General features: G+C 42.1%; 10 protein-coding genes and 1 long non-coding RNA gene across 13 annotated transcripts; 5 read left to right on the forward strand and 6 right to left on the reverse strand.

Moving 5' to 3' along the window:
- The first annotated feature begins 8014 nt into the window (after positions 1–8014).
- On the forward strand, positions 8015–18716 carry LOC117666824 (sulfotransferase 1C2-like). The gene is made up of 8 exons (XM_034419809.3): positions 8015–8097; positions 11691–11856; positions 12803–12928; positions 13116–13213; positions 13923–14049; positions 15760–15854; positions 16505–16685; positions 18418–18716. The coding sequence occupies exons 2-8, from the start codon at positions 11700–11702 to the stop codon at positions 18528–18530; spliced, it is 897 nt and encodes a 298-aa protein (XP_034275700.2). The 5' UTR covers positions 8015–8097; positions 11691–11699; the 3' UTR covers positions 18531–18716.
- Positions 18717–19500: 784 nt separating this feature from the next.
- On the reverse strand, positions 19501–24005 carry LOC148113927 (uncharacterized). The gene is made up of 2 exons (XR_015734187.1): positions 23919–24005; positions 19501–19924 (listed from the first exon to the last, which is right to left on the reverse strand). It is a non-coding gene; the product is annotated as an uncharacterized LOC148113927 (long non-coding RNA).
- Positions 24006–30214: 6209 nt separating this feature from the next.
- Positions 30215–44674, forward strand: FUS (FUS RNA binding protein). The gene is made up of 15 exons (XM_034419806.3): positions 30215–30555; positions 33660–33684; positions 34477–34631; positions 37659–37800; positions 37968–38158; positions 38354–38564; positions 40175–40212; positions 41643–41675; positions 42119–42228; positions 42749–42878; positions 43040–43150; positions 43453–43597; positions 43696–43784; positions 44023–44167; positions 44384–44674. The coding sequence occupies exons 1-15, from the start codon at positions 30543–30545 to the stop codon at positions 44421–44423; spliced, it is 1578 nt and encodes a 525-aa protein (XP_034275697.2). The 5' UTR covers positions 30215–30542; the 3' UTR covers positions 44424–44674.
- A 13640-nt stretch (positions 44675–58314) lies between these two features.
- Positions 58315–78762, forward strand: LOC117666822 (prostasin). Its single transcript, XM_034419805.3, has 6 exons — positions 58315–58479; positions 70020–70043; positions 70505–70667; positions 72981–73255; positions 76059–76225; positions 76709–78762. The coding sequence occupies exons 1-6, from the start codon at positions 58416–58418 to the stop codon at positions 77081–77083; spliced, it is 1068 nt and encodes a 355-aa protein (XP_034275696.2). The 5' UTR covers positions 58315–58415; the 3' UTR covers positions 77084–78762.
- Positions 78763–79457: 695 nt separating this feature from the next.
- On the reverse strand, positions 79458–99888 carry KAT8 (lysine acetyltransferase 8). The gene is made up of 11 exons (XM_034419804.3): positions 99472–99888; positions 96349–96423; positions 95245–95420; positions 94435–94488; positions 93387–93551; positions 92528–92617; positions 89489–89629; positions 87536–87629; positions 86515–86665; positions 84528–84682; positions 79458–81194 (listed from the first exon to the last, which is right to left on the reverse strand). The coding sequence occupies exons 1-11, from the start codon at positions 99731–99733 to the stop codon at positions 81130–81132; spliced, it is 1428 nt and encodes a 475-aa protein (XP_034275695.1). The 5' UTR covers positions 99734–99888; the 3' UTR covers positions 79458–81129.
- A 5150-nt stretch (positions 99889–105038) lies between these two features.
- Positions 105039–116593, reverse strand: LOC117666880 (uncharacterized). The gene is made up of 2 exons (XM_034419888.3): positions 116366–116593; positions 105039–110080 (listed from the first exon to the last, which is right to left on the reverse strand). The coding sequence occupies exons 1-2, from the start codon at positions 116418–116420 to the stop codon at positions 108891–108893; spliced, it is 1245 nt and encodes a 414-aa protein (XP_034275779.1). The 5' UTR covers positions 116421–116593; the 3' UTR covers positions 105039–108890.
- A 7704-nt stretch (positions 116594–124297) lies between these two features.
- Positions 124298–128897, reverse strand: LOC117666820 (apoptosis-associated speck-like protein containing a CARD). The gene is made up of 2 exons (XM_034419801.3): positions 128501–128897; positions 124298–126780 (listed from the first exon to the last, which is right to left on the reverse strand). The coding sequence occupies exons 1-2, from the start codon at positions 128772–128774 to the stop codon at positions 126485–126487; spliced, it is 570 nt and encodes a 189-aa protein (XP_034275692.2). The 5' UTR covers positions 128775–128897; the 3' UTR covers positions 124298–126484.
- Positions 128898–139603: 10706 nt separating this feature from the next.
- Positions 139604–144683, reverse strand: LOC117666879 (apoptosis-associated speck-like protein containing a CARD). The gene is made up of 3 exons (XM_034419887.3): positions 144211–144683; positions 141931–141990; positions 139604–140803 (listed from the first exon to the last, which is right to left on the reverse strand). Exons 1-3 carry the CDS (start codon positions 144500–144502, stop codon positions 140526–140528), a joined length of 630 nt encoding a protein of 209 aa, XP_034275778.2. The 5' UTR covers positions 144503–144683; the 3' UTR covers positions 139604–140525.
- A 5175-nt stretch (positions 144684–149858) lies between these two features.
- Positions 149859–163641, reverse strand: PYDC1 (pyrin domain containing 1). The gene is made up of 3 exons (XM_087893857.1): positions 163342–163641; positions 151893–152178; positions 149859–150020 (listed from the first exon to the last, which is right to left on the reverse strand). Exons 1-2 carry the CDS (start codon positions 163500–163502, stop codon positions 151899–151901), a joined length of 441 nt encoding a protein of 146 aa, XP_087749983.1. The 5' UTR covers positions 163503–163641; the 3' UTR covers positions 149859–150020; positions 151893–151898.
- On the forward strand, positions 163331–189155 carry TRIM72 (tripartite motif containing 72). 2 transcript variants are annotated; one of them, XM_034419800.3, is made up of 7 exons: positions 163331–163420; positions 177066–177493; positions 179338–179433; positions 180762–180992; positions 181794–181816; positions 186584–186702; positions 187766–189155. In XM_034419800.3, the coding sequence occupies exons 2-7, from the start codon at positions 177089–177091 to the stop codon at positions 188332–188334; spliced, it is 1443 nt and encodes a 480-aa protein (XP_034275691.2). In that variant the 5' UTR covers positions 163331–163420; positions 177066–177088; the 3' UTR covers positions 188335–189155. The 2 variants fall into 2 exon arrangements, with proteins under 2 accessions (XP_034275691.2, XP_087749982.1); XM_087893856.1 differs by lacking the exon at positions 163331–163420 and adding an exon at positions 163817–163878.
- Positions 189156–206807: 17652 nt separating this feature from the next.
- LOC117666817 (integrin alpha-X-like) lies at positions 206808–259690 on the forward strand. Of its 2 annotated transcripts, XM_034419798.3 has the most exons (30): positions 206808–207023; positions 216666–216780; positions 217820–217932; positions 219168–219232; positions 220913–221027; positions 222778–222908; positions 224848–224993; positions 226678–226831; positions 228061–228211; positions 229089–229174; positions 229885–230014; positions 231464–231606; positions 233525–233668; positions 235563–235769; positions 236067–236197; positions 238000–238157; positions 238619–238779; positions 238932–239063; positions 241763–241836; positions 243374–243515; positions 243630–243743; positions 244856–244935; positions 246813–246896; positions 247168–247246; positions 251273–251380; positions 253726–253809; positions 253974–254087; positions 255879–255971; positions 256126–256236; positions 259359–259690. In XM_034419798.3, exons 1-30 carry the CDS (start codon positions 206981–206983, stop codon positions 259464–259466), a joined length of 3516 nt encoding a protein of 1171 aa, XP_034275689.2. In that variant the 5' UTR covers positions 206808–206980; the 3' UTR covers positions 259467–259690. The 2 variants fall into 2 exon arrangements, with proteins under 2 accessions (XP_034275689.2, XP_087747913.1); XM_087891787.1 differs by lacking the exon at positions 206808–207023 and having other exon boundaries at positions 219168–219237.
- Positions 259691–261630: the final 1940 nt, after the last annotated feature.

Consider the following 261630-nt stretch of genomic DNA (forward strand, 5'->3'; position numbering starts at 1 on the left):
ATGAACAGCGGGTACGTGTGCCCGCTGCACACACTAGTGGGGATACATATGCACTCACCTGCTCCTTCTGCAGTCCGGTTCACAATGGCTCAATGTGCCATGGCTTGGGGGTTGGGTACCCCTGAAATAGAAGATAAAAGAGCCAAATTGGGTCTAGCAATTAAAGTCCCGCCTTAGTCATGAAAGATAGCTGGGTGGCTCTCTCTCAACCCAACCCAATCCAACCCATTGTTGGAAAAAATTTCCCTGGTTCATTTCCCAGCTGGGAAACAGTCAACAATGGTGAGAAGAAATAGACATGGAAGCCAGCTGACAGAAAAGGGATCCTTTAATTCAGGAACGCAAGGAAAGTTGTGACACAGCTTGAGCATTCCTGGCTTGCAAGCAGGATGAATCTGAGCCTTTTATGGTTAATTCCCCCTTGAAACTCCTGCAGCTCAATGGGTTTATTTATGTGCCTCTAATTAAAGTGACTTCTATTTATTTATTTTATTTTATTTATTTATTTATTTTGTTGAGTATGTATTAGATAATATATATAAGTATAAACATGAATTGAATTCATAAAATGAATACAATTAAAGGGAACATTAGGACAGGGACAGTAGGTATGCTGGTGCTGTTATGCATGCTCCTTAAAGACCTCTTAGGAATGGGGTGAGGTCAACAGTAGACAGTCTTAAGGTTAAAATGCTGGGGGTTTGGGGAAGAAACCACAGAGTCAGGTAGTGCATTCCAGGCATTGACCACTCTGTTACTGAAGTCATATTTTCTGCAAACGAGTTTGGAGCGGTTTACCTTGAGTTTGTAACTATTGTGTGCTCGTATGTTGTTGTGGTTGAAGCTGAAGTAGTCATTGACAGGTAGGACATTGTAACAAATTATTTTATGAGCTATGCTTAGGTTATACCGAAGGTGGCATAGTTCTAAATTTTCTAAATCCAAAATTTAAAGTCTGGTGACATAAGGTATTTTGTTGTGAGCAGAGGAGAGGAGGACTCCTCTTGTGAAATATTTCTGGACATTCAATTGTATTTTCATTTCATTTTTTCATTTTATTAAATTTGTATACCGCCCTACTCCCGAAGGACTCAGGGTGGTGAACAGGCACAAAATAAAACACATAAATACAAAAGTTAAAAAAACATAATTAAAACCAAATTAAATAATTTTGCCCGAGACAATTAAAATTCCCAATAATTTAAAACAAATTAAAATTTCAATTTAAAAATTTAAAAGAAGGGGAGAAAATTAGGCCAGGCCGGCCTTGCTGGAATAGGAGTGTCTTCAAAGCACGGCAGAAGGTGCGCAGATTCGGGATCCTCTGTATCTCCGGGGGAGCTTGTTCCAGATAGTAGGTGCCCCCACAGAGAAGGCCCTTCCCCTAGGGGCCGCCAGTCGACATTGTTTGGCTGACAGCACCTGGAGGAGCCCCTCTCTATGAGAGCGTACTGGCCGGTGGGAGGCTGTTTGTGGTAGTAGGCGTCCCGTAAGTAGCCGGTCCCGTAAGTAGCCGGTCCCGTAAGTACTAATGTCCAATATGCAGTGCGGGTTCCAGACAGATGAGCTGTATTCGAGAATTGGTCTAGCAAATTGCTCTGGTTAGTAGTGCAATATTACCAGAGAAGAAGCTACACAAGATTAGGTTTACAACCCTTAATGCCTTTTTGGCGTTGTAACAGTGGGCTTTGGCACTTAGATCATTTGATATGAGTACTCTAAGGTCCTTGACAGAGTGAGGGTCATCTACAAGGTCCTGTCCACTCAGCTTGTATTTTGTGTTCTGATTCTTCTTGCCAATGTGTAAGACAAAGCATTTGTTGGTTGAGATTTGGAGTTGCCAATGCCCTGAATTCTGTCTTCCTGCCTTAATGGGTTAATCCTGTTCCTGGGGCTTTTGTCTTTCCTATTCTGGAGGCTGATTCTGCCAGGAAAGAGGAAATGGGGAGTTCTGGGTGAGTTATTTTTAGCCTGATTCCCCTTATCTTAATGGCTCTACTTAAATGTTCCTTTCAGCTGGTGCTTTTGCCTGGGGTTTTCTTAAAGGGAAAGGGTCTCTTTGCACTGTTTTCTGAGGTTTCTGGTGCTATGAGAGTTCTGGCACTGTCCTTTTGGGGTATACCTCCCACAATATATCACGGGGTTGCTGTTGTGGGGAAAATAGGAGGAGGCAGGTGTTGAATATATTTGCCATCTTGAGTTATTTGTAAAAATAACAAAGGCAGGGTACAAATAAATTAAACAGGAGCAGGGCAATTCTGAGCAACTGGTTGCAAAATCTAGACAGAGAAGGTGAACTCTAATCAGATCCTAATCTAGAGCAAGAAACTAAATCTATAGTCATTAAGTGAACCTGTTGTCTGCAATGGGCAGTTTTTGCCTGAAACCAGAAATCACAAATCGCTGTCCTGTAACCGTGGAATGTTGCAAACAGTTATGAATGTAGGCCAGGTGCCAACCACCCAAAATACCACCACGTGACTGTGGGAGGTTGAGGTGGCAGCTACCAAAACTTCTAATCCAGTCGAAGTAAGTTTTTTGGGTCCATTGTAATTTTGGTTACTAAGCAACTGGACATAAGTCAAGGACTGCCTAATGTATACTGTTTAAAAAAAAAACCTCTATAAATTTGCTGAGGCAGGGTTTACCTTTCTAAGGTAAATATAGCCTGCAACTGAAACGAGAGGCTCCATTTCAGCTTGGCTCTTGCAGGTGTTCCCAGTCTTTGTCAACTCCCTTAATGCTTTCCAACCTCTTAGTAATATTTGTAAAACAAGATATTTTCCTTTCAGAGCAAGGATTTTGCCTTACAGACCTGTATGTTCATTCATGTCTATGATAAACTCTATCATGGCTGTTTCAGCTATCTCATTCAGCCATGCCCTGACTTACCAGAACTAAGACAAAGTTTCACATCCTACCAAAATTCCCTTTGTTTTACACATCAAATACTTTACAAGCTCAGATTAGGTTTGATGACACTGTAAATGTTTAATCAGTACTGTGGGTGGGAGGGGCAGATACGGTGGTAGCAGGGGGCCATATCATGTTCTGGGAGTGCGCACTCGCTGTCTTCGAGCAATTGCGCACTCCGGTCCCCAATGCTCTTCTCGTCCCCCGGGTTGCACAGATTCTCAGGGCCTGGGCCTCCGGCTGATGTTGTGCAATGCCAGGTCCGTGGTAAATAAAGCCCCCCTCATTTACGACCTTATCCAGGAGGGGGGAGTGGACCTGGTGGGTATTACGGAGACCTGGCTGGGTCCAGAGGAGGGGGTGCCCCTTGTTAAAATGTGCCCACCAGGTTTCTGTGCATTCCCTCAGCCGAGGGCCCAGGGTAGGGGCGGGGGGGGTGGCGGCTATTATTAAAGAAGGTCTTTGTCCGAGGGAGGCCACTGTACCTCAGATAGCCGGATGTGAGTCCCTCCCTGTGAAGTGGGGTCGTGGGGTGCAGATGGGCTTGCTGACTGCATACCTGGCTCCCTGCCACGTAGCGGCAGCCCTGCCCAAGCTGCTCAACGTAATAGCCGGGGTGGCGGTGGATACCCCCAGACTTATGGTCATGGGGGATTTCAACCTGCCATCCATCGGTGAAACGTCAGAGACAGCCCAGGAGTTCATGGCTTCCATGACAACCATGGACCTGACCCAGTTAGTTCAAGGCCCTACTCACACAGGGGGACACACTCTGGACCTGACTTTTGTCTCTGGTCAGTAGCTGAATGATCTAGAAACAGGGTGTATAGTCACTAAGCCCTTGTCATGGTCAGATCATTCACTCCTTCGACTAGACTTTCGAGCCGCTACCCTCCGCCGCAGGGAGACAGAACCGACCAGGTGGTTCCGTCCCAGGTGCCTGATGGATCCTGATAGGTTCCTGATGGAGCTTGGACTATTCCCTGAAGCTCTGGCTCATGACTTGACTGAAGAACTGGCAGCCGCCTGGGATAGGGCGGCCACTGGAGCTTTGGACCACGTCGTGCCTTTGCGGCCTCTGACCCGGTACCAATCTCAATTGGCTCCCTGGTTTTCCGAGGTGCTGAGGGAGATGAAGAGCCAGAAAAGATGCCTGGAGAGCAACTGGAGGGCCAGCCACTCCGAATCTGACCAAACACTGGTGAGGTCTTATATTAAGATCTACCTAGTGGCGATAAGGGCAGCAAAATCAAATTATTTTTCCGCTCTTATTGCGTCTGCAGAGAACTGCCCAGCAGCCCTGTTTAGGGTGACCTGCTCCCTTCTCCATTTCGGAGTGAGGGAAGACCCCTTGCAGGGTAGGGCTGAGGATTTTGTGCAATTCCTGCATGACAAAGTCACTCAGATTCAGGAAGGCCTGGACTCCGACTGGGTAGATTCAGATGGGGGGACGGAGGTGGGTCTTGAGAGTGTTATCTGGGAGGGGTTTGACCTTGTGACTCCTGAGGACGTGGACAGGATTCTGGGTAGACTTAGCGCTGCCATATGTTTATTGGAACCGTGTCCCTCCTGGTTGGTGCTGGCCTCCCGGGTGGTTACATGAGGCTGGCTTCAGGGGATTATTAATGCTTCTTTGAGTGAGGGTTTCTTCCATCCCTCCCTGAAAGAGGCGGTGGTGAGGCCCCTCCTCAGGAAGCCTTCCCTTGACCCGGCTGTATTAGCGAACTATCATCCAGTCTCCAGCCTTCGCTTTGTGGTGAAGGTTGTTGAGAGTGTGGTGGTGCGACAACTCCCCCAGTACCTGGATGAAGCTGTCTATCTAGATCCGTACCAGTCGGGCTTCAGGCCAGGGTACAGCATGGAAACGGCATGGGTCGCATTGGTTGATGATCTCTGGAGGGCTCGGGACAGAGGTTGTTCCTCTGTCCTGGTCCTATTAGATCCCTCAGCGGCTTTTGATACCATTAACCATGGTATCATGCTGCACCGATTGGAGGGGTTGGGAGTGGGGGGCACTGTGTTGCGGTGGTTCTCCTCCTTCCTCTCTGACTGTGCACAGTTTGTGTTGGCAGGGGACAGAGGTCGACCTCGAGGTGCCTTGTTTGTGGGATGCCGCAAGGGTCGGTCCTCTCGCCCCTTCTGTTCAACATTTATGTGAAGCCGCTGGCTGAGATCATCCGTGGTTTTGGAGTGAAGTTCCATCAGTATGCTGATGATACTCAGCTGTACATCTCCACCCTGGACCACCCCAATGATCCCCTTGACGTGATGCCCCAGTGCCTGGAGGCTGTGCGGATCTGGATGGGGAGAAACAAGCTCAGACTCAACCCTTCCAAGACTGAGTGACTGTGGTTTCTGGCATCCCGATATAGCCAGCTAGCTCCATCGCTGACAATTGGGGGCGAGATCTTGGCCCCCTCAGAGAGGGCTCGCAATTGGGTGTTCTGCTGGATGTCCGGTGTCTTTAGAAGACCATATGATGGCTGCAGCCAGGGGAGCTTTTTATCAGGTTCGCCTGATCCACCAATTGCATCCCTTTCTGGACCGGGATGCCTTTTGCATGGTCACTCACGCCCTCGTCACATCCCGTCTGGATAATGCTCTCTACATGGGGCTCTCCTTGAAGAGCACTCGGAGGCTCCAACTGGTCCAGAATGCGGCTGCGCGGGTGATTATGGGGGCGACACGGCGCACCCATTTAACACCTCTCCTGCGCGAGCTACACTGGCTCCCAGTGGTTTTCCGGGTGCAATTCAAGGTGTTGGTTACCACCTTTGAAGTGCTCCATGGCTTAGGACCTGGGTATGTACGAGATCGCCTTCTGCCACCGATAGCCTCCCACCGGCCAATACGCTCCCACAGAGAGGGACTCCTCAGGGTGCCATCAGCCAAACAATGTCGACTGGCGACACCCAGGGGGAGAGCCTTCTCTGTAGGGGCACCTGCCCTCTGGAACGAACTGCCCCCGGAGATTCGCAGGATCCCCGACCTACATACCTTTCGCCGTGCCCTTAAGACTCTTTTGTTTCAACAGGCCGGGGTGGCTTAGAAATTGAATTTTAATTGAGTGTTTGTAGTTTTTAACTGAAGGGCCAAATTTTATATATTTTAAATTGTTTTTAAATTTTATGGTAAATGTTTGTTTTAATGTGGCTGTACACCGCCCCGAGTCCTTTGGGAGAAGGGCGGTATAAAAATTTAATAAATAAATAAATAAATAAATAAATAAATAAATAAATAAATAAATGAATGAATGAATGAATGAATGAATGAATGAATGAATGAATGAATGAATGAATGAATGTTTAATGGTTTTCTTACAAGACTATTTTCCCACATGCTATCTTTTATATGGGAGTGGAAGTCATACCACAGAAACACAAGCCAGAACTCATTAGTAAAAAGGTGAATGTTCTCTCACAATGTACAGGTAGCCCTTGCCATACGACCGCAATGGAGACCAACATTTCTGTTGCTAAGTGAGACAATTGTTGAGTGAATTTTGCCCCATTTTACAACCTTTTGCAGGAGGTTAGCACCCACCCCTCTCCTAGAAGAATGTAATATTTTAGGAAATATTAAAAAGGCAGAATATATTTCCCTGGATGAGAAATGGAGAAACATGTTTTAAAGACAAAGCAGCTCCCACTTTCCTGCCTCCCTCCCCCCACCTTTGTCAATGGTCCAGAGGCAGAAACCCAATTCACCAACCCCTTTGTCAATGGACCATCATCTGCAATACAATAGGACCCATCTAGCACAGAGGTGGGTTCTAAATTTTTTTACTACCGGTTCTGTGGGTGTGGCTTATTTTGTGGGCGTGGCTTGATGGTCATGTGACAATTATTTAGGATTTAGCAGAGGTACTCTTCTACCAGGTTTTTAACTGCTTGCAGAGCTGTACCGATTTACCCATTTATTTTTGCAGGCACTGATCTACTCATGTATTTTTGCAGGCACTGATCTACTTATGTATTTTTGCAGGCACTGGTCTACTCATGTATTTTTGCAGGCACCCGCCTACTCATTTGTTTTCTTTTAACACTGATCAGCTGTAGGGCGGCCCTTTGAAGCCCCACGGGTGGGTGGGGGCAGAACTGGTTCGGTGATGTCATATTGTCACCACTACCGGGTCGGCAGAACCGGGTGGAACCCACCACTGATCTAGCAACAGAAACTCCCCACATGGCACCTGGGAAGATTATATCAGCCAGCAAGGCTAGCTAAGACCCCCCCACCCCCTGGGAATCTGACAACCAATCAGGATACTCTTCCTGTGCCCCAGGAAGTTCAAAGCTCAGAGAGGACATAAAACTAAGGCACGCTCAGCATCTCGACCCCTTTTCTGTTCAGGAACTCAAACCATGTGATCCTGTCCACCATTAAACCATCTTTCCAAGCAGTCTCCATGTTTCCAGTGTCTTTCTTCCCACTTGGAGCTGAACCCAGAAGGATATTTCTTCAAATACTTTCTTGCTATGTTTCTTTCACTTGTTAAGTGAATCACAGTTGTTAAATTAGTAATACGGTTGTTAAGTGAATCTGGCTTCCTCATTGACTTTGTTCGTCAGAAGATCATAAAAAATGATCATATGACCCCAGGACACTGCAACCGTCATAAATGTGAATCAGTTGCCAAGCATCCAAATCCATGGGGATGCAGCAATGGTCAAAAATGTGGCCATGCCACTTTTTTCAGCACCATTGTCAACTTCAAATGGTCACTAAATGAACTGTTGTAAGTCGAGCACTGCCTGTATTTCTCTCTCAGCCCAATCTCCCAGGGTTGTTGTTGTGGGGAAAATAGGAGGAAGAAGAAATATTAGTTATGTTCACTGCCTTGAGTTATTTAAGAAAATAATAAAAACAGGATTTAAAGAAATAAAATAAATCTCAGTCTGTCATAAAAACAGGTTATGTAGACTCCATAACCATGTAAACTTTTTCCAAAAGTTTATTGAGATAATCATTACCATTTCACTGAGTTAGTTAAAACAAATGGACTTTGGAACCAGATACCGGCTCCTTTAACAAGGTGCTTGGATGCTGAAAATATGATTGCCTTATGTGGACAACAGTCTAATTACTTACACCAAGTTGGGTGGCATTATTTTGCGGAAGCAGCACCTGAGCAGGTTCCCATTTCAAGTGATCCTGTCCTGTTTGATTGTCACAGAAGGCCAGGTAAGTCCATGTCCCCAGGCTTTATTTTAACTGAAGAGTTATGCTTTTTGCAAACTGAACCAACGAAGCTCCTTGGATGAGAAGCGAAAACATTTAAAAAAAAAAAGAATCAAGAAAGTTCAGTTGCCCTTTGGAAAAAAACACCTTTGGGACAACCATGAGCTGGATGATAAGAGAATTTCCATAGACGCTGAACTGCGTTGCAGAAAAGCTTGTACAGTTTTTCTCTGTTGCTTCATACTGTCTTGGGACAACAGTCAACCAAGGATGAAGTAGGTAACATACAATGAAATCTACGAGGGGTGGGTTCTACTTACCTTTACTACCGGTTCGCAACGGGACTGTGCACTTCCGCGCATGCGCAGATCACCCTGATAATGTTGTGGCAACTGGGCGGAGCCTCCTGCCGGTTTTACTACCAGTTCTATAGAACCGGTTACTACCAGTTCTATAGAACCGGACTGAACCGGGGGCAACCCACCACTGAAATCTACTGAGAGGAAGTTTCACAATACCATAAGAGACCTAAAGGACTAGGGGTGACATGATAGCAGTATTCCAGTATTTGAGGGACTGCCATAAAGATGAGGGGAGTCAACTTATTTTCCAAAGTACCTGTAGGCAGGACAAAAAACAATGGATGGAAACTAATCAAGGAGAGAAGCAACTTGGAATTAAGAAGGAACTTCCTAATAGTGAGGAGAATTAACCAGTGAAACAACTTGCCTTCAGAAGTTGTGGGTGCCCCATTGCTGGAGGTTTTTAAGAAGAGACTGGACAACTACCAATCTGAAATGGTATAGTCCATTTCAGGCCTATATGTGCAAGGGATTGGATTAGAAGACCTCCAAGGTCCCTTCCAGTTCTATTCTGATTGATATTCAACTATAATCTATAGCCACTGTGGCCAAAGGAATAAGAGGTTGATAAAAATTGGGTGTACATTAAGAAAACAAGTACAGTACTCGGTACTGGAATGGAAGGTCAACAGCAGCAGTATATATTTGTAAATATCTTTGTTGTTAGTTGCGAAGTCATGTCCGACCCATCGCATCCCCGTGGACAACATTCCTCCAGGCCCTCCTGTCCTCTACCATCCACTGGAGTCCATTTAAGCTCACGCCTATTGCTTCAGTGACTGTAAATATATCTTTATGTATGGACTGTAAAATAAATATCTTCATATAAGAGGAAATTCTCTGAGGCAGGGGTCGCTAACCTTGGCAGCTTTATGACTTGTGGACTTCAACTCCCAGAATTCCTCAGCCAGCGCATTCTGGGAGTTGAAGTCCACAAGTCGTAAAGTTGTCAAGCTTGGAGACCCCTGCTCTGAGGTGACTCCTGGTAATTTCACGGATTTTGCCAGATAGCTATGACCACATATCTATTGCTTCTACAGAGGTTGAAACTTTAGGAGAAATTATGGAAACACCAATTGTGGTGTTCCAACATTGGAGGTTTTTACGAAGAGATTGGATAACAATTTGTCTGAAATGATACGGGTCTCCTGCTTGAATAGACAGTTTGACCAGAAGACCTCCAAGATCCCTTCCAATTCTGTTACACTGCTCTATTGTTCTGTTCTAAAAGATGAGGGAGCTATGGAAATATTTTGAGCATAGAGAAAAGGTGCAAACTTTATGTGGAAATATATGTGGAAAAAATTTCCTGACAGTTAGAACAATTAATCAGTGGAACAATTTGCCTCCAGAAGTTATAAATGCTCCAACACTGGAAGTTTTAAAGAAGATATTAGATAACCATTTGTCTGAAGTGATGTAGGGTTTCCTGCTTAAGCAGGGGATTGGACTAGAAGACCTCTAAGGTCCCTTCCAACTCTGTTATTCTATTAGATAGATAGATAGATAGATAGATAGATAGATAGATAGATAGATAGATAGATAGATAGATATTAATTGATTTATATGCTGCCCTTCTCTGGAGACTCAGGGTGGCTTACAGTGCGTTAAGCAATAGTCTTCATACTTTTGTATATTTTATACAAAGTCAGCTTATTGCCCCCACAAAATGGGTCCTCAATTTACCTACCTTAGAAAGGATGGAAGGCTAGTCAACCTTGAGCCTGGTGAGATTCGAACTTACTTTAATTGCAGACAGCTGGTGTTAAATTACAGTGCCTTGTCTGCAGAGCTATCCAGGCTCTGTAGACAATTGATGGTTGATGGTTGGTTGAGGTTGGTTAGGCTTTTCATAAGTCAGTTGAGAGGAGCCCTCTGCTGGTTGAAGGGCACAGTGCCTTGGGCTGTAATCTTCCTTTTCTTCCATTTTTGAGGCAATAAGGTTTTTTCTCCTTATTGTTTTAAAAAAAATGCTAAACTAATTGAGCTTACATTACAATTTCCATAAACTTCCCAACTCTGAATGATGCAATAATTAATATGTTGGTTCAATAACATATAGCTGATTCTGGGGAATATGACAAGATTTGATCAAAGGGGAGTCAAGGTTAATCCTTGATCCAAAATTTACCCATTCTTGGTATAATCTCTGTTGAACGATATTTGAAAATTCCACTAGGATAAGGAACACATTCTGTTCATAGGAGTGCCTTTTAATAAAAAAATACATTAGCTGGAAAAGGTGCTACCAAGCTCTTTCTAAGTTTGATTGATTGATTTTGCAACACTAGTCTAACACAAATGTCCTAAAATGTGATGGGAAATCAGCCAACAGTTGTACTAAAACATACCCAACTAAACTGAAATTGCCAATAAATTAAATGTAAATGGGAGGGACTTTCTAGACATCTAAAGCAATAATTATTTATTCACAAGGGAGAGTCAATAAGAAGGTGTGCTTGAGATAAAACAGCAAAAGAAACAAAGGTAGAAATGTGCCTGTATGAGATTAAAAAGTACATGGATATCTTGAAAGTTATTGACTTTGGGAGACTGAACATTTCCCAGCAGGGTGGCGAAAGAATTTAGAATTAGAATTAGAATTATGTGCTTTTGAAGCTGTTTTTTAATCTCAACCAGGGACTGAAATTGGCCCGCATGTGCTCAGAACCAGCAAACTAATCTGGGCTGAATTGAATTTCGTGGACTTTGTCCACTAAATTGGGATGATTGCTAAATGCAAAGAAAGATTTTCCCCTTAGATCTGAAATTCATTTATTTTATTTTATTTTATTTTATTTTATTATTAAATTTCTATACCGCCCTTCTCCCTGAGGACTCAGGGCGGTGTACAGCCAGAATTAAAAAACATACATAACAAATATTAAAAAACAATTAAAAGATATATAAATTTGGCCCAATTAAAACTCACTACCAATTAAAACATTTAAAACATTTAAAAACATTTAAAAATTTCTTCTTAAGCCAGCCCGGCTTGCTTGAAAAAATGAAACTTCATTAAACTGAAGTCTGTTAAATCAAGATTTTTACTAGTAATGTAGTTTCACCAATAACACCGAATCATAGAGTTGGAAGGGATCTTGGAGATGATCTTCTGTGACATCCTGCTTATGAAGGATTGATTAGAGAATATTTGAATATCTCCAGGAATTTTTTGTTTTGTTTTGTTTTGTTTTCCCCATATTTTTTTCCTGTCTTGTCCATTTGTTATAGCTAACATCCATGGAGCAAGGAAAAGATCCCATGTCAGACACCCGGCCTGGATTAGGCGAGGCAGAAGGGATTCCCTTACCAAAAAGCACTTGTAATGAATGGGACCGGATCCAGTGCTTCCAAGCCAAATCAGATGACTTACTTCTCTGTACTTACCCCAAATCAGGTAAGAATCCAGGGGTGAAGTCATGTCCAGTTTGTGAGTATATACTGTTAGGACCAGTGGTGAAATCCAAATTTTTTTACTACTGGTTCTGTGGGTGTGGCTTGGTGGGCGTGGCAGGGGAAGGATACTGCAAAATCTTCATTCCCACCCTACTCCAGGGAAAGGATATTGCAAAATCTCCATTCCCACCCTACTCTGGGGCCAGGCAGAGATGGTATTTGCCAGTTTTCCGAACTACTCAAAATTTCCACTACTGGTTCTCCAGAACCTCTCAGAACCTGCTGGATTTCACTCCTGGGTAGGACCCTAAACAGTAATGGGTTGCCCCGGTTCGCACCGGTTCTATAGAATTGGTAATAAAACAGTGGGAGGCTCCGCCTACTGACCCCGACGTCACTAAAACGCTTCTGCGCATGTGCAGAAGAGCATATGCGCGGCCCCACTGCGAACCGGTAATAAAGGTAAGTAGAACCCACCCCTGACCCTAAGATACCTATAGAGGAAAGTAAACTCCTCATGACTTTGGATAAGTCCCATTATTGATCCAGTATAACTCTGCTCTCTTTTCCATGAGACTCTGTTCAGCTCTCTGGGGCAGTCATTAGATTGTGTAAGAATGATCTTGCATGGTCAGAAAGAATTTAATCCGGTTTGGTGATCCTTTGCAAAATCCAGTTCTCAACCTTTCCCAGCTACTGTACAAGCTGAAATTGTTCTTGTGGTGTTTTGCTAAATCTTTCTGAAGGTGATGAGAGAGAAGGTTTGTTGAGTTGCATAATTCCTTTCCCCCTTTGGGGACTGGCGGAAGTGAGAACAAACCTGCAAATTATGAAAAATTTTGTGACTGCAGAGTTCAGACTTGTTTTGAGGGCCTTCGGGCATAGTAGATCGCTTATACGTAGCACAGAAGAGATGGATGTTGATCTCTCTTTCTCTCTCTCCTTAGGTACCACTTGGATACAAGAGATAGTGGATATGATCCAACAAGAAGGCGACTTGGAGAAATGTCAGAGAGCCTCTGTGCATCATCGACACCCATTCATTGAATGGGCAAGGCCATTCCAGACCTTGGGTAGTCTGCCTTTTCTACACAAAAGTCAGGGAGCAATTGTTTAGCAGGGCAGGGGGAATAACTGAAGATGTCTAACCACAGATCCTCAGCGAAACTATATAAGTATAGTTTTCAGACATGTCCTGACCATCTATTCAGGTCCAGATATGGATTCTCACCCCTGTGGTCTTCTGTGTCCTTTAAGCAGGAGTGGACCAAGCTGACACGATGCCTTCCCCAAGGACTCTGAAGACTCACCTTCCTGTCCAGCTGCTCCCTAAGTCCTTCTGGACAGCGAACTGCAAGGTATTTCTTGTTGCGGCCAAGCCTTCTCCAGAAGATCTCAAGATCAAATTAAATATGAACAGCTTTGTACATATTGCCATTATTTGTTAGATTTACCTCCTACTTCAAGACAGCATATATCTTGGTTCCTCCTACCTTAGTCCCCCACCATAAAAATTAAATAAATAAATAAATTATATGAAGTAGGCCAGGCTCTAAGTGGAGCAATCCCTCCACATTCTGGTTTGTTTGTCTGAATGGAGTAAATTTTTTCTTACCTACGTGGCCAGTTGTATACCTTTGGGGAAGGGGAAAACATATCTCTTATCTGCTATCCCATGGAAATAGATTTCAGACTGGATTAAGGCCAAATGATGCCCTAAGTAGAGATCAACAATGAGTTCCTTGACCCTTCCATTGCTTAACTGACATTAAGACTCAATCCGTGTTGAAAACTAGAGTTGAGCATGGTAATGAAAGAGTTAAGGACATTATACAATAGGCAGGAAATCTCTGTGTGCCCTCCCCACCTTCCCTTGATGCTAGTGTTTCTCAACCTTGGCAACTTTAAGACAGGTGGACTTCAACTCCCAGAATTCCCCAGCCAGAATTCTGGGAGTTGAAGTCCACATGTCTCAAAGTTGCCAAGATTGAGACACATTGCAAGCACATGCTTCTTTTATTTATTGTTTCATCCGGGACTGTTTCTTCTGCTGCTTCTTCACCTCAGTTCATTTACATAGCAAGAAATCCCAAGGATTGCCTGGTGTCCTATTTCCACTTCCAAAGAATGAACAAAACGTTACCCCATCCTGGAACATGGGAGGAATATTTGGAGATTTTCATGGCAGGCAAAGGTAAGCCAAGCACCCTTTTCTAATTTTTGGAAAGGAACAGGTCATTGGGAGGTGGGGATTTTCAGTAAAGTGTAGGAAGAAAAATCCAGTTCAGTTCCAAGCAGAAGAAAGGCACTGGAAATAAAATGGAGGCTGACTGCAAGGAAAGGTTTATTTGGTTTCCAGAAACTTCAGTGACAGTAGCAATATTTCTGGGATGGCTGACAAAATGAGCAATGTTTCTAGGGGGCTGACAAAATGTCTGAGTGAGTGAATGGATCTTTATAGGATTCTGGGGTTTTGTGTTTGAGATGCTCCAGGGAGTTGTGCAATGTAGTGAGCCTTGTGTCTTTTGCTATTCTAATGGTGCTGGGTAAATTCTATTACATCCTAAAGATCCTGTCCTGTCTTTAGAATTTGGGTGGGTTATATAGATTTTAATCCCATCAGCTCCAGCCTTTTGTGTGTTTTGTTTATGAATAGATTGGCCCAGTCTTTCTTAATAGTTACAAAATATCCATCTCTAAAGATTTGATGCTTCTGCTTGAGATTATTAAGAAAGACTGGTTTTGCTTTCTGCCTTTAAGAATGTTTCTCCACTTCTCCTTTGGAGAAATATTCTATCCTGCCTCTCTTAATATCAAGAATAAAGAATATTTTAATCTGGGGAGAGGAGGAGCTTCCTACAATGGGAAAGAGCAGATTCCATGCGGGAAATGTTCATTAGGCATATTACTAGTAAGCCTTACAATACAAGAAAGTAAATTGCGCTTTGACGTAGAGGGAAAATCTGCATCTGCAGCGAAGGCAGGTTGATGATGGCAGAAGCAGTTGTGGGGTCCTTGTTGCTCTCTGAGCTTGGTTGTTTTCTTGGAGACATTTCATTACCCAACTAGGTAATCTCATCGGTGCTAGAAGGGGGTAGAGTTTGCAAATTCCTTTTTATCTAGTTGGCTAATGAAACATTTGTAAGAAAACAACCAAGCACAGAGAGCAATAAAGGATCAATTCAATCCTGAGCTACAAATATTCTCTTCTAGAAGCAGTTGCCTAGATGAGCTCAGCTCTGTTGGATCCATTCTAGTAGCAGTTAAATAGACATCTATCTGGGATGCTTTAATCTGGATTCTTGCAATTAGAAGTGAGTTGGACTTGTGTGTATGTATGTGTGTGTATGTGTGACTTTGAGTCATTTTTTCACCCTTGGAAACTGCCTACACAAGTCCCTCCAGATTTTTTGTCAAGTTTTTGGAAGAGATCTACCATTGCCTATTTCCCTGGGCTGAGAGAGAGAGGCTGGCGCAAGTTCACCCAGATGGCTTTATGTCTAAAGCAAGACTGGAATTTACAGTCTCCTGATAATTGATGCAAAGTCAGCCAGTTGACTTTCATGCCTAGGGCAGGATTAGAACTCACCGTCTCCCATTTTCTAGCTGCTGTCTTAAGCCCTACACCAAACTGTCTTTTAAATTGGACTTAAGGAGCCTAAATAGCTCCATCCAATTCTGAGCTGTGATGATGAGAAATGCAGTGGACCACAAGCATGCAATTTCCACCTTTCTTATGGTGGATGTCAACAGGATTGGGGGCCATTTTACAAAGTTTTCAGGATCTGAATGAAAAAGAGCAAGGGGCACCAAACATTTGAGAATAATATTGTTGTGTGTCTCACTAGGATCTTCACTCTCAACTTGATGGCTTCCTACCTTTCTCTGTTCTGTGTCTTTCCAGTGGCCTGGGGCTCTTGGTACAATCATGTAAAGGATTGGTGGAAAGCAAAAGATACATACCGTGTCCTGTATCTCTTTTATGAAGATATTAAAAAAGTGAGTTCTGGAAGGAAAGTCTGTGGGAAATGGGTCCAAATGGCTCTTTGAGTATTTAAGTTTGCAGACCCCTGTCCTACTGATTGGCCCAAGTTTACTCAGCAGACTTCCATGCCTAAGGCAGGAGTAGAACTTCTGTCTCCTGGTGATTGGCCCAAAGTCACCAAGCCAGCTTCCATGCCTAAGGCGGGACTAGAACTCACAATCTTCTGGTTTCTAGCTTGATGCTTAACCAATAGACCAAACTTTGCAATTTGTTTATTGTGACTGTTTTTTTTTATTAGCATGAGAATGAGTTGCTAGCGGGTTGCCAACAGGCGTGTTTCTCTTAGACAGCCAGGAGGCAGCACTATTGCAAAATGATGGTGGTAAGGTCCTCATGGCAGACCTTGAATCAGTTTGGGGGGGGGGGTTTGGTGGCTGGCACTTAGGTCACTCAATTTTCCAAGCAGACTATATGGTGCAATTATCTTACAGAGATGGTCGGTGACTGAAAGAATCACTTCGCAGTGGCTCAAAATGAGCGATTTGTTGAAGCCTACCGAAAGAAAAATGTTGGCTATTGACTTGACTTTCACTATGGAAGTCTTAAGAATCCGTTCTTTCCTGTTTTTCTTTTATCCATCTCTGCTATGCTCCATCTCACACAGGACCCCAAGCATGAAATCCAGAAGATAATGCAATTTATAGGGAAGCAATTAGACGTGGCAACTCTAGACAAGATTGTGCATCATACCTCCTTCGAAGTCATGAAGCAGAACCCCATGGTCAACCGAGCAAATGCACCCCTGTCTGTCATGGACCAGTCCATTTCTCCATTCATGCGAAAAGGTACCCTTTCTCCCCCTCCCTTTCAGGTCAGTAGAAGTTAACTGTCTTAAGGTATCCTACATTGCAAGAATTTTAGAGGAATCCTAGAGAAATACAGGTTTGTTTTGGAACATGTGTGCTGTGCAAGGAACTATAGTATCCCTCCATGATGATTTATTGGGACTCGACATTAGAGGTCATTAAACAGGCATTCAGGAAATCGAAAAATGAAATTATTAAGAGCCAATCAATAAAATGTACAGGTAGTTGTCGATATATGACCACAACGGAGACCAAAATTTCTGTTGTTAAGCAAGGCGGTTATTAAATGAGTCACACCCAATTTTATTTATTTATTTATTTATTTGTCAAACATGTACAAGATAACAAGTATAGGTATGAACATAAACATAAACAAAGGAAGTAAATACAAATAAATGGGGGCAGTAAGACAGGGACGGTGCGTTTTACAATTTTTTTTTTTTTTTGCCACACTTGTTAAGCGAATCATTGCAGTTAAGTGAATTGTGCAGTCTTTAAACGAATCTGGCTTTCTCTATTGATTTTGCTTGCCAGAAGCTAGTTGGGAAGGTGATAAATGGTGATTACATAATCCCAGGATGCTACAACCATTGTAAATATACATGCCGGATGCCAAGCGACTGAATTTTGATCACATGAATCTGGGGATGCTGGCTGCGTCGGTTGTAAGTGCAAGGATGCATTGTAAATCACATTTTGCAATGCTGTCTTAACTTTGAACAGTCACTAAGTGAATGGTTATATATCGAGGATTACCTGTAATGCTCTTCGAAAGGCTGAATTTGCAAAGGCTTCCCATTAGGATACAGGTAGCTCTTGACTTCCAACAGTTCACTGTTGACCATTCCAAGTTAAAACATCATTGAAAAATGTGACTTACGACCATTTTTCACAGTCATGATCTTTGCAGCATCCCCCATGGTCATGTGATCAAAATTAAGATGCTTGGCAACTGGTTCATACTTATGACGGTTGCTGTGTCCCAAGGTCATGTGATCCCCTTTTGCAACCTTCTGACAAGCAAAGTCAATGGGGAAGCCCGATTCACTTAACAACCAGGTGATTAACTTTATCAACTGCAGTGATTCCCTTAACAACTGTGGCAAGAAAGGTCATAAAATTGGACACCACAAATGTCTCACTTAACCACAGAAATTTTGGGTTCAATTGTGAGGAGAGGCAGAGCTGACGTCGTGGCAAAACGATGATTCTTCTATAGGGCTTTATGGAAGTTCACCAAATTCCCCTTGCCAGAGGGTCCCAAGGGACCTAAGCCATCTTGGAGGGGTGGTGAAGAAGAGAGAAGACCCCCGTCGCTCACAAGGAGATGGCTAACTCCTTGTTCGATCCAGGGGAAGCTCTCAATCTGGCAGGGAGGAAAAGATGGCCATCGCCTACCATTCAAGGCTGTGACAGCCTGAATGGAAAAGAATGAGGAAAGATAGAAAAACAATGTGGTGGCTGGGTGAGAACTTTTTAACTTCTGTCAAAATTGTCCCTTTTGAAAACCGATTGAGTGATAGTGAGGCTGAAAAAAAAGGGGGGGGGGTTGTCGATCGTCCACCCCCTGAAATAGCAGTTATCTCTTGTTGATAATTTCAGTTAAAAGGAAATTAATGTCCAGTGTTGCTTTTTTGACTACCTCTAAGAGTCTTGTTGAAAGCATCATTTAAAATTCCTAAGCAGACTATATGGTGTGATTGCCTTACAGGGATGGTCGGTGACTGGAAGAACCACTTCACAGTGGCTCAAAATGAGTGGTTTGATGAAGACTACCGAAAAAAAATGTTGGATACTGATTTGATGTTCACTCTGGAATTCTAAGGATCCTTCTGATTTTCATTTCACTTGTTTTCCTGCTATCACAACCTCACATGGTTCTCCTCCTCCAGTCTTCACAGTACTAGAAGTCTGGATGATTAATCTTAGGCCATGCTTTCTGGAGCTTCGCTTGTTCTAGTTCTGTAGATCCTATATTTTGTTAAATCGTTTAAAAAACAATGACCTTAAGTTGGAATTTCTGATCATTCTTTAAAAAATGCACTGACCTCTTCAGCAAATTTTGATTAATTTCATTCTAAATGAAGGGCAAACATACTATGGACCATATGCAGACCCCCAGTGCCATTGTGGCAAGTCTCTGAACCACCTCACATCCTGCTGGTAAAATCCGTCTGCGGTGATGTAAAGTTTCATATTGTATTTTAATGAGGCTAGAAATTTCAGAATCACTCATGGTGATTGCACACCTTAATTATCATGCTTCCTAGGACTCTTCATGGTTGAAAAATCTACAGAGTAGCGTTTAGGAGTTCCCATTCCTTTTCTAGATTATGAGACATCACTAGGACTGTTTTTATGTTTATTACAAAAACATAAAAACACATTTCCAAACAAAGCATCCCTGCCAGAGGTGATATTCAGCCGGTTCGGACCAGTTCGCCCAAACTGGTAGCAGAAATCGCGGGTGGGCCTACCCACCTGCCCCAGCTCTATGCCATCCTATTTAGGCACATTTTTGAGGCCGGGAGCATACGCGGAAGGCATGTGTGTGAGCAAAGCAAATGCGGGTAAGGCTGGGTGCATGTGTAGAAAGCAGGCGCACACGCGAACCAGGTGTGGGTATGCATGTAGTGAGCACACGCACGCGGGGCGAACCGGTAATAGCATAATCTGAAACCCACCGCTGATCCCTGCCCCACAAAAACCTTTCAAGGGGCATCAACTTTTATAAAAGGTGAACACAACCTGCACATAGGCCCAAGAACAATGAATCTGAAATGAATCAAGCCAATTCTGTAAAATCGGGACTTTATTCTTGTAACAAAAGCTAGTATAATTCCCTGTTCTTTAATCACCTGAGCATTGAGGTGGTGATTCCATTTCAGTGCTCTCCTGGTGGTCCCCGTTCTTAGCTTCTGGTTCTCTATTCCTAAAGGTTTGTCTTTGGTTGAAGATCTGGTTGAAGTTCTTCTCCCGGTTAGCTGCCTCGTTGGCCCATCTTTGCCTCACCGCTTGTGGCCAGTTGATTTGATGATTGCATTGTTCAACCTTGGGGGCGTACGGAGGGTCATTCTCCTTATGGACATTGGTAATTATCTGAGGTTGAAATATCAGAAGACCATGGTGATTATTCTTCACAGGCGGTACTTCTTGGTCATATTTCTCTGATTCTTTGCCTGAATCTTTTGCGGGAATTAGAGGCAGCTTTGGGGCATCTGTGGAGAGGTGAAAAGAGAACACAATAATGTCTTAAGACAAAAAGGAAGTTTTGGAAGAAATGTCCTTCTGGGTTCAGTTCCAAGTGGGGAGAAAGACACTGGAAACATGGTGGCTGCTTGGTTCTGATGGTTTTAATAGTGGACAGGATCACATGCCTTGAAGATCTTGGGTGAAGGGAAAAAAAGGGCAGAGATGCTGAGAGTGCCTGGGTTTTATGCCCTCTCTGGGCTTTTGAATTTGAGCTTGTATTCTGATTTGGTATCAGACCTCAATGGGGCCATGCAGGGGTAACTTTGTAGGTTGTGTTTTTGAGTCCCAAGTTTGGTTGACTCTTACTAGGTGATGATGTAATAAAATGGCTTTGGGATTCCTACTATGGCTCTGCCTGAAGGAGGTAGATCTTTGTTATGTAGAATAAACTGGCCGAAGGCCTTAATGGCTCATTGACAAAGGTTGGGGGGGGGGAACTGAGTTTCTGCCTTCCTTTTAGGGGAAATATTCTGCCCTTTTAATATTTCCTAAAATATCTCATTTTCTAGGAGAGGGGTGGGTGCTAACTTCCTACAGAAGAATCCTCCATATTACAATCCACAATGGAAGCACCTAATCAACCTTGGCTGATCTTGAAAAGCTAAGTAAAGATGAACCTGATTAGATTTTTGATGGGAAACAACCAGGAAATATTAGTTTGCAGATGAGGCTGGAAAGTTAAAAAAAAAATCTTGAGGGAGACAAAGGAATAGAGTTAGAGCTGAGTCAGCCTGGGTTGAGTTGCATTCAAATGGACAACCTTTTGTCTGGAATGGTATAGGCCTCAGCAGGGGGTTGGACTAGAAGACCTTCAAGGTCCCTTCCAATTCTGTTCTGTTCAAACCACACTTTAACCTTTTTAGTAGCAGGAGGTAATAGTCTTAGTAATGAAAGTGTGGTTTTCAGTGGTCTTTTGAATTTGATATTTATGGATATCAGAAAAATGTCCCTTTTTGATTTTCTTTTTAAAAAAATCAGCTGAGGGAAAGGGCTGGAATTAAATTTGGAAGAAAACAAAAATCCTTTTTGGAAACAAATAAGGAAAGATACAAGCCAACATTTACACTAAGATATTTACAGTTTTAAATACAAAGCAGAACAACATCCATGGAATAGAAGGACAGTCTTCCTTCTGTACAGGCCTTTGCCAGATTGTATTGTTTACCTCATGGGTTTTTTTATTTTGTTTTTGGTCAGGAAGGCAAAATTCTGTGACAACACAGGAGAAGAAAAGATCTGACCATTTGCCCAGAATGAAACTGAAGGCAATGGAAACCCTCGGGATTATTACACTGAGAACTATCTGGGGGTTTTTTTCCAGAAAAAAAAAAAGGCATTTGGCACAAGGTTTGGCTCAGAATCTGATAGGCATTTTTTTCCTGAAATGTTCTGACTACACAATTAGGAGGCTTGGATTAATTAATGACATCTGCATCCCACCACAAAGGTAAAATTATCCGTATTCTTATTGTAGGAAGTTAGCACCCACCCCTTTCCTGGAAGAGTGAAATATTTTAGGAAATATGAAAAAGGCAGAATATTATATTTCCCTGGGATAAGCATGTTTTGAAGCAGCTCCCATTTTCCTGCCCCCACCCTTTGTCAATGGGCCATTAAAGCCTGGGCCAGTCTTTTCTACATAACAAAGATCTACCTCCTTCAGGCAGAGCCATAGTAGGAATTGCCAAAGATCCAACAAAGATAGGATTAGCCCTCTACACAATAGCAGCAGAAACTCATCACATGTGACCTGGGAAACACATGTGACCATCAGACAGCAAGGCTAGCTAAGACCCCAACCCTTTGGGAGTCTGACAACCAATCAGGATACTCTTTTGGGGGCCCAAGAAATGCAGAGCCAGAGAGAGCATAAAAACCTGAGGATTTTCTGTATCTGCCCCTTTTCTGTTCAGGAACTCAAGCCATGTGATCCTGTCCACCATTAAACCATCTTTCCAAGCAGTCTCCATGTTTCCAGTGTCTGTTTCCCCACTTGGAGCAGAACCTAGAAGGATGTTTCTTCCAACATTGTAAAACAGGCAGGGAACAACACATCAGCTGTGATCTCTTATCAACTTCTTGATATCTATATAGCTCTGTCTAAATTCGAGAAGGCTTTTTTTTTTTTTTTAAATCTGATGATGGGCCAACTCCCTTCAATGGAAGTTGGTTCTAAGCTTCCATTACTCTTTCTGTGAAGTCACACTGTAGGAAGTTAGCACCCACCCCTCTCCTAGGAAAATGAGATATTTTAGGAACTATTAAAAGGGCAGAATATTTCCCCTAAAAGGGAGGAAGAAACTCAGCCCTCCCCCACCCTGCCCGACCTTTGTCAAAAGGCCATTAAGACCTGGGCCAGTCTATTCTACATAACAAAGATCTACCTCCTTCAGGCAGAGCCATAGTAGGAATTGCCCAAAGCCCTTTCATTACATCATCACCCAACAAGAGTCAACCAAGTCCTCGGACTCAAAAGACAACCTACAAAGTTATCTCTGCATGGCCCCATTGGAGTCTGACAACCAATCAGAACACAAGCTCAAATTCAAAGCCCAACAGAAGGCATAAAGCCCAGAGACTCTCAGCATCTCTGCCCTTTTTGCCCAGGATCTCAAGTCATGTGATCCGTTCATCAATAAACCTTCTTTCCAAGCAACTTCCATGAATCCAGGGTCTTTTTCCCCACTTGGAACTGAATCCAGAAGGATATTTCTTCCAACAATACTTTCCAAAGTGACTTTCCCTCCTGTCAGTTTGAGGTCATACCTCGGTATTCTTCATTTTTGCTTAATATTAAAAATACTGCTTTCTAGAACTTTTTTTATTTTTATTTATATGCCGCCCTTCTCCGGAGACTCAGGGCGGCTTACAATGCGTTAAGCAATAGCCTACATGCTTTTGTATATTTTTTTTACAAAGTCACCTTATTGCCCCCACAATCTGGGTCCTCTTTTTACCTACCTTAGAAAGGATGGAAGGCTGAGTCAACCTTGAACCTGGTGAGATTTGAACTTGCAGTAATTGCAGGCAGCTGATGTTAATAACAGTGCTTTAGTCTGCCACGCCACCAGGCTCTTATTCCCACCCTTAATATATTTAAAGGTTCAGTCATGTCCCCCCTTTCCCTTCTGTCTTCCAGGCTGTACATATTCAGTTCCTCCAGTCTCTCCTGATATCTATACAGGTAGTCCTCGATTTACGACAATTGAGCCCAATTTTTTTGCTACGAAGTGAAACATTTGTTTAGTGAGTTTTTCCCCATTTTACAACCTTTTGTGCCAGAGTTGTTAAGTGAATCACTGCAGTTGTTAAGTTAGTAACATGGTTGTTAAGTGAATTTGGCTTCCCCATTGACTTTGTCTGTCTCAAAAGGTCGCAGAAGGTGATGACGTGACCCTGGGACACTGCAAAGGTCATAAATATGAGTCAGTTGCCAAGCGTCCGAATTTTGATAACATGCAACATATGTGTGGAAAAAATGGCCATAAGTCCCTTTTTTAGCACCGTTGTAACTTTGAACGTTCACCAAATGAATTGTTGTTAATTCGAGGACTACTTATATACCCACACACACACAATCAAAGAAGTTATATATGATCACAGCTGATATATGTATATAATTTTTAAAAAAGCAATTTTATCAAAGCAACCAGATTTGCTCGTTCGGAATCGCAAAACTATTGTAGGCAGATTTGCAAATTACATGAAGAAACAAAACCAAAACATTCCCAGCACTTCAGTTTTTAAGACAGTGGCGTGAAGCCACTGTTTCATGGAAAGCAGCATAATTTATAGAGTAGCATGTCACTCATGTCAGATCTGCAGAACATACAAACAGTGGTTTACACTCCTCCTTTGTTATTTTCTCCCTTCCACAATAGGAGAACACCCAATAATTCTCCACTAATCTTTCGGTTCCCTGCTTTCATTCTAACTTGATTGCTAACTAAAGAGACATACCTACGTTAAATGATTTGCAAGAGCCATTCCTAGCACTCCCAAGGCTATCCATGTGCCTCCAGAAAACAGTTTTTTAAAAAAGCCGTGTGGGAAGGCGAGTCTAATAGGCAGCTCATACTTTGTTGCCAAGGCAACTGGAGGTCTTCCACCTGCTGCCTAGGCAACTAGAATTCACCTGAGGTTGAACGGTATTCAACCGTTTCAGATCTGTTCTGGCGAACCGGTAGCGGAAATTTTGAGTAGTTCGGAGAACCAGCAAATTGCACCACTGGGGGGAGGGGGCAGTGGGAGCGCAGGAGGGCCGAACCAGTTTGGGAATGGACCAGGTAGTTCTTCTTACCTGCAAGAAGTCCCATCTGGAAAGCGCTGCAACGGAGATCTTGCAGCCGCTTCTTTCGTCCCTTGCCGAGCCTTGGTTGCTCATGGAGACACTCCATGTGCTTCTCTCTGCTGCTAATGTCAGCTACTTGCATCAAATAGCCAACACATGTGAGTCTCTGCTTGCTGATCATGGCCTCAAGGCAGAGGTGAAATGCTACAAGTTCGACCGAACTGGTAGTTGCTGCAGCGCATGGTTCAGAGAACCGGTTGCGGTGGCAGCAGATGGTTTGGAGAAATGGTAGCGGTGGCAGCGCAAGGTTCCGCCCACCCACCCGGACCTCATTACTTCCTGGTTTTAACCAGGAAGCAAGCTGTTTTTGACCCTCTGCACATGTGCAGGAGGCTTTGTGCATGCACAGAGGGTCCAAGCATGCACATGATGCGCCTTCAGCGAGCAAGCGAAGTAAGCGCATGTGCGCGGAGCATACACTTCCGAACCAGTAGGAAAGGTAAGTAGATTTCTCCCCTGCTTCAAGGGAACAGCCCACTTTATTACATCCAGTGCTAATTGATTGAAGTTCATGAAACTCGGTTGATGATGTCCCATAGTGCCAGTATTCACTTAGTGACGTCTCCAAATCCATAATTTAAAATCCTACTTTTTTTCTCTGATAAGAAAAAAGCTGACAGAAATTTAAGCTGACAGGAATTTATTTATTAAGGAAATTCATATTGTGGGAAGCCTCCTCTCCAAGAATGAAGTATTTTGGGGAATATTAAAAGAAATGTTTTGCTAACTCTCCAAAGGCCAGTACCGTCCAAAGGCCAGTAATCCTCCAAAGGCCAGACGGTCTGTGCTTGGATCCTGGGTTGGGACATGTGCAAACAGGGAGGCATGCAGAGCACAAGTCAAGGGGACAGGCTTGGAAAAGTGATGGTGGAGCAGTAAATTCAGACACAGCTGTGTGCCTGTGCCTTCTTGTCTGCAGTGTTCTCCATACCTGGTGCACATGCCTGCCTTTTTATCTGAAGGTGGGCACAAGAGATCCACGCACACTGGAAGAAGAGGAAGGAGATCTCTCTCTCTCTCTCTCCCTCCCTCCCCTCTCCCCCTCCCTCCCTCAGCATCATAGGTATCAAGAGTTCAGGAGAGGCTGAAGAGTCTAAATATTAAGGGCAGGAGTGTGGGAGTGTTACAGTATTTAGTCACCGGGAGGCAAAATCACAAAACTGTTTCTCACTTATTTTGGCCATGTTGATGGTAAAAGGAAACCAGGCTGCCAAAGAACACAGTGGCTGGACAGCATCAAAACTGACACTTGCCAGAACATAGAAAAACTCAAAGAAGTAATGCAAGATCAGAAGATGTGGAGAGACCTGGCCCATACAATTGCCAAGAGTCAGAGACATCTGAATGGATAAGGCCATCAATATCATCATTTCGTTAGGGAAGGTACACGTAAAACCTAACCCCAAGGGATAATTTAGAACTACTTGCTCAGAATTATTTGTTAAAGCAGTGATTAAGCAATCTGAGAAAAATACAAAACCGAAAGGAAAAGATTTAAAGAGAGAAAAACAATAAATCTTTTAAAATACAGAAAATTGGACTCTTAAACAGGGAAGATATGATAATGGGAAGGCATTTTAAAATGCTGGAATTATTGCCTTAAAAAAATTATCCTGCTTCTAAAATTGAATTACAATTAAAATTACAATCAAAATAACTAAAATTAGACTAACTAGTGACTGAAATTTAAGTTGAGAGTGCCACCTGCTGACAAAAGGAAAATATCAAGTCTGGAAATACTTATATGAAGGATTGTGAAAATATTTACTGGGTTATATCTAACTACCCCACAACTACTGGACACTGAAATATGAGAACAAAGAAGTTATTTAATTAAAGTGACCCCTGAATGTTATGCTAGAAGATTGAACATGTAAAGGGGACATAAAGAAGCTTTTGATAACTTCTAGGACTATTTAAATGGAACTGATTGATTACCTATAGGATACAAAGAACTGTGATTAGTGTACTTCCTGAAGGGTAATTTTATGTCTGACTAAATGGTTCTTGGACTACTGGACAAAAGTGGGATTTTTAATGAACAAAATAAGATGCTTTATAAAGAAGAAATGAGTGGAACTTTGAAGGAGATGGCATTGATTTTCCAAAACACAAAGGACATCATGGAGAAAGGGTTTAAGGAGATTATGGAAAAAATGGAAAATACTATACAAGGGATGATGAGTAAAGATCTAGATGCTCGGAAAAGGGAGGAGCTAACAGAAGGAATAGAGGAAAAGACAGAACTGAAGAACCAACGAACAAAAGAAGAAGACAAGGAGGAGATAATAATAAAAATAACAGTGATTGATGAATTAAACCAGGGAGAAAATATTTTAAGAGAGTTGAAAAGAGAATTGGAGATACAGGAAGATACTTTTGAATGGTAGATAAGGGTTTGGGCAGATATCTTGGAAGCTAGGCAGTGGAAGAGGGTAGAGATGGGAGAAATACTTAGATTGAATAGCCAAGAAGTAGATGCAGACATAGATAAAGATTCAAGAGAGGAATATGGGAGGCAAGTCAAAAAAAAGCTTAGCAACTAAAGTACTGAAACGGGCAAGAGACAATGGATAGACAGGAAAGGGTGAGGGGTTTTTTTTATGTTTTGATTTCCTTTCTCTCTCTCTCTCTCTCTCTCTCTTCTTTTTTTTTTTGAATGGTGGCATGATTAGAAATTACGTAGAAATAAGAGAAGGGGGAAACATTTGTATATACATACCTTTATATAATAGAATAAAAGTAACAATAAAATGGGAAAACTAGAGATTGAATGATGGTATTATTAAGTACGTTTTAATAATATTGTGATTGGCATTGGAATAATATATTGAAACATTGAGCAATTAAAGAATGAAAAACAATACTTTAATATAAACATGTATTACTATCAGAATTATATAGATTTGATTATTGTAAAGAATATGATTAGGATAATTTTGCATGTCTAAATAATATTGGGATTGATATTAGAATTGTGTATTCAAACATTGAATAATGAAATAATGAATGATTGTATCTTAATACAAATAGATGTAAAGAGTGAAATATGGGAACTAAGTTAAAAATGAACAGGATTCAAAGCACCAAAATGGGCAAAAGATGTTGGATAGAAAGAAAATGTTTTTTAATAAAAGGGTGATATGATTAAAAGTTAGAATAGAGATAGAAATAAGAGAAAGGGGGAATATTAGTGTATACATTTTTACATAATAAAATAAAAGCAATAACAAGAGGGAAGCTTAGAAATTGAATAGCGGTATTATGTATGATCAAATAATACGGTGAATGGTATTTGAGCAATATACTAAAACATGGAAAAATTAAATAATGATAGAGTACAACTTAATATAAATGTGCATTATTATTAGAAATATATAAGTTGGTTGAATGTAATAACCATGATTATTTTTACTAATTCTATTTGTATTAGAATGTATGATACCCAGGTGCCACACTGTTCACACATTGATATGTATACGTAAAATAAAATAAAAAGCTTGGGAAAAAAAAGACTTGTTAAGGAATAAAAATATTTTAGCAAAAGGATGCAAGGCCCGAGGCCCCTTCTATTATTGCAAAAGTTTTCTTGGGAGAGGAAGTGGACCACGAGGGTGGTTTGAAGGGCGAGAGAAAAGAAGCTGGATTTGGGGAACGAGATGCTGATGGTGCAGTGAGAAAGGAGACTCTGCCTGCATCATGCGGGCGTCATCTTCTGCCCAGCAATGCATTTTGTAGTCATAAACTGTGCATGCCCTTAAAAGCAACCCAAAATATTGCAACCTGTGAACGCCCAAAAATTTCCTGGAACTGATCTCCCAAATTAGCCCAACTGGGTGAGAAAACCACCCAACATGGGCGTGTGTGATGACAGAGCTAGTGAGCAATCCTGTCCATGCTTTAAGCATTTCATTGAGAAGTCCCTTTTCCTGGCCTGTTGGCCTCATTTCCAGTGTTACCATGCCAACGCTCCAGGCCATTCATAAATTCTCAGGGCGCGGCTCAAAACTGGCTTGAGCTGGTTTTAGGGATAGAGACAGGGAAAGCCTTATTCCTGGGAGAAACCATTCCCGCGAAGCGGGGAAGGAAGCCTGCAAGTCCCTAATTCTGAAACTTTGGCAAACTAGAGATTTGGAAAATTGCGAGTGCCATAGAAAATTATATCTACTCATTTTTCCCAAGGAGGTTAATTGCAATACATTAGATTATTAAGCAGCCACACACTAACATTGATGCAATGAAAACAGGCAGGCTTTCTTTAGGAGGTTAAATCAATTCTTCAAGGTATCCAGGCAGACTAGCTGCCCAAAAGATGAAAAAGTTTCTTTAGCAGCGTTTCTCCTCTGCGTTCCTCCCTTTTTTCATCAAACGCTCAAGTTAGCATGCTTTAGTGATGTCGTGAAAGCTGCCAGTCAGTGGGAGAATTTGAACAAAAGGCCAGATACAGATGCAAAATCTATCAGATAAGAGCACTTTCTATTAGCTTATTTTACAGCAGCATTAACACTTGTGCAAGTGCATGCATTTCTGTTCACAGGTTCAAATGTGGGATCTAACCCAAAAAATATCAGAATCGGAATTGAGCTGGGACCTTGGAGGTCTTCTAGTCCAGCCCCCTGCTCAAACAGGAGATCCTATAGTATAGGGCCTATACCATTTCAGACAAATGGCTGTCCAGTCTCTTCTTAAGACTCCAGTGATGATACACCCACAACTTCTGAAGGCAAACTGTTTCACTGGTTAACTGTTTTGTTAGGAAGTTTCGTCTTAATTCCAGGTTGCTTCTCTCCTTGATTAGTCTCCATGCATTGTTTGTCTTGCCTTCTGGTGCTTTGGAAAATAAGTTGACCCCCTTTTCTTTGTGGCAGCTCCTCAAATATTGGAACACTACTGTTATGTCACTCTGGTCCTTCTTTTCTCTAGACTAGCCATACCCAATTCCTGCAATCATTCTTCCTATGTTTTAGTGTTGTATTTATTATATAATCATGTTTGCATGATTATGGATGCATCCATTTCTGAATCAGGCTTTCCATATAAACAGGCCACAGCGCTAATCAGCAACACAAATGCTGCTTAAGATTCCATGTCATCAATGAAATGAAATGCAATCAATTCTGAGGATTATAGTGGCAGGAGAGAAAGGATGGCAAGCGGAATAGTGCAAAATAGCATTTATTACACATGGGAAACACAGCAATGAGGCAGCCTATGTCATCATCCTTGAGGTGCTGCCCAACCAGGGGCCATCACCAAAAGGCCCTGCCTGCTCCAAGAACTTGCAACCCTCCAACGCTGATCCAACATTATGCATACGTTTACATGAGAGACAGGCTGATCTCAACCGGTTTCATAGCTTTCTGGGTCTGGCTACTTTCAAATTTCAACTGAGAAATCTGGAATTTGCATCCAGATTTCCCAGGGGTAGGCTTAGTAAACTCGGGAGTGGGGGCTGAGCTGCCAGTTTTTTGTTTTTTTTTGCCTCAGTTTCGAAACAGTTTTCATAAGAGGAGCGTGCAAAATTGCACCAAGGAAGAGGCGACAAAGGGTGGGCCGCTGGGCCAGATCTTTTTTCCCTCCTCCCCAAAAACGATGGGTCTGAAATGCAGCACTGCCTTTCATCGGTGCCTCTGTCCTCCTGGAAGCGATCGATGCGGATTTCCCAGAACAACTCACAACCAGATTTTAAGTGTGTTGCCTCCTGCAATCTACTAAACCCGTTTTAAAGTGACTCCAGATTCCTCTGACATTTAATCCATAGGATTTTTGCAAAAGAGACGCCATCCCACAACAGAGATCCAAAGGGAGAGCAGCTTCCCTTGATTTCTCAACACACACCCCTCCCTCAGTTCCTCCTTTGGTTGCGCCCAGGCTGCCGCCGTGATCTCATCCCACCCAGCATGTTGGACGGGCACCATTTCGATTGTGTGGGGGGGAAGCAGCTGGCTTTCTAAATCTCTCCACGTGGAGTGCGGCATAAAGGTTATTTCAAAATAAAGAAACTTCTGGTGGAGGCTTGCACACTCATCGGCGAGCAAGAGAATCTTTGTGGGGTTTTTTTTTAAAACGAAAAGCAATCGGCCTCATTCCAAACGACTCCCCCCGGCCACCCCTGTCATCTGAAATGGTGTAGCCCAAAGGAAGGGGGAGGGGTGGGTATATTTGCCGCGAAGGGAGCGGCCGTGACAAGGCGGAGAAGACGAAGCGAGGGAGTTTGCCGGGAAGGTGCAGCGATGGCATCCAACGGTGAGATGAGCAGGGGAGTCGCCGGGGAGACTCGGATCAGTTTTCCCGGAGAGACCGCGAAGGGGATGCCGGGCCCTCTACAAACCACTGCAAAAGGGGCCCAGGGGTTTTTAGTTCGATTTCAGCAGGATCAAGTCGCTAGTCCTCGTGGTCCCAGGGAACGTGCGATGGGGCATCGGGGCAAATTGGCTTCCTCAGGGGGTCAGATCGGGGAATCCATTGAGGGAGAGGGAGGAAGTGGGACGTGCCTCGAACAGAATCCGGAGTAAGAGGGGACGACTCGCCCTTTCATGCTTTGGGGGCGGTTGAAGGGAGCAAGAGAGAAGGGTACGGATGCTCCAACCGGGGGAGGGAGGTTGAACGAACGGCTGTTCTTTTCCCTTATCCGCGTAAAGGTTGGCGCATCGCCTCATCAGTCTCAACTGCGCCATTCGCTGCGGCCATTTTAGGAAAGCGTGAGACCCGGTAAGGGGGGGGCGAAGAGCGAGTGAGCGAGAGAAAACGGGGTTTCCGAGGAACTCTTGAGGGGACAGGGACAAGCACGCATGCGCGAGACGGAGCCGCTGAAGAAAAAAATCGGGGAGAAGCGGGCTTTCTGAACCGGGTGGTCTGAGTACGCATGCGCAGTCTCGTCGAGCCGGCTCAGGCCGCGTGCGCGTGGCGTCCGTTTTTTTTTTGTCGCAGTGCAACATCCGGGTTCTTCCTCTGCGGTTGCGCATAATTCCTCTTTTAGAATGGCCTCTCGCCCACGCGCTCCCAACGGCTGCTTAGTCGCTGAGGGAGCGCGCGCTCCTCCCCGCCCGTCTTCGCTAGCGGGCCGTAAAAGGAGCGGCTGGGCTTCGGTCCTAATACCACACGCTCCCTTTCTGGCAAACCTAAGTCTGCTTAAGCTCGTAACAGCCTTAACAGTTGTTCCGCTCCATGGGTAGGTGAATTATTCCTCGGACCCTGTTAAGGTATATCACTCATTTTGACTGCGCGGCATTTTTTTTCTCTCGCCGTTTTTATTGGCTTTTTTTTTTTTTTTTTTTTGGCAGTCTTTACGGGCTGTTGGATTTTTTTTTTTTTAAAAAAAAAAAGGCCTTTGGACGAGGAAAATTGGAGGGCTTCACAATTGCCTGCTGTCCCAAGCTAGAGCTGAAGAAGACATATTAACATATTCACTGAATTTGGAAAACACTTTTACATAATGCAAAGGTGGTCTTTTCACCTACCTGAAAATCCAAAACCCCGAGTGCAAGTAATTCAGGCAAAGCGAAAAAAAGAAAAGCATTTGCAGGTAGTCCTCTAGTTACAATCACAATTGAGCCCAAAATTTATGGCTAACTGAAACATTGGTGAAATGGGTTTGCCTCACTTTACCTATTTTCTTGTCACAATATTGTTAAGCAGAGCATTGTCTTAAGTTAGTAACACGGTTGTTAAGTGAATCTGCCTTCCCTGTTGACTTTGCTTGGCAGAAGGTCGCAAAAGAGAATCACGTGATCCTGGGATGCTGCAAGGATGACAGATATAAAGCAGTTGCCAAAGCACCTGAATTTTGATCATGTGACCATAGGGATGCTGCAATGGTCATAAAAGTCACTTTTTTCAGTGCTGTTGTAACTGAATGATCACTAAATGAACTGTTGTAAGTCTAGAACTACCTGTATTAAGGAGGATCAGGTATTTTTATAGGCTACAGAAACAAATGTTGCATACATTCATTCAGTACATGTGATACACCATAAGTAAGTGATCAAACAATAAAGACATTGATTATATGTGAAACTTGAACAATAGAAAACATTGATTCTCATATTCTACAAGTGACAGATTTAAGGATTACTTACTCCCTGTTCCAGTCAAGATTGGTATTTCTCTCAACACTTAAGTACGGTATATTCAAGGACTTCCAGAATACACTTATGTGTAGTTGCTGAAAAATCAAGTTCTTGGCATACTGAAAGAAATGGCCTTGGCTAGGAAGAGAAAAACGAAAAGTTACAAGAAGAGGGGTAGATTGCAATGGTTAAAAATGCTAATATTACCCTTTTAAAAGTTTAATAATGAAGTCTAACATTCCACATAACAGTTTGCTCCCTCAAACTCCTTAATTCCCAATACGTCCCCTTCTGGACTGAATGGATGCTTGAACTTTGCCAAAAAAAAGTTCTGTAAATCTGATTAAACAGCAGGAGAAGCATCCCCAGCTACTTGTCTAAAACTCAAGCATCCAGATTGGTGTAAAGATGAAAAGAATATGATCACTGAATTTGGGAAGAGACTACTTTGCAAAGTTGGCATTTTTACAATATGCACACCATCATGGATACTTCAGGCAAAGCAAAAGGTTTAAAGGTGGAATGTCAAGTTTTTTATAGGTTACTGAAATAATGCATTCAGTATATCTGATGCATTAGAAAGCAATAAATCAAACAATAGAAAACAATTAGACATGAGAAATAGTAGAAAAGCACTGGTTTTAGGTAACATTTCACTAGTGGCAAATTTCTGAGTTAAGTTCGTATGCTTTTTAATACTTGCAAATGTATCTAAGGACTTCCAGAATATGCTCTCCATTTAGTTGCTGAAATTTTTTTTTCACATTGAAAATATTGGTTTGGTTAAAAGAAAGTTTCTGGAAGACATGGATGTCATGTTTAAATGCTAATATCACCATTAAAAAACTAATGAAACCTGAAATTCCAGATAACACAGTTACAACAAAGTTAAATGTGATGTTACAGGGCAGGCTCTGCTTTTTCACATTTGTGTTGTGCATAAGGAGTAGTATTTGAAGTGTTAATATAATTGTCACATTCTGCAGATCTCATGCCAAGGTGGCATAGATATATTTTTACACATTTTAATGCAATACTGTGTACCAACACTAGGATACAGCTCTTTGGCTAATGTATCCATTCTGAGCGGCAGCCATGGCTGCAAAACATTTTCAGTTACAGACTTATGGCCGATGCTATAGAACTTGGGACATCTCAGTAATTGCAATAAAACTGGGCATCTATTGGCCCCGATTTTGGGGATGCTGGGAGCTGTAGCCTTTCACTGTGTTAGGTTCTCAAAAGTGGATCTGTTTTAATTTTTTCCCAATTCTTTTGCAGATTATAGCCAGTCAGCAACACAGAGGTAAATGACATTGGAATTAATTTTCTATGCATGAGTAACATGTTTATTTCATTTTGTTTACCAAATTTAGGTACTGCCCATCTCTCTCTCAGATGTTTTGATATGCTTTCAGTAGGCAATAATTTTTTTCTATAAGAAAGATGAAGATGATGTGGCACTGATTTGTTCAGAAATCTTGTGTCTTGATTTGCATTTAAACATACTAATAACCATAATTTCTTACAAGTAGTATGTCTAGACTGGTTGCCCTTAAGGGCTAAAATATAGAAAGTTGTTTAAATTAACAACAAATTAAATTAAAAGCAAAATAAATTTTTAAAAAAGCAACAATCTTAACTGTCAACTGCAATACAGTTCAGTGTGTATCAAATGCATTAAAGTAGTGTGTATCGACATAAAAACATTTATCCTTAAGGAATATTGTTTAAAATTCATTTATTTTAGATATTCATTAAATTTTCCAATGCAATTTGACAACAGAATGGCCCCATAATGCTCGAATTTTCAAGGGCTGTTGGAAAGTCATTAAATTGTCCAACCATAAAGAATATTAAAGCTGTTTTTAAAATAGGTTTAATATATTGCTATATTGCTTGAGTATTTCCTGTAAGTTTTCAGAATTACACAGCACAGTTTCCAATTTTGTGAAGTTATCGGCCATCTTGGAAAAAACATCTGCAACTTCTGTAATTTAAATGGAGCACACTAGACATACAGTAAAAAGCAAAAATCTGAAAGTTCATTACAGAAATAAGTTCCTTGGCTGATTTTTATCTCCTTCTTTTCCATTAGTTATGGGGCCTACCCAACTCCACCCACACAAAGTTATTCTCAACAAACTAGCCAGCCATATGGACAGCAGAGTTATGGTGGCTATGGGCAATCAGCAGATACTTCTGGATATAGCCAAAGTAGTTACAGCTCATCTTATGGCCAGACACAGGGCTGTGAGTACACTAATCTTGTTTTTGAACTTCATAACTACGTAGGAAAACATGAGAGATCAGCTGACCTGGAGAAGATGAGTTATTCTGGCTTGTCAGTTCTGTGACACACCAACATACAGGCTTGGTTTATAGAAGCAAACATATAAAAATGACGCTATTGCATCCCAACCCATGATCGAGTTTGGTAATAAATAATCGCATTTCTTTGCTTATTAGCTAAAGTTACAGAACTTGATTTGGGATTAGGAAAACAATTTAGGAAACTGTTTCCTCGAAACTAAGACATCTCCGGATAATAAGCCCAATCAGGCTTTTGAGCACATGTGCTAAAATAAGACCTAGAGGGCGTGGCCAGCACAGGAGGCAGTCCTTCCCTTCCCTGGTCACTTCATGGCCACTCACTCCCTTAATTGCAGCCTGCTGAGCCAGCGAGGGCCGGGAGCTGCCTCATTTTGTGTGTCTGGGTGCCTGGAGATGTTTTCTGCAAACACCTCAAGGCACCGCTATTAAGGGGCTACTTGGCCCCTTAATCACAGCCCGTGAGGGCTGGGAGCTCCAGCCCCAGCCCTGCCGGCAGTGTGTTGGGATTGCCTGCTCCTTTCTGCACCTACTGCAGATCTTGATCGGATCGCTGCCTTTGCCTGCTGCTGGTGCAGTCCCGGCATGTTGCTGTTGTCCATGCTGGGGTTTGCATGGCGGCAGCGAGAGACTGCAGGATTTTTTTTTTATTTTCCTTCCAAAATATGCCGCAACGGTGCTCTTTGGGCCTTGGCCCTGGTGGATGCTAGCTCTTGTGCTGGCTGTGCACTTATGCAGGCTGCTGCTACAAGGCAGAAAGCCATGTGGCACATTGGGATTGCCTGCTCGCTCCCCTGCTTTTGCCCGGCTGCACCTGCTGCTGTTGGTCTTGGAAGGGCTCTTTGCCTCCTGGCCATGCTGCTCTTGGCCATCCTGCAGCTTTGGCAGGCAGGAGCTCCGTGGTAGCCCTGCAGCGGGATGAAGGAGGGAGGGGGAGATCACCCCTTCCTCCATCCATCTGCTCCTGCCTGGTGCGGGGCAATTTTTGGAGCGCAAAAGAAAGAAGGGATGATCTCCCCATCCTCCTCTTTCTGTCCCACTGCAGGATTGCCATGGAGGTATTGCCTGCCGAAACGGTAGTTCACCCAACCCAATTCTGCCTCCCTGCCCTATCCTACTAATCTAAACCAGATTTTCTTTCTTCCCCCCCGAGTGCACATCAGCCCTGCCAGCCCTGTACACAAGCACATCCATGGTTTTGGTATAAATCATCCCAAAAGAAAGAACGTTCAGCGGGAAAAAGGAGGGGAAATTTGCCTCTTACCCTATTCTCAGTCTGTGCTGAGCTTCAGAACGGTGAGAGACAGGAAAATCCCCCTCCCCATTTTCAAGCCATTTGCAAAAACGCCCCATTCTGAGCCTTCAATGTTGCAATCCTGAAATATACTGAAATATATTGCAAACGGCTTGAAAATGGGGAGGGAGGATTTTGCTTCTTATCCTGAAACTCAGCACAGACTGAGAATAGGATAAGGAGCAAAATTCCCCCCCACACCTTTTTTTCCCCTGGCAATTGTTCTTGGGATCGCAGCATAGACACAAATCCCCAAAATGTTGTATCCGAAGTCTTCAGCTTTGCAATCCTGGGATGTACGTCTGTGCAGAGCTTCCAAGGAAAGGACAGTGTATATGTGTGTGAGAGAGAGAAAGGGAAATCCTTAATCCCCCACTCTCCCAAGGCAGCCACATTTCTCCAACCTGCTTTCCAGCTCCATTCTTCACTGCCACATGCAGGGGAAGAAAAGTAATCTGGGACTACAGTAAAAAAATCTTACAACTTCGCGAGATCTTTTTTTTTTTTTTTTTGCAAGAAGTTGGAAGGTCTGAATTTCTGGTATTTTTTTTACCATAGTCACACAGACTACTTTTCTTGTCCTGCACGTGCAGTGGAGAACGGAGCTGGAAAGCAGATAAGTGGAGGGATGTGGTTGCCTTGGGTGGGTGGGGGTTAGGGATCTGTCAGAGAGAGAGCCGCCAGCCATGGATAACGCCGACGTTGGATCAGCTCTCTCTCTTTACCACTCTCGCACACACAGGTTTCCCCCCCCCCCCCCAAGGCAGCCACAACAAAAGGTGTTTGGGGTTGGGGAGAAGGTGGGCAAGGTTTGGCAAAGACCAAGAGAGGAGCGATTACCAGCTTCCAATTTAGTGCTCACACAGCACATCTTCCCCTGCCCACAGCTGTGTTGGGTTACAATAGATGAAGGGCAGGATCCAAGGGAAGGAGGGCACCTGGAGATTGAAGCTGCAAAAGGGCCATGCTTCTTGGAGCTGGCTACAGGAGCACACAGTAAATCAGCCTTTTTGCGGAGGCATGTGGAGGCTCCTGCTGCTTTTGCAGCCATAATCCCTGCGCTTCTTGGAGACGGCAGCAGGAATGCACCCGCAGATCAGCTGTTTCACAAACCAAGCTGCTGGTAACACTGTTAGGCAAGAAGCTGCGAGGCGCCGATTGCCCTGCCCCCCTGCGTCCTACCAGTACATGGGGGGGGGAGTAAGACACCCCCCGAAAATAAAGCCAGGTGCTTATTTCAGGGGTCAAAAGAATATAAGATCCTGTCTTATTTTTGGGGAAACACATATCTAAGGTTATGAGACCTTTTGTATTTCCTGACTTGACAATTGTCTGTTCATTAAAGCATCAGTGTGGAATACTTCAGAAGCTTTTGAGTTACTAAAGCAACTGTCATTTTGCAAGATGATAAAGCTCTTGTTGGGATGCTGATGCAGCTATGTGATCTTGGCAACAAATATACCTTTAATGGATTGTAGGCAGGTGTTGGGTTACATGCTCCTGCATATTCCAACATAACTTCTGCACCGAAAGCAAACTTTCATTTAATTTAAAGCTTTATGTAATGGTGGGAAATCCTGCAGGCATTGATATGATACCAGATTTGATGCTGATTTATTGCTAACCCTTACCCCCTTTTTTAAAAAAAACAACAGCTGGATATGGCACTCAGTCCACACCACAAACTTACGGCACATCCACGGCATATGGCACTAATCAGACTTCACAGTCATCCTATGGACAGCAGTCATCTTATCCCAGCTATTCTCAGCAGCCAACCAGCTCCAGCACTGGAAGGTAAATGCTGGAGGGTGGGGCCTCCTGGTTTTTTTTTTCAAAGTAGTGGGATGGGCTTGGAGAGGGGAACCCGAAGAATCCTAATAGGATAAAGCCAGTTTAATGGACGTACTTTGCATGAGACTAGAGTAGTAGTATTTACGTTTGTTCTTTTGTGAAATCTGCAGTTATGGCACCAGTTCCCAAACCTCCAGTTACGGGCAACCCCAAAGTGGGGCTTATGGCCAGCAGTCAAGCTATGCCAGCCAGCAGCAAAGCTCCTATGGGCAGCAACCTTCCTACAATCCACCTCAGAGCTACGGCCAACAGAGTCAATATGGCAGCAGCAGCAGCAGTGGAGGAGGAGGTGGCGGCGGTTGTAAGTAGAACTTCTTTTCAGCTCATCTTGATTTAAATTTTGGCAAAGAGGGAAGTCTACGGAATACAATGTCTGATTCTGGTGGAACGTTGCAAGAGTTTTACCCTTCCTACTCATGCTTTCTTATTGTTGGAAGTCAAGGATCATGTTTTATAATCTAAGATTGTTTTTTTTTTCTTCTACTTTTTTCTCCAGCTGGTGGCTATGGCCAGGATCAATCCTCCATGAGTGGAAGTGGTAGTGGAGGAGGCTATGGCAGCCAGGATCAAGGTGGATACGGGGGTCAACAGGACCGCAACCGTGGCAGAGGCAGCGGAGGAGGAGGTGGCGGCGGATATGGTAGAGGTGGCTTTGATCGGAGTGGTGGTAGAGGTGGCAACAGAGGTGGCCGTGGAGGTGGCATGGGGTAGGTGTCTAATAGGTTGTTGTGGTAGAGGGAGTGGGTTTTTTAAAAAATGTCTTAGTGCTTGAAAAAAGTAATCTTTCTGGGAGGGCACAAAATTTTAAAAATGAAAACGGAAGTTTTGGTGAATAAGGTTGGGGAAACCACCTTGTACACAATTGGTGTGCTTTTTTTTTTTGTATGGGGTGAATTCTTAATGGCTGTCAAAAGGTATTCTGTTACCTGCATGTGAAGGAGTTAAAATTACTTTCTTGACAAATCAGTCATTGCAGTAACAAGTTGGTGCATGGGGTGAAATATGGCATTTTCATCTTGTAATCCTACTTGGATTTGTTGACAACCTCAAAGGTACACTTGATATGAACATCAGTACTGTTCCTCGAAGGTGAATTATATTTCTCTGTGACCCATGTTACAGTCGTGTACAAGTACGTAGAGGATTCTCATACTACAAAGTACCATACTACAATTTTTGCAGAAAGGAGATTGATAATAGGATTATCCTTCAATTCCACCCCAGTGTAAACCTAATGAGGGACATGGAAGGGGCATGGTTTATATGCTGATAGCAACTTGAGGCTTTTATGATTGTTTCAGCAACATGCTTCTGGGCAAATTGTAAGCCAGCTTTTTCTTGGGGTTAATGTTATGGTTTAGCCATGTAATGGCTGTCAAATTGGGTTTAAACGGATGTGTTCATGTTTACTCATTTCTTGTACTTGTGGTTTACAAGCGACCATGTAGGATCCTCAAACTGTTCTTGGGTTACTTGTACTGCCTCCTTTTTTATTTTTTTTTATTGAGGGGTGACTAAAGTTGGTATTTGAAAAACAATGATTGCTAAGCAACATTGACCATGTGGGTTTCTGATTGGGGGAGACAAGATAGTAGAGAGGTGAGTATAGACATGGGTAGTTGAAGGGTTGTTTGCTTATGAAAAGTTGTTGCTCTGTTAACAATACCTGTTCTGTTAACAAATTCTGCATTTTGTGTGCCACAGGTGTGAAAGTCAATGAACTTTAATCAAATCTCCACCTTCCACATGTTAGTTAAGGGTCTGAGGAAGGGAGAGAGATCTTTAATGGCAGGCAGATAATGCAGTTTTTAGAGCTGAGTGATTTAATATTCTGAGTATTCTGATGAGAGAATGGGTTTTTATACATGCTTTCAAAGCAGATATCTGCATGTAGGATTGTATGCAACAAAAGCTTTGCAAAAACAATAATTTGAGAAAAGTGACCTAGAAATACAGTGTGCACGGTATGCAATATTTTAAAAACAAGCTTGGTTCACCAGTCCATGCCAAGAATAGAACACCTACAAGGAAAACAACTTTGTCCCAAAAGCTGCATCAGGACGCCACATGTAACGGTTCAAGATCGGAAGCAAGATTGACTAAACATTAGCAATTGCAAACCTTCTCAAAAGGGTATCATGCTTTATTTTTAAAAAAATGCTGAGGGCAAGAAAAAGGTGGAGAGGTTGTCTTTAGATCTTCAGGAAGAATCAAACATAAGTGTTGGCCAGCATCTTAATGGATATGGTGTAGTTTCTAGCAACAAACCTTTTTAGCCATGGAAAAAGCATCATTATCTTCTAACTTATCTCCTCAGCGGTGGTGAGCGAGGTGGTGGCTTCAATAAATTTGGTGGTAAGTCCAAAGAGTTCAAAAACTTGAACCACAAAAGTGTATTTCTATTATATTATTTTTCGGAGACACTGTTTGTATGCCAAAGAAATGAAAAGCCACCGTTTATCAGATAAAAACCTATGGGAGCACTCCCTGTTTCTGGCACATATGCCAAAATGGTTGGTTGTATCTGTGGTGCTGATTTCCACGTTCTGGGTTTTCTACTCGGCCAAGTTCTTTGGGCCAATTTTGGTTGTATGTTATGCAACAAGACTGGGGAAAAAATGAAACCTAGACTTGTGTTTTGTGGGAGAACACGTGGAAAATTCACTTCATAAATGTTGGGCTTGTGTGTTGTCCCTTGTTAAAAACACACATGCAAATGTTGGCTTAAAAGTATTAATGGAAGTGCATGCAGTCCTGAAGAAACATGGTAAAATGAAGGTTTATGTTACCTGGTTTAAAAAACTACTGGTACAGGAAAGAAATGCAAGGGTCCACTCCCTTGAAACCGGAATGTGTAATTTTGTCTGTATGAAACTCTTAAGAGCTCTTTGACAAATAAATGTTTTCATGGGCTTTTATTTTAAAGAAAGTTTGATTTTAATATGAAGTTTCATAAAACATGGTCTTTTTTTTTTTTTTTTAACGTGAATGTACCAAACTTAAACTAATTGGTTTTAAGGAACGTTCCCATAGGGTTTGCTGAAAAAGGCTTGGCACAAAAATTTTAAAATGGTCTACCTAGGATTGTTAATGCATTTGAGACCAGTGTTGGGCATACGCTTTCAAAAGTAATTAAGATTGGATGTGCTGAAAGGTGTCAAAATGTTTTTTTAAAAGAAATATCTGTGTATAATATGTTAATAGAACGGTTGATGCAAGTAAAGAACCTGATGGTTTCTCAAAACTAAAGATCTAATATTGTAAAAGGACTTACTCAAAATGTGTTCTGTGGTGTAAGGTGGTGTCTACTTAACACATAGCTCTTGTGTTCAAGAAAACAAAAATGGAATAAGTTGCAGAATTCTGCCTCAGGCCTCATGTGCTGGAGATTTTTTAAAAAAAAAAACCTGATCAAGGGTCAATACGAGACTGGGTAGCAGTGACTAATGTATGCTATGAAAGTGGAAAAATAGATTTCTCTGGGTGGTTGTCCCATGCTGTTCTGAGTGTGTATCTGGAGGCCATGCTCCTCCCTCCAAAGCTGAAAAAATTAGGGTTCAATATGACCTGGCGGAAAGAATGTTTAAACTGGTTATGTAATAAATCTCATCATTAAGACATGGTGCTTCTCATTGGGCGGGTATGTTTTTTTACATTCTAATCGTGAGGCTGCATATGTTCAACACTGGCCTGTTTCTAATGTGATCGTGATGGTGATGTGAAAAAAAGGGGGAGCCCACTCTGTCTAACGGAATCTTTCCTTCCTTGTTTTCATGTGACAAAAGGACCACGGGACCAAGGCTCACGTCATGATTCTGGTAAGTGATTGTTTGACTGGCTTGATACTCATTCCACTTAATAATCAAAACAAAGCTTTGATTATTTATCACAAGTGTTCTGTCTTAAGGACTGCTATTCCTGAAAACCAGTGAAGCAATCAATGCTCAGGAATAACTTGAGACTTTGATGGGCATCTTCGGATCTGCCTTTTGACCTCTCTTGGGATTCTTGTGAAGACAAAACAACTATTAAACTAGCTGATTTCAGTTGTGTTAAAAACACAAACTGAATTGTAGGAGAAATGAACTTCAACATCATAATGCAGGATTGAAGATTTGTTGTATTTAACCAAAGAAAAAATGTCTGTTCACTTTGATAAAATAGAATACAGAATTGAAAATTTGTATAGCCCAGAATTGCTCAATACTAAAGTGTTGTTTGGGATTTATTTTGTTTAAAAGTCTTAATTCTTCTCTTGCAGCTAGTGAGCAGGATAATTCTGACAATAACACCATCTTTGTCCAAGGACTTGGTGAAAATGTAACCATTGAGTCGGTTTCAGAATACTTTAAGCAGATCGGCCTCATCAAGGTAAACAAATTCTTGGCACTGTCGTGGGTCCATTTAGCAATATGCTAGTGAGAACCCTAGAGGATCATCACATAAAAAGACAAAAATTGCCTTGAATTTTTGAATTGAAGCAAGAAAATAGTAGACTCCAAGATTATTTCAGATGGTTTTATTTGTAATGTATCTCACCTAAAGGCTAGTTAACATTTTTATACTTCAGAGGTAAAAATTACATAAAGAGAAAAAAGGCCCTAAAGATTTGGTTCTGTGATAAAGCCTGGGACCCCAAAGCATGATGGGAGCCCTCCTGTTTGTTTGCTTGTTTAAATGACTGCTGTTTGTTGTTAATATAGTGTCAGCAGTTACGTGTTTTATGTTTTTATTATTTTAATGTAAGCTGTCCAGAATCATACATTTGAGATGGGCGGCAGTCTCCAGAAATGAACAGCAAACAAATATCATCACTAAATACTTGTATGAGCAGCTACAATAACATGAAAACTTTATTTGATCAGAATGTCATCTCGTGTGTCTTTTTTAGATGAATAAGAAAACGGGGCAGCCTATGATTAACCTGTATACAGACCGTGAGACAGGAAAACTGAAAGGAGAAGCCACAGTTTCATTTGATGATCCCCCATCTGCAAAAGCTGCCATTGATTGGTTTGATGGTAGGTCGCTGATTTGGAACAGTGTTTTTATTGCTGGGAATTTCTATGGCTGTGTTCAGAGTTTTAGAATAGGGATTGTTTCTGTGCCATTGGAATTTAAGTGATATAAAAAAAGTAACGAACACAGTAATGGACAAAAGTGTTTCCCCCCAATTCTATAGGGAAAGAGTTCTCTGGCAATCCAATTAAAGTTTCATTTGCCACCCGGAGAGCAGACTTCACCCGAGGAGGGGGGAATGGCCGTGGCGGAAGAGGCCGTGGTGGTAGAGGAGGTGAGTAAAGAGTTATCTTTGGAATTGAAAAGTAATGGAGGATCTGCTTATCCATTTTCCTGTCATGTTATTTTAGGAGAAGAGTAAAAACTGGTCTTTCAGCAAAGCAGTGAAGGTGAAAGAAGGGCCAAGCGGAGAATGTGGAGATGAAATGGATAGAAATGTCTTATGCAATATTTCTTGACCTCAGCAATTTAAAGATATGTAAAATTGCTGAGATTTGAGAAACAGCTGTTATAGTGGATGAAACATTAAATACTGCCAAGAAAACGTTCTTAGTTGCTGCCTTGAATTTTCTTCAGGACCAATGGGCCGTGGTGGATTTGGTGGTGGTGGTGGCGGCGGTGGTGGTGGCAGCAACAGCGGCTCCAGTGGAGGCAACCGGGGTGGTTTCCCTAGTGGCGGAGGCGGCCAGCAGCGTGCTGGAGACTGGAAGTGTCCCAATCCGTAAGTAAAATCTGTAGCAATTCGTGTGGCAGGGAAGATGGTAGGTGAATTTATTTGATTTGTAATCGCTTGCTTTCTTCCCATGGTGTCTGTTGTAGGACATGTGAGAACATGAATTTTTCATGGCGCAATGAATGCAATCAGTGCAAAGCACCCAAACCAGATGGGCCTGGGGGACCACATATGGGTGAGTATTAGAGAGTTCATCAACTGCACTTAACTGCAGTTCTTATCACAAGAGAAGAATCATTTACAGGAGTGAGATTTCTTTTGTGCTTTGGATGGGGGAAGGACACAAATGTACAATGGTCTTATGCCAAGATTATTTTGTGAAACATAGCTTGCCTTTTCATGTAAGGGTCTGAATGTAAGAAGAGAAAATCATAGTTGTGCTTTGAGATGAATAATCTGTTCCGTTTTCCTAGGAGGCGGATTTGGTGAAGAACGACGGGGACGGGGAGGCTTTGACAGAGGTGGTTTCCGTGGAGGTCGAGGGGGGGACCGAGGTGGATTCCGCGGTGGAAGAGGTGGGGACAGAGGCAACTTTGGACCAGGAAAGATGGACTCCAGGTAAAATTTATTTCTAGGAGTGGGATGAGTAGATGATACCATATTTCTGCACCTGAATAAAGTTTCCCAGGGGCTATTAGGACGTGTATCGTGCTTTTCACTCCTAAATTCCTATCAGTTTCACCCATAATAGCTTATCTCTGGAGTACTGTTAACTATAGCTAGTAGTCACAATTTGTAATTTTAAATTTAATTCTTTTTCTTCTCATTCTTTAGAGGGGACCACAGACAAGACCGCCGTGAGAGACCTTATTGAGCCAATATAAGATCCCAGACCATGTGAATTTATAAACACTTTTTTATTTTGTATGATGTCTAACTTCATTGCAAATTGTGTACCCCATGTTGAGTTTGTGTACAGACTTTGTATGCCTGTCTTATTTTTTTTTGACTGTCCTTGGAGTAATCCCAGATTACAAAAATATATTTTAGTTGTGTGCTTGTAATTGCAAAGTGGGGGCGGACATAGAGCTGAATAATAAAGATGTTTTCAGTCAATTCTCAAAATAATTGTATTGGTTTTATGTCATACAGGAAATACTATGCTGATGAGATTGTTTTAAATTCAATTTATCATGCAGATCTGAGCTAAGAGACTCCCAGGCCTAATTTTGTTAATTTCAGTACATTTTTCCCTTAAAAATGTTCTGAGTAAAAACCATTGTAGAAATGTTGGCGGTTATTAGTGAGGCTCGTTTATTTTCAAAATCTGATACGTAAGAATACAAGGAACAGCCTTTAATTTTTAAGAGTCTGATGTTGCTGTTCTACTTACATTATTGAAATTCCCATGAAGTATAGATAGCCCGTGTTTAGCAGCTACAATTGGGACAATCAAGCTTGGTCGTTAAGCAAAGCAGTCACTAAATGAAACTTCAATTGCTTAAGATGTTACTTCAACTGTTCTTTGCTTTACAGACTTGCAAAAGATGTGTGAGAACTGGTTACAAAGTTATCTTTTTCATCACTGTTGGAACTACACACGGTTGCTAAAAGGACTCTTTTGCCTTCGTTGAATGCAAAAACTGGCCCTTCACTGGCCTTTACAGTCTGGAAGCAAAAGATGATAGCAGAATCTAAAAAGGAAGAGACAAAAAGAATCCAGACACAAGTTATCAGAGAGAAAACAGGATAAAAGCATTATTGACAGTTTCTCTGTTAAGCACCTGGGAAATCAGGAGATCCATGTAGTTCAAATGGGTATTAAAGGTTTATTGTAAATTTAAACTCTTTACAAGAATCTGAACTATGGATCAATGGCAATTGATGGGAGTTAATAGAAAGGAATTCAAGATGGGGTGGACTTAGATCTCTTGTGAGTGTGAAGGGACTCATGACTGATGACACCTTTGACTCCTCCCTCAGACAGCCTGGACAGCTACACTCCCAACATTCAGATGAATCAATTTCAATTCCCAGAATTCTCAGCAACGATCAAGCTGGCTGGGATATTAACCTCAACACGATTACAGTACAACATAAATCAGTGGTGTCCATGGTCCAACTGTTCTTACTGAAGAAAGATTATGGCTTACAGTTGCTTGTATAATTATAGGTGTTGCAATTGAACATTCTAGACCTTACCAGTTCTTGCCCTTGTGTGTGTTTTTCATTACCTACATCCATCCATCCGTTTATTACATTTATATGCTGCCCATGTCTAGAGGTGTTTAGGCAGCTAACAAATATTAAAATGATTAATGATGAGCTATGCACTATTCGGTATGTAAGACGTTGGTTTAACAAAATAGTTACTTGTAATCATCTGAGAATTTGGTTTCATCCAGATTCTGGCTACTTTCAGTAATCCTTTTCAGTCTTGCATCACTGCTAATCAACCCAATATTTAAAATCCTTCTAAATGATCCTTTTTAATCATTCTTGTACAAGATCAGGAGCCAACGTCTATCCTATTGGTCCACATCAGTGTTCCATTTCTCTTATTTAAGAAAAGAATAGCAGAAAAAGTAAAGCTAAAACATCCTTGATTCCAGGTATTTGGACATGGATCAGATGAACAGTGGAGCTCTTTCAGGCATATTTTAATACATGGTACTAACGGCTTTAGCCTGTAGTTTATTTACAAATTATCCAACATTTCTTCCATACCTTCCATACTGCATAAATTTGATATGCAATAATACAGCTCAGAAGTAGGGGATCAAATGGCCATACAAATGGGATAGGAAAAACAAAAAAAATGACAAAATTTGGTTTGTGGATGGCACAGAATTTTTGCCTGAGGCAACATCCTATTCTTGGGTGCGCACGCACACATGCGCACTTGTAAGTCAGCCTGATCTCACCCTGGAGATAACTGCATTTCAATGTTGAGAACAGATCCTTTTGTAAGTACTGGTTTCCGTCCTTCAGGCTTAATAAGATACCATATAATTGTCAATTATTCAATTACTGGAGGCCACAATGTTCTGTAATGGTGGATTTCCGGCTGTCGGAGAACTCGAGACAAGTTAGGATTATGTAACAACACTGAGGATGTCATCGTATTAACCCTGTGCATTCCATCAATTCCCTTTGTGACTAACAGCTGAGTAAGGGGGATCGTGGCAAAGCAGGTGCTGCTTTGGGTACACAAGGATGAGGTGGAAGATGAAAGGGCAGTGACAAGCAGAAGTGTTGACAGCAGAAGAAAATCAATTAAACCCAGTAATCCAGATTCATATTCTTCAGCACAATCACATTAAACCAGCTTGGAGTAGTCCTTTATCTCTGCTTCAAATGCTCCTTGCTATAGAGAAAAGCCACATTTGCCCTGAGCAACTTGAAGGAAATCCAGGCTATCAATATATAATAACCCAGATCTCTGAAATTTTTATTTATCCATCTTTTATAAGGAGGTTTTCTGAATATTAAGAATTAATCTTGGGAGAGCCAAGTTTGATCTTTCAGCCTTAACCTACCTAGGAAAATTAGATTGCTTGGAAGAGGCTGACAGACTGATTACAAGACAGCCAAAGAATTGGGTGGGTGGGGAAATAAAAATTGGGTGAGGGACGAAACCATGCACATACGTTAAAATTGAATTCCTTAATCGATACACATCAGCTCTCTGCAAATTCCTTTTTTTTTTTTTTTTTTGGCAAGCCACCGAAATAGAAATTCCATTCTTTTCTATTTTGTGCTTGATCTTTCAAGTCCCTTAAGGCTAAGAGAAACTACCAGCTGTAGTCATTACTGTGCTACCCCAGATTATTTTTCCCCCAAAGGGATATTCCTTGGGCATAAAGCTCCAATCTCCTTCTAGTCTTGTAAAACCAGTTTTTGGTGACCATTCCCTCTTAGGGGGAAAAATGCTATTCTAGATCAAGATCAAGATCTGAGATAAATCCATTGATTTCAAGTCAAAGGTTTCTTTGCATGAGAAAACTGGATTGGCTACTTGCCCTTTGCATATAATCTGCAAAAGGTTATAAGTCACTGACCCCTTTATGTCAAGAAGTTGAAAGCGGAGAAACAGACAGATATAATACTAGAGTCCCCAAGAAGCAGGAGATAAATTCATTCACACCTGTTCATTTAAAACAAAAGACTCTTTGAAACTTCAGTTTGTCCTATGGTTCAATCAAATCGTATTGTCCAGCTAAGAAGATAAAGTTATCTTGGCAATAGAAGTTTATGGCTTTTTTGTCCCAGATACGCAAGTCTGAAATGTCAGCCTCAACCGAGAAAATTTAGGCAGTCCTTACATAATTGTAATTTTTATTTTATTTTATTTGTCACTCAGACAAAATGTCTACCCAAGCCAGCTCTGGGTCAAAGGAGGCCTGGGAACTTCAGAGAATGCTCCAGCTTGGTTTTGCAGTCTCCAAAAAGAGTAGTAAAACACACCCCGTTCTCCTATGCTTTTTGGAGTAGCCAGAAGCCATTTGGGAGGAGGGCTTTCACGTGCAACTTCCAGAGGCCACAAGAAAGCACACTACCACCTTCTTCTTCTTCTTCTTCTTCTTCTTCTTCTTCTTCTTCTTCTTCTTCTTCTTCTTCTTCTTCTTCTTCTTCTTCTTCTTCTTCTTCTTCTTCTTCTTCTTCTTCTTCTTCTTCTTCTTTTTAATTTGATTTATATGTCGTCCTTCTCCGGAGACTCAGGGCGGCTTACAATGTGCTCAGCAATAGCCTTCATCCTTTTGTATATTTATACAAAGTCAGCTTATTGCCCCCACAACTGGGTCCTCAATTTACCTACCTTAGAAAGGATGGAAGGCTGAGTCAACCTTGAGCCTTGGCGAGATTCGAACCTGCAGTAATTGCAGGCAGCTGGTCTTAATAACCAGCTTAATAACAGGGTGCCTTAGACCACTGTACTACCAAGGCTCTTCTTCTTCTTCTTCTTCTTCTTATTATTATTATTATTATTCTTCTTATTATTATTATTATTATTATTATTATTTTACTTTATTCATTAAAACATGAAACTCATCAACTGAACATTCAAAAATGCATCACAAATACCATTGACTGGTGCTAATGGTTGATACAGGTTGCTGCCAGCATCCTAGGTATTATTATTATTATTATTATTATTATTATTATTATTATTATATAATATAAAATAACAAATAGTAGGAAAAATAGGGGAGGGGAAGGGAAGAGTGCAGAAAAGAAGGGACAAAGAAAAAAAGAAGGCATTGACTTCCGACTCCCTTCGGTGCAATAAAATAAGATAGTAACATCAAATCTCAACTTTTTATTTTTACATAGTAGCATAAACTAGCCATTTCTATATCAACAAATCTATCTAATTGGTAAAACCCAAAATCAAAGTTTCATTTTTTTCCCACCTCAAGCACAAAGTCCAGAAGTGGTTTCCAAGTAGAAACAAAAGTACTTTTTTTTAAATCAAAGCAGTCAATTTAGCCATCTCTGCTAACTCCCATCAACTTTTGGGGGCATTCCTCCATTGTGGGGATCGAAGTCTCCTTCCATTTTTGTGCATAAAGTAATTTTGCTGCCATCAGCATATATAACATCAAAGTTTCAATTTTCCCTCCAAGTCTTTTTCCATTAAACCCAAAAGAGAGAAAGCATGCTACATACACAAGTGGCCTCTGGAGTGTCTAAAAATTGTGCAAAAACTACTTGTGCTTTTAGGAGGCTGCAGGGGTTACACAAGAATGTGGTGTGCTCTTGTGCACACTCCAGATTCTCTGTTACCGAATGGGACAACTTGCTACAGCCAACTTACTATAGCCAACTCGCTGTGGGACAACTCATCGCAGGACAATTACACAACAAATACAAAAGTTAATTTCAACGGAATGGTGGCCAATAATAATAAAATAAAGTCAATCCAGAAATACAACAGTTACAATAATTTTGATGAAAGCATGGGCACCAATAATAAAAATAATTGAATGAAATGTCTATGGAGATTCTCAGTCACCCAGGTCTTGGTTGTCCCAGAAGTGTTTTTCCAAGAGGCAACTGGACTTTCTGGTTTTGCTTTGAAGACATTTTGGTTCTCATCCAAGAAAGTCCAGTTGCCTCTTGAAAAACACCTTTGGTACAATTGAATGAAATGATTAATACCGTTGAATTTTGGAGAGTTGCCCCGTGGAGAGTGGGTCTTGGCGAGTTATCCTAGATCCCTCTTCATGATCACAAAAGAGCGCCCTTTTCTTGTGTGGCCTCTGTGACCTCCAAAAATAAATTGACAAGTGCCAAAAAATTGTATGTTGGATTCATGCGAAAACTAGGAAGGGATTGGCTGGCTGGTTGATTTTAGTTTGCTGTGATTTGTGAGCTCAGCTGTTATGGTCTGTAAACTGCAGTTTGTAGCTTAATGCAATATGTGGGCCTATCCAATTGTAGATTGTCCAATAAGCCATGATTTAATATAGCTTAACTGATCACAGACAGGTTTCTGACCTCTGCTTAAATGCCTCCAGCAAGCAAGGGAAATCTACTATAATGTGGAACAACTCTTAAGTAGTAAGATCAGTGGTGGGATTCAGCCAGTTCGCACCACTTCGGGAGAACTGGTTGTTAACTTTCTGAGCAGTTTGGTGAACTGGTAGTGGAAGAAATTATTAGGACAGAGAACCGGTTGTTAAATTACTTGAATCTCACCACTGAGTAAGATGTTTGTCTATCCAAAAATGAGTAACCTCAAACATCTACTTTTTAAAAGATAAATATTTGCCAATAAGATGGCAACTAAATTAGTGGTTCTCAATCAGGCTCAATCAATCATGTATGGTCCTCCAGAGGCTACAGGTGAAAAACACGTAATAGGGGGAGACATAAGAGCAAAGTATATTATATTGCAAATGCTGTTTCATTGACACCAAAACTGCATTAGCTATTGATTCATGTCCATATTTAGTAATAGGCCTGTTAGAAGGGGGACGGAGGGGAAAAAGTTGAGAAACATTTATCTACGTTTCCCCAATTTTATTATTTTTCTATCTCTCTCTTCTTAGCAAAAGCTTGAAGTGATATACAAATAATTTCCCCTGCCTACTTTTATTTCCCCCCAAATCCTATGAGTTTGATTTGGTGCAGCGGATGGGCAGTCAAAGATCACCTTTTCACAGTGAAGCAGGGAACTGAACCCTTGCTGTTGCAAATTAAAATATTCAGAAAACATGATGAATCTGCAAACTTTCCATTATGGCTTCTCTGTTATTCCAAAAGACAGAACCGACACACTCCATCCATCCACATGGAGAATGAATTTTAAAATAATTGGGGGCAAACCCTCTTACTTTTTCCCCTTCAGAGCAACAGATGTTCAAGGAGTAAGGTATCCTCCAAATAACTGTTGTGGCCCGCCAGCGGCCTGCGTGGATAGTGGCTGATCCCAACGACGAGGAGGCTGGTGTGGTGTCGCACCAGCAGCCGGCGCAACCGGCGCTCGCATCGGACAGCGAGGAGGCTGAAGAGGATGTGGTGCCAGAGCCTTCAGAACCTCCAGAGGCTCCTTCAAGTGGAGAGAGCAAAGTGGAGGAGCCTCTTCTCAATGCCTGAGCACGCAGGGCTGCCAAAAGGCAGGAGTGACTACTCAGGAGGAGGAGGTCTCCTCGAGAGTAAGACTTGAGGATAATTGGCCACTCCCTTAGCCTATTTACGTCACACGCCATTAGTAAGTCTCTTGCTGGAAACAACTTGTAATTATAATCAGAGCATTTTTGGAAAAGTTATCATAACTTGGTTTCTGGGCTGGTTGCCAACCTTTGCCGGACTTTGGTTTATTCTTGCTACTTAATAAATTTATAAGGACCATTGGTGTGTGTCAATATTCTCGGGAATCCGGAGGGGCAGAACAATAACAGGATAAAGAGTTGGAAGAGATCTTCCAATGCAACCTTCTGCTTAAGCAGGAGACCCTACACCATTTCAGACAAATGGCTGTCCAATCTCTTCTTAAAAATCTCCAGCAATGGATCACCCACAACTTCTGAAGGCAAGCCATTCCATTGATAGTAGATAGTACCTAACAATAGGATAGTAGATGTTGAGAAATGGCATCAGAAACAGAGAAGGGAACTCATCACCATGGACATGCTTATCACAACAACCTTCTATGCAGTGGTGGAATGTAAAATTTGTTACTACCGGGTGGTGATGGGTAATATGACTGAGTGGGCGTGGCCAACTTTTTTTTTTTACTTTTAAAACCATTTTTTCTACAACCTCTTCAGCTGAAGAGGTTGTTTAAAAAATGCTTTTAAAGCTTCTGACGATCCCAGCTGACTTGCCTGATTGGTAGAGGCTTTCTTTTAAAAAAAAAACAAAAAAAAACCTCTGACGATCCCAGCTGACTTGCCTGATCGGCAGAGGCTTTCTTTTTTTAAAAAAAAAACCTCTGACGATCCCAGATAACTTGCCTGATCAGCAGAGGCTTTTTTTCCCTTTAAAAACATTTTTTCTATAACCTCTTCGGCCAAAGAGGTTGTAGAAAAAATGCTTTTAAAAGCCTCTGATGATCCCAGCTGAGCCACGCGATCATCAGAGGCTTTTTTTTTTTTTACTTTTAAAAGCATTTTTTTGGCCAAAGAGGTTGTAGAAAAAATACTTTTAAAAATAAAAAAAAAGCCTCTGAAGATTGCGTGGTTCAGCTGGGCAAGCAGGGGGCAGGGATTTTTGCTACCGGTTCTCCGAACCACCCGCCTCCATCGCTACCGGATTGGGCGATCCGGTCGGAACCGGGAGCATTTCACCTCTGCTTCTATGCAAGTTTAGGTCGACAATGAATTGCCCAAGAGCTGTGTTCCAAATTGATTATGGACTTTCTCCACAAGGCAACACCTGAGCCACCCACATCACCCAGCTCTTAAACTCAAATCTCCTCCAAACCAGTGGTGAAATGTAAAATTTGTTACTACCGGTTCTGTGGGCGTGGCTTGGTGGGGGTGGGGTAATGTGACTGGGTGGGCGTGGCCAACTTTTTTTTTTTTTTAAACTTTTCAAAGCATTTTTTCTAATGCTTTGAAAAGTCTCTGCCAATCAGGCAACTCAGCTGGGATCATCAGAGAGGCATTTTAAAAAATACCTCTCTGCCTATCAGGCAACTCAGCTGGGATCGTCAAAGACTTTTCAGAGCATTTTTTTTAATCACCTCTTCGGCCAAGAGATTGCAGAAAACAATGCTTTGAAAAGCCTTTGACTATCCCAGCTGAGCTGCGCGATCATCAGAGGCTTTTTTTTTTTTTACTTTTAAAAGCATTTTTTCGTCAGAAGAGATTGTAGAAAAAATGCTTTTAAAAGTAAAAAAAAAAAGCCTCTGATGATCCTGCGGTTCAGCTGGGCATGGGGGAGGGGCAGGGATTTTTGCTACCAGTTCTCCGAACCACCCGCTGCCATCGCTACCGGATCGGGCAATCCAATCTGAACCGGGAGCATTTCACCCCTGCTCCGAACCCAGCTAGCAAAACATAGCAGACACTTTCTGAGGGCTACAGCCTCATCTAGATGTGCTGGTAAGCTTGCCTGGGAATGTTAGTAGCTAGGAATGTTTCTTGTCCCCTGAGGCTTACCTGCTGTGGCCGCCAACAAACCTCACTCACATGTCACGGGACAGGAAAACTTTAATTTTCCTCTTGCTTCCTGACAGACTTTGAGTCACTCCTTCGTGAGTATCATCTGACGGGCAACACAAAAGTTGGGAACTCCTGGAATGTTCAAGGATTGAAACAGCCTCTCTGAGATTGGAACAGGTGAGAACAGCAGCTCTGTGGGCCAAGATACAGAAGAGGAGAGAGGGCTAAAGTAAGGGAAATGGGATCTGAAGTCCAAAAATATCTACTTCCTTTAATTCTGTCTGTGTCTCAGTCTTCCTTCTTGTTTGCCTCACGGTTCAGTTGCCATCATCAATAAAAGTATTGTTTCCTTCCTTTATTTTTGTACTGTCAATTACAATTTGCAGGATTCTCCCAAGGCAGGGGTGAGTAACTATGGCCCCTTTACAATTTGTGGACTTCAACTCCCAGAATTCCTGAGCCAGCCATGTTGGGAGTTGAAGCCCACAGGTCGTAATTGCCCAGTCCTGTCCCAAGAGTAAATTTACCATGATTCATTCAGTTTTCTCCGTTTTGGAGATTGGAATGAAAAAACAGATCCATAAACTAACCACAAAGGGTGGATTGGCCCATCAAATTGCCGAAACACCAACCAAAGGTTAAAGCAACCCGTACTTAGTAATTTTGTGCAAACACAGCTTTTGTGTTTCCCTCTCCTATCAAAACACACTATTTGTTCTCTGGATCTTATATAGAATATTTATTTCAGCTGGGTTTCCGCTTCCTGCTCGGGAACTCCCCATTTTGTGAACATTTATACTATGGACTCTTTGGTTTTTATAAATCAGATTTACAAACATTCTTCTGCATCAGAACAAGAGTCATTGATAAGCCATAAATATTCAAGATAATTGCCCTGTTGGACCAGACCCAAAGATTACCTCTTCTAGTTTCTTCGTTCTCACAGTAGACAACCAGGAACTCTTTAAAACCAAAATAAAGGATTCATAAGGACAGGGGGTCTCCAGCCTTGACAACTTTATGACTTGCAGACTTCAACTCCCAGAATTCCTCAGCCAAATCGTAAAGTTACCAAGCTTGAAGACCCCTACCTAAGGACAATCATGTCCCTATCTCTTGTTTTTAAAGGACTGGTATTCAATGGCTGATATTCTTTTGTGGCAGTTGTATAAACCATCACGACTCTTAGTCATTTATTTAGCTGCCAGAGGTAATAATTCCTTTAGATGGCATAATTAATCCTCAATGTTTATCTTATTTACATGGATGTGATGCAGGCCTTAAAACACATGGATGATGTAATAACAAAATCTTAAAGAGTTGTAACTGGGGAATCAAAGACCATTAAAACCAGTAAGGATTCACAGATTTGAGTTCATCTATCATGCAAAATCCACATGTAATTGTTTGACATTGGGTGAAGCCAGCACTGTGATTTATAAAGCACCATTTAGGGCTTAGCATGTTTGAAGCCAGATCTAGTGGCTTTAATTAAACCTTGGTTAGAAGTTAATCATGACAATGTACATATGAACTTGGACAATGTAATGGAATGGAGGGAGATGGATGAAGGTAAGCATTGGACGGATATATAAAATAAAATAATGGGAGCTACATACAATCATTTGAAGTTACAATGTCACTGAAAAAAGTGACTTATAACTGTGTTCACACATCCTAGTGTCGCAGCATCCCCACGGTCACATGATCAAAATTAAGATGCTTGGCAACTGGCATGTATTTATGACGGTTGCAGGGTCCCAGGGTCATACAATCACCTTTTGCGACTTTCTGACAAGCAAAGTCAATGGAGAAGTCAGATTCACTTAATAACCGTCTTACTAACTTAACAATTACAGTGATTCATTTAGCAACTGTGGCAAGAAAGGTCATAAAATGGGGCAAAAATCACTTAGTTTAGAAGCAGAAATTTTGGACTCAAGTGTGGTTGTAAATTAAGGACTACATGTAATGTAATAAAAGGAACACAAAATAATACTGCATATGGTAGCTCTCCCTCCCAAAATATCATCTCTCTTGTCAAACATGATATGTACTTATCATCCATGGTGATAAATGTTTATATTTTCCAGAGTTTTCCTGCTCTTTAAAAGAACATCATATCAAAAATACCTTCTGATAATCAGGCTGATGCAACAATGGAGCCCAATCGTTTTGAATTCAGCTCTATTCTTGAATGGAGCTATGGAACTTTAGTATATTTTTGCTTCAGTTTCAATTTGTAAGCCTGGGTCTAAAATTGATCTCAGAGGACTATTGTGTCAATTAAATTAATACTGATTATCATAATGCAACTTTGAGGATTAAGGTAGGAAACTTGAGAGTCTGCAATACGTGGCTTTTTGCCAGCAAGAACAGTTTACAATTCCCATTGTCTCCAATCTGTTTGGGGATTATTATCCATAATTTTTAATTAAAGACATTTTTAAGGAAATAAAAGCCATAAGAGAAAATACAGTTAATAAAGAATAAATCATAGCAAAGAAAATAAAAAAGAAACAAAAGGAAAAGAAAAAAAAGATTATAAAAAAGATACAGTACTTCGGATCTTCTTGATAGTGGTTATAGACAAAGTTTTTACTTTATCCCCTTTCTCAGATTACATTATCACTTCCCTCTTTCCATAAACTCCCCTTTCTAATCTTAAATCCCAGGGTGAAATTCAGCAGGTTCTGACAGGTTCTGCAGAACCGGTAGCGGAAATTTTGAGCAGTTCAGAGAACCGGCAGCGGAAATTTTGAGTAGTCATGAGAGCTGGCAAATACCACCTCTGTCTGGCCCCAGAGCAGGCTGGGAATGGAGATTTTGCAGTATCCTTCCCCTGGAGTGGGGTGGGAATGGAGATTTTGCAGTATCCTTCTCCTGCCATGCCCACCAAGCCACACCATGCCCACCAAGCCACGCCCATAGAACAAGTAGTAAAAAAAAATGGATTTCACCACTGCTGAAAACCCATAAATCACAAGTTAATTCCTCTCTCTTTTTTTCTAGCAAAAAGTTCCAGATGTGTTGAACAATTTATGAACACAAAACAGCATGGTTGAAGCAAGTGATTATGGGAGCTATAATCCCAGCCTACTCAAGGATTTCCTGCCTGAGCAAGGGATTGTATTAGAAGACCTCCAAAGTCCTGTCCAAATCTCTCATTCTGTTATTCTGTAAGGGGTCCAATATGGGAAGATATTGTAAGATGAGAAGTGTGGTAGTCTACAGTGACAAAAATGTCTGTCTATCACCTACCAGTATGTATCTATCTATCTATCTATCTATCTATCTATCTATCTATCTATCTATCATCTATCTATCTATCATCTATCTCCATCCATCCATCTAGCTATCTAGCTGTCATCTATCTCAGAAATCTGGTAGCATTTTTAAAGTAACAAATATTATTAGAAGGCAGCTCATGAAAACTTATACCTTTAAGTTTTAAGTTTCTGTCATCTACACCTCTATAACTGTCTGGTTTGGTTCTGCAACCCAACAAGACAGACACAGACTTCAGAGGATAATTAGAACTGTAGAAAAAATAATTGCTACCAACCTGCCTTCCATTGAGGACCTGTATACTGCACAAGTCAAAAAGAGGGCTGTGAAAATATCTACAGACCCCTCGCATCCTGGACATAAATTGTTTAAACTTCTACCCTCAAAATGATGCTATAGGGCTCTGCACACCAGAACAACAAGACACAAGAACAGTTTTTTCCTGAATGCCATCACTCTGCTAAACAAATAATTCCCACAACACTGTCAAACTATTTACTAAGTCTGTATTACTATTACTATTAATCTTCTCATCGTTCCCACTACCCATCTCCTTCCACTTATGACTATATGACTGTAACTTTGTTGCTTGTATCCTTACGATTTGTACCCTATGACTACCATTAAGTGTTGTACCTAATGATTCTTGATAAATGTATCTTTTCTTTTATGTACACTGAAAACGTATGCACCAAGATAAATTCCTTGTGTGTCCAATCACACTTGGCCAATAAAATATTCTATTCTATTCTATTAAAACAAAGTTGCTAGTCAGAAAAAGTGCTGCCAGATTCCAGTTTGTGGAAGGTTATCCTTAGATAAATAGGAGGTTGTAATTATCTGGTTACTTTTCTCACAAGCCTGCTATGGCAAAGAAAATTAGGGGACAACAAATACTGTGCATCTGTTCACTTAATTCCTTGTGACAAATCATTTAAGGAAAATACAATTAGGACTTAATTTAAAAACCTTCACTTTGGTGCCCTTCAAATTAAATCGATAAAAATCTGATGGATCTGAGTTTTCTATAAATTTCAGGCAAGAATGGAATTCACATCAAACAGCAGGCAAAGCTGCTTGAAGCAGTTTCCCCTTAAAGTGGATATTTACCATTATCGGAAAAGTAGCTTTTTCTTATTCAACAGTTTGAATATGTTTGCTATTTGGCTCTATTCTCTTTGTCGCTAAGCCGAAAAGAAAGTATAAGCAACATCCTTATATACAGCATGACTCTAAGGCTGGCCTCGTTTCTTGGCTTTGCACCTGAATGATGAAATATCAGAGATTCCATATCTGAATTATATAACAAAACCTGAAAGCTTGCCCTGCCCTCCTTGAAAGCGTTCGTTTCTTTAATAGTGTAACCTTCGAAAACTGAGTTTCTCAATCTTGGCCACTTTTAAGATGAGTGGACTTCAACTCCCAGAATTCCCCTGGCAGCCCATGCTGTGGCTGGGGAATCCTGGGAGTTGAAGTCCACCCACCTTAAAGAAGCCAAGATTGAGAAACACAGTTTTAAAACCTGATTGCTTTTTGACAAACTATTACCATTTCCACAAACCTTACAGAAGACTCAAAGGGCAGCTCTTCAGAGTGGTCCTCAGACCCTTCACAAGCCTCGTTCCAATAACCCCGGCCTGGAAAACTCAACTTGGGGGTGCTGTGTGTTGAAACCCCCCCCCCCCACTTTGACTGAAAAAGTCAGGGTTGGCGGGCTCTGCTTTGACTCCCAAAGCCAACAGGTGAGCGAGACCGCCCTATGCAAATGAGAGCGTTGTCTGTAGCCTCTGACTGGCTCTGGTCCGACGCCCAGCCCTCTCCCGACAGGTTAGAGCCGCCAACGCCGCCTCCCGCTTCAGTGCACCTGCCTGCCAGGCTCCTCGAAGGAACTTCCACCTGAGCTCCCTTCGCTGCTTCTCTTCAGCGGGCCAGCGTCTTTGCCGTCGATCCACCTGGGTCCCGCCATGGAGGGGTTGCGGGGTGGCCTGAGCCTCGCCGGGCTCCTGTCTTTGCTGCTCGTCGCCGGCGGTAAGTAGAGGAAGAGGACATGTGATAGCCGTCCGGGGCGCCTGGAAGGCAGCGGGCAGCTCCTCTCCTGGTTGCGTCCTGCGCACCTTGCAGTTTGGCCGCGGGGTACTTCTCGCGATCCCGCCCCGGTTTGGAGCCGAGACTGCTTTGGCAGCAGCCGAGGCTTCGGGCTGTGTGGTAATAATAACGCCCCGCTGGTTTCCTTGGGGGTGTGTGGATGTTTCAAGTTTCTAGTCCTCAAGGCTTTAGGAGCCAAGTTGGTTTTGCGGGTGGGGGGGGGATCCAAGTGGAGCTCCATGCTTGGGGCAGTGAAGAATTTGGATGGGAGGGAAGGGAGGTGGGTTGTGGTGGGGACATCAGCAGCCCTGCAGAATAACTGTGTTATCCAGAAATATATGCTTAAAATGCAGAGATCGTAGTTTACCTGTTTTTTTTTTTTAAAGCTTTAAAGCTTGATCCTTTTTGTGCCTGAGGCTGGGGGCGGTTACTCCTGCCCAAGGAGATGCTTCCTGCTCTAAGGAATCCTTTCCTTAATTCTGTTTCTCACCGTTCCAGGCTTAATCTGGATCTTTCTTTTGAAAGGTCTTCTCAAGGTGGCACGATCAGGATAGAATACAGAATAACAAGAGCTGGAAGGGACCTTGGGAGGTCTTCTAGTCCAACCCCCGGCTCAGGCAGGAAGTCCCATACCATTTCAGACAAACAGTTGTCCAATCTCTTAAAATCTTTCAATGATGGAGCATTCACAACTTCTGGAGGCGAGACCTCAAATTGAAGTCTTAATGATGATTGTAATGATTAAAGGAGCCCCCCCACACACACATACACCACTGTGTTTTCTTTTCCTGTTTTGAGTCTTATGGAATTGTGCTTTTAATGCACTCTTCTGCTAGAGGGGTGAGACGACCACTCTTCTTGCTGAATGCTTGGTTGGAGAGCCCTATCCTCATTCCAGTTTTATCTTCGATTTAAGACTTCTTGGTTTCCCACCCTTCTTCCTGAAACCAGCTTTTAAGAGCATGACTAGCAAAAGATGCCTGGCCTTGTTAGCTTACAAGAGGGCAAAGGTCTGTGCATTGGGAAAACACAGACAGAAAGACAGAAAGGGCTGGAAATGTTCCTTGGAATGTCTTGAGGAAGAAGACTTGCCATCTTATTTTCTCTAACCCCCTCCCCCCCCACACACACACATTGGAGTTTTTATGCTCTTTTAGGAAGATATTTCCCAAGGAAAGTTGGTTAGCTGTGGTTATATCTCTAGGCCTGGAAAAGCCATGCTGACTGCATTTTTTGCCTGCCGGAATTTTAGAAGGAAAGCTGCAACACTAGAATGCGCTAAAAGGAAGGGCTTGTCAAAATAGGAACTTCTGGTCCAATGTGTTAAGATCCTTTTTAGTTACTCTTTGAAAAAGGTTTAACCATTTATGGCAACCTTCAGGCCTGCAACGTCCTTTCTGACAGATGTAGAAATATAATAGGAGGTGAGAAGTGAGATTTTTCCCCCCCTTCTTTTCTGGAAGTAAATGTGTTCTTGGAGCCAAAAAGAAAGAAGAAAAAAAGCATTATCTCCTTTTTGGTAGTTACACCCAGTCTTTGAGCTGCTTCTGAAACTTCCATTATCTTCTTCCATGAAAGCTGAAACCTTAAATACACTTCATAGAAGAGGCATTGAAATCCAAGCACTTGGGAATAGCGGTTCCTGGAATGTTTTGCACGTGTGTTTACATTTGTTTATCCTTTCAAGCCTGCACTTGGGCAGGATGTCTGTAATCAAACAAAATAAGAAGATATAAAATGCTTTGCCCTCAGGGCTCATACAGTCAGCAGTAGCAGCACTCAGTCCTGGAACATAAGAATAAAGTACAGGTAGTCCTTGACTTAAAACACTTCATTTAGGGATTGTTCCAAGTTACAATGGCACTGAAAAAAGTGCCTTACGTCCATTTTTCACATTTACAACCGTTGTCACATCCCTGAAGTCATGTGATCAAAATTCAGATGCTTGGCAACTGGCTCATATTTATGACGGGTTGCAGTTTCCTGGAGTTGTGTGATTCCCTTTTGTGACCTTCTTACAAGCAAAGTCAGATTCACTTAACAACCATGGTACTAACTTGACAACTGCAGGGATTCACTTAACAACTGTGGCAAGAAAGGTGGTAAAATGGGGCAAAACTCAAATTTACAACTGTTTCGCTTAGCAACAGAAATTTTGGTCTCGATTGTGGCTGTAACTTGAGGACCACCCGTAAACAGGATCCTTTTCTTCGCCTTGACCCACAATCTCCAAACTCTGCATTCACAAATAATGGGTTATTATTTTCTGGGATTTGCTGCTTCCTCGTATTTTAGGTTTTGCAAAGGGGAAAAAAACAATTTTACAAAGCATAAAACGCAAATTTAAATTACTTCCAGCAACTGAGATCTGTAAAAAAATTATTAGTCAATAAGAAGTCAGGTTGGGTAATGCATTGTATTGAAACATGATGTGACTTGCTTAGTTTCAGCCTTGTGAGATCCATGAACCCAGCCATCGTGGCATGTAAATCAATAGTCATAGTTTATTGTTAAAGTTGAAACAAGGATTTAATGGGTTGGTCAAACCATGGTTAAAACTATGGTAATAGCGATTTAGCACCATGTTGAAGCTAGTACCTAATTGAAAGGGGTTTTCCTGGATTCTTATCTAATTTGGAGATGCCAAGGATTGAATTTAAGTCATTCTGCATGTATTGTTGATTTTTAATTTTCCCCTGTTACTTTTTGGTGGATTGTGATGTCCGGCACTTAGTAAATGTGGTCTTATTCAGATTATTTTCTTCCAAGATTACATCCATAACAGATGCATTTAATGCAGTTAATTTTACAAATTTAAAGTCTGAAAAAAGCCATCTTAGATATGGATGCCACTATTCTGAATATGCTCAGAGAATTTTCCCAGCATTCAGAAAATTCAGTTTTTTCTTGTGTTTTTGTTCCCAACAGAGATGCAAAACTATAGGACAATTGTACCTGTTCTTGCTGAGAAAAAGAGCATTCGTTGAAATTCTGCCTCTCAGGTTTACAATGAGGCAGAAAACAGTGGATGTTTCTTGGCCTTTTTATTTCTTGAGTTTAAAAAAATGGTTTGCAGGCAGTCCTCGACTTACAATAGTTCATTTAGTGACTATTCAACATTACCACAGCACTCAAAAAAGTGACATAGAACCGTTTTTTCCCAGCTATGACCTTTGCAGCGTCCGCAGGATCATGTGATCAAAATTTGGATGCTTGGCAACTGGTTCATATTTATGACCGTCACTATTTCCTGGGACAATGTGATCCCGGGAGCCGCCCTGAGTCTTCGGAGAGGGGCGGCATATAAATTGAATTAATTAAATTAAATTATATTAAATCCCCTTTTATGACTTTCTGACAAGCAAAGTCGATGGGGAAGCCAGATTTCATTAACAGCTGGGTTACTAATTTATTGACTGCAGTGATTCACTTAAGAACGGAGGCAAGAAAGGTCGTAAAATGGGACAAAACTCACTTAACAAATGTCTCACTTCACAACAAAAACGTTGGGCTCACTTCAGTGGTGGGTTCCTCCTGGTTCAGTCCGGTTCGGTGGATATGATGTCACCGAACCGGTTCTCCTCCCGTCCTCCCATCCCCCCCTCACCCACGTTATTCTTACCTTTTATTTGGTCCCACCCCCAATCTATTGCTGCCTCCTGAGTCCCAACTGATGACTAGAGGGAAAAAAACTGTTTAAACTCTTACCGCGGGGCTTCAAAGGCCATCCTACAGCTGATCAGTGTTAAAAGCAAACAAATGAGTTGGATCATAAGTGTGAGGACTGGTCGTAAGTGTGAGGACCTTCCAGAAATGACTCTGACCAGCTAGCCATGCCCACCTAGACACATGACCTCCAAGCCACACCCACAAAATAAGCCACACCCACAGAACCGGTAGTAAAAAAATTTAGAACCCACCCCTGGCTCACTTGTGACTGCAAGTCGAGGATTACCTGTATTTGAAACCAGCAATGATGTCAGCATTTTAACACCTCTGAGGAGTAAAGTTGGGTGTCATTTGCTCACAACTAAAGTTGATGGCTCTTAGAAGAATAATAATAATAAAAAAAAGTCTTGTAATGCGAATGTGTCCCTCAGGTGTTCAGTTTGTGCTAGGTTGAGCCCTGGGAGATGGGTTGGTGTGTAAGAGGGCAGGGATAGGTCAGGCTAGTTTCTTTCAATGACTTTTTCTCCTTCAGGGTGTGGCAAGCTTGAACGTCATGAACAGGTAACCTAACAAGTCAGCCTGGATCTGTTTTTAGACATCCTTATTGCTCACCCAACCACAGTTTTGTCATGAAAGATCAGATAGCAGGAAGAGCCCTAGAAGTAGCTGCTGGATGTCAGCTGTGACATCTTGAAGGGGCTTTTCAGGGGTGGTACTTGTGCTGAGGACTCTGTTCTAGGTGGGAGCAGATTTGTGTGACAACAAACTTGAGTCCATGCTTACAGTAGTGGCCAAAATTGTGGAAACCTTTTGGGAAAAGTGTATTTTTGAGGTTTGATGGCTAATAACACCGTTTTTTTTCGGAGTTTCAAGATTATTCAAGTTTCAAGGAGCCTGGATAGCTCTGCAGACTAAGCACTGTAATTTAACACCAGCTGTCTGCAATTACTGTAAGTTCGAATCTCACCAGGCTCAAGGTTGACTCAGCCTTTCATCATTTCTAAGATAGGTAAATTGAGAACCCAGTTTGTGGGGGCCATAAACTGACTTTGTATAAAAAATATACAAAAGTATGAAGGCTATTGCTTAACGCACTGTAAGACGCCCTGAGTCTCTGGAGAAGGGCGGCATATAAATCAAATTTAAAAAAAAAATTATCGTATTCCACTGCTGGAATGGCCCAGACCTTAACCCAATTTAAAATCTATGGAGCCGACTAAAGAAACTTGTTAGTCGGAAGAAACCCAGCAATAAAACCCAGTTAATAGAAACAATCATTCAATCAAGAGTTTCACATTATAACAACTGCAGAACTCAAAGACTTGGTTCACTCCATGGAAAAACATTGTAAGGCCGTAATTCATGCTAAAGGTTACCCAACTAAGTATTCACTGACATGATAATTTTTGTATATCTCATTTTTTTCTACATGTTTCACTTTTCTTCTTTATATTGTAATTCTAATAGCAAATCCTTCATACAAGTTATTGCATTACATTCTTGATTAAATTATCTTTCCATTGATAGATAATTTTATGGTACTACTCCCCCAAAAAAGTGGTGTTATTAGCTAGTTTTAGAAAATACACTTTTCCCAAAATTTTCCACAATTTTGGCCACTACTGTAGGTTGTGCTGCAGATATACCAGTAAATGCGGTATCCCTACAAGGATGTTGTGAGTCCTTGTTTCACAATCTGATCGTAGGAAATCAGATTGATTGGGCCAAATATGTTTTTAAGTTGCAGTAAAGCAGGGATCCCCAAATGCCAAGTGGCATTGATGGATGGACATTGACATCACATCGACCATACAGAGATCCTGCTGGATGGAAAAGGATGAACAATAGCTGGTCAGAAAGGTTAATTTGACCCAGGCTTCAATGGAAGGACTTATTCCCAAAATCCCACCAAGAGAACACAATCAGGGATAGTGGGAAAGGGATTTCCAGCATGGATGCCATGACTCAAACTTTGATAATCTGGAAAATGCAAGATGAGAAGGTTTATTTAAACCCATTTTGATTGTCTAGTTCGGCTTCGTTTAGTGGCCTCCAGATGTGTTGGTCTCTGTTTTCCATTATCCCCAGCCAGCATTTGATTAAGAAAAGTTAATTTACCTGTCTCAGGTTACTCAGGTCTCAATTTTTTCAACAGAGCTACTGAGATTATGGAACAATTTAGCCTCATCATCTGCTCTAAGTTGTTCACCTCTTGTTTATTGAACTTATACAAATCTGCGCAAGGATTCTCGCCCCGTTCAAAAACAGCTCCAGACGTCTGTAGTCCTACAATATTAGCAGTGTTCAAGGACCGAGCAGGCATATTTGTACCAATGGAAGAGAATATTTGTGGCTCAGGGTTGAACTGTGGGATCCCTGGTGCTCTTGAACTTGGTGGTTTTCTTGCAGATGTTTCCATAACCCAACCTAAGTGGTGCTAGGTTTGATGATATTCAGTGCTAGCACTGATGAAGTTACCTAGTTCGGTAATGAAATATCTTCAAGAAAAAGAAAAACCAAGCTCAGAGTGTCTGTGGAGTTTCTCAGTCATCCAGGTCATGGTTGTCCCAAAGGTGCTTCTTCAAGAGGCAACTGGCCGTTATGTTTTTTCTTTGAAGATGTTTTGGATGAGAAGCAAAACATCTTCAAAGAAAAATCAGAAAGTCCAGTTGCCTCTTGAGAAAGTACCTTTGGGACAACCAAGCTCAGGGAGCAACAAGGAATCCCCTCAGACTTATTTATGGTTCAGCAATGGAATAGTTGAAACGACAGAAAAAAAATAATGTTTTTTTTCTTTGAAACATCATGACTCTATGAAGCGTGGGGATTCATTCCCCATTTGGAAGAATTTTGCCTCACTTCACCTCCCATGTTCTGAGTTCAGCCAATTTTGCAGGACTTGCAGAGGATAAGGTGGCTTGATGACTTTGCAGCTCCCCTTCATAAGAATTGCTTCCAAATGTTTGTTTATTTATTCAATTTGTTTGCCACCCATTTTGCTGTGAGGTGTGTATTGCACATAGCTGGTTGGGTTAAAGCTGGTTAATGTAAAACCTATTCCCTATCCCAGTCACCACAAACCATTTCTAGGTAGAGAACATAATTTTTGGAAAAGGACCGAACCACCCTTAGAGTAATTGGGAAGATCCCCTCTGAGGAGGAACAGATGTTCTGGAATTCTCTGGAATGTTCTATTGCACATGCACAAACCAATCAGACACACGTGATATGAAATAAGGACATGGATGGGTGCAGTTGATTTAGTTATCAGAGATCCCCTCATCTGGAATAGTTGTTTATCTAATATTTTTATTAAATAAGAATGGGAAAGCTTATGTAAGGGGGAGAGAATCTTATCTTTTTTTTTTGTTATTATTTTATTTTCAGCATCCAGCTGGGGTGGATCCTTTATGTTTGATGTTAGATTTATTTGATATTTGGGTCACTTTTTCCCCTTTTTGTCCATGATTTCCCCCCTTTTTTTCTTATTAGTGTTGGATGTTTGTTTTTTTGTTTTGCATTTTATTCTTGTTGATAAACAAAATATATATAACAAAAAGAGGAAGTGGATGGGTGTGTGTGTGTAAGAAATATATTTTCACTTTTGCGTGGAGCAGAACTGGGAATATTTTGACATTGCAGGATTGGGACAGGACAGTGATTCAATGATCATGTGAAGAGTTAATAGCAATAATTTATAATGTCTTGGTAAAACTACACTTTGAATACTGCAAACCACTTTGATCACCATGATGTAAAAAAGATGTGGAGACTCTAGAAAGAGTGCAGAGAAGAGCAACAAAGATGATTAGGGGACTGGAGGCTAAAATATATGAAGAACTGTTGCAGGAACTGGGTTATGTCTAGTTTAATGAAAAGAAGGACTAGGGGAGACATGATAGCAGTGTTCCAATATCTCAGGAGCTGCCACAAAGAAGAGGGAGCCAAGCTATTCTCCAAAGCACCTGAGGGTAGAACAAGAAGCAATGGATGGAAACTAATCAAGGAGAGAAGCAACCTAGAACTAAGGAGAAATTTCCTGACAGTCAGAACAATGAATCAGTGGAATGACTTACTTCCAGAAGTCGTGGATGCTCCAATACTGGAAATTTTTAAGAAGAGATTGGGCAACCATTTGTCTGAAATGGTATAGGATTTCCCGTCTGAGCAAGGGGTTGGACTAGAACACCTCCAAGGTCCCTTCCAACTCTGCTATTTTGTTAAACTGCTTTTGAAGGATTGAATATTGAAAAGGTTTCAGAACTGCCCTTGTTCTTTGCTGATGAATCTTCTTTCTTGGGTCTTTAATCTGTTTGTTTGGTTTTAATTTTGCTAATCACAGTGCAGCCTTCAGCCAGTGGGGCATCAGAGGGTTAGTGATGAAGTGAACAATGAAGAAGATTTGGTCATGTTTCCTTTTTTTTTAAAAAAATAATTTTTTTATTAATTTTTCCAAGTTTAAAATCAACATAAGACAAAAACATTGATTATACATAAAAACAAAAACCATACATTCCCCTCCCTTCCTCCCCCATTCATAACACTAAACATACAAACACATCTATCCCGGCAGATAATGTTCCTGCCCTCGTTAATAAATAATTATGCCCACAACACAGAATAAAGTAAATAATCTCTAAATATGGTTGTCATACAATTATCGTTTAATCTAGATAAATATATTTCTCCTCATATTGACTTAGGCCTTCACTTCATCTCAATCCTTTTATTCAACCACCGATACCAACTGTCCCAACTTTGAAAAAATTCAGAATCCTCCTTTTCTTTCAACATATACGTCATTCTATCCGCCTCAGCGCACTCTAATACTTTATTTATAATTTGGGCACTAGCCGGTATCTCTTTTTCTTTCCACTGTTGGGCGAATGCTATTCTAGCTGTGACTAAAATATGTAGAGTGAGATACCATTTTTTCTTACTCAGCCCCTCTGATTTGGTCATGTTTCCTGATGCCTTTGCAGTTGGAATGGACTTCAGAGGAGTTTGGTGTGGGTCTAGAACATGGGTGTCAAACTTGATTGAGGGCCACATCAGGGTTGTGTTTGATCTCGGGGGGGGGCAGGGTGGGGGAGGCCACGGTGGGCATGGTCAGTTCGACATCACTCCTGTCAGGGGTGCATGTGGTGACCTGAGCGCTCTGCCAAAGAAAACAGACTCCCGAACTCTGTTTTCATTGGCAGGGGGTTGCAGGAGGCCGTGGCAGCCAAAAACGGAACTCGGGAGCCTCTTTTCGCTGGCAGAAGCACTGCAGGCCGGTCCTTTGCTGTTTCCAGGGTGGCCCTGTGGGCCGGATTTAAATACTATGGGGCCAGAGTTTGGCACCCCTGGTCTAGGACAACTCGTCGTGGCTAACTTACCACAGGACAAGAGTTAAACTATTACTTAAGAAATGGTGGAATAGAATTGTTAAAGAAAGGAGGAACAAAATGAAATACGAATCACAAAAATTAAAATAAATGTTTAATTATTTGAAATAATTAAATTGAATTATTGAATTGTCCCATGGCGAGTGGCCGTGGTGAATTAGTCGTGGCAGGTTGTTGCATTCCGGGCTTGGTGTAGTCTCGCAAGGGAGGAAATAAATACTTGGGAAGCAAAGTTGCCCCAAGAAAAATCTGGGCAGGAGCAGAGAGGAAGGGAGAGAGAGAGAGAGAGAGAGAGAGAGAGAGAGAGAGAGAGAGAGAGAGACTGACTGACTCAGATTCCTTAGCGCAACCTCAGGAGGAAACCTTGGAAAAGCCCACGAGAAATCACCTTTCTCTTTCCGTCAGGATGATGATATCCCTCTGGGTTATTTCTAAAATGAAAAGTACACGGGCTTTGGTATAGTTTGGTTCGGGACTTTTGCTCTAGAAAGAAAGGGCTGTGGCTTTATTGTGGCTTTATAGTTTATGATCTATTTCCTGCATCTTTCACAAGAGACGCAATGCATTGGATCAGGCCAGCTTCCTTCAAGAATGCTTCTGCTGGATTGCCACCTGTTGCCCTGCTGTTCGAGGCAAAGGAGTTTGGGAAGATAACGTGAGCGAGTTCTTAGGTGCAGCATGATCGATAACACTTCTTCCAAAATGCTCTTAAATAAAAATAAGGCCTGGAGACTAAAACATATGAGGAATGGCTGCAAGATTTGGGTTTGGCTAGTCTAAAGAAAAGAAGGACTAGGGGTGACATGATAGCAGTATTCCAATATTTGAGGGGCTGCCACAAAGAGGAGGGGGTCAAATTATTCTCCAAAGCACCAGATAGCAAGACAAGAAACAATGGTTGGAAACCAGGGGTGGGTTCTACTTACCTTTACTTCGCATCGCACCCGCACATATGCAGATCGCTTATGGTGACGTCCGGGTCAGTGGGCGGAGCATCCCGCCAGTTTTACTACCGGTTCTTGCGAACCGGTCCGAACCGGGGGCAACCCACCACTGTTGGAAACTAATCAAAGAGAGAAGCAACCTGGAATTAAGAAGAAACTTCATAACAGTGAGGACAATTAACCAGTGGAACAGCTTGCCTCCAGAAATCATGGGCACTCCATCACTGGAAGTTTTTAAGAAGAGTCTAGAGTTCAGACTGTCACTTATCTGAAATATTATAGGTTCTCCTGCTTGAGCAGGAAGCTGGACTAGAAGACCTCCAAGGTCCCTTCCATTCTATTGTCCTTAAAGTTGTGTGGCTCAGCATGGGGCCCAAATTCAGGCCAGTTTTAGATCAAAGAGTTAAGGCCATATGGTCAGCAGAATCAAGGGGAAATTGGCTTCCTGTGGATATTAGGTGTAGACAGTCCTCAATATTCAGCTCTTTGTTTAATGATTTGTTTGTTTAGTGCTGTTGTAACCACTCAAGGACCATTTTTCACACTTATGACGATTGCGGCATCCCTATGGTCATGTGATCAAATTTTAGCCGCTTGGCAACTGGTTCAAATTTATGACGGTTGCTGTATCCCAGAGATATTCTGACGAGCAAATTCAATGGGGAAAGCTGGATTCACTTACACCATGTTACTAATTTAATAATTGCAGTGATTCACTTAACAACTCTGGCAAGAAAGGTCGTAAAGAGGGGCAAAACTCACCTAGGAACTCTTGCTTAGCAGCAGAAATTTTGGGCTCAGTTATGGCCATAGATTATGAGTTATGACCATAATGCAGCCTGCCCATCAGTTATATCGTGTGATGGTAGTCCATTAGGTTACCCACATGACAAATGCAATTTTATGACTTTTTGTGATGGTCATTAAGTGCAGGCTATGGTTGTTAAATGAAGTGGTGGTTTGCTATGGGCCTAGCTTCGCTGAAAACCAGAAGTAAATGCCGCTTTTCCGCAAAGCGGTCATAAAACACAGGTGACTGTGGGATCCTAACCCATATGAAGTAACCATGGAATGGGAGGGGGGCTGGAACGCTGCATCTAGATTGTAAATACCCTTAGATAGTTCCGCCATAACTCTGAACGGTTGCTAAATGACTGTAAGCTGAAGACTACCTCTATATCAGTGGTTGGTTGCCGCCGCTTCGGACCGGTTCGCAAGAATCGGTAGTAAAACCAGCGGGAGGCTCTGCCCACTGATCCGGATGTCATCATAGGTGATCTCCGCATGCGCGCGGGCGCGATGCGAATCGGTAGTAAAGGTAAGTAGAACCCACCCCTGCTATATACTAATAGGAAAAGGAGTGTCCTAGAAACCACTTTTCATAAGCAAGAGGTGTAATTAATAAATGACCAGGTATCTTTATGTCCTTCTAATATTGTTTTTTTCTTCTTTTTCATGTTTTTCCCCTGTTCCTATTCTGCAGTCACGAAAGAGGCCAGCGCAGAAAGTAAGAGATTCACCGAATGTTGCACATTCTGCCTATCTTCTTACCTTTCCTGTTTTTCCGCTGGCTAATTGAACTCTGCCCTCCCCTCTTCAAATCCCGATTTGCTTCCGTTTCTAACAGTCGTGGTTTAATGATCATAACGTCTTTCTATGGAAATCCTTGATTCTGTGACCTTTTTCAAAATGGGGTTATCTGTTCTTGGCCTTCCAGATTGAAGTGGCAAGTTGCATGGGCTTCCACGTGTTACCTTTTCAGCCATAGAAACCGGAAGGCACTGTTAAAAATAAAGATCAGAGATTTCCTAAATGATCTTTCTTACTAACTTCCCCTGGAACAGAAGCGTGCTCCTAATTTATCCCATGGCTGTACTTGGCAGCCAGCAATGAACGAAACAATACCATGAATTCTAGAACGAGATTTCCCCCCTTCTCCCCACTCATGAAAATGTCATCTGTCTGCAGTGTTGTGTGGGGTGCCTGCCCTGGGACGGATCGTGGGCGGTTCTAATGCTCAAAATGGACAGTGGCCATGGCAGGCCAACCTGAACTTCAATGGTCATCATGCCTGTGGGGCAACCCTCATTGCCCCCCAGTGGTTGGTTTCAGCTGCACATTGCTTCCCAAAGTAAGTCAATTATCCTTCAAAGTTTGGTCTAGTGGTGAAGGAACCAGGCTAGAAACCAGGAGACTGTGAGTTCTAGTCCTGCCTTAGGCATGAAAGCTGGCTGGGTGACTTTGGGTGGATCGCTAGGAGACTGTGAGTTCTAGTCCTGCCTTAGGCATGAAAGCTGACTGGGTGACTTTGGGTGGATCGCTAGGAGACTGTGAGTTCTAGTCCTGCCTTAGGCATGAAAGCTGACTGGGTGACTTTGGGTGAATCTCTAGGAGACTGAGTTCTAGTCCTGCTTTAGGCATGAAAGCTGGCTGGGTGACTTTGGGTGAATCTCTAGGAGACTGTGAGTTCTAGTCCTGCCTTAGGCATGAAAGCTGACTGGGTGACTTTGGGTGGATCGCTAGGAGACTGTGAGTTCTAGTCCTGCCTTAGGCATGAAAGGTACCCTGGCTGGGTGACTTTGGGTGAATCTCTAGGAGACTGAGTTCTAGTCCTGCTTTAGGCATGAAAGCTGGCTGGGTGACTTTGGGTGAATCTTTAGGAGACTGTGAGTTCTAGTCCTGCCTTAGGCATGAAAGCTGACTGGGTGACTTTGGGTGGATCGCTAGGAGACTGTGAGTTCTAGTCCTGCCTTAGGCATGAAAGCTGACTGGGTGACTTTGGATGGATCGCTAGGAGACTGTGAGTTCTAGTCCTGCCTTAGGCATGAAAGGCACCTGGCTGGGTGACTTTGGGTGAATCTCTAGGAGACTGTGAGTTCTAGTCCTGCCTTAGGCATGAAAGGCACCTGGCTGGGTGACTTTGGGTGAATCTCTAGGAGACTGTGAGTTCTAGTCCTGCCTTAGGCATATAAGCTGGCTGGGTGACTTTGAACCAATCTTTAGGTGTGTGAGTTCTAGTTCCACCTTAGTTTTGAAGCTGACTGGGTGACTTTGGGCCAATCATTCTCTCTCAGCCTAACCCACCTCAAAGCATAGTTGTGAGCAAAGTAGTACAATAGTAGGAAAGCACAGGTAGTCCTCCACTTACAACAGTTCGTTTAGTGATCATTCAAAATTTACAACAGCACTGTAAGGAGTGACTTGTGACCATTTTTCACATTTATGACTGTTGCAGCATCCCCACGGTCACATGATTAAAACTCAGATGCTTGGAAATTGGTTCATATTTATGACTGCTTCTGGGTCCCACGGTCATGTGGTCGCTTTTTGCATCCTTTCTGACAAGCAAAGTCAAGGGGGGAAAGCCAGATTCACTTAACAACTGGGTTACTAAGTCAACAACTGCAGGGATTTCACGTAACAAGAAAAGTCGTAGCATGGGGCAAAACTCACTCAACCTACATCTCACTTAGCAACATGAATCTGGGTCTCAGTTGTGGTCGTAAGTGGAGGACTACCTGTATGTTCACCATCTTGAGCTATTTGTAAAAATAATAAAGCTGGGATTAAAAAAAAATCTAAAAAAAGATGTGGGTATTAAGAAACAGACCCTCATGCTGTTAGCTTCCTTATAGAGAAAGTTTCAAGGCTGCTGGATTCGGTATTCCAAACCTTGATAATAAATGGATGTGGCATTGTGGAGTTTGTAGAATGCAATCAGTAGGAGAGTTCAACTCTCTCATTACAGTGTGTGACAGCTTGGTCATCACCACTGCTGCTGTTAACCATTGAGAGTTTCCAAACTCTTTGGATGTACAGATTAATCCTTGAATTATGACCGCAGCGGAGCCATAAAATTTCTATTACTAAGTGAGACATTTCTTAAATGATTTTTGACCCCTTTTATGATCTTTCTTGCCAGAACTCTTAAGGGAATCACTGCCATTGTTAAGTTAGCTCATAAGGTTATTAAGTGAATCTGGCTTGCTTGGCAGAAGGTCGCAAAACGGGATCACATGACACTGCAACCGTCATAAATATGAACCAGTTGCCAAGCATCTGAATTCTGATCATGCGACGAATGGGGATGCTGCAGTGGTCGTTAAGGGCGAAAAACGGTCACAAGTCGCTTTTTTCAGTGTCGTCGTAACTTTAAACGGTCACTTAATAAACAGTTGTAAGTCAAGGACAACCTGTACAGTTCGGTGTATGGCTGTGTGTTATACTAGCTTAATGCTGGCTGACGGTTAAGAAGTAGGATATATTTAAGCATTGTAGGTGGGGGGAAAAACTCAGGTGGATTATTATTGTCTTCTTGCCATGCTTGGGTACTTGGGAATCTGTTTGGTCCTCACTGGGAAGAGAAGAGTGGGTCTGGATGCGTTTGGGATGATCTTACAAACTTAGAATCTCAGAAATGACGTAACCACCTTCCTCTCTACAGGGTGAATGACATCTCGTTGTATGAAGTGACCCTGGGGTCCTACCAGCTGAAAAACCCCTCGCCAGACATCCAAGTGACGCAAATAGACCAAGTGATTAAGCATCCTGATTTCAATGAAGACGAAGGCTCTCAAGGAGACATTGCCCTGGTGAAACTCAAAGTCTCAGTTCCGTATTCTCGGACCGTACGGCCAATCTGCCTGCCTGCCTCTTCGGTCAACTTCCCGCAAGGCATGACGTGCACCGTCACAGGCTGGGGGAATGTCCATGAATCTAGTAAGGACAAAAGATTTTCATCTGGAGATTTCATCTGGGGCTGTCATCCCTATTCTTAGCGGCCTCGGATGGTGGTGGTATTATAAATCCCAGAATTTCTCATCAGCTGGCTGGATAAATGTGGCACTTATGGCTTCAGTTGTACCCGAAGGATGGCATGCTTTTTTTATTATTATTATTTTCTGATTTAAAGTATGCAAGGATGCTGATATACCTGAAATGGTGAACCATTTCTGTACAGGTAGTCCACAACAGCTCATTCAGTGACTGTTCAAAGTTAACAACGGCATTCAAAAAAAAGTGACTTATGACCTTTTTCACATTTATGACCTTTGCAGGAGCCCCCCCATGATCATGTGATCAAAATTCAGATGCTTGGCAGCTGGTCCATGCTTATGAGCGTTGCTGTGTACCAAGATCATGTGATCACCTTTTGATGAGCAAAATTAATGGGGAAGCCAGGTTGATTTAACAACTGTGGTACTAACTTACCAACTGCAATTATTCACTTAACAAGTGTGCAGTGATGAAATCCTCCGTGGGTTGCCACCGGTTCGCTGCCCGGCCATATGCGGTGCACGGCAAACGCATGCTGCGTGCACGCATGCACAGTGCGCGCCAAACATACTGCACGTACATGCGCAGTACATGCCAAACTCACGCTTCATGCGGAAAAAGGAGCCTTTTGAAGGTAAGTAGAACAGCGAGGGGGGGAACAGCTTTGCCGCACGATTTAGATTTAGCAAATATAAATCATGCAGCACAGCTGATCATCGGAAATACTGGTTCACACGAACCGGTAGGGTTTTATTTACTACCGGTTCGCCCGAACCGGTGCGAACCGGTAGCTTTTCACCCCTGCAACTGTGACAAGAAAGGTCATAAAAGAGGGCAAAACTCATTTAACAAATTGCTCACTTAGCAATAGAAAGTTTGGGGCTCCATTGTGGTCATAGGTCAAGAACTATCTATATTTCTAAGGCATCAATTTTTTAAAAATCAAAAACGAGCTTGCAAGGGTATAAATATCTAAACGAAAACAAAGAGAAAACATTCCATAGTAATAATAACCATTGACAATCCATGAACTTTTTGGGTTATTGTTTGAGAGATGTTAATTGAGAAACAGAAGGACCATAGAAAGGCAGAAAAAAAGTGGGAACAAAGTCTGACTTCCTGCTGGCTTCCCCATTGATTTGTGGGAAGCCAGCAGGAAGCATTGGAAATGGCAATCATGTGACCATGTCTGATGGTGGCGGCACTGAAGCAGCCACAACTTTGTCAAATCTCAATCCCATAGGAATAATAGGTCCTGGATTTGGACGCATTCTTTAAATTAGCTCATTTGAGGTAGGTTGATTCAAAAATTGTTGCCCTATGATGCACTGCTTTGTCCAATTAAAGGTTACAAACAGACGAACAGGAGAGTTTTAATAACAACAGAGTAGCAGTTGGAAAACCTCTAGGGAAGTCAAGGTTTTGAGGAACTGTAAACGGCCCTGGTTGCCAGAAATTATAGTGCCATCTCCTAGACCAGGGGTCCTCAAAGTACGGCCCAAGGGCCGAATATGGCCCGTTGAAGCCATTAACCGGCCCACGAGGCTGTCCTACCCACATTGCCCCGCCTAATCGCTGGCCCCCACCTGCCTTCTGGAGGCCCCAGGAGGCCAAAAACAGACCCGTTTTTGGCCTCCCAGCTTCCAGAGAGGGAGGGAGGGAGGGACACACACACACACACACACACACACACACACACACACACACACACACACAGAAGTCCCCCACCCTCCTACCCCAAGGCAGCCACATCCCTTCCCTAACCTGTTTTCTACCCCCAGGAGCATAACAAATTAAAATTTAATTTGTGTGTATTGTTTAATGGACTGCTAAATTGGCCACAGCCACCCAATCACATGACCACCTAGCCACACCCATCCAGCAAATCCACCCTCCAACAGTCTGAGGGACCATGAATTGGCCCCCTATTTAAAAAGTTGTCCTAGACAATAGTTTGAAACCATTAATGGGAAAATGCAGAAGAATGTAAGCTGACATTCAGAATGGTTGAATGCTTCCTTTACAAGAAAAAAACCGGTTTGGGATGGTTTAGCTTGGAAAAACATTGATTGATCAATGTTGGCACTATAATTTCTGGTAACCAGGGCTGATCAAAGTATATAAAGCCATGCACGGACGGTATGGAGCATGTGACCAGAGATTATGGAGATTTTCTCCTCCTTCTTCTCTGAAAAGAGTTTGGATCAGGGAGAACCTAATGAAGCTGTGAAGAGATCTAGAATAGACAAAAGGAAGCATTTACAACTGCACATAATTGATCTGTGGAGTTCATTACCACAAAAATGGGGATGGCTACTGACTTTATGGGCACTGGACACATTCATGAAGAATTGCTCCATCCAGAACTAGTGGTCTTGAAGACTTAATGTTATTTCTGGGTTGGGGACAGGGGGTCTACAAAGGGTAGCTGTGACGTAATGACAGTAGGAGTAGAGTATGGCTCTGTGAGCATTCATTCCAGAGACATCTGGTTGGGGGAGAGAAAGTGCTGGGTGAAGAAACATGTTGGACTGATCCAGGAGGAGAACCTATTTTGGTTACCTGAGGTTGGTCAACAGTTGTAGAGGAGACCGCTTGGCTTCCAGGAAGTTCTGAAGAATCTAGCATTTCTTAGTTTGGGTTCCACATCCAAAGAAAGACTATCCCCCCTACTTAACACTTAAAAATAAGATCCTTCAGGATGTCTTGCCTCCACACTGACTCTGTACCATCTCCTTCCCTGTAGCGAGCCTCCCTTCGCCCATGACGCTACAACAACTTGAAGTGCCCATCATTGGCCTGGACACCTGCAGGTGCCTGTACCGAAGGAACCCAGATCCCGAGGAGTCCCACATCCTCCACCGTGACATGATGTGTGCTGGCTTTGTAGAAGGCAAGAAGGATGCCTGTCAGGTGAGGCCACCGGGAGGAGGTTAGAGGTGCCATTAATTGGCCAAGTGCAGTGGTAGTGATGGTGGTAGGACACAAGGCCCTAAAAACCATCCTCTGAAGGAGTTCTCAGGCATTTTATGAGGATTGCACAAGAAAGCATCCCTTTATTAGAGGAGGCTAATAAACAGTTGGGTGCTTGTGCTCTAAAGCAGTGTTTCTTAACTTTAACAACTTTAAGATGGGTGTACTTCAACTCCCAGAATTCCCCAGCTAGCCAGACTGGCTGGGGAATTCTGGGAGTTGAAGTCCACCCATCTTAAAGTTACCAGATTTGAAAATCACTGTTATAACCTCTCTCCAATTCTGACTCCTCTTCATATTATCTGAATCAGTATGCTAACGGATTCTCAACTTCTTTTCCTTTGCAACCCCCCCCTCCCACCTCAAAAAAAATTTAAAAAATGACCCCGTTAAATGTCTTTAATTCCTTTTGTTGTTTTTTAGGGTGATTCCGGAGGCCCCCTTTCCTGTCTCGTGGATGGCGCCTGGTTGCTGGCTGGCGTCGTGAGCTGGGGATCCAGCTGTGGGGCTGCCAACAGACCTGGTGTTTACATCCGCCTTCCTTTCTATGCCGACTGGATTAAGGAAAAAGTTCCAGAAGTACAGCTTCAGCAAGTGACAGTCCCTACAAATACGGCCCCGGAAGAGGTCTTGTGTTCCAATTCTACAGGAGGGGGAGGCCCCTATGATGACATTCAACCCTCACCAGGCTGGAACAGGCCCCTCAGCCCAGGCAAGAACCAACCCAACAGTTCTGTTTCCCTAGCCTGCTGGGTTGGTCTACCACTTCTTCTCCTCCTCCTCCAGACCTGCTTGTAGTAACTTTCCACTCCCATCCCAAGTTGTGCAGGGAAAACATGGTTGTCTTCCTGTTTTTATCCTACTGGCGATGCTCTCCCTACTTCATAGCCTGCTGTGCTTCAAGCTTTCTCTTTGCATGCTGGGTGCAGAAAAGGCAGTGTGATTTGATTGGGACGTGGTACTGTACCTCCGAAGCCCAAACTGCCTCTCAGGTGGTCATCGAATGTATATTTTGTAAATCCACCTGCGGTCTTGGCCTAGCATACGGCTTTTTTAAAAGTTCACTACTTCTCTCCTATTCCTGGCTTTTACTCAGAGGATCTAATTCATAATTTTCCAAGTGTGTTTATTTTTTGCCCCTTTCCCATTTCCCTACAACTTGCTTAGCCTTTTTTAAAAAATCATAGTCGGATACAAATCTGTAATAAACCTGTTTTTGGGGGGTTTTTTTTTGCTGTGGACATAATTTCATAAATCAGTGGGCGCCTAGTCTCCTTTTTTAGGCAAATTCCTGAACTGCCTTTGGATATGACTAATCTGTTGAGTAGTTGGCACCCTTCTCCGATTGCATTCCTCACATACGTTTTGAAACGTGATCAGTTTCAAGACAGCTTCCTCTCTGTCCATGTCTTCCTTTCCTGCTCATAATGTGAATTCTCTTGTAGCCTTCCTAGCAGCTGCTGCGAAGACACGGTCCTCCACAATAGTTGGACGTTATTCAAGGACCAAAATTGAGCCCTTTGAAGAGAATCGGTCAGCTGAATCCTTTTCTTCCTTAGGATTTAATTGAGATCGCCGTCTGATGTCTTGCCCAAGTGAGAGCAGCATAATGTACCCTAACGTAATTTCTCCCTCTTAAAGATCATTGCCTTGTCAAGTAGACAATGCCATTAGTTAACTTGGATGATGGGAGGATTTTTACAGGGTTAGCAGTTCTACTGTCTTACGTTATCATGGTTTCTGCTTATGTGAAACAGGTCAAGAATGTTGTTAGTAAGTACAATGCAACCACCGAGTGAAAAAGGGATATATTCTATAGGACCACTTCCACCCATGTTTGATTTACTTGACCCTCTTCTGGGCTCCCTATGTGACTTGGTATTTACCCACCCCTCCTCCTGGTTCATAGACTGAATAACAGGAGGCTTGGCAGACGTGCTGGGACTTTTGAAACCAACTTGTTGCCTTTTGATCGTTGGCTGGGGTGGGGGGGATTAGGCCCACTTCTCTGTGCCGCAAGCCTTGCAGTTTTGCCTGATTTAAACCAGAATTGTGCAGGGGTGGAAATGCAGCCTCTGGATGTTTATGAATCTAAGGTGGGATGAGGGCAGAGATTGTGGGATGTTCTTATGTGTGTGGATATCTCAGGTCAGAGATACTATCAGTCTGACAGGTTTATGGAGCAGCACGGACCCTGATGTCAAGGCGATGAAGGGGACCACTTGTTTCCAAGTACGCTTGGACAGAAATAACTGCCAGCACGGATGCAGAATTAAAAGGAGCAGGACTGCTGATCGAAATTCAGTGATCGAAATTGCCCTCTTTGGGGGGAAAAGAGGATTGCGACTTTAGATAATTTATGTTTGCACACACTGAAAAAAAAAAGACTAATGTACGGATCATCTTTTAAGGAAGGATTGAAATCAGTTGCTGTTTTTGAAATGAAGGGTTTTAAATAAACAGTAATTCTACACTAATATGGCTTTTATTTATTACCAAAGGGAAGCTTTGTGGACTTTAATCTCCCAAGAAACATTAAGGTGGAAACTAGGGAAACTTTTAACAGACTGCGAAGCAGTTGCTTATGAGCATTAACATCTACAGGTAGAGTTCTCCAAAAGGCATGCAGGAAGTAGATGCCAAACTACCAGGATCTGCATTGCCTGCAGCCGAGCATAATGACTCATGCAATTGATCTTGTCACATGAGCTGTGGCATGAATACTTGGCATGAGTTGGTCAAGAGTCTGGGATTAGGATAGGTGTGCAATTCTTAATACCAAACTGTCACCAGACCCAAGTGGATCAAGAAAAACAACTCAGTCATATTTGGCAAGTGAGGTTCACCGAGGTTGAGTGTTAAAACAACATCTTGGCGTGCTGTTGTTAGTCAAACCTTGTGAAAATGAGGAAGAGGTGCATTAGTAAACCCCTTCACAAGAAGGGTTACAAGTGTGAACTACCTGTTATGAAAAGGACATGGTTTCTGTGACTAAGCATATTGGTACAAATTGGTCTTCATTTCCTGCTATAAGTTTGTTCCTCCTCAGAAGGATCTTTTCTCTAGTTTTCCTTTCCCAGGGCTGTTCCTTGTCGTTGGCAGTTTTTTCACTGTGCCACCATTAAGGATCAGTTGTAATTCTTGTAAATGAGTCATAAAAATGGCACAGCGCTTGTGTTATTTTTTTTTATTAAAATATTTCTTAAGCAGAACACACTATATATATGGTATACACAATAACTACAGCAACTATGGTGAATAGATGTTTCTACCCAAGACATCCACAAGCTTCAGGGTCCTCCCAAAATCACGGTCCCCAGGACTGAAGGTATAATAGGACCTCAGCGGAAACCGGTGTTATAAAGAGCGGCAAGTTTTTCTTCTTCTGTTCACTTGATCGCTTCAAGAGACTTTTGATCTTTTGGAAAAGTCCCTTCTCATTTGATCACCAATAAACATGGTTCATAAGATAAGATAGAAGGGAGGAATGTAGAGCAATCCTACAATATCCTTCTAGACAGTTTTCTCCAACCCAGAGTTCATCCATTCATCTGGGTAAAGGCTGCCGTTTAGAAGGGCATCTAACTTAAAAGTACACTTTTCCCCACTCTCGTTCAGCTTTTTGTTCCTAGAGAGAACTATTTCCTTTGAAGATCTGCAAAAGGAATTGGTTAATTCCTTTTAGCTACATCATAGAAGCCACACTGCACTACGGAACAGCCTTTTTATATGTGCCTAATTCCACTTTTCCTTTCCCCCCGGGTCTTAACACCCAAATCAGTGGTGGGATTCAACCAGTTGCCACCACTTCGGGAGAACCGATTATTAACTTTCTGAGCAGTTTGGAAAAGTGGTTGTTGGAAGAAATCATTAGGGCAGAGAACCAGTTGTTAAATTACCTGAATCCCACCACTGACCCAAATCCTGACTCTCATGCTACTGGCTAACTTATTTTTTTGGCAGCACTGATCTTAAAAATTGATTGTGGAGCCAGTGATACTGTTTCAAAACATTCTCTCTCTCTTGTCCCACATTGCTAATAGCTATGTGACAGTGGAAGAAGGATTCAAGCTATTTATCTAGTATACCTAAAAACATGTGAGCTTTGATAGACTTGCCTCCTTTTGAAGATACTGAGAGTGACAACAGATCTACCAAGAGAGACTTAGAGAATTACAGAAGACACATTTTTTCCCCAAAATTTTGAACAAGGCTGATTGTTCAACGTTTCAATAAGTTGGAGATCTCCAGCTTCTCTTTTGGAGAAGTCAATCCTCCTTCCTAGGATAGTCAATAATCTAGTTTTCACTATTACTGATAGTAAATGTTGCCTCCAACTTTCGTTGACCATACGCTGCTCAAATATCCAATCCCTGTGTTTATTTACTGCTCATATCCTGTTCTATCACAATTCTGCCAATACTTAATCACCTGTTTGATTCCAGGACTAGTAATATCCCAAAGTCAGTTAGAATGGTCAATAAGAAATAACAGAATGATTTATCTGCTCCTTTTATGATAAGAATGAGGATACCAGTTCTATTTTAGAGAAGACATCAGGTTTGGCAAGAAAGAAAGAAAAACAGTTCTATATTGAGCAACATAGGGAAAAAAAAGAGGATAAATAAGTAGCTCTTCATTCAAATGAACTAACCTGGGCAGAATTGCTGCAAACTCAAAAAATCACCTGTTTTCAGGTATTTCTCATAACCCCAAACCAACTGTTCCATGTATGTACCTTTTCTGTTCAAGACTGGCAGCAATGCTAAATTACTGGACATCTTCTAAAATAAAAAAGCAGATGTGGAGCCAAACCCTTTCAGTTTTTCAAGTCAGTTTTTCCTTCACTTCTTGGAAATCTTGGCTTGCTTGTGTTTAGGAGGTGCCCATCTCAGGCAGAGAGAATCCACTGGAGAAAGGGGAAAAAAAAAAAGAAGTAAGAAAATTTAGGTCTGAACGTGTAAGTGGAAAAGGGCAGAGCAGTCACACAAAGTCTATCACTATCTCAAATATAATGGGGGCATGGATGTCCGTGCCTCAACTGAGAATGCTGATGAGAATTCAACAGGTTAGCCAAACTGAGTACTAGAGAAAGTGCAACAGATACCAACCACCCTGAATAAAATTATGCCTTGGGCTGATAACGGCAAACACAAATGCAGGCTTCACTTAACAACCATTCAGTGACTGTCTGAAGTTACAGCAGCATTAAAAAAAATTGACCTATGACCGTTTTTCACACTTACGACTGTTGCAGCATCCCTATGGTCGTATGAACAAAATTTGGATGCTTGGCAGCTGGCTCATATTTATGACGGTTGCAATGTCCTGGGGATAGGGGATCCCCTTTTGCAACTTTCTGACAAGCCAAGTCAACGGGGAAGACAGATTCACTTAACAACCGCTTTACTAACTTAACAACTGCAGTGATTCATTTAACAGCTGTGGCAAGAAAGGCTGTAAAATGAAGCTGAAGTCACTTAACTGTCTTGCTTAGCAGTAGAAATTTTGGGCTCAACTGTGGTCATAACTTGAGGACTATTTGCAAGTGCCATGGCAGATTCATTTTAGATTTAAGAAGCCCTGGTGGTCATTCAGGCCACAATGCAAGCGTTTATGCCTTGTTTGTACCAGCTTCAAAGACCTTCTACCCCGCCCAGCAGGCAGCTCCTGACCCAGCCCTCTTTTGAAAAGGGAAGAGATCTGGGAGAGGGTCCAAATAATCTCCCCGAAGCTCCTGTTACATAAATGACATATTTACGTAACAGGAGCAACGTCATTCGCTCCCTGGGGGGAAAATAACAATGCCTCTTTCAAAAATCTGCAACATCTAATTTCTTTCAGATGACTCTTAATAGATACCAGGCACGGTTGCCAATAAATTCAAAGCAAGTTGCCTGGCTCAATTAAGGAAACGGCTTTATAGTGCAGTGAGGAGTCATTTAAATGTTTATACTCATAATATACAAATATTTCAGTTTCTTTGCATTTTATGTTCTACCGCTGCGTGTGATGAAAAACAGGAAAGATCCGGTGTGCACAAACTGAAATGGTATAAAGTGAGCCAAGGTTAGATAAACATCCAGCTATGACTGGAAACTCAAACAAGAAACTGCATACATTGAGTACACATCATGTGCTGAATGATTTATGTCCCACCAAATAATCAAAAAGTAATATTTTTTTCTTAGCTACTGTGTTTGTCCTTGGGTGTTCTGACATAAAGCTCTGGACTGCCATCTGTCAGAAATGGTGTAAGGTCTCCTGCTTGGGTGGAGGGGAGGTTGGACTAGATGACCTACAAGGTCCCTTCCAACTCTGTTAATGAAAGGGGCAAGTGGAAACTGGCAACACTTTCTGCCTAAAACAATATCACCCTATGAACATCCATCACACGAAACATGTTTCAAATAAAAGGTTAGCCTTTTCTCAGCGTCTCTTCTCCATTCCGATACGGTAACCTGAATAAATAATCCTCCCTGGCTATCTTATGGGGGTTAAATATTAACTGCCCAGGCTGGTGCAAGGGAAATGAAATCAATTGCTTAGGAGACTTAACAGTTTGAAGTCCATTCCTCGGAAGGAATCCCAAGAATGTCAGTTTAGTTGGGATTAAGGGGCACGGCAAAGACTGGAAAGCAGTTCCATGAATCAGGAAAACTAAAAGGACAGGACGAGTTTAGGAGCAAACAGCCTTCAAGGTAGGCAATGGCCTGAGGAGAGTTCTCCATAAGCATGGAGGTGAAAAATAGAACACAGGGTAATAAAAAATTGGAAGGCATCTTGGAGGTCTTCTAGTCCAACCCCCTGCTCAAACAGGAGACGCTATACAATTTCAAACAAATGGCTGTCCAATCTCTTCTTAAAAGCCTCCAGTGATGGAGCACCCACAATTTTTGAAGGCAAGCTGTTCCACTGGTTGATTGTTCTCACTGACAGGAAATTCCTCCTTATTTCTAGGTTGGATCTCTCCTTGGTTAGTTTTCTGTCCTACTTTCAGGTCCTTTGGAAAATAGGTTGACTCCCCTGTTCTTTGTGGCAGCGCCTCCAGTATTGGAACCCTGCTATCATGCCACCCCCTGGCCTTTCTTTTTACTAGACTAGACATACCAAATTCCTGCAACCATTCTTCATACGTTGCTTAAGAATGCTGTTTGAGGAAAAACTGGGAAACTGAACTCATTGCAGGGTTTACAACCACAATTGATACCAGAAGTACTGCTGCTAAGCAATGCAGACATTAAGTGAGTTGTGCCCACTTTTATGACCTTTCTATCATAGCCATTAAGCAAATCACATGGACTTTAAGCAAATCCAGCTTCCTCCATTGGAGGAAGCTTTTGGAAGTCCCCAAGGAAAGTCACAAATGGCAAACGGAAAGGTTGTAACTGTGAAAAATGGTCATAAACCACATTTTTCAGTGCCATTGTAACTTTGAATGATCTCTAAACGAACTGTTGTAAGTCGAGGACTACCTGCATCTGTTTCAGAGAGAAAAACGCCCCAGATGTATCCTCACCCACGCAAGAAAGCTAAAAGACAGGAAGCAACATGCATGAGAATGGTAAAAACTGTTGCTTAAAGAAGCAACAGGTGGCATTAAAAAAAGAAGTAAGATGGAGACAATGCAGTTATTGTAAGAACTGGATAGACTACTTAGAAACCGCTTCTGGATTTTGTGCTTCAGGTGGAAAAAAAATAAAACTTTGATTTTGGGTTTTACCGATTAGATAGATTTGTTGTTATAGAAATGGCTAGTTTATACTATTATGTAAAAGTAAAAAGTTGAGGTTTGATGTTAATGCCTTGTTCTATTGCACCAAAGGAAGTAGGAAGTCAATGTCTTTTCCCACCCCTTGCTTTCCCCCCACTCTTCTCTTCCCTAATTTCCCTACTATTTACTTTTGTACTTTTTTTGTACGCTGTATTATAAAATAATAAAATTGTTTAAACCGGAACTGCATAGACAAAAAAGGTTGTGGGAGTGGAGGGTTGAAGGCCAAGAAGCTAAATCTAGCAAGGAGATTATTTCAGTTCTGCTGTCACTGCAGATCTGGAAACTGTACATGGGGGGGGGGGGAGCAGGGAAGGAGGGAGAGGGAGGGGGAAAAGAAAGACAAAGAGAAGATGCACCACATTGAATATCCTATACAGATTTATAAATTGCAAGTCAGACTTTGACCCAAAAGTGGGATGAACCACTACTGCATCCCGCTCCCACCACTTCCCCATTGGTCGGTACCTGTGATTGGCGGCTTCTTATACTGAGCACTTTTGAGATGCTCCTCCACCAACTTGGGAGTGACGCAGATGACGTGCTGCCCCTTCCAATACTTAACCATGTTCAGGGACTGCAAGGTGCTGATGATGTCGTTCTGCGTGATGCTCGTCATCTGGCTGGCGAGGGAAACAAGGTGCGCGTCAGACGGACAAGGACCAGATAAGAGGAGGACAGGAGTCCCAGTAAATAGGCTGTCAGGGTTCCAAGTAATACACCCATAACAATCAGAACTCCGAGGCAGGTAAATTCTTCAAAGAACAGTTTTATTGGGTATATCATATAAGCACAGGCTGGTGAAAACCGACTCTAAAAGTTCCTGTGGTTTTCAACTAAATAAAAGTAAAGGTTTTCCCCTTTTCCCAAACAGTCACATGGTCCAATCAGGGTGCTTTCCAGTTGCTTGGTAACATCGCTCCTCCTCCTCTCTTCAGCCAGCTGTTGGAATGTCCTTGGTTCCCAGCGGAAAGTGTTTTGTTTTGGCTATAAACCTCCAGCTATCTCTAATTCTCACTCCCTAACCCTCATCTCTGTTGTGGTAACACTGAAGCCACTGAAGTCAGGCCAACTTCAGAGGTTGACATAGGTCTTATTATGTTCAGTCAAAGCTACTCCACGGTCAAATACTACAGAAGGGCACACAGTCCTCTCTCAACACCCATATCCCTTGCTACAGGTTATCCTTAACTTACGGCCAGAATTTCCAATGCTAAACAAGGCAGTGGTTAAGTGAGTCATGCCCAATTTTATGATTTTTATCATTGTTCTTAAGTGAATGGCTGTGTTGTTAAGTGAATCCTGCAGTCATTAAGCAAATCTGGCTTCCCCTCATTGACTTTGGTGGAAACTAACAACTATTGGCTCCCAAATATTGATCATATGACCCCAGGACTCTGCAACCATCATAAATACATGCCAGTAGTCAAGTGCCTGGATTTTGATCATGTGACTGTGGGGAGGCTATGACCCTCATAAGTGCAAGGACCTCCTATAAGTCACTTTTTCAGTGCCACTGTAACTTTGAATGGTCACTAAACAAATAGAAATAGCATTTTAGACTTACATACTGCTTCACAGTGCTTTACAGCCTCTCTAAGCAGTTTAGCATACTTCCCCCAACAATCTGGGTCCTCATTTTACCCACCTTGGAAAGGATGGAAAGCTGAGTCAACCTTGAACCAGGGGTAAAATTCAGCAGGTCTGACGGGTTCTGGAGAACCAGTAGCGGAAATTTTGAGTAGTTCGGAAAACTGGCAAATACCACCTCTGGCTGACCTCAGAGTGAGCAAGGAATGGGGATTTTGCAGTATCCTTCCTCTGCCACACCCACAAAGTAACGCCCACCAATCCACACCATGCCCATCAAGCAACTCCCGCAGAACCGGTAGTAAAAAAATTTGAATTCCACCACTGCCTTGAACCCCTTTAGGATCTAACACCTGTTGTGGGCAGTTAGCCTGCAATACAGGTAGTCCTCAACTTACAACAGTTCATTTAGTGACCATTCAAAATTACAACGGCACTGAAAAAAGCGACTTATGAACCATTTTTCACCCTTATGACGATCGCAACATCCCCATGGTCACAAGGTTTACATCCAGACGCTTGGCAAATGACTCACATTTATGACGGTTGCAGTGTCATGTGATCTCCTTTTACGACCTTCTGACAAGCAAAGTCAACAGAGAAGCCGGATTCACTTAATAACCATGTGACTAGTTTAAAAACTGCAGTGACTCACTTAACAAATGAGGTGGGAAAAGTTGTAAAATGGGAGCAAAATTCAGTTAACAAGTTTCTCACTTAACAACATACATTTTGGGCTCAGTTGTGGTCATAAGTTGAGGACTGCATTGTAACCACTGTGGCACTGGGGAATTTATTTATATTTTACAAATAGTTCAAAATTGAGGAAAATGCTTGTAGGACTAGTAGCCAAACCTCTACTCACCTGAGATCCTTGATGGAAAGAGTGCCTCGGAAATCCCGAAGGATCTCTAGTAATACCCATGACCAATAGCTACGGTAGCTCAGCTTGCCAAGGTCCGAAAGGGGCTTTTCAGGGGATCCCACTGTGCTTTCAAGTTTGGAAAGCTCATAGCCTGGGAAAGAATAGATCAGAAGTTAAGGCCTTGAAAGCACCTCAGTTCAGGAACAGGCATTTCAAGGGCAAGGAAAAGCTCACACTTTTTAATAAAGTGACTTCAAAATGTAAGGGCTAAATATTTAGCGGGGGTGTTATAAAGGGGAGGGGGAGATAGGGCAGATATAGCAGAAGTTAACATGTCACCAGGGGTCCATGAAGATTCTCAGTCATCCAGGTGATGGTTGTCCCAAAGATGCTTTTTCAGGAGGCAACTGGACTCTCTTGTTCAGAAAAAACAAAACAAAACATAGGACAACCATGTCCTGGATGACTAAGAATCTCCATAGACTTTTAGCTATGTACTTTGGGATGAACACCCGTAGAATGGGGTGGGAGTATGAACGGGATTTCCAGAAAAATTGCAGGCTACAGGAACCATTTGCGCTTCAGTTTGAGATGCAGACAATACAGACTCATTCCCAATAGCCTGAGCCTGTCTTCAGCGGTGAAGGGACATAGGGCAGAAAAACATCCTGCAGCCAAAAAGGCTCCACACCCATTTGCACCACTCAGGTGACCCTGAGGACCCAGATAAACTTCCAAGTGGCCTCAAGGACTCTCTAAAAAGAATGCAGACGACCAGCTGTCTTCAAGGAGTATAAACCCTTCCATTCTCCACCATCCAGTCAGAGCTGAAGAAGCTTCTTACATGAGAAAGGAAAGATCTTCAAAGAAAAAACAAGGAAGTCCAGTTGCCTCCTGAAAAAGCATATTTGGGATTGTCACCAGGGTTTCTATCTACAAATCCAACACCAAGAAGCAGTTAAGAGACTGATAATTAATTTTGAAGTTTACTTATCATTCACGGTTAAGAAAACAAGCTTACTGAATGCAATGAGGAATTTCCCATAACCCCGTCTCTGGTAAGGGGGCAAGGTTAGGATACAAGCTACATTATTTCCATCTGGAGATTCCTTCTCCTAGAGGGGAAAAGAAATCACAGGAGTCAAATAAATGATGCTGTGGAATCTAGCATTAAGCAGAGAAATCAACATCCAGAAAAACACATTTTTTTAAAAAAACAGTCACCAATTGCATCCGTTATATCTGGCAATCCTAAAAAGAAGTTTTCTGTTATGGAGTCTACTCCACTGCAGGTTTTTTATACTATATGTTGAATTTTAGTTGCAATAAAATTTGTCCTTATGTCTGTGGTTAAAGTTTTCCAAGTATAATAAACTGCGATATTGCAGATTTCAGAGGAAACCAGAGACTCCGAGATCTCTCCCCCCTTCCCTTTCTTTCTCTCTCTCTCTCTCTCTCTGAGAGAGAGAGAGAGAGAGAGAGAGAGAGGGAGAGAAAGGGGGGAGAGAGGGAGAGAGCGAGAGGAAGGGAGAAAGGGAGAAAGAGAGGGAGAGGGAGGGAGGGAGGGGGGAGAGAGAGCGAGAGGGAGAGCGAGCGAGCAATTTCTTCTCTCCTTCCCTGTTGTCAGATGTCAAATTAATAACAACTGAACAAACATGGACACGTTTCTTAAACTGCATTTTCTACTTCTGAACTTTTCTTACTGCATACTAATTTTAAACACACAGAAATAAGTTTCTAAGTGCTCACTTGGGGGTGCACATAAAAGAAAAAAGTAACAGCATTCTTAGTTTGGAAAATTTGCTGAATTATTTGGGGCAGCCATGGTTTGGTAGAACAGAAACCCAGAATGCTTGGATGGTTGTATGCAAAATGAGACATAGATGGAGTGAATGGCCTCTCTTGTAAAAAAACAATAATAATCCTGATTTTCAAACAGCCCTAATCTTCCAGAGTTTTTCCTCCTCTCCCTCCTCAAAACCATTCCTGATATACTTTTGCCCCTCCCAATCTTCCTAGGACAAGGGCAATCTTAAACACTCAAAGAGCCATTTGGATCCGTTTCCCACAGAAAACACCGAGAGCCACAAAACCCCTCCCATGCCTGACTATTTCCTGAGCGGCCCCAAAACTAGCATATGTAGTGTGAATTAAACGTTCTGGGTTTTTTTTTGTTTTTTGTTTTTATTTGTATGCCGCCCTTCTCCGGAGACTCAGGGCGGCTTACAGTGTGTTAAGCAATAGCCTTCATACTTTTGTATATTTATACAAAGTCAGCTTATTGCCCCCACAATCTGGGTCCTCATTTTACCTACCTTAGAAAGGATGGAAGGCTGAGTCAACCTTGAGCCTGGTGAGATTTGAACTTGCAGTAATTGCAGGCAGCTGATGTTAATAACAGTGCTTTAGTCTGCTGCGCTACCAGGGCTCCTTCTTCTGAAACTTATCTTTTCTGGATTTATCCATGGTTGGCCTACCGGAGTCAAAAGCTTAATAAATCGCGTGCTGGCGGGTGTCGCACATTGGCAATTGTGACACATATTTTGAGCGACAGGGAGCTGCAGCAGAGGGATGAAAGAGCCGCATGCGGCTCCAGAGTCACGGGTTGCTGACCCCTGTCCTAAGATCATCCCTCAGCCATCACCATCACTCTTCTCAACTTTTTCCCTGTTCACATGAGCACTAAGACTGTTGAGGGCAATATGCTGACTCTGTAAACCACTTAGAGAGGGCTGTGAAGCATTGTGAAGTGGTATATAAGTCTAAGTGCTATTGCTATCTATCCCAAAGCCCTCGTATGTGGAACAACTGTGTTTTAGTCCCTGGGTCAAAAGAGCCTAAGTTTTCAGACACAGAGCATTTAAAAGTAGTGCACAGAATATTTTGCACATCCCTTGGGTTTGTCTACCCTTTTAGCTCACAAAGTTAGTTACAATTCATTCATCTCCACCCCGTGAACACCAGCAGCCAGTACCTTGGAAAAGTAGCCAACAATATGCGCTCCTTGCCTGTCCACCTCAGTAAGGATATAGAAGACAAAGGGCTCCACGTCAAAGTAGAGGGTCTTATGATCCAGGAACAGTTTGGCCAAAAGACACAAATTCTGGCAATAAATCTGGGGGGGAAATAAATCAAGAAGCAGTAAGGATACAAACAAAAAAGTGTGGAATCGAGGACCAAAGAGGAGAAAGAGAAGTGTTGGGTCTTTCCTTATCAAAATAAACAAAAAGTGTCGAGGTAAACTTTCTAAAATAAGAGTGCTTCGTTCACAACGTAACTTGTCTAAAACTAAAATCTGGTTTTTTACAGGAGTGGCCCTCAAACGTTTGGGCACCAGGGATCAATCCATGGAGAGAGGTTTTTCTGTGGCTTCACTTATTTGTGTGGCCCGGTTTCTGGCATGCCACGGCCTGGTGCCGGTCCACAGACCGGGGGATTGGGGACCCCTGTTCTAGAGTGATACCCAGCATCTCCAACTTGTTCAAAAAGCCAAGAACGCATCTAAAGAAAATAAACCTTATGTAAGGTTCCTGTTTTAGAAGCTTTTGAGCCTCAGAAATAGCTATCTGCAAACCCAAAGTTTCCTTCTTTGAACCAGAAACACACCCTACCCCACCCAGGCACCCACATTCTGTGGGGAGCCTTGTAGATCTTTTGGAAGTTAACCTTCCAAAATAATTCCAGACGACACAGGCCTGTTTCAGGACGTGTCTGTGTCCTGGAATTATTGCTTTGCCGATCCCGATTTACAATCAGTTCTGAAGTTGCTTCTTTGAAAAGAAAAATGAATTTTCTGCTTTCAGAATGATAGACTCAAGATCACGTGAAAATGGAATCAAGATCAGGTGAAGTATTAGTGCCGCTTTATAAAGCCTTAGTAAGACCACACTTGGAATACTGCAACCAATTTTGGTCACCGTACTACAAAAAAGATGTTGAGACTTTGGAAAAAGTTCAGGGAAGGGCAATTAAGATGATCAAAGGCCTGGAGACTAAACCATATGAAGAATGGCTGCAGGTTTTGAGTCTGGCTAGTCTAAAGAAAAGAAGAATTAGGGGTGACATGATAGCTGTATTACAGTACTTGAGGGGCTGCCACAAAGAAGGGGTTAAATTATTCTCCAAAGCACCAGATAGCAGGATTTTTAAAAAAATGATTGGAAACTAATCAAAGAGAGAAGCCACCTTGAATTTAGCAGAAATTGCCTAACAGTGAGAACAATTAACCTGTGGAACAGCTTGCCTTTAGAAGTTGTGGGTGCTCCATCACTGGACGTTTTTAAGAAGAGGCTAGACTTGTCTGAAATGGTATAGGTTCTCTTGCTTGAGCAGGGGGCTGGACTAGCAGACCTCCAAGGTCCCTTCCAGCTCTATTTTATTCTATTTCATATTCTACAGTGTCTTATACATTCCGAAACTTCCTGATTGGTCTTTCCAAAATCCAGTTGCAACCAAGTGTTAAACTATGATTTTATCCACTGTAAAGGTTCAATAGAAGAGCCTCTGTATTATTATGCATGCCCAAGACTGCCCTTTCCCAACCTGGGACCCTTCAGATATTATGTGTTGCCAAATTGGTATCAACTCTGAGTGCCTACATGGACCTTCTCGATTATGATTTGTCCCCAACTTCCAATGGTGCAGATATCACTACTGTAATAGAGATCTTCCATCTTCCTGCTGGTCATCCTTCTCTTGCCTTCCATCTTTCCTATCATTGGAGCCTTCTCCAGAGAGCTGAGTCTTTTACCTGTAATAGTCCTTGAGTTATGGCCATAGTGGAGCCCAAAATTTATGTCACCAAGCATTTGTTAAGTGAGTTCTACCCCATTTTATGACTTTTTTTGCCAGTCATTAAGTGAATCGTTGCACTTCTTCAGTTGGTAACATGGTTGTTAAGTGAATCTGGCTTCCCCACTAACTTTGCTTGTTGGAAGGTCGCAAAAGAAGATCCCATAACAACAGGAGATTGCAACCGTCATAAATATGAATCGGTTGACAAGCATCTGAATTTTGATCACATGGATATGCTGCAATGCTCATAAGTGTGAAAAACAGTCATAAGTCACTTTTTTCAGTGCCGTTGTAACTTTTAATGGTTACTAAATGAACTGTTGTTAAGTGGAGGACTACCTGTAATATGTCTGAAGTAGGATAATTTGAGCCTAGTCATTTGTGCCTCGACTGACAAATCTGAGCTTATTTGCTCAATGGGATCTTTGTTTTCAGATAAATCCTTTAGAAATTCTGGACAACAACTCTCAAAATGTTATTAAAATCGCATTATTCCCCGTTATTTGCCATCTTTGATACAGCTGTTTCTATATGAAAAGATTGAAGCCTTTTGGCCCATACAAGTTTATCTGCATACAGATAGTCCTCAACTTACAACAGTTCATTTAATGACCACTCGAATTTGACACTAAAAAAGGTGATATATGACCATTTTTTCCACTTAACTACAGTTGCAGCAGCCCTGGTGGTCACATGATCAAAATTCAGATGTTTTGACAACTGGTTTGTATTTATGACAGTGGCAGTGCCGGGGTCATTTTGCAGCCGCGGTCATTTTGCAGCCTTCTGAGAAGCGAAGTCAATGGGGAAACCATGTTCACTGTTAGTAACAACCATGTTACTACTTTAACCACCGCCATTGACTCACTTAACAATTGTGAGAAGGAAGGTTGTAAAAGGGGGAAAAATTCACGTAAGGTCTCATTTAGCAACGGAAATGTCGGGTTCAATTGTGGCCGCACAATTGAGAAAGAACCACCTGTATAGTTTGTCTTATTTAAAAGCAACTTGCATACGTGGGGAAGAAGTAAATTATATAGTAGTTAATGACTGTTTATGGCTATCCAGAGCGACTGGCTTTGTATCTGAAGAGCAAGATTTTCCAAACAGTGAAGATGGAAAATGCAGGTTCCCAAAATAACAAACTCACCACTTAAGACTACAAAAAAGGAGCACAGTAACAGCCAATGGAAATCCTGCAGCTGAAGTGAGCTCTTACCTTGTGATCTTTCCCATCCACCTCATATACCGAGATGTTGTTTTTGCGGTAGATTTCTTTCCCTGGGGGTTGCCGCCATTGACATTGGCCCTGGAAGAACAAGAAGAAGAAAAAAACCATCTATGGGTACCAAAACTGATGTTTTTTTTCCTGAGGAATTCCACCCAATGACTTGTTCAATGCAGCTTCTGCATTCATTTGGCTTTTGAGCAAGTTATTATTCCTCAGTTTCATTTTAGCATTGTTCGTTTAGATTTTTCCAGCTGACAACATTGGAAGTACTGAATCTAAATATAGGTAACCCTCAACTTGCAACAGTTTTGTTTAGTGACCGTTCAAAGCACTGAAAAAAAGCGACCTATGGCCATTTTTCACACTTACGACCACTGCCGCACCATGGTCATGTGATCAAAATTCAGCCTCTTGGCAACTCTTGACCTTGGCCTCTTGTATTTTTGACAGTTGTTGTGTCCTGGCATCATGTGATCACCTTTTGCGACCTTCTGATAAGCAAAGTCAAGAGGCAAGCCAGATTCACTTGGACAACCACATTATTACCGTTAACGACTGCAGTGGTTCACTTAACAACTGCAGCAAGGAAGGTCATAAAATGGAGCAAAGCTCACTTAAACAACTGTCTCACTTAGCAACAGAATTTTTTTTGTTCAACTGTGATCATAAGTCGAGGGCTACCTAAATGCAAATTCAAATATACTAATATACACTGATCCCCAAACACTGTTTTCTCTTCCTTCTGATTCTGTCTCATTCCAGTTACAGGTTCTCTGGTGCGCCATTCTCTCCCACCCCAACCTTCCCCAGCCCTCGGCCCCTGGCAACTGTCCTCCCCCTTGCGTACAAGGTGATAGCGGTAAGTCTTCTCAAACTTCATATACTTGAGGCAGTATTCGCAGATCCACAGCTTGGGCTGCTTCCCGTAGTCTTCTGGGAATGGTGAGAAATACCAAGCGTCAATCTCATAGTTCCCGATATGGATTTTGTCCACATATTTCACTTTGGTGATCTGAGAAGAGACAAAAGTAAGCAGTCTCCTACAAACACAATCAGAACAATGGTGCTTAGAATTATATACCGCTTCACGGTGCTTTACAGCCCACTCTAAGCGGTTTACAGAGTCAGTGTATTGACCCCACACTTTGGGTTCTCATTTTACAGACCTCGGAAGGATGGAAAGCTGAGTCAACCTTGAGCGGGTCAGGATCAAACTTCTGGCAGTGGGCAGAGTTAGCAATAGCAATAGCACTTAGACTTATATACCGCTTCACAGGGCTTTACAGCACTAAGCGGTTTATACAGTCAGCATATTGCCCCAACAGTTTAGGTCCTCATTTTACCGACCTCGGAAGGATGGAAAGCTGAGTCAACCTTGAGCGGGTCAGGATCAAACTTCTGGCAGTGGGCAGAGTTAGCAATAGCAATAGCACTTAGACTTATATACCGCTTCACAGGGCTTTACAGCACTAAGCGGTTTATACAGTCAGCATATTGCCCCAACAGTTTAGGTCCTCATTTTACCGACCTCGGAAGGATGGAAAGCTGAGTCAACCTTGAGCAGGTCAGGATCAAACTTCTGGCAGTGGGCAGAGTTAGCAATAGCAATAGCGCTTAGACTTATATACCGCTTCACAGGGCTTTACAGCACTAAGCGGTTTATACAGTCAGCATATTGCCCCAACAGTTTAGGTCCTCATTTTACCGACCTCGGAAGGATGGAAGGCTGAGTCAACTCTGAGCTGGTGAGAATTGAACTCCTGGAGTGAGCAATGAGTTAGCCTGCAGTACTGCATCCTAATCACTGTACCACCACGGCTCGTAATGCTCCCTTTTCCAAAACTCTTCAGGTTTCAATCCAGACACGGCTACGCCAGGTACGAATAAACACTCACCGCCTCATGTTCCTTCTCCAAAGCTGCTGTGGTAGGATCCATCTCGGCATATGTCTGTGGTGGGGATGAAAAACCGCTTTGGTGAGTAACAGCAAGCATTTCCTGGAAAAGCCACCTTCTACTGCCAGCATAAGGGTAGCAATAGCACCAAAAGTGCAATCGGGTACAGGTAGTCCTCCACTTACAACAGTTCATTTAATGACTGTTCGAAGTTACAATGGCACTGAAAAAAGTGACATGATCATTTTTCATACTTACGACCATTCCACGGTCACATGATCAAAATTCAGCCGCCTGGCAACTGGCATGTATTTATGACAGTTGCAGTGTCCTGGGATCATGTGATCCCCCTTTGAGACCTTCTGACAAGCAAAGCCAATGGGGAAGCCATGTTCACTTAACGAACATGTTATTAACTTAAGAACTGCAGTGGCTCACTTAACAACTGCGGCAGGAAAGGTCGTAAAACAGGGCAAAACTCACTTAACAATGGTCTCACTTAGTAAAAGGAATTTGGGGCTCAATTGTGGTCTTAAGTCTTTTTTCACCCCACCTCTGGAATGGATAGAGATAGTCCTCCACCTACGACCATTCAGCAACCACAGGCTCTCCACCACCTGAGGCACCCCATGCTCCACATAATGACTGCAATGGGGTGAGTTGGGATTGCCAAGGGTGCCTTTCTTAATGAGAGCAGCAATTTAGTGTTTGTAATAATGGGCTCAATTGTGATTGTGAGTTGAGGGCTGCCTGCACTGTGTAGCACAGCACAAATTCCACCTTCCCAGCCATCTCTCCCTTGTACAACACCTTTTGGACATGGTTGATTTCATCATGCTTGCGCTTCTGATTGCGCGTGATCTTGCGCTCGGGCTGCTCCGAAAGCTCATTCATGTATTGATCGGTGTTCTTCTGCACAGCATCCTTGACTGTCTTGGTGAGGGCCAGCCGGTTCTTATCCACCCACTCATCCAGACGCCGGTTGACTGTGAGAGATGGAGAAGAGTTAGGAGATCACAGAAATCTCACATTCCCCCACTCCCTTTCCAACCACTCCATAGAAAATGTTCTTTAGCTAGAAATCGAATTATGAGAACGAGAAGGTCAATCCACCCTGCCTTTCTCTACTCTGGGGTAAACAGAAGGTAGGCTGGAATCTACTGATGGACCTGTAGATCAGGGGTGTAGAACCTTGGCAACTTTAAGACCTGTGGACTTCAGTGCACAGATTCTGGGAATTTAAGTCCACAAGGCCTTTGAGGTAGGACATCCCTGATCTAGATGATCAGCAAGGATTTCTGACTGCCGGTGATTTATCAACAGCAAACAAATATCACCACCCCAAACAAAGCCTTGACTGTTGTCCAAAATTATGTACAGCAGCTTCAATTTTAGTACTAGAAAAAACTAAAATCCAGAATGGACATTAAGCAGAATCTTCATCCTGATTCCATCCATAAACCCTCCTTCAGCTTCTTCTTTGAGTTCAATATTGAACTGAAGGCATACATTTTTTTTTCTTCTGCTTCTTTTTCTTACAAACTAGGATAATTGGCACAACTTGGGTTATATCACACAGTGCTAAGGCACATTATGATGGTTCTTTATCTAACAAATTATCATTTGTGTGCAGAAAAATAACACCTTACTTAGACATCTACCCAAAGCTATATCTAAACTAAATCTGCCTATGCTCATCTGATCTCAAAATGACCTGATGAAACAATTTAATTTATGGAAGACTACAGGAAAAAAAGTAGTTATATTTAATTGGATTAATTCAGTTGGTTAGGAGTTCAAGGAATTATCATTCCAGTTTATCTGCAGAGTATGAGATTAGAGAAGACTGAACTAGATCAGATACCTCTAATTTTCTCTTCATTATTCAGATCAGAATCTCAAAACGGCACTTACATCCTACATAGTGAACATAAAATTCCTCTCTGGCTTCTTGTTCGTTGAGCCGAGACTGAATCACCTCTGCAGAATCTGAAGGGGAAGCAACCATTAATCTGGTTAAAGGACATTTCAGTCATGAAAATGAGAAATATAAGTCAGTAAAAAGACTACTCATCTTTTTTTCAAAAGGTAGTAAGCCAGCATTCTTACCATCCAAGCTTGAGGCATTAACAGGGATCGTGTGTACATGTAGTCCTGGACTCACAACAGTGACCATTCAAAGTTACATCACTTGAAAAAAGTAACTTTTTACCATTTTTCACACTTACAAATGTTGCAGCATCCCCTTGGTCACATGATCAAATTTCCAATGCTTGGCAACTGACTCATATTTATGACGGTTGCAGTATCCTGGGGCCATGTGATCACCTTTTGCGACCTTCCTGCAAGCAAAATCAATGGGGGAGCCCAATTCACTTAACAACCGTTTTAGTAACTTACTACCTATGATTCACTTAATAGCTATGACAGGAAAGGTCATAAAATGGGGCAAAACTCATTTAACAGATGTCTTGCTTAGTAACAGAAAATTTGGGCTCATTTGTGGTCATAAGTCGAAGACGACTTTTAATTAAGTTCAGGAGTATGAACAAAGAGAAGTTTTCCCTTATTTCTATAATATGTACAAGGATACTTTAGAGAAGTGCAATAGAATAATGAGAATGCAATTAGTACATGCATATTCAATTGCAATTAAATTATACATTCAGTGTATTATAGCTAGTCCTCAATTTATGACCACAATTTCTTTTGTTAAGTGAGTTTTGCCCCATTTTACCACCTTTTTTGCCACAGTTGTTAAGTGACTTACTGCAGTTGATAAGTTAGTAACACAGTTGTTAAGTGAATCTGGCTTCCTCATTGACTTTGCTTATCAGAAAGTCGCAAAATGGGATCACATGACCCCGGGACACTTCAACCATCATAAATATGAATCAGCTGCCAAGCGTCTGAATTTTGATCACATGACCATGGTGGTGTTGCAAAGGTTGTAACTGGGAAAAACGGTCGTCACTTTTTTCAGTGCCATTGTAATTTTGAATGGTCACTAAGTGAACTGTTGTAAGTCGAGGACTGCCTGTATTGTTAATCAGATGTGCTAAGGATCACAGTCTTAAATGACTACTGAGACTTGAAGCTGGAAGGACATTCAGACATCAGGCAACAGTATTAGTCTAGCGTTGGGTATCATGTAATAATTTATATGAAAATGATCCTTCCGGTGGTGGCTCTAATACCGTATTACCTGCTTCACAACCCCATATGATAAACTTCCTTCTTCTCCTTGGGAAATGAGGTACCTGAGCATTTCACAATTATATGTGGCTCACCTTAATGCTTAACACTACACAGGATGAATTTGGCTTTAGATATTTCACAGCATTTTAGGAATCTTTAAAATAATTTGAGATTCAAAGTTGTAGATCAGTAATTGTCTTTATAAATAATAATTACTGTTTGCAATCTCTGATGATACTTTTAATACCATCAAACATCATCATCTGCCTGTCCCAGGGCTTTGGGAAGGATTCACAGGTAGGCAAAAATGCCAAATTGGGTCTAAACATCTGGTTGATTGGGCAACCGATAATAACAACAACTTTAGAATTCAAACAGGTAAGCACCTGCCACATAACATTGCAGAATTAATAACTGTCAATAAGAAAAACAAAAAGTCTGGATAGTGAATGTTGCAGCATCTGGAGGCGGCAAGAATAGAAGAGAAAGAAAGAAAGAGAAAATTACACAATACAAAAAAAAACCCTGCAAATAGAGTGACTAGCATAGAAAGCAAAAATGGTATCAATAGTAATAGGCACAAGTCATAAAGGGGCCATATTTCCGCACCTCTGTAGAGGGTCTCCTGTTTGAGTAGATAGTTGGACTATAAGACCTCCAAGGTCCCTTCCAACTCTGTTATTTTGTTTACTCAAGGCAGCGCTAGCCTCCCCTCTTGTGTTTTTCTCCACATCAACCCTGCTAATTAGGTCGGGCTCAAACAGAATGACCACTTCCAAGACATCCACTAAATTTCCATGGATACTGGTAGACTTGAATCTGGTCTTCTCTGGCCGTAGTCTGATATTTGAACTACAGGTAGTTCTCGACTTATGACCAAAATTCAGCCCAAAATTTCTGTTGTTAAGTGAGACATTTGTTAAGTGAACATTTGCTCCATTTTACAACTTTTCTTGCCACGGTTGTTAAGTGAATCTCTGCAGTTGAAAAGTTAGTAACAGAGTTGTTAAGTGAATCTGGCTTCCACATTGACTGCTCATCAGAAGGTGACAAAAGGGGATCATGTGCCCTGGGGATACTGCAACCGTCATAAGTACGAGCCAGTTTGATCAGGTGACCATGGGGGATGCTGCAAAGGTTGTAACTGTGAAAAACAATGTCACTTTTTTTCAGTGTCGTTATAACTTTGAACGGTCATTAAATGAACTGTTGTATGTCGAGGACAGCCTGTACATGTAGTCCTCAACTTAAAACAGTTCAATTAGTGACTGTTCAAAGTTACAACAGCACTGAAAAAAGTGGCTTACGACCGTTTTTCACACTTACCATTGCAGCACCCTCATGGAGGTCACATGATCAAAACTTGGCCTCTTGGCAAGTGGTTGATATTTACCACGGTTGCAGTGTCCTGGGGGGGGTGTCACGTGATCAGCTTTTGCAAACTTTTTCAAATCCCATGGTCACGTGATAACTTTTGGCGACCTTCTGACAAGCAAAGTCAAGGGGGGAAACCAAATTCACTTAGCAACCCGGGTCACTAACTGAACAACTGCAGCGATTCACTTAACAACCGCGGCAAGGAAAGTCGTAAAGTGGGGCAAACTCACTTAACCAACCTCCCACTTACCTACATCAGTTTTGGGGCTCCGTTGGGGTCGTAACTCGAGGACTCCCTGTACTACAAACCCTGGGCCGCCCTGATCATCGGTGAAGGCGCACTGCGGCGAGCGTTTCGATGCTTTTCCACGTGAAATGCACGCACGCACACACACACACACACACACAAACACAAAGCGCTGAAAAACAGAAGGAAGGGAAGGCGGGGAGGGGGGCACTTACGCCACGTCCCGTCCCCTCGCCGACACAGGTAGGTCTCTCCGATCTCCACGGTGACTTCAGCCTCTCGAGAGGGCGGCGACGAGGACAGGCGGCTATGGTGGCCCAGGCCTCCCGCGCTGCCTTGCCTCGGCGCCTCCTCTTCCTCTCGCCCCCCCGGCCCCAGGCGTCGTGAGTCCGAACCGGGGGGGCTCCCCCTGGCCCCTCCGCCTTCGTCCGCAGCGGAGGCCGGGTCGCCTCCTCCGGGCCCGGCCGCCGCTGCCATGACAACCGCCACCGCGACAACAACTCAGGCGCGGGAAAGACGCCCCGGTCGCATCTAACGGCTCTCCCAACCCCCACACTTTACAGGCCCAAACCGGAAGTGATTTCCCTGGGTCATCATAGAGATAAAATTTCCCGGCGGGGGCGCATACGTGTGACGCAAACCCGCCCTGGTCACGTGACGCCACTCCTTCACCTTGCGCTGTGCGCTGTGCTACTGGGAAATCGAGTTTCCTGACTATCTATATCAGTGTTTCTCAACCTTGGCCACCTGAAGATGCGTGGACTTCAACACCCAGAATTCCCCAGCCAGCTGGCTGGGGAATTCTGGGAGTTGAAGTCCACGCATCTTCAGGTGGCCAAGGTTGAGAAACACTGGTCTATATCTATATGGAAGTCATTCAAGTCATGGTTGTCTCAAAGGTGCTTTTTTCCCCCCCACAAAAGGCAACTGGACTTTTTTTTTTTTTTTGGCCAAAATCGAGTTGCCTTCTGGGAAAAGAAAAAAAAAGCACCTATAGGATGAGTTCCCTGACATTTGATTCACTGTGATATTAAGCCGAACCCTGTGCTTTCTTTTCCAGGGATACAGCGCCACACACCTGAAGGTCCTTCAGATATTAATGTACAATTCCCAGAAATTCCAGCCACTGTAGCCAATGAGAAGGAATGCTGGGAGTTGTAGTTCAGGAACACCTGGAGCACTGTAGTTCAGAAACATCGCTAGTATGGTGGAGGTTGTGCTTTCCAGCTGTTACCCGAATCCAATGGGATGTTCTTTTGTTCTCCATAGGGACTATTTTTTGTTAAAATTGCTCGATAAAAAGTAAAGCGAATACAATTAATTTTACCCTGCATCATTATAGTTATTAGTTGTCATTATTATTATGCATCATATCTAGTCTAGTGAAAAGAAGGATTAGAGGCGACATGATAGCAGTGTTCCAATATTTGAGGGGCTGCCACAAAGAAGAGGGGGTCAACTTATTTTCCAAAACACCAGAAGGCAAGACAATGGATGGAAACAAATCAAGGAGATAAGCAACCCAGAACTAAGGAGAAATTTCCTAACAGTGAGAACAATTAATCAGTGGAAAGACTTGCCTTCAGAAGTTGTAACTGCTCTACCACTGTTAAGAAGAGACTGGACAGCCACTTGTCTGAAATGTTATAGGGCAGTGATGGCTAACCTTTTTGCCGTCGCGTGCCAAAAGCAGGGGGAGCGTGGGGGGTTTCTCTCGTGCATGCCCTCACCCATAATTCAATGCGTCCCGCTCCCACCCATGCATGTGCATGCGACCCCCTCTGCTCTTGGCACGCGATGGCACGATGCCAAAATGGGTCAGATAGGCCCATTTTTTGCCCTCCCCAGGCTCCTAGAAAGCCTGGGGAGAGTGAAAATGGCCTTCCCCACCCCCCTGGAGGCCAGAAACGGCCCATTTCCCAACTTCCGGTGAGCCCGAAAATCAGATGGCTGGTGTATGCATACACGCTGGAGCTGAGCTAGGACAATGCTCGCGTGCCCACAGATATGACTCCGTGTGCCACCTGTGGCACGCGTGCCATAGGTTTGCCATCACGGGTATAGTCTCCTGCTTGAGCAGCGGGTTGGAATAGAAGACCTCCAAGGTCTGTTATTCTGTTATACTGCAAGTATTTCAGTTAATTAAACTGAAGTGACTGAATGATCAAAATACATCACATACCAAGATATACAAGATCAGACAAAGCTTGATTAGAAGGAGATAAAACTCATGATATCTCGTGTAGAGTTCATGTAGGATCCTCCGAGTATGAATATTTGGAGTTCCAAAGGGACTTATTTTTTTTAAAAAAAAATTGTCATGCTTCTTGTTAGAATTTCTGCTATAGGGCTTTTTAAGAAAGGTGATGTAGGTAAGTTATATAAATAATACTATATCAGTGATGCTACTGAATGCTAATAGCAATAGCATTTAGGCTTCACAGCCCTTGCTAAACTGTTTACAGAGTCAGCATATTGCCCCCAACAATCTGGGTCCTCATTTTACCAACCTTGGAAGAATGCACTTGATTATCTGATAAACTTTTTCACTGAAACTTTTTTTTTTTATAAACTTTGATGAAAAGAAGAATATTTTGTTTTTACTTTTATAAACCTGATGCAGTGCAGACAAAGCTTGAGGCTGTATGAAATTACATTTTTAATGAGTTATTATTGAGAAACACTGATGAAAGCATATGATTACAATTAATCTGAAACACCATCAGTACAAAATTAATAAAATGCACTAGGGCAAATATTCTATACACAGCCTTTTACTCAATTGTTATTCAAGAGTATCACTAAGGAACTTACTTAACGTACGAAGGACAGGAACGTTTCTATTGCTCTCTATGAAAAGAGCCAGCATAAATGAAAACATGCCTTTTGTTTTTACATTTTTAAATAATTTCAGACTATTTTTTTGATGCTCTGCTTTGTGAGTTTCAAGTTAAGTGCTATCACGGCAAGTAAAGCAATGTTTTAATTTTAACATTGCTCCTCAAATTTGTTGTGGAATTGTTTTATCTTATATAACGCCCCCATTTTTTTGGCATCCTATTTCCCCATGAGTGCCAATTTGATGCAGTAGTGAAAGTATCAGGTGAGACTGAGTTCTAGTTTCATGGCTCCCGCCTTAGGCACAAAGCCAGCTGGGTGATCTTGGGCCAGTCACCTTTTCTCAACTCTAGGAAGGAGGCAATGGCAAATCACTTCTGAAATACCATTGCAAAGAAAACTGTCACACTTGACCAGTCTCCAAGAATCGGACACAACTGAAAGAAAGGGGGAAGGAGTATTTCCCTAAATGTACAGTTATGGAATAACTGGATTACATCAATTTATTGTTTTGACCCTGTTGGCAATAACATTTTCTTAAAAATTGAGGATGGATTGACAGAAAAATTGGACAAATGACTTCTAAGAATTGTGCAAGATGTGATGTGAATAATTCATGAATCAGTAGGATGCAGTAGAAATTAGTTAAGGCTTTGAAATCAGTCAAATGTATCTAGTGTCCTCTACTTACAACAATTCATATAGTGACTAAATGAACAACACTGAAATCTTTTTTCACAGGGGAATGTTGCAGCATTCCCATGGTCATATGATAACTTTTTGCAATCGTCTGACAAGCAAAGTCAACGGGGAAGCCAGATTCATTTAACAACCATGTTACTAATTTAACAAGTGCAGTGATTCACCTAACTATGGCAAGAAAGGTCATGAAATGGGGCAAAACTCACTTAACTATCTTGCTTAGCAATGGAAATTTGAGGGGGGGGTCAGTTGTGGTTGTAAGTCGAGGAGTGTGTTTCCTTGTCACCATGACTGTAGTGTGAGAAAGTGAGCCGATAAATGTATAGTTACTCCAGTACAGATCCATTATGTAACTGATACAAGATTTTTGTGTGCATCCCCTTAGTTATCTGAAAGAGAAATTCAATAGGCTTGCACATTATGTCCATGACTAAATTATTTTACCAGCTGATTGGAAAGTCATTATTTTTAGCGAAGTGATTCTTTGCAATGTCTGAGTGAGAAATTGAGACGTAACACAGCACTGGGACAGCAGGTAGAAATGATTATAGGGCCTTTTTGTGCACTGAAGCACAGCTATTTAGGCTAACAAAATTCCTGGGGACAGAAATGGGTGCAACACCGAACATGCCAGGGTGTTCTACAATTACAGGTAGTCCTCAATTTACAATAATTGAGCCCCAAATTTCTGTTGCTAAGTGAGATATTTGTTAAGTGTGTTTTGTCTCATTTTATGACCTTTCTTGACACAGATGTTAAGTGAATCACTGCAGTTGATAAGTTAGTAACCCGGTTGTTAAGTGAATCTGGTTTCCCTATTGACTTTGCTTGTCAGAAGGTCACAAAAGGTGATTATGTGATCTTGGGACATAGCAGCAGTCATAAGTATGAACCAGTAGCCAAACATCTGAATCTTGATCAGGTGATCATGGGATGCTGCAAAGGTCGTAACTGTGAAAGACAGACATAAATCACTTTTTTCAGTGTAGTTGTAACTTTGTCCGGTCACTAAATGAACAGTTATAAGTCAAGGATTACCTATATTGTCCTGTTTCTAGGAATTTCAAGGCTTTTGTTCTTTTATTATAGATAATTCTCGACTTACAACTCTTAAGTCCTGCCGGTTGTTAAAACAGGTCACAAGACTGATCCCAATTTTGCAACCTTTTGTGTGATGGTCGTTAAGCGGATATGGCGATTGTAAAGCAAGTCATTTGTTGAGAAGTGAATCCATTACTCACAACGGGAGTATTTTTGCTGAAACCTGGAAATAAATGCCAGTTTCTAGCAAAAAAACCAACAACCTTATAATGTGACCGCGGGACAGTGCAAATAGCTGTTAAATGTGGACCAGTTGCTGAGCAACCCAAATGCGATCATGTGACCGCAATGAGAACTTCAGATCTGGGTTATAAGCACCCCTGGGCAGGCCCTTTATCGTTAAGCCACCCATCATAAATTGAGGACTACCTACCTTCTTTCTGACCTAAGTGGGAATCCGTGAAACTCAACAGTTCACACTACCTTGTAAATATCCCTCCAGCTGGTTTTGTTTCGAAAAGGAGAGTGACTTCACCATTGTATGATTCCCCTGCCCAAACACGCAACTGTCATAATGAAGCAATAAAGTTGAAACCTGGTCTATTCCAATGTTGTCACATAATACTAGGACCAGATCACACCCTATTTTCAAACACGTTACCTGATATGGGGAAGTTCTGTCTCAGTGATTGAAACACTAGTTTCTGTGGAAATGACTAAGTTACAGGTACGTGTGTCAGGTAGACTTCTTAATTATTTAACTGTAGAATAGCATTCAATTTCATTTTGTTTTCATCCTGGCTCTTACGAATGAAGTTCTGAAGCTAATCCAAGAACGTTGACTAAAAAAAAAAAAAAACACCCAAATTTTGTCAACGATCTGATGACTGACTTAGTTAATGAGAAGCTCATATGTGACTTTTGGAGGTCACTACTTCGTCTATTGCTCACCTCTTGAGATGAGTCCATGAGATGTCATTGACTCACCACTAATGACGGTTCTTCCTGCCCATGGTTTTTGTAGTATAGTGGGTACACAGAGCTTGGAATGGATCCAGCACAAATCATCAGCAGAAAAAGTGAGCAATCCTATAGAGTTCTGAACAGTTACACCTCTAAAAAGATGGGCCTGTTCCATAACGATAAAAGGGCATTTAGAAGTTTTTACAATTATTCTAAAATCCAGTCAATAGTCAAAATGTCTCAGTTCTCAGACAGAATTTTACTCTCTTGACTGCGAAAGTAATACCTTTGGATAAGAACAGGTAGAAGCATCGGTACGGAGTTTTAAATCAGTTCGTAGTTTCCTTGTAGTTATCATAAACATATTATCTGTATAATGTCAACATTAATGAAACTTCTTGAATGGGTTAATGAACGTTTTCTAGATAATACTGTAATTAGCTCAATGAAAAAACTTCAAAGTATAATTTTACGTTTACTTCAGATTACCAAAAAAACCCAAAAACCCAGTGGCCCAGAAAATAAATCCTGCTATGCTTTCCCTGGCTACAGAGCATAAACAAAAAACAAGATCCTTAGAAAATCCTTTTGCTTTTCCGCAGAGCAGATGGAAAATTAAAACTCTACATCATGAGCTGCATGGTAGCAAAAAAAAACAAAGTTAAGCAAAGTAATTAGTTTTGAGTTTCATAGAATAAGCTTGATCCATTTTGCATCCCTAAGGTGTTTTTTTCAGGAGGCAACTGGAATTTGTTTTTTTCCCCTCTCTTTTGAAGAAGTTTTGCTTCTCACCCAAGAAGCTTCTTCAGCTCTGACAGGATAGTGGGGAATGGAAGGATTTATATTCCTTGCAGACAGCTGGTCATTTGCATCCTTTTAAAGGGTCGTTAAAGCATTCCCACAGGATTCCGAATTGTATAGCTAAAAGAGGATGATACCCAATTTGGGATGAACACACTTTGAATCATGCCGGAGTAGGAATGAATTTACAGAGAAAAAAATTGCAGATTACAGGAGCACCCGTCAGGTGACCTTAAGGACACAGATAAATGTCCAAGTGCTTTAACGACCCTCTAATACACGGGTGTCAAATTTGTGGCATTATGTTTCCATCACACGACATATCGTGACATTTTTTTCCCTTTGCGGAGCTGGGGTGGGTATGGCCTGTGTGTGATGCAACCGGCCCACAGGCCCAGGTGTGAAATGCTGCCGGTTTGGCCAAACCCGTAGTAAAAAATGCGACTGGTTTGCCAAACTGGTAATAAAAAAATGTAAAGAAGTTCCCACGATCAGCTGAGCAATGTGGGATCATGGGAACTTTTTTTTTTTTTTTTTACTTTTTAAGCATTTTTTATTACAGGTTCTCTGGAACCAGTAGTTAAAAAATAAAAAAAAAGTTCCGACAATTGCGTGTTGCAAGCATTTTTTTATTACGGGTTCGGGTGAATAGGTAGTAAAAAAAATGCTTTAAAAAGTAATAAAAAGGCTTGTACGATCGCATGGCACAGCTGTGATCGAGCCTTTTTTTTACTTTTTTAAAGCATTTTTTTTTTACTACCTATTTGCCTGAACCAGTAGTAAAAAACGCTTTAAAAAGTTTTTTAAAAGGTTCCCAAGATCGCGCACGACAGCTGATTCCCCCCCCCCGCTTTTCTACTTACCTTCCCATGCCTCCTTTTGGTGTGTGGTGCGCAAGCGCACGCAGTGCGTGCTTGGTGCACAGCACGCATGCACGGCCAGCGAACCAGTAGCAAACCGGTTCATATTTCACCACTGCACAGGCCGCCAGTTTAACACTCCTGCTTTAAAAGGATGCAAATAGCCAGCTGTCTGCAAAGAATATAAATCCTTCCATTCTCCACTATCAGGTCAGAATTAAAGAAGCTTCTTGGATAAGAAGCTAAACACCTTCAAAGAAAAAACAAGAAAGTCCAGTTGCCTCCTGAAAAAAGCACCTTTGGGACAACCATGACCCAGATGACTGAGAATCTCTACAGATGTTGTGTTGGTTAATATACAGATAGTCCTTGACTTAAAACCACAATTGGGACTGGAACTTCTATTTTTAACCGATGCGGTTGTTAAATGAATTTGTTGTGGCCCGTAAGCGGCCTGTGCAGCTAGTAGCTGATTCCGACAGCGAGGAGGCTGGTGTGGTGCTGCGCCAGCAGCCTGTGCAGCTGGCATTCGAGTCAGACAATGAGGAGGCTGGAGAAGATGTAGTGCCAGAGGCAGGGATTCAGCCAGGGCCTTCAGAACCTCCAGAAACTTCCGTAAGTGAAGAAGAAGAAGAGGAGGAGCCTCTTCTCGATGCACGGGCGCACAGAGCTGCCAAAAGGCAGGAGTGGCTCTTCAGGAGGAGGTCTCCTCGAGAGTAAGGCTTGGGGCTAATTGGCCACTCCCTTAGCCTATTTAAGGAAGGACGACGACTGAAGCAATTTGCAGGGAACAATTTCATTCACTCTTCTTCGCGTCTGGATCTTAGTTCTTTTATCAGTTTCTTGCAAATTGCTTCTGGGCTTTCTGCCAACCATAGTAAGATTACGATTATTTATTCTTTGGATTCTTGTAGGCTGTTAAGAAAGTTAATTAACAGCCTTTGTTTGAAAAAGACTGATTTAATTTAGTAAACTAAGGTTTGTACAGACTTGGTGTGTGCTGCGTTCTTTGGGGTCCGTAGCTGGGGCAGAACAGAATTATGTGGCCACACCCTGATTTAAAACATTTTTTACCAGCGTCGTTATGCAAGGCATGCAGTCATTAGGCAAATCTGGCTTTCCTCCATTGATTTTACTTGTCAGAAGCCAGCCGGGAAGGTTGCAAAATGGCAATCACGTAACTCCGGGAACACAGCAACCATCTTAAATGCTGGTTGCCAAGATCCTGAGTTGTAATCACATCACTGAATAAAAGATGACTAATGATCAATTAGTCACCTTTTATTCAGCACCATCGTAACTTTGAGGACTACCTGGAGCAAGATGTCAAGTTGCTAGCTCTTAACCCTATTGTAAACTAGCTTTAATGGGAGCCCTCTGAAGCAGCATGGCCTCTGTCATAGGGACATGCAGGTAGTCCTCACTTACAACAGTTCATTTAGTGACAGTTCAAAGTTACAACAGCATTGAAAGAAACTTATGACCGTTTTTCACACTTACGACCACTGTAGCATCCATTTGGTCATGTGATCAAAATTGAGATGCTTGGCAACTGACTCATGAGGGTCGCAGCCTTCTGACAAGCAAAATCAGGGGAAGCCAGATTCACTTAATAACCAGCTTTCTAACTTATCAACTTCAGTGATTCACTTAACAGCTGTGGCAAAAAATGCTGTAAAATGAGAAAAAACTCACTTAACAAATGTATCACAACCACAGAAATTTGGGGTTCGCTTGTGGTCATAAGTTGAGGACTACCTATACTGCATAGATAACAAAAAACAAAACAAAACTATAATTTGGGGAAGTAGCTTCTTTAAATGAGGATAAAGGCAGCATCATGAAGTATCCCACCCCATTGTGACATTCACTAAGGTAGAAATATGGGTAGTTTCGACTTACAGCCATGTGCCTAAGTGACCGTTTGAAGTTACGACGATATGAAAAAAGTGACTTGTGACCGTTTCTCACAATTACGACCGTTGTAGCATCCCCATGGCCACGTGATCAAAATTCAGAAGCTTGGCAACTTGGCATGTATTTAGGACAATTGTAGTGTCCCAGGATCACTTGATCCCTTTTTGCGAGCTTCTGACATGCAAAATCAATGGGGAAGCCAGATTCAGTTAATAACTGTGTTACTAACTTAACAACTGCATTGATTCCCTTAACAACTGTGGCAAGAAAGATCACTAAATGGGGCAAAATTCATTTAAAAATTGTCTTGCGTAGCAACAGAAGTTTTGGGTTCAATTGTGGTTTTGCGTCAAGGACTATCTCTGTAAATTGGAGCACCTCAAAAACTGCTTGAATCGTTGAACAAAAGATGCTATTCTAGGAATCAACCATATTTCGCAACGATTCTGCCTCTGACTGGGACTAGCCCTTTGGGACTTAAAAGGCCAGCCACTGGGCACTGGGATTACACTTTAGGAGAGTAGCATATTAACACTGGTCCCCAAGTTAAGGACAGAAACCTGCTCTTCCCCTGGGTGGACGTGGGCCAGGTGACGGGGAAACTGCTGCTTGTATCGGAAAGTTTTCCCACAGGCCGAGCAGGCGTAGGGCTTCTCTCCCGTGTGGATTCTCTGGTGTTTGACCAGTTTGGAGTTGACATAGAAGCCTCGGCCACACTGGGGACACTTGTAGGGTTTTTCTCCGGTGTGGATCCTCTGGTGCTCGATCAGAGACGAGCTTTGGGAGAAGCACTTCCCGCACTCCTCGCACCGGTAGGGCCGTTCTCCAGTGTGGACGCGGTTGTGAGAGACGAGGTGGGTCTTCTTCTTGAAGCGCTTCCCGCAGAGGGGGCAGGGGAAGGGCTTCTCCCCCGAGTGGGTGCGCTCGTGCTTCAGCAAGTTGGAGCTGAGCGAGAAGCGCTTCCCGCAGAGGGCACAGCTGTACGGTTTCTCGCCTGAGTGGGTGCGCAAGTGCTTCACCAGGTTGGAGGTGCGGCTGAAGGCCTTTCCGCACTCCCGGCAGGGGAACGGGGTCTCTCCCGTGTGGGTGCGCTGGTGCTCGGTCAGAGCGGAGCTGCGGCTGAAGCCCCGTCCGCATTCAGGGCAGGCGAAGGGCTTCTCGCCTGTGTGGATCCTCTGATGGCCCATCAGGGTGGAGCTTTGGGAGAATCGTTTTCCGCACACATTGCACACAAAGGGCCGCTCCCCTGTGTGGATCCTCTGGTGCTCGATGAGCACGGAGCTCTGCGAGAAACACTTTCCACACTCCGTGCAATGGAAGGGCTTGTTCACCACCTTCTGGGGTGCGGAGGACGGAAGAGGAGGTGGCGGTTCCAGGATCCCCAGGAGGTTAATGAAACCTGGAGGATCTTGGGAAACCTCTTTCATCCGGCGTCTTCTCACCTGGCTTCTCCACCTCTGGTCTTCTACCTTGGATTGGTTTTGGCAGTCGTCAGCTGTTGAATAGCTATCGGGGACATCAAGCTCTGCCTGCTCTTTCCCACCTGCATTAATGACACCGCTTGGTCTTCCTTCTCTCTCTATACTCTCCAACATTAAGGCTCTCTGCTCTAGGCTCAGAGTGGCTTCCGGGTCGTGCTCCTCTAGCCATCCTTCTAGTGCTCCCTTCTTGAGATCTTCCATCTCAAGAAGACTTCCAACACCTGCAGAGAGTAGAAAAAAAAAAAAAAGAGTACAGGTAGTTCTCAACTTGCAACATTCATTTAGTGACCGTTTGAAGTTACAATGGCACTGAACAAGGTGACTTGTAACAAGGTGATCATTGCAGCATCCCCATGGTCATGTGATCAAAATTCGGACACTGGGCAACTGGCATATACAGGTAGCCCTCAACTTATGACCACAATTGAGCCCAAAAATTTATGTTGCAAAATGAGAAATTTGTTAAGTGGATTTTGCCCCATTTTACGACTTTCCTTACCTAACATTTGTTAAGTGAATCATTGGAGTTGTTAAATTAGTACCGGTAATATGGTTAAGTGGAATCTGCTTTTCCCATTGACTTTCCTTGTGAGGAGGTCGCAAAGGAGGATCACATGACCCCGGGACACTGCAACCATCATAAATGCAAGTCAGTTGTCAAGCATCCGAATGTAAATCACGTAACTGTAGGGATGCTGCCATGGTTTAAGTGTGAAAAATGGTCATCAGTCACTTTCTTCAGTGCCGTTGTAACTTTGAACGGTCACTAAACAAACTATTGTAAGTCAAGGACTACCTGCATTTATGTCAGTTAAACTGTCCTGGGGTCACATGATCCCATTTTAACCCGCCCAGCCAGCTTCTGTCAAGCAAAGTCAATGGGGGAAGACAGATTGGCTTAGTGACTGCATAATTCACTTAACAACTGCAGTCATTCTTTTAACAACTGTGACAAAAACGGCAGTGGTGAAATCTAAAATTTGTTACTACCGGTTCTGTGGGCGTGGCTTGGGGGGGTAATGTGACTGTGTGGGCATGGCCAATTTTTTTTTCTTTTAAAACCATTTTTTCTATGACTTTTTTGGCAAAAAGTTGTAAAAAAATGCTTTTAAAAGGCTATGACGATCCCAGCTGAGTTGCCTGATCGGCAGAGGCTTTTTTTCTTTTAAATGCCTTTGACGATCCAAGCTGAATTGCCTGATTGGCAGAGGCTTTTTTAAAAAACCTCTGCCGATCAGGCAACTCAGCTTGGATCGTCAGAGGCATTTAAAAGAAAAAAGGGTTTTTTTCTTTTAAAAGCCTTTGACGATCCCAGCTGAACCACACAAGGCTTTTTTTTTTTTTTTTTTAGTTTTAAAAGCATTTTTTTGGCTGAAGTGGTTGTAGAAAAAATGCTTTTAAAAGTAAAAAAAAAAAAAAGCCTCTGATGATTGTGCGGCTCAGCTGGGCATGGGAGGTGGGCAGTGATTTTTCTCCGAACCACCCGCCTCCATCGCTACCAGATTGAGTGATCCGATCCAAACCGGGAGCATTTCATCCCTGAAAAACAGTCATAAAATGGGACAGAAAACTCACTTAACAACTGCCTTGCTGTCGTAAATCGAGGATTACCTGTACACAGATATCACTTTATCCTAACTGGAGCCAGTTTTTGCATGGAAAATAATCTTGTATCCAAAACAGGTCTCTGTGATGCACTTGCTCCCTTGACACCCAGGGAGCTTTCCATTCAAACCTTCCACTCCAGTATTCAGTGGCCAAAATCGCATAGTTTTCCTAAACTATGAGGATAGAGCCGAGGACTTTGTACAGTATCTGTATGATAAAATCGCTCAGATTAGGGAACATCTGGACTCTGACGAGGTAGATTCAGGGGGGAGGATGGAGGCAGGTCTTGAGAATATTATCTGGGAAAAGTTTGATTCTGTGACTCCCAAAGACGTGGACGGATACTGAGTAGACTGAATGTTGCCACATGTTTATTGGACCCGTGTCCCTCCTGGTTGGTGCTGGCCTCTCGGGAGGTTACACAAGGCTGGCTCCAGGGGATTATAAATGCCTCTCTGAGTGAGGGTGTCTTTCCCGCCGCCTTGAAAGAGGCGGTGGTGAGACCTCTCCTCAAGAAGCCTTCCCTGGACCCATCAGTATTGGCTAATTATCGTCCAGTCTCCAACCTTCACTTTGTTGCGAAGGTTGTTGAGAGTGTGGTAGCACGACAGCTCCCTCAGTACCTGGATGAATCGGCTTATCTGGATCCGTTCCAGTCGGGCTTCAGGCCTGGGTACAGCACGGAAACGGCATTGGTCGCATTGGTTGATGATCTCTGGAGGGCTCGGGACAGGGGTTGCTCCTCTGTCCTGGTCCTATTAGACCTCTCAGCGGCTTTTGATACCATCATGCTCCACCGGCTGGAAGAGTTAGGGGTGGGAGGCACCATGCTGCGGTGGTTCTCCTCCTTCCTCTCCGACTGGTCACAGTCAGTGTTGGCAGGGGGGCAGAGGTCGACCCCGAGGGCCCTTGTATATGGGGTGCCACAAGGGTCGGTCCTCTCGCCCCTTCTGTTCAACATTTATGTGAAGCCGCTGGGTGAGATCATCCGTGGTTTTGGGGTGAAGTACCACCAGTACACTGATGACACCCAGCTGTACATCTCCACCCCGAACCACTCCAATGATGCCCTTGAAGTGATGTCCCGGTGCCTGGAGGCTGTACGGATCTGGATGGGGAGGAACAGACTCAGGCTCAACCCATCCAAACCGAGTGGCTGTGGTTTCTGACATCCCGATATAATCAGTTGGTGCAATCACTGACTATTGGGGGCGAGTTGTTGGCCCCCACGGAGAGGGCTCGCAACCTGGGGGTCCTCCTGGACTCACAGCTGTCTTTAGAAGAGCACCTGATGGCTGTGGCCGGGAGGGCATTTTATCAGGTTCGCCTGATTCGCCAGTTGCGTCCCTTTCTGGATCGGGACTCGTTAAATACGGTCACTCATGCCGTCACTTCCTGCCTGGACTACTGCAATGCTCTCTACATGGGGGTCCCCTTGAGGAGCACCCGGAGGCTCCAGCTGGTCCAGAATGCGGCTGCGCGGGTGGTTATGGGAGCGATGTGGCGCTCCCATGTGACCCCCCTCCTGCACGAGCTGCACTGGCTCCCGGTGGTCTTCCAGATCGCTTCAAGGTTTTGGTTACCACCTTTAGAGCGCTCCATGGCTTAGGACTGGGGTATCTACGAGACCGCCATCTGCCACCAGTAGCCTCTCATCGACCAGTACGCTCCCATAGAGAGGGGCTCCTCAGGGTGCCGTCGGCCAAACAGTGTCGACTGGTGGCCCCCAGGGGGAGAGCCTTCTCTGTGGGGGCACTCCGTGGAACGAGCTCCCCACGGAGATACGGAGGATCCCGGATCTGCGCACTTTCCGCCGTGCCATCAAAACATTTCTATTCCAGGAGACCAGCCTGGCCTAACCTCTCTTTTAAATTGTTTTTAAAATTTTTTTTAAAAAAATTTAAATTTTAAATTTCTCTTATGAATTTGGGGTGTTTTAAATTTCGTTTTCCGGGCCAATTATTTAATTGTATTTTAATGGTTTTTTAACATTTGTATTATATGTATTTTATTTGGCTGTTCACCGCCCTGAATCCTTCGGGAGTAGGGCGGTATACAAATTCAATTAATAATAATAATAATAATAATAATAATAATAATAATAATAATAATAATAAAAATATGGGGCATATTTGGGAGGAGGTCATCCTGATGCCTCTCTTTTTAAGGGGCAAGGAATTGTAGAAGAACCTTCTCAAAGTGGATGTCTCAAGATACAATGTGCTGCATTTTCCAAACACCAGCCTGTATGGCTAGTGGCTCAGGTGACTGGGGATTATGGATGTTGTAGCTCCCATAACCTTGTAGAGTCCTTGGTGCTCTTTGAGCTTGGTGGCTTTCTTGCAGACAATTCACTACCAATTTCATTACAATCAAGGAAATTTAATTTCATTATCAGTGCCCTGATAGCAGTGTTCCAATATCTGAGGGGCTGCCACAAAGAAGAAGGGATCAATTCTCCAAAGCACCAGAGGGAAGGACAAGAAGCAATGGATGGAAACTAAGCAAGAAGAAAACCAACTTAGAACTAAGGAGAAGTTTCCTGACAGTTAGAACAATTAATCAGTGGAATGACTTGCCTCCAGAAGTTGTGGGTGCTCCCGACACTGGAGGCTTTTAAGCAGAGATTGGACAACCATTTGTCTGAAATGGTACAAGATTTCCTGCTTGACCATGGGGCTGGACTAGAAGACCTCCAAGGTCCCTTCCAACTGTTATTCTGCATTTATGATGTTATCTAATTAGGTAATGAAATGTCTGCACAAAAACAGCAAGCTCAGAGAGCACGAAGGACCCTACAGTTCAATCCTGAGCTACAAATATTATCTTCTATCGCTCCCATAATCTTTCTACAAATCTACATATTGTTGTAGAAAGAACAAGGCTGCAGACTGTCAGATAGGGAATCTATCTGTTCATTGGGAACATAAATCCAAATAACAGAAAACAGAATTACGGAAGGTGCATCTCAACACGGCAGATTCTTCTGCAGCAGGGATGTCAAACTTACGGTGCTTAGATATGGGCCATGGGGCCACCCTGAAAACAGTGAAGGACTTGCCCGCGGTGCCTCTGCCAATGAAAACGGAATTCAGGAGGGCCACCACAGAGGTTTGCAGGAGGACGTCACAGCCGAAAACAGAACTTAGAAGCCAGTTTTTGCTGGCAGAGAGCTTGAGCCACCACAGGCACTCCCGACACAAGTGACTTTGAGTTGGTCCCCACATGCCACCCACCCCCCAAAGTCAAACACAACCCTGATGTGGCCCTCAATGAAATTGAGTTTGACACCCCTGTTCTACAGTAACCAGAAGGCAGGCAGTGTGTGGCATTGTTTCATCGCACACCTTAGATTAGCCAGTCTAATTTTCTGGATATGCACAACAGAGTGAACTGCGGTACTGTATGCCAAGCTGACATGTCATACAACAGGTTGTGGCTCTGTGCATCATTCTGTCGTGATCTATGACATTCAACTCATCTGTGACTGAAGGCAGCTGCCAACTGGCCTTAAGATGTCGATTGGGGCATTTGAAAGCGAATGCAAGAGGAGCACTCAGCCTGCAGAATTTAATTTATAGGGCTTGGGGGGGGGAGCCTTTAATATAGCAATTAAACAAGCAGATGGTAAGAACCATTCCCAATCTTGAATTTTTTTAGCAAAGTGCAACAAACAGGTTTCGAAAGAGGAAACAGAAAAAATTGCAAATTTTGAAGAGCTGCATCTTTGCAATTCCTGACATGCTGGAGTTTTGGGCAACTAAACAATCTACTAAATGTTTTCCTGTATTTAGCTTTCCTAACCAGTCAATTGCTCTTCCATTGTGGTACAGACAGTCGAAAGGAAGAATTCTAACCCTACACTGGGAGTATAAATTAATTATATATATGTTTGTTTTTGCAGATTTTCATGGATAGAGGTATGCAAGTTTTGGTGTATTTGGGTCTTTTCCCATGTAAAATTGAGAGTATCTTGGCAACGTTTCGACGAGGTCTCACTCGTCATCTTCAGGCTGGTGCCTTCGGCTTCATGCCTGTGCGAGCAAAGCGTGATCGGAGCTGCTGTCTCTCTATAAATACTGGTGGGGAAGTGTGGGGTGCTGGCTTAATTGCTGTGAGTGGGTTGGTTGCCTGTGTTGTTACATCTTGATTAGTTGATGGAGTTGGAATTAGAGATGGACTAATCTGCAAACATCAACTCCATCAACTAATCAAGATATAACAACACAGGCAACCAACCCGCTCACAGCAACAAAGCCAACACCCCACAACTCCTCACCAGTATTTATAGAGAGACGGCAGCTCCGATCACGCTTTGCTCGCACAGGCACGAAGCCGAAGGCACCAGCCTGAAGATGACGAGTGGGACCTTGTCGAAACGTCACCAAGATACTCTCAATCTTACATGGGAAAAGACCCAAATACACCAAAACTTGCATAATTAATCTGCTGCCTGTCATATTTGTTGAAAACACTCATTTTAAAATATCCCTTCCATCTCCGCTGTTTCATTTCCTCATATCTCATCACCCCCCCAATGCCTTGCTATCAATTATAGAGCTTAAAACCTATTTCTCATAAATAATACAGAGACACATATTATTCTGATTTCCACTTTCCTAGCTTTTTCAAGACTGCATCAAGTTTTCAAGCTGCATATAACCAGCCCGAAGAAGAGTTCCAAATAACATATATTTATATTTATATTTATATATCTTGCATAATTGGGATACTAATAAATTGCACCAGCTTGCTCGGTGGTTTTGCCTTGCATGGACAAGAAAGGAGCTCTTAAAAGCGTTATGATCTGGTCTAAAAGAAATCAGCAGCTTCTGGCGGTTTTTCTCCGCTCCGCTTCCAATGGCTTCAGGCTCCTTAGATGAGATCTTTATTCTTACCTTTGTCTCTGGATTCCTCCCTTTCCTCCGACCCTCCTAAAGGCTCCCCTTCCATCCCAAGACCGCCCTCGTATCCTAGAAAACGGATTCTGCGAAATCCCCCACACTTTTGCTTTTCGTTTCCTAAGGCAACAATCAAGAGGAGTTGCAAAACGCCAGACAGTTATCACAATCCTACGGCTTGCAAACGGGTAATGCCTACAGCAGGATAAGAGGGAACCCAGTGATGACGTCATATCCTTGAAGTTCACATGATGCAGGGGGAAATTAGAGAGGGGCGGGAGGGGGGGAGAGAATCTTGGGGGCTGGTTGCTAGGAAACCAAAGGAAAGACCCAAGATAAGGACCTAAGAGAGATGGGGGAGGGTGGGGTGGATGAGGACTTTGCTTCGGATACATTACGAAAGATGAGAACAGCCTCCCCCCCCCCATCTTTTTTTCCTTTTCTTTTCATGCTGGCAGAAATTCAACAGGAGAAGAATTTACATGGCACAGCTTCGTGGAGGAATCTGCCTACCTCCATAACCTGCTTGTTTTTTTGCAGCTTGTCGAAAACAAAAGTGCCAAAAACTAAATGTGCTTTTTTTTTTTTTGGAACATGGGGAATTTAAAGAGTCTGCAGAATCTCAATAAAGTTTTGGAGACTTTTTAATTTGCTGTCTTGCTTGAATTAGAGGAATGGGCCCAAATGTCAGCACCCCAGGGCACAGAAGGAAGAAGGGTACCAATAGAGGAAAATATTGGTAGCTCAGGGATGCCTTTATTTAGTATCCTATGACTATCACTGTGTTGTATCTTATGATTTATGATGATTGTGTTTTATGATTATGATCATGATTTATGACTTGTTGCTCTTATGTACACTGAGAGCTTTTGCACCAGAGACAAATTCCTTGTGTGTCCAATCACATTTGGCCAATAAAAAAATATTCTGTTCTGTTCTGTTCTGTTCTACTCTATTCTACTCTATTCTTCTCCTATTCTGTTCTATTTTACTCCTATTCTGTTCTACTCTACTTCTATAATTCTATTCTATTCTATAATTCTATTCCTATTCCTATTCCTATTCCTATCCCTATCCTATCCTATCCTATCCTATCCTATCCTATCCTATCCTATCCTATCCTATCCTATCCTATCCTATTCTTTCCTTAGTTGTTTTGTTGCAGGCATTTCATTATCCAAACTAAAACAACTAAGTAGCACTGATTATATGACCTAATTTGGATAATGAAATGTCTGCAAGAAAACAACCAAACTCAGAGAGGACTTCTCAAGGAAGAAGAAGAATGCTGGAGTTTTTGTTTTTTCTTCTTTCAACAGTTGCTATTCCACAGTTGTAGATAGCCCATTTCCTCTTGCAGTAGGTCAAATGATTTAAAAATACAACTGGTTCAAAGTATCCAACACCCTTATTCGCCTTTAATTTTTTTTTATGTCCTAGTGTATAAATTTGATATAAAACTCTGGAACAATTTACTCTATAATAGCATATATACCAACTTGTTGATATGATTGTCCTTTCTTTACAGGCTGGGTTCCATATCAAGAGAAGCTGCTGCAAATAGGTTTTGGTCTTACTTCATTTATCAAAGCTGGTTTCCTAAAAGAAAAAAAAACTGTCTCTCAGATTTATTAATTTATCAGAGTATTAATATGCTTTGATATAGAACATTTGTATTGGTCAATAAGATGTAATATACTGTACAATCACATACAACCACAATTTATGTTGACCTCTCCCCATTTTATATACAGAATTGGCATGATAAAATTAGGCCAATGATTCCATTGTGAAATGACAGAAGGATAAAAGATATCCTTGATGAGTTGCACAAAAGTAATAATCCCATTTGCAATCCTACAGGTTACAATGTGTTATTATATTACAATGTATTATAATAACACATTGTAATCTACTTAATTAAAAAAAGGAAATATATGTTTAGCAAAAGGTTGCTCTAAAACTCTTTTTTATGCCTTCAAAAATTATACTGTTTAGGTTCAAGTCTAGAAAGTGGAAGACTCTGAGTTCAAGTCCTGCCTTAACCATGAAAGCCAGCTGGGTGACTTTGGGCCAGTCACTCTCTTTCAGCCCACTCCCACATCACAGGATTGTTGTTGTGAGGAAAATAGAAGGAGGAAGGTGTGTTGGATATGTTTGCTGCCTTGAGTTATTTGCAAAAATAATAAAGACGGGCTACAAATACATAAATAGATAACATAAATGTCAGGGCGTTGATTAATCCCATTCTGCTTTTGGGATAATCACCCTGGTTACGAGGAGTGGATCGAGACCTTTTTCCTTGTTGCATACTTTAAGAAAACAAACACCGAAGATATTTTCGAAGAAAACTCATTTATTTGTTATAAAGAAAATAAAACATCTCACTAACTAAGAAAAGTAATTGTTACATTTTGAATATAGTTCGTGCCAGCTGCTTTTTCAGCAGCCAGACCTTTCTGGCAAGAGAACAAAGGAAAGAATGTGAAGCAAGTGAAAGAATGCGGACATGCGTAGTTTAGCTTACTGATAAGGATTCTTGGCAAGCTACGGAAAGTCTGACAGTCCAGAAATAATGAGCTCAGCTGGTAAATAAAAAAACGCAGTGACAATAAATACAGTAATACTGCCTTATTGTAAGCCAGTTTCTGGGAGATGAAATCCACACAGGTTGTTGAGGTTGAGACACACTGGTTTATATCACAATAATATAAATAGCAGCTATTGCTGGTTCTGATTTTTCTGAGTGCTTACCTAAAATGTCAACTAATAATGTGATATTATCACCCTTTTATAAAACCAGATTGCCGAGTTGATAGCACAGTAGTATCTAGGTTAGGCTTGTTTATTTATTAATGGAATTTGTTGTTCCACCCCCTCCCACCCCTCAGGAAAATAAATTGACTCAAGGCAGCTTTACAGAACTTAAATATACAACACAATGCACAATCTATATAATAATCAAAATAGTAAATCTAAATCTGAATCTCCAATTTAATTCAGTACTAAGAATAATAGGCTCCAATAATAGTACCAAGAATAAAGCCTGGAGGCCTTGTTTTCACTTGCTTCAGCAGTTCATGACAATAGGGGTCTGCCTGACTAGGTGGCTCAGTGGCTAAGACACTGACCTTGTCGATCAGAAAGGTCGGCAGTTCGGCGGTTTGAATCCCTAGTACAGGTCTCCTGCATCAACAGGGGGTTGGATTAGATGATCTCCAAGATCCCTTCCAACTCTGTTACTGTTACTGTAAATTTTTTTGCTTCAGGGACCAACATTTTCCAAACAGGTCTTCTACAAAGAACACTCGCTGTTAGGCCCCCTCCCATTTACCTTCTGGTAGATGGGGACCCTCGGCAATGGCTCCCTAATTACAGGTAGTCCTCAACTTACAATGGTTTGTTTAATGACTGTTTGAAGTTACAAGGGCATTGAAAAAAAGTGAAATAAAATCATTTTTCACATATATGACCATTGCAGCATACCCATGGTCACATGATCAAAATTCAGACACTTGACATCTGACTCATATTTATGACAGTTGCAGTGCCCCAGGGTCATGTGATCAACTTTTGGGACCTTCTGACACGCAACCACCCTGTTACTACTTTAACAACTGCAATAATTCCCTTAACAACTGTGGCAAGAAAAGTCATAAAATGGGGCAAACCTAACTTAACAAATGTCTCCCGCAGAAATTTTGGGCTGAATTGTGGTTGTAAGTAGAGGACTGCCTGTACTTTAGTAGGATGAGTAGAAACCCAAGTAATGTTAAAAAATGCTAAATTTATAGTATTTCAAGGAAGTAGACATAATGTACAAGTTGATTCTTGAAATTTTTATTTAGTTTTAACTTTATGATGACTATAGTAAAGTGTTGATCAGAATGTTGAAGGTGAATAATTCTTTTTTTTATTTGAATCAATAATTAAAATGTTTAATTGCTGTTAATTGTTATTTTCCAATGCATGGAATTAAATATCTTCTGCAATGCCAAATAATTCTTTCAACCCATTGCCTTCTGTTTTCTGACAACTGTAATCCAGTGGTGAAATCCAAATTTTTTTACTACCGGTTCTGTGGGCGTGGCTTGGTGGATGTGCTGTGGCTTGATGGGCATGGTGTGGCTTAGTGGGCGTGGCAGGGGGGGCATGGCAGGGGAAGGACTGCAAAATCTCCATTCCCACCCTACTCTGGGGCCAGCCAGAAGTGGTATTTGCCGGTTCTCCGAACTACTCAAAATTTCCGATACTGGTTCTCTGAACTGCTCAAAATTTCTGCTACCTGTTCTCCAGAACCTGTCAGAACCTGCCGGATTTCATCCCTACTGTAATTGTTCTAAAAAATTACAAATCATGAGCAGGCACACTTATAACAAGCATCTTCACTTAAATTTCTTTTTGTTATTGCGTTTGTTTGGGTGAGCTGTTTCATTGCGCAACATCATCAGTGCTAGCTGGGAGTAGGGATTGGTCTCATTTTATATTATAGTGGCTTCTTCTGTCAGTGTTGAAGTAGTCTTTGAGGATTTTGGTTGGGCTGTTATTAGCTTGTTTGGCAGTAACTTGATTGTACTATTGCTTACTTCTTGATTGTAAGTCTGGTATTAATCTCATATTAATATTCTCATCTGGGTATTGATTGCTGGTGTAGAGATGTTTTGGTCTTTTTGTTTCTTTCTTTTTTTTTTGGTTTGTTGGTTATCTCTTTTGTACAATATGTATATATTGTTTATGTCTATCTGCCCTTTGATGCAGTGGTGGGTTTCAAAAATTTTTACTACTGGTTCTGTGGGCATGGCTTGGTGGGTGTGGCTTGGTGAGCATGGCAGGAGAAGGATACTGTAAAATCTCCATTCCCACCCCACTCCAGGGGAAGGATACTGCAAAATCTCCATTCCCATCTCACTCCAGAGGAAGAATACTGCAAAATCCCCTTTCCCTCCCGATCAGCTGGAACTTGGGAGGCAGAGAATAGATGTGGGCGGGGTTTTTGGACTTGGCTTGGTCTAAGATGATCAAAATTTCCCATTTGAAACTATGCTTAAATCTGTCCATATGTTGCAAAATGAAAGTTTTCATAATGTTGCTCTTCTCCTGTTAGTCCCTGGAGTGGCTGTTGCGGTTTTTACACACTGTTGTTATCTCCTGTTTTTTCTTCTGAGGCTGCTGGGCCTTTTGGTTGACTTAGGATATTTTGGAGGACTTTAGTCAGTTTGTGTGCTATGCTGATTCCATGTGCTTGTAATTGTCTGCTGGCAGTTTCTGAGATATTTTTGATATATGGTGATGTTATCCTTTTTATAGCTTGTGTTGGTTGAGTGTGATATTGGGTTGAGTGGTCAAGCACTTTTTAAATTTTTATTTTGTTATTGAGTTCGTATGCCACTCATCTTCCCTAAAAGATGTCTCTGGGCAGCATTAATGAAGTTGCGTGGATATCCATTTTGTTAGAAAATGTTGTACAATTAGCTGCTTCCTTCTTCTATTCAGGGTTGCTGCAATGTGTTTTGCTTACAGATTAACAGAGTTGGAAGGGACCTTGTAGTTCATCTAGTCCAGGGGTGGGTTCTACTTACCTTTACTACCTGTTCGCAGCGGGGCCGTGTGCGCGTGCTTGCTTCGCTCATGTGCATGCGCATGCGCGCTCTTCTGCGCAAGTGCAGAAGCTTCTGCACATGCGCAGAAGCATTTTGATGATGTCAGGGTTGGTGGGCGGAGCCTCCCGCCAGTTTTACTATTGGTTCTATAGAACCAGTGCAAACTGGGGGCAACCCACCACTGATCTAGTCCAACCCCCTGCTCAGCAGACCTTACATCATTTTTGACAGATGGCAGTCCATTCTCTTCTTGAAAGCTTCCAGTGATGAAGCTCCTACAACATCTGAAGGCAAGCTCCTCCATTGGTTGATTGTTCTCATTGTCAGAAAATTTCTCATTTCCAGGTTGAATCTCTCCTTGCTCAGTTTCCATCCATAATTCCTTGTCTGGCCTTCAGATGCTTTGGAAAATAGCTTGACCCCCTCCTCTGTGTGGCAGCCCCTCAAATATTGGAATACTGCTATCATATCCCCCCCCCGGTCCTTCTCTTCACTAGACTAACCATGCCCAGTTCCTGCAACCGTTCATTGTATGTTTAGCCTCCAGTCTCCTAATCATTTGGTTGCGCTTCTCTGAAGTTTTTCTAGAGTCTCAACATCTTTTTTTAATAGTGTGGTGACCAAAACTGGATGCAGTACTCTGGGTGTGGTCTGACTAAGGCTTTATAGAGTGGTATTAGTATCTCCCTTGATCTTGATTGTTTCCCTCTATTAATGCAATTTGGGATTGCTTTGGCTTTTTTGGCTGCCACCGCACACTGTTGGCTCATATTTAATTGGTTATCCACTAAGATCCCTCTCACAGTTATTGCTATTAAGCCTGGTTTCACCCAGTCTATATGTGTACTTTTGGTTTTTCTTGTCTAAGTGTAAGACTTTACTTTTCTCTACACTTAGGCTTGTCTGAGTAGAGTTCTTACACTGTTTTTCTTGTGGGAGGTTCAGTTATTACTTTGATAATTAGGTTTGTTTATTTCAAAAGTAATAGTAATATTACTTTATTAAAGTAATATTTATTACCAAGGTAATAACCCAACCTCCCATGAGGTGCCGCAGCCCACCCCGCAAAGGCTGTTCTCAGGAAATCCCAGCCTGGACCCAGGATACCAGCATGCAGGCCTTCCTCTCATGCTGCAGGACAAGCCAAGCAAGAAGCGCTCTCTCCCTGGACACCCTGGGTTGCAAGATGTGGAGTGAGTCCAGGCCTTTTCTGCAAGGCAGCTTCAGCCTGGAAGAGGACCTGGGCCAGGTCAATATTATCAACCAACAAATGCTCTGTCTTACACATTGGCAAAAAAAAATAAATCAGAACATCAAATACAAACTAGGTGGATATGACCTCGTAGATGACCTTCATTCTGTCAAGGACCTTGGAGTACTCATCTCTAATGATCTAAGTGCCAGAGCTCACTTTAACAGCATTGCCAAAAAGGCATTAAGAGTTGTTAACCTAATCATGTGAAGCTTCTTCTCCGGTAATATTGTACTGCAAACTAGGGCATACAAAATCTTTGCTAGACCAATTCTCGAATACAGCTCATCTGCCTGGAACTCGCACTGTATATAGGACATTTATACAATTGAGCAAGTCCAGAGGTATTTCACGAGAAGAGTCCTCCACGCCTCTGCTCACAGTAGAATACCTTATGCGACCAGGCTTGAAATTTTGGGATTAGATAATTTAGAACTGCGCTGCCTTTGGTCTGACCTAAGCATAGTACAAAAAATTATCTGCTACAATGTCCTACCTGTCAATGACTACTTCAGCTTCAATCACAATAATACATGAGCACACAATAGATACAAACTCAAGGTAAACCGCTCCAAACTCGATTGCAGAAAATACGATTTCACTAACAGAGTGGTCAATGCCTGGAATGCACTACCTGACTCTGTGGTTACTTCTCCAAACCCCCATAACTTTAACCTTAGACTGTCTACTGTTGATCTCACCCCATTCCTAAGAGGTCTGTAAGGGGCATGAATAAGAGCACTAACATGCCTACCCTCCCTGTCCTACTGTCCCCATTTATTCGTATCCTTATCCTGTATTCATAATCATGTTTATATCTGTAATCTTATATGTGTTTGACAAATAAAAATAAATAAAATACTAGTTTATCAAGGGCCCCCAGATCTCGGTAGGTGTCTTTCTCTTTCTGTGTTCCAGGAAGGGCAGAATCAGAGTTGCCTTTAACCTGAAAAAATATCCCCACAGGTTCCAGTGTATTGTCTGTCCGTCCCTCATGGAAAATGAGTTGAGGTGGAATTGCCCAATTTGGGTCTGAGCCTTGTGCCAAAGCCAATGAAGAACAGCAGACACGAGGTGCAGGTTTTGTTTCCTTTTATTGAAGGGCTCCAAGACATGGTTTTTGGTCCTGGTCAGAAAATGCCTAGGAACCCCGAACAATAGAATTAGGAAATCTTTATACAATTTTACTAAAGCAGAAGGCGGGATAAGGCAGGATATATAAGAACTATCATATAATAAACATTTTAGTAATGATCTAACAATTGTTCTATTGGTTTCTAGCTGTCTCTATTCCTAAGCCTTGGCTAATGAATGCTCCAGGAGTTATCTAATACACATTCTGTTTGCTCCAGGCCATCCCTATTCCTAACTTCTAGCTGTGGTATGCAGGATATCTAACTTTTGGTACTTTTATCAATCCTTTTAATCACCCAGAGTTAAATACAAGCTTGACACATGCATATTCTCTGCGAATAAGCATTCTTTGTTCTTGCCAGTCAGGCTCCACAATTACTGGCTTCCCGATTTTCTTTCAGGTGTATGCCATAGCCTTGCTCTGTTTTAGCAGATAGCCCATCAGTAGCTCCGTGACCTAGCTTCGGACCTCTGAACCAATGAAAGATCTTCCCAACAGCTTCATGCAGATGTTAAATAAGAGGGATGAGAGCCTCAGTCCCAAAGCACTTTGCAAATCAAGGACTTTAAGCTTTACCTGGTTGGAACCCATTACATTATAATACCATCCTAACAACCCCACGCCTTGAAACTGAGCCAGAATGACCATAAATGATCAATGTCATGGAGAGCTGCTGAAGTGTCAAGGAGAGCCAGGTTAGTGGTATCATCTCCATTCTCGATCTGCTACAAGTGATCGACAAGAACAATCAATGCTGTGTCAGTGCTAAAATCAGCCTATAATATCTGTATGGAATCAGCAATTTTCTTTTAGCACAACCCAAGAAGCTTTACCGTGCATTTGTAAAGATGGTGAGGTCCTCAGGAGATCAATTTCAGTACTGAACATATCCAAGGAAGATGTAAGTGTAGCTGTTTTATTCAGGCTGGATTGATGAATCATACTTTGCTTTATTCTAGGAGAAACATAGTAAAACACTAAAGGAAAGCAGAATATTTTTTTGTTTCTAGACATTAGAATCCATATATAGATCCCCAAATAGTCTGTGCTTGTGATTTTGAAGTAAAAGTTGCTTAAAAATGTAAAACATCTCAAGAAGGATATATGAACTTTCATATTCATAAAACAAGGGAGTCCAAAGAAATGAAAAGCTGGTCAAAATATATGGATTTATCAGTTTGATCTATGATTGATCAGTTGCCCATGGAATAGAATGAGGTAAGTTTAAACAATAATTTTCTCCCCAGAAGAGGATACCCCCAAGGTAGGATCTAATATTCGGTTGCCAGTCTTTCTGTATCATTCTATCTCTTACAGTAGTAGATGATCTCCTACTATTTCTTCCACGCAGCAAGCTGGTTAGGTTTTGAATGTATCTGAGGATCTCAGTTTCTTATCCCAGTATGGATCAAAATGGATGCATGGGGAGAGACATGTTAAAGTATGGTCTGTTGGAGTTTCATAGAGCTATTTTTTATGAGTCCTGAAATGTGTGATATTTCTCTTGGATGACTCCTCAGATTCTTTCTTGGAGGTCAGTTGAAGAGAAGGTGAGCTCATTCTTGGCACATCAGGAACTAGGTTAATGACTGAACACTGGCCAAAAGAGAGGGTTTTGGCTGGGGACAGCTTGCAGGGGTAGATGGTGAATGAAAAGGAGGAGGAGGAGCTGCCTTTTGTGGTGGATCTGAGAGCATGCAGTGCAGAGAAAAGATAAGAGCAACAGAGATCTGCCACATTATTTGAGAGAATACCCCGCCCATCTTGATGGGCTGCACTGGAAAGATATTTATCACAGCAGGCAGAGGGAGGCATTGCTAGGAACAACATGTTTGGTTTTAGGATTTTGGAGACTCTGAACTTCTCTTGCCAAGTGAGCTCTTGTGGGTGTATTTCAGTTTGGCCTGGTAGATTTAAGTTTGTTTGGCGGACTTATTTGTTGGAGCTGCTTCCCATTGTTTTATGGACTATTGACGATTGCCTTGTGGACTAACCTTGGCTTGCTTGTGGCTGGATTTATTTGGGATAGTTCCGAGGCTGGGTGAAGGGAATTGCTGGGGAACATTAATAAACTCTCTAAACTACACTTACGTGTATTTGTGTGAATGAGTGGGGCAGCACAAAATCATTTAATTTCCCATCTTCCTTGTTGCTTCTAGGTCATTGATGAGATATGGATTTATGGCCTTCAGTGCATTGTACAGTTGATCTTTGCACAGGTGGTTCCAGCCAGGAACTAACTTATAAAGCTCTCGCATTTTCGCCTGATTAGTTTCCTGTGAGCAGATTTTTTGGTATTGTTCTTCATTTAGGATGGAACCGTGCAATTTATCCAACACCTGTTCCACTGTTGCAGTTCGCTGGATCAGCTGCTCCCTGAACTGGTCAATGAAATGCTGTTGAGGAGAACTAGATGGCTGATTCCCTGTTAAAAAATGACAAGAAAAGAAGAACTCTGTATATGCTCATAGGATAGTCCTAGACAAGCTGCAAACTCCTTCCTTTTGCCTCAAGGCTAGCATTCATCCTAAGCAGCTTTCAGATGTGTGCGATCATCCACTCCCAGAATCCTCGGTGAAGGCCATTCTGACTGTGGCATTTGGGACGTTGAAGTCCACACATCTGGAAATTGCATAGGTTGAGAAATACTGCTCTAGGCTTTGGGAATAGGGAGAGCAAGTTAATGGTTTCTAACAGCATTTTAGGTTCTTCCCAAATCCCAGAATTGCGAGAAGACATTCTAACACTTTAAGAAGCATAAAACAAACATCTTCAGTACGTGTACCAACTCAGAAGTTTTTAGAGGAAGTAGTAAATAGAAGTCACTGGGAGGAGAAACAGGATGTGAAAACAGTTTCCTAGTGCATGCTGGCTGATTGCTTGAGTTTGACTTCCTGCCTGTGGAAACATATCTGAATTGCTCTGCCTTGATCAGTTTACATTATATGGAAAATGGCTTGGGAAAAAAACCCAGATATTCCTACCTAAGATGCCAGCTCTTGTCCCCTACTGTAACTGACAATTACAGGAATAAATCTTTTTTTTTCCCTGAAAGGGAGAGAAACTTCTCATTTTTAAATATTATACATGAAACTGCTTAAAGTTTCTAGGAAATCAAATTGCATTTCACATTACTGTTGTATCAGTTATTTATCAATGAGTGATAGCAAGCACAGCGAATATGTATGTAATTTTTCATTGAGACTATTATGTTCAAGTAATGTATAGATTGTACGTGAGTAAGACGTGAGTACGTCTTTCTGACAATTGAACTACAAGCTTCAGAAAAGGAAAACAATGTTTTAAAAATGCTTTAAAATCCCAAATGCCACATCCAGAGCGGCCATCACTAAGGATTCTGGGAGCTCTTTCTGAGGCAATTTTGTTCACAAATTTTACAGGCACGTTTTTCAGAAGGAGAATAGATTAAAATTTTTAAAAAGCCAGCTAAAGTTCCATAGTTAATAAATAGAAAGGAAATGATGTAATAAGTGAAAATAAAAAGGTGAGACTTTACAAGGTTAAAAAAAAAAGAATTTGTTTTTCAAATGTGTTAAGAAATGATTGGATAATACTAAATAAGTTAATGACAAATATCTGTATTGTGTAAGCACTGCAGAAGATAGCAAGGGCCGTAAACATCCAAGGAAGAATATTATAAAATATGTGAGAATAAGAAAGGGAGCCCATGAAACATTAAGAAAAGTAAGCAGAAGCCATGATGGTTTTTTAAATCTATTAAAGCTATAGCATTTTTAGCTATTTTAGGAAGAAGATGCACACCTTGCTATGTGTTTCTTTTATACACGATTTTTTGAACACCTATCATTTTAATGTTTTCTATAGAAATAGAAGGAAGACAGCAGGACAAAAAAAAAACAACAACCTTAGGCGCCAAAGGAAAAGTACGCCTGATAGATTAGTAGTTGTTTCATTTTTGAATACGTTTTGCCAGAAAAAGTTTTCAAAGGGTGATTTCTGAAGACTTGGCTCTTCGGTTTGCAACAAGAATGGCCACGGGGCAAGATCCTGCAAATTACTCCTCTGCTACCAATCCGGAACAGTTGCCCGCCTTGTCGATCTGGATCAAGCGAGGCGCTTCGATCGCCCCCAAATTCACCCTTCCCCGATCCCCCCGTCATTACCAATTCCAGAGAGAGCCACCAGTTTTTCGGCTTGAGGCTTGCATTGGCACCTCCTCAGCACCGCGGCTGTCACCTCCACGGCGTAATCGATGTAATAGGCGAACAGGAGATCGCTCAGATCCAGAGCGTCCGCCTTCTGCAATCCTCCTCGGGGGATATTGTCGTAGCCGTCTTTAACCGGGAATTCGTGGAGGTTCGCTTTGAACTTTCGAAGCTCATCCTCCGTCAGATCCTTCAGCGTCTCCTCCAGGCATTGACGGATGGGTTTGGGCATATTCGCGCCTCTCCGGGATCAGCACCAAACCACGAGTCGTTCGGAGGGTGGGTGGGAATTACAGCAGGGAGAAAGTCGTTTCGTTTTCGCTTCGTTCAGCCAATCTTCCTTGAAGCGACCTCCGGAAAAGGGAGGATCCACCGCTGCCCTGGAAATGCAAATTTATCCGCCTCTTTCAACGTCCCAAAGGTACTTTTTTTCAGGAAACAACTGTACTTTCTTCTTTTGAAGACGTTTCGCTTCTCATCCAAGAAGCTTCTTCAGCTCTGACAGGATAGTGGGGAATGGAGGGATTTATATTCCTTGCAGACAGCTGGTCATTTGCATCCTTTTAGAGCAGGAGTCACCAACCTTTTGGACCTCAGGGACCACTAACTTCGTAATTTTAAATCCCGCAGACCACTAATACGAATTTTAAAAAAAGATAAATAGTATTTAGTGCAATATAAAAAACGTAAATAATTTTTCTGCGGACCACCAAAATTTTCTCGTGGACCACCAATGGTCCACAGACCACTGGTTGGTGACCACTGTTTTAGAGGATCCTTGAAGCACTTGGAGCTTTATCTGTGTCCTCAGGGTCACCTGAGTAGCTCTCCTGGTTCCAGTAATTTGCAATTTTTTTCCCTCTGGAAATCCATTCCTACTACCACACCATTCAAGGGCTGTTCATCCCAAATTGTATAGCTAAAAGGGGATGATTCCCAATTTGGGATGAGCATCCTTTGAATCGTGTGGAAGTAGGAAAGGATTTCCAGAGGGAAAAAATTGTAGACTACAGGAACCAGGAGAGGCTCAGGGTTCCTGTAGTCTACAATTTTTTTTCCTCTGGAAATCCTTTCCTACTTCCACACGATTCAAAGGATGCTCATCCCAAATTGGGAATCATCCCCTTTTAGCTATACAATTTGGGATGAACAGCCCTTGAATGGTGTGGTAGTAGGAATGGATTTCCAGAGGGAAAAAAATTGCAAATTACTGGAACCAGGAGAGCTACTCAGGTGACCCTGAGGACACAGATAAAGCTCCAAGTGCTTCAAGGACCGAATAGAATAGAATAGAATAGAATAGAATAGAATAGAATAGAATAGAATAGAATAGAATAGAATAGAATAGAATTTTTTATTGGCCAAGTGTGATTGGACACACAAGGAATTTGTCTTGGTGCATACGCTCTCCGTGTACATAAAAGAAAAGATACATTCATCAAGAATCATAAGGTACAACACTTAGTGATAGTCATAGGGTACAAATAAACAATCAGGAAACAATATCAATATAAATCGTAAGGATACAAGCAACAAAATTACAATCATACAGTCATAAGTGGAAGGAGATGGGTGGTGGGAACAATGAGAAGATTAATAGTAGTGCAGACTTAGTAAATAGTTTGACAGTGTTGAGGGAATTATTTGTTTAGCAGAGGGATGGCATTTGGGGAAAAACTGTTCTTGTGTCTAGTTGTTCTGGTGTGCAGTGCTCTGTAGTGTCGTTTTGAGGGTAGGAGTTGAAACAGTTTATGTCCAGGATGTGAGGGGTCTGTAGGTATTTTCACAGCCCTCTTTTTCACTCGTGCAATATACAGGCCCTCAATGGAAGGCAGGTTGGTAGCCATTGTTTTTTCTGCAGTCCTCTAAAAATTGCTTAACGCATTGTAAGCTGCCCTGAGTCTCTGGAGAAGGGCGGCATATAAATCAAAATTTTTTTTTTAAAAAAAAGGAATATAAAACCTTCCATTCCTCAATATTCCTCAATTCCTCAGCCCCTCGTTACTCCCATATAACACCCCTCCTGCATGAGCTGCACTGGTTACCAGTGGTTCTCCGGGTCTGCTTCAAGGTGCTAGTTCTCACCTATAAGGCCCTACATGACTTAGGTCTGGGATATTTGCAGGACCTTCTCCTGCCTGCCTCCCACCGTCCTGTTCGCTTGCATAGGGCCGCTCTCCTCAGGGTTCCGACGGCGAGCCAATGTCGTCTTGCTGTGCCCAGGGGTAGGGCGTTCTCTGTGGGTGCTCCCACCCTCTGGAATGAATTGCCTACCGAGCTCCGGACGGCTCCTGATCTCCGCTCCTTCCGTCAGGACCTGAAGACTTGGCTGTTCAAACAAATAGGCTGACTCTGATTCCGGGTTTTATTATTTACTATTAATTAGTTATTTGGTTTAAAATGAGATTTTATTGTACTTGTTTCTTAACTGTGTTCGCCGCCCTGAGTCCTTCGGGAGAATGGCGGCATATAAATACATGAAATAAATAAATAAATAAATAAATAAATAAATATCCTATCAGAACCGAAGAAGCCTCTTGGATGAGAAGGGAAACGTCTTCAAAAGAAAAAACAAGACATTCCAGTTGCCTCCTGAAAAAGCACCTTTGGGACAACCATGACCTGGATAACTGAGAATCTCTACAGATTTTTAGCCTTTCAATGTTTACTGACAAAAGAATTGTACCGGCCATAACTGAGCCCTATTCCACCCAAAAGAGCTTAAGACAGTGTGTGTGCATTGACGTTTGTCCCCTATAGATACAGGTAGTCCTTGACTTACAACAGTTCATTTAGTGACCATTCGAAGTTACAACGGCAATGGAAAAAAGTAACCTTTGGCCAGTGTTCATGCTTACAACTGTTGTAGCCCCGTGGTCACGTGTTCAAAATTCAGAGGCTTGGCAACTGACTCATCTTTATGACAGTGGATTGTCGTAGGGTCACTTTTGTGAGACTTTCTGATGAGCAAAGTCAATGGGGAAGTGGGCTAATTTTACAACTTTTGATTACAAGTGATGGTGAGTCCCTTAACCACTGTAGCAAAAGTTGTAGAATGGGGCAAATCTCACTGCCTGCCCCCAGAAGATCATAACGATCATAATTGAATCTGGCAATTAAGGTAGTAAGTCAGATGGTGGTAGAGTAAGTCACCACATGACCAATTTTACAACTTTTTTTTGGTGGTAGTTGTTAAGTGGAGTGAGTTTTACTGGAAACCTGCATTTCCTACCACATCATCATCATGATTTTATCCATTGTCTCTTCCTCATGTTTCCAACCAATATAGTCCTGAGCTTTTTTTTTGCCAATTGGGTCAGAGGTGGGTTTCAGCAGGTTCTGACCAATTCTGGAGAACCTGTAGCCGAAATTTTGAGAAGTTCAGAGAACTGGTAATAAAAATTCTGACTGGCCCCACCCCCATCTATTCTCTGCCTCCCGAGTCCCAGGAGGGGGACTAATCGGGAGGAAATGGGGATTTTGCAGTAACCTTCTCCTGGATTGGGGAGGGAATGGAGATTTTACAGTATCCTTCCCTTGGAGTACAGAGGGAATGGGGATTTTACAGTATCCTTCTCCTGCCATGCCCACCAAGCCATGCCACGCCCACCAAGCCACATCCACAGAACAGGTAGTAAAAAAATTTGAAACCCACCACTGAATTGGACTGGAACTTCTATTTTTAACCGATGCTGTTCTTAAATGAATTTGTTGTGGCCCGTCAGTGGCCTGTGCAGCTAGTGGCTGATTCTGACAGCAAGGAGGCTGGTGTGGTGCTGCGCCAGCAGCCTGTGCAGCTGGCACTCGAGTCAGACAATGAGGAGGCTGGAGAAGATGTGGTGCCAGAGGTGGGGATTCAGCCAGGGCCTTCAGAACCTCCAGAAGCTCCCTTAAGTGAAGAGGACGAAGAGGAGGAGCCTCTTCTCAATGCACGGGCGTGCAGAGCTGCCAAAAGGCAGGAATGGCTCCTCAGGAGGGTCTCCTCGAGAGTAAGGCTTGGGGCTAATTGGCCACTCAGCCTATTTAAGGAGGAACGCCAACTGAAGCAATTTGCAGGGAGCAACTTAGTTCACATACCTTCATGTCTTGTCTTGCTTATCTTATCAGCTTCCTGCAAATTGCTTCTGGGCATTCTGCCAACCATAGTAAGCTTTCAGTTATTGTTTGAATTCTTGGCGGCTGTTAATGCAATTAATTAACAGCCGTTGTTGTAAAAGATTGGTTTATTCAGTAAACTAAGGTTTGAACGGACTTTGTGTGTGCTGCGTTCTTTGGGGTCCGTAGCTGGGGCAGAACAGTTGCTAACATAACAGTGGCAGTGATTCACTTAACAACTGTGGCAAGAAAAGTCGCAAAATGAGGCAAAGCTCACTTAACAAATGTTTTACTTAGCAACATAAATGTTGGCCTCAATTGTGGTCGTAAGTTGAGGACTACATATATGTACTGGTCTACTACATCTAATTCTTCTCCATATATATATATATCTATATGTGTGTGTATGTCTTCTTAAGTTTTCGCGGGTGTGCATATGCAAAAAATTAAAATCTCGGGTGTTTTCCTGCGTCATTGTAAATAAGTTGGTTAAAATGTTTAAAATTCTGGTTAAAATCCCAGCTTAAATTTTTTTTTAAATTTTAAGCTGGGATTTTAACCAGAATTTTAAACATTTTAACCAACTTATTTACCATGACGCGGGAAAACATCCGAGATTTTAATTTTCTTTCTTTCTTTCTTTCTTTCTTTCTTTCTTTCTTTCTTTCTTTCTTTCTTTCTTTCTTTCTTTCTTTCTTTCTTTCTTTCATGAATTTATTAAACATAACCTGGTTCTTTTTCAGGTTTGTGCAAAACCAACATAAATTGCAGTAAATGCAGGCCAGTTGCCAAGCAACTGAAACGCAGTCACATCACCACAAGGGAGTTGTGTTGTCAGAACTTGAAACACGAGTCAAGTCGTAACTTTGAACAGCTACTAAGTGACTAGTTATAAATCAAGGACTTCCTTTATTACTACCATTTGTTCTATCAAAATAAACATTTACACAATAAATCCCAGACAAGGTTAAGTTTTCATTTGTTGCTGCTTCCGTGAAAACACAGCCAGGTCAATTAACTGATTCCTTTAAATATCTGCATTGTACTTTGCTTAGAACTTTTTTTTTGTCTGGTATTGCTAATCTTGCTTCAGCTTTCATTTATATATGTGTATAAATTTTTTATACTAGTGTTAAATATTAATCTCTCCTTTTTTGTAAATAATGCCAGAACAGACAGATGATTATTATGTAATTTTCCTACTAAAAAGAACTTTCAGATCATTTATCAGTCACCAAATTTTGTTATCTATCCCCAAGAATGCAACAGATTTTGCATCTTGAAGATTGTCTTCCCTATCAGTTATACATTTCTTTGTCTTGCTGGCCTTTGGCTATAGTCACATTTTGATTATATGCCAACTTACTCCATCATATCATTTATCCTTGAGCGTGTTTCCAAACTGTATTTCTAATAAGAATTTGATAGAGTAGAGGAGGTAGTGAAAGAACCAATGATTGCATGGGCTAATATAGGACATAATATAGATTTAGAGGATTGGGAAAGAATTTAGAACAAAAATTACACTATAACAAAATCTGCTGCTTAGAAGGAAAATCAGTACAAAATGCTCTACCATTGGCACCTAGCCCCAGCAAGGCTGGCTAAAATGTACTCGAACCTAAGTCCAAAATGTTGGAAATGTAATCATCGTCAAGGTACCTTCTTTCATGTTTGGTGGCTATGCCCTGAAGCAAAAAAGTACTGGACTAAGATACAAGGATGACTACAAGAGCTAACAAAATGTCAAATAGAATTAAACCTGGAAACATTTCTCCTGGAAATACTTAAAACAAAATTTGATAGAAAAATAAGATGTTAGATTCTACATATAACAACAGCGGCAAGAATTGTGTTTGCGCAATACTGGAAGGAACACAGTACACCACCAGAGGAATTGATCATTCAGAAGATATATGAATGTGCCGAAATGGATAAATTGACTCTAGAATTAAAAGAAAAAGATGATTCGGAATATTATGCGGTTTGGGAAAAATGGTATACCTGGATAGATAATAGAAATAAAAATTGGAAATATACATAAGGCTATTGAGGATTAGATACTGAATGTATATATTGTATGGAATGTTGATCCAAAGTATGTGAAAATGACATGGTCTGTTGATTATGTATTAGAGTTGTGTAAAGGAAAATTGTAATAAAAATTATTCCAAACCGTAAATCAAACCAGAATATGTACTAACAAAATCATTTCACAATGCACACAAGTTCCTTTACCTGCAATCTTGTTTTAATCTCATTCTGTTTTTTGAAATTACAAAGCAGCACATGATTAGAAGATACTTTATTCTGCAACGATACAATTGTGTGTGAATTGGGATTTTGGACAAGATTGTCTGATAAAAAGGCAAGGATGAGAATGTGAAGGCAGAGATCAGGATCAAAGAAAGCCCGCCCACTACTCTAGAGATTTACAGCCATTTGGTTGTGCTCTCCTCTATTTGTGACAAGCTGGACTGATTTTTTCATTCCTTCCTGACATATATAAAAATTGGTAACTTTAGGAATTGGTATTTCAGTTTGCTTTTTTCTAACCTTTCTTTCTTCCGCCTCTTTTAGAATTGTTCTGGGATTATCTTGATTTTAAAAATATTAGGTATTTTGTATATGGAATGGAATGAAATAGAGAAGAGAGGAGAGGAGAAGAGGAGAGGAGAAGAGGGGAGGAGAGGAGAGAGGAAGGAAGGGAAGGGAAAAGAAGGGAAGGGAAGGGAAGGAAAGGGGAGACGAGACGAGACAAGACGAGAGGAGAGGAGAAGAAAAAAGAGAGGAATTCTTTATTGGCCAAGTATGATTGGACACATGAAGAATTTGTCTCCGGTGCATAAGCTCTCAATCAGACAAGAAGTCATAGGTCATAAATCATAGTTACATATGATAACTCAAACTCATACCATATCAGGAATAACACGGATTACTGTTTCTATTGTTTGTAAGCTGTTTAGAGTCGCTGTGAGTGAGTAGGTGGCTATATGTAAAGCACCGTCAAGAGGTATATATAAGTTGTCAGGTTACGATGTCGTCTCAAATAAATTGCATTTCCAAACAAAAAGTCTTTGATGAAATCTTTCATTTATTGAGTACAATCTGTCCCCGACTCCATCGTAGCCGACACTGAACCTCCGACCCCAAACCCTTCCCTTTCCATTCCCCAATTCTCAGCATTTCATTGGCCATCTTCCAAGTCATTCTCCCCCATCTCTACTACTTCAACTCACAGGAATGTCCCCCCTCCCATCCCATCTCCTAGGTGATATTATCTACAGAGAAAATAAGTAGTGAAAAGTCAAGCGCCTTCTTCTTCTCTTTATGCCAGCACTGGAGTGCTGACATAAGTCTAAGCTCTATTGCTATTGTTACATAAATTTTCTAAATAAAAAATAATGGACTACCTTTGGGGATACCAGTAAAAGGAATGTTTAGATAACTATTTCATGAGCTTTTATCAGCCCCACCAGGTGGCCACACCAAATCAATCCCCACAAAGGCTAAAACTACTTTGAGATTGACTATAATAACAAAATCTTGCAAGTCTGATTATGCTATACTGTACCTCCTCCTCCTCCTTCGACTCAAAAATGCTTTTTCCAAAATGTGTGAAGGAGCAAAAAATTATAGGTCTAGAATATAGACGTGGTTGGAGGAAATGTTACACAAATCTATAGAATTAAAACCAGAGGTTTTTTTATTGGGTATTCTCCCAGAAAGATATAGTAAAGATGTGTATTTAATTATACATATAATAACAGTAGTAAGAATTGTATTTGCGCAAGATTGGAAGACAGAAAAAATCCTGTCAGAAGGTGAAGTAATAAAAAAGATTTTAGACTGTGCGGAAATGAATAGATTAATTTTAAGAATAAAAGATAAAGAGGAATCGGTGTATTTCAAGACATGGGGAAGATTTTATGTATGATTAGAAAAGAAATATAAATAAAAGATGATAAATGATTTAGATAATAGAAAGTTAAATGAGGGAGAGGAGAAAAAAGAAATAGAAACCCAGATGACATCAGAGTAAATGGAAAAGGGGGATGGGAGGGGGGAAAAGAAAGAAGACTATAAGGATAAATGTACAATTATGAAGACTACAGCGATAGATTGAGTAAAATTGAAAAAAAAGTGAAAAGAAAGTATATATTATTAGAATACGGGAATTGCTCGGATACCAAACAAGGAAAATATTCCACAACAAAGGAGAAAGAAAGGAGAGAGGAGTAGAGGATAAGAAGAGGAGAGGGAGAGAGAGGAATGGAAGAAAGGGGAAAGGAGAGGAAGAAAAGGCAGGGGACAGGAATAGGAGAGAGGGTGAGAAAGGGAGAAAAGAGGGGAGGAGTGGGGGAAAGGAAGGGGATTTAGGAAGAGGAAGGAGAGAAAGTAGGAGAGGAGAGGAGGGAGGGAAGGGAAAGAAAAAGGAGGAGGTTTGTTGTGAAACGAGGGAAAAGAAAGGGTAGAAGAGCAACCCCGAATGTAATTAAAATGCCTTATTTTTATACTTTCTTTAAGAAAAATATGTATATGTATGACTAGGGGTGAAATGCTCCCGGTTCGGACCGGATCGCCCGATCCGGTAGTGATAGTGGCGGGTGGTTCGGAGAACCGGTAACAAAAATCCCTGTGCCCCCCCAATGCCCAGCTGAGCCACGCAATCATCAGAAGCTGTTTTTTTTAACTTTTAAAAGCATTTTTTCTACAACCTCTTCGGCCAAAAAAATACTTTTAAAAGTAAAAAAAAAAAAAAAAAAAAGCCTCTGATGATTGCGCAGCTCAGCTGGGATGGTCAGAGGCTTTTAAAAGCATTTTTTCTACAACCTCTGCGGTTCAGTTGCCTGATCGTCAGAGGCTTCTAAAAGCATCTTTTCTGCAACCTCTTCGGTCAAAGACGTTGTAGAGAAAAAAAATGCCTTTAAAAGCCTCTAACGATCCCAGCTGAGTTGCTTGATCGTCAGAGGCTTCTAAAAGCATTTTTTTGCAACCTCTTAAGGTTGTAGAAAAAATGCTTTTAAAAGTAAAAAAAAAAAAAAGTTGGCCACACCCACCCAGTCATATTACCCCCACCACCACCAAGCCACGCCGACAGAACCAGTAGTTACAAATTTTAGATTTCACCCTTGTGTATGACCAACTATATATAAGAGAATGTACATTTATATTCTGTACATAAGAAATAAAAATGGAAAACTTTTTTCAAAAAAAAAATAATGGACTACCTTTGGGGCTACCAGTAAAAGGAATGTTTAGATAACTATTTCATGAGCTTTTGTCAGCCCCATCAGGTAGCTAAATCAATCCCCACAAAGGCTAAAACTACTTTGAGATTGACTATAACAACAAAATCTTGCAAGTCTGATTATGCTATACTGTACCTCCTCCTTCGACTCAAAGATGCTTTTTCCAAAAGGCCAATGGCCTGTCTTGTTCCCCACCCTCTCCTTTGAAAAGGAGACTTACACTGGCAAGCATGACAAGTGACCAGGGATTTGGGGGGGGGGGGAGAGAATTACAGTCCATAATATCTAGACAACACTTCTTGTTGTTGTTGTTTTTGCATAAATGTTTAAATCTATTTGGATAAAAAGCAGTTTCATTTGGAATGCAATCAAAAATTATGTCTATGCAAGAGGACTGTGAATGTGAAGAAGCGATCAATCTACCGGTATTTTCCAAAGCACTAGAAGGCAAGACAAGAAACAATAGATGGAAATTAATCAAGGAGAGAACCAATCTAGAATTAAGCAGAAATTTCCTGACAGTCAGAACAATGAACCAGTGGAACAACTTGCCTTCAGAAGTTGTGGGCGCCTCACAGGGGTGAAATGCTTCCAGTTCGGACCGGATCACCTGATCCGGTAGCGATGGAGGCGGGTGGTTCAGAGAACCGGTAGCAAAAATCCCTGCCCCCCCACCATGCCCAGCTGAGCTGCGCAGTCATCAGAGGCCTTTTAAATTATTTTTAAAAGCATTTTTTCTACAACCTCTTCAGCCGAAAAAATGCTTTTTAAAAGTAAAAAAAAAAAAAAAAAAAAAAAAGCCTCTGATCGCGCGGCTCTGATGGAATTGTCAGAGGCTTTTAAAAACATTTTTTCTACAACCTCTTCAGCCGAAGAGATTTTTAAGAAGAGATTGGACAGCCATTTGCCTGAAATGGTATAGGACAGTGATGGCTAACCTTTTTGCCATCGCGTGCCAGGAGAGGGGGGGTGGGGGGGAGGGTCGCGTATGCACGTGCCCACGCGCATGCAACCCCACCCACCCCCGCTCCTGGCACATGATGGCCTGGTAGGCCCATTTTTCTTTCTTACCTGATTCCAGATCCTTTCTATGCATCTGGGAAGGTCGAAAACAGCCTTTCCCACTCCCTTGGAGGCCCTACGGAGGCTGAAAGGGCCCATTTCCCAACTCTCGGTGGGACAGGAAGTGATTTTTGCTGTCCCCAGCCTCCAGAACCTCTCTAGGAGTCTGTAGGAGCCTCTCTAGGAGTCTCTAGAGGCTGGGGACAGGAAAAATGTCACTTCCTGTTCCACCGGGAGTTGGGAAATGGGCCCTTTCAGCCTCCATAGGGCCTCCGAGGGAGTGGGAAAGGCTGTTTTCGCCCTTCCCAGATCCATAGAAAGGATCTGGAGACAGGTAAGAAAGAAAAACGGGCCTTCCACACCCCCTACCAGGCCCTCCAGAGGCAGGAAACAGCCTGTTTCCCTACTTCTGGTGGGCCCAGAAGGCCCGAAAATCAGCTGTCCGGCACGCGCATGCACCCCAGAGGTGAGCTGGCGTGCCCACTAATATGGCTCCGCGTGCCACCTGTGGCACACGTGCCATAGGTTCGCCATCACGGCTATAGGATCTCCTGCTTAAGCATGGGGTTGGACTGGAAGACCTCCAAGGTCCCTTACAACTCTGTTATTACATAGTGTAAATGCTTCCCAGAAAGAAATGGGGAAATCTCACTTAACAACTGCAGTGATTTACTTAATTGTGGCAAAAATGTCATAAAATGGGGGCAAAACCTGCTTAATAACTGCCTTGCTTAACAGAAGAAATTTTGGGCTCAGTTGTAGTTGTAAGTCAAGGACTACCGTGTTTCCCCGAAAATAAGACCGGGTCTTATATTAATTTTTGCTCCAAGACGCATTAGCGCTAATTTTCTGGTTAGGTCTTATTTGGGGGGAAATACGGTACTAAATGCACTCATCTGGCTGACAATCTTAACTGGGGGTTATTTTGGGGGTAGGGCTTATATTACAAACATCCTGAAGAATCATGCTAGGGCTTATTTTCCGGTTGGGTCTTATTTTCGGGGAAACAGGGTACCTATACTACGTCAACTCGTGAAAATAGAACAATTCAGTAACCAGGACAATTGTAAATAGAGCTACTCAGTTCAAAGATACTACAGGTAGTCCTTGACTTATAACAGTCCATTTAGTGACTGTTCAAAGTTACAGTGGCACTGAAAAAAGTGACTTATGACAGTTTTTCACATTTATGACTATTGCAGCATCCTCAGGGTCATGTGATTTACATTTGGATGCTTGACAACGGATTCACATTTATGACAGATGCATTGTCCTGGTGTCATCTGATCCACTTTTGCGACCTTCTTACAAGCAAAATCAACGGGGAAAGCCAGATTCACTTAACAACCGGGTTACTAATGTAATGACTGCAGTGATTTACTTAAGAAATGTGGCAAGAAAAGCCGTAAAATGGGGGCAAAACTCACTTAACCCATTTCTCACTTAGCAACATCAATTTTGGGCTCAATTGGGACTTTAAGTGGGTGTGGTCTATACCTGTATGTATCTGTCTGTGGGATTCCTATGATATATGTGTAGCTGGATATTTTATGCCCTGAGGTGGTATTTCGCTTCTATGGCGTCTGCCTTTCAAGATCTTCAATAAGTGGTCTCCTTTTCTCCTTCAGAACTTTGTAGAGAAAATCCTTGCAACGCTGATCCCAGCCAGGCACCAGGCTATAGAGCTCCCTCATTTTATCCTGAGATGTCTTCTGTACCATGATACTTTCATATTGCTCATGGGTCAGGATAACTTCGTAAAGCTGGTCCAGAATTTCTTCCACTGTGGTTGTTCTCTGAATCAGGGCCCACCGATGGCGTTCAATAAAATGCATTCCTGGGGCCTGAATTTCTGTAAAAAAATAAAAGGAAAAAGAAATAGTAATATACTCAAGACTTACATTCGTTTGGCTTCAGCCCTCTCTTCCCTGGAAGCTTTGGATACGAAGTTGTGTGATAGAAGACTCTTTAAGGCAGGGACGGGAAACGATGGCAACTTTATGACCTGTGGACTTCAACTCCTAGAATTCCTGAGCCATGCTGGCTCTGGGAGTTGAAGTCTACAGGTCATAAAGTGGTCAGCTGCTTACCTCTGCTTTAAGGGTATATATTCATGACTGAAATCAAGGTTCTCTCTGTCACTTTATCCTGGAGTAAAATCCACATCCGCTTATAGGAGATAATTTTAAGAATGCTGTGAAATCATGCTCTTCCTCTCCATAATGTTGTGAAAAAATTTCCTTTTTTCACAATTCAAGGCACAGCTTGACAATCAGGAGAATGTTTGTTAAAAAACGAATGTATGCTACATTAGGAGCCGACTGTCTTCTCTAAGGGAAATTATGCAAAAATTTGCATAAATTACCAGTTTACCACCATTTAATTTTTCAAATAAAAATATTTTTATTGAATTATGGGGTCCTATGAATACTGTTTTCGGGGACAACAAATATCTTGGTTGCAGTAGATTCAATGTTGTCAAGCCAGGCGTGTATCATTCTATACAAACAACTTCAAAAAAATTAAATCCAAGATATGAAGCGAAAGCTAACAGGTGAAACTAGTCTTTATAAAATAATATGAGCAACACAACCCTTTGTATGATCCTGTAATCCCTTAATTCAGGATAGAGTTGGGATGAGTGGATGCAACCAAGCGTTTACTGGCCAGATTCCCTTCCTGGCACCACGTGGAGTTTGCATCAGATATTTTTTCTTTGGCTCTAGGAGAGAAACAGCTGCTGCTACCTAGGATTAAACTCTCAACCTACAAAGTGGGAGGTGAAAGTCTTCACCACATGTATAGACTAATACGTTGTCTTTACCAAGGTTTTAATATCATCTCCCTGCAATTCCTTGTTTTGAAACTGAAAATTCACTTAAATTTGTTCTAAGCTACACATGTGTTCCAAGTGAGAGGATGGGTCAAATAAACGGACAGGCAGGCTTATTCCTATCTACTGATGGAGAAGGAACTCACCCGGTTGTGTTGAGGGGGTGCTGATCTGGGGCACAGGTTCCTGAACAGAACTGCAGGCATCTGGAGGGGGAAAAAAGATTACTGTGCAAAACCAGCAATAAATGGACAATTTTGTCTGATATTCTCTAAGGGATTGCATGTACATAGATCAGCTCAAGAAGCTGAAAAAACGGTAGCAAGTGAACTTCCCAAGGAAGCTGGACCTGTACAGTAGAATCAGCTTGATGGACCCTGGTGGGTTTCAGTTTGGGATTATACCTGAGGCTGTGGTACACAGTTTGATTGAGTCCTTGTTCTCCACCTAGAATAAAGCTGTGCTGGCAACTTTAGTCTGGATTGCATTTATGCTGACTGTCTTTATGTGAAGACTCTGCTGTGCTCCCTGGTTTTTGGAGGGCCTCCAGAGGATGATGCCTAGAATGCTGCTGGAGGAAAACAAGGAGTGAGGCTGACTAAAAACAGACAAGAGTCTTTATTATTGTGGCGATAAGAGCAGCAAAACTTGCTTCATTTCTCTGTTCTCTGAGTGTTGGCTCCGTTCAGGGTAACCTGATTATGATGTTTCTATGGAGACACCAGTGACAGCCCTACCTGGATAAGAATAAACTTGCTATGATAAATTATGTCTTGGTAGTTTATATCTGGTTCTGCCCACTGAAGATGACTTGTAATGTCAGTTAGCACAATTCTGAGGTAAAAACAGAGACTGGAGTTCGATGAAACGAGTACATCACACCAGTCTACCTTCATTCCCTCTTCACTTGTTTTCAGACACAATTTAATGTGTACTGTCAAAGTATAAAACCCTTTGGGGCTTGGGATTACTGTATCTGAAGAAAATCCATCCTCTATCCTAAGCAAATATAATAGAAGCTTTATTGCTTTATCCTTTCACCATATCAAAATACTGTAAGCCTAATAATCTTCAAAGCTCTGGGCAACCCCCCCTGCCAAGCAACACCCAAAGTGGTCCTTATTGCTTTTGCAGAAAAAGACATTTTTCTTCCAGGCTTCCTTAATACAGGAATAAATTAGTGGGGTGCTCTGATATTTCTAACTTTTTAGGGCTGTTGTTATTTTCTGTTACTGGGCTACTCTTTATTGCATTATATTTATTATACATGGTGTTTTAATGCCTCATATCTTTTATAAAAGGTATCAAATTTTAGCTTAATGCTTTGTTTGGATTTTATGGCTGTGCAGGTAGTATGTGTGTGTGTGTGCACGCATGCGTGTGCGCATATATGTATATATATTTATATGTGTATATATGTGTGTGTGTGTGCGTCTATATGTGTGTGTGCCTATCAGGGTGGATTTGATTTAAATCATGATTTAAATCACTAGTAAAAAGGCTTGATTTAAATCAACTCGATTTAAATCATAATTTTTAAAGAGCAACTGTGATCTCTGCTACTCCTTTGACCCACTGTTGACTCACTGATAGTCCCAGTGTTGCAGAATATACAGCCTCATGCTACATAACTAAGCTCCATTTCATGCTTAATAAACTAAATTATTTATGTATCTTAAATAGAAAACTATCTTACGATAGATTTTTACGCCAAAAGTTTTTTATTAAAATAAATTCGATAAAAATAAAAAAAATCCGATTTAAATAAAAAAAATCCAATTTAAATTAAAAAAATCCGATTTTTTTATTTTTTTAAAAAAATCATTGATTTTTATTCACCCTGGTGCCTATGTATATATGTATCTATATGTGTGTGTGTGTGTGTCTATGTGTCTATGTCTATGTATTATGTGTACATACATATAATCATACAAACACACATACACACACACACACATATACGTGTGTGTATGTATGTGTGTATGTATGTGTGTGTGTTTGAATGAATATATAAAACATTGAGACGCATTAGACAAATGTTAAATAATTGTGCCTGCATAATTGGCATGTACTGACCAACCGGGGTATAAAACTGGGTTTGGTTTCCATAGAAATTATAAAATATTTTATAATATAAAATATATTATATATAAAATACAAAATATGAGAAAAGGGGGTAGAGATCTATTTCATAGCCAACTTTTGGAAAGAGAAATCGGAATCCCAGCAAAGAATTTCTCTGTGGAAACTGAAAAGTTTTTTGGTCCCATAATTGGTTGGGTCAGTTGCACCCGATTCCCCCCAAGATCTTCTAGGCGAGGGCTTGGGAACTAAAGTCCGACCCATCTGGGGCTTGGTAGGTTAGAGAAAGACCCAGATGCAGCTTTCCTACCGCGGCTGAAACAGCCCTTCATCTCACGGGCTACCTTTCCCGGTGTCCCTGCGAAGCTTCTGAGCTTGGGGTCTGCAGTTGCTGTCCGAGAGCACCCTGGCGGCCACTTCCACGGCGTAGTCCTCGCAGTAGTAATTGACCAGGAGGTCGCTGAGTTCGAGCGCGCCCGCCTTCTGCAGGGTTCCTCGGGGGATGTTTCTGAAGTCTTCCTTGACCGGGAACTCGTTGAGGTTCGCCTTGAACTTTTTCAGCTCTTCCTCGGTCAGGTTCTCCAGGGCTTCTGCCAGGCAGAAGCGGACGCTCTTCTGCCAGGCAGAAGTGGCCATCGCGCTCCTTCTTCTCCTTTTTCTTCCGCGAAAACGGAAGGCGCAATTTCGGAAGAAAAAGAAAAAGGCGCGAAGCCGAAAAGGCTCGCAAGTGGGAGGGCTCGGGAGCTCGATCGCCGTAACTTTCGCTTTTGGGCCCTTTGTTTCCCCTTCCGGGCTTGATCTGTATGTTGCTGCAGAGAATCTGGAGATTTCCGGAGGATCTGGTAGAAGTAAGGACTTTCAGACGTGCAATTTGCGCAACGCCTGAATTGTTGTTTCAGGGACTGAGAGGAGCATAATGTAATTAACATTGGGTACCTCTGTTTGGCACCGCATTGCATCTTCTGATGTGTGGAGCTATAACAGAGTACAGGTAGTCCTCAACTTACAACACTTCATTTAGTGACCGTTCAAAGTTACAAAGGCAACAGAAAAAAAGAGACTTACAACCAATTTTTTATACTTATGACCAAGCTGCTCAGAAAGCTAACAACCGGTTCTCCCAAAGTGGTGTGAACTGGCTGAATCCCACCACTTGCCTGGCCCCCTCTTCTTTGTGGCAGCCCCTGAGATATTGGAATGTGGCAAGAAAGGTTGTAAAATGGGGCGAAACTTAACAAATTTCTCACTTAGCAACATAAATTCTAGGCACAATTGTGGTCATAAGCTGAAAACTACCTGGAATGCAAATTGGATCTATCTATCAATAGCAATATCACTTAGACTTATATACTGCTTCACAGGGCTTTACAGCCCTTTCTAAACAGCTTACAGAGTCAGCATATTTTCCCCAACAATCTGGGTTCTCATTTTACCGACCTTGGAAGGATTGAAGGCTGAGTCAATCTTGAGCCAGTGAGAATCGAACTGCTGGCAGAATTAGCTTGCAATACTGCATTCTAACTACTACATCATCACGGCTCCTAATGCTAACAAACAAATTCAGTTTGTTTGTTTCAGCCCAGTCCAACACTGTGGTCATTTTATCCAGCACAATTTCAGGCAATAATCACACTGAGAGACAAAACTTGAGTTTAACAGTTTATTTCTAGTACACTGTTTGGCATTGCATGGCATCTTCAGATGTGTGGGGCTACAACAGAGCAATGCAAATTGGGTCGATCTATAAATGCTAACAGATAAATTCGGTTTGTTTGTTTCAGCCCAGTCCAACACTGTGTTCATTTTATCCAGCATAATTTCAGGCAATAATCACACTGAGAGGAAAAGCCGTTTAATAATTTATTTCTGCACAGAGGTAAAGATGGATGCTTGGGATCCAGGTGCAAATCAAGAATGACTGCTGACATTCAACAAGTTGTGTTTATACCATAAAACCACAGATAAACACAAAGAAATTTCTGATATTTCATCACTCGTTCCTGATTTATTGAAGACTTCTACAGCTAACATCCCTTAATAGGCATGGGGAGGTTGCGCTTAATTCCAACATCCCATAATAAGCATCGGGGTGCATTTAATTTGATAAACTCTCCACCTCTGGATGTTCTTATTTAACATCATAATGATGAATCTTTTACCTATGGACCTTTGCCCAGACTTAATGGCCATGGCTTCAGCAAAATATTGTGTTACCTTTCCTTGTTCCAGTAATAGTCCCATTTATGTACTACTTTAGCATACAGGTAGCCCTCGACTTATGACCACTATTGAGACGAAAATCTCAATTTCTAAGCAAGGCAGTTGTTGTTAAGTGAATCACTGCTGCTGTTAAGTTAGTAACATGGCTGTTAAGTAAATCTAGCTTCCTCATTGATTTTGCTTGTCAGAAAGTTGCAAAAACGGATCACATGACATACACACATCCCCGGGACATGCAACTGTCATAAGTACATGCCATTTGCCAAGCTTCTGGATTTTAATCATGTGACCACAGGGATGCTGCAAAAGTCTTAAGTGTGAAAAACAGTCATGAGTCACTTTTTTCAGTGCCATTGCAACCTTGAACGGCCACTAAACAAATGGTTATAAGTTGAGGACTACCTGTATTTATACTCAGAATGGGACACCTGGATTAACACTGCCTATAACTGAAATGTTTGTGATTAACCTCTAGCTTCTTCCGATAAGTGCCAAGGTAGTGTTAGCTAACCGGGGAATTTAATGATCCCAGAAAAGCATAGACAGAGTGATTAAAATAGGTAGTTCTGACTAAAACAAATTCATGACTTATAAAAGCTCTTAATAGTTTGTAAACAGGTTTATTTATTTATTTATTAGATTTTTATACCGCCCCCTCTCCCGAAGGACTCGGGGTGGTGAACAGCCAAAATTAAAAAACATACAATATAAACAATTAAAATGCGTTTAAAACAGAATTAAATCCAAAATGGCTCCCCAATTTAAAACGCCTTACCCATACCCCTATAAATAAGACGAATTTAAAATTTAAAAATTTAAAATTTCCACATTTAAAAAGGGGGAAGATTTAGGCCAGGCCAGCTTGATAAAATAGAAAAGTCTTAAGCGTGCGGCGGAAGGTGCGCAGATCCGAGATCCTACGTATCTCCGGGGGGAGCTCGTTCCAAATCGTAGGTGCCCCCACAGAGAAGGCTCTCCCCCTAGGGGCCGACAGCTGACATTGTTTGGCCGACGGCACCTGGAGGAGCCCCTCTCTATGGGAGCGTACTGGCCGGTGGGAGGCTATTGGTGGTAGCAGGCGGTCCCGTAAATAACCAGGTCCTAAGCCATGGAGCACTTTAAAGGTGATAACCAGAACCTTGAAGTGCACTCGGAAGACCACCGGGAGCCAGTGCAGCTCGCGCAGGAGAGGTGTTACATGGGAACTCCATGTCGCTCCCATCACCACCCGCGCGGCCGCACTCTGCGCCAGTTGGAGCCTCCGAGTGCACCTCAAGGGGAGCCCCATGTAGAGAGCGTTGCAGTAGTCCAAACGAGAAGTAACGAGGGCATGAGTGACTATGTGTAGGGAGTCCCGATCTAGATAGGGACGCAACTGGCGGATCAGGCGAAGCTGATGAAAAATCCTCCCGGACACGGCCGTCACATGCTCTTCTAACGACAGCCGTGAATCCAGGAGGACACCCAGGTTGCGAGCCCTATCCGTGGGGGCCAATGATTCGCCCCCAATAGTCAGCGATGGCACTAGCTGACTATATCGGGACGTCGGAAACCACAGCCACTCGGTCTTGGATGGGTTGAGCCTGAGCCTGTTCCTCCCCATCCAGATCCGTACGGCCTCCAGGCACTGGGACATCACTTCAAGGGCATCGTTGGGGTGGTCCGGGGTGGAGATGTACAGCTGGGTGTCATCCGCGTACTGATGGTATTTCACCCCAAAACCACGGATGATCTCGCCCAGCGGCTTTACATAAATGTTGAACAAAAGGGGCGAGAGGACCGATCTCTGCGGCACCCCACATATGAGGGGCCTCGGGGTCGACCTCTGCCCCCCTGTCAACACAGACTGCGACCAGTCGGAGAGAAAGGAGGAGAACCACCTTAGTACGGTGCCTCCCACCCCCAACTCTTCCAACCGGTGCAGCATGATACCATGGTCAATGGTATCAAAAGCCGCTGAGAGATCTAACAGGACCAGGACAGAGGAGCAGCCCCTGTCCCGAGCCCTCCAGAGATCATCAACCAACGCGACCAATGCCGTTTCCGTGCTGTACCCAGGCCTGAAACCCGACTGGAACGGATCCAGATACGACGCTTCATCCAGGTACTGGGGAAGCTGTCCGCAACCACACTCTCAACAACCTTCGCCACAAAACGAAGGTTGGAGACTGGACGATAATTAGCCAATATTGCCGGGTCCAGGGAAGGCTTCTTGAGGAGGGGCCTCACCACCGCCTCCTTAAGGGCGGCGGGGAAGACACCCTCACCCAATGAAGCATTTATAATCCCCTGGAGCCAGCCTCGCGTCATCTCCCGGGAAGCCAGCACTAACCAGGAGGGACACGGGTCCAAGAAACATGTGGTCGCATTCAATCTACCCAGAATCCTGTCCACGTCATCTGGGGTCACAGGATCAAACTCATCCCAGATAACAGTCTCAAGACCTGCCTCCGTCACTCTCGCTGGATCTACCCAGTCAGAGTCCAGACCTTCCCGAATCTGAGTGATTTTGTCATACAGATACTGAACAAAGTCCTCGGCTCTTCCCTCCAAGGGGTCCTAGGTTAATAGCCTAGGTCCTCTCTTCCTATAGAACAGAGGATGAGAGATGTGTTTGATACATCTGTAGGATACCTGACTGGATAAAGAAATTTTATTGTATCTTAATTTTTTTTATATAAAGCTTAAAAGCACCAGCTTGGAATTTCAGATTATTTTGAGCAATTCATTACAAAATCTTAAAACCTGTCTCCCCCCCACCCCAAAAAAAGGCACTCAAACAACAATTGTTCCCTTGGTACAATTAATAGCTTTAAAAATAATCAGTTTTGTTAGTTGTGACCCATTTGATGGACAATACAAGCTCGTATAGTCAACATTTGGTCCCCTGAGAATTAGAATATTGAGGAAATACAATAGTGGACAAAGATGTGGCAGGAAGGAATACTATGTTTAAAAAAAGTGCCAAAAAGAAGATTCATATGAGGGAAATCTTACTATGATGGCACAGTCAAAGGCAGAGAATAACGGAATAACAGATTTGGAAGGGACCTTGTAGGTCATCTAATCCAACCCCCGCCCAAGGAGACCCTGTACCTATACAAGTGCCCAAACCGGAATGTGTGGGCACCAGAGCGCCAGAAACCTGAAGACCAGCTGACCAGTGTGCATGTGTGCACCGGCCACCTGGTCTTCAGGTTTCTGCTGGTCTTCATGCGCAACCAAGTGCTGGAAACTCGATGACCAGGTGGCCAGTGCGCCAGGGATGGGTTCTACTTACCTTTGCTACCGCTTCGCAACGGGGCCGCGCACAGAAGCGTTTTGATGACGTCAGGGCCAGTGGGCGGAGCCTCCCGCCGGTATTACTACTGGTTCTATAGAACTGGTGCGAACCAGGAGCAATCCACCATGGTGGGCGCATGCTGGTCTCTGGGTTTCCAGTGCTTCGGCATGCACAAAGACCAGTTGGTGCACCGTAAAATAAAAAAACCCATGTGCCATAGGTTCACCATCACGGACCTATATCATTTCTGACAGATGGTAGTCCAATCTCTTCTTGAAAGCCTCCAGTGATGAAGCTCCCATAACTTCTGTTCCATTGCAAGCAACTCCATTGGTTGATTGTTCTCACTGTCAGAAAATTTCTCCTTATTTCTAGGTTGAATCTTTCCTTGATCATTTCCATCCATTATTCCTTATCTGGCCTTCAGGTGCTTTGGAAAATAGGTTGATCCCCCTCCTTTCTGTGGCAGCCCCTCAAATATTGTGGGACATGAATGAAGGTCTTGGAAACAGTTATGTACCAGTAGTCGAAGTCAAAGGCTCTAATTGATGGAAGAAGGCTGATGTTGAGTAGAACTTCTTTAAATCATGTTTAGTATATCTATTACAGCCACCCCAGGACTCTGGATGATTTATACTTCATTCTTGGGTCCTAAAGGAAAAAAGCACAAATATTTTACGTCCAGCAGAACAACGGATTCAGTAGGTAGTCCTCAATTTACAAAAGTCAAGGCAGTGACTATTTGAAATTACAATGGCACTGAAAAAAGTGACTCCTGACCGTTTTTCACATTTAGAACTGTTGCCGTATCCCCATGATCACAAGATCAAAATTCAGATACTCGACAAGTGGATCATATTTACGATGGTTGACGTATCCTGGGGTCATGGGATCCCCTTTTGTGCCCTTAACACAAGCAAAGTCAACGAGGAAGCCAGATTCACTTAACAACCGTGTGACTCACTTATCAGCTGAAGTGATTCACTTAACAACGGTGGCAAGAAAGGTCGTAAAATGGGGCAAAATTCACTTAGCAAATGTTTCATTTAGCAGCAAAAATTTTGGCCTCAATTGTGGTCGTACTTTGAGGACTACTTGTCTACAAAGAAGCAAGAACAATAAGATTCCACCCTGCTGGCGACCACAATCAGTCAAACAAGCCACCTGATGGCCTTCATCCCATTCTGGTTTCCCCAGGCCTGTTGGCCAAACCAGGTCTTCAGGGCTTTGTGAAAACAGTGTCAAAGTGGGGGCCAATATAATCTCCGCAGGGATGATGTTCCAAAGGGAAGGAGCCACCATGGAGAAGGCCCTTCTTCTGGGTCCTACCAGATGTATCTTCTTAGGAGACGGACCTGCAACATTCCCTGCCTCCCTTGCCTGGTTGGCCAAGTAAATGTAACTGGGAAGAGACGGTCCTTCAGGTAACCTGGCCTTAAGTCTTGTAGGGTTTTAGCAATAGCAATAGCACTTATATACCACTTTACAGTCCTCTCTAAGCAGTTTACAGAGTCATCCTATTGGGTCCTCATTTTACCAGCCTCGGAAGGATGGAAGGCTGAATCAACCTTGAGCCAGTCAGGATCGAACTCCTGAGAGTGGGCAGAGTTAGCCCTAGCAATAGCACTTAGACTTATATAACGCTTCACAGTGCTTTCCAGCCCTCTCTAAAGAGTTTACAGAATCAGCGTATTTCCCCCAACAATCCAAGTTCCTCATTTTACCGACCTCGGAAGGGTGGAAGGCTGAGCCAACCCTGAGCTGGTTAGAACCGAACTCCTGCAGTGAGCAGTGAGTTAGCCCTGCAGTACTGCCTTCTAATAACTGAGCCACCACGGCTCTTTAAAGGTGACAACCAGCACCTCGAATTGTACCTGGAAGCAGATTGGCAGCCAGTGCAACTCTAGTAGGAGTGGTGACATGGGCACACCTGGATCTACAAAAAACCATACAGGCCACTGCATTTTGAACCAATTAAAGCAGAGTTCCCCAAACCTTCCGGCTTTGTGGCCCATGGGGGGGGGGATAGTTCCACACGAGTGGCAGGCAAGCCTGCAATGGCAAACATGTATGTCGCTCATGCCAATGGAGCGTGTGAGCCCACCACTTGTGTAAATGGAGCACAATGCATGTTGCTTGCACAAATGGAGCACCAGCACACGTGCTCGCCCACTGCTTGGGCAAGGGTGGATGTGTGCGTGTACACTTGCCTGCCACCCCTAAGAGCCCCATCTGTGGAGCCATGATGGCACAATGGTTAGAATGCAGTATTGCAGGCTACTTCTGCTGACTGCAAATTGGCAGTTCAAATCTCACCAGGCTCAAGGTTGACTCAGCCTTCCATCCTTCCCAGGTGGGTAAAATGAGAACCCAGATTGTTGGAGACAATATGCCGACTCTGTAAACCGCTTAGAGAGGGTTGTAAAGTATGGTGAAGCGGTATATACTAAGTCTAAGTGCCATTGCTATTGCTATCCCATCTCCCTTTCGTGGCTGAAACTCCCCATCCCATGTGCTAGCTACTTTTTTCTAGGCGGGCCAGAGAAGCCTCTGAGCTTGAGGATTGCAGTTGCTGGCCATCAAGACTGCGGCGGCCACCTCCACGGCATAGTCCTCGTCGTAGTAATTGACCAGGAGGTCACTCAGATCCAGCGCATCCGTCTTCTGCAGCTGCCCTCGGGGGATATTGAAATAGCCCGGCTTGACTTGGTACTCGTGGAGATTCGCCTTGAATTTTCGGAGCTCGTCGTCCCTCAAGTCTTTCAGGACATTTCTGATGGACCAACGGACATTCTTGGACCTCGCAAATCTGCAACAAAACCGGGCAGCTGAATTTCGGAATAAAAGGAAAGTGGGATGTGCGCATGTGTGGACAAGGTGCAAAGTGCAAAATTTTGGGAAATGGGAGGACTTGACCAAAGGGCATCAAGCGTTACTTTCGGTTTCTCCTTTGTCTGTTGCTTGTGGGGACCGAGGGGGTTTTGGGAGGGCCTTGCGGAGTTAAGGATTCAGATTAGGGGTGAAATGCTCCTGGTTTGGACTGGATCACCCAATCCGGTAGTGATGGATGCGGGTGGTTTGGAAAACCAGTAGCAAAAATCCCTGCCCCCCCCCATTGCCCAGCTGAGCCATGCAATCATCAGAGGCTTTTTTAAATTATTTTTAAAAGCATTTTTTCTATAACCTCTTTGGCCAAAAAATGCTTTTAAAAGTAAAAAAAAAAAGCTTCTGATGATTGCGCGGCTCAGCTGGGATCATCAGAGGCTTTTTTTAAAAAAAGAAAGCCTCTGCCGATCAGACAAGTCAGCTGGGATTGTCAAAGGCTTTAAAAGCATTTTTTTACAACCTCTTCAGCCGAAACCATTAAACTGAACCATTAAAAAATGGTAAAACACTTAATCTTTCCCCTGGCTCAGGCTGGTGAAGGGAGGAGAATTTGTGGCTCAGTGGTTAATACAACTGCCTAACATCCAGGCAGCCCAGGTTTGAATCCAAGTAAGGGTAAAGCTGGCTGATGAGAGCTAAGAAGCTTGAAATAGATCTATACCAGTCTCCCCTTATTTCTTTATCAGTAAAAATATATTTGGTATGTGTGTTTTTCCTCTAGCCAGGAAAAACCTGGCTAGAGGAAACACACACATAAATCCTATGAAGAAGTAAGAAAATATACATAGTTGGCCACGCCCACTCAGTCATATTAACACACCCCCCCAAAACGTGCAATTTTGGCGACCCTTGAATTTTTCAGGATAGGAGAATGCGAGTTGATTGATATTAGCAGCACCTCGTTTGGCGTGGTGTGGCATCTTCGGATGTGTGAGGCTAACAACGGAGACATGCAAATTGGGCCTCTCTCTATTAACCTCTCTCTATTGGCCACCTCTCCCTGGCCAAAGAGGTGTAGTTTCCTACATCTGTAGGATACCTGACTGGATAAAGTAGATTTAATGTCTCTTTAAACAACTTCAAAGCACTAGCTTGGAACTCCAAGGTACAGGTAGTTCCCCACTGTATTTTACCCTACTCTTATTTTAAATTGTTTGTATAAGATTTTATTGGTGATATGTGTTTGCACCTTGTGCTTTGATATGGCCTATGGGCTAATGAAAGCTATCATTTTATTGAAATTTTATTGAAATTGGTATTTTATTCCAATTTCATTTTAAATTGTATTTTATCCAATTCCATTTTAAATTGTTTTTATCGGATTTTAGTAATAAAATCTGGAACTCTGCACAAACATTGCAGCATCCCCATAGGCACATAATCAAAATTCAGATGCTTGACACCTGACTCATATTTATGACGTTGCATTCTCCTGGGGTCATGTGGTCCCCTTTTGCGACCTTCTGACAAACAGAGTCAATAGGGAAGCCAGATTCACTTAACAATCGTGTTATTAACTTAACTGCAATGATTCACTTAACAGCTGTGGCAAGAAAGGTTCTAAAATGGGACAAACTTCACTTAACAAATGTCTCAATTAGCAATGGAAATGTTGGGCTCAGTTGTGGTCGTAAGCCGAGGACTATCTGTACTTTGAGCAATTCATTACAAAATTTAAAAAACTGGAAGAAAAAAAATTCATGCAAACAATTATTTTCTTGGTACAATTAATGCCTTTAAAAACAATCAGTTTTATTAGCTGTGACTCATTTTCATGGAGGGATAAAATATAAGTTTTCAAGCAGTAAGCAATACCCTAAGTTAGCAGTTACCAAGAAGGACACCTCAGCCCTGCCAACACAGGCAGGGCAAGCTACTGTATATCAACAAGAAACTTCACACCCACTAGCAACGAAGATGTTACCTAATTTGGTAATGAAACATCTGCAAGCAACCAAAAAAAAAGTTCATAGAGCACTAAGGACAGCAGTAAAGCAGTTAGGAAAAATCTTGGTTCCTGCTCATATAGCACCTCATATAGCAAAACCTATATAAAAGAAGACATACAGGTGAAACTCAAAAATTAGAATATCATTCAAAAGTTCATTTATTTCAGTAATGCAACTTAAAAGGTGAAACTAATATATGAGATAGACTCATTATATGCAAAGCGAGATAGTTCAAGCCTTGATTTGTCATAATTTTGATGATTATGGCTTACAGCTCATGAAAACCCCAAATTCACAATTTCAGAAAATTAGAATATTGTGAAAAGGTTCAATATTCTAGGCTCAAAGTGTCCCACTCTAATCAGCTAATTAAGCCATAACACCTGCAAAGGGTTCCTGAGCCTTTAAATGGCCTCTCAGTCTGGTTCAGTAGGAATCACAATCATGGGAAAGACTGATGACCTGACAGTTGTGCAGAAAATCATCATTGACACCCTCCATAAGGAGGGAAAGCCTCGAAAGGTAATTGCAAAAGAAGTTGGATGTTCCCAAAGTGCTGTATCAAAGCACATTAATAGAAAGTTATGTGGAAGGGAAAAGCGTAGAAGAAAAAGGTGCACAAGCAGCAGGGATGACCACGCCCTAGAGAGGATTGTCAGGAAAAGGCCATTCAAAAGTGTTGGGGACTTTCACAAGGAGTGGACTGAGGCTGGAGTCAGTGCATCAAGAGCCACCACACACAGATGGATCCTGGACATGGGCTTCAAATATAGTATTCCTCTTGTCAAGCCGCTCCTGAACAACAAACAACGTCAGAAGTGTCTTACCTGGGCTAAAGAAAACAAGAACTGGTCTGTTGCTCAGTGGTCCAAAGTCTTATTTTCTGATGAGAGCAACTTTTGCATCTCATTTGGAAACCAAGACCCAGAGTCTGGAGGAAGAATGGAGAGGCACACACTGCAAGATGCTTGAAGTCCAATGTGAAGTTTCCACAGTCTGTGTTGATTTGGGGAGCCATGTCATCTGCTGGTGTTGGTCCACTGTGCTTCATTAAGTCCAGGGTCAACGCAGCCGTCTACCAGGAGATTTTGGAGCACTTCATGCTTCCTTCCGCAGATGAGCTTTATGGGGATGCTGACTTCATTTTCCAGCAGAACTTGGCACCTGCCCACACTGCCAAAAGTACCAAAACCTGGTTCAATGACCATGGGATCACTGTGCTTGATTGGCCAGCAAACATGCCTGACCTGAACCCCATAGAGAATCTATGGGGCATTGCCAAGAGAAAGATGAAAGACATGAGACCGAACAATGCAGAAGAGCTGAAGGCCGCTATTGAAGCATCCTGGTCTTCCATAACACCTCAGCAGTGCCACAGGCTGATAGCATCCATACCACGCCGCATTGAGGCAGTAATTGATGCAAAAGGGGCCCAAACCAAGTACTGAGTGCATATGCATGCTTATACTTTTCAAAAGTCCGATATTGTTCTATGTACAATCCTTGTTTTATTGATTTCATGTAATATTCTAATTTTCTGAGACTGTGAATTTGGGGTTTTCATGAGCTGTAAGCCATAATCATCAAAATTATGACAAATCAAGGCTTGAACTATCTCGCTTTGCATGTAATGAGTCTATCTCATATATTAGTTTCACCTTTTAAGTTGCATTGCTGAAATAAATGAACTTTTGCATGATATTCTAATTTTTTGAGTTTATGTGTAAAACCTTACTCTACACTGAAATTCATTTTGTTACCGTAGATAGGGCCCAGTGTCCAAGTAAATAAAAATAAAATAAAATGTTCATTTAAGGGGATATCTGTTTAACCAAGATATAAAGACATATAGTTTACTATAAATAAGGAGGCATAGTGTTTTAACTCTAGATAAGGAAACATTTCATTATCTTACTTTTTATTAGGTAATTCATTCCATTCTAATCCATTCCATTCTATTGATGGTTGGCTGCATTTTTAAATTTAAAAAAAATGGAGATGAGGAACGGTCCATTGTGCCTGTTGCCCAATGTTACTTTACAATCATGGGTTAAATAAACATATTTTCAATGCTCCTGCTTTGAGCAGGGGGTTGGACTAGAAGACCTCCTAGGTCCCTTCCAGTCCTCAGGAAACATGGGTTCTTTTTTGCATTGTCAATTAGCCACTAGATGGTGCTGTAGGATCCTTAAAGGGAACAGCAAAACTTTCTCACAAAATTGGAGAATTTATTTATTTATTTATTTATTTATTTATTTATTTATTTATTTATTTATTTATTTATTATATTTCTATACCGCCTTTCTCCCGTAGGATTCAAGGCGGTGTACAGTCAAGAAAAATATAGATACACAAACATCATAAAATTGCTAATTAAAATTATTATTATAACATAGTTTGGCCCAATTAAATAGAACCTAAAATTAGATGACATTTTAAAAACATTCACATGTTCATATGTTTAGCCCTGCCTGTTGGAACATCAGGGTTTTGAGGGCATGGCGGAAAGCACGGAGATCAGGGATATTTCGTATTTCAGGGGACAGTTCATTCCAAAGGGTTGGAGCCCTCACAGAGAAGGCCCTCCCCCTGGGAGTCGCCAGTTGGCATAATTTGACTGACGGTACCCTGAGTAGTCCCTCCCTGTGAGAACGAACTGGTCGGTGGGAGGCTATTGGTGGCAAAAGATGGTCTCGTAGGTACCCAGGTCCTAAGCCATGGAGTGCTTTAAAGGTGATAACTAACACCTTGATTCGCACCCGGAAGACCACCGGAAGCCAGTGCAGCTCGTGTAGGAGAGGTGTTACTTGGGCGCAACGAGCTGTGCCCATAATCACCCATGTGGCTACATTCTGGACCAGTTGGAGCCTCTGGGTGCTTTTCAAGGGGAGCCCCATGTAGAGAGCATTACAGTAGTCCATACGGGAAGTGACTAGGGCATGAGTGACCGTGTGCAAGGTGTCCCGATCCAGAAAGGGACGCAATTGGCAGATCAGGCAAACCTGATAAAAGGCACCCCTGGCCATGGCCGTCAAATGATCTTCTAAAGATAGCCATGAATCCAGGAGGACACCCAAGTTGCGGGCCCTCTCTGTGGGGAGCAAGATCTCATCCCCAATTGTCAGTGATGGTACCAGCTGACTATACCGGGACGCCGGAAGCCACAGCCACTCGGTCTTGGAGGGGTTGAGTCTGAGCTTGTTTCTCCCCATCCAGATCAACGGAACATCACAGCAAGGGCATCATTGGGGAATGATGATATCATTCATGATATCAGAATGAGAAATCAAAGTGGATAAGGCCAGCTCATCCATCATGCCAAGTTGTAAAATGCTTTATTTCATTGTGGCTTGGTATGAAGACAGCCATAGTTTATAACCCATGGTTTAGAATTTAGTATTTTGTGTGGACAAAATGTTATGTATATATATGCTGCCAGCATCCTAGATATCGACGAAGTACCTTATTAAGATGTGCGATCCTGATGCTGATCCTGATCCTGATCCTGATGATGCTGATGCAGATGCAGATGTTGATCCTGATGCTGATGCTGATCCTGATGATGCTGATATTGATATTGATCCTGATCCTGATCCTGATGCTGCTGCTACTAATCCAGATGCTGTTGCTGCTACTGCTGATTATTATTATTATTATTATTATTATTATTATTATTATTATTATTATTATTATTATTATTGCTGTTACCTTACAAAAACACCTGGAAGTCTCAACCATCATGGTTGGTCAACGTGGATTTAAATCTAAGTTTAGGAAGTGACATTTCCAGCAGTTAATGTATTAGCCCTCAACATGGAAATACGGTAGGCCCTTGAGAGGTTTTGAAACTGTTATCATGTCATAGTGGATTGCACAAAAACTGAGTGATTAGAACTAGAAAGATGCTGAAGCCATAGAAAATGTGCAGAGAAGAGCAACACAAATGATAAGGGGTCTTGAGGCTAAATTGTAACACGAACGACTAAGGGAGCTAGATACATATAGCTTAATGAAGAGAAAGCTTAGAGGAGACATGATAGCAGTCTTCCAATAGACTAGACTAGACTAGACTAGACTAGACTAGACTAGACTAGAATAGAATAGAATAGAATAGAATAGAATAGATCAGTTTCCATCCATTATTCCTTGTTTGGCCTTTGGGTGCTTTGGAAAATAGCTTGACCCCTCCTCTCTGTGACAGCCCCTGAAATATTGGAACACTGCTATCATGTCTTCACTGATCCTTCTTTTCACTAGACTAGCCATGCCCAGTTCCTGCAACCGTTCTTCATATGTTTTAGCCTCCAGTCCCCTAATCATCTTAGTTGCTCTTCTCTGCCCTAGAGTCTCAACATCTTTTTTATACTCTGGTGACCAAAACTGGATGCAGCATTCTAGGTGTGGTCTTACTAAGGCTTTATAAAGTGGAATTGGCATCTTACTTGATCTTGATTGTATCCTTCTGTTAATACAATTTAGGATTGCATTATATTTGAAGGGCTGGCGCAGGGAACACGGTAGATCCTGACCAGCTCAAGATTGACTCAGCCTTCCATCCTTCTGAGGTTGGTAAAATGAGGACCCAGATTGCTGGGGGCAAAATGCTGATTGTGTAAGCCATTTAGAGAGGGCTGTGAAGCACTATGAAGCGGTATATAAGTCTAAGTGCTATTGCTATTATTCTCCCTAGCAGCTGAGAGCAGGACAAGAAGTAATGGGCAGAAATTTATCAGACGGAGATCCAATCTGGAAACAAGGAGGAATTTCTTGACAGTGAGAATGATGAATCAATCAATCAATTAATTAATTAGGGGAATGACTTGCCTCCAGAATTTGTGGATGCTCTAACACTGGGAGTTTTCAAGAACAGATTGGACAACCATTTGTCTGGGATGGTATAAGGCCTTTGGCAGGGGGCTGGACTAGAAGACCTCTGAGGCTCTTTTCAATCCTATGATTCTATGATAGAACCACTCCCCAATGTCTACAAGTGGCCCTTGGTTTATAACCATTTGCTTAGTGACCATTTGAACTTACAACAGTACTGAAAAAAAATGACTTATGACAATTTTTTACACTTATGACCATTACAGTATCTCCATGGTCACATGAGCAAAATTCAAACGTTTGGCAACTGACTCGTATTTATGAAGGTTGTAGCATCCAGGGGTCATGTGATCACTTTTTGCGATCATTTGTCAAGCAAAGTCAGTGGGGGGATCAAGACTCACTTAACAACCGTGCTACTCGACTTCCACTGGCACCGCCAGTGCTGCTGCAGCTCCTTTGTGAGCTCCTAACTCCGGGATCTGTAAAACCGCCAAAACAGCTTAAATCAGCCATTTTGGCGGCTGGAACTTCCCCCTCGAGCAAAGAGGGGGAGGTGAGTGCTCAGGTGTATAGGGTAGAGCCCCCCAAAACCTCCAGGATTAATCCTGGAGGTGCAGAGGATGAGGGCTCCCCAAACGCCTGGAAAGCAGCTCCAGACTCGGGATTCTATCTCTGACGGAACAAGGCGCCGTGACCATCCCTGCAAAACAAGTGATTTCAAGGATTGATTTTTACGCAGGCAGAACAAAACAGGAGAGCTTCTCGCAAGTATTTTTCTTTCCTTTAACTCTGATGAATAATGAGTCCTTTCAGATTCGAGTGAAAGTTTTAAAGAGATACAAAATGGCGCTGATAGAGAACGGAAGTCTAAGAAGAAAGTGATTGTTAAAGCTTGTTTGCGCTTGTTAAGATCGTTATAGCTGTCAGTACTTTGAAGCTTTGCTGAATGAAGTGGGAATTTAAGTTTGCAGCATAAGAAAAGATGGCAGAGGCAAAGATTTTTGAAGAGAATGGAGGTTTCTCAGCACAGTATTCAGCAAGTGTACAAACACTGACAATGGATTTTTTGGAAGCATGGCAAAAATCATTTATGGAAAGACTGGATGAGATCTTTGAGAAGTTTATTATTCAAATTGATAATAAAGTTGCAATGTTGAAAGAGGAGGAAGAAGAAGTAATTCAAGTAAAAACACCTGAGGAACATGGAAAGGATGTTTCCCAAATTATGAATAAACTGATGGGCTTGAAGGAGGTTAATCCGGAGATATAGAGTGAGATCTATCCAGAGGTTTTGATGCAGATGAGAGGAAAAGTGCTGGGAGAAGCTTGGATTTTCAAGATATCAAGAAGGATTAGAAATGGAACATTACAATTTCTTTATAAAAATGGACTTTTAATCCTAATTAAAGAGGCGTGTTTCTTAAAAGGAATTACTTTGCAAGCTGCACAGGACTGGAAGATAAAATTACAGTTGAATACACAAAAGCTTGTAGAAATAAAAGATGCTGGAATAAAGCGGAAGAAGAAGGCTCAGAAAAAAACCAGGGGGAAATGGAAGTGGAAGAATTTTATTCCTCTTTGTTAGGCAGGATCACATGGTGAATGATTGTATTGGTATTCAAGATTTTTTTAAGGATATGATTTGTTTGGTTTTGAAATTTTTTTTTTACTTATGACTGGATGTTTCAACTGTTATATAAATGTGAATTTTTATAATTGTATTGGTATTCAAGACATGATTAATTTTTATCAAGGATATGATCTGGTTTTGAAATTTTTTTACTTATGATTAGATGGATTATGTTAAATTTAAGGTTATATACATTAATGTTATTCTGTGGAGGTGATTATATTGGTATTCAAGACATGATTAATTTTTCATTAAGGATATGATTTGTTTGGTTTTGAAAAAATCTTTATTTATGATGATTGGATGGATTATATCTAAAAATTATTTCAAATAATGGATTAAAAAAGAAACTTTCTTTTGGATGTTAAATTTAACATTAATGTTATTCTGTGGAGGAACAAGTTGGTTTTGTTTAACTACCTTTAAGCAAGAAAAGTTATATTTTGTTTTGAACAAGGAGAGTTAAAGTACAAGTGTTAGATAAATCTATAGATAATTAGTTTGTGGGGTCTTTTATTAAGGTTTGTTAAATGTTTTTATTCGGGTCTTCTCCCACGTAAAATTGGAAGTGTCTTGGCGACGTTTCGACGAAGTCTCATTCGTCTTCTTCAGGCTGGTGTTCTCGGCTTCGTGCTTCCAGGAGCAATGTGAGATCGCAGCTGTCTCTTCCTTTTAACTGCTAGTGGGGAGGGGTGAACTGATTGGGTGGGAACTTGGCTGTGTTCTGATTGGGTGGAGGTGTGTTCTGATTGGTTAGGGGCTTGGCTGTGCTCTGATTGGATGAGGGGTTGGTTGTGCTCTGATTGGATGGGGGGTGTTCTGTTTGGGTGGGGGCTTGGTTGTGCTCAGTTTAGTCTGAGTTGCAGGGGGATTTGAGCTGGTGAGCTGCGTTGTTGTTGTTTGGCTTCGTGTTTGTGGCCGTGCGAGCTCTTCATGGTGGGTGTCAGTCTGCTTCATGTATGGATTGGAGGGGTTTAAAATGGCTAATGATGCAGCTGCGGTCTGGCTTCTGGTCCTTGGTCGTGGCTCATTATCAGTGTGGGTTTGAGTCTGCTTTCTGTGTGGATGTGTGGTGGTGACATCCTGTGTGGCTCTCGTGAGTGTGGGTCTGGTGTCATTCGTCGTGTTAGGGATTCGTTTATCAGTAAGGGCGGGTTTCCAAATGGCTGGTAGACAGGAGGTATCGTCTCGTTTGTTCATGCTGTGTGGGCGTTTTTCTATCTCGATGGCTTCTCTGATTATTCTGTTGTTAAAGTGTTCAGTTTTGGCGATAGTTCTGGTCTTTTTAAAGTCAATATCATGGCCTGTGGCTTTAAGGTGTTGGACCAGGGAAGAAGTTGGTTCCTCTTTTCTGACTGAGTTCTTGTGTTCTTCTATGCGTGCATAGACCGAATAACCAAAGACCTACATACAAACACCCGCGAAAACCTGAGAATATATATATATATATATATATATATATATATATATATATATATATATATATATATATATATATATGATTGATTTTTTGTTTATGTATGCTGACTATGAAATAAAATTTGTTTAAAAACAACAACAACAACCGTGCTACTAAACAACTGCAAGAAAAATAGTAAAAGGGCAAAACTCATTTGACAATTGTCTACTTGGCCGTGATGAGTTGGCTACAGTGAGATGGCCACAACGAGATGCCTGTGGCAAGTTGGCCATAGCGAATTGTCCCATTCTGTCATTAATGGTCTCCCTTCTACATTTATGGTGCAACTGTGCAGTATGCAAAATAACGAGACAGGGCAAGCATATTAGACGCTGAAACATAATAGGCATTGAGTGGCACTTCTCTCTCTCCCCCACATCCGCCGCACCAAAAATGCTTGTTAATAAAGGGTTAGAGTCCAGCTGAAGTGGCTTCACATGGCGAAACAAGAGCATCCTTGCGTAGCTTCTCTTGATTCCAAGAGGGCTTGGGCAGAGCACCTCCCTGAGGGATTATGCTGCATAGATCAAATCGATTCAGTCCCCCCATAAAATGACTTCTGGTGCCTCACAATAGGTTTATCTGCCTTGATTCCCTTATGATATGGTTGAAACTTATTCCCAAATATAAAATAGTGCAGGCAACAAATATTACATTCACCTGTTTATAAAATGTATACATTCATTTATCAATACATGCACCTGGACAGGGAACCACGATTGGCTGCAAACTCATCTTATTATCATTTCTAATAAACCATGCCTGTTCATCTGCCATCTGACTGAATTGCCCATCCCATCCTTGGCCACCTATTCAATTTTCTCCAGTTATTACCCCCTTCCCCCCACATCCACTTATGAGCTGGTAGTCCCTTGCAATTTCATCAGCTAGGAAATTGGATAGCTTCCTTCTGCAGCTGTTCTAAGTACTCAGAAATTCAAAGGCTGCCTTCCAATGGAGCAGAGTCAGGATTTTCACAGTATGAAGTAAAAAAATTAATTCCTAGAGGGCTCTTGAGAATTTGAGCAAATGGAAGGGTGCACCCCAAACCCTAAGCATTCCAATAATATGCCTAGTGGGGTAAGGAATGACCTTATCAATAGTCACCTCTACCTTGTCCTATTAAGAAATACATGTAGAAAATTGGATGCCATTCCAGAAATATGATGTATCATTGGGCTATATATAGGAAGATCTGGGGGGGAGAGAACCACTCACTTGCCTTCTGTATCTGTCCTGGGATGGTCACTGATCCTTCTGTCCTGGAAACCTGCTCTGTTTTGAATCATCTGCTTTAGTAAGAGTTCGTTCCTTCTCTTCTCTTCTCTTCTCTTCTCTTCTCTTCTCTTCTCTTCTCTTCTCTTCTCTTCCATTATCATCTGCTTTAGTAAGAATTCGTTCCATCTCTTCTCTTCTCTTCTCTTCTCTTCTCTTCTCTTCTCTTCTCTTCTCTTCTCTTCTCTTCTCTTCTCTTCTCTTCCATTTCCTTTCCTTTCCTTTCCTTTCCTTTCCTTTCCTTTCCTTCTCCTCTCTTCTCCTCTCCTCTCTTCTCCTCTCCTCTCCCCTCCCTCCCTCCCTCCCTTTCCTTCATTCCTTGAAGACTATTTTTTAAAAAAATGCTAAAAATGCACCTGTTACACATGCTTGAGGGAAGGATAGAAATAAATCAAATTTTGCAGAAAATAGCTCTTGTTAAAGAGCCCAGTAGATCAGAGGAAAGTAAGGTCCATCAAGAAGAGTAGCACCAATCAGGAGGTCTGTTCTTTGTAGATAAGAAGGTCTATCAAGTATGAAATATTTTTTCTTTCTTTCTTTCTTTCTTTCTTTCTTTCTTTCTTTCTTTCTTTCTTTCTTTCTTTCTTTCTTTCTCTCTCTCTCTCTCCCTCCTTCCCTCCCCTTTTTTCCTTTTTCCTTTCTTTCTTTCTTTCTTTCTTTCCCTCTCTCTCTCTCTCCCCCCTTTCTTTCTTTCTTAGATTTATTTGCCATTTATCTTATAATTCAGGTGACTCTGAGCAACTTCAACCCTATTCAACCCTTGGTTTAGCATAATGTACTTAATAGTTTGATGTGTGGCTCGTGTTACAAAATTTTGAGTTCTGCAGGGCTCTTCCTTGATTATCAAGGTAGAATTCACTGTCATTTTATTTTTTGTTTAAATTGCATTTTTAATTCAAATATACTGAAATAAGGCAAAGAAACCCATGAAATGAATATGATGTGGCTCAGCAAAATGCAAGTAAAGGTAAATCATAATTATATATGGCATGTTACAACCCAAATGATTTTCAAATCTCTGGATAGAGGGTTGTTTTTCTATTATGCCAAAAGTTTCTATAATTTGCTGCTAACTGTAAAAGCTTGTTGACCCAGACAATATATTATAAAAACTAGAATGGGAAGGTAGAATAGCAGAAATTATTGTAGAATTTCTACAATACATTAATAATTAATGTGTTGTTGTATTTTGGGGTAAGGAATCCCATGCGGATATTAATCAGGCCTAAAGTGGATTGCGATTTTCTTTCTTTTTTAGGGTTGCCAGGTCTGCTTCCAAAAAATAGCGGACAAGCGGGGTGGGTGGGTTAAGTAGTAAAAAAATAAAAAAAAAATTACAATTAAATTATATATTTTCTTTGTCTCATTCTAACTTATGAAAAAAAAGACAAAACGCGATTCTCCTATCCTTATTCTCTTAGACTGTACAGCTTTAGATTACGTACCATTTCACCATAAAGCTTTTGAATAAAAAAAATGTCCACTATTTTGTGAAAAAAAATAGTGAACATAATGTGAAAAAAGCGGACTGTCCGCTCAAATAGTGGATACCTGGCAACCCTAAAAAATCTTTTTTAAAATAAGTTTTTAATCAGAGAAAGAAAAGACTATGAGAGTCCTTTTCAATTAATTGAGTGAAAGACTTTCAAAAAGAACACCTGAATATATACACAATATTCTGTGTTAAACAAAATTCCCTTTGATATACAAATTAGAAACATCAGTTCTAAGCGTGAACTATGAATAATGTATATTAATATACTATAGACAAAGAGTACGGTAAAACGTATTTTAAAATATGTGGCAAATTGATTTAAGGGATGTAATTAAATGATTAGAATGTTTAAATATAAATTCACATCCTGATATGAATCTTCATTCAAACGCGTAACTTTCTGGGGATCTTCAAGCAATCCTTGTGAGCATAAGCTATTTCACAGCATGTTTGGTGGGATAAAATGTGGAGGACCCATGCCTGCTTCCCTGATTTTCTTTCAAGAACAGTTGGAAGGGAAGGGAGGAAGGAAGGGAGAGAGAGAGAAAGAGAAAGGAGAAAGAGAGAGAGAGAGAGAGAAAGGAAGGAAAGAAGAGAGAAAGCAACAGAAAGAAAAAGAGAGAAAGGGAAAGATGAAAGAAAGAAAGAAGGAAGGGAGAGATAAAGAAAGAAAGAAAGAGAGAAAGAAAAAGAAAGAAGAGAGAGAAAAAGAAAGCAACAGAAAGAAAGAGAAAGAGGGAAAGAGAAAGAGAAGAAAGAAAGAATAAGAGAATGAAAGAAAAAGGGAGAGGGAGAGAGAGAAAAGGGAAGGAAGGAAAGAGAAAGAGAGGAAAGAGGAAAGAAAGAAGGAAGGAAGGAAGGAAGGAAAGAAGGAAGGAAGGAAATAAGAAAAGACAGAAGATTTCCTCATCTAAATTCTATGGTTTGAATTTACAATTTCATGCAGTGCAAAACACTCCAAAGCTCAGCAAACCTCTCTCTATAGATGTGGATTAGATTAAAAAGCACCCATACATTGCTGAGAACGAACAGCAAGAAGAGGCAGGTGTCTCTGTCTAGATTGCAGGGCTGTTTTTCAGCTGTCTCTGGCCTGTTACCTTCTGAATTATTTATAGAGCAATTCTACCCTCCGTGCAAACAGCAGCTGCTTTGCAGCGTAGCATTCCTCTCTTGTTCAAGGCAAACCAGACTAAGCCAGGTTCTTGTACAATGAAAGCAACTATTGTACAAAGTGAAAGCGATCAGTCTCCCCAAAGTCAGGGGGCTGGGCACATTGGGGTGACTTCTGCATGGCACCACCTTGAAGACAACCTTCGAAAACATGGAGACTAAGTCTTTTAGAATCACACAGTCTGAAGTTAGATCTTACAATCTAAGAAGGAACGAAGCTTCAAATGTCATCTTCTGAGATTTTTTTTTTAAAAAGGCAAATTAAACATCAAAACCCACCCATCTTCTTCCGTACCAAAAAAGAAAAGAAAAGAAAAAATAAATAAATACCTTAATCCACATTTAATCCCCAAATTTTGTGTGCCGTTAAGAATTAGTCTGTTGGCAAATATATACAGGCAATCCTCCATTTACAATCATTCATTAGTGACCGTTTGAAGTTACAATGGCACTGAAAAAAGCGAATTAGGAACGTTTTTCACACTTGTGATCTTTGCAGCATCCCTCGGATCACCTGAAATTTGGATGCTTGGCAACTGGCATATACTTAAGTCCCTTAACCATTGTCTCGCTTAGCAATGGAGATTTTGGACTCAATTGTGGTCGTAAGTTGAGGAATGTCTGTTGTTTTCCCTCAGAAATGCTTGCTTTCAGAAGCTGCGAGTGCTCCATCATTGGAGAATTTAAAGAAGAGATTGGGCAGCCATTTGCCTGAAAGGGTATAGTCCTTTTTGTTTCTGTTGAAACAAAAAAAAACCTCCTTCTATTTGTCACTCTCAGCACGTGATGGGACTGCAGGGTAACAGCTTGACATGTTCCCCATTGGAAATGTGAATTTCTTATTTTATAACACAAGATTTTTGGAAGCCTAAGAGAAGACATGGCCAAAATAGGACACCTGAACATTCGATGGGGAAGAGACATGAGAGGAAACACAAGGGGGTGCCAAGAGAGCTCCTTCCTATTCCTTCTTGGGACCCTCCTCTAATCCTGTCATAGAAGTTATTCTGGGACATAGCTTGGACAGTCTGTCAGAGGTTTGGTAAATCCATGTTCAGAAAAATCCCTAGTAACAGGTCAAAGAAATGGTGGAGGTATCACAAGGATCATCCATGGTGACCTCGTCTCCCTCACTTCACACTCTACCATGTGACAATGGGCAGATCTGGGACAGAAAACATTTGGAAGGACCAAGAGATCAAGATCTTAAATAAGTTTTGCCTTGAGTTCTCTGGAAACCTTGTTTCAGAGGCAGATTCCCCCATTTGAGCCTGGTCCTCTATAAAGGAATTCTAGGAATTGAAGTGAAAGAACTAAAGATCGCTAAGTAAAGGAAAGTTGCTTCAAATTGATGGGAGCCATGCCCCAAAGATGCCCTTGGCCATCTCAGTTTATTGCAAGGGAACAATGTACAGGTAACCCTTGATTTACAACAATTCATTTAGTGACCTCTCGAAGTTACAATGGCACTGAGAAAAGGGACTTATGACTGTTTTTCACACTGACAACAGTTGCAGCATCATCACAGTGACATGGTCAAAATTCAGACACTTGGCAATTCACTCATATTTATGACAATTGCGGTATTCTTACTCACTTAAGAACTACAGTGATTTCCTTAACAACAGTGGCTAGAGAGGATGTAAAATGGGGCAAAACTCACTTAACAAATTTCTTGATAGCAACAAATGTTGGGCTCAACTGTGGTCGTAAATCGAGGATTATCTCTCTGGAAATCATTTAAGGCAGTTTGATTCACCATGAGTCAAGGCTGAATCTTCCATTCCTGGCATGATGTGATTCCTATCCTAAAACTCCTGGCAGCTTTCTTTAAAGTTGTGTGTAGTCACATTAATCAGCAGGGGTAAGAAACTGTGTGCTCAGGCCTTTTTTAAGGCACCAAAATATATCAAATTATTTTTATACCAATAAATTGTAGGAATAAAGCCTTGTTGATTTACTGAATCTGGTGCAGGGAAGAATGGAAGCATAATTTTGTTTTGGTCAATAATTTAATAGCCACTGAAAGCTTGCAGGACAATTCTTGTCTCACAACAAGAATGCCATGTCAAGGGGGAAAATCAATCTGGTGCCATCCATCAGTCAAAGGAGAAACAGCTGCAACGTGGTTTACATCATAATCTTGGCCAGAAAGAGAATGCTACTGGAACAGTTGTGAGTTGACCTCTGATTATAAGAAAGATCTTATCTACTGACTCAATGCTAAGGGCTGATATATTATTTCAATGTTTTCTAAGGTGTTTTGAGACTAGTTTTATTAAAAGCCAATATATACATTTTCAAAATGTATATTTTTAAAAATTTGTCCTCTCTTTTCTACTGTGAAAACTCTACTGAGGATTGATTTTTCACAAGGGCTTGCTTGAAACAGTTCTACTCTATTCTTCAGTTTTTAATTTCCAGGCTATTCAAGTAATGCTACCTTCTCCTTCTTCTTGTGCCATATCCGTCATCGGATGTTGGCAATCATGTTGGCCATCCTATTTTTATCAGCAGCCGTACGAAAAAGTGCTGTTGAGTATTGTCCCAACCAGTCTCTTGGATTTTGAAGCCATGATGTTCTTCTGCCTGGACCTCATCTGCCTTCAATCTTTCCGTGGAGGATTAAGTGAAGTATTCTGTATATTTCAGGGTGTCGCATCACATGTCCAAAATATTCTAACTTTCGCCTTTTTTATGGTTTTGATTTCCTTTGGCTTTCACAGCCGGCTTATCACCTCCTCATTTCTGATTCTGTCAACCCAACTGTGTGTAAATCCACATTTCAAATGCTTCTAGTCTAATAATGCTACTTACCATAAGCAAATAACTAGTTCTCCAGCACCATCAATCTCTTAAGAGAAATAGGAGGAGGAGGAGGAGGAGGAGGAGAAGGAGGAAGAAGAAGAGGAGGAGGAGGTCTGGCAAGGTGATAATATCAGGATAATAGCATTAATTGGGACTTTTAAAGCTGTTACAGATTTGACAGACAGATAATATTAGACCCAATATAATAAGTAAAGGTTGAGTATACAGTTCTCGGCTTACAACCACAATTGGGCCCCACATTTCTGTTGCTAAGTGAGACATTTGTTAAGTGAGCTTTGTACCATTTTACAACCTTTCTTGCCACAGATGTTAAGTGAATCACTGCAGTTCTTAAGTTAATAGCAAGGTTATTAAGTGAATCTGGCTTCCCCATTGACTTTGCTTGTCAGAAGTTGTAAAAGGGGAATCACATGATTCCCAGGACACTGGAAAAGTCATAAATATGAACCAGTTGCCAAGTGTCAGTATTTTGACCATGGGGACTCTGCAACGGACATAAGTGTGAAAAATGGTCATAAGTCATTTTTTTCAGTAATGGTGTAACTTTGAATGGTCACTAAATGGACTTTTGTAAGTTGAAGACTCCCTGTAGTTAGGGCTGCCATATCTGGGCTGGAAAAAAATCTGAGCCATCCCAAGATAACAATGAAGAGATTCAGAAAACTAAATCATTGCTCTCATTTTGGCAGTTTCCCAGATTTTATAGCCCCAATATCAGAGTCTTCATTAGCCCTATCAGAAAGCCCTTTATAATGCTTAAGTAATTCCTAAAGTTTGTAAAATATTATTGAAAGTGTATTTGAAAATATCTATGTTAAGAGAAAGGTAAAGAAAAAGATGTATTGGCCTAAAAAAAAAAATCTAGAGTTTTAAAAAGGATGTATACAAGAAGAAAAATAATTATTCTACGAAGGTAACTTGCAGGGAGTGATCTAATTTTAATGAGTTAATTGAAGTTAGTTGGAATTTTATTGGTCTGAAAGTGAGCTTTAAAGTATGTATGCTAACAGGAAATTTAAAAAAGACGTATTAGAATAGAAATAGAAAATAGAAAAAAAAATAGAAAATAGAAAATAGAATAGAATAATAAAAGTTGAAAGTGACCTTAGAGGTCTTCTAGTCCAACCCCCTACTTAGGCAGGAAACCCTACACCACTTCAGACAAATGGTTATCTAATCTCTTCTTAAAAACTTCCAGTGTTGGAGCATTCACAACTTCTGGAGGCACGTTTTTCCACTGATTAATTGTTCTAACTGTCAGTAAATTTCTCCTTAGTTCTTACATTAGTTCTTACATTTCTAAAACATTAGAAAATGTTTTAATTTTAGAAATGTTTTTGTTAAGTTCTGGGCAAAGAATGGAGGCGAGGCTGGAGTGATTTCTAGCAGTTCTTTATTCAATATTGCCTGTGAGTCAACAGTGCTCCCTGGCTGACACAGCTCCTTTTATATAAAACCCATCACCCAAGCAACCAATTAGGAGAGAGTATTTTCCCGCTTCAACAGTGGACCAGAATGAGAACTTCAACTGACAGCTATATACTATATACAATACATAACACCTCTCCCCAACAAGACGGAGCATTATGGTGATCAAATAACAATTTAACATACGTAGGTATGCAAGGCAGTGATGTGTCCGTCCTGACCTACGAGGTTCCATCTCAAGCTCAGTAGCTCCGGAGCCTTGACTAGGTGGAGTGGCTGACTCTGCTTCAGGTGCAGCTTGTGGCAGCAGCAAGGGCTCGGTTACTGTTGCTCCTAACACAAAAGGAACAAAGTCAACAGGCATCTGCCTCATCACAGTCCCTTGTCAGTACCGTTGTTGTTGGTGCCTGAGTTGGCATGTCCTTAGCCAGGGTTGTCTCTGGCGGAGTCCATTCTGACTGGCAGCAGATGGAGGTTCTGAGGTGGCCGCACAGTTGGTTGATGTGGTGGTGCCACAACCTGCCATCATCAAGTGCCACCCTATAGGAACGCGGCCCAATAACGTCCACTACCCAGGCAGGAATCAAGGAAGGGCTCCTGGCGTAGTTGTGGGCATAGAGAAGGTCACCCGGTGAGAATGACCGGAGCTGGCTGGTCGAGTCTACAGGAATCTGCAAGGAGTAGTCTGGGTGCAGCTGGTCCAAGTTGGTCTGCAGGTGGCAACCCATTAGGAATTCGGCCAGACTCCTGGTGGTGGTGGAGTTTGGTGTGATGTGACCAGGAGATACTTGGCTATCTGTATTTGCCAGGCCCCTAGGCCCATCCTTGCCAGTGCTTCCTATGCTGATTGGACCATCCGCTCAGCCTGCCCATTGTTAGCAGGATGGAGTGGTGCAATCAAGGCATGACAAATGCTGTGACCCGCCAGGAACAGCTTGAACTGGCTTGAGCTGTGGCCTGTTGTCTGAAACGAGGATGTCTGTCAGTCTGTGGGTTGCAAACAGCCTTTTAAGGGCCTTGATCACAGCGTCCGAGGTAGTCGATGTCATGAGTACCACCTCAAGCCATTTTGAGTAGGCATCCACAACCACCATAATGGTATGTGCATGGAAAGGCCCTTCAAAGTCAATATGCACCCTCAACCAAGGTGTCTTGGGTGCTTCCCATTCACATGCTGGAACGGATGTGGGGGGGGCGGCCTTGACTCTTGGCAAGGCTGACAAGATGCAACCCAATCAGCGATTGTCTTCTCTAAGTTGGGCCACCAAATATAACTGCAGGCAGGCATCGGCTGAGGGTATTGGTGTGGCTAAGTGTGTTACCCGGCCGATGCAGGAGGTGGTAGCTGTATGCAGATAGGAATACAGTCCAGCACAGCATGCGAGGAGACAAAACTTGTGGCATTTGGTGGTCCCCGGTGAGCAGGCCCAGTAGTGGCTTGTGATTGGTCATAAGATCAAATGGTTTGCCGTAGAGGTATTCATGGAAGCATTTGACTCCTCCAATTGCAGCCAAAACTTCCTTGTCCAGCTGGCTGTAGTTTCGTTCAGCCGATGAGAAGTCCATGAGAAGAAAGCGATCGGGGCCTCTCTTTCATTCAGGAATTGGTGGCTTAAAACAGCATCGATGCCGAACGGAGAGGCACCACAGATGAAAACCAAGGGAAGATTCTTCTTGTACTGCACCAGGATGCTGTTTGAAGATAGTAGCTCCTTGACTGTGGAGAAGGCAGCAGCTTGTTTTCAGCCCCAGGACCAAGACATCTTCTTATTGAGCAAGTGATGGAGAGGCTCAGCTATGAAAGATTGTCTGGCAAGAAGACACTGTAGAAATTTAGGAGTCCCAAGAAAGCCTGGAGTTTGGTCTTGTTCTTGGGTGTGGGAGCTTCCTGGATGGCTTTGACCTTTACCTGTGTAAAGTGTAACCCAGAGGCATCGATAAGGTAGCCGAGGAACTCTACCTGTGGGACAGCGCTCTTGCATTTTTCATTTTTATCTTTGAGGCCAACTTCCTGGAAATGGGTGAGTACTGCTCGCAGACAGTCGAGGAGTTCGGCATTGTTGGCCACTGACACTAAGACATCATCAAAATAGGGGACAACACCTGGGATGCCTTGCAAGAGATGCTCCATCAAGCTCTGGAAAAGTCCCGGTGCTACGCTCACCCCAAATTTCAGCCGGTGACATCTAAAAGCTCCTCGATGTGTTACAATCATCTGAGCCTCAGCTGTAGCATTGTCAACTGATAGCTGTTGGTAGGCTTGGGCACGGTCCAGTTTAGCAAAGACCTTACCTGCACCCAGAGAGTGCAGCAGATGTTGAACTACAGGCACCAGGTATGCATTTTGCTGTAACACTTTATTTAATGTACATTTATAGTCTGTGCAGATGAAGATAGGACCATCTGGATTCACAGGAATCACAATTGTAGTCTCCCATTTTGCGTGGTCAACAGGTTCCAGGATTCCTTGGCTGATGAGCTTGTCGAGTTGCTCATTAACCTTTGAGTGTAAGGCGAACGGTATTCTTCGTGGCTGCATTTGGATCGGAGAAACCTGGGGGTCAAGGTTGAATGTGCCTTGTCGAGCGCCTTCTGCAGGGTGAGATCTGTTTTTGCAAGGAGGCGTCACTGTAGCTTGACGTCCCTCACACTACAGACCACTCTGTCCAAGAGAGCGTCATCTAAGTCCCTGAATTCACAATATAGGGCTGCCTTTTGAAGGGTGGCAATGTATTTGTTGATGGATTCACTTTCAGCCTGATTCCGATGATGGAAAATGTGCTGACGTGCGATTCGTGAAGGTTTGAGTGCATAGTGAGTCTGTAGCTTGCTCTGCAGCACGTCCCACAGTGCAGACTGAACAGCCAGTGAAGTGAGGAGAACCCTGGCCGTCTTAAAAATCTCTGGGCCGCAGAAGTTTAGGAAAAGTGCCCTTTTCCTTTTGTCAGTGATCTCAGCAAAGTCATTGGCTTCGAGGAAGCAGTCGAAATGAGCAAGGTAGGAGTCCCATGTCTCACAAACTGGGCTGTAAGGGGCAAAAGGCAATATGCAGCCATTTTCCAAGAGACTGAGGGGTCTTTGGTCAATGAAGTGGCAGCAACTGTGGATCAGTTCCGGTGATTTAGCTCTGAGTGGATCAGCTCGCAGTGATCAGCTCTTTGCAGCCTCAATCTTCCATTTGATCCCATCCTCATCGCCAGTGTTAAGTTCTGGGCAAAGAATGGGGGCGAGGCCGGAGTGATTTTTAACAGTTCTTTATTCAATACTGCCTGTGAGACAACAGCGCTCCCTGGCTGACACAGCTCCTTTTATATAAAACTGATCAACCAAACAACCAATTAGGAGAGAGTATTTTCCCGCTTCAACAGTGGACCAGAATGAGAACTTCAACTGACAACTATACAGTAGACCACATACAATACATAACAGTTTTTAACAAAAAGCCTAGTGCTTTAAAATGGATGAAAAAAATATTTTTCCCTTTAAGGTTAAAGAATCTGAAAAAATACAGTCAATTTTGTTAATACAAATTATGATAGTTTGCAAAGATTATTAAGTGCAAATAGAAATACACATTGCTACAACAGCAAAGAAGATAAAGCAGTAATGATTAAATTGATCATTTTATTCAAAGAGGAGAATATATTTCTGTTTTTTATTTGGATATCACTTCTGGATTTTGTGCTTGTGATGAAGAAAAAAATGAAACTTTGATGTTGGTTTTGCTGATTTGTTGTTATAGAAATGGCTTGTTATAGCCATTAGTTATATACTAATGTGTAAAAATAAAAAGCTGAGGTTGTAATCAGTGGTGGGTGGCACATGAATTAACAACCGGTTTGCCCAGCACCAAAAATGTGAGCGTGCATGCCAGTGGTGAAATCCAAATTTTTTTACTACCAGTTCTGTGGCAGTGGTTTGGTGTGGTTTGGTGGGGGTGGCTTGGTGAGCGTGGCAAGGGAAGGATACTGCAAAATCTCCATTCCCACCCCACTCCAGGGGAAGGATACTACAAAATCTCCATTCCCACCTCACTCCAGGGGAGACTACTGCAAAATCTCCATTCCCTCCCCACTCCAGGGGAGAATACTGCAAAATCCCCATTCCCTCCTCACTCCTGGGGGAAGGATATTGCAAAATCTCCATTCCCACCCTACTTTGGGGCCAGCCAGAGATGGTATCTGCTGGTTCTCTGATCTACTCAAAATTCCTGCTACCGGTTCTCCGAACTGCTCAAAATTTCTGCTACTGGTTCTCCAGAACCGGTCAGAACCTGCTGGATTTCACCCCTGGTGTGCACTAACCCTAACCCTAACCCTAACCCTAACCATGTGCTTTGCTTGTGTGTGCAGTTTGCATTCATGCGCATGGCTTAAAAAACGCAGCTAAATAGGACGGCATAGTACCGGGGTGTGGTGTGGGGGTGGGGTGTGGGGTGCGTGGGCCCCACCCTGGTGCCACCCGCAGGTCACAACTACCGGTTTGCCTGAACTGGTTCAAATCGGCAGCAGCCCACCACTGGTTGTAATGTTGTTATCTTGTACTGTGCCAAAAAGAGTTGGAAGTCAATGCCTTTTTCTTTCTTTCCCCATTTCTTTTTCCTTCACTTAATTTCCTTATTTTTAATTTTTCTTTCCTTTTTATACATTGATTATTTTCAGTCTACTAACTCCTACATTTCTGAAAGTCAACAATGGGAACAACTGAGGAGGGGGAATAATTTAACAAGAGCTATAAAGAGGGATGAAATCCAGAGTGGGCCTGATTCTGGCTACATGATTCTAGGATGAAGATATGGACCCCTAACTCTGTTGATGGAGCCGTTACTCATAAATGTTCTTGTCTTCTTCTGATAACTTTCTGTGTTTGCTCATTGCTACTTTTCTTTGAAGGAGGGAAAGGATCAATAGTGCTACCCTGTTTCCCCGAAACTAAGACATCCCTGATAATAAGCCCAATAGGGCTTTTGAGCGTATGCACTAAAATAAGCCTCCCCCCCGAAAATAAGCCCTCCCTGAAAATATTTAAACACAGAACTGGAAATCAGGTAAGATGGCAAGAGGAGTCCCATCTTGCTCCACATGCCCTAAAATAATAAGACCTCCCTGAAAATAAGGCCAAGAGCTTATTTCAGGGTTCAAAAAAATATAAGACAGGTCTTATTTTTGGGGAAACATGGTAGGTAGAGCCAACTGAGATTTGTTGGATTGTCGGAGCTGAAAGGTCCTTTAACTTGGGTCTCATGCTAAAAGGGAACCACAAAGTTAGAAGCTTCCTTTAAAAAGTTATAAAAATATTAAATGCAAATAGCAGAAAAGAACCTACTACCACGTGGTGGTCTTGTCAGAAAGCAAAGCAGTTTTGGCAGGCAATCAGGATACAAATAGAGGAAATCACACACCAGAAAATAGAATTGAGACTAGAAAACTTCCTGTTAGGAATAATTACAGGACATTACGAAAAAGAAATAAAATACAGTACTTAATTATTCATATACTAACAGCAGCACGGATAGTTTTTGCCCAGAATTGGAAGCATGAAGACATACCAACAGAGGATAAAATAATTAGTAAAATTATGGAATGTGCAGAAATGGACAAACTCACAAAAGAAATACAGGAAAAGGAAAAAACGGATTACTATTTAGTATGGCAGAAATGGTATAATTGGCTGGAGAAAAAGAAAGGAAATTAAATAATTAGGGAAATAAAGGAGAGGATATAACCCATGGATAACAATTGAGTATTAAGTAAGGAATATAGTAAATCAAATATATAGATTATATAGATTAAGAAAATTCGAGGAAATGATGTATATATTATTTTATACATAAATATATTGATATATAGATACGAATATAAATACAGTCTACCGATGTGACAAGTTTGAAAAAAGAAGTCGCATAGACTTGATTTATGTTTATTTGTTGTGTATGTTTTATTGTCTTATGTATGTTTGTTTGTCTTTTTTGTATTTTAACCAATAAAAAATTAAAAATTTTTTTTTTTAAAAAATATACATCATCGTATTGGGAGATGTGCTTCCCCTTTTTTATTGCAATTTCATAATTTCAACGGTGATCTCAAAAGCTTGAGAAAATCCAGATTTTGGAGGAGGCTTGGAGCTAGGACAATTTTTATGTTATGTTTTATGTTATAACTACCAGATCTAGGATGCAAAGTTCCAAATGACCATTAGAGGGCAACCATAATGAGGAGCTGAAAACAACACTTTCCTGCCCTCTAATGGTCATTTGGAGATTTGCAGGTCAGTTTTGATAGCCCTATCTATAGGGAAGCCCACATCTTTCCTAAAATCAAACATCTTCTACCCTTGCATCGCAACAGGGCCAAATATTACACAAGATAGGTGGGGATTAAATTGCACATTATTATAATTTTCCTTATCTTTCTTGGTAGTGGGTAGCATAGTTAACATTGCCTAATATCTATGGAGATTCTCAGTCATCCAGATTACGGCTGTCCCATAGGTGCTTTTTCAAAAGACGACTTTCTTCTTCCTTGAAGACATTTTGCTTCTCATCCAAGAAGTTTCTTCAGTTGTCAAGAAAATTGTGGGGAAGTAACCATAGGGTCATTGTGCATTGAGCTCTTTATTCATATTTCCTATGTTTGGTGTTCGTTGCACTGCAGAAAATAAGGGGACCCCGGTGGTTTAATGGGGGCAGTAGTAGAAGACTAAGTAAATCAGATTCTGGGTTCCCATTGTCATTCTTGGTTGCCAGGTCCTTGTCTCTCCATCGTCACCATGTCCAGCTCCCAACAACGCCTCATGCAGGGCATGCACCAGGACCTCAGCTGCCCCGTCTGTCTCAAGCTCTTCCAGTCCCCTGTAACAACAGAGTGTGGGCACACCTTCTGCCAGGCCTGCTTGGCCCGTGTGGCCACCGAAGAGTCTGAGGGCAAAACTGCTCCCTCATGTCCCACCTGCCAAGCCATCACCAAGGTGGAGCAGCTGCGGATCAACCAGCAGATGGAGCATTTGGTGGAGTCTTTCCGGCAGGTGCCTCGTGATCACTGTGAAGAACACCTTGACCCGCTCAGTGTCTACTGCGAACAGGACCGGCAGGTGATCTGTGGGGTTTGCGCCTCACTAGGCAAGCATAAGGGGCACAACATCATTACTGCTGCTGAGGCTCACCAGAGGATGAAGGTAAGAGGTTGAGGCTGAACACAGTGCTAGGGGCTCGGTGTCTTGTTCTCCTCATTGTTCCTCTGCCAGTGTCAGTCCAGCAGGTGCCCCTGACTTGGATTCAGTCCAGGGATGGGCTACTGGGGGTTCGCAGGTTTACGGGAGAACCTCTAGCTAAGATTCTGTGCAGTTCAGAGAACCCTCAAATCTCACTCCTGGCTGGTCCTGCCCATCTCTCCCAGAAGTCCCCACGCAACCTGTTTTGAATGCAGATAAGTGTAGGGCGTGCACGGAGGCTCAGGGAGGGCGAAAAACAGGCCTACCGGAAGTTCAAGAAGGCTGGAAACAGGCCCATTTTTGGCCTTCAGAGGACTTCCGGAGCCTGGGGAGGCCGTTTTCGCTCTTCTGGAGGCTCAAGGAAAGCTTCCAGAGCCCCGGGAGGGCAAAACACCCCCCCCTGCCATGGTGGAGGAGGCCAACTAGGCCATGCCCACCATGGGCCCACCTACCCAGCAGCCAGACAGAGAACCCCTTGCTAAAATTTTTGAAGCCCACCCCTGATTCTGTCAGGCCATTGGTCAATCCAGCAAGGACAGGCCACGGGGGGGTTGCAAGCAAGGATCTTGCCGGTCGGAGAAATACCAAAGATTGAACCTGGTACCATTCCTGCAAGATTTGTGTTCTCCCTCTGAGCTAAAGTCTTTGTCCTAAAGTATGGGTGGGCATGTTATTTGTTGATTCTACCAAGCTATGACATTTTATGGAAATTTACAGGAAAAAACACTTTAGCTGCCAGCTTCCAGCGCAGCTAACATGTGGTTGTCACTTATGAATCCCTGTGCAGTTAGTCCTTGACTTACGACCACAAGTGAGTCCAAAATTTCCATTGCAAAGCAATGATTAAGTGAGTTTTGCCAGATTTTACGATCTTTTTTGCCTCATTCGTTAAGCAAATCACTGCAGTCGTTAAGTGAACTGTGTGGTCCTTCAGCAAATCCCCATTGACTCTGCTTGTTGGAAGCTGGCTGGGCAGGTTACAAATGGCAATCACATGATCACACTGGACAGTGTAAACATCATAAATACATGTCAGTTGCCAAACACCTGAATTTTGATCAGCATTGTTTTAAACTTGTTTGATATTCTGAGTCACCTTGGCAAGGTTCATGTGGATGGATGGATGGATGGATGTGTGTGTGTGTGTGTGTGTATGGGCAGATGGATGGATGGATGGATGGACGGATGGGTACATAAATGGATGAACAGACAGATGGACAGATGAATGGATGGATGGACGGATGGACGGATGGACGGGTGAGTGAGTGAGTGAGTGAATGAGAGAGTGAATGAATGACTGAAACTACCAGTAGTCCTCAACATACGGTCACAACTGAGCTCAAAATTTATGTTACTAAGTGAGAAATTTGTTAAGTGAGTTTTGCTTCATTTCACAAATTTCTTGATTTCTTAAGTGAATCATTGCAGTTGTTAAATTAACAACACAGTTATGTGAATCTGGCTTCCCCGTTGACTTTGCTTGTCAGAAGGGGACCACATGACTCCGGCACACTGCAACCGTCATAAATGTGACTCAGCTGTCCAGCAGCCGAATATGCTACCACGGTCGTAAGCGTGACAAATGGCCATGACTCACTTTTCTTAGTGCAGTTGTAACTGCGAACTAAATGAACTGTTGTAAATTGAGGACTAACTGTACTGTCTCCCTGAAAGTAGAGCTGGGGATTATGAATCTCCTGGAATATTTGCTCCAGATCACTGTCAGATGAAGTATCTTCTCTCCTGCTCTTTTTCTGAGAAATTTCTGTATTTTGTCTCTCCTTGCTTACCATCTGACATAATTGCAGAAACAGCTTCCTCAGCAGCAGGTGCAGCTTCAAGAAGTCCAAATACGCAAGGAGAAGACCATTGCCCTGCTGAATCGGCAAATAGCAGAAGTGGAGGTACCAATTCTGGATGTTTGTTTGTCTGTGTGTGAGAGAGACTCAGATAGGTAGGTAGTAGAAAGACCAGATGGTGGTTTATAACATATAAGATCTATAAAGATACAACATTAAAATGTTGGCTCACCCATTGCATTGCTCCTTGCTAAGTAAGCACACACCTACCTTATGTGTGCATATACAAACATCACACACAAACAAACACATGGCACAAATATTTGTTACAACAGTGAGAGGGTGGCATATAAATTTAATATACATATTGCACAAACATATGGACGTGCACACAAAATATTTCACACATATGCTCTGCAAGTTTACAGTAATTACCAGATTAATTGCACTTTTCTTAATACTATTTAAGAACTGTAGTTTAGAATAACCAATGACAGTCCTATATTTCGCCTATATTGGTAAGAGGAAATTACTGTAAATCAGATTAAATCTATATAATAGACATGTTCTCTAGGTGAGTATAAGCAGGTTTTACAAACACTGATTCCTAAGAGGCCTGTAAGGGGCGTGCATAAGTGCACCAGCGTGCCTACCGTCCCTGTCCTAATATTCCTTTTTACTCTTACTCTTTTCATGTATTCAAATTATGTTTATACTTTTACCTGTTATCTTATATATGCTTGACAAAATAAACTTATGATTTATGACTGATTACAGATAAGCATTCTTCATCTTGTATTTGACCAGGGGTGAAATGCTCCAAGTTCGGATCGGATTGCCTGATCCAGTAGCGATGGAGGCAGGTGGTTCAAAGAACCGGTAGCAAAAATCCCTGCCCCACTCCCCCATGCCTAGCTGAGTTGCACAATCATCAGAGGCTTTTTTTTTTACTTTTTAAAGCATTTTTTCTACAACCTCTTCGGCCGAAAAAATGCTTTTAAAAGTAAAAAAAAAGCCTCTGATGATCGCGCGGCTCAGCTGGGATCATCAGAGGCTTTTAAAAGCATTTTTTCTACAACTTCTTCAGAGGTTTTTAAAAGCCTCTGACGATCCAAGCTGAGTTGCCTGATCGTCAGAGGCATTTAAAAGAAAAAAAGCCTCTGCCGATCAGGCAACTCAGCTGGGATCGTCAGAGCCTTTTGAAAGCATTTTTTTACAACCTCTTTGCAGAAGAATTTGTAGAAAAAATGGTTTTAAAAGTAAAAAAAAAAAAAAAGGCCATGCCCACCCGGTCACATTACCTCCACCCCACCCCCCCAAGCCACGCCCACAGAACCGGTCGTAACAAATTTTAGATTTCACCACTGTATTTGGCCCCAGAAAAATTCGCCCCCAGGATAATTATATAAACTTATAAATTCTTCCCACACTAGGAAACAGTATCCCGATTCAAACACCAAGTAGCAGAGCAGTTGGGGGCCATGCGGTCTTATCTGGGGACGCTGGAGTCTTCCCTGGGCCAGGAGGCCGAGAGGGTGCAACAACAGGCCTCTGAGGCCTTGCAAAATGAACGCAAGACTGTGACCCGTTACCTGGACCAGCTCAAGCAGATGGAGATGGTCCTGGGGGAAGTGCAAGACGAACCACAGACTGAGTTCCTGAGGGTGAGACACCTCCATTTTGATCTTTTTCAGTCTTGATGACACTAAAAAGCGTATCAGAAGCTTGTTATGCTTCTGCATTATATGGTCAACCTTATTGTAGGCATACGTGTTGTACAGATAGTCCTCGACTTATAACCATTTGTTTAATGACCGTTCACAATTACCACAGCATTGAAAAAGGTGATTTATGACCAGTGGTGGGATTCAAGTAATTTAACAACCGGTTCTCTGCCCTAATGATTTCTTCCAAAAACCAGTTTGCCAAACTGCTCAGAAAGTTAACAACCGGTTCTCCCGAAGTGGTGCGAACCGGCTGAATCCCACCACTGCTTATGATCATTTTTCATACTTAAAAGCATTGCAGTATCCCCCATGGTCACGAGATCAAAATTCGAACATTTGGCAATTGACTCATATTTATGGCAGTTTCAGTGTCTCAGGGTCATAACATTTCCTTTTGCGACCTTCTGACCAGCAAAGTCAATCCTGGTCAGCCGGATTCACGGGAAGCCAGATTCACTTAACAACTATGTTACTAACTTAACTACTTCAGTGATTCACTTAACAATGATTGCAAGAAAGGTCATAAAACGGGACAAAATTCATTTAACCAATTAGAAATTTGGGGTCAATTATTGTCATAAGCCGAAGTATCTGTATTTCATTTTTTAATTGTCTAACCATACGAATAGGAATTCTAGAAGTCAGAAGCCAGCAAACTGAAGGGCACCAATTGTCAAAATCTGCTCTGTGATGGAAAACTACATGAACTTTGCTAACTTCTGTTTTTTTCCTCCACAGAAATATTGTCTGGTTGTCAGCAGGTGAGCAACTGTCCATTTAAAACAACCCACCAGCCAATCTTCTCCTATGAATTATGAATTATGACCCCTCCAAAATGCGGGGTCTCTGAACTTGGTTGTTTTCTTGTAGACGTTTCATTACCCAAACTAGGTAATATCATCAGTGCTAATAAGGAATGGCATTTCCTGTCTCTGTACTCTCTGCCTCTTCTACTAGTACTGAAGATGCTACCCAGTTTGGTAATGAAATGCCTAAAAGAAAACAATCAAGTCCAGAGAACACCAAGGACCCCTCGCTTAAGTTCCTCCTTACCAGAGCCATCTTCTAGTGGGTCCAAAAGAGGATGAGAGGAACAAATGATGGCACATATGTGACAATATGACACAACTGACACTGCCTATGTATATGCATCAGACATTAGGTTAGGTGTACACAATTTCATCCTTTGTTCAGCGACGAGACATCATCATTTTGACTTCAATGTTACTTGTTGAAGATGCTCTTAATGCAACCTGCAATTCACTTGCATTTTTGGAGGAATTGAATTCCTGTATAGTCCTGAAACTATAGAAACACAACTTTATTAGAATCTCAACAAATAATGAGGCTTGTCTATAGAGAAAAACAAGAGGAAAATGCTCTGAATAAATTCCTGCCATTCAACAACATCTCCAATGTTCCTTAATGTTAAACTATATAGATGCAGAGGTTTTCTTACTATCTATCATTTATCATTTTGTTGTTTGTATGTACAGTGACAACTTATGCACCAGAGACAAATTCCTTGTGTGTCCCATCACATTGAGCCAATAAAGAATATTCCTATTCTATTCTATTCTATTCTATTCTATTCTATTCTATTCTATTCTATTCTATTCTATTCTATTCTATTCTATTCTATTCTATTCTATTCTATTCCTTACTCTGCTCTGCTCTGCTCTGCTCTGCTCTACTCTACTCTACTCTACTCTACTCTACTCTACTCTACTCTACTCTACTTTATTCTACTCCACTCCACTCCACTCCACTCCACTCCATTCCATTCCATTCCATTCCATGTTACTCTTTTACATTTGAGATCTGATCTCCCAGAGTTTGATTTGTATTATAATTTTTTTATTTGGCTTTCATTATTTTGTGGTGACAAGTGGCATTTCGCTATTCAGCCTTGTACATCTTCCTTCAGGATCTTCCATTCCATTTCTCCCTTTCCCATCCAGCCATTGCTCCATTTCCCTGGAGCCCATTCAGTCTTCATCTGTCTCGCCTCGATTCTGTCTTCACACTTTCCCATCTCAAAGATTCTTCTCTAACTATTAATTGTACTAAGGCTAGTCCTCGACTTATGACCCCAACTGAACCTAAAATTTCTGCTGCTAAGTGAGACAGTTGTTAAGTGAGTTTTACAACCTTTCCGCCCGCAGTTGTTAAGTGAATCACTGCCGTTGTTCCATTGGGAACATAGTTGTAAAGTGAATTCAGGTTCCCCATTGACTTTGCTTGTCAGAAGATGGCAAAAGATGATCACATTACTCTGGGACACTCCAACCGTCATAAATACGAACTAGTTGCTATGCATCTGAATTTGGATCATGTGACCATGGGCATGCTGTAACAGTTGTAAGTGTGAAAAATGGTCATAAGTCACTTTTTTCAGTGCCTTTGTAACTTTGAATGGTCACTGAATGAATGGTTGTAAGTTGAGGCCTACCTGTACTGTAAACCTTTAATTTCTCTGGCTCTGCTGACATTTGTAAATAGGCCTTTCCTCCTTGCTCTGTAGGTAGCAGCACTTTTAGAATAGAATAACAGAGTTGGAAGGGACCTTGGAGGTCTTCTAGTCCAACTTGAAGAATGATTTCTATATACCGTATTTTTTGGAATATAAGACGTACCTTTTTCCCCCCTAAAAGGGGGTGAAAATATAGGCGCATCTTATACACTGAATGTAGCCCCGCCCACCCACTGGCCCCCACCCTTGGCCTCTGGCTTGCAGCAGTTACCTCCTTGCAAGCAAACAGCAAGAAAAAACAGTTCCTTTCAGCTTCAGCACAGCCTAATTAGCACAAGTTGATTGGATTGACCTCCCGACTCTCAGCTGATTTGCTCTCAGCTGTTTTGTGCAGGGCTCTGCTGCTTGCTGCAAAGAGGTCAATTGCTGGAGCAGATTTTTTTCCCCTTGTGCTAATCAAGCTATGCTGAAAACGAAAATGAAAGCAAAGCAGGCTGTTTGCTGTTTGCTGCAACGAGGCAAAATTGCTCAGAGGCAGAGGGAGATTTCTTTTTCTTCTTTTCCTTACCAAATAAGGTAGGTGCGTCTTATACTCCGGTGCGTCTTATACTCCGAAAAATACGGTATTTATAAACATCTGAAGAAAGGTTTTAGGAACTGGGAATGGCTAGTCTAGTGAAGAGAAGGATCAGGGGAAACATGATAGCAGTCTTCCAATATTTGAGGGGCTGTCACAGAGAGGAGGGGGTCAACCTAGAACTAAGGAGAAATTTCCTGACAGTCAGAACAATTAATCAGAGGAACAATTTGCCTCCAGAAGTTGTGGGTGCTCCAATACTGGAGGTTTTAAAGAAGAAATTGGACAACCATTTGTCTGAAATGGTGTAGGGTCTCTTACTTGGGTGGAGGGCTGGCCTAGATGACCTACAAGGTCCCTTCCAACTCTGTTATTCTATTCTATATGTCCATCATTCAACTTTTCTGTACTTCATCCTGCTCTCTCTCCAGATAGGTTGGATTATAACTGCCACAATTCCCTCAAAATGCGGGACTTGTCTTCCAAGATATATTTTTTTTCCAAGTGTTTTATTTTATTTTAATTTTTTTACAAACATATCAATGCGTGAACAGTGTGGCACATGAGTGTCTTACATTTTAGTACAAATAAAATAATATTCATTATATTTACTACGTTTGACAAGCTTTTACAATTCTGGTAATAGTACACATATTTATGTTAGGTTATCATCTTCCATTATTTAATTATTCAGTATTTCAATATGTTATTTTTATGCCACACTATATTATTCAACCATACTTGATAATACCATCATTCAAATTCTAATTTCCCCTCTTGCTATTACTTCACCTTATTATATAAAAATGTGTATTCCATTAATCCACCTCTCCCTAGTTTGCATCCCTATTGCAACTTTTAATTATGCCACTATTATATTTAAAAATATTCCCTTTCTATCCATCATCTCTTGCCTGCTTTAAAGCTCCTATTTTCCTCTCTTGGATCTTTGTCTCTATCTTGACCAATCATTTTAAACATTTCTCCCTTCTCTACCCTATTCCATTTTCAAAATATCTACTCTTGCCCCTATCTCTCTTCCAAAACAATCTTCCTGCAACTCCAGTTTCTTTTTTAATTCCCTTAAAATACTCTCCCCTTATTTCATCAGTCATTGTTGCTTTTGTGGTTATCTCCTTGTCATCTCATTTTATTTGTTGGTTTTTCTGTTCTGTTTTTTCATCTACTCTTTCAATTGGCTCCTCCTCTTCCTGGGCATTTTGGTCACTCCTTGTCCTTTGTATCATGTTTTCTAGCTCTCCATCTATGCTCTGCATTTTATTCATAATCTCCTTATAGCTTCTTGTCAAAGTATCCCTAATACTTTGAATTATTGATGCCGTTTCTCCCCAAATTCCTTTCTTGCTGGTGGAGCATCTCATTTAGTTTTATTTTGTCCCTCTTTTGACCAATAATCCAAAAACCATATATTCAAAAAAATCACTTCTCAAAAAGTTCAATATTCATGAATCTTTATATCCCAAAGCTGATGAACCTGTTCCTCTGGATAGTCCCAAGAATTTTTCCAGACCTTCGTAAGTCCCTCTATAAATTCAGTTTTATGTTGTAGCCTTCAGGGGTCACTTTAATAATAGTGTCTTTCTTATTCTCATGTTTAAATCTTCAATAGTCAAGTATTTCCAGGATTTTGGAAATGTGTTATGCCTTCCTTTTGTCAGCAGGTGGCACTCTTAGGTCAAATTTCAATATTAACCAGTTTTATCCAATTTTAATGGTAACAATCCAAAATATAAAGATGATATTAATTTTTAAATTAGTTTTCCAGCATTTTAAATTGCCTATCCAAAACAACATCTGTCCAATTTACAGAAGTAAATTTTCTGTACTTTTAAAGAAGTTTGCTTTTCTCCCTTTGATTATTTTTCCTTCAATTTTGTAATTCTTCTCAAAATGTTAAATAGCTGCTTTTAAAAATAGCAGTGAGCCTCTCTTTTCCTGGATATTCTTTTGGGGTTGAGTTTTAAATAAAAAGGATTCTTCTCACTCAGTTCCAGGCACCGTTCACCAACTCTGCTCCAGTACAGTTCTTAGATGTTTCTCAGCTGTCCCAGCTTCATGGCAGCCATCTTTAGGCTGCCACTTCTCCTCGCTGTGGCATAGAGGGAAAAAAGCCCGGGAGTTGCAATCTCTCTTGCGACCTCTCAGGACATTCCTTCTTAGCTTAGCCGCCCCTACAAGGTAGCTTTGGCTCCTCTCGGAGCCCACAAACAGGGAGAACTCAGCACAGGGAACGCGGAGACCCGTTCCCTGTGTCTGATATTGCCATGATGTCAGCTGGAAGTTTTCTTTCATGATATGTTGATGGGCTCTTTGTTTGGGAATCTTGTTTTAATAAGCAATTAACTATTGTTAATTTTTTATTAAATTTAATAAGGGGAAATCTAAAAGAAAGGTAGGGGGATCCTCTTTCCTCCCCCAGCTGTGATAACGTGTCTTCTCCTTTCCTTCTTCCCGTAGATTGCAGAAGATCCTGGGGGAATCGCCACCCATTGCTCGCATGGACATCCAGCTCCCCATAATTTCTGATGAGTTTAAGTTTCAAGTATGGAGGAAGATGTTCCGTGCAATAATGCCAGGTAGAGGACACCACTTGCAGGATAAAGTTACATATGGATTTTATTTTAAGAAGTTGGCCCTTTGTGTCCTTTTGAATGCAAGAGTTGATGTAGGGCTCCAATTTACCTCACCCCAGTCCAGAGGTGGGTTTCAGCAGGTTCTGATCAGTTCTGGAGAACCGGTAGCGAAAAGTTTGAGTAGTTTGGAGAACCGGTAGTAAAAATTCTGACTGGCCCCATCCCCATCTATTCTCTGATTGGCAGGGAATTTGCAATATCCTTCCCCTGGATTGGGGAGGGAATGGAGAGTTTACAGTATCCTTCCCCTGCCATCAAGCCATGCCCACCAAGCCATGCCACGCCCAACAAGCCACACCTACAGAACCGGTAGTAAAAACCGTTGAAACCCACCACTGCCCCAGTCTATTTATTGCCATTACAGTATAGGTTATTATAGCCAGTCATGTGACACAACATAAGGTAACATTTCTGCTCTGAGAGCTAAAGAGAAGGTGGATTTTCTAAAGATAAGATGACTTTGCTTGCCAGAAGGTTGCAAAAGGTGATCACATGACCCCAGAATACAGCAACCATCAAAAATACGAACCAAACATCTGCATTTTGGATCACGTGACTGCAAAATCCTGCAGCAGTTGTGTGAAAAATAGTCACTTTTTTTCAAGACTGTTGTGACTTCAAACGGTCACTAAATGAATGGTTGTAAATCAAGGATTACCTGTACTCAGTATATTTGTTACTCAGCTCTATCCTTTCTAAAATTGAGTTAATAGTTTGTTGGGAAGTCTTAATTCAAAAATAAGAGCGAGCGAGGCAAGATTGTAAGATTGGGCAGCTTCATTCAGAAAAGCAACTTCTGATCATTTCACAATGAAATACCTTTGCATATTAAGGAATGAATAATTCAGAATGAATAATTGTGATCATTCTTATGCTATTTTTTAAAAACAGGGAAATACCACCCGCTGATTAAACCCTTTCCACGAAAGAAAAGAGGGGAGGGAAAAGGGGGGGTTCTTATTTTTTACATTGTGGCTAATCTTGCCTTCTTTCTGTCCTCCTGAAGCTTTGGAGGACCTGACCTTTGACCCAGCCACTGCCCAAGCCAACCTTGTGGTGTCCGAAGATGGGAAAAGAGTGGAATGTGTCGAACATAAACAAGCCGTGAGCCTGGATGACCCACAACGGTTTGACAAGTCCAACTGCCTGGTCTCACGCCAGAGCTTCTCACAAGGAGAACACTACTGGGAGGTGACAGTAGGAGACAAGCCCCGTTGGGCTGTGGGCATCATCTCAGCTGAAACCGGGCGCAAGGGCCGCCTTCACGCCACCCCATCTAATGGCTTCTGGCTGGTGGGTTGCAAGGAAGGCAAGAGCTACGAGGCCTACGTGGAGCACAAGGAACCCCGGTCTCTGAAGCTGGAGGGAAAGCCCAGCCGAGTTGGCATCTACCTGAGCTTCGATGATGGCCTCCTGGCCTTCTATGATGCCAGTGATGAAGACAATCTGGTCCAGCTCTTTGCTTTCCACGAGCGTTTTACAGGCACGGTTTACCCCTTCTTTGATGTCTGTTGGCATGATAAGGGCAAGAACAGCCAGCCTTTAATCATCTACACTCCAGAGTCACAAGACTGATAACTAACCATGATCTGGTATCTTCTAGACCAGCCTTACTAGACCTGTTCCTCTTAATGTGCTGAGGCTGCATTGCCTAGCATCCTAAAATTCTAGACCCGTGATGGCGAACCTATGGCACACGTGCCACAGGTGGCACACGGAGCCATATTGGTGGACACGCAAGCATTGCTCTAGCTCAGCTCCAGTATGCATGCGTGCGCTGGCCAGCTGATTTTTGGGCCTTCTGGGCTCACTGGAAGTCAGCAAATGTGCTGTTTCCGGCTCTGGTGGGCCTCCAGGGGGTAGGGAAGGCTGTTTTTGCCCTCCCCAGGCTCCTAGAAAGCCTCTGGAGACTGGAGAGGGCAAAAAATGGGCCTACTAGGCCCACTGGCCATCACATGCCAAAAGCGGGGGGGGGCAGGGTGCATAGAATTATGGATGTGGGCATAGATGCGCGCGTCCACCCTGCACTCCCCCAGCTTTTGGCACGCGATGGCAAAAAGGTTAGCCATCACTGTTCTAAACAATTGTAATCCCAATGGCTCTGGAGGACACCAGATGAGCAAAGGCTGCTATAAACTTACCCATTACCAGCTCCTATATACAGTATATATTATCATCTGCCAGGATCTTCAGAGAAGCTATTTCTTACCAAAGCTGCACATTACACCCCCCTCCCCAATTATTGGCAATTTTAACTCCATTGTACCCAGACTCCTAAATCATAGCCACATTCAATTTAAATAAAAGAAACATCATTGTATCAGCACAGGTCTGCCATCTAAAACTTGGAATCTTGACAATTTTCTTGGTTTAGAAATAAAGGTTTATTATCCTTGTAGCGTGTTCAGTAAACTTAAAACACACAAATAATGTCTGCGGACTTTTGGAAGGAGAGAGGATGATTGGGGCTTGCCAATTTCCAGGAAGACAGAGCAGTGTTTCTCAACCATAGGAACTTTAAGGGGTCTGGACTTCAACTGCCAGGATTCCCCAGTTAGCACAGATCATAAAACATATGAAGAACGGTTGCAGGAACTGGGTATGTCTAGTTTAATGAAGAGAAGGACTGGGGGAGACACTGATAGCAGCGTTCCAATATCTCAGGGGCTGCCACAAAGAAGAGGGAGTCAAACTATTCTTCAAAGTACCTGAGGGTAGAACAAGAAGCAATGGATGGAAACTAATCAAGGAGAGAAGCAATTTAGAACTAGGGAAATTTCCCAACAGTAAGAACAATTAATTAGTGGAACAACTTGCCTGCAGAAGTTGTGAATGCTCCAACACTGGAAATTTTTAAGAAGATGTTGGATAACCGTTTGTCTGAAATGGTATAGGGTTTCCTGCCTGGGCAGGGGGTTGGACTAGAAGACCTCCAAGGTCCCTTCCAACACTGTTATTCTATTCTATTCTATTCTATTCTATTCTATTCTATTCTATTCTATTCTATTCTATTCTATTCTATTCTATTCTACTCTACTCTACTCTACTCTACTCTACTCTACTCTATTCTATTCTATTCTATTCTATTCTATTCTATTCTATTCTATGTGAGAATGGAGACCCAACTAGCTCCCTGCCTAAAGCTGCTTTTTCTATCCCATTACGTGATCCTTATTCTTCTATCACTATAGTCCTCATTGGAAAATGTCAGTTAAAGTCCAACCATTGCAAAAATCCCCACCCCCATTTTTTTAAACAAACAACGTCATCCTTCATAATATTAAACCGGTTTGATAAATATATATCTAAGGACAAGGCTGAGTTCAAAGATGGACTTTACATTTATATTTCTTTACATCATTAGGGTTGTTAATAAACACTCAGAAACTACCAGGCAGAATGGATTTACAGTGACCTGTCAAATTTAATCCATTCTCATCTGTCTTAAACTAAAGGCAGAATACAGGTTTTATCAGCTTGTTCAATGAAAAAAAAAATGGTATAAATTAATCCCCAAATCTCTAAGAATGCTCCCATATCAAAATTAAATGGGTGATCAAAACAAGTGATTTCTACGCTAGTAGCAGCTCCTCTGCTAGGAGATTTTGATATTTGTGGACGATAATATCATTCTCCATGGGAAATATTTATTTATTTAGGTTATTGGAATTATAAAGCAGGGGTGAAATGTTCCCGGTTCGGACCAGATCAGGCGATCCGTTAGCGATTGTGGCAGGTGGTTCGGAGAACCAGTAGCGATGGTGGTGCAAGGCTCCGCCCACCCACCCACATGTCGTTACTTCCTGATTTTAACCAGGAAGTAATGTGTTTTTTACCCCCTGCGCATGTGCAGAGGGTCTGTGCACGCATGTGATTGGTGCGCACGGGCGAGTGAAGCAAGCACTTCCGAACCAGAAAGGAAGGTAAGTAGATTTCACCCCTGTTATAAGGCCATCCAACTCAGAAACAATTGAATTGTGGCTTTTGAATTGTGATGAAGACACTCAAGAGTCCCTTGGACTGCAAGGAGATCAAATCAGTCAATCCTGAAGGAAATCAACCTTGACTGTTCTTTGGAAGAACCGACACTGAAACTGAAGCTCCAATACTTTGGCTACCAAATGGGAAGGAGAACGATGAGAGAGATAGTGTCATCAACACAATGAAAATGAATTTGGGAAATTCTGGGAGACAGTGGAGGATGGGGAGCTTGGCTTGCTGTGGTCCATTGGGTCACAAAAAGTCAGCCACAACTTAGCAACAGAACAACAACAACTCTGGGTAGTCCACATTAAGAAAAACAGACAATAAACTGCAAAGTAGATTTCCACATAATATTAAAACATACTGTACACATAATGAAAATAGGATATACAGAATAATACAGGTAATCCTCAACATACCATCACAGTGTTGTAACTTTGAATAGTCACTAAATGAACTGTTGTAAGTTAAGAACTGCCTGTAATGGCTATAGAGCACCATAATAATAGCAATGAAAGGAGGGCTCCACTTAACACCTTTATGTAGATTAGTTTTCAAGCAGAGACTTTGATATTTAAAGGACCAATATTCCTCAACACAAGTCAGAGAATACAATGGAATGGAATGGAACGGAATGGAACAGAACGGAACGGAACAGAACGGAACGAGAACGGGAACAGAACGGAACAAACAGAACAAACGGAACAAACGGAAAGGAATAGGAATAGAATAGGAATAGGGTAGGGTAGGGTAGGGTAGGGTAGGGTAGGGTAGGGTAGAGTAGAATAGAATAGAATAGAATAGAATAGAATAGAATAGAATAGAATAGAATAGAATAATAACTTTATTGTCACTTTGAATGTACACTAATCGGCATACATTAAAATGAAATTTTGTTGCATACAGCTTCTCAAAGGGTCACCACCTCCAATATATACTACATAAATATAACAAAGTAAATAAATAAATACAGAATTATGCATATACCTGCATATATGACACAGAGAAACAGTCTAATTCAGATGTTTACTTGTACATGGCGAGAAAAACGAATCTTGCAAATTTACTGATGGCATAGGGAATAAAGCTATTACCGAATCTGTTAGTCCTGCTGCTGTGTTTCCTCAAAAACAAGACCCTGTGTTATATTTTTTGAACCCCAAAATAAGCACTTGGCCTTATTTTTGGGAAGTCTTATTATTTTGGGGCGCATGGAGCAAAATGTGGCTCCTCTTGCCGTCTTACCTGATTTCCAGCTCTGCATTTAAATATTTTCGGGGAGGGCTTATTTTCAGGGGGAGGCTTATTTTAGTGCATGTGCTCAAAAGCCCGATTTGACTTATTATCAGGGGATGTCTTATTTTTGGGGAAACAGGGTAGAAATACTTCAAAACCTTCTCCCAGAGGGGAGCAACAGAAACAGACTGTAAATGGGTGTGTGGGGTCTTTAACAATGCTTTGAGCTCTAAGCATGTAGCTCTTATAACAGTAATGACTAACCCTTTTGCCATCGTGTGCCAAAAGCGGGGGGAACACGAGGGGTCATGTGGGTATGCATGGGGGGGCAGGGCACATAGAATTATGGGTGTGGGCACATGCATGCGACCCCCCCGCTCTCCCACCGGAAGTTGGCAAATGGACCATTTCTGGTCTCTGGAGGGTCTCCGGGGGGCAGGGGGAAGCCCATTTTTGCCTTCCCCAGACTCCTAGAAAGCTTCTAGGGAGAGTGAAAAATGGGCCTTCCGGTCCCACTGGAAGTCGGGAAATAGGCTGTTTTCGGCCTCCGGAGGGCCTCTGGCGGGGTGGGGAAGCCCATTTTCACCCTCCCCAGACTCCTAGAAAGCTTCTGGAGCCTGGGGAGAGCAAAAAACAGCCTTTCTCCACCCCCCTGGAGGACCTCCAGAGGCCAGAAACAGCGTGTTTCCCAATTTCCGATGGGCCCAGAAGGCCCGAAAATCAGCTGACTGGTGCGCGCATGCATGCCAGAGCTGAGCTTGCATGCCCACCAATATGGCTCCGCATGCCACCTGTGGCACATGTGCCATAGGTTTGCCATCACGGGCTTATAAGAAGCATTCTAAATACCAGGAAGCAAGCTTCCTATGATCTTCTCAGCTGTCCTTACCACTCTCTGTATGGACTTTCTATCTGAGGCACTGCTGCCACCAAACCAGACAGTGATGCAATATAGTTTTCCAGTAGAGACCCTCCTGATATTTGAAGAGAAAAAAAATCCCCATTCTATAAAGGTCATTGGCTCACACAGTATCCTGTTTTTTGCTTCTCTGCTGACTTTGCCTATGCAATTTTCTCCATCAAATATTTATTTTTGAAGTTCTCCTCTTTATAGTTCCTCTTTGAACTTCTAGGACATAGGATAGAAACACATTTTCTGTTTTTGTGTTTCTAGTTCAAGAATTATCTCCGGGCTGGGCCATTTAAAAACCATGCGTAAATAGTTACAATAATTATTCACGAAAAATAGGACAAGTTCCCTATCGTATTCACACTCGCAACTACAACCTTCTATTCAGTAAGTGTGTAAGACTAAATCATTTTAGCACTGGTCAAACATTAAAGCGAATTATCCTGAGTTACTCTGTTCTTTACTTTTTTTTAAAACATCTAAACTCAAAATGAGGAAGGATATAACTCATGCGCTATACAATAATAGTTACAAACCAAAATGTTTTGACTTCCCATGAATGGCTAGATACAGTATAGCACCTCTCCAGTTTCGGAATACGTCTGTAAGAAGCAAAACTTTATTTCCTTTTTTGAGAATAGATCTATAAATGGTTATTGTACGTGAGGACGCATTAGCACATGTCCCACTTTCAGAAATAGTATAAATCTGACAGTCTGGTGAGACAAAAGAGCTTTGCTGTCATTCCCATGACCTAGCTCTGTGAGAAGTTTTATATCAAAATTTATTTTATTCTTTATACTATTTTCATCTTCCCTTAAAACATTAATAGAATCCACAATGGACTGAGAATCAGCATCCCCACTAGATCATTGACAGCTAGGGGGCCGTGGTGGCTCATGTGGTTAAGGCACTGGGATTGCACACCGCTGAGGTCAGCGGCTCGATTCCTGTGAGGGAATAAACCGCGTAGGGAGAAGAAAGGAGCCTCTCCCAAATGCCTACGGGCATCCTGCGGGTAAATATAACACCGCCTGAAAAAAATTCCTTCACAGAGGCAGCCAGCCACCTGGCTAACACGTGCCATACACTAAAAAAATATTAAAAATTGACAGTCAAGCTGAAACTAAATTAATCAAGTAAAAATAGCAAAGGGGGAAGGAATTCTTTACTTCCTCAAACCCCACAAATAAGTTACCCAGTGTTGTGGTCCGCCAGCAGCCTGCGGACCTGGCAGTGGAGTCGGACAGTGAGGAGGCTGGGGAGGACAATGGACCAGTCCTGGAGTCAGGGGAAGACCCAGATGAGGGCCCTGCATTGGAGGCAGAGATGGGGCCAGGGCCATCTGGGAGCGATGTGCAGACTCCGGAGCCTCCAGAGGCGGACAGCAGAGAGGCAGAGGAACAGGAGGAGCCTGTTCCTAGTGCAGGCATGCGAAGAGCTGCCAGAAGGCAAGAGCAGCTGAAGCAAAAAGGATAACTCAGGAGTAAGGCCAGAAGATGATTGGCCACTCCCATAAGGCTTAAAAGAGCAGCAATGAGCCGTTGGGTTCTTTGTAGAAAAGTAACATTGATTCCTGTGCTTCTTGTCAGCGTCTCTTGAACTTTGTGGGGTTTTTGCCAAGAAAAGCCCTTAGGAAGTTGCGAAAGACATCAAAGGTTGGTGATAAGGCCAACGGACTGATTATTAAGAATTTTGTTTTGGACTAAGCTGAGAATGAATTAATTCTCAACTGTTTTAATAAAATAAGTTTGTTGAGGACTGAATTGTGTTTGGTAATCAGTACCTGGGCCTTGGTCACAACACCCAGACCTAATCCACATATCAAAGGATAAGGTCACTCAAATAGAGTTAATTAAATTAGGTCCCCCAGCTGAAATGCATGTTTACAAGAATAAACATCACAGATATACCTACACACACACACACACACACACACACACCCCTCAAGTGTCACCCTAGAATCAGCACGTAGACACTTGGACACCAGGACAAGCTCCCCCATAAAAGTCTGCTACTGTACCCCATTTCTCTGCAGCTGTCACTAAAGGCAAACTGTTTGCTTTTAGGAAAAAAAATATTTCTTCTTTCATCACAGCTGTCTGTATCTCATTTTTTACTTATTCTTACACAACCTGGGTTTGAGTTGGAACCCCAAATTATTCTTCTGACATCTCACTTGTTGGAGGAAACTTTCTGAGATCTTGTATCCTCTCTATCTCTCCCAGCCTGGCTGATCTTTTTCTTCCTGTTCATCAATATTATTATGACTCATCACACAGTCAGTCAGATGTTCAAATTGGATTTGGCATTTTTCCCCACCTATCAAGTTCTTTCCCAGCACTTGGGATAGGCAGATGTGGCTGTTTGATGGTGTTACAAATATTGTTGCAGGATGTAAGCTGTTCTGAGTAAAGCTGCCTGTTGCAATTGACTGCTGGTGAATATGTCAATGCCAATGGTGTTCAAGTGATTGCAAATTCACCATCGGTCAATTGCAAATGGCAGCTTTGCTCGGAACAGCTTACATCCTGCGATGATATCTGTAACACCATTAAACATCCATATCTGCCTATCCCAGGTCCTTAGAAAGAACTTGATAGGTGGATAAAAATGCCAAATCCAGTCTGAACATCTGGTTGATGGTGCAACGGACCATAAATTTGTTTGCTGCCCATCTCTCTGCAAGGCAACTTGGGCAGCTTACAACATCAACTCTGGGCACTTACAACATTAAATATGAATGTGGTGGGCTAACTTTTGCTCTGTCAACAAAGCTCCAACCACTTGCATTGGGCAGGAGGAATAATTTATCATAGGAATCCATGCAGGTACAACAGGTTTCCATCTTAATCTTCTTCTCTTGGCTTCTTTATGGTTGGATCACTATCATCTAATCATTTTTTTCCTTTTAGCCAGTAAAAGAGTAATTATCTTTAGATAATGCTCATTGTTCCTGATTATTACAACTCACAAAATCAAATAGGAGAGTAACTTTCTAAATTGGTGTTTTTCAAACATGGCAAATTTAAGATGGGTGTCTTCAACTCTCAGAATTGCCCAGCCAGTCTCCTCCTCTAAATGGCCCCACTTACAAAAGAATTACTTTTGATTATGAAATATTAAGATTTCAGAAAGTCTGGGTCAACTACCCTCTTATAGCCAGCACTTCCTTCTGCACTGATAAAGTTCCTAGTCTGGTAATCAAACGTTGGTAGGAAAACAACTAAGTTCAGAACATAATAACAGAGTTGGAAGGGACCTTGTAGGTCATCTAGTCCAACCCCCTGCCCAAGCTGGGGGCCTACACAAGGAGACCCTACACAACTTCTGACAGATGGCAGTCCAGTCTTTTCTTGAAAGCTTCAATGATGAAGCTCCCACAACTTCTGAAGGCAAGAGAATACCAAGGACCCAATAATTTCACTCTGAGCTACATACATTCCTCAAATTTATAATTTTTGGGTGGGTAGAATCCATGACCACTAAAAGTAGAATAAAACAGATATAATTTTCTAATCAACATTCACAGGAACTGAGATTAATGGGCATATTCTTTGTGTGCCTTATATAAATGAGAACAATATTTAGATTATCTTCAGGAACCAAAGTTTAGCCAGTTGAAATAGGAAGCTGGAATATTTTGAAATAAGTTAGCTGTAACCAAACCATTTCCTAAATAGGTTCTGTTTTATTTCTGCTAAGAAAAGATCCACACATTGTCTCCTTTACAGAGAAAAAAAATAGATTAAAACAAGCAGAAGGCAGGATGATAATGGTAGTGTATTTCATCGTTGTTATTTCTAGTGGCATCCTGTTTTGAGGGTCTGTTTTCACACCTTTTTTTTTTTATTCAGAAGAGTCAGCTCTTCTTAAAACCTTAGTTCCATCATATTTTATAAAACAGAAGCAGGACTCACTTCAATGAGCTTCAATAGCTAAGAGAATGAATATCATGCAGTATGGAGACAGAATTAGAGGCTCATGTGCTACCCTCCTACCTACAAAGCACTCCAATATACAGTATTTGTTAAAAGAAGAATAAACATTTCTTTCTATAAAACCTTTGGTCCAAAAATCAATTGTTTGCAAGAAAATTGGAAATGGGGATGGTACAGCATGGTGGCACTCCAAAATTTTAATGATGTACAGTGTTGGCATTCACAGAAGGGGCATATACTACCTCAGTGACCTGTGTCTGAGCAAAATGCTAAGCGACAGATAAAACGAATGTTACAAGTTTTTTAGCTTGTGAAACCAGGATCAATAGCAGTAACTGTGAGAGGAAACTTGGAGTCTTAGTGGACAACCAACTAAATATGAACCAGCAGTGTGCGGTGGCAGCCAAAAAAGCCAATGCAATCCTAAATTGCATTAACAGAGAGATACAATCAAGATCAAGTGAGGTACTAACAGCACTCCATAAAGCCTTAGTAAGACCACACATAGAATACTGCATCCAGTTTTGGCCACCACATTATAAAAAAGTTGTTGAGATTCTAGAAAGAGTGCAGAGAAGAGCAACCAGGATGATTAGGGGACTGGAAGCTAAAACATATGATGAACTGTTGCAGGAACTGGGCATGGCTAGTCTAGGGAAGAGAAGGACCAGGGCAGACATGATAACAGTGTTCCAATATTTGAGGGGCTGCCACAGAGAGGAGGAAGGGGGTCAAGCTATTTTCCAAAGCACCTGAAGGCCAGACAAGGAATAATGGATGGAAACTGATCAAGGAGAGATTCAACCTAGAAATAAGAAGAAACTTTCCGACAATGAGAACACTCAGCCAATGGTACAGAAGTTACCTTTGGAAATTGTGGCAGCTTCATCACTGCAGGCTTTCAAGAAGAGGCTGGACTGCCATTTGTCAGAAATGGTGTAGGATCTCCTGCTTGGGTGGGGGGTTGGACTAGATGACCTACAAGGTTCCTTCCAACTCTGTTTATCTGTTAGGATCAAGACTTAATACTGTTAGGAGAATGCAGCTGCCAGCTATGTCTAGTTTAATGAAACGAAGGACTAAGGGTAACATGATATCAGTGTTCCAATATCTAAGGAACTGCCATAAAGAAAAAAGGGTCAACCTATTCTCCAAGGCACCTGAAGGCAGGACAAGAAGCAATGGATGGAGACTAACCAAGGAGAGAAGCAACCTAGAATTAAGGAGAAATTTCCTGTCTGTTAGAATGATCAGTGGAACAACTTGCCTCCAGAAGTTGTGGGTGCTCCAACACTGGAGGTTTTAAAAAAGAAATTGGACAGCCATTTGTCTGGACTGGTATAGGGCTGTGATGGTGAACCTATGGCACATGTGCCAGAGGTGGCCCACAGAGCCCTCTCTGTGGGCACGCACGCTGTCGCCAGCTGCTCTTCCGGCTTCCAGCCCGTGCATCCATGCTGGACAGCTGGTCCGGGGGGCATGCGAACTGTCGAGGTGCTCTCTTTTGGGTTTTGGTGCGCCGGCGTACGCATGTGCGCTCCAGTTTCAGCACTCCATGCCGAAAAGGTTAACCACCACTGGTATAGGGTCTCCTGACTGAGCAGGTGGTTGGAGTAGAAGATCTCCAACATCCATTCCAATTCTGTTCTTCTTTACCCTATCTGGTTAAGCATGGATTGTGCATATAAGCATTATGTACAGTGGTTACGTTGTAGAAAAGAAGCAACATTGGTAGCCTTCCTCTTCTACTGTCCTCCCTCCGCCCCCGGACATTTTGCTCAGAGATTATTCACAATTCATTGAGAAATCATCTTTTGCAATTTTTGGTTGGCTAGTCTGAAAAACATTTAGGGAAGGAAATTAATCAAGGAACACCCACAGAAAAATCAGCTAAAGGGATGGGTGGGTAGGTGGCGGAATAAGGTCAACAGTGTATTGTTTCTTAACCTCTAGACCAGTGATGACTAACCTTTTTGCCATTGGGTGCCAAAAGCATGGGGAGCATGGGGGGGGGTCACGTGCGTGTGTGCTCATTGAACCCATAATTCAATGCACCCCACCCCTTGCGCATGCATGCATGCCCCCCGTGCTCCCCCGCTTGTAGCATGTGATGGCCTGGTGGGCCCGGTAGGTGTGTTTTTCACCCTCCCCAGGCTCCAGAGGCTTTCTAGGAGCCTGGGGAGGGCGAAAACAGCCGTCCCCACCCCCTGAGGCCCTCTGGAGGCTGGAAACAGCCCGTTTCCCGACTTCCGGGAAGCCCCAAAAATCAGCTGGCCGGCACACGCATGTGGGCTGGAGCCGAGCTAGGACAACACTTGCATGCCCACAGATATGGCTCCACGTGCCACCTGTGGCACACATGCCATAGCTTTGCCATCATGGCTCTAGACCATTAGCACTTAGAAGAGGGTGGATTAGATATTGCAAAGAAATATAAGTAAACATTGATTGATTAGATTCAAAGTGATCTTGTCTAACATTCTCTGTCCCATAAATATCATCCAGATATCTCTTTAAGCCAGTAGTTCTCAACCTTGGCAGCTTGAAGAGGGGTGGACTTCAACTCCCAGAATGCCCCAGTCAGTAGTGTTTCTCAATCTTGATAGCCTGAAGAGGAATGGACTTCAACTCCCAGAGTTCCCCAGCCAGCAGGCTATCAAGATTGAGAAACACTACTGACTGGGGCATTCTGGGAATTGAAATTCACTCATCTCAGAAACACTGCTGACTGAGGAATTCTGGGAATTGAAGTCCACCGATCTTCAAGCCTCCAAAGCTGAGAAACACTGCTGACTGAGGAATTCTGGGAGTTGAAGTCCACACATGACAAACACTGCTATAAGCTAACATGGTGAATCTAGAAGACACATACACCCATACACGTACAATATATATATATATATATATAATATGATACAATGATGCTTTTTTTGTCTTCTTCAAGAATCCAAAGGTCATTAACTAGCCCTTCTAATCTCATTTTGAATACATTTAAGAAAACCCCTCCCAATTCGTTTATTATCTGAATTTCTGTATCGCCACAATCATACAATTCTAGGATCCAAATCAAATGATAAACCTGATAGAAAATCAGAAAGGTTGAAAATGAGGAAAGCCATGTTGAAACTGCCTTTTCAAAGATGACTAATGTAGCCAATAAACAAATCTTAGCTAACATAGTCCAGAGAATTAATATCTTTTGGATTGAGTTACCTGGGAAAAGTTTGCATTAGTTAGTGAGTGTATGTGCGTCATTTAGGATTCATCTAAGGGTCAGGAATCCATCAGAAATATGAAATACACTGCTCAAGTTTAACAGAAACAGCTATTTGCTTCCAGAGAAGCTGCATGAGTCATTATTTTGTGTCTTGTAAATAACAATTCTAGGCAAGAATGATGTGGTTTGTGTGATGAACAGATACGATTCTACCCCCATGTTTGAAAATTTGGGGCCATCCAAGGAGCTTCGCATGGCTGTGGTTTGGCAGCTTCCAACCCAAGCTAATATGTTCAGATTCTCCCTCGCATCAAATCTTAATTTCTTCTCACATTGATGTGATTACAGATAGTCCTCAATTTACGACCACAATTGAGCCCAAAATTTATGTTGCTGAGAAATTTGTTCAGTGAGTTTTGCCCCATTTTACGACTTTTCTTGTCACATTTGTTAAGTGAATCACTGCTGTTGTTAAATTAGTAACATGGTTGTTAAGCGAATCTGGCTTCCCCATTGACTTTGCTTGTCACAAGGTTGCAAAAGATGATCCTATAACCCAGGGATATTGCAACCATCATAAATGTAAGTTATCAAGCATCCAGTTGTAACATGTGATCGTGGGGATACTGCAATGGTCATAAGTGTGAAAAAATGGTCATAAGTCATTTTTTTCAGCGCCATTGTACCTTCGAATGGTCACTAAGTGAACTGTTGTAAATTGAGGATTACATGTGTAATCTTGGAATCTTCCAAATATGAAGGGGGGGGGAGAATGTTCTTGGGTAGTACCAAGTACACAACATGACAAGAGACTAAAGAGTATCTCTATCTATCAGCTTTCCTGTATACTAAGAGTCCAGGCAAACTTACCAGCACATCTGGATGAGGATGTAGCCTTCAGAAAGTGTGCACGATGTTTTGCCACATTGGATGCTGAAAAGATTTGTGTTTATGAGCCAGGTGATATGGATGGCTCAGGCGTTGCCTTGTGGAGAAAGTCCACAATCAGTTTGGAAAGCAGGCCTAGGGCAGGGGTCAGGAACCCACGGCTCTGGAGCCACATGTGGCTCTTTCATCCCTCTGCTGTGGCTCCTTGTCGCCAGTCGGCTCCACAACTGATAGGGCTTTCAGTTAGGACAGGTAGAGGAAAAAGGACACCGTGCTAGGAGGAGACTCTATGTTGGGGAACCGGACTTCTGGCTGGCTCCAGAATTGAATGGGGGGCTTCCGGTTAGGACGTTTGTGGCTCTTTGAGTGTTTAAGGTTGCCGACCCCTGGCCTAGGGCAATTTATTGTTAGCTTAAACTTCCATACAGGTAATCCTCGAATTACAACAGTTCATTTGGTTCACTGTTCTAAGTTACAACCGCACTGAAAAAAGTGACTTATGATCATTTTTCACACTTATGACTGTTGCAGCATCCCCATGGTCACCTGATCAAAATTCAGATGCTTGGCAATTGGCATGCATTTTGACGGTTGCGGTGTCCCGAGGTCATGTGATCCCCTTTTGTGACTTTTTGAGAAGCAAAGTCAATGGGGAAGCCAGATTCATTTAACAATCGTGTTAATAACTCGACAATTGCAGTGATTCACTTAACAAATATGTCAAGAAAAGTCTTAAAGTATGGCAAAACTCACTTAACAAATATTTCACTTAGGAACAGAAGTTTGGGGCTCAATTGTGGTTGCAAGTCAAGGACTACCTGTACAAGGTTGCTGTGATGAGCATATCCATGGTGATGAATCCTCCTTCTTTGCTTCTGATGTCATTTTTCAACATCAGCCATGGTGGTGCAGTGGATAGAGTGGAGTATTGCAGGCTAATTCTGCTCATACTGCCAGGAGTTCGATTCCTTTGATCCTAATCGGCTCAAGGTTGATTCAGCCTTCCATTTTCTGAGATGGGTAAAACAAGGACCCAGATTGTTGGGGGCAATATGCTGACTCTGTAAACCGTTTAGAGAAGGCTGTAAAAGCACTATGAAATAGTATATAAGTCTAAGTGCTATTGCTATCCATTGGAAGGCTTTTTATGGTTCACATCAGTTGCTTTGAAGGGGAGAAAATAAGAGGGCTTGCCCCAAATTATTTTAGAATTCATTCTCCATATATGGATGGAATGTCTCAGTTCTGTTTTTTGGGGCTACAAGAGGCCATGATAAAAAGTGTGCAGATTCATCCTATTTGCTGAATGTTGTAACACACAAAAGCGAGGGTGTGATTTTTGCTGTGAAAATTTTATTTCCCTGGGATCATACAACTTCCCCAAATCGGTTTAGAGGAGATGATCACAGTCCCATCAGCACATCTGTAAGTCTTTTACAGATGTTCAGAAAGGCTGCAGGGGATCAGCAAAAGTCTTCAAAAGTCTGCTAGAAATTGCTGAGATAAAATTGAATCTTGGACAGGAGCAACTCATTCTTTGCACCTCTGAGCAGGCAGGAAGAGCTTAAAATGGAAATTGTCACCTTCATCCAGGAACTGAAGCATTCTGAAAGCAAAATACAAGTGGTCCTCACTTTACAACAGTTCGTTTAATGATGGTTCAAAGTCACAATTGCATTGAAAAAGTGACTTATGATCAGTTGTCACAATTATGATTCCCCACAGTCATGTGCTCAAATTTTGGGTGTTGGCAATTGGCATGTATTTAACAATGATTGTAGCATCCCTGAGTTATATGGTCACCATTTGAGATCTCCCTAGCCAGCTTCTGACCAACAAAGATAGGGTGGCAAGGCAGAAGCCTTTTCTTACAAAGAAAAACATCCAAACCCAGCTACATTTTGCAAGGAAGGCTGAGGGCCAAAGAATTAAGGCCTGCAAGTCCCTTGGACTGCAAGGCGATCAAACCGGTCAGTCCTAGAGGAGATCAACCCTAACTGCTCTTTAGAAGGCCAGATCCTGAAGATGAAACTCAAATCCTTTGGCCACCTAATGAGAAGGAAGGACTCACTGGAGAAGAGCCTAATGCTGGGAAAGATTGTGGGCAAAAGAAGAACGGGACGACAGAGAATGAGGTGGTTGGATGGAGTCACTGAAGCAGTCGGCATGAGCTTAAATGGACTCCAGAGGATGGTAGAGAACAGGAAGGCCTGGAGGAACGTTGTCATGGGGTTGCGATGAGTCGGACATGACTTCGCAATTAACAACAAACATCAAGTCTGATAAAAGAATGTGGGAAAGTATGTTATGATCTGATGAGACTAATGCTGAACTTTTAAGCCATATTTCCATTGTTGTCTATAATTCCAAAAATTATGTTTGGCACAAAAACAATACTACACATCACCAAAATTACAGTGTACCCACAGTGAAGCATGATGGTGGGAGCAATATGCTTTGGGGCTGCTTTTCTTCATCTGGAACTGGGGCTTTAGTTAAGGTGGACAGAATTACCTACCTTAGAAAAGATGGAAGGCTGAGTCAACCTTGAGCCTGGGGAGATTCAAATTTGCAGTAATTGCAGGCAGCTGAATGTTAATAACAGGCTATTAGTCTGCTGCGCCACCAGGCTCGATTTTCACCGGATCAAGGTTTTGTCTGAAATTATATAGGGCAGTGATAGCAAATCTTTAAGGCACCGAGTGCCCAAACTACCACGTCCACATGCCCAGACTGAAAGATGTGTGTGGATGTGCGCAAGTCCATGTACATGGACATGCACAAATGCTCAGACATGCACGCATGCGCAGCAGAGACCCAAAGACCAGCTGGTGGGTGGGAGATGGGGCATCCCAACACCGGCAGCACGGCAAGAGGTAAGATCTTTTTCTTTCACGAGTTTCATCATTTGCAGGAAACAGAAGCTCACGAAAGAAACGCCATGGAGATCTGACCTGGGGCGATGGCTTGTGTGACAGCAGAGAAGGGGTCTGTGTGGCACCTCTGGCATGTGTGCCATAGGTTCACCATCATGTGTATAGGGTTTCCTGCCTAACCAGGGGTTTGAACTTGAAGACCTCCAAGATCCTTTCCAACTCTGTTATTCTGTTCTGTTCCGTTCCGTTCCGTTCTGTTCCATTCCATTCTATTCTATTCTATTCTGGGGTGGGTTCTAATTATTTTTACTACCGGTTCTGTGGCGTAGCTTATTTTGTGGGCGTGGCTTATTTTGTGGGCATGGTTTGATGGTCATGTGATAATCATTTAGGATTTAGCAGAGGTACTGGTCTACCAGGCTGTACCGATCTACCCATTTATTTTTGCAGGCACTGATCTACTCATGTATTTTTGCAGGCATCGGTCTACTCCTTTGTTTTCTTTTAACAGTGATCAGCTCTAGGGCGGCCCTTGGAAGCCCCACGGCAAGAGTTTAAACAGTTTTCTTCCCTCTAGCCATCAGCTGGGACTCAGGAGGCAGCAATAGATTGGGGGCGGGGCCAAATAAAAGGTAAGAATAACGCAGGGGGTGGGTGGGGCAGAACCGGTTTGGTGACGTCATATCGTCACCGCTACCGGCTCGGGGGAACCGGGCCGAACCAGGAGGAACCCACCACTGATTCTATTCTATTCCATTCCATTCCATTCCAAGGTTGACACAGCCTTCTATTCTTCCAAGGTCGGAAAATGAGGACCCAGATTGTTGGGGGTTACTATTCTGACTCTGTAAACTGCTTAGAGAGAACTGCAAGAGCGATGAAGCAGTATATAAGTCTAAGTGCTATTCTTAGCATTGTTTGTGGTTAAGCATCCAGCGATGGTGTGTTTTTGATGTGGGGTTTGTTGCAGTAGGTTTAATCTAGGCTTTTTTTTTTTTTGCATTGTTTTAGATGTGCCCTGCCTGGGGTCTACATTGAGGGGAGGGGGGACACATATAAATCTTGTGAAATAATGAACACTCTGAAATAAATGAGAACATTCTGTAGGTTATTCTTGTACATCAATGTTCTATGATAACCCCAAAATGGACTATCTTAATAAACTTTACAAAGTGATAATATGATGAGATGCAGTTCCTGAAATTTTTGCATGCTTCCTTCATTCTAGACGCCAACATAAGATGAGCTGATGCAAATGAGGCATCTCTACGACTTGGTGGAAAAGTGGAAAGAAAGATTAAAAACAAACAAAAACAAAGGCAAATGAGAGCTGGCAGTGGTGCCGGGTAGGCTCGGCGCAAAACAGAGAGGAAATGTGGGAAGTTGAAATTGCTTTTCTTCTTGATCTGCAGCCTTGCCACACTCTTCTTCTGCATGGTTGACTCTTCTGCCCTTGCAAAACACAGGACACAACTTGTTTCTTCATTACACCCGGCTGTTTCTCCACTCCATTTGAGTAAAAGATAAATGGGCGGTATACTGTAGCCTAAGAATAGAATTGAGACCTTGAATATTTCAATTGTCCATAGGACAGAAAATAATACTTTATTTGCCCAAGCGTGATTACACATACAAGAAATTTCTCTCAGCATCTCTGCCCTTTTTTTCTCTTCACCCAAGATCTTCATGGCATGTGATCCTGTCCACCATTAAAAACATCTTTCCAAGCAGCCACCATGTTTCCAGTATCTTTTCCCACACTTGGAACAGAAGCCAGAAGAATATTTCTTCCAACATAACCATACAATAAAGTTGGAGCTAATAGTACTCGGTGTGTGCTTCTTGTGTGGACTAACTTGTAAGGCTGACAATGGGGCTTTGAACTGTCCTGGGGAGGGCAAAAAATGAATGAATGGTGGACAATATGCAACCCCTATCATGCCACCAACAATAATTTGGATGCTTCTATTGGTTTATTATTATTATTGTTGTTGTTGTTGTTATCAAATGTTTTGAGTATTTCAACTTAATTTCAACTTTTTTCTAATTGTGAACCACCCAAGAATGATTAACAGAGATAGGCAACTATAGAAATTGAAAAAATTAAATGGATGAATAAATAATTTGGCTGCTTCTCATCCAAGAGAAGAAGCTTCTTGGATGAGAAGCAAAACGTCTTCAAAGAAAAACTAGAAAATCCAGTTGCCTCTTGAAAAAAGCGCCTTTGGGACAACCATGGCCTGGATGACTGAGAATCTCCAAAGACAATTAACTTGGCCGCAGTTTCCTCATTTGGTCTTTTTGTTTGGAACAAAGTGCCAATGCCAGTAGTCCTCGATTTATGACCACAATTGAGTCCAAAATTTCTGTTGCTCAGCAAGACAGTTGTTAAGGGAGTTTTGCCCTCAGTTTATGACCTTTCTTAATTGTTAAGTAAATCATTGCAATTGTTAAGCTAGTAACAGGGTTAAGTGAATCTGGCTTCCCCGTTGACTTTGCTTGTCAGAAGTTCGCCAAAGAAGATCACGTGACTCCAGGACACTGCAACCGTCATAAATATGAGTCAGTTGCCAAGCATCTGAATTTTGGCCATGTGACTATGGGAATGCTGCAACGGCTGTAAGTGTGAAAAAAACACTCATAAATCACTTTCTTTTAGTGCCCTTGTAATTTCAAACGATCGCTAAACAAGTTGTTATAAGTCAAGGACTGCCTTATAGGTGTTAAGCCTATGTGTAACATTCAATTTTTTTCTTCATTCTTCCCAGATAATGAGAGCAGGACTCTGCAGGCCGAAGGTGCAAAGAGCTATAACCAATTCCCAAAGTCCTTCTGAAAATAAGTTTACTCTTTCCAAGAGCTCTGAAACGCCACAATACAGCTAAAATGTGCAAAAAGATAATGGCAGGCATGAAGATAAGCTTGGTGAGTCATTTCCTTGAGAAATTACTATTGATGCTATAATCTTCTATTTTGGCCTCCGAGCCAACCCACACAGACCACACTTCCCCCTCTGATTCTTGAGGCAGCTTCCCGTTTATCCCAGTTGCCCTGTGCGAATCAGCGACATTAAGCCATGGCTGAAACACCCACTTCTGGAAAGATAAACGTTCCTCTCGTTCACTGACCTTTACAAGAGTTGGATGCAGTCGACTGTCAACAGCGGAGGATGGAGTCTATACAGCTGTTTTTCTGTTTCTCAGCTGTTGCTGGCAAGTGCCTTATATATATATATATATATAGATAGCTAGATAGCTAGATAGACTGGTAAATATTTGTATACATCAGGGTTATTGTGGAGTTTGTGGTTCTTATTCTTTTGCATTTGCTAGGCTCAGTTGCTTATTAACTAATTAAAAAAAGAGCCTTGGTAGTACAGTGGTTTAAGGCACCCTGTTATTAAGCTGGTTATTAAGACCAGCTGCCTGCAATTACTGCAGGTTCGAATCTCGCCAAGGCTCAAGGTTGACTCAGCCTTCCATCCTTTCTAAGGTAGGTAAATTGAGGACCCAGTTGTGGGGGCAATAAGCTGACTTTGTATAAATATACAAAAGGATGAAGGCTATTGCTGAGCACATTGTAAGCCGCCCTGAGTCTCCGGAGAAGGGCGGCATATAAATCAAATTTAAAAAAAAATTTAATTTATTAGAATTTTTTTTATCCAGGTAGCTCAAAGTGGTGAATATATCTAACACACCTGCCTTCTCTTATTTTCTCCACAACAACCACCTTGTGAGGTGGGCTGTGCCGAGAGGGAGTGACTGGCTCAAAGTCAGCGAGATGGCTTTCCTGGCTAAGGCAGAATTTGAACTCACCATCTCGTGCTTTCTAACCAGATGCCTTAACCACTAGACCAGGAGGTCTCTAAACTTGGTAACTTTAAGACTTGTGGACTTCAACTCCCAGAATTCCACAGCCAGCCATGTTTGGAGATTCCTGCTCTAGACCAGTGGTCTCCAACCTTGGCAACTTTAAGACTTGTGGACTTCAACTCCCAGAGTTCTGGCTGAGGAACTCTGGGAGTTGAAGTCCACAAGTCTTAAAGTTGCCAAGGTTGGAGACCCCCGGTCTAGACCAAACTAGATTGCTTCGTTATTTGTTCCTCTGAATGCCTTTTCTCTTTAACCCACTTCTTTTGTGTTATGGTGTTGCAGGCAGACTTTGGATGTTTTGCAAGAAAAATAAATGGAAGTTTTCCAAAATATTTGGAAAAGACTAGAATTCCAAGCCAGTCTAGAGGGAACTCAGAGAACAACCTTTCTTGTGTCAGTTGCTAAGTGAATCATTGCAGTTGATAAGTTAGTAACCCAGTTGATAAGTTAAGTGAACCTGGCTTCCCCCATTGACTTTGCTTGTCAGAAGGTTGCAAAATGGGATCACATGACCTTGGGTCACAGCAAAGGTCATCAATATGAACCAGGTGCCAACCGTCTGACTTTTGATCACATGACCATGGGGTTGCTGGAATGGTCATAACTATGAAAAACAGTCATAAGTCACTTTTTTCAGTGCTGTTGTAACTTTGAATGGTTGCTAAGTGAACTGTTGTAAGTCAAGGACTACCTGTATAGATTGTTTTTGTTGGGAAAGCTACCTAAAAGACAGGTAGACTTTGGCTTTCTTTAAACCATTTCTTTAGTGACCATTCAAAGTTACAACTGCACTGTGTTGGAAGAAAAAACCAGCTGATTCAGTTCCAAGCCGGGAGAAAGGCAGTGGAAACAAAATGGAGGCTGATTGGAAAGAAAGATTCTGTTTATTGATGAGCAGAACCACTAACAGCATGTGGTTCTGGGGCAGCTGACCGATCGGTAGAATGAATGGATGGATCTTTATAGGTTTCTGAGATGCTCCTGGAGGTTGTACAATATTTGAAATACCCCGAAGGGTTGTGCAATGTAGTGAGTTCTGTATCTTTTGCTATTCTAATGGTGGTGGGTTAATTTTATTATGTCCTAAAAGGTCAGGTCCTATTCTTAGAATCTGGGTGGAGGAGGATGTAAATTTTAATCCCATCGCTGGAGGTGAAAGTCTTTTGTTTGTCAATAATCTTTCTTAACATTAATATTAAGAAAGACTTGGAGCTGCTTTCTGCATCTAAGAACATGTTTCTCCATTTCTCCTTTGGGGAAATATAATATTCTGTCTCTTTTAATATTCCCCAAAATATTTCATTCTCGGGGGGGGGAGGGAGGCTTCCCTAAACTGAAAAGAGTGACTTATATTGATCATTGCACTTATGACCATCGCAGCATCCCTATGGTCATGTCATCAAAATTTGGACACTTAGTAACCAGTGTGTATTTATAATGGTTGCAGCATCCCAGGGTCACATGATCATCGTTTGCAACTTTTCCAGCTGGCTGCTGACCAGCAAAGTCAACGGGGAAAACTGGATTCATTCGATGACCGCAGGACTCGTTTAATAACTGCAATGGTTCACTTGACAGCGGTGGCACAAAAAACAGTTTCTAAAATCAGGCATGACTCACTTAACAACCATCTTGTTTGGCAATGGAAATTCTGTTCTCAATTGGGGTCGTAAGTCGGGCATTCCCTGTACAGCAGAATGGGCATTTAGTGCAGAATTGGGAGCTGAGTCAGCAAATTTCTCTGCAAAAGTTAGTATCACTGAGTTCCATGGGATTTACTGCTGTAAATTTACTGCTGTAAATATATATCTGGATTGATATGCATTGGTGATTTTTATTATTTACTTATTTATTGGAGTAATTTCTATTTGTTACAAATAGGGAATCTGGGGGGTATTGTGTACCAATACGGAAGTTTCTTTGTGTCTTTAGGCCTCCCAGCATTAGAACCCAGTTTACAAATACTACTGCTTTGACTGATCAATCAGAAAAGAGCTGGAAGGGACCTTGGAGGTCTTCTAGTCCAGCCCCCTGCTCAAGCAGGAGACCCTATACCATTTCAGACAAATGGCTGTGCAATCTCTTCTATAAAAATCCAGAGTAAATGAAGCACCCACAACTTCTGAAGTCAAACCGTTCCACTGGTTGATTGTTCTCACTGTTAGGAAATTTCTCCTTAATTCCAGGTTGCTTCTCTCCTTGAGTAGTTTCCATCCATTGTTTCTTGCTTTGCCTTCTGTTGTTTTAGAAAATAAATTGACCCCCTCCTCTTTGTGGCAACCCCTCAAATACTGACATTCTAATATCATGTCCTCCCCTAATTTTTTTTTTCTCTAGACTGGTCATTCCCAATACTTGCAAAAAGTTATTCATAACTTTTTGTCTCCAGGCCCTTAATCATCTTAGTTGCTCTTCTTTGCACTTTTTCCAAAGTCTCAACATCTTTTTTTATAATGTGGTGGCCAAAACTTTATACAGTATTCCAGGTATGGTCTTGCTGAGGCTTTATAAAGCAGTATGTAATACCTCGCGTGATTTTGATTCTATACCTCTGTTTATACAACCAAGGATTGTGTTAAATTTTTTGGCTGCTGCTGCACACTACTGGTTCATGTTTAAATGATTTGCATAAGGACATCATGGTACCTGTGATGTCACTATGACTTGTCCTAGAGATCCATGGTAGTGTTCTCACATTATAAGTGATTTGTAAACCATGGCTTATAGCCTTGCAAACATGGTTAACTGTAGTTATGTCAATGAACAGAATTTAAGCAAAACCTGGTTTAAAATGATGTGCAAAACCAATTGCAGACTCACTTCCTGCCTTCTGATCCATGTATATTTGCATCTTTGATCTTTTATCCAAATCATATAATGACAATTCAGAATGATGAACAACAGGGGTGTCAAACTCGCATTGTCATATCATCACATGACATATCACAACTTTTTTCCTCTTCGCTAAAACAGGGGTGGGCATGGCCAGCATCTGGCCAGCGGGCCGCAAGTTTGACACCCTTGATGTAGAACAATTCAACCAGAGTTCAATTCTTTGTTTGCTCACACATATACAGACAGAATCTTGCCAGACGAAAACCTGGCAAGGGAGGGAGGGAGGGAGGGAGGGAGGGAAGGAAGGAAGGAAGGAAGGAAGGAAGGAGTTTTATAGATATCCACAATGCTTCTTGTTTACTTTCTTTTGATATTTTAATGTTATACTCTGTGTGTGTGTGTGTGTGTGTGTGTGTGTGTGTGTGTGTATGTATGTATGTTTTCTGAGGTTTTCGCGGGTGTTTGTATGTAGGTCTTTGGTTATTCGGGTTTTCTCCTGTGTAAAATTGGAGGTTTCTTGGCAACGTTTCAACGAAGTCTCATTCGTCATCTTCAGGCTGGTGTCTTCGGCTTCGTGCTTCTAGGAGCAATGTGTGTGATCGCAGCTGTTTCTTCTTTAACTGGCAGTTAAAAGGAAGAAACAGCTGCGATCACACACATTGCTCCTAGAAGCACGAAGCCGAAGACACCAGCCTGAAGATGACGAATGAGACTTCGTTGAAACGTTGCCAAGAAACCTCCAATTTTACGCGGGAGAAAACCCGAATAACCAAAGACCTACATATATATATATATATATATATATATATATATATATATATATATATATATATATGTATGTATGTATGTATGTATGTATGTATATATGTATGTATATATATATGTGTATATATATGTATGTATGTATATATATATGTATGTATATATATATATGTGTATATATATGTATGTATGTATATATATATGTATGTATATATATATGTGTGTATATATATATATACATATATATATACATATATATATATACACACACACAAGAGAGAATTTTGTTTGCTTTTGTCTAGTTAACCCTCCCATAACAACAGACTGGGCTGTACATATTTGTAAAACAAATAACACATAAACTGCAAGTCAAGGACCAGCTACATCCCCTGTGCAGATCATAATAATACAATTATAGGTAGTCCTTGCTTAACAACTGCTTTTAGCAACCATTTGAAGTTACGATGGTACTGAAAACGTAATTTTATGACCAATCCTCAAAGCAAGAGTAGGCTTGCACTATGCAACTACTCAGTATTTTTCCACCAATTCTTCATGTTTTTTAATTTCCACAAAACATCCCCTTCAGCACCAATTCATGAAGTTTACCTTTCTTGCTCAAAATCATACAGAATGACAGAGTTGGAAGGGACCTTGGAGGTCTTCTAGTCCAACCCCCTGCTCAAGCAGGAGACCCTCTACCACCCCAGACAAATGGCTATCCAGTGTCTTCTTGAAAACCTCCAGTGATGGAGTGTCCACAGCATCCGGAGGCAAGCTGTTCCACTGATTAATTGTTCTTACTGTCAGGAAATTTCTCCTTAATTCTAGGTTGGATCTCTGTCTGATAATCTTCCATTTGTTACTATTTGAGCTCCCCTCAGGTATTTTGGAGAACAGGGCAACCCCCTCTTCTCTATGACAGCCCCTCAAATATTGGAAGACTGCTATCCTGTCGCTTCTAGTCCTTCTCTTTGTTAGATTAGACATACCTAGTTCCTATAACTGTTCATCTTATGGATTAGCCTCCAGTCCCTTAATCATATTTCTGGCTCTTCTCTGCACTCTTTCTAGAACCATCTTTTTTTGTACTGTGAAGACCAGAATAGATGCAGTATTGCAAGTATGGCCTTACCAGTCCAGTGTAAAGAAGGGGTCTCCAACCTTGGCAACTTTAAGCCTGGTGGACTTCAACTCCCAGAATTCTCCAGCCAGCAAAGCTGGGAGTTAAAGTACGCGCCAGTTCGCACCGGTTTGTAAGAATCGGTAGTAAAAATTTGTAGTAGTTCTGAGAACCGGTAATAACATTGGCTGGCCATGCCCCTGAACTGGTCCCCAGCCCGGTCGCCGCTTGCTTACCCCGCCCACTTCATCAGAGGCTTTTTTTTTTTTTTTACTTTTAAAAGCATTTTGTCTACAACCTCTTTGGCCGAAAAAATGCTTTTAAAAGTAAAAAAAAAAGTCTCTGATGATCCCGCAGCTCAGCTGGGAACGTCAGAGGCTTTTCAAAGCATTTTTTCTGCAACCTCTTCAGCCAAAGAAGTAGTAAAAAAAAATGCTTTGAAAAGCCTCTGATGTTCCCAGCTGAGTTGCCTGATCGGCAGAGGCTTTCAAAAGTGAAAAAAAAAAAAAGTTGACCACGCCCACCCAGTCACATTACCCACCACCAAGCCACGCCCACAAAATAAGCCATGCCCATAGAACCGGTAGTAAAAAAATTTAGAACCCACCCCTGGCCTAGTCGTCCTTTAGGCATGGAAGCCAGCTAGGCCAAGGGTCCCCAACCATTTTTGTTTCATGGACTGGTGGCGGTGATGATGGGGGAATGACTTCATGCACATAACTAAATGTCATGCATGCACAAATGAAGCTTCACATGCTTGCCCACCGCTTCAGCGGCCTGGTTCCCAACAGGATGCGGCCTGGTAGCGGGACATGGCCTAGGGTTGGGGACCTCTTAGCTAGGCGACTTTGGGCTAGTCTACTACAGATAGTCCTTGTTTAGCAACCACAGCTTGAACAAGTAACTTTGTTATTAAGTGAAGGAGAGCTAAATGAAATCGCAACTGCATTTACAACCTTATTTCAGCTTTCCTTTGCTTTACATGCTTGTGAAGATCATGTCAGGATCAGTCTCAAAATTTCTTTTTCGTCATCATCGTAACTCTGAATAGTCACTGTATGAGGCAGTTGCTAAATGAGAACTGTGATCGGCATTATTTCTGATGATCCAATAACCAAACTTCTTTGTTATTTAAAACATTAAAGCTGTATTTAAAAAAGAAATACCCCTACCTGTAAATGAGGAAGCCAGCTCTATTTTTCTACAGTCGTAATGATGACACCATTCAAAGGAATTTAAAAGTCAGTATTGCTACATATTGAGAGTAATTTTCTTCCTTTTTTCTTAAATACTCCCCAAAAAGATTTTTCCTCTTTTTTTATGTCAAGCTTTTTATTTTATATTACATATACTGTACATTTCAATGCATGAATGGTGTAACATCTGGGTGCCATACATTTCCGTACAAATAAAATAATATTATTAATCATAATTGTCACATTCATCCATCTTATATATTTTTAATAGTAATATACATTTATATCAAATTATAATTTTTCATTATTTCATATTGTTTAAACATACATAATACTACCACTGTTCAATTTCTGAACCTCTCTCATATCATTGCACTTATCTTACCTTATAAAAACGTGTATAATAATATTCCCCCTTTCTCTTATTTCTGTTTTTATTCTAACTTTTATTCATGTGACCATTATATTAAAAGATGTTCCCTTTGTATTACAATATTATCCTTCATTATTTCATTGTACAATATTTAAATATGCAATTCTAATACCAATCACAATATTATTTAAACATACAAATTAATTCTATTCATATTCTTTACATTTGTCCAAACTATATAATTCCACTATTAATACACCTGTTTATACCAGTATTAAAATATGTTCTTTCATCATTTTATTAATCATTATTTCACTTGATTATTCCACTGCAAATCATAGTATTATTTAAACATACTCAGTAGTTCCATTATTCAATCTCTAATTTTCCCATTTTTAATACTTAGTTCTTATTCATATTTCCCATATTTCACTCTTCAAATTTATTTATATTAAAATACTATCCTTCATTATTTCATTATTCAATATTTCAATATATTATTCTAATGCCAATCACAATATTATTTAAACATACAAAATAATTCTATTCATATGCTTTGCTTTCATCCAATCTCTATGATCCTAGTATTAATACACACATTTATATTAAAATATATTATTTTCATTATTTAATTGCTCAGTGTTTACCAATCACAATATTGTTTAAGCTTGCCTGTTCTAATTTCTCCTTATGCCACCATTATAAAAAAGGAAAGAAAAAGAAAAAAAGAAGATATTTTCTTTCTTCTCTTTCCTTTCTTCTTTTTCCTATCTGCCGTCTATCTATCATCTTGTGCTTGCGTCAATACTTTAATTCTTATTCTTTTTTTAACTTGCCTCCCATATTCTTCTCTTAAATCTTTATCTCTGTCTGTATCTGTGTCTACATCCTGCCTAGTCAATTTAAGTGTTTCTCCCATCCCTACCAATAGTGGGTTTCAATTTTTTTTACTATTGATTCTGTGGGTGTGGCTTGGTGGGTGTGGCATGGCTTGGTGGACGTGGCTTGGTGGGCGGCAGGGGAAGGATACTGTAAAATCTCCATTCCCTCCCCAATCCAGGGGAAGGTTACTGCAAAATCCCCATTTCCTCCCCATCAGCTGGGACTTGGGAGGCAGAGAATAGATGGGGGCCAGTCAGAATTTTTACTACCAGTTTTCCGAACTATTCAAAATTTCCACTACTGGTTCTCCAGAACTGGTCAGAACCTGCTGAAACCCACCTCTGATCCCTACCCTTTTCCACTATCTAGCTTTGAAGTTATTAGCCCTAACCCCTATCTCTCTTCCCAAAGTATCTTCCTGCTCCTCCCGTTCTCTTTTCAGATCTCTTAAAATATTTTTCCCCTGGTTTAATTCCTCAAACATTATTAATTATCACCTTTGTAGATTCAGTCAAATACCTTAACATTCAGGGGTCACTTTAATTAAATGTCTTCCTTGTTCTCACATTTAAATCTCCAGTGGTCATACGGTAGATGTATATAGCCCAGTAATTATTTTCACAGTCCTTTAAATGGGTATTCCCAGGCTTGCATATTTACATTTCATCAGCAGGTGGTGCTCTTAGGTTAATTTTCACTATTACTAGAAATCTGATTTTAATTATTTTAAATTGTAATTCAATTATAGAACCAGTGTTGATTTTTAAATCCTTAATTCCAGTATTTTAAATTGCCTTCCCAATGTCACGTCTTCCCAATTTGAAAGTCCAATTTCCTGCATTTTTAAAGAAAAAAATTGCAGGAATTTTTTTTTTTAACCTTCCCCCCCTCTCTTTAATCCTTTCCTTCTGATCTGGTAATTTTCTCAAAGTGTTTGATCACCGCTTTAACCAATAGTTCTGAATAAATCCTAGATTTCTCTTTGGGGGTTAACTTTTCGGTAAAAAAATCCTTTCACCCAGTTCCACACTGTTCACCAAAATCCGCCCCAGCTCAAAGCTTACGTAGTCATCGGCTGTCCCAGCTTTGTGGCAGCCAACTTAGGCTGTCTCTTCTCCTCGTCATGGCTGAGAGGGAAAGTAAGCCCCAGGTCAAGCAGTAGAGCTGTGACTCTCTGAGACCTCACAGGGTGTTCCTTTTTGCTTCACCACCCCTCCAAGGCAGCTTTGGCTCCTTTCAGAGCCCACCAATGGGGAGAATTCAGCACGGGAGCGCGGAGACCCTCTCTCTATATCTGATCTCACTGTGATGTCTGCCGGAAGTCTGCTAAAAAGATTTTTCCTCTTGCATACATAGCTGCCCACTTCTTCAAATCACCCCAAACAAAAACATAAAACAACAAAAACAATCAAATCTTTTTTTTTTTTTTTTTTGGTTGTTCTGGTGATAGCATCCCGCCCCCCCCCCCGAGAATAGCTTGATGTTCTTTTTTCCTTCTTGACAAACTTTACAGACAGATCCAAAATGAACTTAGAAGTCTACTAGGAATAAGCACAACTGATTGTCTAACAAAGCTGCTGTTTTTGGTTGCTGGTGCTCAAGAGGGACTTCTGATGCTCTCTTATACAGCTATCAATTGGTACAGAAGCTGTGATTCCTGAATGAATCTCATTGTTACAAACAGTGCACAACATGGCTGGTTGCAAATACACCCATACCCAAAGAAATGGATGTTAAAGCTTCTTCTGCCCTTTTTCTTCTTGTAGAGAAAAAAAAGCTAAAGAAAATATTTATTTTGTTTAATCCCACAGTGCTGACCCCGTGCCATGGATTTAGTGTGGACACTGAGCAACCGGTCATCTTCCGTGAAACGGTGAAGAGTTTTGGCTACAGCGTGGTGCAATTTGGAAGTGGCGCAAATGCCGGGTAGGTGACCCCAGTCTGTCTAGGACAATGTTTCTCAACTATGGCAAGTTAAAGATGGATATCCAAAAGGTGGCTTTTCAAGAGACAACTGGACTTTCTTGTTTTTCTTTGAAGACATTTCGCTTCTCATTCAAGAAGCTTCCTCGGCTCTGACTGAACGGTGGGGAATGGAAAGATTTATACTCCTTGCAGACAGCTGGTCATTTGCATTCTTTTAGCGAGTCTTTAAGGCCACCTGGAGGTTTATCTGTGATCATCAGAGTCACCTGAGTGTTGCAAATGGGTGTGGAACTGTTGAAAGGACTGTATTGTAGACTGAAGATAGATGATGTGTTATCCATCCCCCTCTGGGGCTGTTCAATTTTGACATAGATGGCCTCTTTGACCCCTCTTTCAAACCAGCAGTCCTCTCTGTCCAAAATGTGGACTTTGCTGTCTTCAAAACAGTGGCCTTTGTCTTTTAAATACAGATGGACTGATGAATCTAGTCTTGATGGGATGCTCTCCTATGTTGAAAAAGCTTCTTGGATGAAAAGCGAAACGTCTTCAAAGAAAAACCGGAAAGTCCAGTTGCCTCTTGAAAAAGCATCTTTGGGACAACCATGACCTGGATGACTCAGAATCTCCATAGACATTTAAAGATGGCTGGAGTTCAACTCCCAGAATTCCCCAACCAGCCATGCTGGTTGAGGAATTAAGGGAGTTGAAATCCACCATCTTCAAATTGCCAAATTAGAAACACTGTTCTAGAACCATGGACAGTTTGCTGTCTTTGTGACTCTGTCTCCTTGGATCACGGGGGTGAGCAAGCTCTTTAGAGCCACATGCCCACTGAAAAAATCCACCACTGACCACTTGGATTGTCTGGAGTGGGTGGAGCTAAAGCAAACATTGACCAACGTTAAGAGTACTTTCTTTTTGTGTGTGTGCTGAGTTCTGGTTGGTTAGTCCCAGCAGCTGAGTCCTGATTGGATCCTTCTGCGAGTAGATTTCTGATTTGCCTATTCTACTTTATCTGCGTTTCCCCTCCTGTTGACAGGGTGTTAGTAGGTGCTCCACTGCAACAGGGAGGTGTGAATGAAACAGGGAAACTGTACAAATGCCAGGCGACTTCAAGCAAGTCAGGCGGATGCCAGGAGATAGTTGTCCAAAGTAAGCACTGAACTCTTCGATCCCTTGATGTTTAAGGCAGGAACCTCAGCATTTAATATTGACTTATTTATTTCTTATGTTCCTCATGAGGAACATAAGCACTAAAATATTTTTATTCATATTTTAAACAGTTATATTTTATATGTATATTGAATTTCCAGAGAATAGTTTATTTTGATTAAGTCATCCAGGGTAACATGTAAATTGTATTGTATTTCCTCTCTTTGGGGAGGTACATTAACATGACAAATCAAGCCCTTCCTTCCTTCCTTCCTTCCTTCCTTCCTTCCTTCCTTCCTTCCTTCCTTCCTTCCTTCCTTCCCTCCCTCCCTCCCTCCCTCCCTCCCTCCCTCCCTCCCTTGCACCTTCCTTCCTTTCATCCAACTATCCAAGTATCCATCCACCCACCCATCCATTCATTCATCCACTGGATGATTTATAAATTTAAATCTTCATCATTATCTTCTGCAACCTTATGATTTCCACAGAACACAGTTTGAAAACTCTGGTCTAGACTTTTCCTATCTGTCCAATTCCCTTAAGAGACAATCTGGTCATGAATAAAACTTATTCTAGGTGAAACTCTTTGATGATTATCACCTGAGTACCATCCCTATGTCCTCCCAAGATGTAACTTTCTGCAATTCAGGCTTATTTTGAAGTAATCATCATGTATTCCCTTAACATCAAGGATGAGCTTTAAAAAATAAAACAAAAGTAGGGATCAGCATAATTATTGTGAGCCGCCCAAGTCATTTGGAGATCGGCAGCATCAAACTGAATGAATAAAATACAGTTAGAGTGGAAAATTCATAGCAAATGCTCTTCAGTATGTATGTTTTATTTTTATTTATTTATTATTTTTATTTACTTTATTCATTAAACATGAAACTCAAAAATGCATCATAAATACCATTGACTGGTGCTAATGGTTGATACGGGTTGCTGCCAGTGTCCTAGGTATCAACCAAGTACCTTCTTAAGATGTACGATGTTCCAAGTAGCAGTTTTTTGCAGTTCCACTGGTGTTATTGCAGGAAAATATTATTATTAATATTAATAAATTGTTATTAATGTTATTAATAAATAAAATTATTACTATTATTATTATATTCTTTATTCATTACACTTGAAACTCAGTAGTAGTAGTAGTAGTAGTAGTAGTAGTAGTAGTTATTATTATTATTATTATTATTATTATTATTATTATTATTATTATTATTTTACCTTCTCAGAACCTGCTGATGCAGTCAACATGTCTCTTGGTTTATCTGTTTCGGCCCATGGTTCTCAAGTGTTGGTAAGGTAGTGTCTTTGTCATTAGGTTAGTAGCAATGTGATGGGTAGCAGGTGGCAGCACCGTAGACTTTAGGAAGTCTCGAAAAGTGAACTGCAGGACACTGGGTCTTTGAAGAGTGATAAAGGATGAAGATAAAAGGAAGAAGCACATTCAGACTTGCAAAGTTCTACTACTATAATCTTGTAATAAAAACAGTGTTGGTTTGCATGCTTTTGATGAGGGGTGAAATCCAGCAGGTTCTGACAGGTTTTTGTTTTTTTTTAAAATTTGATTTATATGCCGCCCTTCTCCGGAGACTCAGGGCGGCTTACAATGCGTTAAGCAATAGCCTTCATACTTTTGTATATTTATACAAAGTCAGCTTATTGCCCCCACAAACTGGGTCCTCAATTTACCTACCTTAGAAAGGATGGAAGGCCGAGTCAACCTTGAGCCTGGTGAGATTCGAACTTACAGTAATTGCAGACAGCTGGTGTTAATCACAATGCTATCAGTCTGCTGAGCCACCAGGCCTCCAGGTTCCGGAGAACCGGTAGCAGAAATTTTGAGCAGTTCAGAGAACTGGCAAATACCACCTCTGGCTGGCCCCAGAGTGGGGTGGGAATGAGATTTTGCAATATCCTTCCCCCAGGAATGGGGAGGGAATGGGGATTTTGCAGTATCCTTCCTCCAAAATGGGGTGGGAATGGAGATTTTGCACCAAGCCACACCATGCCCTCAGAACCAGTAGTAAAAAAAAATTGGATTTCACCACTGCCTTTGATTTCTACCTTGGAGAGCTGACATCAGTCTTGCAAGTCTGAATGTGTTCCCTCCCCACCCCCTATCTTTATAAGAACTAGGGCTGGGGTCTTGCCTGAGATGCTTTTTCAGGTTACAGTTGTAGCCCAGATTCAGATTTCTCTTATCAGCCTGTTGTCTTGTTGCAATTTTGATTTTTGTTCTTCAAGATCATTCCTCCTTTGCATTACATCGACATGGGTTTCAGCAGGTTCTGACCAGTTCTGGAGAACCGGTAGCGGAAATTTTGAGTAGTTCGGAGAACCGGTAGTAAAAATTCTGACAGGCCCTGCCCCCATCTATTCTCTGCCTCCCAAGTCCCAGCTGATCGGGAGGAAATGGGGATTTTGCAGTAACCTTCCCCTGGATTGGGGAGGGAATGGAGATTTTACAGTATCCTTCCCTTGCCACGCCCACCAAGCCATGCCACGCCCACCAAGCCATGCCATGCCACGCCCACCAAGCCACACCCACAGAACCGGTAGTAAAAAAATTTGAAACCCACCACTGATCAAGAGGCCTTTGTATCTATAAAGGTTTTATTTTATATATTTATATATCAAATTTAGAAACCGCCCATATCCCTCGCGGATCGACTTGGGGTGGTATACAACTTAGAGAGAAAAACATAAAATATATAGCAATAGCACTCAGACTTATATACTGCTTCACAGTGCTTTACAGTCCTCTTTCTAAGCAGTTTGCAGATTGCCCCCAACAATCTGGATCCTCGTTTTACTGACCTTGGAAGGATGAAAGGCTGATATTAGGAGGCAATTAAACCAGGAGTAAAATAATTAAAATTCAAAGTTAAAACAAGATTAAATAATTTAAGTGGAGTTTAACCTTGCCAGATTTTCTGTGTCTGGTCACTGTAAATGGCTCTCCTTGCCTCCACAGGTGTGTGGGCCCAGAGTGCACCAAACATGTGGGGAATACATATATCTCAAAGGTTATTGCTTCCTCTTGGACCAGAATTTGAGGCAGATCCAGCGCTTTCCTGATAAACTTCCAGGTGAGATCCAGATGCAAGAAAAAAGGAACACCCTACATGTTAAGAGATGAACTATAGGAAAATATAATGTTAGATAAGGTAAACCTACCTTATCATTCATATTTTTCTATAGTCTTATGACCAGTTGCTTAACAACTGTTTGAAGTTACAACTGACCTACACAGAGCTAAGTATAACCCGTTTTTGAAGTTACAATGGCCACATACACACATCACATGATCACATAATCCCATTTGAGGTATTTGGCAACTGGCGCACCTTTATAGTAATTTGCGGTGTCCCACAATCACGTGACTACAATTTCTGACTTTTTTTGTGTTGGTTTCTAATATTTACTTCCAACAACAACAAAAAAAGCCCATTGTGAAAAATGGATTCACTTAACAACCATTGCATTTGCAAAAGAACTGTCATTAAAATTAATAGTAATTTTCAATCTGGTCATGTGATAGCAATAGCACTTAGTTTTATATACCGCTTCACAGTGCTTCACAGCCCTCTCTAAGCAGTTTACAGAGTCACCCTATTGCCCCCAACAATTTAGGTCTTCATTTTACCAATCTCGGAAGGATGGAAGGCTGAGTCAGCCTTGAGCCATGAGAGTTGAACTACTGAATTGCTGGCAGCCAGCAGTCTGTAGAAGTAGCCTGCAGTTGTTCTGCCCCAGCTACGGACCCCAAAGAACACAGCACACACAAAGTCCATACAAACTTTAATTTACTAATTAAAGACTACTAATTCTTAGCTTTCTTATTAGTTGTTTGAACATAAGTACAATAAATCAGTCTTTTCTGAGCAAGGGCTGTTAATTTAACTTCATTAACAGCCGACAAGAATTCAAAGAATATTAACTCAGTTCTGAGGCACAGTATTTCAGATAACCATAATCTTACTGTGGTTGGCAGAATGCCCAGAAGCAATTTGCAGGAAAACTGATAAGAGAGAAACAAGAGCAAAGAAACAAGAAAATCAAACGTTTTCTGAAAATCAAGATGCAAAGGAATGTGAATGAAGTTGTTTCCTGCAAATTGTATCAGTCGTCGTCCTTCCTTAAATAGGCTAGGGGAATGGGCAAGTATACAAATTCAAAAATAAATAAATAAATAAAATTAGCCCCAAGCTTTACTCTCAAGGAGACTTCCTCCTGAGGAGCCACTCCTGCCTTTTCGCAGCTCTGCGCGCTCGTGCAACAAGAAGAGGCTCCTCCTCTTCTTCCTCTTCAGTTATGGGAGCTTCTGGAGGTTCTGAAGGCCCTGGCTGAATCCCCGCCTCTGGCACCACATCTTCTCCAGCCTCCTCATTGTCCGACTTGAGTGCCAACTGCACAGGTTGCTGGCGCAGCACACCAGCCTCCTCGCTGTCGGAATCAGCTACTAACTGCACAGGCCGCTCATGGGCCACAACAGCAGTACTGCATTTTAACAACTGCGTCACCATGGCTCTTGATGCCTCTACTTATCCATATTTCAGGGTCAATCACAATAATGACTTATTCTGAATTAAGTGTGAGCAAGATTCTTGTAGAATTACACACACAATGATGAAGATCAGCTCATTTTGGGATAATTAAATGTCAGTCGGCTTACAGTATCTCACACACATAAATAATTGTGCATTAAGTATAGACAGTGATTCATTTTTTGCATAATTTATTTATTATATATGTTATTTTATTTATTTTGTCATCTGCTTGACTATATGCTATTCTTTTTTTTTTTCGTTTTCTTCTCCATTGGTCTTGCTTCTGTAGAATGTACCAGACGCCCTGCTGACATCGTTTTTCTGATTGACGGTTCAGGAAGCATAAAAAATTATCAGTTCTCACAAATGAAGACCTTTATTTCTGAGGTCATAAAGCGCTTCCAAAATACAAACACTCAGGTAATGTTAAGAGATTGGACGCTGAATGAAACGGTAATATTCAGGATGAAAATGTTGAGTCCCTTGCTAAAATCTGCCGTAGTATATAATCATTATTTAATTTTTTATACTAAATTTTATACTAAAATATGCTTTTTCTATCAGAAGCCCTTTGATATTCAATCTGTGCAGTGGTGGGATTCAAATTTTTTTACGCTTGGTGGGCCATGTGACTGAGTGTGTGTGGCCAATTCAACATCACTCATGACAAGGTGGGGCACCACAGGCAGGCCAATGCTGCAGAGACAGGGCGTTTTCTAGGTACTATTCTGAGCCCATTCCGAGCCCCACCTCTTGGGCTGACAAAATAAAAGCCCATCTAAAGAGTGTGACTGTCTGCTGAGCCTGCCTGGCGCATGAGAGGGAAAAAGAGAAGGGTTGATGGACCACTCCTCTGCCCCAGCCATGCGTTTTCAAATTGCATATTGCATGATTTTCACTCCAAGCAGCCAGGAGTGTGTGTGTATGTGTGTATGTGTACACACACACACACACACACACACACACACACACACTGGTGTGTCTGTGTGTGTCTATATATGTTTGTGTATATATATGTGTGTGTTTGTGTGTGTCTGTCTGTCTATCTCTGTGTGTGTGTGTATATATATAATTGTAAGCTGCCCAGAGTCATTGATTGAGATGGGTAGCTATAGAAAATGATTGATTGATTGATTGATTGATTGATTGATTGATTGATTGATTGAATAGATCAGGGGTGTCAAACACACGTCGTCATGTGACATATTACAACATTTTCCCTCTTTCCTAAACCGGATGTGGGCATGTCCAGTATGTGACGCATCCGGCCTGGGGGCCAGGAGTTTGACACTCCTGGAATAGATGGATGGATGTGATTAGATTTGTTCCAAACTGGATTCTGGCTTTCAAAGGACTCTGATCTTTTGGAGATAATGAAGGTTTAGTCTGCTGGGGGTGGGGACAGTGATGGCAAGGCATGTTGTCATAAATTTGGGTGGGGCTGAATTTTGTTCACATGACCAGGGGGCACTCAATTGCTCCTAGCTGCCCCGTAAGGGCCAGCAGGCTAAGCATGCTGTGGGTTCCCTCAATTAAAGAATCCTGGGGCCTTTTCTGTTGCTGTGCCTCCATATTGTTCCAAAGATTGGCCTCAACCCTGCCAGCTTTCCCAAAGGTTTTGAAGATCCGGATCAGTGGTGGGTTGCCTCCGGTTCGCACCAGTTCTATAGAACCGGTAGTAAAACCAGTGGGAGGCCCCGCCCACCGACCCTGACATCACCAAAACGCTTCTGCGCATGTGCGAGCGAAGCAAGCACGCGCACGCAGCCCCACTGCAAACCGGTAGTAAAGGTAAGTAGAACCCACCCCTGATCCGAATGTATTTCTAAGCTGGGGCTGTTAAGATTAGTTGGATCCTGTGACGTGTTCCTAGCATATTAGATTATATTTCTCCTTGGTGGTCCTTACAGATTTTTTTTATATTGCCTGGAGTTTTGCTGCTATTTTCTATTATTTTTTTCAGCACATTGTTTTTATTTTATTCACAAAATTAAAATAACTAACTCAAAAAAAGGATAAAAAATAAAATAAAATAACAAAGCGAAGCTAAAGGAGACATAAAATGTTCATAAAAGCACATACACACAGATTGTTCCCTTTAGTTGAATGCTGATAAATATATTTCAAGAATAATAGTTCCTCCTCCATTGTGAAACAGGCCTATGGTTGATTAACTTCCACAACTCTGTTTACTCAACCAATTTGACCTTATAATGTGATAATGTGTCATTAAACTCCCGGTACTACAGCAGGGTAGACAGCCATATAAATTATCAAATAAAAAATAATTGTTTTTTTTTAAAAAGGAGGATAATTCTTTCCTTCCTTCTTCTCTCTTTCTCTCTCTCCCTTTCTCTAGTTTGGCTTGTTCCAGTACTCAAGTAGATATGAAGAACATTTTGACTTTCTCCTTTTCAAAGCTACCCCAAATCCGATTAACTTGATTAGACAAGTCAGGCAGCTACATGGAGCTACTCACACTGCTACATATATCCAGAAAGTGGTGTAAGTATTCATTGGTTGGTTCTTCTTAAATTAACACAACATGCTGGTGTTTACTTCAGCTCCTTAACCTAGTACCCTCATTTTTACTTGCATTTAAAAGAGGATCCATGCACATTGTGGTTTTTTTAAAAACCCAGTTTTTATTGCATCGCTACAACTGCTATCCTGATTTTGCAGGATCCAAACTGGGTCAGTCACCCAGCTCCTCTAGTCTCGGTGACCGACCCAGATTGGATTATGGAACATTATCCCATGAGACGTATATTTGCTTTTACCCTGATTATGAAGCCTTGGGGTACCCCACTGTATACTTCCTTCCATATAAATGCAGGACCAGGACCATATATTAAATTGCAGTTCAGAAGATTGATTACTTAAGTCTGTAGACAATCTAGTCAACTAATGGTCAGCACTAAATTGGCACTAGAATAGAATTGAATAGAATTCTTTATTGGCCAAGCGTGATTGGAAACACAAGGAATTTGTCTTGGTGCATACGCTCTTGGTGTACATAAAAGAAAAGATACGTTCATCAAGAATCATAAAGTTCAACACTTAATGATAGTCATAGGGAAACAGTCAATATAAATCTTAAGGATACCAGCAACAAGGTTACAGTCATAGAGTTATAAGTGGGAGGAGATGGGTGATAGGAACAATGAGAAGATTAATAGTAATGCAGACTTAGTAAATAGTTAGACAGTGTTGGAATTATTTGTTCAGCAGAGTGATGATGTTCGGGAAAAAACTGTTCTTGTGTCTAGTTGTTCTGGTGTGCAGTACTCTATAGCGTCGTTTTGAGGGTAGGAGTTGAAACAATTTATGTCCAGGATGTGAGGGGTCTGTAAATATTTTCACAGCCCTCTTTTTGATTCGTGCAGTATACAGGTCCTCAATGGAAGGCAGGTTGGTAGCAATTGTCTTTTCTGCAGTTCTAATTATCCGTTGAGGTCTGTGTCTGTCTTGTTGGGTTGCAGAGCCAAACCAGACAATTATAGAAGTGCAGATGACAGACTCAATAATTTCTCTGTAGAACTGGATCAGCAGCTCCTTGGGCAGTTTGAGCTTCCTGAGTTGGCGCAGAAAGAACATTCTTTGTTGTGCTTTTGAATTGCTTGTGGGAATGTAAGCACTCTAAGTTGATGACAAGCTTAAGTCCACCTCCCAGCTCTGCCTGTTCTTCTCCTACACCAATACCTGCAAAGAAAAATTCTTTTTCACTTCCTAGTTCTAAAAGAGTGTTAATATAAGAGCTCTGGAGGTGGACCTCTGCTTTGGTCCTTTAAACAGATAAATGGAGCAAACCTATGTCCATCCCTAATTTTTATTCTTAAATTTCTTGTGTTGCATATTTGTTAATTTCTCTATAAAATTTTCACTTTTTTTCTTTACAGGGTATTTATCATCCCAAAGATGCTTTTTCAAGAGGCCACTGGACTTTCTTGTTATCCTTTGAAGATGTTTCGCTTCTCATCCAAGAAGCTTCTTCCGAGCTGAAAATGAAATATCTTCAAAGAATAACAAGAAAGTCCAGTTGCCTCTTGAAAAAGCACTTTTGGGACAACCATGGCCTGGATGACTGAAAATCTCCATAGACTTCTGTAGATCATGTTTTTCAGAAATTGGCCAGGAAAGAAGAAAGGCAGAGGTTTAAAATGTTACTATTATTCTCATTTTTCTTTAGGCGTGAAATGTTTCTCCCCGAAAAAGGAGCCCGCAGTGATGCATCTAAAATTCTCATTGTGATAACCGATGGAGAAAAATCAGGAGATCCTCTAAGCTATAATCAAGTTATTCCAGAAGCACAAAGGGCTAACATTATCCGCTTTGCCATTGGGGTGAGAACATTAGCAGAACATTATAGATAGCCCTTGCTTAATGACTGGTCGCTTAGTGACCCTTTGGAATTATGATGGATTCCCCAAAAGCAACTTATGACCCACTTCTGGAATTTGAACAGCTGCACACACACACATATCTTACGATCACATGACCACATTCCAGGTATTTGATAACCAACTCACCTTTACTGCCAATTGCAGAGTTCTAGGGTTAATACGACCACAATTTATGACATTTTTACCAGTTTCCAAACTTTTCAGCCAGCCTCCAGCAAGAAACATCCATATGAATATATTGATTCAATTAATAACCATGGCATTTTCTTAAGGACCACTGCAAAACAAGTCATAAAAGACAGGAAGGCGATGCAGAGAGTGGTGAGGACAGCAGAAAAGATTATTGGCAATTCACTCCCTTCTATCCAGGACGTAGGACATAAATGATGCTTGAGCAGGGTCCACAGGATTGTCTGGGATGCTACATATCCTCCTCACAACCTGTTTTCCTTGCTACCTTCGGGGGTTGAGAGCTTCGGGGTATCTGAAGCAGAACATCCGTATCGAGCCACACTTTTGTTCCATGTAGTATCAACCTTGTGAATTCTTAAGCTTCTGCTTTCTGCTATGTTTTCAAGATGGACAGTGATTAATATATATATATGTATACCTATATACCATATATATGGTATATACGGTACACACATACATAACGCACATATATATATGCTATATAAATGTATATGTGTGTGTGTGTAAATAACATGTGTATATGTGTAATGTATGCATACGGGTAAATATATACAATCTTTTGAGAGCAGGAAATGGAATTTCATTTTTAATGTGTGCCAGTGTGCCCACAGTAAAAAATGACAGTAAGGTTATCTTATCTAACCCTGTGGGTGGGTGCCATTGTCATGACTTACAATGGAAATTCCAGGCTCTGTTATGGTCATAAGTCAAGGACTACTTGTATAAGAAAATCATAACATGCTATTTTCCTCTAATTGTTCTGATATATATAGAGCTGCTAGTCAATAGCAACAGATGGTAAAGAGGGAATTGTATTGTTCTCTTTCACTCCATCAACCAAAGGCAACTCTTCAAAATGCAGGGAAGGACAATGAACATACAGAATCCTTACTGTGAGCAGAGTAACAATGGTGATTGGTTTTCTCAATACACTCTCTGTTTTTATCTCCCCTCGCCATTTCTGGTATGACATCAAGGTTGGGCTTGATTTCGCACAAGGATCTGCACGTGAAGAACTCATCACTATTGCCTCCGAACCCTCTACGGACTATGTTTTCTCCGTGAACAATTTTGATGCTCTCAAGGACATCCAGAACAATCTTCAGAATAAAATTTTTGCCATAGAAGGTATCACATCTGATAGTTTGCCTAGAAATAATGCTAGAATCTGGGGCTGAAACTGGCAGTTAGAACTCACTTATCATAGGTAACTGATGGATTGTCTCCCTAGTAAAAATGCCGATGAGATACATGATATGACTGTTAGATTCTGGATCCAGCTGACATGAGGGTCATTCAGGACTGACTTTTGTGACTAGGTTTCAGCAGTAGAGGCACTGAAATCCATCCATCCACCCACCCACTCACCTACCCACCCACCCATCCATCCATCCATCCATCCATCCATCCATCCATCCATCCATCCATCCATCCATCTATCTATCTATCTATCTATCTATCTATCTATCTATCTATCTATCTATCTATCGGATAAGCATTTGTCTGAAATGGTATAGGGTTTCCTGCCTAAGCAGGGGGTTAGACTAGAAGACCTCCAAGGATCTTTCCAACTCTGTTTTCTATTCTATTCTATTCTATTCTATTCTATTCTATTCTATTCTATTCTATTCTATTCTATTCTATTCTATTCCATTCCATTCCATTCCATTCCATTCCATTCCATTCCATTCTCCATCCATCCATCCATTCTTGATTTTTCCAATTGGAAATGTGACCTGTATCCAGATTTATCTGTATTTTGATTAAACCTCCATCGAAATCAATGGAACAAAACTAAGTTGACAGACTATCCATCTGCTTGGCCTGCCATTGCTCCAACAGCATTACCTTCCCAAAACCAATAGGTTGCACCAAGAGACTTGCTTGATATTTCTTTCAGTCAACTCGATGTCCTCTTCTGCTCCATTGGAACCCCTCCTATCCCAGCATGGTCCACCCTCTGATCTCAGGGCCTGAACTTTGTCTTTCCAACTTCCTTCTGCAGGTACTCAGTCCCAGGGCACTGGCAACATTTCTCAGTCCTTTGAGTTAGAGTTGTCTCAGGAAGGATTCAGTGCCTTACACACCCAGGTGAGTCACCCTCATCTCAGGTTCCCCAATACAAGTTAGATGTCGATAAGTAGCAGGTCAGACTTAGGTAGAATCATAAAATAGAGAGGAAAACAATTCAGAATTAAAGGCCTGTGGAAATGAAGATTAATAGGCTTCCTTGAGCAAATCGTTGGTAGAGGCCTTCATCTTTCTGGACTTCAATGTCTGAAAGGAAAGTGTCTAGAATTAGGTTCCTGATTTCTACATAGGTGCCTTGCTTTGACTAATTCAGAGTAAGGGTTTTTTTTTAAAAATGTTTGATATGTCCCAGACATGGTTATTACAGGTGGGCTATAGAAAAGAAAAATCAAAATGTCTTAGTGTCCTATGAAAGGAGGAAGACAACAATCACCATCTGAAGTATTTTTTTTTTTATTTGATTTATATGCCGCCCTTCTCCGGAGACTCAGGGCAGTTTACAATGTGTTAAGCAATAGCCTTCATACTTTTGTATATTTATACAAAGTCAGCTTATGGCCCCCACAACTGGGTCCTCAATTTACCTACCTTAGAAAGGATGGAAGGCTGAGTCAACCTTGAGCCTGGCAAGATTCGAACCTGCAGTAATTGCAGGCAGCTGGTCTTAATAACAGGGTGCTTTAGACCACTGTACTACCAATATCTTGTACTACCAAGGTATTTGTTTTCTTTCCGTTGATTAACATCTCTGCTTTGCTGGTTCTTTTTAGAGGGGCTCCGTACTGGGGGCAGTCGGAACCTACGATTGGTCTGGAGGACTCTTCCTTTTCAACAGCCAGGTTGATCCGACTTTTATCAATATCTCCAGCTCCACAACTGATTTGAAATCTGCTTATCTTGGTAAGAGTCACATGGAAACTGTTGGGAGAAATATGAGTCTGGTTCAGTTCCAAGATGAGAGGAAGACATGGAAACATGGAGGCTGGTTGGAAAGATGGTTTAACGATGAACAGAACCAACAGGGTTTGTGGTTCTGGTGCAGCTGACAAAATGGAGTTGAGAGTGGGTTTTTTAAATATCTTCTTTAGGCTTTGTATTTGAGCTGCCTGTTCCTGTCTTTTAATATTCTATTGGCTTCTATTGGCTATTGTCAGATTCCTATGGGATCATGTAGGGGTTATGTAGGGGTCATAGCTGGCTCTGTAGGCAAAAGGAAATGCAAATCTTAGATCCATGATGGCGAATCTATGGTACACGTACTGGAAGTGACACACAGAACCATCTCTCTAGGCATGTGAGCTGTCGCCCATTGCTTTTCCGGGTTCTGGCATGTCAGCCAATGGTGGGTTCTAACCAGCTTTACTACTGGTTCTCTTTGTGCATGTGATTGGTGGGCATGGCAAGGGAAAGATACTGCAAAATCCCCATTTCCTCCTGATCAGTTGAGACTTGGGAGGCAGAAAATAGATGGGGGCAGGGCCAGTCAGAATTTTTACTACCGGTTCTCCAAACTACTCAAAATTTCCACTACCGGTTCTCCAGAACTGGTCAGAACCTGCTGAAACCCACCTCTGGCTAAATCGTATGATGAATGGTTGAGGGACCTAGGTATGTCTAGTCTATCGAAGAGAAAGATCAAGAGGGAACATTATAGTTGTCTTTCAGTACTTGAGGGGTTGACACAAAGAAGAGAGAATTGACTTATTTTCTAGGGCACCAGAGGGCAGGACAAGAACTAATGGGTGGAAGCTTATCAAAGAGAGATACAACCTAGAAGTAAGGAGAAATTTTCTGACAGGGAGAGCAATTAATCAATGGAATAGCTTGTCTCCTGCAATTGTGGGTGCTCCATTGAAAATGGAGATTTTCAAGAATAGACTGGACAACCATTTGACTGTGATGGAACAAGGGGTTGGACAAGAAGACCTCTGTGGTCACTTCCAGTCCTATGATTCTATGTTCTATGAGGTGGTTGTATTGTTAATATCTCTGTGTTAAAATAAAGTCAGGGGTCACTTTTTGTTATATATTGTTTGAGGCATTTCTCTTGTTACTTTATTGTTTCATAATTCCTTCTTGTGTTAATTTGTATTATAATGCACGATGTTGAAACTTAAATAATAAAAATATTATTTAAAAATGTAACTTGGGGATATAAGAAAGGGAGATCTAGGAATTGTTCTTACTGCTATGGACAGTTGCTTCTGGCTAATTTTAATCCTGGACTAAGTATGTCCCCAGAAGCATCTGCATTATCCTTGCTAATTGAAAATGCCTTTCATAAAACTGCAAATAAGTTGTGTCCCTTTGTTTCATCCTCTTCCTTGTTCATTCTTGCGTCCTCGTCAGGTTATTCAATTCAGGAAGTTCAAGTCAATGGACTGAGCAGCTTCGTGGTGGGAGCCCCACGATATCAACACGTGGGTAAAGTGGTCTGGTTCAGCCAAAGGAGAGGACAGTGGAGGCAGAAGTCCGAGCTCTCTTTAAAGCAGGTAAATGAGCTTCTGATCACCTGCAGGAAAGATTTAACTCAGGGCTGTCAAACTTGATTTCATTGAGGGACGCATCAAGTTTGTGTTTGACCTCGGGGCCCGGACTGTGTGTGTGGCCAGGGTGGGAGTGGCCAGCTCAATGTCACTCATTGAGGCTCCATTTCCAGCCATGTCGGCCCTCCCAGGCTCCGTTTTTGGCCACGTTGGCCTCCTGCAGCCGTCTGCCAGGGAAAACGGAGCTTGGGTGGGCCGCAAGCAGGCTCCCCGAGCTCTCTTTTCACTGGCAGAGGCACGGCGGACCGGTCCTTCACTGTTTCCAGGGTGGGCACCACGGGCCAGATCTAAGCACCATGTGGGCCGGATCCGGTCCCCGGGCCTTGAGTTTGATACCCCTGATTTAACTTGTAAGTGTATTTTGATTGGGCGTATGGTCCATCAGTCAGAGAAGAAGACTTCTCTCCTTATAGCAGCCTTCCAATGTTTGAGAGGCTGTCACAAAGAAGAGGGGGACAACCTTTTCTGCAAAGCATCAGAGGGCAAGCCAAGAAGTAACAGATGGAAACTTATCAGAGTTATAACCTAGAACTTAGGAGAAATTTTCTAACAGTTAGAACAATTAAGCCTTGCCTCCAGAAATTGTGGGTGCTCCATCACTGGAGGTTTTTAATGAAGAAAGTGGACAGCCATTTATCTGGAATGGTGTAGAGTCTGCTGCTTGGACAGGAGATTGGACTGGAAGACCTACAAGTCCCTTCCAACTCTGTTATTCAATATTCTATATTCTTCTCCCAGCACATTCCTTAATTCCAGAAAAAAATCAAATATTTCAGGCATTGGAATAAATAAAACCCTAAAGCATTATGGCATTAAGATGCTGAGCTTGTTGATCGAAAGGTCGGCAGTTCAAGTAGTTCGAATCCTTAGTGCTGTATAACGGGGTGAGCTCCCGTTAATTGTCTCAGCTTCTGCCAACCTAGCAATTCAAAAGCACGTAAAAAATGCAAGTAGAAAAATAGGGACCACCTTTAGTGGGAAGGTAACAGAGTTCCATGTGCCTTTGGCGTTGAGTCATGCTGGCCACATGACCACAGAGACGTCTTCGGACAGCGCTGGCTCTTCAGTTTTGAAATGGAGATGAGCATCGCCCCCTAGAGTCGGGAACGACTAGCACATATGTGCGAGGGGAACCTTTACCGTTACCAGATTTAAGGAGAAGTTTGATCCTCTGAATATATACCCCTTCATGAGATCAGAGAGCTGCTATTTAAAACTACTATAAATGCCATACAAGAGCTCCCAATAAGGGATTTTTAAAACATTGGAGCAATGAATCTGAATATTCTTGAGTGGAAATCTAACAACTATCTGTCCCTGAAGAGATTAAATAATTGAATGGATCCGCAATTCTTGCCAGTTTTTGCTGCAGCATCTGGCTAATAGGTTATAGACTAAATTTCAAGTCATTTTCAGAGTCCTTGGTGTTCTCTGAACTTGGTGGTTTTCTTGCAGATGTTCCATTACCAAATTAGGTAATATCATCAGTGCAAAACTGGAGTGGTGTGGTGGCCTACAGGTGGAGCTCTTGCCTCACAATCAGGAGGCTGTGAGTTCGATCCTAGGCAGAGGCAGATAATTCTCTCTCTGGGCACAATGAGAATAGATCTGCTGAACAAAACTCCGCATTAGCGACATCCGGCCATTAAACACTGTGCTAGCTCCCTTCAGTTGCCCAGACTCCATCCGCAAGGAATTATGGGGTCGTTAAAAGATGATGCTGATGATCAGTGCAAAGCTGCTTTTCTTTTCTGTCTCTGGCTATGGAGGCTTTGCTGGGACACACAGTGAATAAAGAAAAAAAGGGAGGGGGGCATCAGGCAGGGAAACTAGGAATATATTTTTAAAAATGGACATTTTGAAGTCCCCCCAGATTGGCTCGTATTTTGGGGCTACCCTGTGTGCTGTGGACTTGAACAGAGACAGGAACACTGACTTGATCCTCATTGGGGCACCTATGTACTATGATGGCATTGCCGGAGGAAGGGTTTACGTTTGCCAAAGGAAGGTAAGTAAAGAACTGGGGGTTAGGGGTTGGGGGTGGGTTCGGCCGGGCCAGGCTGGGCTAAACTAGACTAGATTTTCTTCTCAATAGTTTGGAATGTTGCAGGATTCAATCTGGATTAGTTGCTGGGATCAGTGGTTTAGTCTTCCAAGCCCCTGTGACTATGCAAGAAAGGTGGGCAGGAAGCTAACCACAAGATTTCAAGAACACAAGCAAGTGGTTGGTAGCCTCACCTTTCAGTAAACAAGGATATGATTCAATTTTGCAGTTACTAAGATTGTTGTCCGAGTAGATTACAAAGATAGCCAGAGAAATGATTGAAGCCTGGGAAACAGGTCCCTTGTCAGTCAACTGGGAGTGCTGATTTATCACCAGTTTATCAGGTACTTAGGAGCCGAGGAATTAGCAGCACAAGGAAACAACAGCCAACAACTTAACAGCCGGCCATCAACACTCCAATCAACAAAGAAAATGCTGCACACAACTGCACACAACCAGGCCCAAACCACACATTCTGGTAGAGAGAAGTTCCGTGAGGATGGGCTCCAGCACTAGTCTGAAAGCTTAGAAGACTAAACCTCTGATCCCAATGACTGACCCAGATTGGATCCTGCAACATTATCCTGGGACATGTATATTTCAGTGGTGAAATGCTACTGGTTCGCATTGGTTCGGGCAAACCAGTAGTGATAAAAACTACCAGTTCTCACTCCTTTTTCTGTGTGAAGCGTGCATTTGTCATGCACCGTTGGCAAACCGGTTCAGATTTCACCCCTGGTATATTTGCCTTCATTTGTGAGTTTGGAATGAGTTGCATTGAGAGCCTTGGAACTTTCGAGAATAATATAAACTGGATTTGCATCAATTTTAAAAAGCATCATTGATTGATTGATTGATTGATTGATTGATTGATTGATTCATTCATTCATTCATTCATTCATTCATTCACTCACACCAAAACAACTAGACACAAGGACAGTTTTTTCCTCCATGCCATCATTCTGCTAAACAACTAATTCCTACAACACTGTCAAATTACCTAGTAGGGCTGCATTACTATTATCCTTGCCATTTTTTCTACAGTATTATCTATTCCTTATCTTCTTATGACTATAACTTCATTGCTTGTATCTTACGATTTATATTAATTGTTTTATTCACTATTCTAGTATGAATCATGTTGATTGCTTACTTAGTATGCTATGACTATCACTGAGTGTTGTGTCTTATAATTTATGATGAATGTATTTTATGATTACAATCATGATTTATCACTTGTTGCTTGAATGTACCCTGAGATCTTATGCACTAGAGACAAATTCCTTGTGTGTCCAGTCACCCTTGGCCAACAAAGAATTCTATTCTATTCTATTCTATTCTATTCTATTCTATTCTATTCTATTCTATTCTGTTCCATTCCATTCCATTCCATTCCATTCCATTCCATTCCATTCCATTCCATTCCATTCCATTCCATTCCATTCTATTCTACTGCTTTTCCCAGGCAGCTAGGCTGAGTCTAACTGCAATGAATCCTGAGACAATCCTATCAGTGTTTAGCTCAGGTTGTTGGAGAATCAAAAAGACAGAGGATTGTGGACGTGAACTGACTGATAGAACGGTTCAGCTGTGTGGCAGCACAAGAGTGGCTGCAAGATAAGGTCAAAAAAGTTAAGATGTCAGCTGCAGCAGTGCCAAACAATCCCCCGTTTTTTTGTTTATGTGCATTTCATTGCACCCTTGCAGCCTCCATCTTGACATTTTGGACCACATCCTGCAGGGGAGATCAACAGAAATACATGCTGGGCTCTTGTTAATGGGTTTGATTGCACAATGGCTTCTGGAGAAAATGCTTTCCCCTCAATTCACGTGTCCTTCCTTCACCCCCATTTCCCAGGGAGAAACATTTTTCTGTGGCATGGAATTGCAAGGGGAGCCCCATCACCCCTTGGGCCGCTTTGGAACCAGTATAGCAGAAGCTGGGGAAATTACTGGGGATCGGTGGACAGATGTGGCTGTTGGGGCACCACTGGAGGATGAGAATCAAGGAGCTGTGTACATCTTCCAGGGAACCAGTGGATCCCTCAACAGTGTTTTTAGCCAGGTGAGCCTTCAGCTGCCCACATCCCTTTCACCCCTCTGCCTCTCTGTCTTCTTACTCTATGAGCCGTGGTGGCGCAGTGGTTAGAATGCAGTATTGCAGGCTGACTGCCTACAACCAGGAGTTCAATCCTTATTGGCTCAAGATTGACTAAGCCTTCCATCCTTCCGAGGTTGGTAAAACGAGAACCCAGATTGTTGGGGGCAAGATGCTGACTCTGTAAATGGCTTAGAGAGGGCTGTAAAGCACTGTGAAGCTGTATATAAGTCTAAGTGCCATTGCTGTGTTTCTTCTTTGCAGCGTATCCAAGCTTCTATCCTTGCCAACAGGCTTCAATATTTTGGACAAGCTCTTGATGGGGGGTTAGAACTTACAGGAGATGGACTCCCAGATCTGGCTGTTGGGGCTGACGGACAAGTGCTGCTCCTAAGGTAAGGCTAATTTCTATTCTGTTCTATTTTATCCTGAATATAGAAAAACGGAGTTGGAAGGGACCTTGAAGGTCTTCTAGTCCAAGCCTCTGCTTGAGCAGGAGACCATATACCATTCTTGATAAATGGCTGTCCAGTCTCTTCTTAAAAACTAACCCATAACTTCTGGAGGGAAGCCGTTCCACTGCTTAATTGTTCTCACTGTCAGGAAATTTCTCCTTAGTTCTCGGTTAGATCTCTCTTTGATAATCTTCCATCCGTTATTTCTTGTCCTGCCTTCAGGTGCATTGGAGGAAAGGTTGGCCCTCCCTTTTCCTGTGACATCCCCTCAAATATTGGAAGACTGCTATCATGTCAACCCTAGTCCGTTAGACTAGACATGCATATTTCCCTCAATCGTTCATTGCATCCAGATCCCTAATCATCTTTATTGCTCTTCTCTGTACTTGTTTTGTTCTGTTCTGTTCATTAAATGTTTATATAGCTACCCATCTTATAACTTTCCAGGGTTCTATGAAAAACTATTGGTGTGAATGCACCCTTTCAAAGTGTAGAAGTAGAGTAGACAACTGTCCATTTCTAATGAGGAGTGAGAAAAATCTGATCTGTAAATTAAAGGAACTCTTTTAAAGGTGTCCCTTAATTTATTGAGGCAAGGGAAAGGAAAGCAGTTGGACTATGCACAGCCAGGAAAGACAAGAAGGTTTAGGATTAACCTATTTTGATAGCTAAAGTAGAAAAGTAATGTAATACCTACATGTATGGAAACACACATGGACATGTGCAACGCCAATTTAAGGGAAATGTTGCTTTGTAAGTTGTCACTCAGGTCAAAAAGTACAGGTGACATTGAAGCTGGGTTATGGCTCGTGACAGTTGTCAATCAGGTCACCCAGGTGACCCAGCTATTTTTAATGACCTTTTTTCTGGTGATGGTTAAGTAAACGCCACAAAAGTTAAGTGAACCAATTGTTTGCAATGGCCATGCTTTTGCTAAAAACCAAAAATTCATAAAGTTTGATCATGAGGCCATAGGGTAACGCAAATGGTTGTCATTGTGGCCTGGTTTCTGAATGCCCAATGTGTGGTCATGTGACTGGCATGGGGCACCAACCATTGGAAATTAAAATCTAGGGTGTAACTATTGTCAGGGAGTTCTGCCATGACTTCAAAAGGTCGCTGAGCAATTAGTCATAAGTTGAGGATTATGTGCACTTTGTGAGTCTAAATGACATTTTTTGACAAGCGGGTGGGTTTTAACAGATTAACAGAGTTAGAAGGGACCTTGCAGGTCATCTAGTCCAACCCCCCACCCAGATAGGAGACCCTACACCATTCCTGACAGATCGTTGTCCAATCTCTTCTTAAAAGCCTCCAGGGATGAAGCTCCCACAACTTCTGAAGGCAACTTCTGTTCCATTGGTTGACTGCTCTCATGGTCAGAAAATTTCTCCTTATTTCCAGGTTGAATTTCTCCTTGGTCAGTTTCCATCCATTATTCCTTGTCTGGCCTTCAGGTGCTTTGGAGAATAACTTGACCCCCTCCTCTCTGTGGCAGCCCCTCAAATATTGGAACACAGCTATCATGTCTCACCTGTCCTCCTCTTCATTAGACCAGCCATGCCGAGTATTCGTTCATCATATGTTTTAGCCTCCCAATCCCCTAATCATTCTTGGTTACTCTTCTCTGCACTTTTTCTAGAGTCTCAACATCTTTTTTATAGTGTGTAATCTTCTTAGAATAGATCTGGAGTGATTCCCCTTTGCTCACTCCAGTGTGTGCCTATTTATGTCTGCTGTAGAGCCCGACCTGTGGTCAGTGTGGTGATTGGAATAACCTTCAACCCAACTATAATCCCCATTTCTGCCTTTGTGTGCGAAGGCCAGCAAGTGCTGAACAAGGAAATCAGCAAGGCAACAATCAACTTTAAAATCCAGGGAGACTCCCGGTTTACCTTCGGTAGGTGTACAGTTCTTCAAAGGTACCGTTTAGGCTCATGCACAATTTCTCAGATGATTTCTTCCCCACAGCTCATCTGCCATCTGAAGAGCAACATTGGGATCTTCTAAAGTGCAGCTTTGATTTGTGTCAGTCCATAGGAAGCCTCCAGAGATCTGAGTAGCACCTCATAAATTCAGAGGGTTTCACTTTACCGGATTATTGTTCACTGTTTTCTGCAGCGTTCTTCCATAAATAAATGATTGTTGAATATTCACCAAATGATTGCATCATTTCAAAACAATCCTTCATTAAACCTAGCATCCCTAAAGACAATGACTTCAGAGAAATCTGAGACAATAGAAGGGACTTCCTAATTGTAATTCACCAAAATTTTGTACTCTTGTAAGGGAAGTTGTACTATATATCAAGGACCTTTTTTAGAATCTAGGTGTTCTGAATTTGATTATAATTTCCTTCAGGGAATGACATTTTGAGCACCCTTCGGTACACTTTGACCTTGGATCCTGGCCGACAGAAAGTACGAGCCATTTTCGACCAGGGTTCAGGCTTGTCTACCCTCACAGAAGAGATGAAGATCAGTTTGAGGCCTGAATCCAGGGAGTACCGTATAAAATTACCGGTGAGAGAAAAGGTTTTGGAAGGAGTGGGGATGGGCAGGATTCAGATCAGAAACAGTTTTTTTAAAAAAAAGTCTGATCTTTAATCTGAAACATAACATGTGGCCATGACATTGTCCTTTTGTTGTTTACCCCTGATTTCTCATGAGGAAAGACTTGCATAGAAGACAGCCTCACCCCCATAATCCTCCAGCTGAATTATACCCTGATAGGAGAGCCCATCCAACGTGCCAACAATTTGCGGATCATCCTGCACAAAGAGGCATCCAATCTGGTTTCCGGATCTGTAAGTCCATGCCCAGTGTGCATTCTTCTAGTGTCACTTGGTTGAACAAATCCATACAGGGAAGGTGTAGAATTGATTAATCAATTTATTAATTAATACAGTGGTACCTCGGTACTCAACTGCTTTGAAACTCATTGAATTTTGACACAAACATTTTTGTCCTGGTATTCATTGTTTGTTTGGTACTCAACACACAAGTTAGATATTCAGAAATGGAGGTAGTTTTTCCTCCATTTGTGGGTCACCTTCCTTGCACATCCTTCCTTACCTATTTTGATTTTGCAGGTGCATAGAATGAAGGGGGATGCATAAATGGTGATAACTGAAATGGAGGTGACAGGTGGACTATGGGGGGAAGGATAACTGCCTTGTGACTCCCTACATTATTCCTTGTGGGAAAAAGTTGTTTGATACTCATCCTTTTTGGTACTCATTGTGCCCTTCTGAAGCCATTAAAGATGAGGCACCACTGCATAAAGATATAGTGAGTATAGAGAATGGCCTTGAAGGACAGAAGAAAGATCTTCTACCAAGGCAGTGTTATCTCACCATCTACTGCTCAGATGGATGACAACATAAATTTGATAAATCAATCAAATAAATGATGAAATAAATGAGGCTTGAGCTCAGACTACAAAAATAGCAATAGCACTTAGACATATACCGCTTCACAGTGCTTTACAGCCCTTTCTAAGCAGTTTACAGAGTTACGATATAGCCCCCAACAATCCTCATTTATTGACCTCGGGGGGATGGAAGGCTGAATCAACCTTGAGCCAGTCAGGATCGAACTGCTGACAGTCAGCAGAATTAGCCTGGAATACTGCATTCTAACCACCATAATGCTTTATAAAAATATTGAGACAGCCCCCCTCTGCTAATTCTCATGAAGATAAAATGGGGAGGAAGGAAAGTTCATTCAGAGGTAAAAGATTTTGTTGCTATAGCTATTCTAATAACCATAGCTGTAGGTCTGTTGTGTGTCTGTTTCTTAAACAACAGGGAACAGGATTCTGACAAGCCTTTCTACTTCCTTTTGCAAATTCTTTCCATTAAAAATGGTTTTGCTGAAAGTTTTACCTCAGCAATACATTCTTTGTTTGTTTGTCATGTGAAAGGGCTCTCCGGTCATAAAAGCTCAGCTAGATAATTGATGGAGATTAATTTAACATTTATTTATTTTTTCATCATATTTATATAACCATACCTCTCACAAAATGTGGCTGGGCAGCAAGCAATACATTTTTTAAAAAGTTATTATATAAAAACAACAAACAATTAAATATTAATATTATAACTAAAAGGCAAGGAGAGAGCAACAGATGTTAACAATAAAGCCATGTCAACAATTCACTCTTGCCTTGAGGCTCACAAGTTTGATGACATTGTCATGTTACCAAAAGTTAATAATGATAGATCCAGCCTCATCTTGGATGATATCCCTTAAGGCGGGTGCCCTAGCAAAAAAGGCCTATCTTTAGAATCCTGCCAGATAATAGCAATTTAGCAGACTCTTAGTAGTAATAGGGACCCATTATACACCTCTTCTACTGGAGGAAAGACCACAACATGCCTCCTCTGCTGGATCTGCTGGAACTGGCAGATGTAACTGGGAAGAGGAGGTCCCTCAAATGACATTGATGCAAGTCCATCATGGAATTCAATTGAGTGGCCGGTGTGACCCAGTGAGTTCTGTTTCTGATGGACTAAGTCCAAGATTTTCAGAATTAAATTGAGAATCAATGCTCTGCATAAACCAAGCTTCTACAGGTGGTGATATAAACAAGATGATAATAAATGTGGTATCAACTTCTACACAGAAAGACTTAGAATTAAAAGGCATGTTATATGGAGTCAACCTCTACAGGGTTTCCCAACCATGGCAACTTTAAGACCTATGGACTTCAACTCCCAGAATTCCACACATCTGGGAATTCCTGTGGACTTCTGGGAGTTTATTTATTTATTTATTATATTTCTATACCACTTTTCTCCCGTAGGACTCAAGGCGGTGTACAGTCAAGAAAAATATAGACACACAAACATCATAAAATTGCTAATTAAAATTATTACTTAGTTTGGTCAATTAAATAAAACCCAGAATTAGATAACATTTAAAAAATCATTCACATGTTCATATGTTTAGCCCTGCCTGTTGGAACATCAGGGTCTTGAGGGCACGGCGGAAAGCACGGAGATCAGGGATATTCCGTATCTCCGGGGGCAGTTCATTCCAAAGGGTTGGAGCCCCCACAGAGAAGGCCCTTCCCCTGGGAGTCGCCAGTCGACATAATTTGACTGACGGTACCCTGAGTAGTCCCTCTCTGTGAGAACAAACTGGTCGGTGGGAGGCTATTGGTGGCAAAAGACGGTCTCGTAGGTACCCAGGTCCTAAGCCATTAAAGGTGATAACTAACACCTTGAATCGCACCCGGAAGACCACTGGGAGCCAGTGCAGCTCGCGTAGGAGAGGTGTTACATGGGCGTAACGAGCTGCGCCCATAATCACCCGTGCGGCTACGTTCTGGACCAGTTGGAGCCTCCGGGTGCTTTTCAAGGGGAGCCCCATGTAGAGAGTTGAAGTCCATGACTCTTAAAGTCGGTAAGATTGGGAAACCCTGCTCTAGCATTTTATCCCTCACCTCACCTGTTCATGGAGGCTGATATTTTCTCTCCATCCTTCCCTCATGTCCTCGTAGCTGCCATTTGAGAAGGACTGCGGAGGAGATGGAATCTGTAAAGACCAGTTAAAAACATCCTTCAATTTCTCAGGGTACAGTATGCTTTTTATCTTTTTAGCAGCTGCATTTCCATAGACTTCATTCATGCATGCTAAAACTGATCTAAGTCAATGAACAATGTTTATTGTTCAATAGCTGTGTTTAGGTGTTCAATATTTATAAGATTACTGGTGGTCCTCGACTTACGACCGTAATGGAGCCTGGAATTTCCCTTGTAAGTCACAATAGTTATAAGTCAAGACATCTGCATGACTAGGCCCAGTTTTACAATTGTTTTTTTGTAGCAGTGGTTAAGCAAATGTGGCAGTCACTAAGTAAATGTGGCAGTCATTAAGTGAATGAACACTGTTAAGTGAATCCATGTATTCCTATGGGCATCCCTTACCTGAACCACAAAATGGGCGGCAAATAAATTTGATAAATAAAATAAAAATGGGTATTTTTTTGATGGAAACCTGCCGAAAAGGCTGTGTACTGGGAAAAATGGTCGAAATCGTGGTCCCATGACTACAGAATGCTGAAAATGGCCATAAAAGTGAGTCGTGTACCAAGCATCCAAAATGAGGTCATGTGACTGGGGGTGTGGACAGCCAGTGGAACTCTGGAACCAGGTCGCTTTGGGGGGTTCCGTCGTAATTTTGAATGGTTGCTAGGCAACCAGTCATTAAGTGACTACTTGTATAAGGCAGAACTTTTGCTGCATTACCAGAATACTCTGTTTGGAAACTGGTGTTGTCCTATCTCGGTCTTTCTCAACTTCAGCAACTTTTTAGCTGGGTGAACTTCAACTGCCCGAATTTACTATTATTATTATTATTTACTTTATTCATTAAACATGAAACTCAGTCAACTGAACATTCAAAAATGCATCACAAATACCATTGACTGGTTCTAATGGTTGATATGGGTTGCTGCCAGCATCCTAGGTATCAACCAAGTACCTTCCTCAGATGTATGATGTTCCAAATAGTGCAGTTTTTTGCAGTTCCGCTGGTGTTATTGCAGGAACCTGCAATTTGCTGATGTACCTTATAAAATTCTTGGACATGGTACCAAGTGCCCCGATGCCAATGGGTATCACTGTTACATTAATATTGTTACACTGTTGTTGTTGTTGTTGTTGTTATGTACACAAAAATGTGAAATTGCAGCTACCACGTGTTTAGCTGAGGTTGGCCTTTCATATGTATCAAGTTATTCCAAAACATTGCATGTTGTAATGTATTTGCATCAGTGGTGAAATCCAATTTTTTTTTACTACTGGTTCTGTGGGCGTGGCTTGGTGGGCGTGCTGTGGCTTGGTGGGCGTGGCTTGGTGGGCGTGGCAGGGGAAGGATACTACAAAATCCCCATTCCCTCCCCACTCCTGGGGGAAGGATATTGCAAAATCTCCATTCCCTGACCCCACTCTGGGGCCAGCCAGAGGTGATATTTGCTGGTTCTCCGAACTGCTCAAAATTTCCGCTACTGGTTCTCCAGAATCTGTCAGAACCTGCTGGATTTCACTCTTGATTTGCATGGTATTTACAGGTAGTCATCAATTTAGGACATTTTCCTTCTTTCCTTCAGCTTGAACGAATTGGTAGTTGGCCTAACCCCGGAACTCAATGCTACTGTTTTCATACGGAATGATGGAGAGGATTCTTATAGCACCAACTTGACTTTTGTCTACCCATCTTCACTGTCCTACCGCAGATTAATATTAGTGCAGGTATGAAGATTAGAAAGAAATCAGAGACAACGAAGGGGAGAGTGCTAGGGAAATGGCCAAAGAAGGTGCTGTCTATCACCAGTGATATTGATTAACATGTCCTATTCTCCTCAGTCCAACAGAAAATTCTTGGTCATTAAATGCACCTCTGTTCCTGCTGCAGAGGAAGACTTGGTGCGGAACACCACCTGTGGCATCAATCATCCCATCTTCCGGAGCATGGCTGAGGTACTGTATGTTAGTCTAGTAGCCATCTATGACTCCAGAATAGTTGACAGTATCCATCCAAAGTCCAAGAAAGGTTGACCATTTCCATTCAAAGGCTATCTTATGATGTTGGTAATACTCCAACACATGGAACCTTTTGCCCAATTGAGGTGGTTGGCTTTATCTATAAAATTAGTAGCAACTCAAATTGCTAAATGTCTATGGAGATTCTCAGTCATCGAGGTCATGGTTGTCCCAAAGGTGCTTTTTCAAAAGGCAACTGGACTGTTGTCTCCTTGAAGAGGTTTCACCTCTCATCCAAGAAGCTTCTTCAGTTCAGAACTGAAAAAGCTTCTTGGACGAGAAGCAAAATATCTTCAAGAAGGAAACAAAGTCCAGTTGGCTTTGAAAAAGCACTTTTTAAAAAAATTTGATTTATATGCCGCCCTTCTCCGGAGACTCAGGGCGACTTACAATGCGTTAAGCAATAGCCTTCATACTTTTGTATATTTATACAAAGTCAGTTTATTGCCCCCACAAATTGGGTCCTCAATTTACCTACCTTAGAAAGGATGGAAGGCTGAGTCAACCTTGAGCCTGGTGAGGTTCGAACTTACAGTAATTGCAGACAGCTGGTGTTAATCACAATGCTATCAGTCTGCTGAGCCACCAGGCCCTTTTGGGACAACCATGACCTGGATGACTGAGAATCTCCATAGACATTTAGCAACTCTCTATGAAAAGAGCCCTTAATAGCTATTTTGTGAGAATGGCCATAGCTTTTTCTCAAAAATCACAAAACAGCATTAAGATAGAATGTCTTGCTCCTGATCTAGTTGTGAGTTCAAAGAATTGCCTCGCAATAAATAACTGTGTACAATTTGACTCTACAATTTCTCTTACACAAAAGTCACACCCATCCTCAATTTCTAGGGATTGTAGCTCTTTGACAGAAGCTGAGACAATGGCTGAGAAACTTCCAGGTTTCTCATGGCCAAAGGTCCTGTTTATTAATGAAGTATTAATGAAGGTCCTGTTTATTAATGAAGTATTAATGAAGTATGGATTGAATAATGCAGCTCTGCTTTAAGCATTCTGGATCCTTTTCTTCTTTGGTGTCTCCTTCTGTCTAGGCGGTCTTCATTGTCAGCTTTTTTGTTTCCCAAGATGCAAAACTTGGAAGTGTGGTGCAGATGAATGCTACAGCTACCAGGTAAAACTTCCTATGACTAAAATAGCAACAGCACTTAGACCTATATACCGCTTCATAGTGCTTTATAGCTCTCTCTAAGTAGTTTACAGAGCCAGCATATTGCCCCCAACAATCTAGGTCCTCATTTTACCGAGCTTGGAAAGGATGGAAAACTGAGTCAACCTTGAGCCTGGTGAGTTTCAAACTGTCAAATTGCAGACAGCAGAAGTAGCTTGCAATACTGCATTCTATCCACTGCAGTGCAATGTTCTTGCAAACATTCTCCTATGTAAATCAGATTAGTTGTCACGATGTGTACACTTGTTTTTCCACCAGCAATTTATAGCGCTTTCTCGATTCATCTCCCAAGTGTTATGCTCCACAAAGCATAATAACAATAGCATAAGTACATACCAAGTTTATAAGAGGAGCCTCGGTGGATTCAGGGTATAAATTAATCTAGTTCAATATTTTATGTCACACAGTAATCAAGTGAATATATTTATAAAGTTTATAACCTAGACAGAAAAGTGAATTCCCCTTCCATTGTCACTTCCCAGCAACCAAGATTTAGGACTTGCTGCCTACGATTCAGAAGGTTAATAGCCATCAACATAGGTAGTCCTCAACTTACGACCACAATTGAGCCCAACATTTTTTGTTGTTAACTGAGACATTTGTTCAGTGAGTTTTGCCCCATTTTATGACCTTTCTTGCCACTGTTATTAAGTGAATCATTGCAGTTGATAATTTAGCAACGTGGTTAAGTGAATCTGGCTTCCCCATTGACTTTGCTTGTCAGAAGGTCGCAAAGGTGGTGACATGATCCTGGACACTGCAACCGCAGTTCACATGACCATAAGGAAGCTGCAATGGTCGTAAGTGTGAAAAACGGTCATAAGTTGTTTTTTTCAGTGCCATTGTAACTTCAAACGGTCAGTAAATGAACTACTGTAAGTCCTTACATTACATTACAATCAAAATTCTAAAAACAGTTTAAAACATTAAAAACATTCAAAATCAATATGCATATACATTATCATAGAATTTGAATTTTGACCACGTGGTCATAGGGAGGCTACAAAGGTTGTGTGAAAAATGGTCATGTCACTTTTTTCAGTGTGGTTGTAACTTTGAACAGTCACTAAATGTGACTGTGGTAAGTCAAGGACTACCTGTAGTAATAGCCCTTGACACCCTGATTCTCCATCAGCCTATTAATTCTCCTTTTAAAACCATCTAAACCCAACCAAAAGGACACGGTGGCTCAGTGGCTAAGACGCTGAGCTTGTCGATCGAAAGGTCAACATTTCAGTGGTTCGAATCCCTAGCACAGCTTAATGGGGTGAGCTCCCGTTACTTGTCTCAGCTTCTGCCAACCTAGCAGTTCGAAAGCACATAAAAAATGCAAGTAGAAAAACAGGGACCACCCTTGGTGGGAAGGTAACAGTGTTCCGTGCGCCTTTGGCATTTAGTCATGCTGGCCACATGATCACGGAGACATCTTCGGACAGTGCTGGCTCTTTGGCTTTGAAACAGAGATGAGCACCGCCCCTTAGAGTCAGGAACAACTAGCACATATGTGCAAAGGGAACCTTTATCTTTATCTTACTAAACCCAACCAATGGCAGCAATCTCCATGGCCATGACTAACTTAAATCCTTTTGACCTCAATGCATCTGGCTTTAAATATAACAACTGGGAATATCCTGTTGTGCAAATATTCCTTAAATAAATTCAGCTTCATTGATAAGAAGTTTCTCCCTTTGATATCAGATGATACTGAATGTGATGCGATGCGGGAGGTGGGAACAGTACAGCATTTAGCAGCTGTAATTAAGAGAGGTGCAGGTGTGCTGTGTTTGCAGCTCTGCCCATTTTTCCTTGTATCCCTCCAGTGAAAATAATGTCGCTGTCACAAAAGACATGTTTCATCAAGTGGAGCTGCCCGTCAAGTATGCAATCTACATTTTCATCAATAGGTAAGTGGCTGCAAGCATTTGAGAAGAAGACCTTCCCCTGGTTTAACAAGGGGGGTTAACCATCTGGTTTAACCTGGTTTTAACCTGGTTTAACCATCTCTTAAGAAGTTGCTGTGAAGTTTCACAGCCCACCTGTGTGAACCCATTTTTCTTGGTTTACATTGCTAAAGAATGAATGGAACACAACTGTAATCTTCATTATTTCAAAATTCTGGTCAATCACATAATGTATTTTTTCCCCCTTCCTTAATATCTCACCATGTTTTTCCAGCTTGGATCAGTCAACCAAATATATTGATTTTTCTGCCGGACAGGAAGATGAAACTCGGACTGTGGAACATCGATACGAGGTGAAAAGGATGTGGTTCGCGTTGTGGCCAAGAATTTAGAATAGAGAGGGGCTTATTTGTTAAGATGAAGGAAGAGTTTCTTAAGAATGGAGTGTGTTTATGTAGCGATAGATGCTTTGAGAAGCATTTGAAAGAAGGAAAATGTATCTAGAACTAAGGAGAGATTTCCAGACAGTAAAAACAACTAAACAATGGAATGTTTGCCTCCAGAACTTGTGGGTGTTTCATCAATGGGGTTTTTAAAGAAGAGATTGGACAGCCATTTGTCCAGAATGATATGTGGCACACAGAGCAGTGGTGGGTTGCACCGGTTCTTGCGAACCGGTAGTAAAAAAATTTAATAGTTCAGAGAACCGGTAATAACATTGGCTGGCCACACCCCTGAACCGGTCCCCAGCCCGGTTGCTGCTTGCTTACCCCGCCCACCTCATCAGAGGCTTTTTTTTTCTTTAACTTTTAAAAGTATTTTTTCTACAACCTCTTCGGCTAAAAAATGCTTTTAAAAGTTTTTTAAAAAGCCTCTGATGATCGCACAGCTCAGCTGGGATCTTCAGAAGCTTCTGAAAACATTTTTTCTGCAACCTCTTCAGCCGAGGAGGTTGTAGGGAAAAAAAAAATCCCTTTAAAAGCCTCTGACGATCCCAGCAGATTTGCCTGATCATCAGAAGCTTCTAAAAGCATGTTTCCCTGCAACCTCTTAAGGTTGTAGAAATAATGCTTTTAAAAGTAAAAAGAAAAAAGAAAAGTTGGCCACGCCCACCCAGTCACATTACCCCCCAAGCCATGCCCACAAAATAAGCCACGCCCAAAGAACCGATAGTAAAAAAATTTAGAACCCGCCCCTGACACAGAGCCCTCTCGGCTGGCATGCACACCATTGCCCCAGATCACATCTCCGTGGCATTTCTTTTGTGAGCTTCTATTTGCCTGCAAACAATGAAACAGAAGCTCACAAAAGAAAAAGATCTTACCTCTTGCCGCACTGCCGGTGTTGGGATGCCCTGCCTCCCATCGGCCAGCTGGTCTTCAGGTCTCTGCTGCACATATGTTCGCGCATGCGTGCATTTGTGCATGTCCGCAAGTGTGCACATTCACGCATGTCTGATACCTTTCAGTTTGGGCATCTGCGTGTGCACAGTTTAGGCCCTTAGTGTCTAAAAAGTTCATCACCACTGGTATAGGGTCTCCTGCTTGAGCAATGGGTTGGACTAAAAGACCACCAAAGTCCCTTCCAATTCTGTTAGTCCTGTAAAAATGTACCTTAGGTCCTGTCCCTTACTGAGAAATTGCCAGTTAACAGTTTTCTAGAGTGCTTTTTCCACCATCTATTCTTGGGTTGGTTTTATATATATATATATATATATTGGCATGAAATTTAGTATCCCCATTATTGAACTTTCTCTGGCCTCTATTATTTATTTATTTATTTATTTATTTATTTTATTTATTTTTATATGCCGCCCTTCTCCGGAGACTCAGGGTGGCTTACAATGTATTAAGCAAAAGCCTTCATACTTTTGTATATTTTATACAAAGTCAGCTTATTGCCCCCACAAACTGGGTCCTCATTTTACCCACCTTAGAAAGGATGGAAGGCTGAGTCGACCTTGAGCCTGGTAAGAATTGAACTCACAGTAATTGCAGGCAGCTGGATGTTAAATGTTGCCTGCAATGTAAATGTCGCCACTCAGGCTCCTCTATTATATCACTCTCAGTTATTTTGATCTCCTGACTTCCCTCAAAGTTTAGTGGCAGATTTTGAATCTCTTCAAGATGTTTTTGGCCAGTATCAGAAGATCACTATTTTTACCTAGATACGGCTAAGAAAGCACTTAAGCTGGTCTTACTCATTGGCTGGGAAAATCCACTTCATTCAAAATCAGGATCTGTTGCCATCAAAGCCAGCCACCAGTCCGGGGCAGAAGGCATGGAGGGAGGCACCTTTTCGTTTGAGTAAGAACTGCTCAGTCGCCAGGCTCAAGTCACAACTCTCTGACAGGAAGGCCATCACCTCCAGAGAGCTGGACTCAAGCAGGCTCCTGGGGACCAGGCCATTAGGGAAGGGAGCCTCACCCTGGGGCAGAGAACCGGCCTTTGGGACCCTGCTGAGGAAGGGCAGCAGAGCTGGGTTTGGAGGGGGGGCACCTGCACGTAGCAGTGTCTGGTGGCCAAAAGGTGCTTGAAAACTCAGGCTGTCTCTGCAATGAAGGGTCCTTGGTTCTCTCTGAGCTTGCTTGTTTTCTTGTAGACGTTTCATTACCCTAATTAGGTAACATCATCAGGCCTGGTAAAGAGTGGTGTTTGCTGTCAGTTTATATTCTGGTGATTTGCCCTGTCGGTGTTGGTAAGGGAGGTTAGAGATTAGAGATTCTTCGGTTGGGCTGTTTATTGATGGCTTTTTGGCAGTTTCTTGATTGGGGTATCGCTAATTTGATTGTTGATCTGAAGTTGACCTTGGAGTTATTCTCTAAATCTTCTCCCACCCACCTAGACAGCCAAGACACCAGCATATAAATTGACAGCAAACACCACTCTTTACTAGCGCAGATGATGTTACCTAATTAGGATAATGAAACATCCTCCCCCAAAAACAAGCAAGCTCAGAGAGCACCAAGCACCCCTCATGTCAACCCTGAGCTACAAATATTCTCCTTTATTATCTATGCAGTGCACCTGGAAAAGGGCAAGTTGGGCAATAAGCCCATGCCCAAACAAGGCTGCCTGCCCACTCATTCCCTCCATTTTTTCTAGCCCATTCCAAAGGTACAAAAAGGGGGCCCATGCCAAGCAAGGCTGGACTGGAGCATCCTGGGAGGGACCAAGGGTCTCTACATGGGGCTCCCCTTGGGGTGCACCCGGAGGCTCCAACTGGTGCAAAATGCGGCCACGCGGGGATTATGGGAGCAACGGGGCACTCCCATGTGACTCCTCTCCTGCGTGAGCTGCATTGGCTTCCGGTGGACTTCCGGGTGCGCCTTCTGCCACCAATTGCCTCCCACTGGCCGGTTCGCTACCACAGAGAGGGCCTCCTCAGGGGGCCGTCAGCCAGACAATGTCGGCTGGCAACCCCCAGGGGGAGAGCCTTCTCTGTGGTGGCACCTACCCTCTGGAACAATCTACCCCCAGAGATACGAGTGATCCTAGACCTCCGGACTTTTCGTCGGGCCCTTAAAACCTATTTTTTTCAGTTAGCTGGGCTGTCCTGATTTTATGGTTTGGTTTTAAAATTTGATATTGATTTTAATTGAAATGTTTTAAATTATGGGCCAAACTTTATTTAATTATTTTAAATCTATTTTAACTTCTGTGTACAAATGTTTTATCTTGGCTGTTCACCTCCCTGAATCCGAAAGGAGAAGGGCGGTATAGAAATCTGAAAAAATAAATAAATAAAATAAGGGTGCCTCAGACCTGCCACCCAGAAAGCCCTCCTCCCTAAACTCAGAGAACAGAATAACTTCTACAGATAGTTCTCAACTTATAAATAATTCATTTAGTGACTGTTCAAATTTACAACGGCACTAAAAAAAAAGTGACCTTTTTCCACACTTAAGACCATTGCAATCACCCCTATGATCACATGGTCACAATTCAGATCCTTGACAACTGACACATATTTATGATAGTTGCACTGTCCAGGGTCATGTGATTCCCTTTTGTAACCTTCTGACAAGCAAAGTCAATGCGGAAGCCAGATTCACTTAACAACCCTGTTGCTAACTTTAACAACTGCAGTGATTCACTTAACAACTGTGGCAAGAAAGGTTGTAAAATGGGAGAAAATTCATTTAACAACTGTCTCACTTAGCAACAGAAATTTTAGGCTCAGTTGTGGTCGTAAGTCAAGGACTACCTGTACTGGAGGTGGAGTCATGGAAACATGAATAAAGAATTTTGAGTGCACAATTGTAGTTCCCACATCTAGATTACAAGCGGGACCCATCCCTATAAAAGCGAAGTATTGACCTGTGCTAAGAGTGTTGGATGTCTATGCATTTTCTTATGCAGAGTTTTCTTCCAATTTAGCTGAAGAACTTGTATCATCGAAATGTTTCCGTTTCAGTCACATTTCATATTCCTGTGTCGCTGAATGGAGCACAGATTTGGGACCCGGTCCTGGAAGTCCCTAAAGAGGTATATTTTCTCTGGAGCTGTGTAGATGAGGACATTAGTGCTTCTCCTGGATTAATGGAACTAAGATAATACTGATGTAGCAAAAATGTACAGTGAGGAATCCGTCCACTAATTACCAGATTGCACAATAAAAGGTTGAGTGGGAATTCAATTTAAATGGAAGAAAAGCATGATGGGATGTTTAGGCATATCTGAAATCTTATTTTGATGTTTATTTGTCCAAAAGCATTCAGGTTATTTGAATGTTTTTGGCCAAATGGGTATAAATAGGTGGGTATAAATTGAATAGGTATAAATTGAGTTAGCAATAGGTTCCTTATTGGGTGAACAGGTATTCATCCCTGAAGAGTAGACTTAGGTCTAATATTTCAAATACATATTTCAAATTCATTTTAGAAGTTTGAAAAAGTTGGGTAGGGGGGAAACATAACTTGGGCCATTCTTTAATTTCTCTCACTTTTTATGTATGAAAACATATTTTCTTTCTTTTTTTAATAAAACGTCAGTGTACTTTTTATATAATTATTTTTATATAATTATAGCTACTTACTATTTTTTATTATTATTTGTTCAACTTGTATGCCGCCTTTCTCCGAAGACTCAAGGCGGCTACTTAATCCCAAAGAAAAATTTGGTTAATGGCTGATTATATTTTGCAAATGGAATGGTCCCAAGTTTCAGAATTAAGTTTAATTATTACTTTATCTATAATTCATTGATATCCTTTATTTGGTATCAAGAGAATCTTGAATGATTCAACAGCAAACTAGACCACAAAATAAAAGTGCAGTTTTCAAGTCAAGATTCTCTTTGCTAGAATTCCATCAAATGAAGGCTAAAATTTCTAGATTATATTGGCAGGGTTCTAAACAAATCAGCACATACGGCCATCTTTATCTGGATCGTATAAATTGAGAACTATTGTCTATGTCAACATTTAGTCTAAGATGGAGATACAATTCATGGGGGATAACCAGGGTAGTGACCATGAGCAATAAACAGAACTTCCTTGTTTAGAGGAAGTCTCTCTGACTACAAGATGAGAAGAAACAACATGACCTAGTCCAGTGATGGCGAACCTTCTCGGCATTGAGTGCCAAAACTGGAGTGCCATTGAGTGCCAAAACGCATGCTGGAGCAACGGAAACCTGAAGAACAGCTGGCTGGCACGCATGCAGGCGTGCACGTACACACCGCCCAGCTGTTCTTCAGGTTTGGCCAGCATGCATGTATGCGCTGGAAACCAGAAGAACAACTGGCGACGATGCACGTGCCCACAGAGAGGGCTCTGCATGCCACCTCTGACACAGATGCCATAGGTTCGTCATCATGGACCTAGTCAATCCTTGCCAGCTCCCCAGGAGTATTCAAATGGCCATTGCTGGAAATAAATCAATAAATTAGCCAGTTGATTGTTCTGATCCAAGAGGAGAATTGTTCTTCAGAAATCTTAGTTCTACGCTCACGTAATTTAATAGAGATTGGTGAGAACCAGAGGTGGTATTCAGCCAGTTCTGACAGGTTCTGGAGAACCAGTAGTGGAAATTTTGAGTAGTTCTCAGAACTGGCAAATACCACCTCTGGCTGGCCACACCCCCAATCCATTCTCTGCCTCCCAAGTCCCAGCTGATTGGCTGGGTCTTCTTTTGTTGCCCTGCATAGGAGAACAGAGCTGGAAAGCAGGTTGATGGGGTGGGGAGGGAATGGGAATTTTGCTGTATCCTTCCCCTGCCATGCCCATCAAGCCACACCATGCCTACCAAGCCACGCCCACGGAACCGGTAGTAAAATTTTTTGAATCCTACCACTGGTGAGAACCTACAATCATAATCAAAATAGGAGTGAGACCTTCAAGCAATGCTTTTTGTTCCCTCCCTTCATTAAATCTCAGTGTAATTAAGAGATTTATGTAAACTACCTACTGGATGTGCTCTATACATTGACTCAATATCCCCACTTAACTCTAAGATCTGGGCATTTACAGCCCCTGGAGCACATCCAGCCCTTTGTCTGTCCTTCTCCAGCCTGCATTAGGTCAATTGGAATTTAGAAATCAAATATAAATTTGTTGCAGCTAATCAAAACTATATAATCCATCCCTTTTTATAAAGTGTTAAAATTAATATTGAGCAGAATTAAGTTCAGCCTATTGGTTCATCCCTCCATAACAGTTCCAGTTTCTCATGTGGCCCCTTTGGAAAATTACCCCTGCTCTAAGGGGTTCAGTGTTGAAAAGATAAACAATGCAAGATAAAGGGTCTCTTGTGACTTATTCTTCAAGCTCAGAAATAGGACATTTATAATCACTATTGATTTTCAGATTGTTCCTTTCTTTTGTCCATCAGTTCCCACAGATCGTTTGTGTGCCTGGAACAACCACTCCAGAATCCAAGGAATTTGTGAAGCAACTAAGCAAGCAACCTGTTTTGGTGAGTATACCTGGTGCCGGAAAGTCTCCTTTGAAAAAGCCGATGGATTTGGGGGATCTGGATAAATGGTGACCTCATGGGCTGCCCTCATAGTCACAGGAAATCTGTACACAGTCTCAACATTCCTACAACCAGATTTGACAATGTTCTTCTGTCTCTTCCAGGATTGCTGTATAGCCACCTGTAAAACATTCACTTGCAATGTTCCATCCGTGGAGATCCGTCAACCAATTGAGTTCAATATCAGTGGGAGCATTGGCTTCAAGTGGCTTTCACAGGTATGGAGGCATCCGCTGGGGCTTTATTGGGTTAGAAAGCAGGACAAGAAAATGCCTTTTGTGGTATAATAATACGCCATCACACATATAGAAAAGCAACTACATTTTAGGGCATGTTTGCATTAAGGGCATTTTCACATATGCATTGACTTCACCACTATATGTATTCCTTAATTTTGCATACAAAGTTGACCTCGATCTGGCCCATGATAGAGAAACACAGGTGTTCCTTGGTTCTCATTTTCATGTGGACTTCATCTTTCCATTGAGTTGTCCAGTGCTGCCTCTATTGAGCCCGTGGTACAAAAATGCAGATGGATTTTAGGTCTCACCTATATTTTTCCTTTGTTATGTTGACTATTTGTGGGGAGGCAACAAAAGATAAAAACAACTGGCCAATACATGGAAGTGGTGAAGCCTACCATCAAAGCAATAAGGAAGGATGAAGTGAAGATACCACAATACCTTCAGTTTCAAGTGGAGAAGCAGTCTTGGGAAGCAGGGAATTAGGACAAAGCCAGTGGGAAATTGTCTACTTCTCAACTCCAGAAGAAATCCTGCAAAAGTGTCTTTCCTGTGGAGGAAGTGCTGAGCCAAACGTTCTTCATCTTAGATTGTGGAGACCAAGAGAAGTGCCAAAACAACATAGGGACATAGGAACACAATGCTGATTTCAGGCCAAAAGCCCCTGAATATGGAATGGTTCTGTAATATATAATGGTGAAAACTGTCCCACAGAATTATGATGACCTTCAACAAATGATAATTCATAAGATTCTTTCATGTATATTTTGCTGCTAGATGGAATTTGGCTCATGAAGATAAGCCAATGGCCACTGGCATGTCTGTCTCCATAAATAACCTTTCCATTAACACCAATATAGATAGTCCTCGACTTACAACAGTTCATTTAGTGACTGTTCAAAGTTACAACAGCACTGAAAAAAGTGGGTGATGGCCATTTTTAATAGCTATCACTGTTGCAGCATCCCCATGATCATGTGGTCCAAATTCAGACACTTGGCAACTGACTCTTATTTATGACAGGGGCAGTGTCCCAGGGTCATGTGATTCCCTTTTGCAACAGTCTGACCAGCAACGTCAATGGGGAAGCCAGATTCACTTAACAGCCATGTTGCAGTGATTCACTTAACGAGTGTGGCAAGAAAGGTTGCAAAATGGGGCAAAAGTCGCTTAACAAATGTCTTGCTTAGCAACAGAAATTTTGGGCTCAGTGGTGGTTGTACATCAAGGACTACGTGCAGGGGTGGGCTGCTGGGGGTTTGCAGGAGTTCGGGAGAACCTCTAGCTAAGTTTTTGTGCAGTTCCCAAATCCCACTCCTGGCTGGCCCCGCCCACCCTGCCCCTCCCCTCCCAGGAGTCCCCACGCCGCCCATTTTGGATGCATGAAAGTGCAGGGTGCGTGTGGAGGCTTGGGGCGGGTAAAAAATGGGCCTACTAGAAGTTCGGGAAGGCCGGAAACAGGCCTGTTTCCGGCCTCCAGAGGGCCTCTGGAGCCTGGGGAGGCCGTTTTTGCCCTCCTGGAGGCTTGAGGAAGGCCTCCAGAGCCTGGGGAGGGTAAAAGTCGTGTGTGTGTCCCCCCCCCCCCCCACCGTGGTGCAGGAGGCTGACTAGCCACACCTACCATGGCCATGCCCACCCAGCAACCGGACAGAAAAGCCCTTGGTAAAATTTTTGAAGCCCACCCCTGACTGTTACATTTCCTTCTCTGGTGCAACCTTTCAAGCAACCAACTTCCCCACCTCTGAGGTTGTCCATGTCTTCTTTCAGACCCAGCAGAAGAAGGTGACTTTAGTGAGCTCCGCCCAAATTTCCTATGATGAGAGCAAATACAAGCAGAAAGAAGGATTTGTGCAGGACCAGGTAATGATTCCTCTCCTCCAAGGTATAACTAAAGATTGTAATCAGAACTTCTGGTTACACTGGAAGATAAGCACGATGGTGGGTACAGAGAGAGGAAGCTGTGACCAAAGGATTCTGGCTTCCCTTGTATGCTCCATTCCTTCCCCTCCTCTAGGTGAAGACGACAGTGGCATTCCTGGAGCCCTACAACTACCTTCCCATCATTATTGGCAGCACTGTGGGTGGTCTGGTACTCCTTGTTCTGATTGTTGCGGCTCTGTACAAGGTAAGCCTTGAGAAGGAAAATGGCCTGCAATGAACATTTCAGTGGTCAGCTTACATCCTAGTTATGTATCAGCCTTCTCAGGCAGGTGAGACAGGAAACATGAGCAGATGAAATAATTCTACTTTATTGTAAGGCTATGCTAGCAGAAGATTGAAAGTTTGGGTACAAATCTCCCACTGTCTTTTTTACAGCCTGAGAAAATAGGGAGTACTGAGCTCTTCCTTTATCCATTATACAACTACAGGCCATATCATCTCTTATCCAACTGTTGCATAGGCAGCATCTTAACTTTTCTCCCCATCTCCTAAAGGTCATTCCCACGTACCTTTGTATTATCAAGGCACAACATATCAAGTTATTGCTTTTCCCAACCGAAAGTGTTTCTGCTAAAACCAAGGAGGAGAGGTGTCTGAAACAGAGGAGAAAAATCTACTAATTAAATGAAGGGTGTCCATTATTGTCCATCCTTCAGTCTTACAATAAACCAATGGTCTATGGAGGTTCTCAATCATCTAAGTCCATGATGGCGAACCTACAGAGCCATATCTGTGGGCATGCAAATGTTGCCCTAGCTCAGCTCTAGTGCACACTGGCCAGCTAATTTCCGGGCCTTCTGGAAGTCGGGAAACGGGCTGTTTCCAGCCTCTGGAGGGCCTCTGTGGGGGTGAGGAAGGCCGTTTTTGCCCTCCCCAGGCTCCTAGAAAGCCTTTGGAGCCTGGGGAGAGCAAAAAATGGGCCTTCCGGTCCCACTGGAAGTTGGGAAATGGGTCGTTTCCAGCCTCCGGAGGGCCTCCGGCAGGTGGGGAAGGCTGTTTTTGTCCTCCTCAGGATCCTAGAAAGCCTCTGGAGCCTGGGGAGGACGAAAAATGAGTCTATCGGGCCCACCCTGCTGTTGCGTGCCAAAAGAAGGAGGGAGTGCAGGGGGGTCACGCGCACATAGCATGGGAGAGGGTGGGGCACATTGAATTATGGATGTGGGCACGCATGTGCGCAACCCCCCCATGCTCCCCTCATTTTTGGCATGTGACGGCAAAAAGGTTGGCCGTCACTGATTTAAATTATAGTTGAATCAAAGGTGCTTTTCCAAAAGGCAAGTGAACTTCCTTGATTTTTTTTTTCCTTGAAAACAGTTTACTTCTCCTCCAAGACGTTTCTTCAGTTCTGACTGAATGGTGGTGGGGAATGGAAGGATTTATTTATTTTATGGTGTCAGAAGAACACCAACACTGACATCCCCTAAACTCCATTGAAGATGTTACCTAGACTGTTAACAAAACATTTGGAAACCAACCTACAAGGCCAGAGAAGAAATAATGGATGGAAATGAACCTTCTCCTCAATCCTTCCATTTCACACCGTTCTATCAGAACTGAAGAAGCTTCTTGAATGAGAAACAAAAGTTGGCAGGAATAGCCAACACCCTAGAACCGTGATGGCAAACCTATGGCACGTGTGCCACAGGTGGCACGCAGAGCCATATTAGTGGGCACGCCAGCTCAGCTCTGGGGTGCATGCGTGTGCCAGCCAGCTGATTTTCGGGCCTTCTGGGCCCACCAGAAGTAGCGAAACAGGCTGTTTCCTGCCTCTGGAGGGCCTGGGGGCGGGGTGGGGAAAGCCCGTTTTTCTTTCTTACCTGGCTCCAGATCCTCTCTGTGTATCTGGGAAGGGCGAAAACAGCCTTTCCCACTCCCTTGGAGGCCCTACGGAGGCTGAAAGGGCCCATTTCCCGACTCCCGGTGGGACAGGAAGTGACTTTTTTCCTATCCCCAGCCTCCAGAGACTCCTAGAGACTCCTAGAGAGGCTCCTAGAGACCCCTAGAGAGGTTCTGGAGGCTGGGGACAGCAAAAAATGTCACTTCCTGTCCCACCGAGAGTTGGGAAATGGGCCCTTTCAGCCTCCGTAGGGCCTCCAAGGGAGTGGGAAAGGCTGTTTTCGCCCTTCCCAGATACACAGAGAGGATCTGGAACCAGGTAAGAAAGAAAAACGGACCTACCAGGCCATCATGTGCCAGGAGTGGGGGGAAGGGGGGAGGGGGTTGCACACGCATGCGCGTGGGCATGTGCGTGCGCGACCCTCCCCCGCCCCCCTCTCCTGGCACGCAATGGCAAAAAGGTTAGCCATCACTGCCCTAGAAGATAGGCTCAAGATCTAGATGGATCTTGACAGACTTGAACACTGAACCCTACCTAACAAAACGAAATTCAATGTAGAGAAAAGTAAAATCTTAAACAAAACCAAAAGTACACATATAGACTGGGGGAAATCAGGCTTAATAGCAGTAACTGTGAGAGGGATCTTAGTGGACAACCAACTAAATATGAGCCAACAGTGTGTGGCAGCAGCCAAAAACGCCAATGCAATCCTAAATTGCATTAACAAAGGGATACAATCAAGATCAAGTGAGGTACTAACAGCACTCTATAAAGCCTTAGTAAGACCACACCTAGAACACTGCATCCAGTTTTGGTCACCACATTATAAAAAAGATGTTGAGACTCTAGAAAGGGTGCAGAGAAGAGCAACCAGGATGATTAAGAGACTGGAGGCTAAAACATACAATGAACTGTTGCAGGAACTGGGCATGGCTAGTCTAGGGAAGAGAAGGACCAGGGGAGACAGGATAGCAGTGTTCCAATACTTGAGGGGCTGCCACAGAGGAAGGGGTTTTCCAAAGCATCTGAAGGCCAGACAAGAAATAATGGATGGAAACTAACCAAGGAGAGATTCAACCTAGAAATAAGGAGAAATTTTCCGATAGTGAGAACAATCAACCAATGGAACAGAAGTTGCCTTTGAAAGTTGTGGGAGCTTCATCACTAGAAGCTTTCAAGAAGAGGCTGGACTGCCATCTGTCAAAAATGGTGTAGGGTCTCCTACTTGGGCAGAGGTTTGGACTAGATGATTTACAAGGGCCCTTCCAACTCTGTTAATCTGTAAAAACATTTTCAAGGAAAAAAACCAAAGAAGTCCAGTTTCCATTTAGAAAAGCACCTTTGGGAATGAACCAACTGGTTTGTGGACTCCCCTAGACTGGAGACCTTTTCAGACTGGGTATCTATCTAATTTGCAGCCATTATCTCTCAATGCTCAACTGAATTTTCTTTTCTTTTTTTCCTTCTAGCTTGGATTCTTCAAAAGACAGTACAAACAGATGATGGATGAGGCAGATAATGAAGTGGCTGGAAGTCCACCAGAAACCAGCACCCCTTCTGATGCTACCAAAGGATAAATGTCTCTGGAGAATCTCAATCATCCAGTTCATGGTTGTCCCAAAGGTGCTTTTTCAAAACGCAACTGGGCTTTCTTTGTTTTTGTGCTAAGACGTTTTGCTTCTCATCCAAGAAGCTTCTTCAGTTCCGAATTAATCAGAAATTTGAAATAGAACAGAACAGAATAGAATAGAAATCAGAGGGGAGGGGAGGAGAAGAAGAGAGGAGAGGAGAGGAGAGGAGAGGAGAGGAGAGGAGAGGAGAGAAGAGAAGAGAAGAGAAGAGAAGAGAAGAGAAGAGAAGAGAAGAGAAGAGAAGAGAAGAGAAGAGAAGAGAAGAGTCATTAAGTGTTCAACAGAGTGAGAGCACAGGGTGGGGTGGGGGAACTATATTGGATGAGAAGCTAAAAGTCTTCAAGCAAAAACAAAGGAAGGCCAGTTGCCTTTTGAAAAAGCATCTTTGAGGCTATCAAAGGATAATCAACGGCACCGAAAAAAGTGACATGACCATTTTTCACACTCACGACCATTGCAGTATCCCCCATATTTACAGGATCAAAATCCACATACTTGGCAACTCATATTTATGATGGTTGCAATACCCCAGGGTCATGTGATCACTTTTTCCGACCTTCTGACATGCAAAATCAATAGAGAAGCCAGATTCACTTAACAACTGTGTTACTAACTTAACAACTGCAGTGATTCACTTAACAACTGTGGTCAGAAAGGTCATAAAATGGGGCAAAATTCATATAAGAACTGTCTCACTTAGCAACAGAGATTTTGGGCGTCATTGTGGTCGTAAGTCGAAGACTACCCGTACATAAGGAGCATGTCGATGAAGATATTCAGTAATTCCAAGTAGAGTTATTTGGAAATTGAGTCAGGGCAATTGGAGTTGTTTTCTTGTTGGTTCAAAATGTTTGCTGTTGTTCTTCAGTCTCAGAAAATCGGTTAGGGCAACTCTATCTATGTTTTAAGGTAAAGGATTTAGGAGCTGGGACATTTACTTGCCAACAACTCTGTGCCTATACACCCAACAAGCCTATCCAGATGAGGTGAGAAAATGAAATCTCACTGGAGAATATCTATGGCAGGGGTGTCAGATTCAAGGCCCGCAGGCCGGATCCACCCTGTGGGGTGCTTAGATCTGGCCCCCCATGGTTGCCCTTGAAATAGAGAAGGACCGGCCTCCTGCAGCCCTCTGTCAGTGAAAACAGAGCTTGGGAGAGCTGCAAGCTCCATTTTCGCTGGCAGAGGGCTGCAGGAGGCTGTCGCTTGGCACTCTCCCTGGTCTTGCCTTCCTCTGCTGGAGACAATGGATCCCTGCCAGGGCCACTACAGGTGCCCCTAACATGTGTGATGTCAAGTTGGCCACGTCCACCACAGCCATGCCCCCCCAGCCCCCCCCCAAGATCAAACACAACCCTGATGCAGCCCTCAATGCAATCGAGTTTGACACCCCTTATCTACCCCAATCCCTGGGATCGGCACCAGTCCATGGCATGCCAGAAATCGGTCCACGTGAACAAGCAAAGCCCCATCCCCAGGATGCTGGCAGCACACAAAACCCCACACCCTCTGGTCCATGGAAAAACCTCTCTCCATGGAACCAGTCCCTGGTTCCAACAGGTTTGGGGTGGGGGTGGGAGGCAGCACTGGCCTAACCAACTTGCTCAGACCAAAGAAACTACTTGGATAAGCATTGAAACATTTCGAACCAACAAAAAAGAAAAAGCAAAGAAACCCAGTTTCCATGACTCAACTTCCAGTATATAAAAGGAGGTTTAATGGAAGGCTAAAGCATGCTAGTAAACACACCTATTTCAATATTTAACATGTATAGTCATATTAAGAAACATCACCTAGCTGCAGGTTCTCAGCAGATGAAGAACATATGAATGTATGAATGAAATACTATATTACTGGTTACATTCTTTTGTATGCGTGTGTTTTGAGAGAAAATAGGCATATTGCCACTCAATGGTTGGACGAGCGGCATATAAATGTCATAAATAAACAAACAAACAATTGTGGATTAGTTTCTGATCCTTTGATCCTGATGAGGAGCAAAATCAAATTTACACTAGAAAGGAGAAACTGCACAGGTAGTCAAAGACCTGAGTTCATTGGCGCAGGTGACACCTCTGCCTTTTTTTTTCACTCTAGGACAGGGCAATGA

Source organism: Pantherophis guttatus, chromosome 4 (genome assembly GCF_059756535.1).
Source record: "Pantherophis guttatus breed Tessera chromosome 4, ASM5975653v1, whole genome shotgun sequence".
Taxonomy (NCBI): Eukaryota; Metazoa; Chordata; class Lepidosauria; order Squamata; family Colubridae; genus Pantherophis; species Pantherophis guttatus.

What these genes read in the sequence shown, in the direction of transcription:
- LOC117666824 (XM_034419809.3), top strand. Translation starts at nt 11,700, where the DNA reads ATGGAGCAAGGAAAAGATCCCATGTCAGACACCCGGCCTGGATTAGGC. An exon ending in AAGGCCATTCCAGACCTTGG is followed by an intron (nt 12,929 to 13,115) that starts GTAGTCTGCCTT and finishes TCCTTTAAGCAG; the next exon opens with GAGTGGACCAAGCTGACACG. An exon ending in TTTATGAAGATATTAAAAAA is followed by an intron (nt 15,855 to 16,504) that starts GTGAGTTCTGGA and finishes CATCTCACACAG; the next exon opens with GACCCCAAGCATGAAATCCA.
- FUS (XM_034419806.3), top strand. An exon ending in TTATGGCCAGACACAGGGCT is followed by an intron (nt 34,632 to 37,658) that starts GTGAGTACACTA and finishes AAAAAACAACAG; the next exon opens with CTGGATATGGCACTCAGTCC. An exon ending in GACTGGAAGTGTCCCAATCC is followed by an intron (nt 43,598 to 43,695) that starts GTAAGTAAAATC and finishes TGTCTGTTGTAG; the next exon opens with GACATGTGAGAACATGAATT.
- LOC117666822 (XM_034419805.3), top strand. Translation starts at nt 58,416, where the DNA reads ATGGAGGGGTTGCGGGGTGGCCTGAGCCTCGCCGGGCTCCTGTCTTTG. An exon ending in TTTGCTGCTCGTCGCCGGCG is followed by an intron (nt 58,480 to 70,019) that starts GTAAGTAGAGGA and finishes CCTATTCTGCAG; the next exon opens with TCACGAAAGAGGCCAGCGCA. An exon ending in GCTGCACATTGCTTCCCAAA is followed by an intron (nt 70,668 to 72,980) that starts GTAAGTCAATTA and finishes TCCTCTCTACAG; the next exon opens with GGTGAATGACATCTCGTTGT.
- KAT8 (XM_034419804.3), bottom strand. Translation starts at nt 99,733, where the DNA reads ATGGCAGCGGCGGCCGGGCCCGGAGGAGGCGACCCGGCCTCCGCTGCG. An exon ending in AGACTTACCGCTATCACCTT is followed by an intron (nt 92,618 to 93,386) that starts GTACGCAAGGGG and finishes TTGTTCTTCCAG; the next exon opens with GGCCAATGTCAATGGCGGCA. An exon ending in CTTTCCATCAAGGATCTCAG is followed by an intron (nt 84,683 to 86,514) that starts GTGAGTAGAGGT and finishes TTCCCTCGCCAG; the next exon opens with CCAGATGACGAGCATCACGC.
- LOC117666880 (XM_034419888.3), bottom strand. Translation starts at nt 116,420, where the DNA reads ATGGAAGGGGAGCCTTTAGGAGGGTCGGAGGAAAGGGAGGAATCCAGA. An exon ending in GGAGGAATCCAGAGACAAAG is followed by an intron (nt 110,081 to 116,365) that starts GTAAGAATAAAG and finishes TACTCTCTGCAG; the next exon opens with GTGTTGGAAGTCTTCTTGAG.
- LOC117666820 (XM_034419801.3), bottom strand. Translation starts at nt 128,774, where the DNA reads ATGCCCAAACCCATCCGTCAATGCCTGGAGGAGACGCTGAAGGATCTG. An exon ending in GGTGGCTCTCTCTGGAATTG is followed by an intron (nt 126,781 to 128,500) that starts GTAATGACGGGG and finishes ATTTTTTAACAG; the next exon opens with GGAATCAGCCATCTAGTTCT.
- LOC117666879 (XM_034419887.3), bottom strand. Translation starts at nt 144,502, where the DNA reads ATGGCCACTTCTGCCTGGCAGAAGAGCGTCCGCTTCTGCCTGGCAGAA. An exon ending in TCGCAGGGACACCGGGAAAG is followed by an intron (nt 141,991 to 144,210) that starts GTAGCCCGTGAG and finishes TTCCCCCTCCAG; the next exon opens with ATGCCTGCAGTTCTGTTCAG. An exon ending in CACCCCCTCAACACAACCGG is followed by an intron (nt 140,804 to 141,930) that starts GTGAGTTCCTTC and finishes ATTTTTTTACAG; the next exon opens with AAATTCAGGCCCCAGGAATG.
- PYDC1 (XM_087893857.1), bottom strand. Translation starts at nt 163,502, where the DNA reads ATGATAATGGAAGAGAAGAGAAGAGAAGAGAAGAGAAGAGAAGAGAAG. An exon ending in AGGACAGATACAGAAGGCAA is followed by an intron (nt 152,179 to 163,341) that starts GTGAGTGGTTCT and finishes GTTTTGTTGCAG; the next exon opens with ATTTGCGAGGTCCAAGAATG.
- TRIM72 (XM_034419800.3), top strand. Translation starts at nt 177,089, where the DNA reads ATGTCCAGCTCCCAACAACGCCTCATGCAGGGCATGCACCAGGACCTC. An exon ending in AGGCTCACCAGAGGATGAAG is followed by an intron (nt 177,494 to 179,337) that starts GTAAGAGGTTGA and finishes ACATAATTGCAG; the next exon opens with AAACAGCTTCCTCAGCAGCA. An exon ending in GGCAAATAGCAGAAGTGGAG is followed by an intron (nt 179,434 to 180,761) that starts GTACCAATTCTG and finishes TTCCCACACTAG; the next exon opens with GAAACAGTATCCCGATTCAA.
- LOC117666817 (XM_034419798.3), top strand. Translation starts at nt 206,981, where the DNA reads ATGGAGTCTATACAGCTGTTTTTCTGTTTCTCAGCTGTTGCTG. An exon ending in TCCAAAATACAAACACTCAG is followed by an intron (nt 222,909 to 224,847) that starts GTAATGTTAAGA and finishes CCCTTTCTCTAG; the next exon opens with TTTGGCTTGTTCCAGTACTC. An exon ending in TCTTCCGGAGCATGGCTGAG is followed by an intron (nt 243,744 to 244,855) that starts GTACTGTATGTT and finishes CCTTCTGTCTAG; the next exon opens with GCGGTCTTCATTGTCAGCTT.